The 255,072-nt window shown below is 35.8% G+C and overlaps 34 protein-coding genes across 65 annotated transcripts; 22 read left to right on the top strand and 12 right to left on the bottom strand.

Moving 5' to 3' along the window:
* Window positions 1-2,522: 2,522 nt before the first annotated feature.
* LOC108208908 (calcium-dependent protein kinase 1) lies at window positions 2,523-6,806 on the top strand. The gene is made up of 8 exons (XM_017379511.2): window positions 2,523-3,305; window positions 3,931-4,074; window positions 4,312-4,464; window positions 4,599-4,714; window positions 4,824-4,991; window positions 5,509-5,636; window positions 5,749-5,848; window positions 6,176-6,806. The coding sequence occupies exons 1-8, from the start codon at window positions 2,633-2,635 to the stop codon at window positions 6,257-6,259; spliced, it is 1,566 nt and encodes a 521-aa protein (XP_017235000.1). The 5' UTR covers window positions 2,523-2,632; the 3' UTR covers window positions 6,260-6,806.
* A 345-nt stretch (window positions 6,807-7,151) lies between these two features.
* Window positions 7,152-10,312, top strand: LOC108206756 (uncharacterized). The gene is made up of 4 exons (XM_017377155.2): window positions 7,152-7,748; window positions 8,131-8,283; window positions 8,934-9,005; window positions 9,637-10,312. The coding sequence occupies exons 1-4, from the start codon at window positions 7,590-7,592 to the stop codon at window positions 10,297-10,299; spliced, it is 1,047 nt and encodes a 348-aa protein (XP_017232644.1). The 5' UTR covers window positions 7,152-7,589; the 3' UTR covers window positions 10,300-10,312.
* Window positions 10,313-13,708: 3,396 nt separating this feature from the next.
* LOC108207631 (ethylene-responsive transcription factor ERF107) lies at window positions 13,709-14,536 on the top strand. The gene has a single exon (XM_017378067.2). The coding sequence runs from the start codon at window positions 13,709-13,711 to the stop codon at window positions 14,534-14,536; it is 828 nt and encodes a 275-aa protein (XP_017233556.1).
* A 16,295-nt stretch (window positions 14,537-30,831) lies between these two features.
* Window positions 30,832-32,845, bottom strand: LOC108206539 (homeobox-leucine zipper protein HAT4). The gene is made up of 4 exons (XM_017376872.2): window positions 32,507-32,845; window positions 32,050-32,357; window positions 31,877-31,956; window positions 30,832-31,347 (listed from the first exon to the last, which is right to left on the bottom strand). The coding sequence occupies exons 1-4, from the start codon at window positions 32,691-32,693 to the stop codon at window positions 31,011-31,013; spliced, it is 912 nt and encodes a 303-aa protein (XP_017232361.1). The 5' UTR covers window positions 32,694-32,845; the 3' UTR covers window positions 30,832-31,010.
* A 7,663-nt stretch (window positions 32,846-40,508) lies between these two features.
* On the top strand, window positions 40,509-41,577 carry LOC108207006 (uncharacterized). Its single transcript, XM_017377465.2, has 2 exons — window positions 40,509-41,051; window positions 41,200-41,577. The coding sequence occupies exons 1-2, from the start codon at window positions 40,593-40,595 to the stop codon at window positions 41,266-41,268; spliced, it is 528 nt and encodes a 175-aa protein (XP_017232954.1). The 5' UTR covers window positions 40,509-40,592; the 3' UTR covers window positions 41,269-41,577.
* A 6,843-nt stretch (window positions 41,578-48,420) lies between these two features.
* On the top strand, window positions 48,421-50,730 carry LOC108205942 (transcription factor MYBS3). Its single transcript, XM_017376075.2, has 3 exons — window positions 48,421-48,883; window positions 49,477-49,685; window positions 49,993-50,730. Exons 1-3 carry the CDS (start codon window positions 48,604-48,606, stop codon window positions 50,488-50,490), a joined length of 987 nt encoding a protein of 328 aa, XP_017231564.1. The 5' UTR covers window positions 48,421-48,603; the 3' UTR covers window positions 50,491-50,730.
* Window positions 50,731-63,254: 12,524 nt separating this feature from the next.
* LOC108209201 (splicing factor-like protein 1) lies at window positions 63,255-67,961 on the top strand. Of its 2 annotated transcripts, none has more exons than XM_017379996.2 (2): window positions 63,255-65,671; window positions 66,846-67,961. In XM_017379996.2, the coding sequence occupies exon 1, from the start codon at window positions 63,415-63,417 to the stop codon at window positions 65,665-65,667; it is 2,253 nt and encodes a 750-aa protein (XP_017235485.1). In that variant the 5' UTR covers window positions 63,255-63,414; the 3' UTR covers window positions 65,668-65,671; window positions 66,846-67,961. The 2 variants fall into 2 exon arrangements, with proteins under 2 accessions (XP_017235485.1, XP_017235484.1); XM_017379995.2 differs by having other exon boundaries at window positions 63,255-65,699.
* A 535-nt stretch (window positions 67,962-68,496) lies between these two features.
* LOC108210140 (probable glycosyltransferase At5g25310) lies at window positions 68,497-72,611 on the bottom strand. The gene is made up of 5 exons (XM_017381410.2): window positions 72,445-72,611; window positions 71,290-71,906; window positions 71,083-71,213; window positions 70,042-70,390; window positions 68,497-69,840 (listed from the first exon to the last, which is right to left on the bottom strand). Exons 2-5 carry the CDS (start codon window positions 71,713-71,715, stop codon window positions 69,157-69,159), a joined length of 1,590 nt encoding a protein of 529 aa, XP_017236899.1. The 5' UTR covers window positions 71,716-71,906; window positions 72,445-72,611; the 3' UTR covers window positions 68,497-69,156.
* Window positions 72,612-73,459: 848 nt separating this feature from the next.
* On the top strand, window positions 73,460-78,805 carry LOC108209390 (uncharacterized). Its single transcript, XM_017380266.2, has 10 exons — window positions 73,460-73,648; window positions 75,978-76,037; window positions 76,138-76,177; window positions 76,689-76,867; window positions 76,976-77,014; window positions 77,217-77,303; window positions 77,396-77,456; window positions 77,898-78,022; window positions 78,303-78,394; window positions 78,487-78,805. The coding sequence occupies exons 1-10, from the start codon at window positions 73,601-73,603 to the stop codon at window positions 78,599-78,601; spliced, it is 846 nt and encodes a 281-aa protein (XP_017235755.1). The 5' UTR covers window positions 73,460-73,600; the 3' UTR covers window positions 78,602-78,805.
* A 504-nt stretch (window positions 78,806-79,309) lies between these two features.
* On the bottom strand, window positions 79,310-92,720 carry LOC108209389 (DNA mismatch repair protein MSH4). 6 transcript variants are annotated; one of them, XM_017380262.2, is made up of 25 exons: window positions 92,463-92,716; window positions 91,728-91,931; window positions 91,551-91,586; window positions 91,336-91,448; window positions 90,263-90,308; window positions 89,689-89,735; window positions 89,386-89,493; window positions 88,890-88,965; window positions 87,704-87,776; window positions 87,433-87,578; window positions 87,271-87,356; window positions 86,618-86,757; window positions 86,403-86,542; window positions 86,279-86,329; window positions 85,438-85,501; window positions 84,894-85,037; window positions 84,745-84,812; window positions 84,543-84,601; window positions 83,595-83,751; window positions 82,755-82,807; window positions 82,568-82,666; window positions 81,104-81,218; window positions 80,890-81,012; window positions 80,191-80,455; window positions 79,310-79,708 (listed from the first exon to the last, which is right to left on the bottom strand). In XM_017380262.2, exons 1-24 carry the CDS (start codon window positions 92,526-92,528, stop codon window positions 80,291-80,293), a joined length of 2,379 nt encoding a protein of 792 aa, XP_017235751.1. In that variant the 5' UTR covers window positions 92,529-92,716; the 3' UTR covers window positions 79,310-79,708; window positions 80,191-80,290. The 6 variants fall into 6 exon arrangements, with proteins under 6 accessions (XP_017235751.1, XP_063943829.1, XP_063943831.1 ...); XM_064087759.1 differs by lacking the exon at window positions 85,438-85,501 and having other exon boundaries at window positions 86,279-86,542; window positions 92,463-92,717; XM_064087761.1 differs by lacking the exons at window positions 85,438-85,501; window positions 86,403-86,542 and having other exon boundaries at window positions 92,463-92,717.
* Window positions 92,721-104,220: 11,500 nt separating this feature from the next.
* LOC108208063 (uncharacterized) lies at window positions 104,221-104,947 on the bottom strand. Of its 2 annotated transcripts, none has more exons than XM_017378540.2 (3): window positions 104,788-104,947; window positions 104,554-104,706; window positions 104,221-104,453 (listed from the first exon to the last, which is right to left on the bottom strand). In XM_017378540.2, the coding sequence occupies exons 1-2, from the start codon at window positions 104,791-104,793 to the stop codon at window positions 104,554-104,556; spliced, it is 159 nt and encodes a 52-aa protein (XP_017234029.1). In that variant the 5' UTR covers window positions 104,794-104,947; the 3' UTR covers window positions 104,221-104,453. The 2 variants fall into 2 exon arrangements, with proteins under 2 accessions (XP_017234029.1, XP_017234028.1); XM_017378539.2 differs by having other exon boundaries at window positions 104,558-104,706.
* Window positions 104,948-105,355: 408 nt separating this feature from the next.
* LOC108206265 (formyltetrahydrofolate deformylase 1, mitochondrial) lies at window positions 105,356-108,829 on the top strand. 2 transcript variants are annotated; one of them, XM_064087758.1, is made up of 9 exons: window positions 105,356-105,599; window positions 105,841-105,953; window positions 106,131-106,281; window positions 106,356-106,429; window positions 106,501-106,660; window positions 106,883-106,981; window positions 107,066-107,152; window positions 107,603-107,700; window positions 108,475-108,613. In XM_064087758.1, exons 1-8 carry the CDS (start codon window positions 105,390-105,392, stop codon window positions 107,669-107,671), a joined length of 963 nt encoding a protein of 320 aa, XP_063943828.1. In that variant the 5' UTR covers window positions 105,356-105,389; the 3' UTR covers window positions 107,672-107,700; window positions 108,475-108,613. The 2 variants fall into 2 exon arrangements, with proteins under 2 accessions (XP_063943828.1, XP_017231999.1); XM_017376510.1 differs by lacking the exon at window positions 107,603-107,700 and having other exon boundaries at window positions 108,475-108,829.
* A 1,208-nt stretch (window positions 108,830-110,037) lies between these two features.
* On the bottom strand, window positions 110,038-111,280 carry LOC108207106 (probable aquaporin TIP-type RB7-18C). The gene is made up of 3 exons (XM_017377570.2): window positions 111,085-111,280; window positions 110,707-110,957; window positions 110,038-110,611 (listed from the first exon to the last, which is right to left on the bottom strand). Exons 1-3 carry the CDS (start codon window positions 111,209-111,211, stop codon window positions 110,237-110,239), a joined length of 753 nt encoding a protein of 250 aa, XP_017233059.1. The 5' UTR covers window positions 111,212-111,280; the 3' UTR covers window positions 110,038-110,236.
* A 2,449-nt stretch (window positions 111,281-113,729) lies between these two features.
* Window positions 113,730-132,712, top strand: LOC108208366 (uncharacterized). 3 transcript variants are annotated; one of them, XM_017378897.2, is made up of 18 exons: window positions 113,730-114,108; window positions 120,822-122,743; window positions 122,890-123,063; window positions 123,135-123,314; window positions 123,711-123,812; window positions 124,070-124,350; window positions 124,468-124,940; window positions 125,604-125,656; window positions 125,741-125,848; window positions 125,921-127,444; window positions 127,517-127,713; window positions 127,798-127,906; window positions 128,463-128,646; window positions 130,789-130,856; window positions 130,950-131,059; window positions 131,191-132,048; window positions 132,179-132,273; window positions 132,373-132,712. In XM_017378897.2, the coding sequence occupies exons 2-17, from the start codon at window positions 120,832-120,834 to the stop codon at window positions 132,269-132,271; spliced, it is 6,426 nt and encodes a 2,141-aa protein (XP_017234386.1). In that variant the 5' UTR covers window positions 113,730-114,108; window positions 120,822-120,831; the 3' UTR covers window positions 132,272-132,273; window positions 132,373-132,712. The 3 variants fall into 3 exon arrangements, with proteins under 3 accessions (XP_017234386.1, XP_017234387.1, XP_017234385.1); XM_017378898.2 differs by having other exon boundaries at window positions 113,730-114,135; window positions 123,135-123,260; XM_017378896.2 differs by having other exon boundaries at window positions 113,730-114,135.
* A 911-nt stretch (window positions 132,713-133,623) lies between these two features.
* Window positions 133,624-141,515, bottom strand: LOC108208368 (O-fucosyltransferase 29). The gene is made up of 9 exons (XM_017378899.2): window positions 140,680-141,515; window positions 139,042-139,129; window positions 138,198-138,274; window positions 137,954-138,042; window positions 137,334-137,523; window positions 136,865-137,046; window positions 135,715-135,817; window positions 135,220-135,548; window positions 133,624-134,420 (listed from the first exon to the last, which is right to left on the bottom strand). The coding sequence occupies exons 1-9, from the start codon at window positions 140,962-140,964 to the stop codon at window positions 134,012-134,014; spliced, it is 1,752 nt and encodes a 583-aa protein (XP_017234388.1). The 5' UTR covers window positions 140,965-141,515; the 3' UTR covers window positions 133,624-134,011.
* Window positions 141,516-150,596: 9,081 nt separating this feature from the next.
* On the top strand, window positions 150,597-153,513 carry LOC108210059 (protein NONRESPONDING TO OXYLIPINS 2, mitochondrial). Of its 6 annotated transcripts, XR_010288965.1 has the most exons (5): window positions 150,598-150,861; window positions 150,987-151,105; window positions 151,928-151,958; window positions 152,900-152,973; window positions 153,242-153,513. XR_010288965.1 is itself a non-coding variant. In XM_064087757.1 (4 exons), exons 1-3 carry the CDS (start codon window positions 150,713-150,715, stop codon window positions 151,933-151,935), a joined length of 276 nt encoding a protein of 91 aa, XP_063943827.1. In that variant the 5' UTR covers window positions 150,598-150,712; the 3' UTR covers window positions 151,936-151,958; window positions 153,242-153,513. The 6 variants fall into 6 exon arrangements, 4 of the variants coding, with proteins under 4 accessions (XP_063943825.1, XP_063943827.1, XP_063943826.1 ...); XR_010288964.1 differs by lacking the exon at window positions 151,928-151,958 and having other exon boundaries at window positions 150,597-150,861; XM_064087757.1 differs by lacking the exon at window positions 152,900-152,973.
* A 212-nt stretch (window positions 153,514-153,725) lies between these two features.
* On the bottom strand, window positions 153,726-155,668 carry LOC108210058 (putative pentatricopeptide repeat-containing protein At5g47460). The gene has a single exon (XM_017381305.2). The coding sequence runs from the start codon at window positions 155,537-155,539 to the stop codon at window positions 153,833-153,835; it is 1,707 nt and encodes a 568-aa protein (XP_017236794.1). The 5' UTR covers window positions 155,540-155,668; the 3' UTR covers window positions 153,726-153,832.
* Window positions 155,669-161,790: 6,122 nt separating this feature from the next.
* On the top strand, window positions 161,791-162,906 carry LOC108208090 (zinc finger protein ZAT1). Its single transcript, XM_017378572.2, has one exon. It carries the CDS (start codon window positions 161,930-161,932, stop codon window positions 162,746-162,748), a length of 819 nt encoding a protein of 272 aa, XP_017234061.1. The 5' UTR covers window positions 161,791-161,929; the 3' UTR covers window positions 162,749-162,906.
* Window positions 162,907-166,782: 3,876 nt separating this feature from the next.
* LOC108209038 (protein transport protein SEC16A homolog) lies at window positions 166,783-174,436 on the top strand. 2 transcript variants are annotated; one of them, XM_017379740.2, is made up of 14 exons: window positions 166,783-166,912; window positions 167,064-169,232; window positions 169,326-169,646; window positions 169,797-169,922; window positions 170,002-170,124; window positions 170,265-170,435; window positions 170,728-170,853; window positions 170,967-171,101; window positions 171,608-171,735; window positions 171,879-171,987; window positions 172,064-172,375; window positions 172,464-172,619; window positions 172,771-173,069; window positions 173,596-174,436. In XM_017379740.2, exons 2-14 carry the CDS (start codon window positions 167,073-167,075, stop codon window positions 174,104-174,106), a joined length of 4,677 nt encoding a protein of 1,558 aa, XP_017235229.1. In that variant the 5' UTR covers window positions 166,783-166,912; window positions 167,064-167,072; the 3' UTR covers window positions 174,107-174,436. The 2 variants fall into 2 exon arrangements, with proteins under 2 accessions (XP_017235229.1, XP_017235227.1); XM_017379738.2 differs by having other exon boundaries at window positions 166,856-169,232.
* A 369-nt stretch (window positions 174,437-174,805) lies between these two features.
* On the top strand, window positions 174,806-179,480 carry LOC108209578 (uncharacterized). Of its 2 annotated transcripts, none has more exons than XM_017380561.2 (2): window positions 174,806-175,508; window positions 178,156-179,480. In XM_017380561.2, exons 1-2 carry the CDS (start codon window positions 174,996-174,998, stop codon window positions 179,260-179,262), a joined length of 1,620 nt encoding a protein of 539 aa, XP_017236050.1. In that variant the 5' UTR covers window positions 174,806-174,995; the 3' UTR covers window positions 179,263-179,480. The 2 variants fall into 2 exon arrangements, with proteins under 2 accessions (XP_017236050.1, XP_017236051.1); XM_017380562.2 differs by having other exon boundaries at window positions 174,807-175,508; window positions 178,168-179,480.
* A 1,492-nt stretch (window positions 179,481-180,972) lies between these two features.
* LOC108206247 (peroxisome biogenesis protein 19-2) lies at window positions 180,973-183,989 on the top strand. 2 transcript variants are annotated; one of them, XM_017376483.2, is made up of 5 exons: window positions 180,973-181,175; window positions 181,284-181,332; window positions 181,586-181,868; window positions 182,813-183,129; window positions 183,837-183,989. In XM_017376483.2, exons 1-5 carry the CDS (start codon window positions 181,136-181,138, stop codon window positions 183,880-183,882), a joined length of 735 nt encoding a protein of 244 aa, XP_017231972.1. In that variant the 5' UTR covers window positions 180,973-181,135; the 3' UTR covers window positions 183,883-183,989. The 2 variants fall into 2 exon arrangements, with proteins under 2 accessions (XP_017231972.1, XP_063943823.1); XM_064087753.1 differs by lacking the exon at window positions 183,837-183,989 and adding an exon at window positions 183,723-183,750 and having other exon boundaries at window positions 180,978-181,175.
* Window positions 183,990-187,985: 3,996 nt separating this feature from the next.
* Window positions 187,986-189,427, bottom strand: LOC108207629 (agamous-like MADS-box protein AGL29). The gene has a single exon (XM_017378064.2). The coding sequence runs from the start codon at window positions 189,013-189,015 to the stop codon at window positions 188,128-188,130; it is 888 nt and encodes a 295-aa protein (XP_017233553.2). The 5' UTR covers window positions 189,016-189,427; the 3' UTR covers window positions 187,986-188,127.
* Window positions 189,428-190,871: 1,444 nt separating this feature from the next.
* LOC108210146 (vesicle-associated protein 1-1) lies at window positions 190,872-195,541 on the top strand. Of its 2 annotated transcripts, XM_017381416.2 has the most exons (8): window positions 190,872-191,036; window positions 191,143-191,213; window positions 191,295-191,376; window positions 191,978-192,093; window positions 192,185-192,340; window positions 192,437-192,478; window positions 193,815-193,892; window positions 195,152-195,541. In XM_017381416.2, the coding sequence occupies exons 1-8, from the start codon at window positions 190,985-190,987 to the stop codon at window positions 195,263-195,265; spliced, it is 711 nt and encodes a 236-aa protein (XP_017236905.1). In that variant the 5' UTR covers window positions 190,872-190,984; the 3' UTR covers window positions 195,266-195,541. The 2 variants fall into 2 exon arrangements, with proteins under 2 accessions (XP_017236905.1, XP_063943822.1); XM_064087752.1 differs by lacking the exon at window positions 192,437-192,478 and having other exon boundaries at window positions 190,877-191,036; window positions 195,152-195,408.
* Window positions 195,542-196,468: 927 nt separating this feature from the next.
* Window positions 196,469-199,933, bottom strand: LOC108210145 (putative F-box protein PP2-B12). The gene is made up of 3 exons (XM_017381415.2): window positions 199,550-199,933; window positions 198,306-198,424; window positions 196,469-197,121 (listed from the first exon to the last, which is right to left on the bottom strand). Exons 1-3 carry the CDS (start codon window positions 199,799-199,801, stop codon window positions 196,686-196,688), a joined length of 807 nt encoding a protein of 268 aa, XP_017236904.1. The 5' UTR covers window positions 199,802-199,933; the 3' UTR covers window positions 196,469-196,685.
* A 799-nt stretch (window positions 199,934-200,732) lies between these two features.
* LOC135150542 (uncharacterized) lies at window positions 200,733-201,781 on the top strand. Its single transcript, XM_064086904.1, has 2 exons — window positions 200,733-201,500; window positions 201,695-201,781. The coding sequence occupies exons 1-2, from the start codon at window positions 200,733-200,735 to the stop codon at window positions 201,779-201,781; spliced, it is 855 nt and encodes a 284-aa protein (XP_063942974.1).
* A 3,175-nt stretch (window positions 201,782-204,956) lies between these two features.
* LOC108207628 (uncharacterized) lies at window positions 204,957-205,850 on the top strand. The gene is made up of 2 exons (XM_017378063.1): window positions 204,957-205,549; window positions 205,634-205,850. Exons 1-2 carry the CDS (start codon window positions 204,957-204,959, stop codon window positions 205,848-205,850), a joined length of 810 nt encoding a protein of 269 aa, XP_017233552.1.
* Window positions 205,851-206,993: 1,143 nt separating this feature from the next.
* On the bottom strand, window positions 206,994-209,713 carry LOC108208093 (putative F-box protein PP2-B12). The gene is made up of 3 exons (XM_017378575.2): window positions 209,293-209,713; window positions 208,276-208,394; window positions 206,994-207,554 (listed from the first exon to the last, which is right to left on the bottom strand). The coding sequence occupies exons 1-3, from the start codon at window positions 209,542-209,544 to the stop codon at window positions 207,119-207,121; spliced, it is 807 nt and encodes a 268-aa protein (XP_017234064.1). The 5' UTR covers window positions 209,545-209,713; the 3' UTR covers window positions 206,994-207,118.
* Window positions 209,714-212,997: 3,284 nt separating this feature from the next.
* On the bottom strand, window positions 212,998-216,813 carry LOC108209666 (scarecrow-like protein 27). 2 transcript variants are annotated; one of them, XR_001804675.2, is made up of 3 exons: window positions 216,440-216,813; window positions 214,091-216,260; window positions 212,998-213,475 (listed from the first exon to the last, which is right to left on the bottom strand). XR_001804675.2 is itself a non-coding variant. In XM_017380702.2 (2 exons), exon 2 carries the CDS (start codon window positions 216,258-216,260, stop codon window positions 214,149-214,151), a length of 2,112 nt encoding a protein of 703 aa, XP_017236191.1. In that variant the 5' UTR covers window positions 216,440-216,581; the 3' UTR covers window positions 213,962-214,148. The 2 variants fall into 2 exon arrangements, 1 of the variants encoding a protein (XP_017236191.1); XM_017380702.2 differs by lacking the exon at window positions 212,998-213,475 and having other exon boundaries at window positions 213,962-216,260; window positions 216,440-216,581.
* Window positions 216,814-223,413: 6,600 nt separating this feature from the next.
* Window positions 223,414-226,414, bottom strand: LOC108209906 (scarecrow-like protein 15). Of its 2 annotated transcripts, none has more exons than XM_064087750.1 (2): window positions 225,992-226,414; window positions 223,414-225,800 (listed from the first exon to the last, which is right to left on the bottom strand). In XM_064087750.1, the coding sequence occupies exon 2, from the start codon at window positions 225,788-225,790 to the stop codon at window positions 223,673-223,675; it is 2,118 nt and encodes a 705-aa protein (XP_063943820.1). In that variant the 5' UTR covers window positions 225,791-225,800; window positions 225,992-226,414; the 3' UTR covers window positions 223,414-223,672. The 2 variants fall into 2 exon arrangements, with proteins under 2 accessions (XP_063943820.1, XP_017236604.2); XM_017381115.2 differs by having other exon boundaries at window positions 223,414-225,790.
* Window positions 226,415-231,475: 5,061 nt separating this feature from the next.
* Window positions 231,476-232,927, top strand: LOC108208334 (uncharacterized). Its single transcript, XM_017378858.2, has 3 exons — window positions 231,476-231,781; window positions 231,886-232,077; window positions 232,445-232,927. The coding sequence occupies exons 1-3, from the start codon at window positions 231,491-231,493 to the stop codon at window positions 232,598-232,600; spliced, it is 639 nt and encodes a 212-aa protein (XP_017234347.1). The 5' UTR covers window positions 231,476-231,490; the 3' UTR covers window positions 232,601-232,927.
* Window positions 232,928-234,933: 2,006 nt separating this feature from the next.
* On the top strand, window positions 234,934-237,528 carry LOC108205909 (L-lactate dehydrogenase B). Its single transcript, XM_017376035.2, has 3 exons — window positions 234,934-235,383; window positions 235,473-235,852; window positions 236,911-237,528. The coding sequence occupies exons 1-3, from the start codon at window positions 235,155-235,157 to the stop codon at window positions 237,352-237,354; spliced, it is 1,053 nt and encodes a 350-aa protein (XP_017231524.1). The 5' UTR covers window positions 234,934-235,154; the 3' UTR covers window positions 237,355-237,528.
* Window positions 237,529-243,599: 6,071 nt separating this feature from the next.
* LOC108209060 (pEARLI1-like lipid transfer protein 3) lies at window positions 243,600-244,379 on the top strand. The gene has a single exon (XM_017379776.2). It carries the CDS (start codon window positions 243,669-243,671, stop codon window positions 244,167-244,169), a length of 501 nt encoding a protein of 166 aa, XP_017235265.1. The 5' UTR covers window positions 243,600-243,668; the 3' UTR covers window positions 244,170-244,379.
* A 2,852-nt stretch (window positions 244,380-247,231) lies between these two features.
* LOC108209059 (14 kDa proline-rich protein DC2.15) lies at window positions 247,232-247,894 on the top strand. Its single transcript, XM_017379775.2, has one exon. The coding sequence runs from the start codon at window positions 247,284-247,286 to the stop codon at window positions 247,713-247,715; it is 432 nt and encodes a 143-aa protein (XP_017235264.1). The 5' UTR covers window positions 247,232-247,283; the 3' UTR covers window positions 247,716-247,894.
* Window positions 247,895-250,642: 2,748 nt separating this feature from the next.
* LOC108209058 (36.4 kDa proline-rich protein) lies at window positions 250,643-252,136 on the top strand. Of its 11 annotated transcripts, none has more exons than XM_064087743.1 (3): window positions 250,645-251,370; window positions 251,401-251,427; window positions 251,470-252,136. In XM_064087743.1, exons 1-3 carry the CDS (start codon window positions 250,824-250,826, stop codon window positions 251,922-251,924), a joined length of 1,029 nt encoding a protein of 342 aa, XP_063943813.1. In that variant the 5' UTR covers window positions 250,645-250,823; the 3' UTR covers window positions 251,925-252,136. The 11 variants fall into 11 exon arrangements, with proteins under 11 accessions (XP_063943810.1, XP_017235260.1, XP_017235261.1 ...); XM_064087747.1 differs by lacking the exon at window positions 251,401-251,427 and having other exon boundaries at window positions 250,647-251,313; window positions 251,344-251,370; XM_064087740.1 differs by having other exon boundaries at window positions 250,643-251,370; window positions 251,401-252,136.
* The last annotated feature ends 2,936 nt before the right edge of the window (window positions 252,137-255,072 follow it).

Below are 255,072 nucleotides of genomic sequence, written 5' to 3'. Positions count from 1 at the left end.
GTCATGTATTTACTTCCTAGACATTGTTGAAGCAAACTGTTTGCAACTCAACTTCTGTATCTACTGTAAGTAGAATAATTTGTTCATTTGCATATCATACTATCAACAATTAATGTTTGATGAGTTAGATTTTTAGAATTAGCAGGCCTGGGTGCCAAGGACAACCTTCTTCGTATTGTGAGAGACTTGAGATATAATTTTATTTGAACTCGTGATACTCAAATCAAGTTGGTCGATAATACCTTCGTACCAAAGAGTAAGTTTAAAGATTGCATTCTCTCCTTTCATGTCAATGGCCAAACCATAAGCACCAATGCACCATGTTAAAATGTTCTCAGGAATATAATTCTTCCTAGTATATGTTTCTGTCATATCTTTTCTACTCGTCTGATGAAACTAGTCCTTCCCATTTTTCGGACCTGAAGCTCTGTCAAGGACCCACTCTACACATTTTAGAACTAAGAGCATCTCCAACGGTACTCCTAAATCATTCCCTAAACAATAATATAAAATGTGGCTCCTAGTAAGTTAATACACCGGAAAACGTGAGAACTCCAACGCTACTCTTTATATTTGGCTCCTTATTCACATTTTATATTTATTTTATATAAATGAGAGGAAAAAGTTAACTAAAAGAGAGAGAAGATTGAAGGAAAAATAATATAATATTGAGTTAGGAGCTACTAGATGCTCTTTAAAAGAAAGAAGAGAGAGTAGGCTCCTAAATTTTTAAAGAGCATCTAGGAGCCTATTGGAGCACTAAATTTTGATTTACTCCTAAATTTTAGACTTAGGAGCTTGTTTACAGAGCCCCTTGGAGTTGCTCTAAGTTGTCATCACATTTTATATCAGTTGTCACCGTTCCTTTTCTTCTCATACTCTGTCATTTTGAGAGTCTGAAACTAGCTGTCGGGTTTTATGCCTCAAAAATGATTCACACGACTTCTCCATTTTCCGATAGCAGGAACCTGTGAAATAAAATTTATTATAATAGAGGATTATTCTGAGTACGATATCTAGTTTTTTGCTTGAAATTTGATTACTGAAGAAGAGGGTATAACTTAATGTAATTTTCATTTTTTGCTCGAAAATTTGATTAGTGAAGAAGAGAGTATAACTTAACATAATTTTCTTATAACTTAACGTAATATCTCAACCATCTATAAATATGGTTGATTTCAAATAAAATCAAATTTAATTTGAAACTGAAATGTTAATTTCAACACTACTCACTGTTCACTCTATTCTAAAATAAGAGTGTTTTGATTTTTTACAAGTAATTTGAGGTGGAAAGAAATATTTCCATTTAAATTAAGATTTAGATCTTAAATACATATATAAATTTTTAAATCACAAATTACGTTTAAAAAAATAGAAAAGTACTACTCAGAAAGTGAATAAATTAATAATTTTCATATTGTCTTCGTTGACTATGTGAGTTCACATTATAATTATCAAAAAGAAAAAATGTGAGGTGACATTATAATTGTATATGTAGCAAAAGAGAAGGGGATTAGTGGGAACAAGAAGTAGTTACATCTTGATTAATACTTACTTGTTCTTCAGTTATCGGGACCATGTCCCTGGCATACGGCTGCCAGGACTGGTTAACCAACAGCCTATTTCCTGGCCGCTGGATGCATATCCAGCGGCCAAGATCTTATTAAAATTTTAATGTGTCCAGCGTTTTTTTAACGCTGGACGGGGATTCCCCTATCCAACGCGATCCTGACCGCTGGATATGCATCCAACGGCCAGGAAATAGGCCGTCGGTTAAGCGCTCCACAGCAATCGGTTGCTATGGACCGCTGCCCTCAGTTATCATCCATCTTGCATTCTTGCTATGTATGCTCAATGCTTGGTTGAATGGTTGTAATTAATCGCTCTTTGGTCCCATTTTAAACCTACCAGGAAACTTAAATAATTTCACATGACCCTGTTAATTACCACCTACACACTTTATGGAACTGAATTTCAACCACGTATGATAAATAATAAATATGTTATTAATAATATTTCGTAAGAAGTTACGTGCTTAAGTCTAACATGCATATAATTTTATATATTTATCTAAAATTTTAAATTTTATTTTAAGTATGTGTATTAGAAATTTTATTTTATATTTTAAACACGTAGTAATGTGGTCCTTGGCATCCAATCATTTTAGGTGTTTTAGTTTAATTATATTTATGCTTTTCAGTTCTAATATTAACATTTTATTTTTTAATAACAAATTATAATTAACTTTTTACTTTTCGTATCAATAATGATAAGATTACTTCTTTATGATTTAGTTAACTTTTTATTAGTGAAATCATTGTCCTTGACAAAACAGTCCCTCTAAGTGCCTTAGCCTTATTTTATATCATACAAATTGTTTAATTCTTTTTATTATTGTGCAGTCTCAAATAAAAAAAATTCTAAATTTTGATGAAAATTACTTAAAAGCGACCATTATATAAAGGACATTACTGTCTTTTCGATAGAAACTACGGATTTCAGACCGGACTGAAGTAGATACAAACTCTGTGTCTGTTTATTTAAGTAGTTACACAAAAGTTGTAAAAAACACCGTATTTGACTCCCTCCAAGTCATTCACCATTCCCGAGGCAAGTCCACATCATTTCCCAAATGGGTAACTGCAGCGCCGTCCCTTACTCCGACGATCAATCCCCGCCGCAATCCCACCCCAGCGCCGCCGCACCTCCGCCGTCAACCGCCACCAACACCATCCACATCCACCCAACCTCAACATCACCACCGGCTCCCCGTCCATCTCCGCCGCTCTCCGGCATCGGCCGCGTGCTCGGCCGGCCAATGGAAGACGTACGCGACACCTACATTTTCGGCCACGAACTCGGCCGCGGCCAATTCGGCATCACTTACTTAGTCACCCACAAGTCCACTCGCAAGCAGTTCGCGTGCAAGTCAATCGCCACGCGCAAGCTTCTCAACAAAGAAGACGCTGATGACGTGCGCCGAGAAGTTCAGATCATGCATCATCTCACCGGGCACCGGAACATCGTTGAGTTGAAAGGCGCTTACGAGGATCGGCACTCGGTGAATTTAGTTATGGAGCTTTGTGCCGGCGGGGAGTTGTTTGATCGGATCATTGCCAAGGGGCATTATTCTGAACGCGCCGCCGCGGTGTTGTGTAGACAGATGGTTACGGTTGTGCATAACTGTCATTCCATGGGAGTGATGCATCGGGATTTGAAACCGGAGAATTTTTTGTTGTTGGATGCCACGGAGAATTCACCGTTGAAGGCTACTGATTTCGGTCTTTCGATGTTTTATAAGCCTGGTACAAATCATTTCAATTCCGAGTAGATTTTATTTTGTTAGTGATTACTGATATGCTAGTACTAATTTATGTATGGGAAATTAGGATTATAAATTAAATGAAGTAACACTTTTAAATATTTCTGGATAGGAAGTTGGGAAAAAAAATTTATGTCAAAAACAATGTAATGTTGTTGTTAATGTAAAGTATGCCTTGATCTTTGGATATCCTAATGAAGTTAATTTTCCTTAAACCAAACTTACATATGCATAGTGTAGTGCAAGCGTTTTTGAGTTTCTCTACTCCCTTTATGGAAACTTCTGTGTTAAAGCAATAGAGTATGAATCCTTACAATTAGTTCACCAAAACTGAGGAGGACACTCAGCATTAGTAGTTGAAGCTTCTTGCTGGTTATGTAGAGATCTTTGCCCTTTTCTTATATAATCCTCTTTTCTTGCGAGGAGGTAATACACTGTTCTTATAGGATCAACGTTTTCATATCAAAGTATTCATTTGTACGTTATGGTTTTCAGTTTTCTTGTTAGACTATTCTCAGGCTGGATTCTATTATCAGATATTGTGTACTTTTACCTTTATTGACGACCTAAATGAATTTTTGAACGCTACAGCTAATTTGTTAATATAGGAGATGTATTTAAAGACCTTGTCGGAAGTGCTTATTATGTGGCTCCTGAAGTGTTGCGCCGGAATTATGGAGTTGAGGCTGATGTTTGGAGTGCTGGGGTGATACTTTACATATTACTCAGTGGGGTCCCACCATTCTGGGGAGGTATGTAATCGTTTATGTGGTAAAAAAAATTTGACAACTTATTTTGAAGTACATCTATGCTAATGTGTATTCGGATAGGAGACAGAACTGGCCCAAGTCCAGCACAACCATAATGTAACATGGCAGTAGAATATAAAATTATTGAACATATCCGATTTAACACAGGCTAAAAGTTGCTAAATAATGCTTCAACTTGTCATGATAATTTCACTTATCTAATTGATAGTTTGATTGCAGAGAATGAGAAGAGTATCTTTGATTCTATTTTAAGGGGACATCTCGACTTTTCATCTGATCCATGGCCATCAATATCAAGCAGTGCCAAAGATCTTGTGAAAAAGATGTTACATTTTGATCCAAAAGAAAGGCTTTCTGCAGTTAATGTCCTAAGTAAGCTCATCCACAAGACCAATTCCTAGTAAAATTAGATAAAGTGTCAAGTCTGTATGTAATCAAAATGTAAATTGTGATGGAACTCTTCTTAGTACTGTTATTAGTATATAGCTAAACCACTTAAAATGCAGACCATCCGTGGATGAGAGAGGATGGCGATGCATCTGATAAGCCCATTGACATTGCTGTGTTAAGTAGAATGAAGCAGTTCCGTGCAATGAACAAACTAAAAAAAGTAGCTCTAACGGTAAGACTATTATCTTTTGTTCATTTATAGCATTCAATTATTTAGACCATTTTTTTGCTTAAAAGTTGGACTTTGTGACCCTAATCTTGCTTTACTCTCGAGCTTCTAGGTGATTGCAGAAAATCTTTCAGAAGAAGAAATTATTGGTTTGAAGGAGATGTTCAAATCTATGGACACAGATAACAGTGGAACGATTACTTATGAAGAGTTAAAGGCTGGTCTTCCAAAATTGGGTACCAAGCTTTCCGAGTCCGAAGTGATGCAGTTGATGGAAGCGGTAATTCTCTTTCCTTGGCTGGAGCTGTGTTTTAGCTTTTTAAGTATATTCCTGTAAAACCAATTTCACTTCGAATGCTACAATGGCCAAAACATTGTTATAATTGTAGGACATGACCTATTATCCAAATTTAATAATAATATGTTTGTGAAATAACTCTGGGCACTGTAATCTTTCAAATTAAGCTAATTTTCAAGACATTATTAATGCTCAGCTTTCCAGAAAAAGCCGCTGAGTGCAATTTTATATCATTCAACTTCATTAAATTAGAAGTTCAATTGTGTTCTGTCAAAAAAAAAAAAAAAGTTTAATTGTGTAATTGTATTGCAGTGCATTAAGTACTCTTCCTTGGTATATGCAAAATGGTAAAAAAAACGTCTAGTATTAAGGAATGGAGGGAGTAGTATACAAAACATAATTTATTCACCCTGACTTGGTAATCAATCAATGGCTTGTTCAATATAGTTCTGTGACCTCATACTAATTTATATAAATGACCAATTTCGGTTGCTTTCAGGCCGACGTGGATGGAAATGGTACGATTGACTATATTGAGTTCATAACAGCTACAATGCATCTAAACCGGATGGAGAGGGAAGACCACTTGTACAAAGCTTTCGAATATTTTGACGAGGACAAGAGTGGGTTAGTCTCCTCACTCTTTAACTTCTAGGATCATGGCATATCATACACAGATGCATTACGCCTCTTTTTCCCTATCATTGTTTTCAGCTATAAATCTTTATGAATGGATCAGGTTTATCACAATGGAAGAGTTGGAACATGCCTTGAAGAAGTATAACATGGGTGACGAGAAAACGATAAAGGAGATTATTGCAGAAGTTGACACCGATAACGTATGGATTCTCTCCTTGTTACATAATAGAATTAGAAAACGATTCATGCCTGTTTTAGATAGTATAAAAATAGATTTGAAGGCAGGTCAAGTTCCCATGCCAATTCTTTGAAAGAAATAATTAAATCGTATCAAGATCACAGATGAAAAAAAATTCTTTATATCTGAGATAAACTAATATGGCCAAGCTCACTTTTATTATACACATTTAATTAATCTATTTTGTTAAAATCGAAACTTGTATTGTGATGAACCACAGCAAAGTTCATGTGTAGATCACCTGCTCTGTATTAGTTTTTCCTTAATAATAGAATTCATCTTTCTGCAGGATGGGAGGATAAACTATGACGAGTTTGTAGACATGATGCGAAAAGGCAACCCAGAGCTGGTCACAAATAGGCGACGCAAATAATGATTTTTTTTCCTGAGATCATCAATATGATTAGCTCCTTGGGTTAAATAGCCTATATTGCATATTGCTTTAATTAAGAAGACAAGTCTCAGCTTAAAGGATAACAGGCCGTTATTTGGTATGCTTCACAGCTTATAAATTTTGCTTACACTGCTGCTTGACAAGTGGAAGATGTGGCTTGGTGCTCCTATTTTTGCTTGAACTTTTTCTGATACAGACTGGGAGGTCTTGTGTCATCTTAGAGCAGTCGATTTTTTGTTCAGGTTCAGATCGCCAGGCGCCAGTCCAGTTCACTGCTTTTAAGTTCATATAGTTTTCTCTCTTGCATTACAAACTTGTTTTTCTTTGGAGCCATGCTGCGAAGTACAGATACTTCATACTGGTACTGTTTTTCTTGATGATTGTCATTGAGGGTACATACAATTATTGTGCAGAACCTGAACTTTCTTTTATACTATATACAAACTTTTGTGCTTTATGCACAAACATTTGGTAATGGAGGCTATTGAAATCGTATACTGCCATACCTATTGTTTAATTCATGATATCTCGGGTCTGTTATGAGCTTAGTTGTATACAATTGTCGCGACTTTGTGAAATCTGACTGTATAATTTAGATATATCTCCGGTCTTCTAGGTTACGAGCTTAGTTGCATACAAATGTCCGACTTGGTGAAATCTGTGTAAACCGCATGTTTTAGACCGGCAATAAACAATAATGATTCAGGAATGGCATATGAACTTGCATAGAACAGAATAACAGATACAGCCTGCAGATACAAACAAGCTAGCATATAACACTACCAGGACACCATCTAGTCACAGAAAAAAAAAAAAAAAAAAAGGCATATCATCAGTGTACAATAAGTTAGATCTGTAGATGATTAAAACAGAGAACATATAACTTTACAAAAAAAAAAAGGACTATGTGAAGATATCTTGATAGGACAGATAAAAGATCGTATAAAGCAGATTTTTGTTAAAAACTTGTTTGAAGCTTTGCATGTACATTTATTCGAGTAGTTCCAAAAACACCCAGATAAAAATAATTACTGCAATAATAATAATCTTGGGTTTGGTCTTCATTTCTCGTTATTTACGAAATGTTCCGTTTAGTATTGATATCTTCCAATAGAAAATTTCCCCAAATTTTCTTTAAAATTTCATCATCTTGGAAACCCCTTGCAAGTTGGGGTTTGCCCTTGAGCTAAGCTACACAAAACCCTAGATATCTTTATATAGACACACACAAATACACACGGTAGACATAATCTTATACTGCAACAACAGGGTCATTGTCATTTGAGTCAGTTGGTTCAACGCTGAACTTATGCTGAAGTTTAATTGCAGTTGCTCTCTGTCTAGGCGCCCCCTTGTTTTACCTTCTCTATCTCCAATTAGGGCTTCTCAACATTCCCAAGCTCATTTTCCACTGACCCATATTTCTCAAGTTACTGAATCCTATCATTGTAGATGTCCATCAATAAAGGTAACCTATAAAGACTCAAACTTTATGTATAGAACCCATAAAGACTCAATTTTTATGCTTACTTACATTTTTACATATAAATATTTGTGATTTTAGTTTTTAGTTTTTTGTTCTTGTTTATGCATCTTGACTACTGCTCTGCTTATTTGGATGATTCTGTCTTTGTTTTTCTTGAAGAGAATTCCTTGATAAATTTTGCACCTGACAAGTGTTTAGATGTTAGTGAAAGAAATAAATATCAGTTAAGTATGTTGCTGAAAACTATAGGGAAGAAGATGATGTCCTTGTTGAGTCTGAATCGTGGTGATATTCTTGAATGTATGTTATAGTGGTGATATCTCTTTTATGTGTTTATTTTTAATGGGTTAGGTTGACTTTGTAGAGGTGGAAAATTTTGTGCTTTAGGCATGAAAAATCTTCTTCAGATACCTCAAACCATGAATCTATTGATGATAATCTCCATGAAGATTTGCGGGAGTCTGATTTTGCAAAACCAAGTAGTCCAAAAGAAGATTCAGTTTTGATTCTTAGAGAGGTAAGATTCTATCATATATTCTAGTTTGGTATTAATCTTTGTGGGGCTTAGTTTGTTACTGGTACCTCAGCCGAGGAGTTGCAATGATGTTATGCTTGATGATTCATGCAAGAGTTTCCTTATGCCATCCACTAGTTGGTTCATAATAAATTAGTAATTTTGCGGTTTGCTGATGTTATTATCTCTGATTTTTTTTCTTTTGTTTGATAGTATGTAGTCCATTTACTTGCTTAAAGCTCCCACTACTAAATACCCTAGTTGCAGAACAATTTTTGATCACCGTTATATCAATTGCAACACTCCATCATGAACTAAAGAAATATGTTGTTAATAGACTACAAAACTTTGGCCTCAATTTAAGACGAACATATAAATCTTTGTGGATTGCAGAAACAACTAATTTTTGTTTTTTTTACTTTTGTGATGTTAAAGAATCGCAAGCGCGGTTCATGAATCTGTGAATGTTTATCAAGTTATCTCTGGTGACACAATTGGATGCGTATTTCTTTTATTTTATCATTGCAAATTATTAGTGAAGAATTATGTTGACAACGTTTTATACTTTTATTTCTCAAGTGCTTGTTGGATTTAAAAGGAGTCCAATATATATGGGTGTTGAAATTGAGACTTCATTGTTCTTTTGATTTCAGGCTGCAGCTGCTGTACGTGGAAGTATTGACAAACCGTGGGATGTCCCATGGACGTTAGAGACCATCTTGCAGGTAGTCTGTTTCTTACTTGACAACAGTTAATGAACTTATAAGAAGTCAGTATATTGTTCTTATAATTTAGTCTAGCAGTTATATGGTGAAGTGTTGAATAAAATATAATTCTTGCAGTTGCTTGACAAATACCAACTATTTATTTTATTTGCTTCTTTGTTAATGACTCATTCAACTACTGAAGTCGCTTAATTATTAATAAAACTTGTGCTCTTCTGTCCTTGAAGATCTCAACTCTTATCTTGTCTTCTGCGTTCTTTCCTGTGGTCGAGTATTCTGTTATATTATCAATACTTGGGCTTACTATGGAATTCCCTTCCAAGTAATGTCTAGTTTAATTTGAAAAATATGGTGGCAATGTTTTGTATAACAATGAAGTATCTGCTCTGTCTGGTAACTCTTACTCCCTAGTATCTCTAATTTTCAAATTCCCATGCACAAGTCTGCCAGATCTTATTCCTAGGATAGCATAGTGGTCCTTAGACAATGGCAGCTTTAAATCCACAACACATAACAATTTAAGTTTCAGATGAGTTTCTAGAATATTTGGTCCTATGCAGTTTATATTTGAACTCCTTTCGTTGGTGTTCTGTATACACATGATTACCGCAATTTGTTTATTATGTTGCAGGTGTCACTTCTTTGGATGACTGCATTTTGGTTTGTGGGGTCTTGGTTGGTTCCGTGTGGAGCAGATATGATGGGCTACAATAAGGCAACTTTGACATATCGAGGCCAAGCATTCCTAAGTCTTTTAACAGACGTAATGGAAGGTCTTGCTGGAGGTGCAATCTTATATCACTGCCTGTCAAAGTTTCATCCCCTTCCATCAGACTGGTTCACATTCAGCTTAAAAGGTAATTGGCTCTTCGATGTTGTTGTTGGATGTCTCATGTTTCCATTGGTCAACCGGTTGTCGCAATTCAATCTTGATCTATTGCCCATTCTTCCTTCAACCTCTGTCTCAAGTATAGAGCAATCAATCATTGCCAAAGATCCTGTCGCTATGGCAGTGTACGCGGTGCTACTCATGGTGTGTTCTCCTGTATGGGAGGAGTTGGTGTTTCGGGGTTTTCTTCTTCCATCATTGACCAGGTACTTGCCAATATGGGGCTCGATCCTCGTAAGTTCAGTTGCATTTGCTCTAGTACATAGGAATATATATAGGATGTTACCACTGATCTTTCTTGGGCTTCTAATGGGTGTTATTTATACACGGTCTAAGAACCTATTACCATCAATTCTGCTGCACAGCCTCTGGAATTGCTTTGTTTTCATTGCATTAATGAAATGATATTCTTTACTTACATTTGACTATGATAAACTGTCTCATCTGTGTATCCCATGTCAAAACGAAGTGCTCCATGCATTCTAGAGAGTATTAGCAGAATTATTTTGACCGGCAATCAGAAGCATATCACAACCAATCTAGAACTATGTAAAATTTGGATTTGTCAGCTGCATCTGTAAAAATACAGTGGCCACAAATATGAATGATTGTGCCCGGCAAGGTGGTCAAGTATTGCCACAAATTAGATCTATCATGCTCAACTCAAATACACAGTTGTATTATTTGAGCCTCGGATTCGAATCCTCAAAAGAGTGTTATGAAATACTAGCGGTGATGACGAGGATATAATTCAAAATATGTTATTTGAATTTTATAATTTAGTTTTAATGTCATTTTGTCCATGGTTTAGTATTGCGGGGTATCCATAATTGTTTTCTTGCACGGTAAATTCTATGATGAAGTATTGCTGAATATTATGAAAAGCGTTTATCTGGGTGTGTTTCGGTGAATTTGAAAAAAGATATACATTGTCATGTTTTTTAGAAATAAATGACTTAAATATGATAAATAAGGTCATAAAAGTAGAATTAATTAACGTTAATGTTAGCGGGTTGGGGTTACAAAGTATGAGATTTTGAAGTTCAAAATCCAAAGTATTACACCAAATAATTTTTGAATAGATATTCATTTATAATAACTCTAATTTTCGGAGACATAAATTAAAAATTATAAGAGGGGAAATCTGTTGTTGCTCAGAAACCAAAGATAGGACACTATAGACGACACTCGTTCAGATAGTAAAAAATTAAGATGAAATTGTTGGTTGGTACCATATTAATTACTTATATTCGTACAAGTTATATTTGCTCTCACAAAATACTGACTTTTTTATTCCTTCAACTCCGGGAAAATCAGAAGACTTCTGATAGGAAAAGCCAAGGAATCAGTATAACTGTTTTTAACCTGTCTTTCATTCCTCTGATGGATATTATACAAATCTGAATTATACATATATTTATTCAGTTTTAACAAATGACTTGATCTTTTCATCAGAAATTGCATGAAAACCAGCTATCATCTTCAAGCGCGTAAAGCATGTCAATTCGCTGTTAACCTCTTCTGTAAATTTTTCTAGATTTTGATATAAAAAGAGGCCAAGAGTCTAGTTGATAACTTACGATTAGTAATTGATTCAAGAAAACAATCAACAACTGTAAACATCAGTTATAACCAATTAATGATATATATTATTATTATATTATATATGAGTATAAACCCGGTATATAACAAAAATTGCGGACAACTCTATGTACGTGGTTGTCCTTTTTGCAGTACTAGCTTATTACAGTAATCAGTGATTCGATTATACTTGCGGGCTATGCTCAACTATTATGATGTACAGTAGTTTTGATCCGATTATATTTGCTTAATTACAAACTGCATGTTGCTTATTTCAGCTCTATCTTGTTAACATTGTAACTTTTGGCTACCCGTTAATCGTTATTTCATTAACATAAGCTCATTTCTCGCTCATTTATTCTCAATTCTTATTTCGCCTATTTCAGATTTATTATTCATTATTTTTATTAAATAAAGATGATAACTTGAATACTAATGATAATTATGTATATAAAAAATGATATATATTTTCAGTAACTAAGAACATATTTATTTTCCAAAAAAACAACAACTTATTTGATAAGAGTAAAAAAAAAAAAAAGGAAGTATATAATTATGTTATACTTTAGGGGTGTGACCAATATTTAAAAGATCAATTTTCAATTAATCCTTAAAATATTTTACTAATTTATCGATTACATTCTGATATGATTAAAAATTTCCCGCAAATACTGAATCGGTATGATTTTAGTTATAAATATTTTTTTGGCAAGCATTTGCAGCAACATGCGGCATTAAAATTATCTTATAAAAATGTCCGACTTCGTTTCCCGGATCTATTAGAAATGGATAATATGATTATCGAAATGATGAGCATCAACATGTAGGTCAACAAATTAGTCTCAATTCTCGTTTTATACAACCAATTACAGAATTACAAATATGATAATTAACAATCTAATAATAATTTTGATAACAAGTTACCAGAATTATTTAAGTTTCGTGGGAGAAGAACTCAAACTTGCTGAAATGAACCGAACAAGAAGCTAGATGTCAAATTTGTTGGAGACCATGCCCTCCATCAATAAATATATGATTTTTTGTACGTAGTAGTAGTTTTAGGGTTTGATTGAATGTTTCAACTTTCATCCAGCAAGCAAGTCGATCCAAACAAAAGATAATTGAGTTGAACAATTAAATACAAGGAGAAAACTTAACAATATGAAACCATAAAACCAAGGTTATTCAAAAGAATTTTATTTGACAGTAAAAGATTGCCTAGTTTGGGAAGTTATTGTTAGTATTTAGATAAACTAGCTGATAATTGTTACCGCATATTTATCATATTTATCATGAACAATTTCGGTTTCTGTGTAAGTAGTAGAAGACACCTGACATGTTCATATATTACATCAACATTAAATTCTTTGAATTTAATCCCTTCATCACCATATTATTCGCATGTAAATTATATTATATTATATTTCATCGCCCTCTCAGTTGTTTACAGTATTTTTACACTGCTTGACACGTATTTTGAAGTCTGTATCAACCACTCCATCCCAGTAAAGGATCATGTTCCACAGCAACCGCGCGTTATATAAGGGTTATCTAACACACTGTACGGGGGGCCGTTGGATTTATATTTCAAAGGTCCAGATCCAATCTGAGATTTTAATGTATCCGCTATAAAAAACCGCGGATAGGGAAAACTCTCTTCCGCAGTAAATAACCGCGGATAGGGAGTTTTCCCTTCCGCGAAAAATAACCGCGGATACATTAAAAACCCAAAATTGGATCTGAGCCCTTAAAATATAAATCCAACGACCCCTGTACAGTGTGTTAGATAATCCTTATCCAACACGCTCTGGAACGAGACCCCAGTAAAAGGAACAAGTGCGAAAGATGTATATGCATTATGCAACTTTATATATACATGAAGAACAAGTCAACCTGGCCACACTAAAACCACCTTAAGTAGAAGTTAGAACCCGTGATTACACCTCCACTTCACCAAAATTCTGGGTATGAAAAAGTCTTCTTGCAAGTCAAGGTCTCAAGGAAACAAATCAATAAAATAATAAATATAGTAGATGTAAATTACTGAGTATTAAATAATTACGTACGCTGACGAATTACGCGTACAATCTTTCGGTTTTAGCTCGCTCCTTTCGTCTTTCCCTGCATCCAAATATTCACACTCTTACGCACACATAAATTCCCACTATATAATAAGCTTGATCCAACTTACAGGTAAACAAGAGTATACCTAACCTATCTGCTCGATTTATACATGGCAACCGCAACCGAAACATCGGCCCTAGATTTAATCGAGCGACATTTGTTCCTCGACATATTTTCTCCTGTTGTTGATAGCTCCCAACTCGAAGAATATGCTAAATTTTTAGCATCAGATCCGTCTTCTTCACCTATTTCCTCATCTTCTTCGTCTTGTTTTTCATCGTCCTCGATTTCGTTATCATCGATACAAATAAATTCATGCACAACAAATTCCACGCATCAAAACAACCCTAGTGAGCATCATTTATCGCGTGATGAGAAGCTGGTCGATTTCACCAATATCGATTCTTGGTCGAAGAAAAATAAAGTGAACCCTTCGAGAGGATGTAACAAAAGCGGCGAAATCGATTTTAGGCACTATAGAGGAGTGCGAAAAAGGCCGTGGGGAAAATTCGCGGCAGAGATTCGAGATCCCAAGCGAAAAGGATCGAGAATATGGCTAGGCACGTATGTGACACCGATAGAGGCAGCTAAAGCTTACGATAAAGCCGCTTATAAGTTACGCGGCAGCAAAGCTATTCTCAACTTTCCTCTCGAAATAGCAAAATCTAGTGGCCTCCCGAATAAGCATGAAAACGAAGAGATCAAGAAAGCAAATAAAGAGAATAAAGAGAGAGTGTTGGTGCAACCGAAAGTGTGTGATAATAATAGTAGCGGTGAAGTTTGTCAACCTCCATTAGAGTCAAGATTTGCATCGTTTTGTTGGCCGGGGAGTATGGATTTGTGGGGAGATGGTGAAATGAGCATGTTAGATTTTCCTCTTCTATCGCCGTCGTCTCACTATTATCCTTCAATAGAATCTCAACATCGTATGGTTTAATCGAAGTTAAACTATAGATGGATCACATATATGAGGGATTCTTTTTTTTTATTTATTTTTCTTTACATCTTTCAATTTTTCCCGCGGATGCATGTAAATTTATTTATTTTGTGGATCTTATATGAATGGGTGTTATGGCGCTGTTGGTTTTTAACATTTATCTTTTAATACTTAAAATTTTATTTTACAAATGTATCCGTGTTACAATTACAGTTTCCAAATTCATTGTTAAACTTATAAATATATATGGATTAATATTTTTTTCGTTAAACTAGATAATAAAAAATTTTGGTAATCAAACCATGAAAACATATATTAAAACAGACATCTCCCAAGAAATATATATTTGAATTATAGCATTTAAAAATTATTACTCATAATAAAAAGTTAATTACCTTAAAATTAGAAGTAACTTTAGTTTTTAAACGAGATTTTATATTCGATTTAAAATGTTATTCTTTGTTCTTTTTTAAGAATATTCTTCATATATATTCTTCAACTCGTTACTAGTATTGACTTTTTTTAATTATAAGAAACAATTATGCTGTTATAAAACAATTTTCAAGTATTCATATATTATATTATAAATAATCATAGTATGGGAAGAATAAAATACTCCCTCCGTCTCAATACAAGTCTCTTTTAGAAAAATTATCATATTAGGAAAGCATTGTTAGATAAAATTTTCTCAATTGTACCCCTAATAAATGGTAAACTCTTATGTAACCCTCATTAATTATTATACAATTTAAAAAATAATAATTTTGAAATAATGTCACTATATTTATATTAGAAACTCAAAGTGGACAAGTATTATGAGGAAAAAATTTCTTGAGATTTTGTACCGTGAGAGGGAGGGAGTAGCGTTTAGGCTCAGAGATGCCCTTGCACCGTCATAAACTTGTGCATACCTGGATAAGAAAAAGAAAGATCTTGATCGTCTGTCTGTTTCAGTTATTTGAAAATAATAGTCATTTGTTCATTTCATACTTATATTAAAATTTTAAGCAAATGAATAAAGGTATCATATATGAATTTTTGTTATGAATAAAACTTATTACGTTATTATTTTAATTTGAAAATTAATATTTTTAATCATGAAATCACATCTCTATAACTTGCACATGCATGAAAACCATTGAAGGGATAAGTGTGCGGCAAAGATTTACTTGTGCAGTTGTGCTTTGAATGGCAGCGTTGAACAGGACACCGGCGAATATTAGAACTCGGTTGTGCAAGAATGGTACGTACTACATTGAATAAGGCGTAACTTCGATGATTATCCTATTTGACATAATATTTTATTAATAATGAGGATTTACTTTTTTATATATATAAAATATTTAATGACTTTTTTGTTGAATTAAATATGTCAATATTAATAACTTTTAATAAAATATTTATCCTCACAAATTAAAATTATAATTTTATATATTTTTATAAATAAATATTAAAATTTCTCAAATGAACTGATAGGTTCACTACTAGGTCGTACTATACTCAAATAACTGGTTATGCGACTGACAAAAAAATTCTGGTTCTGCGATAAGAGGACGAAATCAAAGACCAACAATAGATTATTAAAGCATGTTCTTCTTACTTGAATTATAAATCAGTCAATGCGGCATCGAATTTACGAAATAAATATATGTGCAATGACATGTGTTATACGCGAAAATCACCATAAAGATCCGGCCCATAGAAGAAGGCCTATTTGGGCCCAGGAAAGTCAAGATCATTCCAGTCTCAGAGTGACCCGGTCAAAAGATAGGGCGCGCCCTATCTTTAGGCGCGCCCACTTGCTGAGGAAAGTTCATTTTATCATAATTCCGAAGGGCAGTGAGGGGTACTTTGTGTTTAGGGGGACGCCCTTAAGCATGAATAGATCTCATTGTTGTATCAAGAAGACCCTACCTTGGAGTCTGGGGAGTTGTCCTCCTTGGGAGGTAGAGGATAGAGAAGAAGACACCCTGAGAGGTCCTATCTCTGCAGTCTGGCGGGTTGTCCCTGTCGGGGAGTAGGAGAGTGCCCATGCATTTGGGGTAAGCCCAAAAGGCTAGGCCTCATCGTATTGGGCCCCTTTCGGGAGGAAGATTCTAGAAGGGGAGGCCCAGCCCACATGGGTCTCTTAGGAGAAAGAACTACGTAACGGCTTGATCCCCTATAAATAGGGGTACGTAGGCAGATTGTAGGCATCGATCATTCTTGAGAGCTATTCCAGTTAGCAATCTAGAACCCTTTGCTTACAATTGCAGCCACCCTCATAACAAACAATCAACCATCTCCTACATTCTCGCCAACAGAATCTTGATCCACGCCGCGAACCTCATCTTTGTTAACCTACCAGTTTTCTCCGTTAACAAATTGGCGCTAGAAGGAGGGGTAGTTCAAGATTTTCCATCGAGGAGAAAGATGTCGAATCACGGCGAGACAACACCTGGTGGGAACCAACCCCCCGATCCCAGATCGGGGATAGGCGATAACCCTCCCGCCGACAACACACCGATCGGGAACGCCTCTCAGGACAGAGCAATCATCATAACAGACGGAGAGTCTGGCGTTATGAGACGCCCCATCTCCGGCTCGCCGCCGGTATTCATAAGCAACGAGGAGTTACTCAAGGAGTTGCACTACTTGAGAAACGAAGCAAGAGAACAGCAAGCGCTCAGAGAGCGAGTCGCGCAACTGGAGGCCCTTGTTCCCGGAACACATCGTTCCGGGAAGCAGCCCTTTGAAGAGGAAAGTCAGTCAGGTCATCGCGACGATAGAAGGGCTGTGATTGTTCCACGAAACTTATTCGCGTCAGGCGGCCAAACTACTACCGGAGGAGAGGGCGTCAGGGACGGAGGAAGACCCCCGCAAGATAGACGATCGACCGCACATCTGGAGGAGGCCAGTCGAGATGTTAACGCTCTGGCAGAAAGATACCGAGGAAGAGTGAGTAGGGCGGATCTTCTGGCCCTGATCAAAGATCTTGAAAGCAGACCTGAATATGCGAATACCGGGTCAAGAACGGCAGGCACGGGTCGAGAAGGACATAGGAAGGAGATTCCGCATGGATCAGACCCAAGAAGTTATGACAGATTGCAAGAACCTCGGGGTTTGGGAGGAAGATCGGAGCAAGATCCGATCGTGCTTGAAGGACGGCAGAGTCAGGGAGGAACGCGCGAGCATGCGACGTCTCCGGGCAACGGAAAGACTCATCATCAGGTTCTCTTCTTGTCTCCTCTTTGTGAATTATCATAGAAGTTATGTTATATTTCGTTTTGTTAGTAGTAGGATATGTAATAATGAATGGTTAGGCAAATCTTGATCAGACCATTGCCGATCCACACATTCAAGCCTCATCTCAGGCCAATGCTCATGCCCATACGCATATTCAAGCCTTATCTCAGGCCAATGCGCCCCCATCTGCTCAGACTCACGCCAATCAGTCCAATCCTCTCGTCTCGGCAAGTGACTTCGTGCCTATCGGAACACTACCATCGATGACTCAGTCACAGTCAAACGTTCAGACCATTCCAGGCATCGGAGCTATTGATGTCAACAGCCTAAGGAAACTTCTGGCACACTTCGATGGAAGCCAAACGTCTCTTTCAAGCCAAGCCCTATCACCCTTCTCTGCGGAAGTGATAGAGGCTCCGTTGCCAGCCAATTACAGAAACACCACTTCCGATTTAAAGTTTCACGGCAACTCAGATGCTGTAGAGTTTCTTGGAAGATTCAATGTCGAGATGGGTGTTTACCAGATACCGGATCCTGTCAGGTGTAGACTTCTGGCGGCAACATTCAGAGATAGCGCCTACCAATGGTTCCGGAAATTGGAACCAGCATCCATCACTTCTTGGACAAGCATGCAGACCATGTTCTTGACTCAGTTCCAGGCAACCGTCAAGTATGCTCCACCAGTCACCACTCTGGCAAATATCAAACAGAAGGAAGGAGAGACTCTTCATGCCTACTTCAAACGTTTCAATGCAGAGTCATCCAACGTTCGGGGGGCGACTGACGAGACATTAAAAAGCTTCTTGGTGGCTGGGCTTCGAGTGGGGACTGATTTTTGGAAGCACTTGCAAGGCAATGATCCCAAGTCTCTGGCAGATTTATATGCGAAGGCTGAGGCATACAAAAATGTTGAACAGTCATTGGCTGAGAGCCGAAAGAATGAGAGAAGCCCTGGTAAGGCCCGACAAAAGAGAAGGGACCGGTCTCCAAGTCCAGAACAAAGGGGGAGGCGACGAAGCCCTAACCGGGTCAACACCATGTATAGAAGGAACTATACACCTCCCCGAGATCATGAGGAAAGGGAAGATCGCTGGACACCGCTTGCCGCACCAATCGATCACATCTTTGAAGTCAATCGTGATAAGGGACTCTTCCGCAGGCCAGCTCCACTAAATTCTTGGCAAGCCAAGAATAAGGACAAGTACTGTGAATACCATGAATCAACCGGGCATGATACCCATGAATGTAGACAACTGAAAGAAGAGATTGAATTATTAATCAAAGAAGGCCAGCTTAATGAATGGATAGTACGAGAAGCCCGATCCCGACGAGATATTCGAGCCAAGGACAGAAGAGGGCTTGGCTATACTGGCGACCAAGAGAGAGGGAAGCAAGAGGATATCCAGTTCGTTAAGGAAGGAAGCATTCATGTCATCTTCGGAGGGCCACATTTGGCCGGTGAGGGAACCAGGGCTATGGAGAGATATGCAAAGGAGGCAAAAGGTAGGCCCCTTACTAATATACATAATTTGTCATCTAGGCCGCCTAAAGTCTTTAGAGGTGAAGCCATTGACATTACTTTTTCAGAAGAAGATGCCAGATGGGTTCACCACCCGCACAATGATGCCTTGGTGATCGCTCTTCGTATTGGTCCAATGAATGTTCATCGTGTGCTTGTTGACAATGGAAGTTCTGTCAACATTCTTTATTATGGCACCTACCAGAAGCTTGGCCTCCCTGATAAGGATATGAAGGTTGAGGATGTCTATATCTATGGATTTGGTGGAGAGGCTGTAAAGGTAAAAGGGACAATCCGACTCCCGGTAACACTAGGGGAAGGAACATGCTCAGCCACTCAGGTTATGGATTTTATGATTGTCGATCACGACTCATCACACAATGCTATTATTGGGCGACCGTTACTGAAAGAGATGAGGGTGGTCACATCAATATATCATTTGTCTATGAAATTCCCGACACCTGGAGGAATTGGAGTTGTGAGGGGGTGCCAATATGACTCCAGAGAGTGTTACCTGCAATCTCTTAAAGGTTTCAAGAAGGGTAGACCGCTGAAAGAGCCCCTTGTTACCAACACTGGTGGGGAGGTCAATATGACTTACTTTGTCCAATTTCCTGATGAAGAAGATAATCTCGGGCAATCAAAAGGGAAAGAACCAATGGAAGTAGATTCAGATGCCGAGCTTAAGCCTTGCTCTATATGGGAAAAAGGGGAGACATCTGGAACCAAAGAGGAGTCTGATCTAGACCCAAGGCTGCCCTTAGAGTCAACCAAGACCGGTCCGGCCGAAGATACCGTTGAAATCCAGGTTGGGGAGGCCGGAGAGGCCAAAACATTGAAGATAGGATCTAAACTTAAAGGAGAGTTGAAGGCAAGCCTTATCCGTTTCTTAAGAAGCAACTTGGATGTTTTTGCTTGGTGTCATGCTGATATGGTAGGGATCGACCCAGAAGTAATGAGTCACCATTTAAACATTGACCCTACCAAGAAAGGGATGAGACAGAAGAGAAGGCCTGTTAGTGGAGAAAGAGCTCAAGCACTAAAGGAGGAAGTTGACCGGTTGTTGGGTGCTAAGTTGATCAAGGAGTCGTTCTACCCTACATGGCTGGCTAATCCGGTCCTTGTCAGGAAGCCTAATGGGAAGTGGAGAACCTGTGTTGATTTCACAGATCTAAACAAAGCATGCCCAAAAGATAGTTTTCCACTCCCAAGGATAGACCAGTTGGTAGATGCCACAGCAGGACACGCTCTGTTAAGTTTCATGGATGCCTATTCAGGGTATAATCAGATACCCATGCATGAACCGGATCAGGAGCACACTTCATTTATAACTGATAGAGGACTCTATTGCTATATAGGGATGCCATTTGGACTAATCAATGCTGGCGCAACTTACCAACGCCTTGTGAACATGATGTTTAAGGATCAGATTGGTAAGACTATGGAGGTTTATGTGGATGACATGCTGGTCAAGTCCAAGGAGGCGCAAGATCACATTCGGCATTTGTCTGAAATGTTTGACATACTTAGGAAGTATCGAATGAAGTTGAATCCCCAGAAGTGTGTATTTGGAGTTGAGTCTGGTAAATTCTTGGGGTTCATGGTAAATCATCGAGGGATCGAAGCTAATCCTGCAAAAATCAAGGCATTACTCGATATGAAGTCTCCTCAGAATGTGAGGCAAGTTCAGAGCCTTACGGGAAGGATAGCGGCATTAAATAGATTTGTGTCTAAATCCTCAGACAGATGTAAGGAGTTCTTTAAGGCTATCAAGGAGGCTGGGAAAACATTTGTATGGACAGATGAATGTGAAGAGGCCTTCCAAAAGGTAAAGGAACAATTGGGAAAGCCACCTCTCTTGGCCAAACCCGTAGAAGGGGAAACATTGATCTTATACCTGGCCGTTTCAAGATACTCGGTCAGCGCTGTTCTTGTAAAGGAGGAGAAGGATGTTCAATTCCCGGTATATTATGTTAGCAAAAGACTATTGGATGCTGAGACAAGATACACTAGCATGGAAAAGTTGGTATACTCTCTGATCTTAGCAGCAAGGAAGCTTCGTCCATACTTTCAGGCACATAAGATTGAGGTAAGAACTTCATACCCTCTCCGTCAGATTATGCATAAGCCAGAAGCAACGGGAAGACTCATGAAGTGGGCTGTTGAGCTAGGACAGTTTGACTTGGATTACAAGCCTAGGGCTACTATCAAAGGCCAAGCCTTGGCTGATTTCTTATTGGAATTTGAGGATGATACTCAAGAGTGGGCAATAGTACCATATAGTCCAGTTGTTGAACCCATTGAAGGTCTATTGGTAGAGGATGACACATGGTGGAACTTGCATGTCGATGGAGCTGTCAACTCTGACGGAGCTGGAGTCGGTATAGTTTTGGTTAGTCCCGGGGGGTGTCGGTTGTTGAGTGCCATCCACCTGGGGTTCCCCGCAACCAATAACGATGCAGAGTATGAAGCTTTGATCAATGGTCTGGCCTTAGCTGTGGAAATGAGGGCTAGGAACCTTATTGTGTATAGTGATTCAATGTTGGTGGTCCACCAGGTAAATGGGGGGTTCTTAGCTCGAGGATGGAGGACGAACTTATACATGACCCATACACAAGAACTGATGAAGAAGTTTAGAGAGGTACATTTGGAAAAAGTTCCTCGCGAGAAAAATGAAGGTGCTGATGCCTTGGCCAAGGCCAGTTCAAGAAGGGACACCAAGTTATTAGGAACTATCCAATTCTGTGTTCAAGAGAAGCCTAGTGTGTCAGAAGCACAGAAGGTCACCCGGTTCAGAGGAGATCTGATGGAAGTAGAGAAGGAAGTTGTGGATACTTGGATGACTCCTATATTAAAGTTCATCCAGGAGGGTCAACTCCCAGAAAGTTTAAAGGAGGCCAGAAGTCTCAGATACAAAGCAGCAAGATTTGTGATATATGATGGTGTCTTGTACAAGAGAGGGTTCAACCAACCGTTGCTGAAGTGCATTGCAGGGGAAGAGTGCAATTATATCTTAAGGGAAGTGCATGAAGGAATATGTGGCAATCACTCGGGGGGTAGTTCACTTGCACTAAAGATCCTTAGGCAAGGATACTACTGGCCAACTATGAGGAGTGAAGCAAGCAAGTTCGTGCAAGCTTGTGACAAGTGCCAGCGATTTGCCACATATTCATCTCGTCCTGCAGCTAGTCTAACTCCGTTACTCAGTCCATGGCCATTCGCTTTGTGGGGGATAGATCTCATTGGAGAACTTCCAAAGGCCAAAGGAGGAGTCAGGTATGCAGTAGTGGCAGTAGATTACTTTACAAAATGGGCCGAGGCCACACCTCTAGCAACCATTACTGCTAGGAAGATAACAAGTTTTGTATTCAATTCAATCGTGTGCAGATTTGGTATCCCGTATAAACTAATATCTGATAATGGGAAACAATTTGATAGCAGAGAATTGAAGAAGTTATGTGATGACTTGAATATAAGGAGGAACTTTGCAGCTGTGTATCATCCACAAAGCAATGGACAGACTGAAGCAATCAACAAGATCATCAAACACACGCTGAAGGCCAAGTTGGAAGAGAAGAAAGGAGATTGGCCGGAGGAACTTCCGATGGTATTATGGTCATACAATACTACGCCAAGGACAACAACTGGGGAATCGCCGTTCATGTTGACCTATGGTTGTGAAGCAATGGTTCCGGTAGAGGTCGGAGCAGGTTCCTTCAGGAGAGACCACTTCCAGGAAGAGGAAAATGTTGTCAACCAGAGGCTACATCTTGATATGCTGGAAGAAGTCAGAAGGGAGTCGCAAGTTAGGTTGGCAGCATATCAACAAAGGACAGCCCGATTCTACAACAGTCGAGTCAAGCCTAGACCATTCAAGGTGGGAGACTTAGTGTTGCGCAGGATGATGCCAGGAATGAAAGTGCCAGGCCATGGAGTGTTTGGGGCAAACTGGGAAGGACCCTACCGCATTCGAGCTGAGATTTTTGGAGGTGCCTATTACTTGGAGGACATGCAGGGAGAGCCCATCTCTAAGGCATGGAATGCTGAACATTTAAAGAAATACTATCAATAGAAGCGACCTGTAATTGTTGGGAACAATAGAAGATGGGATGTTTGTGATAATACCTTGGTGAAATGATAATACTAGTCTAATTTGCTTGATTCTGTCATTTACGCACATACGGCGCGCCACATCTTAAGGCGCGCCCCATCACTATCGACTTAGTTCCTTATTGTTTTCAAGCAAAAAGATTTAAAAAAGACAAGTCCACAGGAAAATTGAAGTGCCAGAAATAATACATGGCGCGCCATATCCCAATAAAGTAAAGGGACACTGAGTATTTAAGAAAAGCTTGCAGAAGAAATAGTTCACTAAAACTGCCATTTCGAGGTCACAAAGGCGTCGAGATTAGGCGCGCCACGTTATTACTTGTGAATATTCAATAACACAGCATGGCAAGGAAAATTTTTATGTAATATAGTACAGAACAGAAAACAGATAAACGGGCAGTTACTTAAAAGAAAAAGCTAAATAACTCAAGACTCAGTAAAAGAAGGGGCGCGCCCCAATATCAAACGAGGCAAGTTAAGTTATACAAATTGCAGGGTTACAGGGACCCGCGCCCGAATAAAGTTCAGAAGGAAACAGAGATAAATATCAGGCCTGATCTTGAGAGGAATCATTATGGTTGGGCTGAGATCCAGTCGTATCAGCCGTCTCGACAGCTGGAGGATCCTGAGAAGCACTCACGCCTGATTCAATCCTAGGAATAGGATTCTCCGGAGATTCTTGGTTATCTAGGCGCGCCTCAAGTGGAGAGGCCTGTTCTAAGAATTTCTTAGCAGAATCAGAGGCGGTCTCCAACTCAATCTGCAGCCTTTTCTCCTCTATAGCCTGGGCCTCTTGGACTTTGAACTCTTCAATCCAAGATCGTGTAGCTGGAACAAACTTACTCCAGTCATACTCTGGGTCCACGGCCAGAAATCCAGTGACATAGCTGCGGAACCCATCTGCAAAGGCTAGACGATTGTCTTCAGCCTGTTTCTCCTCCAGATCTTCAAGTTTCCTCTCCAAGGACAGTACCTTTCCACTAGCAGATGTCAATTCTTGAGCAGTCTTGTTCAGCTCGATCCTGAGGTTGTCAGCATCTGCCTTGAGCCTCGTTATATCTCTCTCAGCAGAAGATTTAAACTTCTCCAGTGAAGATTTCTCTCCCTCACATGCCTCTAGTTTCCTTTTCATCTTTTTGTTCTCCTCCTCTGCAGCATCAAGGCGCGCCTTGAGTTTTTCGGTATCAGAAGGATTGCATGTTAAATGAAAAAACAGCTCCCCCGCGGCGCGCCTACATGCCTCAGCCGCCTGATCGCCCGTCCTCTGCTGCCAATTATGAAACCTCCCTGGGCCTAGATATACGTCGGCCATCTTGGCAAACCAATCACCTGCAGCTGTGACTGGAGCCTCATAAGGGAACTCTGAAGTAGTCCCTACCCCCTTCAGCTTCTTAGTTTGAACAAGAACATCTTCTTGAGCTTTCCTTTTTTCCTCCTTCTTCTTGAGAGGAGACCGTTTGAGAGCAGGCTGGCTGACAGAAACTTTGCTCGGCTGCTTTACACTGGACGCGCCCTGAGTCTTGGCGCGCCCTGTGCCAATTCCGAATCCAGCAGGGAGCGACATGTCTGAAAATACATAAGAGAAAGATTAGTACGTATATATAAGCATATATAAGAAAATTAGACAAGGCAGTAATGAAAGCAACTAGATAGGCAGGATGGCAATAAAAATACAAAAGCACAGACAGATACAGAAGTTAAAAGAAAGTATGTGACCATAATCAGGCGCGCCCTGATCTGTAGCATCATCAGAGTAATCTTCCTCTTCCTCTTCCTCAACCTCAACTTCCTCGACTTTTTTGGCTTTCCTCTTGATGGGACGACCTCCATAAAAGTCATAGTAAGGACAGATTGATCCTACTGCTTCGCTCAGAAAGCCATATTCTTTCAAGCGCTCGGTAGTAACAAGATGATTAATAATTTTAGCCTCGTACGGAAGATTAATAATATTTTCTGCTCTTCTCTTGGCGCGCCCAGAAAGAACAGATTGTTTTCTCTCGACTAAAAGAAGGAAGATTGTCTAAGTACATCATAAAAGGAGCAACAACAAACAGAAGTAAAGGAACAAAAAAGAAGGCGCGCCCAGTGAAACTTACTAGGAGAAGTGTTAAACTGAGTTCTGACTCTCTCGTCTGGCCAGGTATAGAAGAATGGTTCCTTCCATTTTTTCTCGTTGCTAGTCTTCCCCTCAGACCAGCCTGTGGAATTATGGGTCTTCCAAACCACCAGATAATAATAGCCCAGACTAGACGCGCCTAGTCTAAAGAAGTAGCTTAGATCCTCCATAGTCGGGGCGCGGTTATTATGATCACGATAGAGCATATACAGGGCAATGGCTAACTTCCATCCATTGGGAGATAGCTGGATAGGAGCAATATCGTACCATTCGATAATGGATCTAAAATAAGGATGAAGCGGAGGCCCAACACCAAGCTTTACCAATTTGGGGGTAAGAACCATTCTGGGGATACGTAATCTAGGATTATAATCAAAGATATGGGGCCTCATCCAAGGGTGAGGGCGCGCCCAGATGCAGCCTTTGTCATAGTACTTTAGGCACCATTTAATCTCAGCCTTTGAAGCAGTAGAAGAAAGCCCAACACAGGCAAGTTTGCCAGCTTTTTTGCGGGCCTTAGCCTTGAATGCCTCTCGAATTTCCTTGTCTTCATCCCACTCGAAATCTAGTTCCTGGTCTAAGATAGAAGGATGGGCATATGGATTAGGAGAAGGCAGAGGGGAAGGAGGGCGCGCCTCGTCTAAAGAATCCTCCTCATCTAAGTTGTGATAAAAAGTTCTGGCTTCCTCTTCAGCCGCTTCCTCTTCAGAATCTTCATCATTAGCATCTACGTCATCCCCTAGTTCTTCCTCACCAGAGTTGTCTAATGGATCATCCTCGGTCTCGACTCTAGGTTTCTTCCTAGAAAAATCTTGAAGATCCTGCTCGTCTTGATCTAACAGCTCATCTATGTCAATTTGGTGAGTTTTTAGCAATTCAGGGGAAGAGGCCCCGCTTTCAGTCACGCCCATCGTAGGTTGAGGTGGCAATGAGCGTAAAGGGGTAGGTGAGAGAGGACCTGGCGCGCCCAGTATAGCCAGCTGCAAAAAGAAAAGGAGGGTTGTGACAACTGGGCGCGCCAAGATAAAGAAAATAGAAGAAGAAAACATCTGTTGAACGAATATCTTAAAGAAGTGAAGCATAAGGAAAAAGGAGAAGAAAGGATGAAAAGAAAATACATTAAAGCTTTAACCTTTAAGCCACAACAATACAAACAGGGACTATGCATGAGCATGAAACAGAGGAATGGAAAGTAGCTAAAGATAATGGGCGCGCCTAGAGATAGGGCGCGCCAGGTGGATAAAAGGGGGAACTCGTCAGAACAAAAAGATCTAATCCTATGACATGCATCTATATAATAAGGAGCTAACGAGTGCATACTACCACTACAGGACGCGCCTAGCCAACATCAAGTAATCAGAGTATCACAAACAGATATTCAAAATCAAAAAGTGTTGAAACCGGATCAAATGCATATACATACATATATATACAGTAGAAATATGAAGAACATCTCGGAAGATAAATGGTCACATGCTCGAATCTGCTAAGTTACTCGGTGAAATAGGAAGATAAAGGTATGAGAAGATACCTTATGCAGAGAGGAACACTGGGCTGGTCTCAAAATTTGAAATGGAGCACGGATGTGGCCTGAAAAGCTCAATGAAGGTCGACGGCGGCGGGAGGCAGTTATGGAGTAAAAGAAAGTGAGATGAAAGTGAAGAGATAAAAAAAGGGAAACCCGTATTTATACTAGGGTAAAAAATTAAAGAATTAAAATAAATCGAAAATAGCGGAGAATAGTGGAGTACAGCTGTTCATGTTAGGGCTGCAACGGTCGACAACATCAGGCGCGCCCAATCTTGTCACGCCTAAATTTGAAGACATGCAAAAGTAAATTGAAGAAGAGTTAGATAGAAAGAGGGATGATGTTCACAGAAGACATGAAGATCTCGTCGACATTTTCAATGCCACCGAGATCTGGGGGGTAGTTGTTATACGCGAAAATCACCATAAAGATCCGGCCCATAGAAGAAGGCCTATTTGGGCCCAGGAAAGTCAAGATCATTCCAGTCTCAGAGTGACCCGGTCAAAAGATAGGGCGCGCCCTATCTTTAGGCGCGCCCACTTGCTGAGGAAAGTTCATTTTATCATAATTCCGAAGGGCAGTGAGGGGTACTTTGTGTTTAGGGGGACGCCCTTAAGCATGAATAGATCTCATTGTTGTATCAAGAAGACCCTACCTTGGAGTCTGGGGAGTTGTCCTCCTTGGGAGGTAGAGGATAGAGAAGAAGACACCCTGAGAGGTCCTATCTCTGCAGTCTGGCGGGTTGTCCCTGTCGGGGAGTAGGAGAGTGCCCATGCATTTGGGGTAAGCCCAAAAGGCTAGGCCTCATCGTATTGGGCCCCTTTCGGGAGGAAGATTCTAGAAGGGGAGGCCCAGCCCACATGGGTCTCTTAGGAGAAAGAACTACGTAACGGCTTGATCCCCTATAAATAGGGGTACGTAGGCAGATTGTAGGCATCGATCATTCTTGAGAGCTATTCCAGTTAGCAATCTAGAACCCTTTGCTTACAATTGCAGCCACCCTCATAACAAACAATCAACCATCTCCTACATTCTCGCCAACAGAATCTTGATCCACGCCGCGAACCTCATCTTTGTTAACCTACCAGTTTTCTCCGTTAACAACATGCATGAGACAGATGCAGGAGCAAGCAACAATTTGTTATTCAAAGTTTACAACTCCAAGTCTCCAACTGAACTTTTGTAGTCTTGTTGCATTTTCATCATCTCAACTCTCAAGTCTTTGCTACTTTGACTTCTTCCTCTTCTGACTTTTGAAGTCGATGCCAGATGATTCTCTTTCGAATACAGAAAAAGATCCGTGAGTTCTTCTAAAGCACTCTTGTTTGCCCTCGAAAATGTCTGTTGTAGTACTATCATGTATGACTAACAAAGTCAATGGTCAATAAATTCGAAATTTATACAGTTGCATTTTATTTATGCCCATAATCCCGTATACCCTTGTATCTACGCACACGCGTAATAAACTAAATTTTTTCTTTTATTTTACTTTTTGAATGATTAATCGAAGGAAACAGGAGACACCGAAAGATCTAAACAAATTTTAACAAGGGGGTTGAAAAACTTGTGCATTTTTTATGATATATTTCGAACGCTTAACAAACTATGAATTTGAACAAATATCGCTGCTATCGGACTTAGGGCTCTAAGAAAAATATAAGAATGGAAAACTTCGTGTATGTGTTGGTGTGTAAAATCATGAAGCTAATGACTTTATTTGCGGGTTAAATAGCTAATACACGATTAAGTTGGTTAAAAACTTGCAGTTTGGTCATGTTGTTGAAAAAGCTTTCAAACACATAATTTTGCTTCATATAATTTTCAATCGAACGATCTTGCTTACAAAAACTTACACGAACGTTAATATTTATTGACTTTTAACGTTCTCCGTTAAAATACTCGTTTACCCGACCCGACCCAATCTTAATTAAATTTAAATTCAAAATAAAACATAAAATCACGTTTCATTGGCCGCCGTGAATCGAGAGAGTTTTGATTTTGTGTATATGTTGTTGTTGCGTGGGGGGTTGGGTTTGACAACAAAGGTGTGGCTGATGGCGGTGGAGCTCGGATTAGTCGAGATGGCGCGCCGGATTCCGCCATTACAGATGATGATGAGATGGGGTTGGAAAGAGATAAAGGGATGGAGGAGATGAAAGACGGCTGTGTATGCATAATAGTGGCGGTGATAGTTGTTGTTTGAGCTGCTCTTAATCGAAGTTGAGGCGGGGTCGACTGTTGGTAGCCGGAGGCTTGCAGTCGACGGCGGGGGAGGCCATGGCCGTAGAAGATGATGGAGGTTAGTGTTTGTATAAAAGAGCTGCTATTAGATGTTGTAACCGGAAAGGGTGATGCTTATTATTTTTGGGTGATGTTTTTGTATTATTGTTCTTGTTATAGTTATAGTGATCTTTTTGAAAGATGGCTTATTTCCGTTAATGTTTTAAACGGAGTTAACAGCAAAGACTGATATGTAAGTTTTTAAATATTTCATTAGTTGACTGTGAGTTTTTTTAACAACATGATCAAACTGCAAGTTTTTAACTAACTTAGTTATGAATTAGCCATTTAACCCTTTTATTTGCACGGGGAATACTCCCTCCATCCCAAATTAGATGAACTCGTTGACTTCGGGCACGTACTTTAAAATTCATTGACTGCATATCTACATTACTTATTTTTGAAATTTTATTTTTCCAAATAAAAATTTAAATATGAAATTTTATTTACAAAAGAAAATTTAAAAAAATAAATTTCGGGGCTATACGGTCAATACACCTTAAGTTACGTGCCTAAAGTTAACTAGCTCATCTAATTTGGGATGGAGGGAGTAGTTAATGAATTTATAACCTACACAATAATGAACACTTGAATACTAGTTCATTATTACAGGAATTATTTTTTTTAAAAAAAAGAGGGTTACAAAACTAAAAAGATTTTAAAAGATAGTTTAAATTTATATTCCAACAGTTATAAATATTAGAAGATATCACGAAGTACCGAATTGATGTATGTTTTAACAGTCTTGCAAACGTAGTGAAGTTTGAACATATATCATATATCAGGAAGAAATTTACTAAAATCGTATCAGGAGTTGTCCCATTGGTTGTTGAAAGGACAGACAGTTAAAATATATATGTCAAAAATTTCTGATATTGTGATACTCTTTGAGAGGGATCAAAAATAAATTTGTGCAAGCTTGGTCTATAACAAAAATATCATATTATTATAAAATTAAATTATTGCGGAGTCAAGCTTGTTTAGCAAAACCAATAACTAGTATCAGAGTCGCGTTGGGAGGATTTTTAACATTCGTATGAGCTCCAAAATGAGCGTAGGAAGTGGTAGATGAGTCACCTCAAAATGAGCTTAAGGATGAGATAAGCAAATTGACGGATGGATTTTTTAGTACGACTTGAGGAGAATATGGATTGGGCTTGGGAAGCAGATTACGAGAGGGAGTATATCAAATTTTCTCAGTATCTTAGTACGACTTGAGTTTATTTGAATGATAGAGTTCAAAGATTCAAAAATTCATACACCAACGGAGGTCTATTAAGAGCGATAAGGAAATGCCCCCAAAATCCTGAATCAGCTTTGGGCCCTAGAACTAGAACTCTAGAAGTGCATCATTGCCCTCCACGAAATGGTAGTCCATTATTTATCACATAGTATAGTTGGGCTTTATACATGCTTTCTTTAAACTTGAATGTATGATTTGGTCACTCTAAGTGGTTAACAAATTTAGATTTTGATGTAAAACAGCCTTTTGTAACTTTTGTAAAATTACTAGAGACTAGTAAAACCTAGTACAAGCTTTGTTACTTAATATATTCAGACCCTACCATATCACATTACAACCACCAAATCCTACATCTTTCAGATTATTCACAAACGTACGACAAAGAGATACTCCTATTAAACAACTAAACATTCCTCATTTCTCCATTGCATATTCCACTAGTTTAAACCAACATCATGGTCTATGGTGGGTTGCATTGAGCAGTTGTTGAGCAGCAGGCTTAATGGCCCATGGGTTAAAAGGGACCCGATGGTGACTAGAACCCGAATGGAGTGGCTGAACAGGTGTGGTCGACGGTGAGGCAGCTGACGACACTGGGGCTGAGACACGCTCACATGAAGGGCACATGGTCAGGGTTGTGGGAGGGGCCATTTGCATATAAAACTGTGGGGATGATTTAAGAGCCCTCAGATCCTGAACCTCCTTCTGCAATCTCCTATTTTCCTCGGTTAGATTCTCGCAACATCTCTTTAGGAACTCACAATCAACCTCAGTTTGCTTCAACTTAGTCCTGAGGATAACAAAATGTTTAAACTTTAATCTTTGGCACAAATGCTCAATAGCTGTACAAATATCCACAGTTGACACAAACAAAATGTACATAACTAGTACTTTAGTGAGTTCATTAAGATATTTATCCAGTGATTCTTGATGCATTAACATTAGTTTTGAACCTTGAACAATCGAAGTAATTTTTTCCCGTTTGGCTTTTCTTATTTTCCAAAAATAAGTTCCTTATTCTTATTTCTGAAAATAGCTAGTAAATGTGTATAAATTTCTGAAAATAAGTGACTTGCTTTCACAACTAAAGAATATTGAATACTTGCTACTAAAAAATATTATATAAATGTAAAACAAAATCCAAAATAAATCCTTAGCATATTAGTTTTTTGTTCCAGTATGGGCACAAACCAATCTTAATTATTTATAATTTTTAATGGACCATGTTTCATTGGATAATATATCTGCATTTCATTTCCGTGGAGTACATTGAAACTAAAATACCAAAAACAACCTTAATAACAAGACAAATATCTCACCTAGCCCTTCTGTTCTGGAACCAGACCTCCACCTGACGAGGTCTCAAACCTAGTCTTTTTGCCAAAGCCAGCTTCTGTTTCTGCAAAACAAACCATACCCACATAAGTAAATTACCTAAAGACCCTCATCCTCGGACAGGCATGAACATACATACAAATACAAATATACTTACTGGATTAAGAGTATTATGTTCCTTGAAGCTATCTTCAAGAATAGCAGCCTGATCTTTAGAAAGCCTCAGCTTTTTTCTAGAATTATCACCATCTTCATCATCACAATCTATAAGATCATCACTATTGTTACCCAGCTCAGATCTCTCTAGACTTCTTCTTTTTCCACTAACACTTGATATTGTACTGTTCGGTGAAGACACGCCAGCTTCTTCTTCCATGTCTACCGTCATCGTCGGCAGCCGGTTGACGTCGATTCCCTTTAAAAACGACCTCGTTTCCACTCTGCATGTCTCGAACAAGCTCCGATCTGTAGATGCATGAGAAAAATGAGTTAGTAAGATGCAGATCTGGCGATAAAGTGTAAGAGAGTGCAAGGTGTTTGATGAAATGTCTGTGAGAAAAAATGGAGAAACAAAGGAAATTCTTTCATATGGGGTTTGAGAGGGAGGGAGTTACCTGAGGTTTGTTTGGTTAAAGTGGTGGTGTTGTGGAGGTTGAAATGTGAGTGAGTTGATGAGGAGGCCAGGGAAGGTGTTTGATTTAGTTGTAGCGGTGAGGAAGATAATGAAGGTTGGTGAGTTCCTGTTTGGAAGTTCAAGCTTAGAGTGAGCCCCAAATGATCTTCTCTTTGATGTATCATCATTCTTGTATATCTAGATGTATAGCTCTTTCTTGAAATATATGTATGAGTTTCAAGAAGTGATTTCAAAAGCTAAGTAGTTGATGTGCAATGAAAGGGGGTTGAGATGGGTTAGTATATACTGTAGAAAGAAAGAGGAAAGGGGGTGGGGTTGTGGAGGTTATGCAAGTCCAATCATGACATGGTGGTGTCAGGGGTACCAATTCTCTGAAGAGAAGTGCCAGATGCACATAATTGTGTACAGAAAAAATTGTACATAATGACGTGGCAAGTGATGTGGTGGGTTTTAATTGGGATGGTTGGTGTAAATGCAGAGGGGTCATCCAATTAAAATCCGCCACATATCATTATGTACATGTTTTTGTACACAATTATGTGCACCAAGCATTTTACTTCTCTAAATCATAGCTTTTGCCTCCCTTTACACTCACCTCCCATCATTTATTCTTAACTCAATCATGGTGTGTTTTTTCCGCTTCCCTTTTAACCTTAAAATGTTTGGAGTTTCACCGTGGTATTGCATGGTTGATTTTAATAATAATATAATTGTGTGGTACTGGTACTATGACATTTTATTTTTAATTTAAAATATATCTATCCATATACTCCCTCCCCATGTATTGGACCCAAGTATCACAACTTAAATCAATAATATCTTAAATATCATTTGAAAAATATAATCTCATATCTCACCTATAACGTTATAATCTTATATCGTGTAATGTTTCTGGTGATAAGCAAAACACATGTAAACCTGAAAAGATTGACGCTCCATAATGTAACGTCAGGTTATAACGTTATTTTATTTAGCGCTCCAAACCCAAGTCCATGTAAATTCATTCTCATGACGCTCTATCGTGTGGAGTTTTATTCTTGAAACCTAACACTACATCATGTCAGATATTTTAACTCCAAATTATGATATTTATGATCATTTTCCTCCCTTGGCCTTAATTGTTTAAATTGGGATCAGACTCGACAGGTTTTCATTAAATATAGTTTGATAATAGTAATGTTCCTCCACACTAATCAAAATCTTCCACCTAAGTTAAAATTTGTTGTTAGTGTGTTTCAGAGTTGGCCCTGGAGTAAGACGACCAAATCGAAGACCTGGAGCACCACTATCCTAGGACACCAAAAAACCTATGCATAGATAGTATTAATGATAAATGTATGCATTTATATATTTACATGAATTTAATTAATTGTGTTGTTAGATTTAAAATAATGTTTTCGATGATTAGATTGTATATTGATTTGAATGTGTTTAAATTTTCTTTTACGATCTTACGCGCATTATTTTCAAAATTCGCATAAAACACTCAAATTTTCAGAGCCAACGCGGGTGTGTTCATGGACACAGACAAGAGACCCTCATTCAATTTTCATTGTGCAGCTTCCACCACCAACATCAAATCGAACACCCTCGTCAAGATTGCCCATCACGTGTACTCCACGTGGCAGACAATACACCCAACGCCAGCAAAGCACACGTGTACACCTTCTGTACCCGCACGTTCACTTTTATTCGTCGGTCAAACATTTTTCGATCTCATCCACGCTCGAATCGTCCTCGTCTCCCTCAACAATCATTTCATCATTCCCTTGATGCTTTTTATATTACTCTCTCTAATTTTTAATTTGACGTTTTGATTTGGACGCACGCTTTTAAATTTTACGTGCTTTGATCAAACGATTAAAATTATTATTTTGAATTCTTTTTCTAAACAAAAATACATAATTAAAATTTTTATTCGCATTAAAAAAAAGTCATTAAAATTAATAATTCTTACTATTCAGTCAATCCACCTTAGGATGTGTGTCAAAAGTCATAATGTCAAATTAAAAAAAACGAAATGATACTATCTTTTCCAAATTACTTTTATTTTTCCCGATCATGAGGAAGTCAAAATAAGCCGTGTTTAGCTTAATATTAAAAATAATACTTATTTATTAGTTTAGTAAATAAAAAATAATATTTTAAAATAGATTAAATATACTTTTCTATAGTATATTCTTTTTATATTTTTCAATTTTAAGATTTATATAAATTTCATTCACAATAATTTATTTAACTGGTCAAATTAAAGAAACCCGTATTACAGGACGAGAGAGTATTAAAGATCTTTTAAAATCGTCTTTTACATGTAAGTAATTTGAAAGATAAAGAAAATATTTTTGTATACATTATTGTTCAATTTTTTATGAATAAAAATTTAATATTTATATTTTTATTCAGAAAAAGTTAAAAAAAATAAAATATAAAACAATGATTTTTTTACATCTAAAGGTACGTAAAAAAAACTAAAACGACTACTATATATATTTTGTATTAATAGACGTACGAGGATATAAGTTTATACAAAATTAAATTATTATAGCCGTCCTCAGTCCTCGTACTCTCTTCTCATTTATTAATAATTTAAATACATTTTGTTTGATATGCGAAACAAATCATAAACGTTCTCAAATAAAAATAGGAGTATTGTTTTAAAATTGCGGGAATAATACTAATCTCAGCTTTGAACACGGATAGCCAATAGCCACACGGGCACCGTTCATGTGCAACTATTACCGAGAAAGTTGTAGGTCTCCAGCTTTACCTCGACAATCGTGTCAAGGAGATGGCAGTGGGACCCATGTGTTTGATACGTGAGTTGGCCGTCATGTGATTATACAAGCCCGAACCTGAACCTGAATCTGGGTAGTTTTGCTTAACCCAGGGTCTAACTAAGGGTCGCACGTGAGTTTGTTTACACATGCAAAAGAAGGATCATTTTCGAAGACCAGTCTTCCTCAGTACTCGAGCAGTAGGGGTTTGACGTTTGAGCACATGCAAGCTTAATCACTAATCATAATTTATTATGATTAACTGATATCTGTTTGATTTTGTGAATAAATTACGAGTGAATCATTCTATACATTTTTGTAATATATTGTGATCGGATGTAGAAATTGTGTTATAATTTTGAGGTAATATCTAAATAGTGGGGGGTTTATTTATTTCTTGCATCTGTTACCTAGATTTTCGTGACTTCTTTCGAAATAAACATCTATTTCTTTTTTTTTTGAATAAATAAACATCTATTTCTTAAAAATTGATCTTACTATTCATTTGTGACTCCTTTCGAAATAAACATCTATAATAAAATTTTGGCTAAATTTACTTCGATACCCCCTCTATCTCAAATTGTATATGTTACTTTTTTCTTTTAAAGTTTTTTAAATATAATTTTGTAATATTTTTTAAAATAATTTTCTTAAATAAAAATTTGATATTTAAGTTTTTATTCATAACAAAAAAATTTTTAAAAATTCATTACAGAACTAAACTTCGTATGAATAAACCTGACTTTTATTTAAGTCTTTTTATTATCTAAATCAAATTGAAAAATAAATTAAATCATATTTATTCAAATTTAACGAAATATTCTAATTAACAAACTTCATATTATTTAAAACCTAAAATATGACATATTTAATAATATAATTGATGAAGTTGCCATAAAATGAAGATGTCACGGAGAAAAATGACAGAGATTCGCTTTTAAGTAGTGGGCTTGCAGAGGTCATCTTTTGCCTTAGAAAAAGTTGTAACAAAAAAGCTCAGTAGAACAACAAGAAGAATTAGAAACAAAAGCATTTTCATCTTAGGATCGCTCTCACCGTTGCCACTAGTAGATGCCACGCGTGTCTCGCCGTTGCCAACCGCATGATCGCTCTCGGCATTCGGATTGATACCGTTCATATTCTCGATTTTCTTCGTAATCAGGTATTTTTCACCATCGGTTCTGGAGGATCTTTAATCACGGGTACATCTTTGTTCCTCATCTCTACAGATTTGTATGCCTATGTATATTTTGAAATCTTTGATTGCTTGATGCTTCGGATTCTTATCATTCAGCATGTCAAGATTTAAATAGTTATAATCTTAGGATTTGTTATGATTCTTGGGCGTTTTGTAGTGGTCTGTTAAATGTTTTTCTGGTGGTTTTGATTTTCTCGGTGGTATATTGTCTCTTCTATCTATTTTGTCCGATTTTGAGAAGATTGGATTGGTGAATCTACTTAAATTTGCGATTAGTTATACTTTGTTCAGTATCCTCTTTTTGAGTATTAGTTTTCGCTAGTGTTCTTGATGAATGTTTGTTATTTCTTGGACGGTGGTAATGGAGGTTCATGGACGATGGGAATGGAGGTGGCGTAGGGTGACTAAATTAGTGCCCATTGATTATTCTGATGGACTATTTTTGTTGCATGATTTAGTTTTTAGTATTGAAATTTGGGATAGGTTGTTTTAGTAATAGTAATTGTAGATATTAATTTTATTTTTGAATGGCAAGTTGATTCTTTTTAAATTTGCTCAAATTTGGAATTTGACTTTCTCTACATGCCTTAATTTAAATATTTTTATTGTTGGACCTGAATTTCATAATTCATGGGGCCATATAAAATGGTTTAATTGTGCCTTAATGAGGTATTATTGCGCCATTAATGGTTGATGGATTAATTGGTGTATACCAAATTTATTGTGCCTTAATGAGGTATTATTGCGCTATTAATGGTTGGTTAATTGATTGGTGTATACCAAATTTGTATTGCGTTGATAATGATAATTAGTTATAATCGTGACATTTGTTTTGCCAAGATTTTGTCTTATATTTGACGAGTTATATCTTAACTATGTTTTCCATATCCCAATTATATTTTCTTATTTTAAATATTTGTTATTATATATGTCAGTTATTTTCAGATGGGAGTTATTTTATTATGTATCTAACCAAAGAGATTTCTTATCTCTTTGGTGTAGATTTTTATGATTTGTTTAACATTATTTTTGACTTACTGTTCTTTTTAAAAAATTATATTATATACTTATCTTATTTCTTTAATTTAATTATGGTTTTGACCTTTTTCATTTGTCATTTTAAATAGTTTTCTTATTTTATTGTCGGCATGACCTTACAATGTTTTTGTATTGTATTTTTCAGGTAGGAGAATGGACGGATTAATGACAGCGAGACCTCTTACGGTGTTTTCTTGTCGGACATTAAAGTTTTATTGTCTAATGTTCCCGGTCATCGATGCATGTCCGAGGAGTAGATAGTAAACTTTCTTGAACGAAAGAAACTCCTGCTGCGGCTTTTGTACTCCTCGATATACGAGAAAGTATCTTGTGACAAAAAAAAAAAAAAAGTAGTGGGCTTGCATATTTATGCATTAAGGTGGGTTCATTATGCTGGGTTGATCCTAGAAAAAAATATCTGCTGGGCTGATGGCCCAGGCTTTTTATCAAACCAAATTGTCGACCAAAAGAGCATGTTCGCAAAACAAGGTATATAATTATCAAGTCCATCTTTATTTTGTTGCTAAGCATAACAGGCCCAAATCTTTGTTTGCGACTAACAGCGAATAGTAATGCTCCAGATCCACTTGAGATTTTTGAATTTTGATCAACAAAAAAAAGTGAAGAACTCATCCAACCAGCACTACATGATTGAATGTATATTTCTTTAAAAATGATATAAAGTTTCCGAATCAGAAGATAAGTATGTTTAATACCTGAACAATCAACTTTCACGGATATTATAATTTTAATCTACTTGGAACCTCGACTTTGTTAGTAACATGAGAATAAGGTCGATTAACAAAAAGAAGGCGAAAAGCTAAGAATTTAATAGTCCAGGTAAAGGAATAAAATTGTTCATATACAAATTATAACTATAAACTTAATGAATACTAGATCAAATTTACGAATAATTGGTATATATATTGCAGTTTCATAAATAGGGAAGCTTTCTGCAATGAAATAATTAAGAAGAAATTGCAAAGCTGAAGAAGGAGGTAATATCCTGAAGTTCGTATTGATCATATTGATTTTTACACTTCTACTCAAGTTTTTTATCCAGAGTTGTTATGTGAAATTTTGGAACTGTATTAATCATATTGAATTTTTACGCTTCTCCTCAAGTTTTCTGTCCAGAATTGTTATGTGAAATTTCGAAGTTGTTATGTGTCATTGGAAATGACACATCAAGTGACTTAAATAGAGGTGAATATTAAAATATATTAGCACGCCAATGTAAAATATTATTTTATTTGTATATATAATGATGGCCGATGGGATAGTTATTTGAAACGGTTGAAAATATAGATCATCATAATATATATACACGTGTGTACGTATGTGGTTATGTATGTATATAATTGTACGCAGGTGTTGTATTTCATTGATTTCTTAAATACAACTTTCTATTTGTAAGTCGAGATAAGTTTTTATGAATTGATTTTTAATTCGTAAGTTGAAATATTTAAAATTGAAAGTTTTAATTTTGTTCACCAAATTATTCTGATTTATGAATTTTGATTTCATGATGTATACATAATCATTTAAAAAATAATTTATAATATTTTATTATATCAATGATCTTGACATCTCATGAGTTTTGAATTATCAATATATTTATCCGAACTGATTATCTAAAATTAATTTTTAATTTCAAATAATTTCTCATTTAGAAATGATAAATAATTTACTATAAATTTTATTCAGTCAGTTAAAGATAATAAATTATGAGGTATTAACCAGAAAACCCAACTAATTTGTTATTTTTTTGCCAATAAACCTTTAAACCTTTTTTTTCTTAACAACCCCATTAAATTTTACTCAATTTTTAAAAAAAATATAACTAGAGTTAATTAAAGCTGACGTGGACTAACCATGATCATCACAAATCTTATGTGGCAATATGATTACAATTAATCAAAAAATAAGAAAAATAAATAATTTTTTTTACTCAAGCCTCATAAGACTAGAGAACCGCCAAAACATCACATAGGTAGGATTTTGGTGTCCAGATATTATATTCGCACCACGACCTATTGTTCCTCTGTGCAGTAAAGCTTCAGATACAGCTGATTTTTATTTGGTCAGGACCTCAGGAGGCAGGTTGGGTAGCCAAAGGATTCGACAATGAATCTCCTTACTCTATTATGTTTGGCCCTCATAAACGTCGAGTTACAAACAAGGACCATTTCGTTTTGAAGCGTAAAACCCCCAAGACCAGAGAGTTTGTTGAGCATCATGTTAAGTTCCTACCATCTGTGTCGTCTGACAAATTAATCCAGTGTGCGCTGTAATTTTGAAGCCTAACAATGAATTAAGAATCTTGGTTGATAAGAAAGAGAAGAAGAAGGTCAATTTCTTGTCTGCAGAAGATTTTTATCCGGCTCTAATCTTAGCAAAGACAACTCCTGATTCAGATGACAACAAACCTACAGACTAGGACAGAGATAGAAAACCCTCGGATCTTCTTTGGGTTTATAAAATTAATTAAAATATTATAAATGATTAAAAGATAAATTATTACTGAATAGACATGACGTGGCAGACACGTGTAATAATTAAGCGTTATGTGGCACACACGTGTATAAAAAGATACAAATCATGGAGAGATACTTGACAACTCAGATTAGAATATTTAATCATGGTTTGTTTTGTATTTTTTATATGATATTAATAAAGTTTGTTGGAGTTGTCAGTGAAGAGAAAAGTGTAAAGTTTTTTGGCAAAAAAATGACAAGTTTGTTGGGTTTTTTGATTAATAGCTCATAAATTATTTACAAATACACATCATTTTTCGCGAGGGATTTGTTAATCACAATTCTCATGATAATAATAACACGTCATATTAGTTTGGCATGAAATTAAAATTGTTAAAATAATTTAGCAAAAATGTGAAATTAATTTAGCAAAACTTTTAACAATAAATCAGACGAGTTCCGATATATCGAAGGATATACAGAAACACATATGCATGTTTATTTTCACACATTCTCAGTTACACACACAAACATAAAAAAAAACTTGGCTGTCTTGTTCGTTTACTTGTTTCTCTCCCGATGTCGACTTCTCCGGTGAAGACCAAGACTCTTCACAACTTCTCTCTTCCGTGTCTTAAATGGGCCCACAAGAACTCCACTCCACGTCAGCGTACCAGACTGCCCGATTCCCCTCACAACCCGTCTTCCCAACCCGAAAACGACCCGAATCACCCACCTGCCCCAACGCAAGCCGGCCCAGAAGCTCTTGACGGGCCCGAAGATTGTTCAGCTAAGCCCTGGAATTTGCGGCCCAGAAAGTGTGCTTCTGCTCAAACGGCGCTGCGTGAGGCTAGTGAGCCGGCGGCGGTTGAGAAGGAGAAAGATGGGGCCCAGAAGAGTGAGAGGAGGGATAAGAAGACGAAGCTTTGGATAACATTGTCTCGTGAAGAAATTGAAGAAGATTTGTATTCGATGAATGGGTCCAAACCAGCTCGAAGACCCAAGAAAAGAACCAAAGCTATTCAAAAACAAGTTGATGTAAGTAGTATATATATTTTATTTGATTTTAGGAAAAATGGGTTTTCTTGTCTTTGTTTGTTTGCTGAATGTTGATGTTATGAGCGCGATATACCGGATATGTTTGGTTTTGATTTGTTCGAGGGATATTGTGTGTTTGATTTTGCAGGAGGTTTTCCCTGGATTGTATTTAGCTGGAGTTACTGTGGATTCGTATCGAGTTCAGCATTCGTTGTAGATGGCCGAAAGAGGGGACTTGAGTCTTGACAGGATCAGGGATTGGAGGTATAATTTAATAAGTATGCCTAGTAGTACAAGTAAGAGATAGGGTTTGGGTTTGGAGAAGCTCGGGCTTCGGTAATTATGATTAGGGGCATTTGTTAGTTATGGTAATCTAGTAGATTATGAGAATTATATATATATACATGATTATAATAATATTGGATAAGTAGAGATGTTATGTAGCTCTGATTTGAGTTTGGAATTAGTTACTGTTCTATTGTCAGATGTTTTATGTTTTCTTAGAAATGATAATGCCTCTCGTCAAGCTATTGTGTATTTGTGTCCTGATAATATGTTCTTACTTCATGAGATGTTTCCGAGGACAATCTTGTGCTTTGGACTGTAAGTGGTTTTCTACACCTAAGCAATAACTAAACTGTTTAGTGTTTTAGGACCATTGGCTCTTACTTCAGCTCCCCTGAATTTTTTGTGATTCATAAATTTGTTGGTGACATGTATTTTGCTTTTTGCATGCTTTCTACTAATTACTTAAGGGTTGAATTAGTATATTAGAAAACCTGACAAAACATTTAAAGAATAGTATTGCGTTCTTTCTCTAATTGTGCAGTTTGTAGCTTAATCTTGATACTTCTTTCTAATAATGATTGGTGACTTCACTCGTATCGTTCTGTTCTGTTCGTTTCGTTGTTCTTCTCTTCCAAGGTGGCCAGGTCCCCTAAAATGTTTGCACCTTTCATATAAATTTTGATAAAATTCGGAATTGACTGTTTGTTTGTTATTCTTTAATAAATTATTTAGCTTCGAGAAATAAGGGATGTGTTGATTTAGTTGGATAGTTTATAGGGATTATTAAACTTGGCATCTTGAACACATGAAAGTTTGCAGTCCTCTTGTTTTTCTTAAGAAATAAGCGAGTAATAGCTCAAGCATGGTCTGCTGTAATTAGTTATTCTATGCATAGTTTCATTCAGTATTGATCTTCAGTCTTATCTATTTAAGTTCAGTGGAAAATGGAAGATATATTTACGTCTACAAGGGTGTATATTGTTGCCTTTAAAAACAGAGGAAGGAGCATAGTGGGGTGGGCAAGGGAAAGAAGGAAGTTAAATAGAGGATATGTATTTATTAGTAAAGTTCAGTATATTTAATGAAATCTGATCTTTTAGAACTCGTAGTGGGTTTCACTGTCATGGTTAAACTGTACATAAAATCGAGAAGTAGATGAACTATCTACATGTCCCCAAACATATCAAAAAACTAGGATCCTGGGTCAGTCCTACTTGCCTCTTAATCTATTCTTGACGATATAGCGCATTAGTAGTTAAAAGGCCTCCATTCTTTTGAGACAGAAGGCAGCACTATATTTTGAGATATATGGTAAGCAATTCAAATGGGCCGTCACATTTTGTGAAAAAATCTATATATCTCGACCGGAGGCCATGGATATAAGAAAGCTTTGGCTTCATCTGGCTTTAATTGTTTTGTGGGAGAGCCTCTACTACAGATTTTGACTATTCTTATGCAAGCCAATTGTTGTGACAATTGCTGCTCTATTAGGCTCGTATATAGTAGAGTTTTACATACTGAAGATGTCGGGGAACTGTGATTAAGCCATTGTATAAGCAAAATTCGGTACATATCCTGGTACATGTGGGGGATGAACCAAAATCTTCGCCCACAGTTCTGCAATGTGTTCTTATCTTTACCTGGGCTGTGAGTAGGGACTAGTTCCCGAGCTTGCAATTCTAACGGTCTGGGTTTGTATTGGTTTGAGAATTAGAAATTGAATCTTGTGTGAGGTCCATTACTGCTTGTTAGTACAGGAATTACAAGCCAGGCTTATCATCTGCAGGACACAAAGTAGCAACTACCGGGCCTCTGTTGCAGGCTTGTATTGTGCTTGTTAGTATGGGATATAATCTGTAGGGCCAAAAAGATTCATTGAGGGCTTGATAAGTATAAAGAAAGGACCTTGAAGTCTTCTGGAGTCGCAAATAAACATAGGTTTATCTTTGTTTTGACATTTTCTTGTGGCACCTGTAAATTACGAAAGCAGCGTTGAGGACAGCTTGGGCTCTCTTCTGCTTTGTTGTATATGTTGTGTTCCACAAAAGAAGTCGATGCATTAAGCTGACGAATAGATAAATTACGTAGCTTATGGAATTAACAATAGCGTATATAACCCGTTTGATGTACAATGTATTTTGATAGTTTATAACTTTTTTCATGTGTTTAAATTATGTTCGAATATATCCTGACAAAAAAAATTATTTTGGAATATATTGTTGACGGATTATCTAGATCTTGAATAGTAATTAGATTTCTGGTAGTATCTTATTGAAATATAAAATATTTTATCTAGCGGTTCTTATCAATTTGATTAAGTGATTAAAGATTATAATTTATTATAATAGACTAAAAATTAATAATAATATTTTTCATGTTTAACTTTAATAATACAGCATGTTTGACTTTAATTATATATGTATAAATATATCACATATATATTTTTATTATATTTAATTTTTTTACCAATAGCCAAATTTTGCGACCTTTGCATATTCGGCTTCGGCAATACAGTACAGATTGATCACACATACATACATAGTTTAGCATTCCATCTGTTTTCCGAATGATATTTTGATTTTTGACATATTAAAATGTTTTGACCGAGTAGTTAAATATATTTTTTAATTTTTTTTTTGGAAAAATATGTAATTAAATTCATAATAAAATTAATTTAATATAATAATTATGCCCCATAAAATCCGTTTAGCAGGAGAGGAAAGACTTGGATCGCCCACAAGAGTTGGTTGAGCTGCTTAAAGAGGGGACACATGTGATTATGCCTCCTGGGTCAGAGCAAGATACGCCTCGTGGGTTTATCCGATGCGCACCCCAGTGGTAGCGTCTGCGGGTTCCTACGTCAAAAAAAAGAAAGAAAAAAGAGTTGATCAATATGATATTTTATATTGATTTTGTAATTTAATTTCTAAATTTTTTATTAAAAATATTTAAATATTAATTGTTTATTAAAATTTATACAAATATATTCTAATAGAATTTTAAAATACGTATAAAATCCCTTGTCAAGATAAAGAGATAAATAGTCTAGAAGGAACAATGTCCATGGTCCTTGGCAGTTGGTCTGCACCCATTTATTCTGTGGCCGTTGTATTGGGATCTGCTTTTGTTTAGCCGGTAACACGACATGATCGTATGACCAAAAGGTAACCGACAACTAGGCCTGTAAATTGATACGGACTATCCGTTGTTTCGGTTTACATCCGGCTCGAAAATATGATACATCTATTATATTCATTTTGAAAATGATCCAAATTGACGGAAAAATTAAACTTGTATAATATATGATCCCGGATACGAGCATACTTATAACCGCTCAGATTCGGTCTTATATATTTTTTCATAATATGATTCTACCCGAATATGATCCATGGTCCATATTCGATTCGAACTCATGTACATGTTATATTTTAAATCCATCACATTTGTAAGTAAATAGTCATCTTATAAAATTTTGATATCTTATTTAGTTTATATCTTTATAAAATATGATTTATTTAATGTGATCATGCTTATTATCTTCATATATATTTAATAAATGATGTATACCAACATATAACTATATGTTTTAATTTAAAATTATTACATTATATAATATTATGTTTATTTAGACTAAATGATAAGTAATTATTTGAATAACAGAAATAATAATGATATTCGATGTTAGTGGATCATATCCGGCTTATATCCAATGGATCATAAACTACACGGTTAAAAAATTGAAAATACGATACTGGATCATATTCGGTTCAGATTCGAATCTCAAATATCCGGGATCAGTTTATACCCGAATAAAATGATCCCGGACCCAAATTTGGACAAGCTAAAAATAATATGATCCGATACTTGAGCGGGGGGTACCCAGTATCGGTCGGATCATTTTACAACCCTACCAGCAACCCCTGCTTTAAAAGATAAGTTTTTATTTGTTTCGAAAAAATGTGTTGTTCTATTTAACCTTTTGATATAAATATTAAAGAGATATTTTATATTCATTATCTGATAAAATATTAAAGATACTTTTTAAAAATAAATATCTATTTCTGCAAAACAAAATCAGCCAAACGTTTCCAAATACTTAAAACTCAGACCACCGGTAAGAGTTAGAAGTATCAAAATTCAGCACCCATATTTTCAGCAGTCAGATTTTTTATAACGAGAATGGCCCGAGCTGAAAATAAGAGTTGGAAGTATCACTTATCAGCTAAAGAAACCGGTATGAAAAATAAATTATTCAAACGATTAAAAATAAATGACCGCATACTTCCTTCTTGATCATCGATGATCAAGGATCTATCCCCATCTTTGCGATACTGAAAATAAATAGCTACTCTCCGTCTTTAAATATTTTTCTCGTTTATGTTTTTCACGTTTGCCAACACACACTTTTAATTGTTAATATCTTTCATTTCGTATTAGCACTAAATATAAAAACTTCACCATATTAAAGTAATCGTGAATACGAATCCAATAAAATCACTCATGACTATATTTAGTTTTATAGATTAAATGTGAGTTAGTAATTTGTCTTATGTTATGTACAGTACCGACATCACAAACAGAAAAAAAAAAAAGAAACAGAGAGAATACTTATTTCGCTTAGCGAAAAAAAAACAAACAGAAAAAACTACTTCATTCCTCCTTGTCAATGTGCCAGGGACGAGGTCCCACCTTTATTCATACTCCCTCTGTCCCTCTCATTTGTTTACGGTTACTATTTTGGGATGTCCCTCTCATTTCTTTACATTACCATAAATAATAAGTTTTTCCCATCATTACACCCACTATCTTCCCCCCACTATCTCATAGAGTACTATTTAACAATAAAAACTACTATTACACCCACTACTTTCCTCCACTATCTCAAATCTATTATTAAATATTGATGGGTCCCACCACTTTACCCCCTTTTCATCTAACTTTACTCATTTTTCATACATTGTCTTGGTTTCCGTGTCCCCCTCCAATGTAAACAATTGAGGGGGACGGAGGGAGTACAATTTTTTCTTTATGAACTAGATCGATTATTTCTGATAAAAGAACAGCTCATTTAGTGGTCATGGTTAGGTCAAAGCTTTGCCGTCAAACAATAACTGACATAGTTTCTTTGTAAGCTACAACAGAATGCAGACCGGTGATGAGAATTACTCTCTCTATCCCTGTGGTTTTTGTCTGGAGGACGGACATTTAAATTTTTTATAAAATATAATATTATAAATTATTTTTAACTTTTTTGTTGAATAAGAATTTAATATTTAAAAGGATTTAAAATTTTAATATATCTTTTAAAATCGTGACAAATAATGAAAAAACCGTAAAAAAAAAAAAAGTGGCTCGTCAGTCCTGCACCATGTTTGCGCTCTGTAATTTGTGTCACCGATAACAAGTTGCAGTTTAAATAATTCGACAGTTATACCAAGTGGTAACATGTGGGCTCCATTTCATTGATCCTTAAATCAAAGATCGCAGACCGGATAAACAAGATAAGAGTGTGTTGCAAAAAAAAAAAAGATTTAACTGGAGATAAGAATTATCCTTTGTGAGAACATATCCAGTCGGAAACTGTTAAAATGAATAAAGAAAAATAAAAAAACGGGGTGAGTGAGGCATAAAGGGGAAGTTAATGCGGACAATAATTTGGAAACATTCAACATATCCGAAAGAGAGAGGAGGAAGATAATGTGGGCCTGGTGGTCTGCTCTGCTCTGATTAGCTACCCACCGTCCACCAAGTTGTTGCGTATGCCATTCACGTGCTCTTCTTGGACATGCACGTTCATTTTATCATCCACTCGGTGTGGATATTTTTAACCCAATTTTCAGAGTTTACAACTAGATTTTACTTATTTGCGAGAGATGAGGATTCTTTTCGTTTTCAATTTGCTAAAGTCTTTTTCTTTGTTACTCCCTCCGTCTCCTTTTACTTGTCCTTTTTGAAAAAATAACGCATCTTAAGAAAATGTTAGTTGGATATCTTGTTTTCATGCATATCCCTAATAAATGTAATGAATTAGATAAAGTTGTGTATATATATATATATGCTAGTCAAACATTGGAAGTTGTTACTTTTTGAAAAAACATACAAAAAGTTGCTTTGAAAAGAGAAGTGGACAAGTAATTTGGGACAATTTTTTTTTCTAAAGTGGACATGTAAAAAGGGACGGAGGGAGTACCTCTTTAAACTTTTTTTGAAAAAAATACTTTTTTTAAAATTAAACAAGAGGTGCAGATTTATATTGCATGAATATGAGGATTTGCTTTGCCAATACCATGATGACGATTTTTTAATGCTTTGAGATGTCTTGTAAATAAAGATTAATGAAATAATGGTAGTGATAATTTGGATAAGGTTTTATATTTAAAAGGAAGGATAAGATGCTTATTTCGGCCGGGATGATAATCTTCTGGATATTGTGGGCTATTATTGCAATGCGCAGTACATAAACCTTCACCAAACACTCATCATGGTTGACTCTTTGAAGGATAAAATAAAATAACGAATTTTCTATTGGCCCCATGGGCACACAATAGTCACCAACTCCCATGAGATACTAATTTTTGATTGGTGGATAGATGGCCCCCTTGCATTTACATCAAGTCCACCAATCAAACGAGACATTTTCATGAAAGTCAGTGCTTATTGTATGCCCTTGTCACACATTAGAAAGACCGATAAAATAAATTAGGATGAAGTAGTAGCAATATTTGTGTGCTTGTATGTAATGTAAACGGTAATTCGATCAATTAATTAGTGATTAATTTTTTGTAAGGTGTTTTCTGATTTGATATTTAAAATTTAATTAATTATTATAATTTATTTAAATATATATATTATATAATAAATTAGATATTATTATACCATTTTAAATATTTATTTTCAAATTTAATTAATTTTTATAATTAATCTCACTAAATATATAATAGTCCGATTAATCTCTCTTTTTTTTTTTTTTTTTGAATAAAGTCCGATTAATCTCTAATCAGCGTGTCAGTAATTAACCCCATTCCCAATTTTTTACCAGCATGACACGGGACATCTAATTAAACACTCTTCTTTTGCTGTGTTCCGGTATATCCATTTTGGCTTCTCTTCTCCCATCTCCCAACCTCCACAACCCCCAATATTTAACACCCCCAATCCCCAAGATTTCCCCAACTAAAACCACCCCTCATCCCCAAATCCCCCAAACCAAACCCCCAAATCCCCCAAACTTCAACCAAATCTCAGGCTTTTTCGACCACCAAAAATGACCAGGCGCTGCTCACATTGCAGCAACAATGGCCACAACTCACGCACTTGTCCCAACAGAGGTGTGAAGCTGTTTGGCGTCAGATTGACTGATGGGTCTTCTTCTATTAGGAAGAGTGTTAGTATGGGCAATTTGAGCCACTATGCTGGATCTAGCCTCAAGAATGGCCATGACTCTCCTGGTGATAATCTTGATCATGGCGGAGATGTGGCGGATGGTTATGGTTCTGAGGATTTTGTTCCTGGCTCTTCTTCTTCTGGAAGAGAACGAAAGAAAGGTTTGATTTTTATGATTTTTTTTTTTTGTTGAGTTTAGCTTGTTTGAATAGCTTATGAGCTTATTTAATGATTTGATTGTATAGATCGACATTATTTGTTTTGTAATGCACTCAATTGGGTTGTGGGACTGACCTTTACTATACTGGGTAGTGAAAATCTTGATAATGTTTTGGAAGATGGTGATTTCTGTTGGAGACTTTTTGGATATCTGCTAGCGGAATGTGATGATACTATTTGGATTATATCTTTTAGTGTGATAGGGGCCTTTGAGCTGCTTGATCTTGATTGACGAGTGTGTAGTAATTTGTGATTGAGGTTTTGTGTAATAATTGAGCTGGGGTCGAAGATGTGTGTATCATATCTACCATGTTGAATTCCAATTTCTAAGAGATGTATTTAGTTTCATGTTGACCATTAGGATTTTGTTGACACAAGTTCTCTAGGTTGTCAATACTATTATGAACTTAATGTAAGAATGTTCCTGAATTCAGGATGCAATAATGTGAAATGTTTGACATAGGTACACTTGAAAGTGATATGATTATTACCCTTTTTTTTTGTTATTGTTGAAATGACTTATTTTCATATCTAGGTGTTCCATGGACCGAAGAGGAGCATAGGATGTTCTTGCTTGGTTTGCAAAAGCTAGGCAAAGGTGACTGGCGTGGAATTTCGCGTAATTATGTCATTACCAGAACACCGACCCAGGTAGCCAGCCATGCCCAGAAATATTTCATCAGGCAATGCAGTATGTCTAGGAGAAAGCGAAGGTCAAGCCTGTTTGACATGATTACTGATGAAGTAAGTGATTATCTTATTATATTGTCTAAATTTAATTATTAATTTGCTTGTGTATGATACATAGTGAAATGAAGAGCATTGTGGGTTCATGCCACTACTTCTGAGAACACATTCACAAATAATGGTTTAGTGGTCATACTTTTGAGCAACATAAATCAGTTTTCCACAATCTATTACCATGTAGTTGACAGTATTTCAACAAATTAGTTGGCGGCATATAAGTGTATAGTCAATAAGAAGTCTGTAGTGTACAGCTATTAATATAGTTTCGTATTATTCTCCTTCATGATATTGACTTATTTTGCAGCCAGTTGAGACTCCAATGGTGTCGCATGATTTCTTTTCCGTTAATACTCAAGAAGATGAGACCCAGATTGATCCATTGCCTGCTCCTGCAGTTGAACAAGAATGCGAACCAATGGAATCCACCAAATCTAATGACGTGGAACCTTCCTCTTTTCAACCAGAAATTTCTCAGTACTGTTATCCAGTTTACTATCCTGCCTACATCTCTTCTGTTCCAACTTCGCACCCATATTGGTCTGGTTGCAGTGAGGAGCCACGTAAGATAGAGAGTCATGTGGTACTTAAGCCAACAGCAGTGCATTCCAAGAGCCCGATCAATGTTAATGAACTGGTTGGCATGTCAAAGCTCAGCCTAGGGGCATCCATTGGCAGGGATGAAACCTCCACTCTCTCGGTTAAGTTACTTGAAGGTCCCAGTAGGCAGTCTGCTTTTCAAGCTAAACCTACACCTGCTAATTCAGGTATGATCTCGGGTAATAATGCAATCCATGCAGTTTAATAAAGTCTAGGGTGTTAGGTTGGAAGGTGCTGCTGAGCTCTAGCAAAAGTTCTTGTTTATAGAAACGCAACAATGATATTTAGTTGGCTTGAGGCTTTGTTGATTTTGTATCACATCTTAAATAAGCTTCTGGTGTTCCGAAGCACTGAACTTAACGCCAGTCCCTTGTAACTTTTAGTTTATGTCAGTTGTGTCATATTAAATTATTATTAATAGAATTTTAGTCGGACTTTTTTGCCATTTCTGATTTATTTATCAGTATATCTTTTTGGAAAATATGTTTTCTCATGAGGTCCTGCTAATAGAGGCTGGTTTCTCTCAATAGAGTTAATTGTGGAAACACGATAACATTTACAGGATAGGGGTATCGTTCTCTTCTTTAGTCAAGTGGCCTAGGATCAGACTCGTTAGCAACACAAGATGGTTCAGACTTCAGAAACAATGTGCGTCTATTTTAGAGTGATACTCATCAGACCCATTAGCAACACAAGATAGTTCAGAAACATATTTAACAGTGATACTTATTACTGATAGCAAATTACAGAATCACTTGCTAAATAACTAGCAACAAGCAACAAGCAACCAGCAATAGTTTCTAGCGTTCATCAGTTATGATGTAGTTACAATAGCTGAGACGATCCTATACCACATGAAATTAACTAGCAAACTTATAAGTAGAATCGCGGATAAAGTATGAAAATAAGGTTAATCCTAACTTTTTCATACTTTTCGGAATAGCCTTACACAGGCAGAGTATTTATATCACTGGAAAATGCATGTATATATGGAATATGAATGCTTGTCCGCAAGTTACTGCTGTACAGGTAGCCTCCCCTGATTCCACCTGAATTTCTGTTTTGAATCCAACTTAATACACACCTTCCTAAGAAGAAAAGGGCTAAAATTAGATAAACATTTACGGAGTTGGAAGAAGTTGAGAAAATAATCGAGACTAAAGAAGCCACTGAAGTGAAACCAAGAAACCTGATGAAATTAATGTGAACTAGAGTGCTCCAAGTCGAAAAGCGACAAATGGAGCTCATAGAATGCTCAGTGTCGCATCCAAAGCAGTAGAGTAGTAGAGTAGAGAGGGCAATGAACATGGTTTTTGGGTGTGTCTGGAAGGGTGAAGAGTCTTGTGATTGATACTTGATTTGCATGACATCGAAGAGGAAAGATATAGCTATCCCAATAATAGCCATGCTTGTATTTTGTTGTATTGTTGAGCTGTTGATGGATTTTGATTGTACTAGTATATATACCACATTTAATTGCGTAGGTGAATTGATAAACATGAACTGAGGTGGAGGAGAATAAGAAGCCATATACTTGCTCAACAGGGACGGTAATGCGATTTGTGTGGTGATACAGAGCGTTGTTTGAGTTATATATAGTAGTGGAAATTATATATATAGTGTAGTTATATATAGCTGCGAAGTAGTACTTTTGTTACGTAGTTCTACTTCTGCCGACATGGGGCCTCACGTTCTAAAGTGACGGTTTACTTTCCGGTGAGAAAGTTAGAAATTGATATTAGTAGTATATATCAATGTGAATGTGGCATACTCTATATTAATATGTACCGCCAAGTTATGCATGTGTTTTTGCGAAAAAGTTTGCATGAATATATTTACGGTTTTTCTAGTGTTGCCCATGAGCACATGCTGAGTGTGAAATTTTACAAGTTTGAAGATTTTGATTGGCTCTCATATCTTAATAATAGTGGATTCCCTGCATATACAACAACCATACCAATCAAAACCTCCCAAACATATCAAATTCTGCGCTTAGCATGTGTACATGAGCATAAACCCATATATTTAACTGATTATATGTATGTGATGATGTGATTCGGTGAAAAAGTTGACATGAATGTATGTTAGTAGTATCGATGTGGTGTAATATTGCAATGGACGTGCATTAGTAATATTGACGTATATATTTATAATGTTAATATGTATCATCATATTATGTATATAAACCAATATTTTATGAAAATATTTTTATATGGAGTTTCGTAGTATAATACTATAAATTCTTATTTATTATAAAATTTATCATATAATACATATAAATATGATTTTAATATAAAATAATACATGATGTGAATATTATAAATAATTTAGTATTTAAAATCTGAACAAGAAGACGATTATAAATCCGAAGCAGTAAACTAGCAGACTGCGATTGATACTTGATTTGTGTAACGGCAAAGGTGGAAAGATACAACTATCCCAATGATAACCAGGTTGTATTTTGTTGAATTGTTAGCTATGATGACTGGATTGTGGATTTTGATTTTACAACTATAATAATCCCAGTATTATACTGTAGAAAATTTCTTGTCAGGCCCATCCTTAGGCATATTTCAAATCCCACTTCCTGGTTAGGAGTGGAGTAGTTTTGGTTTACTATTAGAAAAAACTCCAACAAAGACCTTAAGCAAGCACGGCACTTGTCGAATGTAATACTTTAAATTCTTTTCCAAGTATGATCTACAGAAGAATATTAGAATAAGCACCAATTCAAGAATGACATTAATAAGGAAGCAATGCAATATCAACTCAGCCCAGCCATGCTATTTTAAGTCTGTTTATTTGTCCGTTACCCAATCTGTCCTATTAGAGTGGCACCTAGTAATAAATAAGGGTGTAGTTGTCTTTTCTCAGTTGGTTAGAATATTCTCCACTCTCTCATTGTTGGCATATAATGACAATGATTGAGGCGCATAGATCTAGAATGATTTGATACATTTTTGGTGTGTAAAAGCTGAGCTTGAAACCTTCTTTTCGTTAATTCCATTTGCTTTCTGCATTCTATTTCTTTTACTCATCATGGTATCAGAGCATGAGTGCAGTTTGTAATCTTCATTTTTCCTTCCCTTTCACCTCAGTATAATTTACTAAATTACCATACATATTGAGTGATACTCGTGCTGATATGCCATTTGACTTGATTCATATTGATACTTGGGGCCCGTATAAAGTCAATACTAGAGGTCTATTTAAGTACTTCTTGACGGTAGTTGATGATCACACAAGGTATACATGGCTGTTCTTGATGAAAAACAAATCTATTATGCCTCTTGTATTCAAAATTTCTGCAAATATATTCACACTCACTTTGTTGGTTCCACTGTTAAGTCTATTCGTTCAGATAACGCACCTGAGTTTGCAGATGCTACTTGCACTCAGTTCTACAGATCTTCTGGAATTGTCCATCAGAAATCTTGTGTCAATCGACCCCAACAGAACGCCAGGGTTGAGAGAAAACACAGACAAATTCTGGAGATTGCTCGATGCTTGAAATTTCAATCTGGCCTTCCTTTGCCCTATTGGGGAGAGTTCGTGATGACTGCCACATACCTGATAAACAGATTACCCACACAAGCCTTGAATCACAAAATCCCATATGAAATACTTTACAACGATCCAGTGGCTTTTGAGGATTTGCGAGCCTTTGGTTGTTTAACACTAGCTTCCAACCCAAGCCAAATGCATGATAAATTTGACCCAAGAGCCGTACCATGTGTGATGATTGGATACCCTCCTAACCAGAAGGGCTACAAATTGCTGAATCTGACAACTATGCAGATGTTTGTTACTCGAGATGTTATATTTCATGAGATTGTTTTTCCCTTGAACCCCACCTCACCAAAGCCATATGTGCAAGCTGCACCCTGCATAATGCCACAACCAGCTCAGCCAAATAACACCTGTGTTGACGACATCTTCGTCACTGAGATAGATGAGACACAAGATGAGCCCAACAACCAGACAACTCAGCACTCTCCAGTATTGAGACGATCTGCCAGAGTCACCAAGCCTCCCACTTGGCTGGAGAACTTCGTCACAACACCACCAAGTGCCAATGTTGCATATGTGACAGATCAAGTTATCAACCCTCAATTCAATTGCTTCTTGGTATCACTATCCAACACCAGTGACCCTGTAACATTCAATCAAGCTGTGCAAGAAGTGCATTGGGTTGACGCCATGAACAGAGAGCTGTCAGCTCTAGAAGACAATGGCACATGGGAAATGACTACACTGCCACCGGGTAAGAAAGCCATTCCTCGCAAATGGTTGTTCAAGACTAAATATAACCCAGACGGAACAGTTGAGAGACATAAAGCTCGATTGGTAGTATTGGGGTGTAAGCAAATCTATGGCATAGATTATCTGGACACCTTCGCCCCCGTGGCAAAACTTACTATAGTCAGAACATTATTGGCTGTGGCTGCCATAAACGACTGGATAGCTATTCAAATGGACGTCACGAACGCTTTCTTGCACGGTGATCTTCATGAGACTGTGTATATGAAATGCCCTCAAGGGTACAAAGGCTGGGGTAGCAGAATTTCTGTACAACAAGCTTCTACAACATCACAAGCATTGGTTTGCAGGCTTGTAAAATCTATGTATGGTTTGAAACAAAGTCCACGGCTGTGGTTCAATAAACTTTCACTGAAGCTGATCACACTGGGTTACTCACAATCAAAGACTGATTACAGTCTCTTCACAAACAGACAGGATTCCAAAATCACTCTTGTGTTGGTGTATGTCGATGATCTTCTCATCTTTGGGAATTCTTATGAAGAAATCGACTCACTCAAGGCTCTGCTGTCTACTTCATTCCATATGAAAGATCTGGGTAATGTAAGGTACTTCTTGGGCCTTGAAATAGATAAAACTCCTGCTGGTTATTTTGTCTCTCAACGTAAATACACAATGGACTTGCTGGCTGATTTTGGTATGCAAAATGCAACACCTGTGAAAGTTCCAATGGATTGTCATCTGAAGTTGCATCCTGACAAAGGAGAACCATTGGTGGATCCTCATCCATATCAACAATTGTTGGGCAAGCTCATATATCTGAATGTTACACGCCCGGATATAACATTCCCTGTCCATGTGCTGAGTCAGTATATGCATAAACCTACAAATGTCCACATGCAGGCTGCTAAAAGAGTTTTAAGGTATCTGGTGAACAATCCTTCTCAGGGTATTCTTCTCGCAAACTCATCTTCAGCTCAGGTACATGCTTATTGTGATAGTGACTGGGCAAGCTGCCCATGAAGGAATTTACGGAAGAGCGGAAGCATGATATAACAATTATCAATCCGTAAATCATGAATCGCGCATATAGAAAGACACATAAATTACACATACGATTTATGAAATAGTTTTAGAATCGAATTCTAACCTTTAAAAGCGATCCAAGGAAGACAAAGAGAGGTCCTAGCAGTTGCTTCTCAATGCGTGAAGCACTCTACCGGTATCCACCAAGATTAATCCTTCGATGAAGCTTTTATAAAGATGGAGCCCTTCTACTTTTGAGAGAGAGAGAGAGAGATGAAGAAGGTGAGGGAGGCTACTAGGTTTTCACAAAACCCTAGTTGTCTAAAGCCTTCTCATCTCTTTCTTTATATAGGGCCCTCCTAGGTTTTACACAATTATTATATCAATATATATTAATATATATAAATCCCACACTTTATCTTATAAAATGTTTAAATAATAATTAAAACTATTTTAATTATTATTATTTTCTAAACTCCTTAGAAAATAACCTGCTCTCTCAAAAAATCCCTTCATCAATAAATTAATCTTTTTATGGTGTGACCCTGTAGGTTCAATATTATGCCGGTAGTAGAAATAAATAATAATAAACCTTTTATTAATTATTTATATGAATTCTAAAATTCACTAAATATAATTAACTGATCAATTATATTTATTCTACATCGTGAGTGATGCTTCTCAACATATCGCGACTATCCGGATAATATGAATTCTCTGCTTAGAATAACAAGAACCTGTCAGTGACTAGTTACCGTACAATTAATTCCTTCTACCCTTACAATATCCCGATTAAATACAAGGCATGGATCTCGTGTCAAGCCTATCAAATTTAATCATATGATTTCTTGTTCTTAATGCGAAGTTCATATTAATGCAAATTAGAAACTCCTTTCTAATTTCATACACTCTGGCCAGAGATTCCAGAACTTGCATAGAAAGAATAACATAGGATATTCTCTTCCTATACTGGAAGGGGTAGATCCTCTATTGACGTTAACTATCTCTATACATAAATCCCTATGCCCAGAATAGTCCTAATGGTTGTCCTTGAGACTAAGGACTAAACCAAAGCACAGTTCTTTATATATAAGATAACTTTAACGATCTCAAGTCTTAGGACACTTGTACAACTATCACTCAGTGAATAACTATTGACACGTGAGTAATCTCCATTAGTTATTCAACTTATCGAGTCATGTTCAGTGAACTTATTCCCCAATAAGCACCTACATACTGGCTATAGTGTCACCACACAAATGCCTATGAGAACAGACATCCTCCTCAAGGGAGCAAGCACAGTATGTACCAATCTTTGCGGATTTACTAACTTCCGATTAGTTATCCTATGATCAGGAACTGTTTAAGTCCAGAGTTATCATCTTCTAGATCTCACTATTATAATCTCATTATAATTCTAGAAGCTTTACTCCAAACTATGGAACATCTTATTTAAAACACTTTAAATAGATAAATCCCATAATAAAATCAAAACAAGTCTTTTATTAATATTAATGAAATCAAATACGAATACAAGAAAGTATTTCCTAACTCATCATACATGATTGGATTTAGGACAAACACTTTCAGCCCAGCCACCAGGCGTTCCACTTCTGGGTTCTGCATTCTTCTTGGCAGCTCCCCAATTTCCTGGAAATCTAAAAAGCAAAGTGTAGTGGCTCGATCGACAGCTGAAGCCGAATACAGGGCTATGGCCTTGCCTCCCACACTGCTCAAATGTGACAACTTAGCTGCCATCTCCATAGCTGCTAACCCTGTCTTGCACGAGAGGACGAAGCACATCGAAATCGACTGCCACTTCATTCGTGACAAGATAAACTCTGGATCCATCGTCACTCACTATGTTCCTTCCCATGCACAACTCGCAGATATCATGACTAAGACCTTACCTGTGAAGCAGCATATGAACCTACTGCACAAGCTTGGAGCCTCGAGTTCCTCTGCGGCTCCGCTTGAGGTGGAGTAATAAGGAAGCAATGCAATATCAACTCAGCTCAGCCATGCTATTTTAAGTCTGTTTATTTGTCCGTTATCCAATCTGTCCTATTAGAGTGACACCTAGTAATAAATAAGGGTGTAGTTGTCTTTTCTCAGTTGGTTAGAATATTCTCCACTCTCTCATTGTTGGCATATAATGACAATGATTGAGGCGCATAGATCTAGAATGATTTGATACATTTCTGGTGTGTAAAAGCTGAGCTTGAAACCTTCTTTTCGTTAATTCCATTTGCTTTCTGCATTCTATTTCTTTTACTCATCAGACATTAATGTTCCATAAGGAACAAATTATAATCTCAGTTCGGGTCATTTATAAATAAGATTTAACTCTGTATTGGTAAAAATTATATTCCTTCAAGTTCCGTCATCCATGTAAGACAATTGCCTCCAGATACAAAGAGCTGTATTAATAATAAAAGAAGATTCTTGCACTGTTTTAAAAATTTAGAATGCTAGGCCTGAAATATTCATCATTGACCAGTACATCAAGGACAAGGAGTCAATACAGACTAGTCAGGCATTAACAAGAAACGCTGCAGGGTGCATGATAAATTGACAATTGAGTAAGGGAAAATGCGTCTATTTGCAATTTGCATGTACAAGATAATCCTGGAAAGTTTTGTTCCCAGCTTTCTAGACAAATTTAAATTTTTAATTCAATTTTCGCGTTAAATCTTTTCTTTTGAGGACAAATCAATCACAAAATCATAATCTTCGTTTTATTATCTTTTCCTGGTATCACTTTAGATATCCAATTATCTGAATCGAAATTCCCCAAACTAATATATATCGTTATATCATCCATTAAAAGATCGTTAAATATCAAACTTGTTATTGATATTAAGATGATAAAGAAAATTTTAAATACTCGGATCTGGTGATTTTTAATCGAGAAAATGCCCAGAACAACGTATTTTGCTGGTCAATCTGCCTGAAATGTCATTTGTCAGTATTTATGCCCAAAATAACCAATAGTTCACGCATATTCTAAATGCGTCTACAAATATCAAGTCAACACTGATCAATCCATATTAATCGTAGTCCCTTTTTTATGAAGATTCCATCTATGCCTGCAAACAATGAAGAAAGGCCAGAATATTAGAGCATCTCCAACCATACAAACCCCTTGGCTAAAAAATGAGTTGGCATTCCAAAATTAAAAAATATAGCCAACATCCTGAAAAAATAGCACTCCAACCACACTAATCTGTTGTCTATAATTTTAGCCAACCTCTTATGGATGACTATATTTGTCGAACCTCTACAGGTCTGTAAGAAATCTGTAGGAAGATTACACATCATTTATTACCATATTAAACTGATATATTCTATTTTAACAATTTAAAATATTAATAACATACTATTTTTAAATTATAACCAACCAGTATAGCCAATACCATTGAAGCAAAATGTCTTACAGGTTCAACAAATTTTACATAATGTCTTACAGGTCCAATTTAGCCAACGAATATAGCCAACACTGTTGGAGATGCTCTTATAATTTAGATTTAATAAAATAATTATGAGAATGTAAATTAATATGAGTTAATATTTTAGAGTTCATATTTGGGTTTTAAAATGTTTAATTTATACTTGAAATTAAACTGACTAACGGTTAGGGTTTAGGATGGAAATTTTAGACCCTAAACCCTCGAGCCTAAACCTAATTAATTCGAGGCTTTAGGGCCGTGATGCCCTAAAGCCGAGTAACCAGTTTAATAAAGTAATAATTGAAACGTAAATTAACAATCGTTAATATATTAGGGCTCATATTTGAGTTTTAAAATAATTAATTTATACTTAAATAACATTTTAGGGTTGAACATAGACACTAGAGAGGAACTCCAAAAGTGGAATTTTATAATTTGGATTCGCATTCCCAGGATGCGTATACTGCCAGATTTGTTTACCCCACGCAAGCGCTCTATGCGTGACTGATTTGGCATCGACGATATGCTTATAGGAATGAATAGATTTAAAAAGGAGAAGATTAAAACATGAAAGGTGGTTAATACACGCAACCTTCGTATGCGTATGTCGAGGTGCGCATGTCATGCATGCGTGTAGCTCTGGTTATTTTTGGCACCATTCCCGCTTTTTGTTATTCTGAACATGTTTAAGTGATAATTAGTTATTTATGTCTTTCGTCCTTTTTAATCTTGTTCGATACAACTCGACAATTAAGATAAATCAATAACAAATTAAACGAGTGCAATTCAATTCTAGTCACATCCGGCGCCAACATGTGAATTGACACCACAATAATGGTTTAAACTTAGAATCTTGGGTGTCGATGTTTTTAAATATTAATTTGAATAATATGTAATATTCGTCTTTTATTCTTAGTTATATTTTTTGTAGTTGAATTTTTGTGATTCGTCCGTAGTTAGATATATAAGCCTTTATATTACATATTGTATTAATAGTTAATCATCTGTTTAAATTATTATGTTCTTATCGAATGAGTGCCAGAGTTGATGATTATTATGTTATTTTTCGAGACATTAAGATTTTTTATCTAAATTTTCGTAAGACATTTGTGCTTAACTCCAGATTAGACGTAAGATTTTCGATGTATCAAAAAACTCTACGTATTGTATTTCGGTCCAATTTCTCAACGCATTGTAAAAGGAAAAAAAAACCTATCTGCACAAACATAAACTCGGATAAACCAAAAAGTGCTATTACAAGCTTACACAAACATGCGCATGCTGATCATTCGTATTAACCGCGGAGCTAGGAGCAGAAACCGAGTGCTACACTGGCAGATTATCTCTGCCATTGCAAAAGACGTATCGAGAAGGGACATTAACGTGAGTGTGCATGTTACTGTAAGTGTAGTCCCCCCTGTTTTCGAGCAAAGTCTTGTATTGAGTCCAGCTTACTACCAATCTTGCCGCAAAGAAAATAGCAAAGATTAGATAAAGAATCACGGAGCTCATCAAAGAAGTTGAGAAAACAACAGAGGCAAAAGAAGCCACTGAAATGAAACCAAGAGATCTGAGAACAGTAATGTAGACCAAAGTTTGCCGCGATGAAAAATGACAAATGCAGCTAAAATAATCCTCCAAGTCGCATCCGAAGCAGTAAATTAGTAGAGTTGATAAGGCTATGGCCATGGCTTTCGGGTGAGTATGGAAGGGGGAAGCAGAATGTGTTTGATACTTGATTTGGAGGGCATCAAGAAGGACAGATATTGTTATGCCGATACTAGCCATGGCTGTATTTTGTTGCATTATCGAGTTTCTGTTGTATTTCGTTCTCGATTTTACTAATATAAACACAAAATTCAACTGCCTGGCAAAATTATTGATCATGAAATTTGGTGAAGTAGAAGCCATCAGAAGTGATGAGCAATTAAGAAAATTTTGAAATACAAAGCAAGAGAGATATTATAGTGTGTGATAGTAATGCTCGTATGGTTCTCAGTCTCTTCTGCTATATATATAGCCATGTCAGTGAAACCACACACCATGGTTTCTTTTTTAAACACACACCATTGTTAAATTCTCACACCTGTTGTCAATACCTCATCAAGTCATTTTATTCAGTATTTACACTTTATATATTCGTAAAGTCTAAGGTTGTAACTCGTAAAAACATAAACTCCAGCTGTTATAAAATATATACACATTATATATAACTGCCGGCCTAATAGTTACCTTATGATAATATATTTTATAGATGATTTTAAATTTTAAAGAGTAGACCTTGGACTATACAAATCGTTAAATTAGGACTCATAACTTATTAAAAGTGCAATGCAATTACATGATTGGCAAAAATACTCGCAAGAAAAGTAAGATCCGTGAAACTTTCATTCAAAAAAATCTACTGACTAACCAAAAGTCTGCAAGCCTACCGACTACAAAGGTCGTGCAGAGATGACCCCGAAAATTTAGTAAATAAAATTTTAATGACTGAAAAGAAAAGCGAAATGAAAGACAAGAATCTGCGAAAAAAAGAAAATAAAGAGGGAGAGAAAAAAGGAGGAAAGAAGAAAGAAGCACAAAAATTTATGTTAGGCACCGAAACAAAATCATCAAAATAACACAATCCTTAATTAATGACAAACAAAATCACAATATCTCTCCAAAAGAACATAATAATTAAAAGTGAAGATACAACAAGTCTAAAACACAATTAGAAACATAAAACCTTATAAATCTAGTTATAAATGAATTATAAAAATCAATTACAAAATATATAACCAAAATAATTGAATTTATACAATTATCGTGGGGTCAATTTACACGATCATTATTTTACCGAATGTAAATAGATGTAGACACCGGATATGAATAGAACTGAATTGCAGTCGTCTAACTTGTCATTAACTAATTCCAATTGATTTATCATCGAATCAAAATTTTGAAAATCAAGTGGATATAATATTTAAGAACAGATCCAGTGAAAAGTATCATTGAAAAAATAAGAGCAAATCAAAAGAAATTTATCAAAAAACAAATCCGGTGGAAAGTATTTAAATTTTATTTAGAAAAATAAATTTTCAAAATAAATTATAAAATTATATTAAAAAATTATTTAAAAATAAATTATAAAATTATATTAACATATCGGGAAAATAGATTTTTTTGCCACTCAACTTATTGTGTTTTTAGAAACTTAACACCCAACTAAATTTTTTTCCTTTTTAGTCACTAATGTTAGGTTTGGTTTTATTTTTAGCCACCAACTCAGGTTCGGATTTGATTACTAGCATTATAATAATTTTTTGTAGCATCATTCATACATAGTGGGTGATAGTATGTAATATTTTGATGATATGTCTTTTGTTTATATCTTTATATATAGTAATAATAATATAACATGAGCCGATGAAAAATTAAAATCAGGAAAAAATGTAATTAAAATTTTGAAAATTCAATAAATCATGAATATGGAATCAATGACTTCAAACAATTCAATCTCATAAGATAAAGTGTATTTGAGTGATATGATGCATCATTTTTCGTTATTGTTATTTAAGTTTCAATCGACTAGCTCAATTTAAGATCTCTCTTAAATTTATCTTCAAAAATTTTAATAACTTTATCTTATTACAATTTTCAAGATAAACAAATAGAGAAGAAAACTTAATCTTCGATGATTGTTCTCTGTAATGCATCATTTTATGTTATATTACTCCCTCCTTCCCTCTCATTAGTTTACAGTTTTTTCTACTGCTTAATACTTATTCAAGACTCTTATGAAACATAGTTTTATAACTTATTTTTTGTGTGTAAAAATTTAAACGCTGAATTTTCATTCGGAAGAAAAAAAAAATATTTATGAAACTACATATTTTAAAAGCCATAAGATGCGTGTAAAATTCTCATCACCCAAGATAAACGACCTTGGATACATAAAAAGTACTATATATAAAGATACAAACATATATCAAATCATCAAAACATTACATACTACCACTATATTATTTTTTAATTTTTTTACAAATGCAACAAGTTTAGTGACAAAAAAAATTATGATAATGCTAGTAATCAAATCCGAACCAAAGTTGGTGGCTAAAAAAAAATCCAAACCTAACATTAGTGATTAAAATGGAAAAAAATTTAGTTGGGTGGTAAGTTTCTAAAAGCACAATAAGTTGAGTGGCAAAAAAATCTATTTTCCCTAACATATCATGTGCCCGTTTCCAGGTTGTGCGAGACTGCGATGGAGTATATTTGTAAGACGGAGGAAGGAAAAGAAAATCCGAATTATAATGAGTGACCCATTTAAACTGTTGGCGGGTCTCTTTATTAATACCCCAGCCCGCCCGTTTTAGCCACCCCCAATCTCACAAATTACCGGCTACTTCCCGATGGAGTCACAAACCCTAATTTCAACCCACCACCATCCTCCCATCGATCCTCCGCCACCCTCCGACGAGAATACATCAGCTCCCCCTGATTCAACTCATTCTCATCCTTCTCACCCTCCCCTCAATCCTCCGCCACAATCCGCCGATAAAATCGGAGTTCCTACCGAGTCAAACCCGGCCGAGTTACCACCGAGTCAAGACCAGAAACCAAATAAGTCGCAACAAGTATCCGATAACGGCAGCGCTAATGATAATGGAAATTCCGGTGAAGCAAATGGACGCCGCCGCCGCCGGAGCCGGTGGGAGCCACTGCCTGCGGACTCGAATGGAGAGACTAAGAAGCGGAAGTCACGGTGGGCTGATGACGAGCCGACGCCGGTGTTTCAGTTGCCTGATTTTATGAAAGATTTTGCTCAAGGTATCGAAATCGACCCCGAAATTCAGCTTTTAAATGCTAGGTTACTTGAGATTAGTAAAATGCTACAGACTGGTGTGCAATTAGATGATCGTCCCGAAGGTGCTAGGTCGCCTTCGCCTGAACCTGTTTATGATAATTTTGGTGTTAGGGTTAATACTAGAGAGTTTCGAGCTAGGGAGAGGCTTAATAAGGAGAGACAGGATATAATTACGCAGATTATTAAGAGGAATCCTGCATTTAAACCACCTGCTGATTATAGGCCACCGAAGCTTTATAAGAAGTTGTATATTCCTATGAAGGAGTATCCGGGGTATAATTTTATTGGATTGATTATTGGGCCGAGAGGGAATACACAGAAGAGGATGGAGAAGGAGACAGGAGCGAAGATTGTGATTAGAGGGAAGGGGTCGATTAAGGAAGGAAGGTTTGGACAGAAGAGGGATTTGAAGTTTGATCCTTCTGAGAACGAGGATTTGCATGTTTTGGTGGAAGCGGATAATCAGGAGTCGCTTGATGCTGCTGCAGGGATGGTGGAGAAGCTTTTGCAGCCGGTTGATGAAGTGTTGAATGAACATAAGAGACAGCAGCTCAAGGAACTTGCAGCGTTGAATGGAACAATTAAGGATGAGGAGTTCTGTAGACTGTGTGGTGAGGCTGGGCATAGGCAGTATGCTTGTCCTTCGAGATTGTCTACTTTTAAGAGTGACGTTTTGTGTAAGAATTGTGGTGATGGTGGACATCCGACTATTGATTGTCCTATGAAAGGGGCAGCTGGGAAGAAAATGGATGATGAGTATAAGAACTTTTTGGCGGAATTAGGAGGAACTATGCCAGAGTCTTTTACTAAAGAGAGTACACCTTTGGCTATTATGGGTTCAAATAATTCTGGAAGCAATCCTCCTTGGTCCAGCAACAACAGTTCTGCAAGTATTGGGAGCTCACTACATCCTGGACTAGGAAGCAATGTGACGAAGGTTGGAAAAGAAATTGATGACACGAACCTATATATAGGCTACTTGCCATCAACAGTTGAAGATGATGAATTGATTAGACTGTTTCAGCCTTTTGGTGATATAGTAACAGCCAAGGTTATAAAAGATAAAATTAGTGGATTGCATAAAGGATATGGGTTTGTCAAGTATTCTGATGTTTCTCAAGCCAATCAGGCAATTGCTAGCATGAATGGTCATCATATAGACGGAAGAGCAATTGCTGTTAGAGTTGCAGGAAAGCCTCCTCAACCTGTTGTACCCCCTGGACCTCCTGCTCCTCCTGTTCGTGCTTATCTTGGCCCAAGCCAAGGATATAATGGATACCCACCCCAGCTAATGCAATCAGGTGGTCCTCCTGTAATCGCAACACCTGGAAGTTACACTGGTGCTCCAGTTCCTTGGGGCCCTCCTCCTCCCTATGCTTCTTACATTCCTCCCCCTCCTGGATCTAACATGTACACCTCGTATCAGCCTCCACCAATTCCTCCCTATGGTATACAATATCCCCCAACTCAAGTTGCTACCTCTGGTGCTCTGGCTCAAACCTTCATTTCTACTGAACTCCAACAGAGCTACTCTACTGGAATGCAATCTCAGGAGGATACACTTGCATCCAATAACATTTATGGAAATTCATCCGTTGGTATGCCACCAAACTCACAGCCACCATACCTTGCATCTTCTCTGGGTCACCCTTCCTATTGCACTTTAAATCCTCCACCTCCACCTGTGAATGCAGAAAATCCGCCAATGCCTCCACCTGCGCCGCCTGCAGAACAAAATACACAGAGTACTTGTGGTGCAGAATCGGAGTACGATAAATTTATGGCTGAGATGAAATGAGAAGGTAGTCTGCTGACATCCTTTCATCCAATGTAAGTATGCAATTTGTTTTTTAGCCTCTTATCTCACCCTCCCTATTTATTTTAACATTTTAAAAAAGTTACGCACTAGGTTTATCTTGGGTCTTTTGAACATTTCTAAGAGACTAGCTATATGATGTCCTAAACTATAATTTTGAGGAATATACTACAAAAGTTCACTCCAACAGAGATTCCCTAAACATTTATGATCCACTTTAATTCCTCACAAATAGGTAATGGCTAACCATTCCTCATTTTGTTTTTAGTGATTAAGGATTTAACTTCCCACCTTTATCACACTCTTTCCCACATTTTTTACATTATCTTTTTGCTAATAGAATTTGAATCTAATACTACAATAATAATAGGGAACACAAGTAGGGATTATTCTTGGAGTTGTCATTCAATATAGAGTCGTCACTTTTTAAAAATTGAATTGTTTATAATATATTTAGGTAAGCTTACCAGGGCAATCTTGGAGATGCTCTTAGGGAACCTCACTTGGACACTCTTGGAGATTCTTATTCAATTAATATAACTATTTGTTTTGGTACACATATTGACGAGGTTGTTATGAATTGTTGTAAAGGGAAAACCACACAAATTTAATTACAGTAGAACCTCAATAAACTTCGTCAAATGACTAATGTTTTCTGGTTCTGACATAATAGATTCTTCGACTTGTTGTAAAAGGAAAAATTTATCTTAATTTTTTTAGTACTTGCTAGTAGCAGACAATTTCTTTCAACACGTGCACTAGTCTTGTCAGCCAGATTTAAAGATTTATGTAGTGGATTGATTTGTAGACTCTAGCCAATTTTGTCTTGGGGTTGGGGATTGTGTTTCTAATGACTCCAGTACAAGTGTACAACTCTTTATAATAGCCACTACTCTGGTGTGTGTTTGTCATGACTAGTTATATAATTGTACCTTTTTAAGAGTTCTGCTTCTGCACAAAATAAAAACTAAACTTTCTGTATATTTAGAAATAGTAGTGAGCCATCTCTTATCAGTGTGATTCATTGGCTGGTAATCGACAAATGTTGCTTGAATGGAGGGCTTTAAATCTCTCTATGTCAACCGTATATATAATAAAGTTGTAGTATTCTTGCTTTTTCTAAGTTGTTTTCTTGTTCTCGTGATCTTGCTCTTTGGCAGGATGAGGTTTCTTGGAGCTCTTGTCAGCATATTTTCTTTCGCGTTGCTTATAAGTTCAAGTTTCTGGCTCACTTCTTTACTCTTGCTGTGCTAATGTTCCAATTGCAGAATCCACTTTGACAAATCCAGCGGAATGGTGCTATTATAGTTCACGATAATCAATGAGTTGGGATGGTTGCATTACTTATTTTTTTTATCTCAGGGATATAATACTAATAAATTATTGATATTGTTCTGATTCTGACGAACTTATTGTTCATTGTTTTGGCTCTTGTACTTCACGAGATTCTTTTTCAGTACTCCAAGAAATTATCCACCCCCTCCCCCAGTATCATGTATTCTCATATATATACATGTATGTGTGTGTGTATTTGTTGTGAACGGTTATACTTATTTACTTTGTTGAACCTCAGTGATGCCTGACAGATGTTTAATCAACCTTGATCTTTGAGGCTAAAAGGTATATATGCACTGAAACATATCTCTATTATAAATTCATATTGTGAACCTGAGACCTGGTACTTGCATATCGGCTTCGGAACTGTCTATCATGGGATTAACAGTTTTTGCATCAGACTTGTCTTCATGTTATACTTGTTTTTTCAGGACATGGCCTTGTGCAGAGACTTGACACATATTGCTAGCATTTATCCATTGGATCCTGGGAGTATCTAATAAGTAGTATTATAGTTGTTTCATGGGTGTTAATTTGGCTATTTTATTAACAATCTCATTTGATACTTAGTCCTGGTCTAAGTGACATTTATTCATCTGACATCTCTTGAGCTTTTTGCTGATATATCGTATACTTAGGTCTTGTGAATGACAAAGAAATTCAGTGGATTTCAAGCCATAGCCTTTGCACGGCTCCTGTCTGGCTTTGCTTTTTGTGAAGCTAATTTTGGTGAACATTTACGACCTTGGCTTCTATTTATTGCTGGAGTCTTGGGCTTTAGCCAGTGGCGCAGGTTTTGTTAAAGATGCTACCTGTAGATGTGGAATGTTTTTCTTTGAATTGATTGGAAAACAGAACAAGTACACTCTTGTTTCGTTTTAGTCTTCTTGTATTGAACCTGAGTTTGAAGTTCATACCCAACCTCAAGTATTTTATCTGAAGTCCATTGGTAAAGCGAAATAGAATTCTGGTTAGAGAATAAAGGATGGGTTTTATGGAATGAATGTTTTGACCATGCAAATGTCATTTTAAAAGATTAGTAATTTGCGGAAGTTGCAGTTTTGCTAGCTCTAGATATGCTTGGTCTGATTTCAATTACAGTATCTGTCGAAAAAGTCGTGCCAGGGTAAAAACATTGGACAGTGTTGAGGTTAGAGTGGAACGTTTCATGGCTATATCTGCACTCTATATTTTTCTAGTTTGTATTCACAAAATAATGAGGTTAGTAAAGATTGTGTATGAAGTTGATTTATATCTTATAAAATCCCAAGTTATCGTTTGGATGATTTACTTAGCACTAACGTTTGAAAATTGATAAAGCACTAAAAACTGTAACCATGAGACTATTATATGTTATTTTTGCAAACTAATTTATAAAGTTGAAATATTTTGCAAATATACTAGTATTCTTATATATTTTTTTAAAACAAAATTTTCAAAAGCAAAACTTTAATGAATTAATTTGAAAGTTTGAGAGAGAGAAAAACAGGTCAATTTAATAAAGCAACCAGTTTGTAAAGCTACATACATATTCTGCAGCAGCTAACTCTACAAATGTGCTACGAAAGTGAACCACTATTCTAAATCCAACGTGTAAAGAGGTGAAAGAACTATAAACAGGTACAACTGAAATGAACCTGAGAATCCGTTGGGACTAAATGCAGCATTTCCCTGGAACTTCCTCATCTCAGTGTGAAATTCTGTTGTATTGTTATATACACAAGTGCAGAAAGAGATTTGTTACCCTTGACCATGCAGCTTCTAGCATCATTATGAGATTTTTGTCCAGCAGTAAGCTTCCTCGTAAGCCTAGTTATGCAACTGAACATAAGAAGGCACTAGGGTTGTGCACAAAAATTATCTAGGAACCACAGATTCTTAGCACCGCCTGTCATATTGGAAATTTTGTACAGACAACAAATTTGGAAACTCACTGTACCAGCAAATGTGCAATGTAGCCGCTTACCTTGCAGAGAGCAGAATCACTGTACTTGAGAGTCATTAATACAGATGTCCCAGCCGTCAAACAAGTTAGATCCCATTATGACTATGTCATCAGAGAAACTAACCAATTAGCCGTACCAACACAAAGTACATTACTTCATATTAAGTAAAAGAAATCTGAGGACCTCATGATTACTCTGGCATTTGAATCTGATTAAGCCGGCTAACCCATATTGAATGCAAAATCATGTGGAACATATCATATTTAGTTGGTATATGGTTCCAAAGAAAATGCTTCTGCAACATCCGTACATTAGTTTGCATTTCTTCATACTGTCTTAAAGTGATAGCCAATAAAATCTCCTTTAGTTTAGGGATATCTTTTTCAGGCACGACTACTGAAAATGAACTCCAATTTAGCACATCACTTAGTGGGAGGACAAAATTATCAGCAATAATAACTGGAACACACTCGTAATAAATGGCCTCAACAATCCTTGGGCTATTCACCTCATAACCCATGGGGCAAATGCAAAATTTGCTGGATTTCATGTGCTCAGCATAAGATAATGTTTTGGAGACTCTAATGGGAATAGAACCATAAATCCTCATGTCATTGTCTTTGCCACTCCAGGTCTTGCGAAGGATCGGACGGACCCTGCCATGCATTTTCCCAGCAAAAAAGGCAAGGATATGACGTTCGGACACTCTCCTGCCACCAAGATTTCTATGAAGGTTCTTTGGATTTCTTAACTTGGTTTCCGGTAACGAAACATCCTTTCCTGGAATGAATATACCTTCAGAAGAATCTGCATTGCATAGTGCTTTAATAGAATGCTCTTTCAGTTCCTTGTGCTCAGTTAATGTGTAGGAACCCTGCAAAGATTACAGAAGAGAAATTACTAAACTCTCATCAACCTGTAAGTTCCCTCAACAACTAATGAATGAGAAAGAAATGGATGAAGAAATTGTATACATTGTCTAATACAGTTAGCTATTCAAGGGGACATTCATCTAGAACATTAAGCTTATTATGGATGTTGTATGCAAATTTAATGGCTAAAAAGTTTACTCTACCCAATCATGACAAGCAGCCAAGAAATGATCTGAACCATGACTTCGGTTCCAAAAAGGATATTTTGCAGCGAGCATGTTTACGTAGTCCCGTATATAAATTGACAGAGGTTTGAGATTATGCGAATTAGGCACATAGAGAGCCAATGCGCTCTGGCGGGCACTGTATGGAAGGTAAAACAAGTGGGCCTTTTCTGGGTCATTTGTGACAAACTTCTTGTTAAACTTCAAAGACTTCATGAACCACCCTTCAGAAGCATAGATTCCTCTGAGATAGGGTTGGTGGAATATAGGTCTCCTTCCTTCCCGATATATATAGACTTTGAGTATGAGTTCCATAAGCTCATAACTCCTGAATATACACAAATTAAAACAGTGTTCAAATTATGACTAAAGATCCTGTAATAATTAGTTTATAACTGTGTGAGGTAATCTATTAAGGGTCCTGGGACGCAGCGTTGGATCTATATTTCAAGGGTCCAGATTAAAACTTTTTTTTAAGTATCCGCTATAATTTTTCCTATCCATGAAAAATTATAGCGGATACTTAAAATAAAAAGTTTCAATCAAGACCCTTGAAATACAGATCTGATGGTAATGAAGCTGTGTGTTAGATAAAGCCTCCCTCACAATCAGTTGTCAGGGACCAAAACCCATCTATTAAATATGTGTATCAGATAAATTGTATCAATTGTCATTTTAATTTTATTCAGTTTAAGTAAATAGCTGATGTAGTTACTCCCAAAGCACTGTTATGCGTAACAAAGGATTTGACCACCTTGCTGACATAAAAACACCAATATGATACATCTTCCAGGATGTTGCTTATGCTTAACCCAGAAAAAGTACTTACAAAAGTGAACAAAAGCCTACTCTAACAACACCATCTGAGCATTTTATGAGCTAAGAATCCTTTGAGGAAATGCTAAAACTATATGTTTAATAATATCAGTCTTCCAAATTGCAAATAATTCCCTTACAAACTATGAGTATTAGCTGTCATAGTTATTAAATATTATCATTACTTGAGCACAATAGATGTACCTTTTGAAAGAAGAAACATTGTGGAATAGAGGGGCATGTAGGTTTCGATCATTTTTGACAATTGATGCTTTTTCAATCTCCTTTTTTGCATAAAGTAGCGCCTCGCCTGGCTTCAATGACTCTGTGTATCTCTAAATATCAAATGACATCTCAGAATACATTGCTTCTTGGAAAACAGAAGGCAGAAGAAAAACTAAACAAACTTACCAATGAGCTATGGGTCAAAGTTTTATAAGTAGAAGGTACTCGAGGTTTTGTTAAAACCTTTTCCTTTGTCTCCATATTTTCATCACTGGTGGCATTAAGAACAGTCTCCCCGTCTATCACTATCTTTGATTGATTCGTTTCAGCAGCATTCTTTAGTGAAACAACTTTGGTGCCAACATTGGAAGTTGCAAGCTTATCACTGGCCCTCAATGCCGTTTTATAAATAAAAACAGTGGTCCTATCTAAGGGTTGATGTGCTAAGTATTTTAGTGATGGTGATAGGTTCCATAGGGTTAGTGGATAAGGAAGTGAAGCAAGTATAAGGAATATCCCAGCTGTTGTGAAAATAACTCCAACAAAAAACAGTCTTCTCCAATTAAGCCTAAACAGCAGGAAGATCAGAATTTTGTGCCACCACCTATACATCTTATTTGTCAAACCAAACACCGTGAGTTCAAGACTGGTACCTCCGCATTAGTTTACAAACTTCCTTTATGAAACCTTACTCACATCCTATTCTTGTGATCACTCGTACCTCCACATCAGTTTATGACCTTCCGTTATGAAACCTTACTCACATCCTATTCTTGTGATCACCAGAAGCTCTATTCTTCAGCCTTATCCAAGATAAAACAAGCAAACAAGTTATTGATTTTTACAATTAAATTAGTATGTTTAAAGGTTACATAAATTTATCTTAAATGATCAGAAATGGCAAAAATGAAGCTCTGGAAATCATAAATAAATGGCCTAACATGTATATCTCTCCTTTAGAAACATCAAACAGGCAATAAAAAAGAACCCACAAAATCTGAAGGCTTGCATGATACAATTTTAACCATTACATAAAAAGTAAGAAGCTAATTAATGACTAAACAGTTATTTCATTCATAATTCTTGACTCTTTGTAATTAGTGGTTCCATATTCATTAAAGGTAAAATCTTTGATCAAATCATACACAAACACTTTCTTTCTACTAAAGGCATACATATATTAAACAGCTCAATCTCAGATAAATATTTTGGCATGAAATTAATATGCAAGCTTTATTACTTATTTCTTGCTCAATTAAAAATAAAAAGAAGCTAAGTTGATCATCAAAGCCACATGTATAGACAGAATTATGTAGAGAACTGGGGAGTGGACAAACATACCAGCAGGAAGAGAGAAGACCCAAGAAATAAACATATCAAAGCTGAATTTGTGTGTGTACAGATCTGAAGATGGTAAAGAATGAAACTTTTTTTAGCAAGAAAGATAAAAAAGGAAAGGAAAAACTGAAATGATGAGCTTTACACGGTTTTAATGGATAAAAGAAGAAACTCGAGTAAATATGAATTTATGCGCGTCAATGTGTCATTTGTGCGGATATATTAGAAATTTTAATTACTTTTTCACAGAGAGTTTTGTAAAATATTTTGTAATATTTTTTATAATAAAAAGAAAATTATGACAGGAATTTAAGACTCTAGTTTACAGCTTTCCAAAAAGGACTCTAGTTTAGATGTGAGGTCTGTATAACTTATAACCCTCCAAATTATTACCACAAATCATATTTTAGTTGAATATAATAAATTATATTACTTATAAATATTTTTGATAAAATTTCATATAAAATTCTCTTTACATGTGATCTTAAATTATATTAAAGCTCATAGATAAAATCTATTGACCGCTAAATTATATTTTAAAAAAAATAATAATATTATATTATTCGATGATCATTCATGTTTTATCAAAAATATATAAAGAATTAATCATAATCATATAATAACTTGACTTAAAATAATTGATACCGTAAATTGTGAGTTTATATCCTCAGTTTGTGTAGGGACACCTGTGTTCGATTCAGATTCATCCCAAAAATATTAAAACACATATTTATTTATTTATTTATTTATAACGCGTATATCAAGTTTAAATTGTCAAGAAAAAAACTGATACCCAAATTTTATGTACTACTATAAAAAACATTAAAATTTATCACCAATATATTCAACTAATCGATTATTTTATCACACAATTAATTTATCAGCAATAATTCCATCTCTCTTTTTTTTCCGGGGGACCTGACCTTCAACAGTTTGACTAATTGAACATGGCCACGTCGGAAAGAGGACACAATCCAATAAAATCATGCCACGTCAGTAATCACCTAAGAAACACAGCAGCCAAAATCTTTGTAAGTAATTCTGTCTAATCAATCTTTTCTAATGTTGTCTTGAGATCCCTGTCATACGATCGACCCTTTCTGTGAATCACACAGAGAGACTGAGAGAGAGAAACAGCGAGAGAGAGAGAGATTTCCCAATGGCTGCTCCATTCTTCTCTACATCTTTACAACCTTTTGTATATCAGGTACTCCTCATTAATTCAATACATTTATCTGAATCACTATATGTGTGTATATGTATCATAATTCAAATAAAAATTAGAGGTATTGGAGGTTGTTTTGCTTATTTCACTTTTGCGCAAGTCTCGTAACACATATGATGTATTTATTTGGAATTTTTGACAAGTGCTTGATAAAATTGTGTTGATATGTGTGTTTGGTCAGTACCCTATATGATGTTGCAAACTCCAATTTAGCAGATAGCAAGGATTTGAATATGAATTTTTTGTATGTTTGCATTCCCGGGGTGATTCTATTGGTGAACTTGCTCAAGATTTTGCTTCGTAAATGAATTGATCCTTTCACCTCATTGATCTGGTTATTTGGTGTAAGAAATTACTTCTTATCTATAGGATCATACCAAGTTTTGTTTGACGTGGACCTGTAACCTGTTCATCTCTAATTTTTTCGCATTGACTGTACTATTATAGACATAAGTGATTTTGATTATGTCACTAATGGAATGTTGGTTACCGCCCCATCATAAAATATTTAAGTGTATTTTTTTTGCCCACATCCTTAGCCAGTGTTATTAAAAGCGCGCTTATGCAATGCGCATCGCTTCGGAGATGCGATGCACCTTCGATGATGCGCTCACTTTTAAAGCGTCATTATGTGCAGTTCAAAAGTGCAAGATAAGCGCGCTTGTGTTAAAATGAGTTAATATTAAAGAAAATGAATAAAAAAAACCCTACGGACCTTGTAGCAACTGACACTAATAGATACAAACCAGATATACATACAAGGACGAGAGATATCAAATGGGAGAATGAATAAACTCATCTTTTCATGATTCTTGCATATAGATATACACACATTTAAAATACACATCTTGTATACACTAATATATTAATACATATAATTGCTGTATATACACATATAACTTGAGGATGATGAAGAAGACTTTGTTGAGGATCCGAATTTTATTAGTGAAGATGATGATTTTGTGAATACTGATGAAGACGACGAAGAAGAATGACTTTGGAATTCTTTGCTACTCTGACTTTAAATTGTTTTACTTTGGGTCTAAATGATGACGAATTTGGTTGTCTTATCAATTAAATGTCTTCTTATCTATTAATTAACAATATTCTACTTATATATCATTTATATATGTATATTTATTTGTCTTTGATGAATCCGCATATTTCGCATTGCGCTTATGCTCCAGGGCGCCTTTATGCTTCTGTGCGCATATGGCATTTAATAACACTGTCCTTGGCGGTATGTCAATCATGTATCTAAAAAAGAGTGATTTATGCATCCCGAGTTCAAATTATTTGACACGCATGTGTCTTCTATTTCATAACCTAGATTATTGTCACTACATGTGAGGTCAAGCCTCAAGATCAAATTAGCTGACCTTGTAAGTCACAAAATATCTATGTTCCTTCAACTATTCTAAAGGGACATGGGAATGGTAAGAGTCTTCCTTTGATTACATTTCCAAATTACTTTTATGCAATCTCAAGGAGCTGAAAGATGTCTTTCACTTGTGATATTTTTCAACAGAGTTGATAATAAACTAAATATTTAATAGAGGTGGATACTTTCAAACTTCTAAACTCTTGCAGCCAAATGATGTTTCTCATCATAATTATAAATCATTGGCCACTCTACATAATTTTCTTTGCTTAATCTGAAAGTTCAAGTTAAAAATACTAAGCAGTTACCACCAATTGCATAACGTATTTGGCATCTGCATGAGTCCTGTTCAACCATTAATAATGCAATGTTGGCTTCAGGTCTATGTGATCCTTTTTTAGTCTTTGTTAAAAATTCTACTTTTCTAGCAACTTCGCTACTTTCAAGATATCCACCATTTTTGATATACGAGTAGCTGTCCAGTCAACTCAGCTCAATTAATACGTTTCTTCTGTTTTTCTCTTCCTGTCTTTGCTTATTTATCACGTGTTCTACTAGGTGGCGGTTGTTTCAACTTAATTACCAAATAATAAAAGACTCATAACTCTGAGTCCTGGATATATTCCACGCTTTTCTGTTTATTAGATTAAAAAATGCTACTGTAAGCGAATTTGCGTTTTATTTGATTTTTATCCAACTCAGTACTTAACATCAATAGACAATAAATGCTAAATATACTTTCCTAGAAAAAAATATAATCTAGCATATATCTTATTAATATTTGTAATCTGGCCAAGTCACAAAATTGAGCTATATTTTTAGTTTACTTTTTCATTCCGAGTGTCCAATCTTTTCCTGGCCTTTACTGTTTATTCAGATCATTTTTCTGTACTTTTTGTCCTGGACTCATTGTAGTACTATAAACTGTAGAGTCCTCAAGATGCTGTAACAGCTTTCCAAATTTTAGGTGGAGAAGCTCAGATAGTTCAGGTATCAACAGACTATATATATTACCCCTGTTCGGGTTATATTAAACTGTGAACCATTATCGAATTTATTTTGTTCTGTTTGTTTCTCTCCATGGAACCAGATCATGTTGAAGCCGCAAGAGAAGGTTATAGCAAAACCAGGTAAATTGCTTGTGCATGATAAACTGTCACTTTTTGCTTCTTTTCTCTTAACTAATAACTCTCTATCAACTTCTAGAGCAATACAGGGATTATACTTTAAATGTTGCTAGCAAGTGTGAAGGAATTCTGTTGCTATATCAATTTCAATGGGCGTTTAAATGTAGAAGTACCTATTGATTATTTAAATTAGACTAGAGGATATTTCTCGTCCTTATTTACCAATGGTTGAGGACTAGAGGATATATGTGTTTAAGTATTTAAATTTCTTGTACTTGACCTTGCCAAGAGAATTTAAAATCTTATCTTTATGCTATGTGTAATATTGACGTTCTCACTATCTTTATTTTTGTTATGATTCTTGAAACCGCCATTAAAATAATAATTGAACTAAACTAACCATATATGTGTGTGTGTGTGCGCGCGCACGCGCATAATATCTTACTTTTAAAGGACTGCAGTCTTTCCAGTGCAAGAGTGACCTCACATCTTTTCATTACTAATTATATCACAGGTTCTATGTGCTACATGTCTGGGGAGACTGTAATGGAGAATGTTTTTGTCCCTGAAAATGAAGCTGGTGTGTGGCAGTGGCTTTTTGGAAAGAGTTTGAGTAATATTGTTTTCCACAATGCTGGCGCGACTGATGGTTTTGTTGGAATAGCTGCACCTTCCCTTGCAAAAATTCTTCCGGTTTGTATATTTTTAATTTTTTGGCTTGGCATTTTACTAGCTAAAAGCAACTTTTGAAAATATAAGGCACAAACAGCATTTAAAAACAAAATAAAATTATAATTGCAGATTGATCTAGCATTGTTTGGAGGTGAGATGTTATGCCAGGTAATTTGATAAACATCTTCTTTTTTGTTTTTGGAGAGATTGTTTCCATATATCCCATACTTATTATTACTGAACCTACTTAAGTGTCAGTGTATTGGATTCTTAAGCTATGTGACATTACCCTGTATCTCAATTATTTCAAATCTGAAAGAGAGCTTATAGTTTGACTTGACGTCTATTAAATTGTTGATATATTTTGTAGCCAGATGCATTTCTGTGCTCCATCAACGATGTGAAAGTCAACAATGCAGTTCATCAAAGGGCACGTAATGTTGTACCTGGTGTAGAGGTCAGATGATTGTCTATGTGTCTTAAAAAATTTAGAATATCCTTGCAGTATTTAACAGTCTTGGTCCAACTGATATTATCTGATAATTATAGGGATTCCTGACACAAAAATTATCTGGCCAAGGACTTGCATTCATAGTTGGTGGTGGATCAGGTATAATTCCTATATCACCATATATGTAGTATGAGAACACATTAAGGCTTTATTTGGCATCCTAAAAAGAGAAGAATTTGGGTTTGGGCCTGTTATATACATAAAACATAGACTCGATTTTGAGTTGCAAGGCATTCTAGGTGTCCCATTGTTGTAAGTTTTACCCAAAGTTAATTAGGCATTAAATTTTCAATATTTACCTTTCTCATTGGCAATAACTTTAAACATTAAACGATAGTGACTTTGATAAACTTTAGCATTCCAACATGTTTACTCAAGGGATCTTCTTGTTAATAATTATTGCAATCATATCCCACTAGCATCTGATCTCTAAAAATGTACTTTCTCTGCAGTGTACACAACAACTATTTATGTTCTAATCACTCACTATAGAACACTGCATGTAATTATCAGGAGTTTTATTTCTTTGTCTGGTTTTAGTTGTGCAGAAAAGTCTTGAGGTAGGCGAAGTCCTTTCGGTTGATGTGTCCAGTATAGTTGCTCTGTCAGGAACAGTGGATGTGCAAGTCAAATTTAATGGTCCTATGAGAAGGGTGGTGTTTGGGGTAATTTTCTTACGCATCCAGTATACTATTGTTATTACTTATCTTATCTTCCTTTCATATCCACTGGAGCGAAGACATGCATTATATGCTTTTTTTCTCGACCCACGCATATGCTACAGTTCTAATTGTAGCACTTGAGAATATCTACACGGCTTGTTGCCATTGATCTCTAGAATATGACTTGGGATTTGGGAAAACTCTGGATTTGCATTAGAATTGTGCATAATTCTTTTGTATTGTAGTAGTTGAATCCTCATCTCATTTTTTGCTTGTGGTGCAGGGTGAGAATGTAGTAACAGCTGTTCTAACAGGACCTGGTATTGTTTTCATGCAAAGCATGCCTTTCCATAGGCTGTCTCAACGCATAGCTAGGTGATGTCTTGTAACCCTTCTGAAACATTTTCTGTGTTGGTGTGTTTCTTCCTTGCTTTATTCTGATTCTGGATGTTCTCTGTTCTTTACAGGGCGGTTGCATCTCCAAACATGAGAGACAACCCGAAGTTCTTCTTTCAGATAGCCGTTTTCTTCTTACTAGCATATGTGGTCATTCTGTCGTCCTTGATCTTGACTGACATATGATATAGTTAGTGTCTTTTACTTGAATTCTCATAGAGTACGTGACGTCTCAGAAAGCCTTCTGTAATTGATAGCTATCCCCCGCCCCCTCACTATCCAAAGTTTACTTCTAGAATGGTATAAGATTTGTTGATTTGATGTTATTTGTGGAAATATATACAGGCACAGGAATAGTAAAAGCTGATTTTATGTGATGTGTTTTTTAAATGTCTAGATTTCATCATTTCGTTACAGTGGAAAAAATAACAACCTTTTTGGTTTATATTTAACAAGCTTAACAATTTTTTCTAAAGATAAAATGAGATAACTTATCACCAAATGCGTATATACAGGAACTACTTCGAGTTTTGTTATTTTTGCTGTTGGCATGTTAGAAGAACCATCTTAGTCTTTAATGATGTTTGTAAAAATTCATATAATTTCAATTGTCCTATTTTTTTTAGACAAATCATCATCCTTTTTAAATGAACTCATGGCACATAATTTTTAGTTATCTGCGATCCTAATATATTTATATATATATTTTAAGGAGCCCAAGTTTCGAAAAAAAATTATATTAGTTTATAACCTGCTCAGGGTTGCAGAAGAGAAGCTGGTGTTTGATCGTTGGTGGTGTAATGGCAGTTTGTTATAAGTTTAAAAGTGCTAAAGATTATGATTCCATTTCGATACACGGCCATTTCATAACACTGGCTGATTTAAAAGAGCAAATATTCAAAAACAAGCATTTGGTACTGATATTGATCTGCTTTTTACCAATGCTCAGACTGATGAAGGTTTGTCTGAATCTTTCAAATTTGTACAAGTAAAGTTTGCTTTTCAATTCATGCACACACAGTGAATGTATGTGCTAATATGTGTTTGACAATGACTGTGAGAAGTGGCCGCGCAAACTATAGAGTGTACCATCTTCTCTATCAACTGATCTTATTGCTATCCTGTTGTACATTTTTTTCCTGTCTTCCAATCACAGAGTACCTTGAAGAAGGAATGATGATTTCCAAGAATACATCTGTTCTAGCACGCCGTGTCCCTGGGCTGCCTTGTAAGCCTATTGTAACCACTCCCCTAAGCTGTCTGCAACTTCAAAGCCGGAGGATGTACCTCCACCTACATATGAAGATAATATGAAGATTAAGAAGATGAGAGAGAGAACCAGGGGAAATTGTTAATGAACCAGGGGAGTTTCCTACCCCTTCCCTATGTTTCAATATATTTGTTTTAAGAAAGGATTGTACTCGTCTTAAAGGATTACTGTATTAGTCTCTCATATTTCTTCCTGTCAAAAAAAAAAAGTCTCTAAAGTCATAACTATATTCTAGTTATTCCCTGTAATATTGTTGGTTAATGTGCATGATTACTAATAAGCATATAGGAGTATTTTATTATGGGTAATATCGCCAAATAACAGCCACTATTGTCATTTGCTTTAATATTGGAGGAAGTTGATTGTATAACTCTAAAGCAATTGTATCGAAACACAGTGAAGAGCACATTTTTTGTTTTGCAAACGAAAACTGTAAGAACATGGCTTTTTATATTTACATTCTGAGGTTTCCATGTTCAATGTCCTAAAAGCAAACAAAACTTACCCGGTAGAGATGTTCAATATCCTCATTATTCATAAGCACTTTTAAGCTATGTTAAGGTTCTGCCCTGGTAGCTCAGAAGGAAAATTAAGTCTGTGAAACTTTAAAGAGTTCCAGCAATATAGCTTTCTTTTAGATTTTGTAATGCTTGTCGGATAGAATCTTCATCTTGGCTGGAATATTTCAGACATATTAGCTGTTGTGCAACACGGTACGCCTTTTGGATTCCATGGTACTGCTCAGAGTTCACCCCCATTCTCTTCGTTTCCTATGCATGGAGGAGAAAAGATAATATATACTAAAAAGAATGTCATTATTTTACAATATAAACGCCTACCCAATTCTAGATACCTAAAGAGGTTTTGCAGCAATGAACTTGCTTTCTTTCACATTTCTTGGTACAAATTGAGAAATCATTGCTGCCTAAGTTTAAAAACTACATGCAGTCAGTTTAAGCCGATAATTTTGTTTATGCATTCATACAGTCTTATCACAAAGCTGAAGAAAAAATACATTCAGTTTCACATGAACAATACCTTATTCTACAGGCTACAAATCTAGTATGTATACCCCTATCCTAAAACTCAGGAAAACTGGTGCCAGCTATGGAACCAGACTTGGGTTTTCAAGTGTGTGAACATAGTTGTCTGAAAATCTAATGAACATTCCAAAAATATCTCATCAGCAAGGAATATAATTCACCTTTGATGTAATCTGTGATGTGATGCTTCTAGCAGTTTCTATCACTGAGCCCGGCAACCCTGCCACTCCTGCTAACAATAGACCATAGTGTGGTACATGCCGCAGGCCATCCTTCAGTTGAAACTGATGATGTGAATCAGAGTAAATAAGAATCCTCCAAAAAAGCAACAATATCCGGGGAAAAAGTAAATATAAAACATGCAACATGAACTACCTTAAAATCCAAACGATTGTTTTTCACTTCAACATGAAAATGAAGAATATTAACATTAGGGTAGATGGTAGCTAATTCTGATAGGTTCTCCATATGAGTTGCAAATATAGTATACCTGAAAAGCAGTCAAATCACTCAGATGAATATCTTAAGGGGCAATCAAGAGCAGGAATAATAATTCTACTATGTAGGTCTGGAATAAATATACAAGTGAGAAAAAAATTGCTACCCTCCTGCAAATATTTTTCATCTTATGACTAATATGTATTTCCGTACACAGAATCAAATGTTCAATATATCATGTATATTGTATATAGTCCTATTTCGCTTACAATGCGTTGATTCATGTAGTCGGTTTTGGTATTGTTATTTCAATAAACTATTTTCTTATATATATCTCATCATGTACTTCATCTCTTAAAATCATTTTTCACAAACTGCTTATTAAATAAAGTCATATTACTTGGAGAAAATTAAATGCATTCAGACAAGAAAATCTTAAGTTACCAATACCCAGATCATTTTTGTTGAGTCGACGACTAGTCGACTAGTCATAAAGTCGGGAAAGAAAATAAGTCGAGGAGCGACTCGATATAAAAAGTCATCCATGGGTTTTACCCGACCCAATTAGGACTTTTTTTTAACTATACTTACGAGACATGAAATAGAGTTTGCACCTCTCCTCTTAAACTTATCTGCAGCGGCGACTTCATCTCCTTCTCAATTGGCGGCGGAGGCAATCCGGTAAGCTCTGTTTATCAAATAAATTAGGCTTTGATATTTTCCGGCGACGGCGGTGGCGACAGCCCGGGGGGGGGGGGGGGGGGGGGGGGGGGGCCATATTCCTAATGTTGATGGATGATTATGTTTGATTAGTTTATTTCACTCATCTATTATGTTTTTATTTGCTTAGGGATGCTCGACTTATTGTCTGTTACTTTTTATTTAAAATATGAAATTGATGTGTTAGTATCTATATCATATAATCTTCACTAAATATATATATGTATATCACGACTTGTCAAATTTTTTTGACTAGTCGGGCGACTTGTCGACTAGTCGATTTCAAGGTATCTAGCTAGGCACCGTAATAACCATTACCCAGATAGAGTCAACTGTAGGCATCATCTTAGTGTAGACATATTACCAAGTCTGAAATTAAGCTCTATGGACGATCTGAGAGCATAAGTAGCTATCCTCAAAACTAATTCTTTTACTAATTTATTATTTAAACAGGGGGCTTCTCATGTCAAGAATGATCAATGACAGGAGTCCTAGAGAAATGTCTCAAAAGTTAAATGTATATCACATCTATGTATTGGTGACATGTGTGACATGTAGCCACCAAGATGTTTACCAGAATGCGTGAATGTCATAGGTAAATTGCAACATACTCAGAAATGAAGGACCGTTGGCATCACATGTTAAATCTGCTAACAGATAAGAGTGAGGTCATGGAGTTACGCTTTTAGTGACAATAGATGTTCACAGCAGCTCCATGCAATTGCAAACCCATCGGAAGAAGAAGTGGCCCTACCCAGTTCATCCATCACAATCAGACTCCTGTGTTCATCATACAATTCCAGTTAAAACCATTCACTTAAACATCTCATAGAAGAGAATCAGAATAATGTTGATATAATTCGTATACCTTTCTGAAACATTCTGCATAATAAAAGCTGTTTCCTTCATCTCAGTCATAAACTGTAAAATTAAGCTTTCTTACTATCTCAGACAAAGTAGTCATGTTTCTCAAGCAGTTTATAGACACAATAGAACTTTCATTTAACTTCTAAGAAAAAAAATAGAAAATGGAAGAGTGATATGTCTGTTTTGCTTAGCAACATGAAAGTAAATTAACTTTTTTGGCCTGTTTGTGTAAAAAGTAACACCAACTTTTTTGGCAAGTCACTTCCGCTTATAAGCTATGATATACTCAAGGTAACAATATACTCCAACTACATTTAATATATTAGAAGAGTGAAATAATAGCTGGAGTCTACACGCTGTCCTGCACAAAACTATATTATATGACGTCTATATATATAGTAATAAGTTTTGTGTAGCATATTACAATTTGTATCCGTCTATAGATCAGAACTACTAGACTACTAGATGTGCTCTGTTCAGATAATTTCTTTGATGAACTGGGAAGAAGTATATTGAACTACAATATTATCGACTTATTGTTATCAGATATGGCCAACAAGAATACCTTGAGTTTTCTTTAAAATGACTATTGCCAACAAATTTAAATAAAGTGATTGTTTCATCAGAATAAGGTATCATCAATACTTGTATAGACTTTAAAGCATGCATCAATTTCTCAGTTAGGTACTAGCTAAAGCTATCATTAATCACTAAATATTATGCTGGTGGGCAGGAAGCTTGACAGACAACTATAAATTTTTCATATTAGCGTCAGTTATGCAATAGCAGTTTTCGTGTGTTTTTGTTTTCTAAAATTCTTTGAGGGCAATCTTGGACATACAGTACTAGAGTTGGATTCGAGATTATCTCCGGTCCCCATTCTTGTAAAAATGCGATCAACTGCTCTAAGAGTGGCAAAGTTGGCAGGAACGTAGCACCCAATTTGGGCTAGGATGATTATTAGACACACTTGCTGAAGATAAGTACTTTTCCCACTCCTGCAGAGAGAATATTTTAATTACATTTCAGCGTACAGACAAAAAAACTAGTTTGAACCTTACTGTAAGAATCCAAACTGCCTAAAAAACGAGAAAACTACATTGGCTTATAATGTATAAGTCTATAAGATAATTGTTTCATGAATTGAGGCTAAGGAAGTTCTTCTATCATTAAGCTTGTGGTCTTGGATTGTAAGTAATTTGCTGAACCAAAAGGTAAAGATTCTTTTAAGCAACATGTTGCAAAGATCAAAAAACTTCAGGGAATGAATAACGTGCAAATGTGACAGAACCAAACTGAAATATCACTATGAAATAAGTAGCCAATTGCAACTCATAAAAAATGCTGCAGTAGGTCCATTATATGTTGCAATAGGCCAAAAAATGTCCAAGGCAACATAAAAAGTGTGTCGCTTTTTTTTTACGTTGCCTTAGGGTCCCCAGGCAACATAATTAACCCCCTACTGCAACACCAGGTCTTATGTTACAATAGAATGATATAGCAACATAACAGTGACCTACAGCAACTTAATATATGTGTAGCCGTGGTGGTTCAGTGATAATGTGATATGACAGAATTGTAATATCTAAGACCACAGAAGATTTCAAGTCTTCATTTTATGTAAACTAAATTCCTTAAGCTGACCTCCAAATAATATTGCCTAGAAACTATTCTCTACCAGCATTATGTTCCTAAAAGTAATATTTTGCTTCTTAATAAATGCTGCTTCATTCAAATTAATTTGTAACAAAACTATAATGTAGAAAAAATTTACGATGTTATATCTTACATGTTTGGCCCCATGACAATGACAACGTTTGATGCTTCAGAAAGAAATAAATTGTTGGGCTGCAAAAGAAGTGACAATAGAGAAATCATACATAACATCAGCATTTCAGATTATGAATGAAAGAGTCTATAAAGTTCCTAGTAGAGAAAAGTCCTTTCATTTCCTCAGACATGGTATTAAGGGATAGCAAAGTGTGACCTACAGTAAATTCATTGTGCACGCTCTCTAGAATAGGATGTCTTCCAGCATCGATTGCTAATGGGCCATTGTCTACAAATAGCATAATACTAGCTTTATTTCAGCATATACTAACAATTGAGCAAAATGATGCGAAAAACATTAACCACCTACCTGTAAATCGCGGTCTCGTATATCTATCAACAGGCTTAGTAGATATCATATTTGCAAACGAATTAACAATCATATCCAGAAGGCATAAGACTTCAGCAAGCAAAGTGAGTGCAGACACCTCTTTTCGAATTGCATCCATCAGTTCTGCATGACAAATGAGAAGAGCTTATGTATTGCGGTGATAGATATATAATCTAAAATACTACGCCTTTGATGTACACATACGATTTAGCGCTAAAAATTCAAAAATAATATCACCACTGATATACATTGCATTGCACAGAAAAAATAAAAAAATTTATCATGATAAGATAATTGACCCTGTAACAATACAGAGACATCATCCTTGCAAAGTTCCAACAAGGCAAAGATTACAGTACGCTATTTGCTTACAACTGGAAACTGCACCCTCTATAATCTACTACAACCACAAACACTCTAGTTTACAACTTGCTTAACACTAAAAAAAAAAGTATATGTATCATGAAGTCATTCAGTAAAACAAGTTCACCCATCAAAATATTTCCATAAAATCTAACTTAACCTTCCAGGCAAAATTCTGTCCTTATATAACATTCGCCAGCTGCAGACTTGTTTCTTACATTCAACTGCAGATTTTATGCATTAGTGAAGAAAATCAGTGTTTGTAATCATGTGCAATTATACAAAAAATTAATAATAAGTCTGTTAAATATAAGCACATTATATAAATTAGCACCATGACAACATGTAAAAATGGTGACATAGTGTTACCTCCAAGTATCCTGAAATCAACATTGATGTTCAAGGAATAAGGACCAAGTTTCCCTTTCTATATAAGAGGCATTGCCTCATTGTTGTATTAATGTACTAGAGAGTCTTAAGTTCAGTAGAACACTTGCAACAGATGCTTACATACATAATGTATGTGCATTCTGCAGCGTTGTTATGATGTAATAGCATAAAATCGAGCTTATATATTCAGATATATACAGATACTTTCTGCCCTGATTTCTCTTTGTTATTCACTCATGTCTCTCTCATAATCACATAATCCGCATATTATTCATAATATATGACAAAATCACATTTAGTGACATGAGTAATCCACATTTGGACAGTCTCTCCCTCTAACTTGATGAAAGAACAACAAATTTCTGATTGTCTTATTCTCGACTATCACAAGTCAACAGTCTCCATGTGACCTTGAGGACCTCTGTGCAGTATCAATCTTCTTGTTCAATACATTTAAACTATTGTTCTTATACAACTCGTCTCTCCCAAATATGACATAAAATCCAAGACATCAAAAATTGCAAACTTAGGTGTGAACTTTTACCTTTGGGTTCGTTCTCAAAAGGTGGGAAGTTTGAATTGAAGAAAATAGAAACAGTCATGGTACTTACTGAAGCAAGCTCTGGCGTTGAGCAATGTATATTGTTCCCATGTTTCACCACCTGAACATTGTATTGGAATCAAATAAATTAGAAATGCTAGACTATATATTTTAAAATAGTTGTAATTCGCAACCTGAATGAACTTGCTAGGAAGTTTCCCTTGTACGTCCTTTTGTGGAATACTAAAGTAAAATCCCTGTCTGTTGTTAAATGGGATCTTTAAATTTGGAAGCTTATATTCTTCACGATACTTGTTGGCGAGACTGTGTATTGCTGTCCATTTAGATTGAAAGAAGTGAAAAATCTGGGGAAAGAAAACTGATAACAATTGCAATCATAAAAAAGCACCTTCACTGGTGTCGCAAAATGTTCTTCGTGCGATATCTAGCATTCCGTCTATTCCAGCTTTGACAGCAAAGCACTGCTGCGTACGGGCAACAAAAGGAACACGTGCGTGTAGCACATCTTCGTCGATCTCTTCACCAATTCTGCAGAGAAATATATTAAGTGTCAACTTTTTCAAGAAAAACTTGGCAAAAAATAAAGTATTCATGTAAAACTACTTCAGATATTGTCAAATAGTAATTTTGTGCAGGGGTGAGGGGGTAGAGGGGGAGGGGAAGAGAAGAATCTTACAGGAAAAACCATAAACTTCCAATTTACTTTCTGTATATACTACTATCATCTTTAAAAGAGTGTACTACCAACATTTAATAGATTATGTGAAAAGCTTACAAAATTTGCATGACTTAATTGATGAAAGTTAAAAAGAGTATTTAAAGTTCGTTTAGAAAGAAAATTAATGATTTCACTATGACATGATGATTAGAGAAAATTCTTCCAATTAATTGAGACTTTTGCAAGTATGTAGCCTCCTATAATCCTCTTAGAAAAAAGCATAAAAGCAAAAGAGCATGGGGTAGAACAATTTTTTATTTACAAAATAATATATGAACAGCCACATGTGTTAATATATATACAGTATAAAAGTACAGCGATACCTTTTCTTGATGGAGGCATACTTCTCATTCTCACATACAGAATTGTAAACATTTCCAAGAAGAACGCTCTTCGCATCCTTAAGCACCTGAAGTAGAATATAGTGGATTGATTTGGAATCCGAGTCCTAGAATCGTGGCACGGAGAAGTTTAACAGAACCTACAGTCGACAGTAATGGCAAGGCATCTAGAGCTGTTTTTAGAAGAATAATGCTGGATATTAACACTTGGCTGCTTCTGGCATTATCAATGCCCAAAACTTCTCTTGTAACTTTCTTTGGCTTGAAGCAGAAGTGGCAGAGGACCCTATCTGGATGAAGTAAAATATATTTAGCTTTTATAAAGCTAACAATATATTATTTGGTTCCGCATTCATGTTATTAAAATCATCCACCTACTTCTACTTCAACCTTCATAAATATGTATATTGGTTACCAGTTTCTTTGGGAAACTTTCGAAGAGCCTGTGAGAGTCCAAAAAACAGCTGCTCATTGGTCATTAATTCATCCTGCAGTGACATTTATAGGGAGGCGGGGTGGGGGGGGGGGGGGGGGGGGGGAGAGAATGCGTCATCAACAATGCAAATGTCGTGATAATGATGATTTTAGAATCCAGATGCATGTCTTAAAGACACTATAAATATTTGAACAAGAACTTATAGAGACACTAAAGTTTGAAACCAATGCATGTCTTAAGAACACCAAAAATTTGTCCTCAAATCCAAAAATCAAATGACATGATAGTGATGATTCCATAGTCCAGATACGGGTCGGATCAGATCAATGTATCCGAAGGGGTAATCAACAATGTATTTACAAAAGCATATGCAAAAGATTGATATTATCTCAAGCTGACATATCATATAAACAATAATTAATGGGAACAAATGGAGAACTTTCTTAATAGGTCCATCTAACCCAGGTTTCAGTCTCAACCATATTATATAGCTCATGCAACTCATAACTCACTAATAAGTTGATTTGATACTATATACCTGACCATATACAATTACCATATCCAATGATTATCCAAGCGGATAGCCCTGGTCCTTGAGGGTTCGAGCCTAAGTGGAGGCAAATGTGTGCATGAGTATTCAAATTTTCTATATTATGAATGTCACTCCACAGAAGCTCTATGTATAGTATATAATCTTCTTGCAGTCTGAGGACGAGGGGAAATTAAGAGGTGTATCTTGTAAGCTCATTGCATATAACACCTTCAAAATACTTTCAAAAAAAAAAGGAAATTGTTATGGGTGTCCGCTGGAGAATAGATGATTTAAATAATCAGTAGTTCTTCTGTACGAGTGTACATACATACCAACATGTCAAGATTTAGGTCTTTATTATGTAGCCTTTCACATTGTAAAATTGCTAGACAACATTGCATCAACAGGTAAAACTTATGCATTAATCTCTGTGAATCAAAATTGTTAAATTAATGAGCTAAATTTTAAAAAGAACAATAATAAATTGATCCTATTTTTGTCATTCAGTAAAACTTATAAATTTTAATAAGATACCAATTTTAAAAAGTACATGATATATGTGTTATTCCATCATCGATCAGGTAATATGCAGAGACAGATCCCAATATTATGAGAATAACCGATGATACTCACCAGGCAATCAAGTCGAGCTTTTATGGTCCCAACATCCTTTAGAGGCTGCAAAAGGTTAGCTCGAAGAAGTCTAGTCCTGTAGGAGACACATAAACATATGTGAGAACTCTAGTCCCAGATTGTTGAAACAAGCTACACACCCAATTCAAAATCAGAGCTCGCATTTCACATCAATAAACAAAAACTGAAAATTACGGCATTTGCACGCTTAATATCCTCACATGTAGAAATTAGAATGCCCTGCACCTTCAGCGGGGAAGAAAAACAGGAAGACGATAAAAAGGAATTACAGGAAAATATAAGATTTCAACATAAAAGTATATGAAAGACCTTAAAAGAGATATTTTGATCCATGGGAGAGGAAACAAGTATACCTAAACACAAAATTGCTAGTTCATTATGTCTGGTTACAGTATAATCCTGTGCTATACCCTCTAATAGAAATATGAAATTGCTAGTCTATTCGGTCATGCTACATCATAATAATATGACATACCCTCCAATAGTTCTTGTTGTCTTCAGAGTTTGGAACAGACTTCTTTTCTTGTTGGTTGTGCCCCAAAGAGTAGATTGCAATGGCTCAATTATTTCCAAATTATGGACGCTTAAGATCCAAATGATCAGATTTACTTGTCAAAACTAATATATAAAGTGAATAGAATAAGGAGTTAGAAGTAGAAAAGAGTGTTTTCCTACACAATGTTGTTCAGGTGAACAGCATCTTATCTTCTGATTCATATAGTACAAATAACACCATATATATCGAAACGGCAAAACTGTTCACTAGTAGGAAGCACACCTAGTGGCATCAATATTCATGTGGTCATACGATCCGTTAAATGTAACCTGGGAAATGAAAGAAGCACAAGTTATTGCCATTGAAACATGAAATTGCAGGAGCGATTTTTAAATCTTTCAAGCATAGGGTACCTCGAACATGGGAGTACAAAAAGAGAGCTTCCACCCTCAGAACTAATATCGTTTTTTTTGCTTTCATGACATGCTATTAAGTATGAATTGTTTCATTTATTCCTTAGGTTATTTCTCCACCTAAACTATCTGAGACTATCCAAGTTTAGGGAGGACGGCACCAAAGTAAATCCAAGATAGTACTTGAATAGCATTTGGATTCTCATGTCTTAACCCAACATTAATAACGTATAGAAACTCTTACTTATCTCATTTTACTAAAGAAATGAAGCTCAGTTGATAAGCTTAGCGTGGGATCATGAAACTGAAACAACTTTATCTCTCTATTTGACAAGTGGTATAATGTTTGTAAAAAATATTGAGTAACAGGATATTAAAAAGCATTCTCACGTATATGTATGGAGAAGCTAAAACATGCATTACAAAAACTGAGAAACACATACAAGTAGAGAGTGGTTTGTAATGATAATTCCTTTTTCTGCTTCTATCCTGTGAATGATAGAGACAATCATCATACAATACAAATATTACATCAAAACCTAATTTAATGTAAACACGATGTAAGCCAATGGAACCTTTGTCATTGGAGAAACTTAACAAAATAACAATTGAAGGCTATGCAAATACCTGAGCTTAGACTGCCAGCATAAATATCGATGACAACGTTCATGTACAACAGACTCACACATGTTGACATCAATTATCACGAAATATCAGAATGTGAACAAGTATGTATGATACTATTTTTTCGATTAAAATTGGGGCTGTAATGAGCTTTATAATTCCAGCCATTACAAAAATCTAGCCTTGTGAAAGATAGTGATTAGTTTTGAAAATTCAACTTACATAACCACTAATTTTTATTAAAACCATGAACCAAGCATATACGCATAAAAAAGGGGCATAAAAAGTGAAACCAAATAAAAACTTTATGCATCAAGGTAAAAGCATAATATGATTGTATATGTATCTCCTGGCCCATAAAACTGAATTCTGGTATGCATATAAAGACACAAAAAATTGGCATTTGGTGAGACTGTAACTTCATGAAATAAACCAACCCCTCCTCATAAGCTATCCTTTTTCGCCAATCTATTGTTTTAAACTTTAAATTTAGTCATATGAAGAGAAAAATGACTAGCCATTTAAACTTCACTACAAATCATTCACAGAAATACACTTTAAAAAGTTGTGTTTGATATATTAAAATAGCATATCAAACTTGAGAGTTCAAAAACTAAAAACATAATATGATACTATAGATAAAGTAACTATGAAATAGTGATAGGTGAATAATGACAATAACAAAGTGCAACAAGCCCTATTTGAAATCAAAAAAGTAAAGTCCCAGTGAAGCAAATAACACAACAGAAGGCAGAAGCAAGATACTAGAAACATACTGACAAGTTAAAAAATAGGAAAATTATGTATAGAACTTCTGCAAATGAGAATCAGCTAGAATTAAAAACACAAAAAGTGTGTGTGTGTTCTTTCCATCTGTAATATGTTTAAGTACCATTTAATAGTGGCAGCAGCTGCAGCCAAACATAGATAATATTGCTTGTAATAACTATCCAAGCCAAGTGCAGAGGGCTCCTTTGCAGCTAAACTTTTTACGAGCACCGCACCCTGAAGAATCAAATTGCGAGGACGTTACAACAAAGAAACAGGCATGTCAGCATCGAAATGAAACAACAAGGACAGATAGATGCATAAAGTTTGCAGCACAACCGTGGTGTCATCAAAGCAACCACGCATCATTACAACCTGCAAGAAATGGCATTTCATTTTTAGGCTCGAAATGAACTATGAAAATCAAATACAAATGTACCTACTGCATGAAATTTGTAGGCCGAGAACTCAAATCTCAAAACCTAATGCAAAAATGTATCTACATGCCAAATTTACCTTCCGAGTTGTAGAATAGAACCTGTCTACAAGCTCTGATACTCCAACCATACTATCAGGCGCCACCTTGTTAGGAGGAACAATAATCACCATGGGATCATAGAAATGCATCAATGTCTTTGTATTCTGATACGACCTACTAGTTTCTATGTACTGAGAAAGATGTAACGAGGCTGATCTCAGATCGAAAGCAGCCACACCAACCTGTCCATAATAATTACATAATTATTTAGCAATTAGCACCAAGTCCATTACCTAGTCTCATTCGAATGAGAAAATGTCAGGAGTATCACTAACATAATATATAATCCCTCATAACATTCTTTAACTAAAGAAATCGAGGCATATACATACACTTATAGGCTGTAACTCTCCTAAATTAGATATGATCAGGCTCATGCTGATATCATTTGCAACATTAACTTTTTGATTTTGCATCACGGCGAATAGCATACAGTGAAGTATCTAATATATGCATTAGTGAAATCGATAACCTATCCACGCATTTGGTCACGATTAATATAAACTCTCTGATGAAATTGTTGACTCTGATATGAAATTTAACAAAATCGATATGATAGAAAGTTAGAAACGCTTATGACATGAATCAACAGTTAGTTCAGTAATGGACCTACGGCACTAGCGTAGCATCGCATCATCCAAATGTACACACACACACAAAGCGCGCGCGCGCACACACACACACACACACAGAGAGAGAGAGAGAGAGAGAACCTCTTTGGCACGATTTTCAATGAGAGCGACAACGAATGTTGATTTCTCAGAGGCGTCGTCTTCCATTTTCAGCTAACTAATTGCTGCCGTAAACCCAAAACAACTAATGTTCAATTTGAATGCGTGTCGATATTATATAGTACAACGTGACCTTTTACGTGGCAAGGGGCTTTCCAGCCGGACGAGACGAGAGACGAGAGACGCGCACCGTACCGTTAAGGATGAAACTGGGTCGGGAGCCGTTTGGATACACGAGATCTCCAAATCTAAATTAAATTGGGTTAAATGGCGTTTTGGTCACTCACCTGACCGGAAACTTGCAATTGGGTCATCCAACTCAAAAAACTGTCAGTCACATCATTATAATCTTAAAAAATTTCATTCACGTCACTGGCTGTTACACTCCGTTAAATATTTGACGGAAAGCTGACTAAGCGTCGTGACTTGGTTTAAATAAATCCATCGTGGCATGTACAGTCAGCTGAAGTGGCATTTTGGTCACTCAACTGACTACAAACTTGCAATTGGGTCATCAAACTCAAAAAAATTTCATTTAGGTCACTTATCATAATATCCGTTAAAAATTGAAAAAAGAAAGAATTAAAAGCTATCATGCAGCACCTTTTTTCCATCTTAAAATTTTTTAAACTTATTGACAAATGAAACAAATACACAGACATAAAATCAGTAGTTTCACCCACAAAAACTTAATATTTATTTATCTTTTATCGTTTTATATATCTTAAGGCCATTTGGGAAAAATTTCATACTTATAAATCTATTGTCATTTTAAAATATTTTTTTGGTCATCGTGAAAAAGTCCATAAAAAATTTAACGAGTTTTTTCAAGATGACCTCAAGATATATACAACGATGAGATAAACAAAGATTAAGTTTTTGTGGGTGAAGCTATTGATTTTATGTATGTGTATTAGTTTCATTTGTTAATAAGTTTCGAAATTTTCAAAAGAGAAAAAAAGGTGTTACATGATAGCTTTTAATTATTTCTTTTTTCAATTTTTAACGGATATTATGATAAGTGACCTAAATGAAAGTTTTTTTGAGTTTGATGACCCGATTGCAAGTTTTTAGTCAGTTGAGTGACGAAATCGCCACTTCAGCTGACTGTACATGCCATGGTGGATTTTTTTAAGCCAGGTCATGACGCTTAGTCAGCTTTCCGTCAAATATTTAACAGTGTGTAACGGCCAGTGACCTGAATGAAAATATTAATTTAAGAGTATAATGATGTGACTGACAGCTTTTTGAGTTGGATGACCCAATTGCAAGTTCCCGGTCAGTTGAGTGACCAAAACGCCATTTAACCCAAATTAAATTTAAAGAGTTAAGTTCTATGTAGTCCACATATTTATTGTAATAGCGTAGACCACGTATGTTCTGCAACTATTGAATGACATAAAAACATTGCAAATTGTATGAAACTTGTTATTTTGTGAAATACATTCTATAAATATAACTATTTCATGAAAAATATTGAAAATCATTTATGTTCGACAAGTAGAACACAAATGTTCTGTATTATGTAAATATGTCCTGCAAACTTAACATGTTTTGCAGAATAATGTGTTTTTCACTATTTAACTTGTAGAATGTTTAGGATTGTCAAAAATTTTAACAAAATAATGATGTTTATAGAACATGATTTGCAAAATAACACATTTTGCAATGTTTTTATGTCATTCAATAGTTACAAAACATACATGGTCTACGGTACTACAGTAAATATGTGGACTACATGGAACTTTGTTCTAATTTTAAAATGTAAATTCAAATAGTTGGGTTTTTATATATCCAATCCTAATTCAATTAGGTTGTATATATCAAATACAAATTCAAATTTAAATCTAAATTCATGAAATTCGGATGGGTTCAGGTTTATCCAAAATTTGAATTTCAAAAAATAAGCAGTGCTATGATAATTTTTTTTATTTTCTCGCACTTGAATTTCATTTACTATTTAAACTACAATAATAATAAAATATTACAAAGTAATAAGATCTTAAATCATATTTAATAATTTTTAAATAAAAATCTTCGTTATATGGAATCTGAAAAGATACTTTCATCCAAGAATATACACATTCGCATTTGTCTACATATTATAAGCAAAATTAAGTATGTTAAAAATTGAAAAAAATATATTAGTATATCATATATATTTATGTGTGTGTATGTATATATATATATATATATATATATATATATATATATATATATATACATATCTTGGGTTTTTTCCCCGGGTTTGAAGCATTAAAGTACTATATAGTACTTAAAGAGCAGTGTTCTAAAAATCCCCGATTCAACCGATTAATCCCCTGCAAGGTCGGCCATCGATTCGATTTTTGAAATCCGATTAATCCTTATATATATATTTTTAATCGAAGTATATATGATTAATTATTAAAATTAAAATACTATATTACTTTAAATAAGAATAATTATAGAGTTTATAAATATGGTAAATATATTAGTTACTAAATAGCTAATATAATAATAACTAAATATTAAATAATATTTTAATATTAATATAAATCCGATTAATCCCCGATTTCTGATTAATCCCTGAATCGGTAGCTCAACCGATTAAATCCGAACAATCATTTGATTATCTCGGTTGATTATCTTAGAGGAAGAAAAACTGATTTACTCGACGACTAAATCGATAATCCAGTTTTTATTTAAAATTGTATAATCGTTAAATTATTTTGTTTCATGTATTCAAAAAATTTATGTATTTTGAAATTTTATTTTATAAACAATCGTTGTTTTAATTATATTATAATCTTAATTAAAAATCTTTGATAATATTAACAAGATTATCAAATAATAAAAATAACAATACTTTTATATTAAAAAGATTTGGTTCAGTGAATAGTAGTGATCCAAACTGATCCAAATTTGGATTAATTTTTAGTCAACGGATAGAGTGGTATAAATTAAACTAACCCGATCATATTTAGATTTTTGGATTTTTGAATGACGATTGGAGTTGCCCATACTAGTTGAAGAGATGAAGCTGACTTTCTCCCTATCTTCTTTTTTAATAATTAAAATAGTAATATACTCGTTCCTAGACTTACCTATAAACACAAGAGTATAAAATAACTGTTGTCAAAGAAAAAAAGGGGAGTACACAACTAAAAACATTTTGTCCTACTAATTTTAAACAATATCCAACAATGCTATCCAGATTAAACTTTCGAGTACTTAAAATTTCAATCCAACTCAGCTCCATTTCTCCTGGGACCTTGGGATCTTGTAATAAGATATCAAGATATTACAGCATTAAAGACAGATCAGATAGAAGAAGAGAGACAGATTGTATTACACCGCTGGAGAGAGATGAAGTAGAAGAGAGAGATTGATGAATTGTCCGCCGTGCTCAAAATAAGGTTAAAATAAAAACTTACTCCAGGTATGCTACTACTAAATAAAGCAGAAAGGGATGGATTAAAAAAAAAATAGAGGGAATAGAGATTCTCTTTAAATAATCCCATTTCGGGGAGAGCATAGCTTAGGAAGAAAATTTTTAATTTTAATTTCCTTGTATTTAAAACTCGGGAAACATGGGGTTGGTATATGAATATCACAATTCACACCCGCAAAGAAAATTCACCTTTCAACAGGTATTCACAACTCAATTAGCCATGAGAGAACTTGAATGACCAAAAAATTGTCCAACTGAATTTGAAGATTTTAATGTTAACGCAACTGCCTGTCGCCTTGTCATGTTTTGTTCCAATTGCAACCACATATGACCATATACTGTATATTTTGAAGACATTTCTTTGAGAAAAATGCGCCCGTCTCCCCTTCCAAAACTCCATCAAATATATTCAGAACACATAAACATACAATCTCCTAAACTCTGACCAGCACATTGTGTCAGATGCAGAACATTTCCCACGAGGCCATTCACTGGAATCATTTATCGGAAGGCGGGGGAGTAAAAGGCAAACCAAATTTACTGGCGGAGACCACCACAAGTAAACAAGGTTAAAAAAATTTACAGACCACATGGTCAATTGTAATTAACAAGAACTTTAGTAACAGAAACATTTGCCAGGAACAAAATATGGATGGATGATGTGCTAAAACTGTACGGACTCATAGACCAGACACTTTATCACATTAAACTATGACATTTGGTGACTAAAAACATCACATTTTATTGAACATGCTGAAAAACTGCTTTTGCGATAATAGAACACCAATAGAAGTACACAAAACAGCAACATTATAAAGGAAAGTCAATTTCAGATAAAGGTTATAATAATTCACTTATAGACACAAGAAATTATGAGCAAAGATCCTATCTCATTGCCAGCATAAAAGGATTTAGGGATAGCGCATATAACCCAAAAACATAATGATTCAAGGAGATGCATCTAAACCGAATGCAACTATGCAAGTAAGCAATCAATTATTCTACATGGCTGTATTAAACTGCACATATTCTGCTTGCATTTTGCTCTCTTTAAAGAGATCTAGTACCAATTAACTAAATAACAAATAAAAATAATATGTTAAAAGATGACAGAACTCTGTATCAGCCAAATTCCCCAATACAGCGTCGCCCCAGATTTTTCATTGAAAGATTCTATTACACAGTCAACCAATGTAAACATTACATTGATATGGCAATCAAATGTCATCATCAAACAACTTACACATAGATGCGCCATTTATCTGGTTTTCAATGAGTTAAGAGACTTGGAGTTCGTGACCGGCTGACTTTCTCAGAGGAATGAGAAGACTGTTAAAGATGAGACATTTGGACAACACATTTACCCTAGATTAATGATATTAATTTTTTCTGAAGTAAGTGCAAGGAATGGGAGTCCGCAGCATGTTAAGTTCACATATGCGCGCAGGAAGAAAAAGAATCAAGCATAACTAGGGGCAAAAAGGAGAAGTGCAAGTAGAAGGGCAAAGTAGTCTTTTGTTATATGAGAGTATAAATAAGAAAGAGAAGGGGGTTTAGGGTTTTTATCTAGAAAGTGTGTTATTCAGGAGAAGTTGTAGGAGAGACCGCGCCTCTCGAATTGCTGCGGAGTTGTATGAGATCTACTTCTATTAGCAGATACAGTTTATTCTGCTAGTTAATATATTAATTACGTGTCTAGTGAGTTACAAGCTGGTCTCCAGTAGCTGAAACATAACAAATTGGTATCAGAGCCTTACGTTCCGGCCGCTGCGGTAGTGATTATGGGGGCTCCTCCGAGTAATTTGCACAGAATTGAACTGCTCGAACAAGGGTTGGGGGATCTTCGCTCAACGATGGCGGAGCAGATCTCTTCCGTGGTGCAAACGGCGACTCAGGAGATGCAAAAGAGTTTGGTGTCTCTGCTGACTACGTCTCTCGACCAATCGACTCAACGGTTGGAAGAGAGGTGGGGCACGAGGCCGTGAGAAGCAGGAGAATTTTATGTTGTTGTTAAGAGGGGAGCAAGAGCGATTTCAAGAAGAAATTCGTTCCACGTTGACCTCGTTCAAGATCTCTGAAGGGGCACACTCCACCCCGGAGTTTGGGACTGGCAGGGGAAGGCCGGAGGGATTTGAAGAGGGAGGGGGTGGAAATCGTTCAATTGATTTCGGATCTGGACCGGGTCGTGGGTCGGGTCGTGGGGCACATGGACCGGGTCGGGGCAACTCGGATTTTGGGGGTCATTCGCAGTATGGCTACTCTGGTGGGTCTCAATGGAGGGCAAAAAAACTGGAGTTGCCGACTTTCACTGGGGACAACCCAGATGGGTGGATTATGCGGGCTGAACGGTTTTTTACGTTCTATCGTTTAACAGAGGAGGAGAAATTGGAGGCTGCGGTGGTAGCTCAGGATGGGGATGCTTTGTTGTGGTTCCAGTGGGAGAATGGGCGTCGCCCAATCCACAGTTGGGGTGAGCTCAAACGGCTGTTACTACATCAATTTCGGCCTACGTCAACAGGGAGTTTGCATGAACAGTGGCTTAGCCATACACAACAGGGGACTGTGGTTGAATATCGCAGGGGTTTTATCGAACTCATGGCCCCGTTGGTTGGTGTTCCTGAGGAAATAGCAAAAGGCCAGTACATAAATGGGTTGCAGGATGATATTAAGGCTGAGCTACGCCTTCTGGGTCCTAGCAGTCTCGATCATGCCATGGAGCTATCAGTCAAAATTGAGGAGAAGAATCGCTGTGCTATGGAGGCCCGTTATAAGGGCAAGGGCCTGAATTATTCCCAAGGTAGAGGTATTTCTGGTTCATTCTCTTATGCCCAGAGCCAATATACGGTGCCCTCTTCTGCAGGTGACCATAAGTCAGTAGGAGGTTCGTCTACAGGCACTAAATCAACCATGTCAGGCTCGACATTGAGTTCTAAAGGATCCAGCGTGCCAGTGGCCAAGCCGATAGGGGAGGTCCGGAAGTTGAGCGATAAAGAATGGCAAAGCAGACGGGAGAAGGGATTATGCTTTCGATGTGACGACAAGTGGCATGTTGGCCACCGCTGCAACAGGAAAGAATTAAGTGTCTTGTTGTCGCATAGTGAGGAGGATGAGGATTCTAGCCCGGCTTTGAGTCCTGTAGGCGAGGGGGAGCAAGAATTAGGAACTGTTCAATTTCACCCTGAGGTTTCATTGAACTCGGTAATGGGACTGACCACGCCCAAAACAATTAAGATGATGGGGTACATCCGCGGAGCTCAGGTGGTAATAATGATAGATCCGGGTGCAACACATAATTTTGTGTCGCTAGACACAGTGAATAAACTCCGTTTACAGATGACAAAGACGAAGGGATTTGATGTTGCATTGGGCACAGGAGAATCAGTGAATGGCAGTGGCATATGTCAACAAGTGGCCGTATGGATACAGGGGATTGAGATAGTAGAGGACTTTCTCCCACTCCAATTGGGAAATTCTGATTTAATACTAGGAATTGCATGGCTTGAGAAACTGGGGACCATGACTACTAATTGGAAAACTCAAACGTTGTGTTTCCAGGTCCAAGGAAAGCCAGTAACGATTACAGGCGATCCAAGCCTAGGGAAATCACTCATTTCGTTGAAAGCAATGATCCGGGCATTACGCAAACGAGACATAGGGTACCTGGTCGAATTGAATGGTTTGGATAGTGAAGTGGACCAACAAGAGCAGAGCAGGGTTGCCAAACAAGTGCCTAAATGGCTTGGGAACATTCTCCAACAGTTTCAGCAAGTGTTCAACATGCCGCAGGGTCTGCCACCGGAGCGTGCATATGCTCACGCAATTTCATTAATGCCAGGGACTGCTCCTGTGTCGGTACGGCCATATAGGTACCCGCAAGTCCAGAAAACTGAAATTGAGAACATGATACGGGATATGCTGAATGCTCAAATTATCCAAGTGTCGAGAAGTCCATTCTCCAGCCCTGTTATATTGGTGAAAAAGAAGGATTCGTCTTGGAGATTTTGTGTAGACTACCGAGCCCTCAACAAGGTCACAATACCTGATAAATATCCAATCCCCGTGATAGATGAGCTATTGGATGAGTTACATGGGGCAAGCATGTTCTCAAAACTGGACCTTAAATCCGGTTACCACCAAATTCGCATGAAGCAAGACGACATTCATAAAACTGCGTTTCGGACGCACGAAGGTCATTATGAGTTTCGGGTACTTCCTTTCGGCCTCATGAATGGACCAGCGACCTTCCAAGCTCTTATGAATGAGGTATTCAAGCCCTACCTCCGCAAGTTTGTTCTTGTGTTTTTTGACGATATTCTTGTTTACAGCCCCAACATTGAGCAGCATAAGGAACATTTGACAGTGGTGCTGCGAACTTTGGAGCAACACCAGTTGTATGCCAATCTAAAAAAATGTGAGTTTGGGCAAGAAAAGATTGCATACCTGGGGCATGTAATATCCTCACAAGGAGTAGCCGTGGATGAAGAGAAGATAAAGGCTATGATGGATTGGCCAATCCCACGAAATGTTAAGGAGCTGCGTGGATTTCTGGGATTAACCGGTTACTATAGGAAATTTATCCAAGGTTATGCTAAGATTGCTTTGCCTTTGACTGATCAGTTACGAAAAGAAAGTTTTGGGTGGTCTGTAGAAGCTACAGAGGCGTTTCACAAGCTTAAGCAGTTGCTATCTTCAACCCCTGTTTTGGCTCTCCCCAACTTTGAGTTACCGTTTGTGATTGAGACGGATGCATCGGGGTATGGTTTAGGAGCGGTGTTATCACAGCAGGGCCATCCTGTAGCTTTCTATAGCAGTACGTTGGGTACTCGAGCGCGCCTCAAGTCAATTTATGAAAAAGAGTTAATGGCTATTGTGTTAGCCGTATTAAAGTGGAGACATTATGTGATGGGTAGGAAATTCACAATCAAAACGGATCAACAGAGCCTCAAATATCTGTTGGAGCAAAGGGAAGTGGGGTCGGAGTATCAGAGGTGGGTGAGTAAACTACTGGGCTTCACATTTGATATTGTGTACCAACCAGGGCCGAAAAACACAGTAGCAGATGCGTTGTCCAGGAAAACAAGTGAGCAGATTGAACTCACTACTGTGGTGTCCAGTCATGGTGTCGAATGGACTTCAATTCACCAACAGGTGTCATCAGACCCGTACATTGTCAAATTGCGGGCTGAAATAGAACAGGGAGGCTCAGGCACTCAGGGATTCACTATTGAACAGGGGAGGGTGATGTATAATGGACGTTTTGTGGTGCCCAAGGGATGTCCACTGATTAAAACCATTCTACAGGAATATCACAACTCGGTGGTAGGGGGTCACGGAGGGGAAATGAAGACGTATCAACGGATTGCCAAAGAATGGTTTTGGCCTGGCATGCGGAAGGATATCTCAGCTTATGTGCAACAATGTGTTGTCTGCCAGCAATGTAAAACTTTGAACCTCAAACCAGCAGGGCTCCTCCAACCGTTGCCTGTACCTACTAGAGTGTGGGATGAGATTTCGCTCGATTTTGTGGAGGGTTTACCAAAATCTGGGAGTTATGATACGGTGCTAGTCGTAGTTGACCGTTTTACCAAGTACGCCCATTTTTTGGGATTGAAACATCCGTTCACTGCTCAATCTGTAGCAGCAGTTTTTGTTGCTGAAATTGTCCGTTTGCATGGCTTCCCTTCAGTGATAGTTTCAGATCGTGACAAGGTTTTTTTGAGTGTATTTTGGAAGGAGATATTCCGTTTACAAGGAACCCAGCTGCATCGCAGCACCGCTTACCACCCGCAGTCAGATGGACAAACGGAAGTGGTTAACAAAGTACTGGAAACATATTTGAGGTGTTTTGCAAATGGGAAGCCGCGGAAATGGGCGAGTTGGTTGTCGTGGGCTGAATACAGCTACAACACAGCAGTGCATTCATCAACAGGATATTCCCCGTTTCAGGCTCTGTATGGGAGAGAGCCACTGCCGTTAATTAAAGGGGTGGCTGTGCACACGGGGGTCAACAGCATTGAAGAACAATTAATCGACCGTGATGCTATGCTTGACGAACTCAGATTTAATTTGATAAGGGCTCAGCACCGCATGAAAATGCAGGCAGACAAACACCGTCGGGAGGTAGAATTTGCAGTGGGGGAGCGTGTGTACTTGAAACTCCAACCATACCGTCAGCAATCATTGGCAAAACGTGCTTGGGAGAAATTAGCTGCTCGTTTCTATGGTCCTTTTGAGGTGGTTCAGCGAGTTGGTACTGTTGCTTATCGTTTACAACTACCAGATTCATCTAAAATTCACCCTGTGTTTCATGTTTCACAACTGAAACGTGCTGTTGGAACGGAGTCGGTGATGCCTACAATTCCCAGTAGTATTGATGCAGACTTGGTGCTGGTAGCTGAACCTGAGGCTGTGCTGGGTTTACGCAACAGAGGCTCGACTAATATGGAGGTGCTGGTGAAGTGGAGAGGGATGGACAGCTTTGAAGCTACTTGGGAGAATGTTACTGCTCTTACACAGAGGTTTCCCACTTTTCACCTTGAGGACAAGGTGGCTGTTTGGGAGGAAGGTATTGCAAGGAATGGGAGTCCGCAGCATGTTAAGTTCACATATGCGCGCAGGAAGAAAAAGAATCAAGCATAACTAGGGGCAAAAAGGAGAAGTGCAAGTAGAAGGGCAAAGTAGTCTTTTGTTATATGAGAGTATAAATAAGAAAGAGAAGGGGGTTTAGGGTTTTTATCTAGAAAGTGTGTTATTCAGGAGAAGTTGTAGGAGAGACCGCGCCTCTCGAATTGCTGCGGAGTTGTATGAGATCTACTTCTATTAGCAGATACAGTTTATTCTGCTAGTTAATATATTAATTACGTGTCTAGTGAGTTACAAGCTGGTCTCCAGTAGCTGAAACATAACAGTAAGGATCTTGCAGAAACATTCAACTCTGTACGACGTACGTATATCTTCTATTCTACTAAGTTCTAACCTTAACTTGCTATCATGGTTGTTACGTCGGTAAGTCGAGTCGAGTCGACCGGAGTGTCCGGCAAGTCGAGTCGTGACTAGTCGTGAATAGTCGTAGACTAGTCGACACTAGTCGACAAAGTATAAAATTAGTAATTTTATATATATCTACATGTTCTACACTTCTACACACAATTGACTGCACAAATAGGATTATAGGAAGCAAAGTAAACTAAGACAGAGATCATAATTAGGGTCAGTTGGGTCAGTTGTGTCCCCCATTTTCTGTTATCCTAGAACATTGAACAAAAAACAAAAAACAAGTGTATTAATTCCATTATCTGTTCTATAAGTGTGTGTATAATTGTGTGTAATATATATTGTTTGACTGTGTGTATATATACATACAACTATTCTGTGTGTATATACATATATGACTCAGTGAGTCTGTGTATATATGTGTTATGTATGTATATATGAGTGTGGGTACTCTGTTTTTACAAATAATATGAAGCATACCTATGAAAATTTGAAGTTGGAGGCCACTGGAGGTGAATTAGGGCAACTGGAGGCCGATTGGATGGTTTTTTTTTGCAAATCTGGGCTTTTTTTGCAAATCTGGAACCAGTCGGGCGACTGGGTCGACCAGTCGGGTTGACAAGTCGACCCAGTCGACCAGTCATGAACCAGTCGAGCGAAATACTTACAAACAGCCAGTCGAGGAGGCCAGTCGACCGTCCTCCACCGACTGCTCGACTAGTCGTCGACTAGTCGCGACTAGTCGAGCGACGTAACAACCATGCTTGCTATAGAACTTTCAAATACTGTTGCATAAGAGACAAGGTTAGTATTTTAACTTTCAAAAGTCCAGCTACGAGCCTGCGATTTTTGCAACTTCTGGTTCATAAAAAAAGTATGTGGGCCCTCCACTGTCACCTCTATACAGGGTTAGGGTGAAGCAAATTAGGCCAGCCCTTGACATAGGGCCTAAATCCAGTCGATTAGCACTCTGACAAGTGAAATACTCCAGCTGATCTTAAACCATTAAAGGTAAACTATGTTAAAAATTAGCTTACTTGCCAATTGCAATAACCAGTACTATAATCTTAATCCATGTATTTTCAAATAATAATCTCTTATACATCAGTAGAAAAACCAGTCATATACATTCATCTATTGCAACTTTTATGGACATAACAATGTACAAGAACACTTCTCGTGGAAGTTGGGAACTAAACCAAGTCTTCATAGCTAGCAGGAAATCCTAAGATTACTCCCAAAACTCATTCTCATAAAAGCATTTCAGATCTCAATTATCGTTTGAAACAATAGCAAAGAAGCTAAAACAACACATGAACAAAATATAAATAAGTATAACACCAAAAAAGAAAAAAGATAATGCCGATTAGCACAATTTAGTAACACATTTTGTCTACATTATAAATCCAACCCCGTAACAAGTAACAACACATAACCGAGCATTAACACTAACATTGTGCATATCTGTTGTTTTCGAGCTTTACAAGTTAAATCTACCTCTGTCTGAACTCTCTACCCATCAATCCCATTATATCAAAACCTTGTTCCTGAAACAGCAAATCAAAACTTTCACACACCCCACAATTCAAAACACCAATTGAAATGAAATCGAATCACGGAAAAAGACAAAGAAAATGCAAAGCACACCTACGTCTGTTTGGCAAAAGAGGAAGAAGAAGGGACGCGTTTGTTTCGAAACATCATATAGCCAACCGGTAAAACAACTCCGATCATCATAATTGCTGCTCCGATCAGATAACGAAGCGGGCTGGGTGGTTCCACCTCTACTAACCTTTTTAACTAAACAATTAATCAATTTTAGTGAGTACCCAGATCATATAATTGTGTAATTTGAAGATCTAGATATAAAGATATACTTACAGGCATTTTGGGTATCAAGGGCAGCTAGCTGAGGAGAGAATTTGATACGCAACAGAAAGAATCAGTGACGGAGGTTCTTCATGTTGGATCGATTGAGTGATTTTGTGGAGGCAGTGTTTGGTAGTCATGTACTAAATGCTCAACCCGTTTGCTTTATACAGTATTATTATTACTCCGTCTAAAAATCATATCCCCTTCACTCAATTTCTTTATATTTTTTAAAACTCATTTAAAATATAGTTTCATAAAATATTTTTAAAAATTTTAATTTAAATAAAAATTTAATATTTAATTTTTCACTATAAAAAATGTAACTAAACTATATTTATAAAAATCTCAAAATGCGTGCAAACAGATGAATGGAGTATATTTTTAAAATATATAAAAGGTCTCCATTTCATAGAGCGTTCAATATTAATCGTATTTTCATTTACATAAAAATATTATATATTTTATAAAGATAAATTTCGTAATTCAGTTATATGTTTCGTCCAAAATTTATTTAAGAAATAGGATTATAGGACTATGTGAGATATATTCCACGTATGAAAGATGCAGATAAATGTGATAGAAGATGTTGGTTTTAATTAGTTGAGAAAAATATGAGGCTACTCACAAGATTCTGCTCAAGCTTCCCTCAACAAACAACAAGTGTAGGAGCAAGAAGAGGAGGAATTAACACTCACAATACCAATAGACACTACAATTCACTCAATGCATCTTCTTCTTCTGCTGCTGATCAAGTCCCTGTCCTTGACCCATCTTCCCTATCACCATCTCTCACTCGTGGCATTCATGTTTTCAATTGCCCTGTTAGTATTTTTTTTTCCCATTTATTTATATGCATTCATTTTTAATTTTACTTCATTATACTTGGTGGGTTTTCTGTCTCAATGGACAAAGTTTCATTCTTTCTTCAGAAAGAAACTGATTTGTATTAAAGTTGATTGTTTTTGTTTGAATTGATAAAGTTTCAATCATTCTTATATATATGGAGTGTTTGTGCAAGTATTTAATGGTCAATCTATGTGGGTGTGATTCTGTTTTTGATAGGATGAGGTGGGGATTGTGGCTAAACTATCAGAGTGTATTGCATCCAAAGGGGGGAATATACTCGCAGCGGAAATATTTGTGCCCCATAAGAAACAAACCTTCTACCAGAGAAGGTAGGTCTTTATCCAAATTAGCAAGTGTGCCTGCTAAATTTCTTTCAAGATAATGTAGGGAGTAGTCGAGTCTTCCAGATGATTTAGGGAGTATTCTACCAGAATCGGATAATCCAAGTATGCGGGTCACCGGGGTCTTGTTGTTTCAATATTTGACACACAAAAAGTTTCTTGCAGTGAATTTATCTTTAACCCTGCAAATTGGCCGCGGGCACAAATGGATGAGGATTTTTTAAAGATTTCTACACGGTTCAAAGCAGTTAGATCTGTTGTTCGTGTTCCTGACTTAGATCCTATACACAAAATTGTTGTTCTTGCTTCTAAGCAGGTTTTCTCCCAATTTAATCTCTTCATACGATATTGTTCACAATAGACGTTATCGTTGACACTTTGCTGCCGCAGGACCATTGTCTGGTTGATCTGTTGCATGGGTGGCAGGACGGAAAACTTCCGGTTGATATAAAATGTGTCATAAGGTAAATTTTGGTCAATGTTGATTTTCTGTTTTCATGATGCTACTTATAATCTCAGCTCTTATTTCAATCAGCAATCACGAGAGAGGTCCCAACACCCATATCATGCGATTTCTTGAAAGGCATGGAATACCATACCATCATTTAGGTACAACTAAAGATGACAAAAGGGAAGAAGGAATACTAAATTTGGTTCAAGATACAGATTTTCTAGTACTTGCAAGATACATGCAGGTATATGATATCGAGAGATACTGTATATATAGACTTCCAAGCACGTGTGTGTACCAAACACACAGAGTTTTCCATCAATCTCGAATAAGTAGGGTTATGGATATGTGTCCTTGTGTGTGTCGACCCTCCCACTTCCTCCCAAGCCACCATGCTACTGGTAACCTACTTGCTATCTACTATTATATGCGCTTTTGAATCTTCTTTTATTCCTTGTATCTGCAGGTGTTATCTGCCAATTTCTTGAAAGCTTATGGCAAGGATGTAATTAACATTCATCATGGCCTTTTGCCATCATTCAAGGGGGGAAATCCTAGTAAACAGGTCCAGACTTGTGGCTTTTTATGAGGACTAAAGTTTCTTTAGGATGTATATCGTGAAAGGTCGTTTAGCATACCTCATTTTCAGGCTTTCGAAGCTGGTGTCAAATTAATTGGTGCAACTGCTCACTTTGTCACTAAGGAACTTGATGAAGGTCCCATCATCGAACAAATGGTAAGTATTTTATGTTTATTACTTCTTGATGTTGAACATTCCATTCAACCTATGCATACATTGTTATGCTAATTAAATATACTGATCACATTATGGTTTATAACCAGCATGGATTTTCTATTTTTGCTATGATATTTTACACTATCTCTACTTTCAATTCAAAGCAAATGAGTGTAGTACTCCTTGTCCAAAGGAACAATCAGTACCTGTAGTTGTTCTCTTCCTCTGGACCTTTTTCCTTCGATTTATTTTTATATAAAATACACTATTTTATGTTCAATCTCACGTGGAGTGATATTTTCACCCTTTTGAATCCCCATGCTATACATATTTTTTGAATTCTCAGTGCTATCAGTATGTAGTTCAAAACAGGGAGAGATCTGTTGTGTCTCTCAGCAATTTTGTGACCCTGTTTATATGACCTAGTTCCCTTCACTCAATATATGAAAGAGAACCTTGTGTCACAAACATGCATGTGGAACTGAAATTTCCATCTTCTTCACCTGTCAACAACAATGACCATGTTATCGGGAAAATCTGAAAAGAAGGTAATAGCCATTAAATTTCTTGTTATTCTCTAGAAAAGTCATGATTTCTTTCAATTGTAACCTTCTAGCAAAAAATCCTCAATTTGAAGTTGAACTTAAATATATTCAGTTCTGGCATCTGATTCAGAGTTCTCTTGGTGGGTAAGTAGGTTTTTTGCCGGGATGCTTAACCATAGTACTTGCACACACATGCCTCCACTAATGATCAAACCCTCAACCCGTAGTTTTCTGTTACTAAGGAGAAGGGCATCAACTAGGAAACAGAAATCAGGGATAAGGCGTTCCTTTTACCCTTGGAGATCTCTTTAATGTGCTCCCTGGTAAGAATTAGTCTTGTATAAAAGATTTGAAGAAAGTGAGTGGGATAACCAAAATGCTTAAATGACATAATATTATTGTAATCCTGCCCTAAATTCAATACAGCAGCTCTGCTCTGTGTCAATGCAGAGTAATAGTAGCATGAGAGCAGCTTGGTTTTCCATTGGGTAAAATGCTAGAGCCTAGTGGCCACTATATGCACTATTATGTCAGTTTGAAAACCTCCCTGCTGACTAACTAAACTAGCTTCTTCTTCTTCTTTTTTTTGCGAAGTACTCATTGAACTTCTTTCCATTGTGATGAGGAATTCGACCTAGAACCATCACTTAAATTACTATATTTTAGCTTTATATAATTTTCTGTGATATTAGTCTTTCATACTTTCCCTGCATGATGTATTATTATATATATAAACATGTTGAGTTATACAAATATAATTTTACTTTGATTGTACAGGTTGACACGGTTTCACATAGAGATAATTTGCTTACTTATGTTCAAAAATCTCAAAATCTTGAGAAACAGTGCCTTGCAAAAGCCATAAAATCTTATTGTCAGCTGCGTGTCTTACCCTATGAGCAAAACAGGACTGTAGTGTTTTGACTATGACGAGAAGAGACGTCGAGAAAGATTTGGAGCATTGTTTAACTTCACTCTGTACCTATTATTCATCATCAGAAGCCTCATATCTTGACCGGCTATAAAATGTTACTACGTGTGTCTTCTGCAAACTGCAAAAATCATTATTTGAATAAAATTTTCAGTGTTTGCTGCATCTCTATCAAATATAGTTGTACCTGTGTGGGATTGACTTGCTGGTGTCTTGGTGATCATGAACCGCATGCTTTATATTTGATAGCACCTTCCAAAATGGTGACTGCAAGTAGGGGGGTCAATTTCGGGTTTGGATTCTGTTTTCATGTTTGCAGCAGATCAGGTTCGAGTTCTAAATTATATAAAAATTTGATTAAAAAGATGGATATATAAGGTTCAAGATATAAAATTATAATAACCGAGTCATTTCAGATCATATTTGGGTACATTGGGTCATATTTGTGTCATCTTTAGACTTTGTCCTTGTAAATCATGTCGCGAATCATATCGGATCTTAGTTCTATTTCAGTTGTGTATGATATTGTGACTCCTGTTTGTAAGGAAATATTCACCCGTTACAATGTTGATGTAAGCCATGATTTCAGTGTTTAACATTACAGTAGTGTGCACTGTGCAGATACATCATACATGTGTTTAGGTTTGGTAGAGGTTAGTTGAATCATGTTAAGCAGCCAGTGAGCCTGGTTTTTGAAATATTAGTCATGGGAACTCCAAGATCATGACAAGAAGTTTAAGGGCATTTCTGGTGGAACAAATTATTAAGGTAATGTTACAACTAGGATGAGCATTAAAAACCAGTGTTCTAAAAATCGCCGAGTCAGCCGAGTACTCATTCCGAGTACTCGTTTTTAACCCCTCGTCCGATCCGAGTTCCGAGTAATCGGGTTCAAAACCGATTTATTAAAAAATCGGTCAAAACTCGGTTTGACTCCGAGTACTCGAGGTCAAATCCGAGTTTGACTTATCAATTTTTTATTATTTTATTTGAAAATTATTTCAAAAGAGACTAAACGTAAATTTATATATGTTTTGATCTTTTTTTGCAAAGTATTGACATTAATTAGAAAGTATATGCCTCTTATCATTAAAACTTGTGAATGATTATTATGTCAAACACTATCAAACAAGTAACTTTTATTTGGACTTCATTATTTCAAGTGTGTTATAAATATATTAATATTATTAGATAATTTTATTATTAATCAGTATATAACTATATATAAGAGAAAAAATTAATTAAAAAAAATACCCGATTAGTTATCCGATAACTCATTCCGAGTACTCTCCCGAGTTCCGAGTACTCATTTTTCTGGAACCAAACCGAGTTGGACCGATTTCCGATTTTTACAACCTTGTTAAAAACTGAATGATTAAGCGAATTTCCATATACTTTATAAGAAAAAGTAGTATTAAAAACCGAATGAATTTTTATTCATAAATTCAGTTTATAACAATCTGTTCCGAAGACAATGAATTATCAATGTTTCTTATTCACAAGTTGAAAGTACAACAGCACATCACACAATATCTCAGAAACATCACAAGAAGCTGAACCAATAACAAGAGCAGAACAAACTATATACGTTCCAGGAAACAGAATTTCTCAAGCATAGTCATCAGAGGCTGCGACTGCACCGTATGATTCAATGAAAATATCACCATATACGAACCCGGCAAGACCTCCACCGATGAGAGGGCCAACCCAATAGATCCAGTGACCTGAGAAGTCTCCACTAGCCACAGCGGGTCCGAAAGAACGGGCAGGATTCATCGAGCCACCGCTGAATGGACCTGCAGCCAAGATATTGGCTCCAACAATGAAGCCAATTGCTATGGGTGCAATGGTTCCCAGTGAGCCCTTCTTGGGGTCTGCAGCCGTGGCGTATACAGTGTAGACTAAAGCAAAGGTGATGATGATCTCAAACACCACACCTTGAAATGCATTAATCCCTGCCCCAACTCCATGAATTGGAACAGCCTGCAAAAAATTACCAACAATCACTTATCAGAACCCGCCTTTTATCCCAAAAAAACGCGTAAAACTGCAGGAAAAATGCTTGCATGCAACTGTACCTTGCCACCAGTGACATAAATGAGGAGGTAGGAAGCAGCAGCAGCACCAAGCAATTGCGCAATCCAATACAGAAATCCAGTTATGACAGTGATGTGGCCTCCCACAGCCAATCCAAAAGTGACAGCTGGATTCAAATGACCACCTGAGATGTTAGCTGCCATGGACACTCCCACAAACAAGGCAAATGCATGAGCTATTGCTATAGCTACTAGTCCAGGTGGGTCCAAAGCTCCGTCATTTGTAAGACTACCTGCACATTCAAAAAAAATTATAGAGGATAAGCTCTTAACCACTTGAGATATCCAACCATGCTCAGTCCAATCACTTAATCATTAAGAACTCGTATCATTTTTCTAAAAAAGGAGTTCAGAGCTTACTGAAAGCAAGGGCTGAACCAACTCCAGCAAAGACAAAGAGAAGGGTGGCAATGAACTCAGCCAAGTAACACTTGAGTGATCCCACACTGAATGAATCACCAAGACTACCAATTGCTATCTTCACCATTTTCAAAGAGTGAGCCTCGAAAAGTTTGAAATATTTCTCAAGACTGTTTGTTTTAGCACATCAAGTTCAGAGAGAGTAGCATTGTTTATATACTAGAAACTTTATACATTAGTGAATAAAAAAACACATAATCATATACATTTCATGTTATTTTATTTTGCCCACTTAAATATATGGTCCATCAGGATTTATTCTGGATATACCCATTGGTTGCCGACCCGACCGACCTTAATTTCATAATTTGGTGAAAGTGACATCCAAGCTTCATTTGTTTTTTTTGGTAATTATTTAATTAGTGGATAAGCAAATAAAGTTTAAAAACTTATCAGTGGGAGATAGGCTCGATGATGAGGTGATTAATCATCGTATAGACAATTTGAAAAAGTCTAGATTAACATGTCACTGTAGCCAGCTAACCAGTAACCACCAGAACTTCGAAAACAGAAACTGAAAAACAAGTTCTTACAAGAACCAAGGATCGTGCTTAGACTCATTATTTTAATGAGATGAACGCCACCACAAGAAATGGCAAGTCAAAATTAGGGTTGATTTGGCTAATCATTTTTGATGATGGAATGATGTGTCATTGCTGTGAAGATTAATAAGTGAAATCCGATCATACATTATTATTTTCACAAGAAGTCCAAAGTCTAATATCTTCGAGTTTCGCAACAAAAAGTTCACGCAAACATGTAATATATGCCTGGCACACACAAGTTTACTCATTCTAACATAGGGAAACTTTAATTGAGATCTGAGAATAAAATTTTATAGAAAAGAAACACCGTTTTACTTGTGTAGTTGCATTCTTATCTTTGCACACATTCAATTCTTATTTAAGAGGGATTCTAATCAATTGGAAAGATCTTCTTCACACATATCTTGTGAGGTTCGGTTTCCTGCTATAATTTGAAATTTTCGGAATGAACAATAATTTAACATGTATGATTAATGTTGTTATGTTAGTCAAAATAATACTCTTCGCGTTCTTTTTTATTTGTCATATTTGAAAAAAAAAATGCCTGTAAATAGTTATCTCATTCTTGTTCTAATGTATATTTATACATTTTTTTTTCATATTCAACTCTTAGATTTTTAAATTAGTTGAGTATTTGATTTTCATGAGGAGTGTGCGTTGGAGTGCTACATATTTTAAATATTAGGTACATGAGATTGACACGTAAATTTTAAACTTAACAAGTGCCTAGCGTGCGTAGCATTTGAAAATGCACTAGCCCGTGGTTAGAGCAAGTCCAGCAATGTCCTAATAAATGCCTTGTAAATATAATAAAAAATAGATTTAAGACATTATTGTGATGTATGAACTCCAACGACATGTCTTATAATTGTACCTTATTATTAAGCTAATAATATATTTGAATTAGTATCGAAAGAAAGTGAAAAAGTAAGAGTAGAAAGATCTAGTAGACTGGAGGGAAGCTGATATTTTATTGAGAACTTTGGTTTTGGACATGCTTAGTAGTTCCCAAAAAATGAGACAGACATGGTTGGAGTACACATTTCATCCAAATATCTTAAATTTGAGCTGAAGACATCAATACAAGATATTGTTAGAACTTCACTTGAAACTTTGCCTTTATCTCTTGTCAAGCAGCTATTGGTGATTGTCCCAATTTTCTTATACCACCTTCAAAATCGTTCCACCACACTTTCGCAAGCTCATAACAAACCGAACTCGTCACTCATGTCATACCAATAAAAAGACTAATCAATCTCAGACAATCCATTTTATATGCAAGATTAAAGATGTTACTCTCCACCCAAAGAGTATGCACTTAACGAACTTTTTCCCCGTGTCCCGGATGATGAAAAGTCCAGACACGAGTCCATAACTTATCAATCCCATTTACCAAAAACAAAACAACATAATTAGGCCCCTGAAACAAAGTATTTTAATACTGCAAACTGCAAACTACGTAACGGAAATATGATAAGTACGTAAATAGTTGCTGCTCACTTCAGGCCCAAGCCCAGCTCAGTCTGCAGTGTGAAAGCCGCATATACAGCTTTTTTATTTGACTGCTGCTTATAATTTAAAACTGTAAATATATTTATTGATTATAAAAAATTTGTATTGATTATCTACTTATTTATCTTAATAATCCATCTAATTCCATTTGTATCTAAAACGTGTTCAAATCACTTAAAACGATTTGATTTTTTGATTATCTTCGATTTTTATTTGTATTAGTTTCATTCACTTTGATTTTTATCCGCTTTGATAAATTTTAATTTTTTCTTTACCCAACCCAAATCATTAATTTTTACATTCTTTTAGATGTAGTTATAAGTACATTTTTTATCAAGTCTGTATTCAATTTGTAATTAAATTTGTAATTAGCTCGAGTGAAAGTTCAAAGATCTGGTCCAAGCTAATCACCAAAATTAAGATTTGGCAGGAATTTATTTTGCAATTATTAAACTGAAAAACACAAAATTCGCGGCTATAGCTACATGCCTTGTGGTCAATCATATCCAATCCCACAAAACCCTAATCACAAATCGACACGTCGTTTCGAATGCCGTCGCATCAATTTACATTAAAACCAGATTTATCTAAATTCCTCTTTCCCCATTTATTCCCTCACTTTCTTTTCTCTCTCACACACACACCCTACTCACTTTCACATCACAAAGAGTGCTCTCTCTCTACCTCAACAACACAAACTATAATATAGTAACACACACTAGAATATAATACACACACTTTTTTATATATATGTGCGTCGCCGGCTTCATTTCGACCTAATTCATCGATTGACTGAGTTTTGGTGAGCTGATTTGTGTGTAACTCGCTTGACTCGGTGGAAACCCTAGGTTTTATGAAGCAGCGAGTGAGTTGATGAGCTCTTAGCTTCTCGTTTTCATGGAGGGAGGTAGCGTCTCTACACTTACTTGTTATGGTACTCTTCATTTCCTCTTTCTAATTTGTCATAAATCTCGATCATATGTTATGATTTGTTCCGAATTAGTTAGTTTTTTTTTTTGTTTTATCTGATAGTTTAGCTGTGTAGTAGGTAATAATGAATTTAATAAACTTTTGATTGTGGATTTTTTTGATTTTTTTAGATTAGTTGAAATTATGGTAATTGTGTGTGATGTGATTTGCTTATATATGATGCCGTTTATTTTGATGTGAACATTTAATACGCTGTTAAGTTGTGTGTGTTTCTGGCTATAAACTGTTTTGTGAGTGGTTTGATTGAATAGAAGATTTGTTAGATATTTTAGTAGTAAATGTAAATGTCAGTTTCCGTTTGATTAATTTTATCAAACCTACTAAGTGTGATGATATGTTTACTGAACTACTATTATTTCTTACGGTTGGTAAAATTAACGGGATAGTGTACTTTCTGAGTATACTAGTGAATAAAGCCGCGCTTCGCCGCGGCGTTATAAATTGTGTATAAATTTTGATACGAATAAATATTATAATAGCATAAAAATTATTTTGAGTAATCTTTCGGTTAAACGTATCACTAATAAAAAAAATATTATAATTAGTATAAAACTCTTTTTAAGTGGCCATCCAGTCAAACACAATACTAATAATAAAATTAGTTCGAACTGCCCTCCCGTCAAAGACAATATTAATACATAATTATTATTTTTATGATAAAATTAAAAATTACAGTATAATTTAGATAATAATTAGTTTGAGCCACTCTCTTGTCAAACACAATACTAATAAAAAATATTCTAATTATGATTAAATTAAAGATTATGATTGGATAAAAATTATTTTGAACCGTGGTCCCGTTTTAACAAATAATATATTATAATATAGATAAAAAATTATTTTAGCCACTTTCCCGTCAAATATAATACTAATAGAAAAATTATTATAATTTAGATAAAAATTAGTTTGGGCCGCTTCCCGTGCCTGTCAAACACAATACTAATGAAGAATCATTTACATTATCATAAAATCAACATATGATTCCTATTTTATATATCCTATTTTATTTTATTAATTATTTTTATATTATGATTCCTATTTTTTAGTTAAAAATTATTATTCTTTTATGGTTCTAATTTTTTGCTCTTAGTTTTTTTTAATAATTATTATCTTTGCAATCATTTATTTTCTACTCAAAATTTAAGAAAATTATAAGACTAAATCGAAAATAAAAATTGTACGTATTATCTTACAAATCTTATATATAAATTGTATTTTATCTATGATTGTTAGTTTAAATAAATAAAAAAATTATTCTAATTATGATAAAATTAAAGATTATGGTTGGATAAAAATTATTTTGAACCGTGGTCCCGTTTTAATAAGAAAATATATTATAACATAGATAAAGAATTATTTTAGCTACTTTCCCGTGAAACATAATACTAATAGAAAAATTATCATTATTTAGATAAAAATTAGTTTGGGTCGTCTCCCGTGCCCGTCAAACACAATACTAATCGAGAATCATTTACATTATCATAAAATCAATAGAAGATTACTATTTTATATATCCTATTTTATTTTATTAATTATTTTTATTTTATGATTCCTATTTTTAGTTAAAAATTATTATTCTTTTATGATTCTAATTTTTTTTGCTATTAATTTTTTGATGATTATTATCTTTACAATTCTTTATTTTCTACTCGAAATTTAAAAAAATTATAATAGTAAATCGAAAATAAAAATTGTACGTAAAATCTTAAATATAAATTGTATATTATCTATGATTATTATTGTTTTTTTGATGATATCTATAATTGTTAGTTTAAATAAATATAATCATATTCCTTTAAGGTTTCCTAAATAATAAAAAAATTGTATTACCTTTAGATACCAAAAATGAAAGAATTGTATTAACTTTTGGAATCCTTGAACCAGAATTTTTTAAATTATATATATTTTCAATCCAAAATTTAAGAAAATTATAAGAAAAGAATTTTACTTTTTTTTAGAATCCAATAAAAAGAATTGTATTACCTTTAAGATTCGTGAATTTGATTTTTTGAATTATAAATTTATTTTCTATTCGAAATTCAAGAAAATTATAAGATTGAATCCAACTATTATCAAGATGGGTCGTAAGTCCATGCATACTATATGAATGAGATTGTGAAGATCTTAAAGATGTTTTCATGGTAGAGATGCTATCTTCTTGACCATTATGAAACGACGTGAGTTTGACGCTACAAACTTGTTTAGACAATTTGATATTCTGGAAGATGCTGGTTTTTATTTTTAAGATATATAATTTGAAAAAAATTAATATAATAAGATTATAAATTTATAACTTTTGAAAATAAGAATTATATTTTTAAATTATATTTGTTCAATAATTGTTATTTTGAATAAATAAAACACAGTGCCATCCTTGTTTATTTTTTTGTTGCAAGCAATACAATTAAGTTGGTGATAATCAGTATGTGATCGTTCAAGATGGTGAGATGAGCTAATCGAAAATAAAAATTGTATTACCTTACATTACGAATTGTAAATATAAATTGTATTTTATCAATAATTGTTAGTAATCCTATTGCTTTTAAGATTTATAAATAAAAAAGAAATAATAAATATATTATTTTTAGAATTCGATAAAAAAAAGTTGTATTACTTTTAGAATTTTTGAACCTCATTTTTTGAATTATAACTATATTAAAGGCCTCTGGTATGGCCTGTGGTATCCCTGTTTTACTGTTTGAATACCTGTGTGCTAGAGTTATCGCATGAGCTAAACATATCATGTATTTCAGATAAATAACTCTCTTTTTGACAAATAATATCCTCACTTTGTTCCAAACTTCTGTTAAACTGTCTAGTAGAATCGATTCCCAAAGGCCGGAAATAATCAATATTAAGCTAACCTAGACACTAAGCTAACCTATACAATTACACAAACAGCTTGCAGTAATTAACATTCAACAAACCTTTAAATTGATTGAGAAAAACATGGAGATTATTATGAGTAGAAAACTTATGGGTGTTGAGCAATCTGTGGCACATGATAATGATCTCTGGTGCCAAGTTAGAGGAAGTTATAGCCATCTAGAGATTAGAAGCAGAGTAGGAATAGGTGGTGACTTTACACACGGCTTGCTACTTAAGTCTCATGTTCAGTTCATGCGGCGGGCTCTGCATATTACCTTTACAATTCTTTTTCTAGATTCTAGGGTATTACCTTTAATATCCAATAAAAAAGAATTATATTATCTTTAGAATTCTTAAATCTGATTTTTTGAATTATAATTATATTTTTTCTCTGAAATTTAGAAAAAATTAAAAGATTAAATCAAACAATTTTAGAGACACCTGCATCCTCCTTTTTATATATATAAGACTAAATCGAAAATGAAAATAATAATAATAATTTTATATATCTTATATCTTATAGGAAATAAGAATTGTACATATTATCTTACAAATTTTAAATATAAATTATATTTTATCTATTATTGCTATTTCAAATAAATATAATCATATTTCTTTTAGAATTACTAAATAAGAAAAGAATTTTAACATATTTAGAATTCAATAAGAAAATAATTGTATTACTTTTAGAATTCTTGAACTTGATTTTTTGGATTATAGTTAAAAAAGCCGCGCTTCGCGGCGGCGTGATAAATTTTGATATGAATCCGTATTATAATAGCATAAAAATTATTTTGAGTCATCTTCGTTAAACATATCACAAATAAAAAATATTATAATTGGCATAAAATTTTTTTAAGTGGTCATTCTGTCAAACACAATATTAATAATAAAATTAGTTCGAACATCCTCCCGTCAAAAACAATATTAATCCATAATTATTATTTTTATGATAAAATTAAATATTATAATTTAGATCGAAATTAGTTTGAGCCGCTACCTTGTCAAACACAATATTAATAAGAAAACATAATAATTTAGATATTAGTTTGAGTCGCCTTACTGTCAAACACAATAGTAATAAAAATTATTCTAATTATGATAAAATTAAAGATTATAATTGGATAAAAAAATATTTTAAACTGTGGTCCCGTTTTAACAAAAAATAATAATATTATAACATATATAAAAAATTATTTTAGCTACTTTCACGTCAAACATAATACTAATAGAAAATTTATTATTATTCAGATAAAAAATAGTTTGGGCCGCCTCCCGTGCCCGTCAAACACAATACTAATCAAGAATTATCTACATTAACATAAAATCAATTACATTAAAAAAAAATAAAAAAATCAATATATGATTCCTATTTTATATATATTATTTTATTTGTTATTTATTTTTATTTTTTATTCCTATTTATTAGTTAAAAATTATTATTCTTTTATGTTTCTAATATTTTTGCTATGAGTTTTTTTAATGATTATTATCTTTACAATCCTTTATTTTCTATTCGAAATTTAAGAAAATTATAAGACTAAATCGAAAATGAAAATAATAATAATAATTTTATATATCTTATATCTTATAGAAAATAAGAATTGTACATATTACCTTACAAATTTTAAATATAAATTATATTTTATCTATTATTGCTATTTCAAATAAATATAATCATATTTCTTTTAGAATTACTAAATAAGAAAAGAATTTTATCATATTTAGAATTCAATAAGAAAATAATTGTATTACTTTTAGAATTCTTGAACTTGATTTTTTGGATTATAGTGAATAAAGTCGCGCTTCGCGGCGGCGTTATAAATTTTGATATGAATTAGTATTATAATAGAATAAAATTTATAAAAATTATGTTGCGTCATCTTCCGGTTAAACGTATCACTAATAAAAAAATATTACGATTAGTATAAAAACTTGTTTAAGTGGTCATCCCGTCAAACACAATGCTAATAATAAAATTAGTTTGAACCGCCCACCCGTCAAAGACAATATTAACCCATAATTATTAATTTTATGACAAAATTAAATATTATAATATATCAAAATTAGTTTGAGCCTCTCTATTATCAAACACAATACTAATAACAAAATATTATAATTTAGATATTAGTTTGAACAATTCCACGTAACCTATTTTGAATAAATAAAATCCTATTCCTTTTATCATTCCCAAATAAGAAAAAGAATTGTATTATCTTTACAATCTTTTCATCTTTATAATACTTGAACCTAATTTTTAGATGATAATTTTATTTTCAATTTGAAATTTAAAGAAATTATAAGACGAAATTGAACAATTCTTAATAATATTTTCTATATTAAATTTAAGAATATTATTTTTTTGATATATAAATTGTATTACAATCTTTTTGAATCCTTGAACCTGATTTTTTGAATCATAATTTTACCGCAAAGTCCAAACTAACATTCTCACGAAGATAAGATTGAAGATTAATTTACACAAAGAAATCTTGCGCCTTTTGTTTGGAGATGTTCTTAGGAGTGTATTCCGTGGATAGTGAAATCTTTTATAGCATTGAACTTAAAGCCTGACGAACTGTGTTCATAAAAAACAGTTGTTTCCTTGGCATTACAATTGTTTATGCTGCTTGTGAAGACAAAAACGTACTTCAGCCTCTTTTTGAAGGTTGATATCTCAGCCTTCACGATATTCGAACAATTCTTAATTTTGTTTTCTATTTTAAAATTAAGAAAATTAATTTTTAGATATATAAATTGTATTATCTCTGGAATCCAATAAGAAAAGAATTGTATTAGCTTTAGAATTTTTGAACCTGATTTTTTAAGTTATGATTATATTTTCTATCCAATAAGAAAAAATTATATTACCTTTAGAATTCTTCAATATGATTTTTTAGAATTGTATTACATTTGGAACTCAATAAGAAAAGAATTGTATTAACTTTAGAATTCTTAAACCTATTTTTTAAGTTATGATTATATTTTCTATCCAATAAGAAAAGAATTATATTACCTTTAGAATTCTTCAATATGATTTTTTAGAATTGTATTACATTTGGAACTCAATAAGAAAAGAATTGTATTACTTTTAGAATTCTTGAACATGATTTTTTGAATTATAACTATATTTTCTCCGAAATTTAAGAAAAATCAGAAGACTGAATCGAGTAATTCTAGAGACGTCCGCATCCTCCTTTATATATATATATTGATTATGGAACAGCTTCTACACATACAGTTTTCTTTGAGCAGATAGCTTTTGGGAAAACATGCCGCACCTCTAGTTGCAGCTCTTAAATTTATGTGTGTGGTTTGTAATTTGGGTTTAAGAATGGGTGTGTGGAATTTGTTGACATAAATTGGTTATGGCATGTGGCATGTATATAGATAGTGAACGAGTATTTGTTGTTAGAAAATCATAAAAATGTTGTTGCAGATTACAGTACATATGGAAGCAATCAGTGACCTAGAGTGGCTATGTTTTTTGGAGTTCCCATATTATTTTTATTTGTATGGATTTGTTTTTTTGTATCTGCCTTTTTTATTCCTTCCAATTTGTGCATGAGTTTGCCTAATTTTATATGGAGCTTTAATGAACTACAAAATTGAATCTACTTGTATCTGAAATTGTGTGTTAACAGATACAGAGGAAGATTTTCTTGTATTATGATGTTAGCAAACAGCAAGTTTAACTGTGTTGGCCTAATTGTATGACAACTCTTTTTACTTTAGTTCTTTGTCCATCTTGATAATTTTTAGCCCTAAACCGATGGATTATGACAACAATGAATTTGAAGCCCATAGTCATAAGTTGAGTGGTGAAGAGTGTTCCAAGGTGTCTTCGGTCTTGCATCCTTATGCTCTTCCTAAGTTTGATTTTGATGATAACCTTCAAAATCACCTAAGATTCGACTCTTTGGTTGAAAACGAAGTTTTCCTTGGAATTTTAAGTCAGGAAGACAATCACTGGATTGAGGATTTCTCTCGGGGTAGCAGTGGAATTGAGTTTAATTCAAGTGCTGCAGAGTCTTGTTCTGTATCAAGGCGTAATAATGTTTGGTTTGAGGCAACATCCTCAGAATCTGTTGAAATGTTATTAAAATCAATTGGGCAGGAAGAAGAAGCTGCCTTGGGAGAAGCTGTGATAGAGGAATCAGATGCTGTCATTAAAGTAGGTACTTTAGAAAAGGAAATGGATCCTATCTTGAATAAACAAGATGAAGTGGTGGATAATACTCTTCCACAACATGAATTACTACCATATAGTGTTACAGATAACCTGGAAGATAGTGCTCTGCCTGAGCATGCGAATGCCTTATTTACTTCAGAACCTCAAAGAGATGGTTTTTGCAATTCTTTATGTTCTGCTGAAGTTGAATCAAATGTTGATGTTGTCTTGGTGAATGCGGAAAAGTTGAAAGATGATTTAAAATCTGGTGATGCGAAAGGAGTGATAAATGAAAATTTAACTAATAAATCACCAACTGAAAATATGAAGGAAGCTTCTTCTGTATCTGCTGTGCACATGGAGATGCTAAAAATAGAGAATGCAAACTCTGTTTCACATAATGCCATTGTGAACTCTGGTGAATTGGAGAAGCAAGTTATAACTGTTTTTGCCGAATCTGTTGATGCTTTGCCTACAGGCAATATTGCGGGAAATAAAGTAGAGGTTAGCATAACCACTTCAGAGGTGCCTTCTGGAACACCTATTAAGGTTGGGGATCACTCAAATATGCTTGTAGACTTTGAAGATAATTTGAGTGCTGCAGCTCGGCATACCAAACTTTTGAATTGTTCTCCGTGTGAGGATGCTCCTGTAGTCTGCAGTAGTGATAATAATCCCAATGAAAAGGTAGTTGAGGTCAGCAATACTCAGGCTGTTGCTTCTGCCTGTCCAGAGCTGGACATGGGTTCTGTTGAAGAGAAGGATTGTGGGAGCCAAGCAGTCAGTACGGAGAGCCCGAACGTTGGCAACCCCAATAGTCAGATAGAAAGTTCCCTGTGCGAGGTTTCTCCTGTAGTTTGTAGTAATGAATATAAGCCCAATGAGAAGGTGGTTGAGGTTAGCAATACCCAGGCTGTTGCTTCTGACTGTCCAGAGCTGGAGCTGGGTTCTGTTGAAGAGAAGGATCTTGGGAGTCTAGTAGTCAATCTGGAAGTCCAGAACATCGGCATCCACAGTAGTGAGACGGAAACTTCATCATGTCCAGATCTGAAGATGGATTTGGCAGTGGAAAATGATAGTTTCGCTGGAAGTAGCCATCAAATGGGTTCGCATGTTTTAGCAGAGGCAACTGTGTCAGGCGACAATGACCCTGGTTATACCCAGCATACCGGAATTACTGAAGATGTTGGTGTAGATCTTTCTAGTTTGTCAACTCCACTCACTTCAGGTGAAAGGGAACAACCTTTGGATGGAAACATGACTCCTGAAGGTTGTAGATCACCACCTACACTTGGCAAGTCAGTAAATCCCAAGGAAAAAGATGTTGCCTCTGAGGAAATTGTTCACACTTGTGAACAGGTTGTAACTATTAATGAGAGGTTGAATGGAGGGTCGCAAACCGAATCTGTTGACATGGAATGCAAAGTTATTGGATTATTACCTAGTGATAAATGCAGAGAAGCAATGATGATAGAACCCCATGGGTCAGATTTCAGGGACACTAAAGAACAAGGTACCATTAAACAACTTTTTTTGTTTTGCTAAATAAGTCAGTCACTAGTTTTTTGTTCGATTATGTTTTTCTTTAATTTTTTCTTGACATAGAATGTTAATGGTAAAAACCCACTGCAATACCCTGAACAGTACTGTTTTTTGCAGCAAAGGAATTCACTTTTAATGTGCAGACAGCACCTGAGGTTGGGGTTATGTCTATGGACACTGACAAAAGTTATGTCGCGGAAACTGAAGGACATGATAATACAGGCTTGCGGGGTCGGAAGGAGTCTTTACCAGTGGAAACTTGTCTAAATCCAGTGAATGTAGATGGGGAAGGTAAGCGTCTTTAATCCCCCTAAAATTTAAAATGAGACAGCTGCCCAGCTGTGTTAATACTTGTAATGCAGGCCGGAGTGACCAAGCAGCAGCTGAAGCTGGTACTGAGTGTTCTGAGAAGCAGGAAGTGTGTTCTGTTTCAGTTGATTCAACAGTAAAACAGGTTGATGGCACTGCAGCCGCCGAATTTCAAAAAGGTAAAGAAATACCAATGGAAAAGATTGCTGAAACTTCATTGAAAGAAGTTCCAGGTGACTTGTATTTCCTTTTTTTCCTTTTCTTTTTCGATTTGGTTTAGCAATCCCTTTCCTTTTTGTATGTCCTTTATTTTCACCATTTCTGTTGCTTTATTGATAAGTAATCTTTCCAGTGCCTTGCATTCTTGCTACTATATACAGATTAGTTTGATTGGCAGATAGCAACATATTATTTATTTATGTCAAACCTCAACCCCTTTTTTATTTTTGGATAGCATTGAACCGTATTCATGTGGATTTTTCAGTATATCGTATATTCATTGTTGCTCATGTCCTAATAATGCTGGCTTAAATATAAATTTAAAAAAACTATTAAAAGCACTGTAAACATAATTGGCCTGTAGCTCTGGGATGCAGTACGAACCTCAGGCAAATTTGTTGTTCTTACAGGAGCTATGGAAGTATCAAAGGCTGAGCTTTGTCTGGTTCAGAGACAAGAGGATCTTGATTCTGTTGCAGCATTTGAGAAGCAGAATGTTCCTGGAACCAAAGGCATGTTTGTGGACATTTCTAATTTTAAAATAACTATTTGTTCCTTGGGGTCTTTTCCTAACTCTTCTTTAGTGTAAATTTAGGATTCTTTGTTTCTCGAACACTTAAATACAAAAATATGTTATATTCGAATGTTATGTTTGAATCTGAGACATTGGTGTCCTTCATTAGTTCGGGCAGTCAAATAGTAGTATTTTTTTTATTTTTGCTGATCTTTATTTTTTATATAATTATTGGATGGGAAAATGATTGACCAGATGACGATCAAGCTCCTGGTGCACTTGCTTGCACTTCAGTATATGGGTCTGACAGTATGGTTGAAGATTGTGGACATCCGCTGAATGTCAAAGAGACAACAATAGACAGTTTTCAGCATATTGAGTTGAGTGGTGCTGTTGGAACAGATATGTCTGTTCCCTTGAACAGCGAAATTGAAGCAACTGGAGGACAAAGTAGCTTTAGTTTTGATGTCTTTCCATCCAACAGTCCGTCTAAAGGGCAAATCAGCAAGGATTGCCAATCGTTTCCTAGCATCCAGGTGGTAGAAGTACAACTGACACTTTTTCTCTAGTTAGTGTTGCACCTCTCTAAACAGTTAATTATCACTTTTACAATTTGTTCTGATAATGTGAGTCATATTGAATAATCAATGCAGGTCAGCAAGGGACCTCTGTTGACATCTAATAGCGACCAGGCAGATTTAAAGACGGCGACAGAATTTTCTTGCATAACTCCCCAGGCACCTGGAGTGGGGAAGGTGGATGTAAGTGTTAAAGGAACTCCCAAGCCTAAAACTAGGCGAGCTTCTGGCAAGGCATCTGTAAGAAGTGCCAAGAAGGGAAGCAACTTGAAGGAAGCTACACCTGGAAGACAGTCTGATAAAAAGGAAAATTCACCTTCGTTCATGCAAACTCCTAGGACTGGGCAGCCGGGACAATTTAAAGAGTTGAAGCCCTGTGGCGATGTTACGAAAAGTGGCACAAAACCTTTGGCTTTTCTTCCTATTCCCACATCCAATCTTCCAGATTTGAACACGTCAGTTCCTACAGCAGCAGGATTCCAGCAGCCTTTCACAGATCTTCAGCAAGTGCAACTGCGAGCACAGATATTTGTTTATGGGTCTCTTATGTGAGTTCTGTTCATTATTTACGAGGTTTTATTAGTAAATATACGTGTCGTCTGTATCTAGCAAAAAAAAATAAAAAATACATGTATTATATTAATATATGAGTGTGGTATGTTACTTATATGTTGGAGGTGCAATTTTAGGCAGGACTGACACCTTAGCATTGGTAAAAATCTTGATACTTGTGTTTCTTTTGGGGGAAGAACATTTGAAAAATTCATGTTATACATACACTGGAGGAGAATGAAATGTTATGCCTAGAGCAGTTGATTCTTCAGAGGGAATGTTCCTTAGAAGTGTTGTTGAAAAAGCCATAGGAATTTGTAAGGTCAGACCCTTGGTCTCTAAGAACATGGAATGCTTGAGGAGCTGAGGTCATAAATGGTGATTAATTTGGCATCCACTCATATGGACATCCTTTATGGAAGCTTGTATTATATTTCTCGGATGTTTTGCATGTCACTACAGATTTTATTCAGGATAAAGGGGGAGGAGGTTTTTGATCCTTATTTTTAGTAGAAAATGAAGATAATGTCACTATAAAATGTAATTTTTTAAGGCATGTGTTATTTCAAATTCGATAGATTAGTTTTCTTGTTTATTGATCGTCTAGAATATGATGTTTATTATGTATACTGTTTTTGGTAAACTACTGTTTGTTGCAGACAAGAGTCTGCACCTGATGAAGCCTGCATGATCTCAGCCTTCGGCCCATCTGGTTAGTGTGTATAGCATAAACTGATTTTGATCTTCATATCATCATGGAAGCTTATGACTAGCCTCTGTTATGTATCTTTCTCAGATGGTGGTGGAGATGTTTGGGGGTCGGCATGGCGTGCCTGTGTGGAAAGGGCACATGCTCGAAAATCTTCTGCCAGCAATATGGGAACCCCAGTACAGTCATTTTCAGGTCTTGGTATCTCAATTATAATTCTACATAAAATTGTTTGGCCATTTTCTCATTTTAATTTGAATAATGCAGGCGGGAAAGCTCCCATTCAACCATTTAAACACAGTATACTTCAAAACAAACCTCTTCCTTCACCTGCTGGTCGAGCTAGCAGCGAACTTATATCATCACCTGCAGTCACTCCTATCATACCTCTATCCTCACCCCTCTGGAATGTATCAACCCCGTCTTGTGATGGTTTGCAATCCAGTGGCATGCTAAGAGGGGGACTAGTTGATTGTTATCAGCCACATTCACCATTGCATCCTTTTCAGGTTCCAGGCACAAGGAATTTTGTGTGGCATAGTCCCTCTTGGCCCTCGCAGGGCCCCTTTTCAAGTTCATGGATGGCTACTTCACAAACGTCTGCTTCTGATGCCAATGTTCGCTTCTCTGTCTTTCCCAATACAGAACCTGTGAAACTAACCCCTGCTAAATATTCGTCCGTGCCAAGTTTTCCTGCCATGAAGATTGCATCTGTTCCTGTTCCTAATGATAGTTGTGTCGCTGCTGTTTCTACTGGTGCTTCTTCCCAGCCTTCTGTTTCGAATCCTAGAAAGAGAAAGAACAGCCCTGCTAGTGAGGCTGTAGGCAATATACCGTTGCTAGGTTTAAATCAGGGAGCATCAGTCTGGCATCCCAGTGTTAATAATCAGTTGACTTCTGTGCCCGAGATTGTTGGCCAGACTTTGTTGCTTCCTCAAAGTCGAACAGATTCAGTTCAAACGGCTGCTGTCAGTGCTGTCTTCTCTACTTCAGTTGCTGTCACAGCTCCGGATCACTTCAATTTTGGAAATAGTTCTGGAAATATTCTTGGCAATCAACCTAATAGAGTGGGTAAGAACGTGGAGAGGAGTTGTATTCCTGTGCAAATATCAAGTACAGTTGAAGAGGCTAAATTACATGCCGAGACTGCTGCCGCACATGCAGCCAATGCTGTTGGTCACTATCATGATTTTTGGAGCGAGTTGGATAAACAGAAGAACCTGGGTGTAATATCTGATGTCGAAGCTAAGCTTGCTTCTTCTGCTGCAGCTATAACTGCAGCTACTTCCGTTGCAAGGGCAGCAGCTGCAGCAGCTATGATTGCATCTAATGTTGCTGTCCAAGCAAAACTAATGGCTGATGAAGTATCTTCCTCCAGTGTAATTGTGGATCCAACTCACAGCAACAGTTCAAGTAAGGCAACTTCCGCCGGCGGAGAAAGACGGGAAGGGAGTGTGCATCCCAGCTCAATAATTGCAGTTGCTAGGGAAGCAGCTAAGAAGAGAGTTGAAGCTGCTTCAGCTGCCTCAAAACATGCTGAAAATTTGGATGCCATTGTTAAAGCAGCTGAACTGGCTGCAGAAGCAGTATCTCAAGCTGGAAAAATCCTCTCTGTTGGCGGCACTTTGCCTTTAAGCGCATTGAAAGAAATAGTTCCAGCGGCCTCTGAACAAGGCGCAAATAAACACATTGTCAACTGTGATCAACCAAAAGCTTTTAGTATTGAGCTTTTTAATTTTTCGGCTGAAGAGTCTAAAAGAGGATCATCTGCCATGGAGGCCATGAAAACAGGTACTTCGTAAATTGTAGAAGAGATATATTAGGGTCTCTCTGGAAGTAACTATTTGTAATAATGTATATCAGGTAAACTTCCAAGCCAGGAAAAAGAATCATCCAAGGCACAAAGAGGTGGTCGGGAATCTAAGTTGACTAAAACCCATGTTATTGCGGAAGCAGAAGCTGGATCAAGATGTGTTTCAGGTTTTGTTGATGCTGCATCTGCTGCCAATGCAGCAGAATCGTTAATTGAGAATGTGATGGAAGAGGGTTGCCTTGTCGAGGTTTGAAAATTCAAAGGTTTATAATTTTTGTCATGCATTGTGGTGTAACCTCATATGCTTATCATCTTAATTTATTATGTTTAGGTTTTTAAAGATTGTGGCAATGGTAAAGCAGCATGGTATTCAGCCAATATATTGAGTTTGAAGGATGGAAAAGCCTTCTTGTCTTACACTGATCTCCAAGCGGAAGATGGTAAGGTTTCATTGATTTAATTGTGTTGCATGATTTGAATGGGATTGTTTCCATTCGCATTTGAAGCATAATGTTACAGATAATCTTCTACAGATAATTGTTGTTGGGGGATTGAATCTTGTTATCTGAGACAACTATAATTTGTTTGGTAAATTTATAATGTTTAAGATTTTAGAGGTCTTTGTCGGTCCACAATTTTTTTATTTAATCTCATTTTAAATCAGAAAACCGAAAATCGAATAAATTCATATATTAAAGTTGAATTGGTTATCTTTCTTATTTTGGAGATTAGTTATTTATAATAGGTGAGAATATGGATTTATGAGAGGGCGTCCTGTGCTATTTATTATGTTATTTTGTGCTCATGTTGTAAAAGCAGGGTTAATTTTTATTCTTCATCAACTGTCTAAATAATGACAGCTAATATTATGGATTAAAGAGACATGCTGATATGATATGGGCCTGATGCCCATGTGCTTGATACCTGACCTAATATGTAATGAAACTCAAGACTGTTCTTTGGATGCTAAACTAGGTATTTTTCATATGTTTCCAGGGACTGGACAGTTAAAAGAATGGTTGCCACTTCAAAGTGATAGTATTAGCATGCCGACAGTTCGTGTTGCCCATCCGACAACGACTATGAGATTTTTTGATGGCACTCGGAGGAAACGAAAAGCTGCAGTGATGGAATATTCTTGGTCAGTCGGGGACAGAGTTGATGCATGGTTGCAAGACTGGTAAGCATGTCTGAGAATTTTTTTAGTAGTTTTGGGGGTAATTAGAGCAAGCCCAATGCAATTCTCTATTTTCAACCCCTAAAATATTATATAATAATGATTACCTAAAATATAGGGGACCAAAAAGTTGTTTTGCTCCAATGGTATTCCCTATATTGATCCCTTATATTTCAAATTCACATATGCAACTGAAATAGAGAGAGAAATTGCAGTGGTAAATGACAGAAAAACAAGAGGATATATGAGCTGGTGATGACATGGAGAATATAGGGGTTTGCTTCTTCATCCCTCAAATAAGGGGTTGAATTTTCTCTCACCCCCCCCCACACACACACACACACACCAACAACTTTTCTTTTAGTTTGCGGAATTTATTTCTTTATATAGGAATAAGGATTAAGGCCTGAATTTTTTTTTTGTCACTAATATTTTCCTATCAATTGGATATACGAGAAATAACGAGACACATACACCCAATTCGTGTTTCATGTTGTTTTAGTAGTATTTTTCGCTTTCATCATTTAGTTTTGCTTAATTGTTCAATTTACTGATTAGAAATACCAAATTAAAGCTATGAGCTAAGCCAGATTGAGGTGCTATATTGTACACCCTCTGGTGCCTATGCCAGGTCGAGATGCTATAATGTACAACTTTTGTCCCCTTTTAAAATAATTAGTATTCACCAGAGTGAGCAACTTACATTGTCTTCCCTGCTTCACCCTTCTTAAAAGCTGAAGATGTGATCTCGTCAATCACGTGAAGCATTTGTTAGTAGATAATGTGAATATGAGATCAATGAAGATAAGTGAAGTTGTTTGGTTCACGCTTGTGTGAGAAGTAAAATACCTTGAAAGTGTGAGTTCCCACATAATGTGTAGTTACTTACCCTCACCTCCTCTTGATAATCAACGTTTTCCGCAGAATAAGATTGTGTGAACATTTCCAATCATCTCCCATTACATATAGAGATTCTAGGCCCAACACAAGAACATCTCTTAAAAGGAAATGATTATAATTTTTAAGATTATACTAGCCTCTTCTTCTATAACCAGACATAGAGCCTGTTTTACAGTGTTTATGACTTGTGACTTAATGTGACTTATGACTTAACGTGACTTAGGTGATAAGTTGGGAGTTTAATATATCTGTTTGGGTAATTTTGACTTATTAATGACTTATGAGTTATTAAAAATATAATAATAAAAATAAAAGTGATTTAAGATAATTTATGTTTTAAGAGTAATTTTTTTTTTAAAAAAGTTTTAAAAAATTAATCCACTGAAAAAGTACGTCAAACTAACATCTGGCTTTAAGTCGGTTTCTGGCTTATTTCCGACTTTAAGTCGGTTCTGACTTATTACATAAACAGACATTTTTCAGCTTAAAGTTGGGAACAACTTTGAGTCCCGACTTTAAGCCGGGACAAACACGCTCATAATTTTATACTTCTAAGGAATTTCAATTAGGAATCAACTATCTAGGAAATACAACTTATCATGGAATTCAATTCCTATAAGTAACCTTACAAGCACTTAAAGTGTAAGAGGCCAGTACAATCTTAAAATCATTTTTCTTTTAAAAGATGTTCTTGTGTTGGGCCTAGAAGCTCTGTATGTATTGGCTAAATGATTGAAACTGTTGACACGATCGTGGTATCATTTGGTGAAGTTGTGTTGGATGGATGCTCTTGCTCGGGTTGTGATGATAAGTTGTATTCCTTACATTAGACATTTCTCATTTTTTGCGTGCTCTTAAATGCAAACTTGCGGGAGAACAGTATTTAATGCCATTATGTTAAAATTATTGATTATTTATTTTTGAAGTTGTTTATAGTCTTCATCTCTTGTTTTGTTAAGTATCCTATCTGGCAAATTTTTCTCCTTTTTTTAGGAGTCTTTTGTTTACTGTTCAAGATGTATAGCTAATTTGAATCTCTCTGGCTGAACAAAAAAGTCATCGGGCTTGAAAAAATAAATAACATTTGCCGTGCCTTCAAAATTAATCATTGGTGCCTTTAAGCTATATATGAAGATCATTGCTGAGCATAATGTGTCTTATTTAATCTCTGGATAAACGTGTCATATTATCTTTGACAGTGCTTAAATTCATACTTATTGTTCCTCTCGTCACATTTTTGTTAAGCTGGCGTGAAGGAGTTGTAAAAGAGAAAAACAAGAATGATGAGACTACATTAACGATTGATTTCCCAGGTATGAGGTATCCATTACTAAGAGTTAATTTGTTTTCTATTAATTATATTCTCACTCTTATGTGGTTCAATGAAATTAAAAATTAATTTGCAGCTCTTGGAGACACATCAGTTGTAAGAGTTTGGCATCTTAGGCCAACACTGACTTGGAAAGATGGGAAGTGGATTGAATGGTCTAGCCCAAAGCAGCAGTCCCCATCCCAGGTTCGGTATTGGAGATTTTACAGTTTATGGAATTTCATCATAGTGTGTTCTGTTAAGTATTATGTGTGCGTGCGTAGCAAAAGAAAAAAAGAATAGCTGTTTTTGAATTATATTAATAAAAGAACCTTCAGGTGGATGGACCACGGGAAAAGCGTGCGAGGCTGGCTAGTCCAACAGAGGCCAAAGGGAAGGAAAAATTCTTACGAGGCCTTGATCCTTTAGAGTCAAGAAAACTTGAAGATTCAAGACTGCTGCCTATTTGTGAAAATGAAAAAGAATTTAATGTTGGTAAGAATACTGTTCTTGCAAATAAACAAGAGAAGCGGAGAATAGCGCGAACTGGTCTGAAGAAAGAAGGTTCAAGGGTAGTTTTTGGTGTTCCTACACCAGGAAAGAAGAGAAAGTTCATGGATGTAAGCAAACACATTGATTCTGATAAGAGCAGTACAATTATGAAAACGGACGATCCTGTAAAATATGCAAGAAATGTGGCACCTCAAGTGTCAGGATTTCGTGGATGGAAAAGTTCTACAAAAGATAATAAGGACAAGCAAGCTGCTGAAGATAAACCCAAAGTTCTTAGGTCAGGGAAGCCACCAAGTGCTTCCAATAGAACTCTGCCCCGTAAAGATAATATCTTGACTTCTAACAGATCTATGCCACGTGATGCGTCAGCAACCGATAGAACATCAGGTGATGCTATTAGCAATGAGGAGACTTGTACGAGTCAGGAGAACCTGATGGAATTTGGATCTGTTTCTGATTCTCAGGATACTTCTGAAGGTCAAACATTAGCTTCCTCGTTAGGTTTTTCACGAGTTCCTTCAAAAAAAGGTTCTTCATCAAATTCTAGATCAGAAAGGCGGAATAAAGGAAAATATGTACCTCATGCTGGAAGAAATAGTAAAAAAGATGAACTGGAAGAAAAATTGGTTCACGAGGTTGTGGAACCACGTAGATCAAATCGGAAAATACAGCCAACTTCAAGGGTGAGTATTTGACTAATTGTTGTTTCTCTGTCTTGACTGCACATTTGGTTGAACATAACAAAATACTATCACGAAAACCAACCCTTTTTAGTTGTACTGTAGTAGTTAATTGATTGCATTTTCTTTGCAGCTATTGGAGGGGTTACAGAGCTCGCTTAGCATCCCAAAGATGCCTTTTTCACACGACAAAAGTTACAGAAGCCAGAGCAGGAGTAAATCTTAGAGGTGAGTTCCATTGGTTCATTATAGTTACCTGATTAAACTGGCCAACTAGTTGGCAGTACATGGATTGTAAAACTGATCTACTGCTGGTCATTTTGACAGGTCACAGGTTTCTATGATTGAGAGGAGCTTTTAAGATAGAAAGATGATCTGGTCCAAATCAAAAAAGGCTGGGTGGATGATGTTGTGTATAATTGTAGGCCAGGTAGCAATAGTATATGTGCCTCTGGGTGCTTAAGCTGTAGGAATTGTTAGTTGTTTTCACTTCCTCCTGGTGCTTAAGTTGTAGAAATTAGGTTGTAGAGATGTTCATCTGTCTATTTCTTCACATGGTTGTTCTAACCGAGATTCTGGTTTTATTTTATAGGTTTATATGTTCACCATGTGAAGTCAAATATGTTACGCTTTAATTTTTAATTTTCTTAATTTTTTAGATTTTAAATCATGTTTTAATTGGCCTAAGAAATTTAGAGCTGTATATAAACTGATACCCTACTTTAAAAGAGCAAATAAGCTACATACCTGACCCGGGTAACTCGTGATGTAGGATCTTATGTTTCTATTGCGTGTAATGCTTTAATACTTGAGACATGTGAGCACTTGAATTTAATGCTACTCTCCGCTGTGCAAACCGATTTTTCCTACTAGGTGTTGCTGCTCCGTTGCATGTTTAATGTCGAACAAATGAGCAAATTGTCATGCTAATGAAGCATAGTTTATAACGCAGAGCGAACACCATCGTCTAAACAGAAAACCACAGTGCGAAAGTTTTAATGTTTTGGTCATTTCTCGCAAGTGATGGTTTTCTTTAAGAAAGATTGTATGGAACAAAAAGGCTAGCAGTCGATTTGCAAATTCTCCTATTTAATCTTTTAGTAATTTTGTTACATTGCTTGTTACCCTTTTTGCTTTTGCTTTTAGTTTGAAAAATTCTAAGAGATTAAGGCTGTATTTGTTTTACAATGTACATCTCAAGAGGAGATCCATTTGGTCTCAAAAACCTTTTTCACTGATTTACCAAAATTTGTTCTATATTCGGAAATACTTTTTAGAATTCGTGTTTGTTTTCTAGAAATGTGATTTTTTTTGTCCCCACAGAAATTAAATTTTTCTCGAACGTAAATCAGTAGGTTCTGTGCGACATCTCGTATAAACTTTTCTCAAACATAAATCAGTAGGTTGTGTGCGTCATCAAAGAGTAGTTCTAGTATATTTTTTTTTTATCTTTTGCTGAATTTGTTATGTCGTTTTTTTTCTATAAATAAACCAAGCCTATTATGCTAATAAAGTCTGTTCCCCATATTTAAGGGCTATGAGTACTATGAGTAAATTTCAAAAAAGTTTGCAAACTCATTTGATTTGTGTAATGGGGATTTATATGGTCATGACATAAGCTGACACTATATTAGTATAGTATAGCTTACAAAAGGAAAAAATATACTTTAAGCAAACCTACTAGTAGAGTATGTCGAAAATTACATATGAACACTTGCAGCTTATTTGAAATTATAACTTATCTATACATATCCAGTTCATCATTGCAATCCGAGCATGGATATCGTATGGAAGCTAGATGTCATCTTACTGAGCGGTTGCTCGTCCTGCAACACCATGCTGATGAAAGAATGTGGCATGATAATATCCACCGCGGGTGGCCACAGAATGAACTTAGATGGCAGCTTAGCTCAAGGTTCTAACAATCAGATATTCAAGCTGAGATGTTTCATCGGGATCTATCCATCTAGTCAGCCAAAAAGTCATCTTCATCAACTTCTGTTAGAGATACTGGCACTTTTACCATGCCCGTGTTATTTAGCCGGTCATAAGTTTCTGGCCTTTGATAATCGGTGTCATCTCCATGCTCAACTCTGGCCTCTGTACTGTTTAGAACTTTATCTGAAGACCGGTCTCCAATATTTCTGCTTCTTATACGAGAGAACTTGAATGTTTTCTTGCAGATGCAAGCAGCTGGATACTCGTGAAACTCACCACGTCCTGGTCTAACCTCTTCTGGTTCTCCCATGAAACCTCGTTGGCATGATTTTACCTTTCTTGCGAATGTATTCCATCCCATCTTATCACGTTCCATGAATATCGCACTAAGTCTTTTTGCATTTGGTCTGATGGTTCTTTTGTGCCCCATATACCTCCTTTCACCCATGAAAAGAAGAGCATAAACAGGTAATCCAATAAAATCGACACCCTAACAATAAAAGTGCTTAGAAAGTGAGGGATGCGTTATGATGTGACAGCATGGCTATTGCGTAAACCTCTATAATTATATCATAAAGTTATTAGCATCAACCTTTATACTTTATATCATAAAATTATTCAGATAGAAGTGTGTCTCTGTACGTATGTATAGTACACGTCTGGATCAGTTGCTTCCTTGAATGAAGAAAAATAATGCAATACTAAGGAGCTAACTTACCTAATGGGCTCTGAATCAAATTATTAACTATTCATTACTTCTGCAGTATTTTTAAAATCAGAGATATACAGTTTGATGAGTGGTGTTGGGCCTTGTTTTTTGGTGCATTTTCTCAGAAATACTTCAGCCACATATTCCTTCAGTCAAATCAATCGAGAATACTCGATCTAAGAATAATTAAATCAAAATTAAAGTCAGAGTAATCAATCGAGAATACTCGGTCTGTTTGGTTTAGTATTAAAGTATCGGTAATGAGTTATTTCACTTCCGAAAAGATAATATTGTGTCCCAATACCGAGATTAAAAGTTATGATATTTTGGGGCCTCTAGCCTACACCTAGGAGCTTTCATAGTTTGAAACATGGCTGTGTAATTAAGTAGTCTCTTTTTCAGTTCAAGCACAAGTGTCAGTTTAGTCTTCCTGTGTGCATCTATGTGCGCGTGTGTGAAAAAGAGAGAGGCTTCAGATTAGAACTAGTTTATGGTGATCAAGTAGCATCTGATTTTATAATCCATACCTTCTACCAGCAATAATCTTTGCCATGTTCCCATTATTGTTCGTAACAAAGACATCACTTTCATCGCTTACTATGTAGTCAATGGCAGCAAGGCGAGAAGAAAAGGACAATAAAGGCTGTATCTCTTCACCCGCAAGCATCTCCTTTGTGTAGAAGTTTGGAAAGAGCTCACGAAGAGGTCTAAGAGTCTCTTCTCCACCATATATTTCACCAGATGCAACATAAATGAACGTGTCATTCTTAAAACCAAGTGCTCGCAGCATCAAACCCACTTCATGAGGTGTAAGTGGGCATTTTCCTCGCTTTCGCTCCCCGTCAGGGGATGTCTCCTGTAATGAATAAATACGAAAATGAAATAGAGCAATACATTCTATGAATACCACTCTTCATGACGTTTTCTATGCCATAGCATGTGTTCAACTAGTAGATACTAAGTAGCTCACTGCATGCATCTAGATATTTTTTTTGTAAAAGCTGTAAAAGATATAATCTCACAGGTAATGTTGTCCATCGTTTTCTTATTTCACCAAGCTCGTATCTCTCTTTATCACCCCCGCCATAATAACAACCAGAAAAGGCTAGCATATCAGGCTCAAACCTGGCATATTGACATATGATTAATAGAAATTTGAGGTACCTAATAAAATATCATGATATCATATCAATATGTAATTATAAAGATATAATAGTACGCACATGCAAATATAATATGTATGCAACAATGCAAGTCACAATTCGACAGCTAGTTCTTTCCTCTGTCACATATTCACATTTTCTTTTTAGTATAAGCACATATAAAACCCGTGAAAGGTGACAGTGTTGATACCGAAAATATAAAAATATCTTACATTATAAATAATCTTAAATATTTTACATATCTTTGCAAGTACTTGTGTATATATATGAATATGTAATTATTAATATTGATCTCATGATCTCTTGTAATACTTGTAATTTTATTAACTCCCAAACCTTTGTTAGTATTTTAGTTCTAAAAATATGAATATAAAATTTTAATATGTTAATGATGGGATTCAACTCATAAATCTTTTTTGGTATCTTTAGAGTTAAAAATATACAATATTATATTTATAACACCTACTTCATGGAATTTGAATCCTACACCTTTGGTAGTATACTTAGAGCTAGTAGTATAATGGGGTATATAATTGATAGGATTCCAACTCAAGACCTTTAATTGTCAAACCGCCTGAGTGCTAATTATTTCAAGTTTGGTTATAATGGTATAGTACAGATAGTAGATAGTATAGATAATATAGATAGTAATATTGTTATCACTGCAATTATCATTGTTGAATTGTATTTAGTTTTGCTGCTTTTCACCTGAAGAACACAAAATTCTAATTCAATCTTAGGAGGAATTAGAAGAAGCCAGTACTAACATTCCAAATTCCAAAAAGGTTTTAATAATATCATCTTGCATATATTACTTTTATCTATATATTATCTGTTGCTTTGGGTTTTAAAGACATAATGTTGCATTTTTTAATTATATGTAGTGTACAGCATAGGCCACATCATAATTCTGGAGTATAATCGTTAACTTCAAATATCGAAGGAATGAGAATAACCAGTAGACCTACTTAAACAGTAATATTCTTTCAATATAGTATAAATAGCAAACCTTAAGTGAACTGCTATGAAGCGTTTTGCCATTTTTCGCATTCTTGTGACCACCTTCTGGCCTATACTCCTTATAGGTTTGGTAAACCTCAAAGCATGATAATTAACACGGCAACGCAACTTCTGAAGCTCTTCAGGAAGGTCATTAGAAAGCCTATAGTCGAACTTAGTTAACTGAACAACCTGCAAGAAGAAAAGGCTGGATGAAATGTCAATGTAAGAACAGATAGCCAAGATTTGATTCTGGCTGAATAAACTTAATTGGTCGAGGTAGGCTGAGTAAGTTCAATTGTCAGTAGTGGGTGATACTATATATGTTTACTCAGAGCTATACATATCTGATTTCTCATAATGTTTGTTCATGTTCAATTCTATTAGTAAGAATTAACATAAACATAGCATGTAAAATGCTAGTTTATAACTCAGGACAGGCAATATCTATACTACACTAGGGAATATGGTGTTCCTACACGTCTCCTTAAGAGTATGGGCAGCACTTCGTCCAAATAATAATCTGGTTCTGATTTCCTTGGAACGCGCATCGTGTATGGGGGCTTTAACATTGATCTCATAACTTTATCCGGGACTCTTTTGACAACGGGGACATCCTTGGCAAGGGAAGAGATGAACCAATCAACATCAAATATGTTGAGAAAGTCGCTGCAAAATGTGAAAAAGTGTGAATGGATGACAAATTCTCTTCAATAATCATTATAGCAATACAATTAAAACAACTCTTTGGAAGTTAAATGATAATATAAATTTGGTAAAATCTACAACTTGGCTACTACAGCATTGGAAGCAATGTATTTTGGCAATGATAAGATAATTCCTTGAGTCAAGTTTGTGAGCATTTTGCAATTTGCGCTTTATATGCTTGATAATTTGGATTACGACCGGTTTGTGCATTCTGATGTATAGTGCACCTAACTACCTCAGTTCCAAGCAGCACTTGGAAAAGAGTAACAAAGAAAGAGATATGTCATGCCGTATTGTGTATATATTGCTTTATTCTATAGCAGATAACAAGCTTTGAGAGCAATTAGCACATAGACATAATTTATAGCTCAATAATGAGATGTCAAATTACCTATTATCCTTCCAGAATGAATTATGATCCAACTCCGGTACAACAAGAGTAGCATTCAAAATTCGCGCAACAACAACAGCATCAGTAATCTAAATTCAAATGATGAATTATTTAGTAAGGTGAGATACATCAAATGATCATTTTTACTTCCCATGATTACAAAAAAGTAAGACTGTCATATATAAATGTCAGGTCAAAACTGTTACATGCATTGGTATTTAATTGTATGGAACAGAACACTTACTCCTGTCCGTTGTTGGTTAAGTCCTCCACTTGCCGCAATAAGTAAGTAACCATTAGAGTGTTTCTCGCGTACAGCAGCTAAAAATTCACCAGTGAAATTACACAATTTATAGTGTTTGAAAATATATAATAGAGAGCAGCAGAGCTATTCAGAAAGAAATGATAGCAGTATACTAAAGACCACTCAAATTAAAAGTATTGGTAAGGTGTCCAACAAGGTAACTAAAGGGCATTACAAAATAAGATGTCTGTGTGCATACATACATAATGAAACAACAAAAAAGGAAGAACCTTAATACAATTTAAACAAAGGAAGTTATTCAAGCAGCAACAACCAAACCATTCCCCACTAGGGCATGCAAATCAATTATGAACACAAGAACAAGACCATCAAGAAATCCATACACAGATTACACCAAAACACCGTTAAAACTGAATTACAATTTATCCTATTATGTGAAGCATGACATGACAAAAGAATGTTAGCACATGCACAACTACAATACTAACAGCCTATCATACTACAATGTCTTATGTAGAACAATTTCTAGGCATAAACTCTAGAATATCATGTTCCGGCGAAAGCTAGGCTCCAGCATCTCCAAAAACAAAATCATAAGATAAAAAATTACAAAGCATACATTTCTATTTAAGCTGTTTTTTTTATGTTTGCAAAATCAAATAATATTTGGTAAAAGAAACATTAGACAGGCAACAAAAGTAAATTATAGACAAATCAAGTTACACCTTTTTAAACAAGGAAATCAAAATAAACCATATATAGTTGCTTCAGATAACAAAGTGAAATCTTTTAAGTAAACCATAGTACAGGCAAGCCAACTTACGAGCAAAACGCGAACCTCTTTCACTACATCCGTAATAGTACTTCGAGAACTCAGATTTCCAGATATCCACTGGTGCACGAGCTCCATTCTAAAATGCAGGCAGACATTAATTTATATAGGGCATCATGTGATCAGATTAAAAGAAACATGTATATAGATACCAATTCAGCAAAAAAAAAAAAGAAAAAAGTATACAGATACCGTTTAAGGAACACACAAATAGATCAAAACAGGAATGTAAAGGACCAAAAACATTAGATATCATATGTTTACCAAGAGAACGTACATGCATATTCATAAAACTAATAATATCACCAGTCAGTCAGTCACTAACTTTACATTTATCCAGACAAAGGTTTAGTGTTAACCTATATAATCAGTAATAGTGTAGTTTTAATATGGATGCAAAATTAAGACTGGTCAACATTGCTTTGCACCATTTAGATTATTGAATTCATATAATGATGGAAATGCAGAGGTTGCATAAAGCAAATAAAGGTTAACTGTATATTCACGAGTACTATCAGAATACAAACCATACTAAATTAATCCAGTATTTTAAGACCTTTGATATATTTATTACACCCAGATGGATCTGTTTGACAAGAAAAAAGGATCTTTTGGCTTCAAATGTGCAATTTTTCACAGTTTGTGAATTAAGATGAGTAGTTGGTGTTGGACTATAGATGTATTGTGTACCATGTAAATGATTGAGCCTTGCAAAACTAAGTACGAATCTGAGATCTCAATACAATACCTATTCAATCCCTGTGACTGTCAACAAAATAGCTAGCTACTTTTTAGGAAAAGGCAGAGTGTAAACATCACAATGAAAACTAAAATATGGAGTTTGACAGTGAGCAAAAGATAGTGAACTAGCAACCACAGGCCCCCGTGTAGAAAAGAACTAGATTAGCACAGAAGAAAGGAAGCTCCAGAATACTATAGACAGAGAACTGTATGGGCAATTTACTTTTCTAAATGGTTGGCACGGGCATCAATGTATCCCCGTATTATCATCTCAGGCAGTATTTTGTATTCCCTATCATTCTCAATAAACAGAAGGGGAAGGAGAGATTTGTCTTCTATAAGAAAACACGATACAACATAACACTTATTATTGACTTTGTAGAAGATAATAGAAATGTGAATGGATTATTCCAAATTTATCAATTTTGTTATCTAGTGGTTCACAGGATAAGTAGAAGTGAATTAGGATCATCATTTAGACTTATTTTTACTTAACATTGTAGCCTATGTATAGGCTTCATACTTGCATTATTATATAGGAATTGGGTGGCACAACTTATAGATGTATTAAAACCACTATTCTCCATTTTTATCATGCATAAAAAAACTAACAGAATCATTTCAGCATACCAAACATAATCCTATTAATAGTTAATGATAACAAACCACAAATAACATTATTAATAAATAGCTAAAATTAACCAAATAGACCACATAGCAAATCAACGATGGTTGGTAAGAAACCACAAAACGACCAAAACAATATGATAATTGCAAAACTCAACAAAAACTCCAACTTTGCAAAAGCCATCATCACAAATCAAGAATGCTACTCAGAACTAACATAGACCAATATATACACAAATAAAGATAGGCAGTGAAGTTTACCAGTTTATAATACCAGCTACGCTTAACTAACAATCTCTGAGAGTACCACTCAAGATCAGACACAATATGTCCAGTAAACAAAGAAATCAATCCCAACACAAAAAGCATAACCCCGCAAACCAATGACCACCGGATCGGGCGCCTCGGCGCAGGCACAGTCGTAGACCATTTCCAAGAAAAATCTTGCTTCTTTGTACCACCATTTTGAGTATGCACTAAATCCAGATTATGATTTGCCCAAATAAAAACCTTACCACTAAATCTCCAACCTTTAGCCACACCCATAACTAAAATCACACTCAAATTCAACAATCCCTTCCCCTAATCTCATGTTCCACCCAATAAAAATCTCACCTTTTCCCCCAACTTTCTTGATTTAGATGTAGTAAATGTGAGTGCTTTTGTGGGTCTATTTGTTTATTGTGTGTGTAAATATATAATTACAGTATATTACATACAGTAGCAAACCCCAATTGGGTATTTTATAAACACACTTAAAAGTCAAGAATCTATGTGCCTAATCTCACCCTAGTAAAAATCTGAGCTTTTCCCCAACTTTGTTGATGTAGATGTAAATGTGAATGAGTGTGTGTGCTTATGTGTGTGTATTAGTACATTGACACAGTTAAAAACTTGAACTGAGGAGGAAAGAAATTAGGGTTTTGTGAAGATCACAGTTCCTGAAATGGCGGAACTCGCTGAAGCTTTGCCGCGGGAGAGAGAGAGGGAGAGACGGGGGAGGGGGAGAGAGAGAGAGAGGAGAGAGATGGTAATGCTGGGGTTTCTATTTTTAGGCTGTGAAGTATTTTTACGTAAATCGAAATATTAGCACAGTTGACTCAGTAGTAGTGTGCTCCATTAAGTGAAATGTGAAATTAAATACTGTGATTACTGATCATTAATTTCGAACATTCAATATCTAAAGTAGTACTCGTATTTTGCATTCTTAATGTGAATCTTTATATTGTGGGTGTATTAATTATCGATTCTGAAAAATAATGTCAATTGAGTATTCGTGAATCAGGAAATGTGATTTGACATGTTAACATCCGGAACAAAATTAAATATAAAACATTAATTAATATTAGAGACTGAAAAGAGTAATTGAAAAGATTAAAAAAAGGTTTGGAACAATATGTGAATATACTTTGGTTTTGAAAAAAATAAAATATATGAATATATATTACCAAATTATATAAATGATGTGCACTCGTATGTAAATTCGGATTTAACACTCGACTTCGACGTAAATGGATCCAAGTCCCTGATAAAAAGGGAAGTAAATGTAGCCATGTGAAATACAGTTAGCTCCGACTAGAAATGTTGACCCGGGTATGGTCAAATGAAAAGTAGATGCATAAATTCCATTACCTCTCCTTTATCAAATTTCGGAATAATGAATAATATTGTTTAATAGATATTTTTATCATGAAAGGTACGTGGAAAAAAATTGATTTACATGAATAAAATAAAATTTATTATTATTATTTTCAAAAATATACAGGTGTAACTCTAATTTCACTATCTTCTCATTAGATTTCGGTGGAATAAATATAAATTTTAAATTCTCACATCTTAGCATAATTGAATTGTAACCAATAAATTGATAAATATATTATTTAAATATCAATTAAGATTAATAACGATTTTTAATAAATAAGAGATCTTTAAAACAGAGACTGAAATATATATAAAAGAACTCTCCAAACTATTTAAACTATACTTTAGAATTTTCTATAAAAGGATGAAATTTGTAAATACCCAAATATATCATTTATGTGCATTCTTCTTGTATCATTTTTATATTCATTTGATAATAAAGAAGCAAAAGTTTAATATTTAAATTTGTAATTTCAAGTATTATATTAATATATGTGTGTGTATTTATTTTCTCACAATTGCATTTTTCAAACTCAACTAATTTATCAATTTTTAGATAAAATAATAAAAAATAACTTTGCAATATGGTTTACTTTCTCAAAAACAAAATGTGCAGAATAAAGGCCATTTGTCTTGAACCTCTTTGAATGAAAACCACTGCTTGTCAATCATATACTATTCATATTTGATTATTAAATACCATCTTATATTTGGAATATTGACTAAGGTCTTAATTAAATTATCTAATTGATTCTCAAGACATTAAGACAAAAACAAAATATAATCACGTTGTGGTGCAATATCAATTTTATTATTTCCACTCAACGCTGCCATAATATTTGGCCCTGATGTATCCCTTTCCCCCCCTAGTCTGTAGTGATCTTGCTTTTACCAGGTGTGGTTTAGCCCCACTATTTGTCTCTAATATCTGTGAGGTGCAGTTCAGTTTATAAATCTCTTTCTCATTTTTGGAGCTCTTGCATATTAATTTATTAGATTTAAACAGATTTTATTGATTGACATGGTTTAGGTCATGCCTAGTGGTGCCTTATTAATAAGGCACTTCTTAGTTGTCCTAGTGTTTTAAGGCACCACTAAGACACTGTTGGATCAATAATTTTAGTCAAGTGCCTTATATTATGACTTAGGACACTAAATAGGACAGCTGTTGGACTTGCTCTAATGTACAGTGAGCTAATGATTATTGTCACAGTGCCGTCTTTTCATTAATATTCTTCGTTAATTAGGGTTGTTCAACATGCTTATCCTACTAATAGAGTAGTATGGTTGATTAGTACTTTATGGACATAGAAAGCCGGATAAAATGATTAGGCGATCGCTTTATTAAAGCTTTACTACGAGTTTATTTAGGCCAGCTTATAAATTACGATGTGATTGTGACTCATGTGAAGTTGAGAAAAATAATTTTAATTTATTAATAATTTATGAATTATTAAAAATATAATAACAGAATAATAAAAATGATTATGAGCAATTTATATTTTATGGGTGATTTTTATAAAAAAAAAAAGGGTTAAAAAGACTTAAGTCACTCAAAATAGCATCTGAATTTATTATTGACTTTAAGTCAGTTTCCGGTTCATTTCAAATTTCAAACTGATTTCTAACTCGATGCACAAATAGACATTTTTAACTTTGAAATCGAATGACACAAATATCCATCTTTCAATTTAAATTGAATAGTTTAATTTGGATTTGAACCCGATTCACCAATATCTTGGGTAAGACTTAAGAGTGGTTTATCAAATTAAATTTTATATTATTCGTTAAGATTTGTTGAATCTGAAAGATATTAGACTCAGACTGTATTGATCATATTGATTATTGATAAACGATAATTCTAAAAATTAATAATTTAATATGCTATTAACATTCCATATTAATATTTTAGATTATTATAAATAATATATATATTATTTTAATATAATAATAGATAATATGAAATCTCTTATGGGATTTTCCATGGTGCGTCCAAGGGCACACAATAGTCCCTAACTCCAATAAAAATAGCTCTTTTTGATTGGTGGATGAATAATTAATGAGAATGGCCCCCCTCTATTCACATCAACTCCACCAATCAGAATAGACCATTTTTATAAAATTTAGTGACTATTGTGTGCCCTTGGCACACATCTTATATATATATTTTTATTTTTTTTGAAAGTATATATATATATATATATATATATATATATATATATGTTGATAGAGGAATTTGGTAATCAACAAAGATGAGGTTCATGGCCGGAATCAAGATCCGTGACGGTGGTTTTGGTCGCCGGAGAGTGGTGGTTGTTTGTTTGAGGGTGGCTGAGATCAAGGGAATATATTTCTGCTCTCGTTCTCACAACTCTCGATATATCCCCTTGATGTGCCTACGTACCCCTTTATATAGGGGATCAAGCCGTACGTAGTTCTATAGAACCAAGACTCCTAGTTTGATCAGGACTAGGCCTCTTGGGGATAAGACCAACTGTGGGTCGGAGACTTATCACTTAGAGTTCTACTCCAGTTAGAAGTAAGCCTTGAGACAACTACCTTAGAATCCTAGTCCAAGTACATCACGGATACGGCATCACCTCCACTACGAGAGGTGACACTAACCGCTACTCTTCGTAACATGGAGGTGACATCGGACAGAGTCGTGACCACTTCCATGAGGCGTAGGGACGCGTCCTTACCCCCTAGTGAAGGTTCTCACTAAGAGATAAGACAATTGAGGAGCCAAGTTACACGATCGTCCCAGTCCCCCAATGAGGACTAACTCACCAGAATACAGGACCCGGACATATGATCGGCCTTCGTGTTACCCCTGAGGGCCTTCTACAACCATGATCACCCCAGGCCCCCGCACGAGGACAACCCGGCAGATAGCAGGACTGGGGATTATAGATCATGCCCGGACGTAACCCGGGAACTACCAGATGAGCCTGATAACTACCAGATGAGCTCTGGCACTAGTCTTCATATCCCTCGGAAGGGTAGGTCTTCGTATCCCTCGGAAGGGTCGTCGTCGAGACTCACTCAACCTCACACATATTCATCACCTGTGGGCGCGACCACGGAGGGCGCGCCCTTGATCCTTGTTCCTCATTCTCTTCACACTTCAGACACGTGACATCGTGCTCTTGAGACAAAGGGTCGCGCCTCCCGAATTACCCGCGGAGGGCGCGCCCTCTCCCAATTCACGTGGCCAAATGTGGCCAAATATGGTCAAGCCTCTCATAGAGGTTACACCTCCAAAGGCTACGCCCTCTCATTGAGTTCAAGCCTCTCATAGAGGTCACACCTCCCACAGAGGTTACACTTCCAAGGGGTACGCCCTCTCAAAGAGGTCATACCTCCGAGGGCCGCGCCCTATCACATAGGCCAAGCCTTCCGAGGGCTACGCCCTCTCATAGAGGTTACACCTCCAAGGGGTACGCCCTCTCATTCAATGCGTCCACATGTGGGCGCGACCCCTGAGGGCGCGCCCTTCATCTTCGATGTCTTGTCCCATGAGTCGTCTCAACAGGTCAGACATGTCTTCTAATATCCGAAGGCCGCGCCCACGGGATCACCCCGCCAAGGGCGCGCCCTTGGTCTTCTTCCCATGGCTATTCAAGATACTCCACTGACATGCTCCCCCCTGCCAGGAGGCCGCGCCCTCGGAATTACCTCCGAAAAGGGCGCGCCCTCTATAAGATTACCAGGGCCAAATCTGGCCATAACAAGTACTCCCCAAATTTTCTTGATATTGGAGATATCAGGGAAATTTTTACCCCATACCACACATCCTCTTCCGAAAGCGCGTCCGCGCATAGAGGCGCGACATAAGCCACTATTATTCCTCGACATTCCAAGATGCAGGTTGTGCACAGACCTTGCAATGCAAGTATATAATGTCGGTATCTTTGATTATTTTAGCAAAGTGGCTAGACATGAGGCTGGCGCATCTTTATGATGTGTTCATAAGTAATGAGCAATCTTTATAAAAGAAAACAGGGGACGCGACCTATCTGTCGTTGACAGTGGCGCAGCTTCGCTTATTCCCTCCAAAGAACACATTCAACCATAACATTCGCGCCAATGAACTTCAACAAAAGAAGGGCGCGCCTTCGCGGTGCGAAGGTTGGTGGCTGTTTTTCAGCCTTAGTGTGTCCATGGTACCTAGGAACAGTACATATAAGGCGCGACTTACAAAACGGCGCCGCCTTGTTATAATATGACCCCTTTTTTATCTTTTTCTAAAGAATTGCCTAAGCAGAGGGCGCGGCTGATGGCGCTGCCTTGCAATATTTCTTTTCTTTCAAGGACTGTATAAGCGGAGGGCGCAGCCTACGGCGCAGCCTTACTTGTAACGTGGGCTCTTTTGATCTTTTCCAAGGATTAAGTAGAGGGCGCAGCCTTTGGCGCAGCCTTACTTTTTCACGCGTGAATCACTTGCTTAAGAAATTCAAAAGGACCACTCCCCGGTCCATACATCATCCCATATGGGGCATCACGAATCTTATCGTGGTTTATATAACTCCGGTGCATCGCACGGGTCCCAGAGCTCATAGCTCAATGGGGAATCAATAGTATAAAGCGTTACCCAGAGAATATCATGGATGGTTAAAATTCATAGCACCCAGAGCTGGTCATTGATAATTAGGCAACTTTTGAAAGGCCTTAAGTGTATCATGGTCAAAGACCTTGTAGGTATCATGCTACGTTCATGATGAACGGAGGACGCGCTCTCATCAAGATGTACAGCTCCTTTAGCATGTCGGACTTGACCTGCACTCAATCATGTATACCACTTAATAATGGCGGTCAGTGTTACCTCATGACGTGCCCTGTTAGGGGGAAGGCGTGTCCTCCCGAATTATCAACCCTGGAAACATGACTTTGGAACTCGGGGTGCGTCCAACTAGAAGGAGGCGCGCCTTTGAAGCATCTCCCTTCTCAACCTTATTATCCTGGGGGCGCGCCCTCATGCGCTTCCTCAAGTGATGAGTACTTCCGAGGGGGCGCGCCCTAGGGAGGGACGTGACCTCTTCAACACTAGTGAGCTCCTTCCTGAGTATGTTTGTCTTGTTGGAGGAAAATGCGACTACTCCTCACGGCAAAGAGGTGTACTCCTCATAAAGGTAACACCGTATTACCCGGAGGTGCGCCTTCTTCGAAGGTGTTAGGGAATTCGTTCCTCACGGTGGTAATTGAGCACCACATCACTTGGAGGCGTACCCTGTCAGGGGGAGGTGTACCCTGTCCAGGGGAGGTGTACTCTATCCGGGGGAGGTGTTTAGGGCTTTTTCTTCCTTTAATTCATATTTAAGTGCCCTAAGTTGACCGGGCCAGCAGCTAATCCAAACGGACCTAAAAAACGAAACTTTCCACAATCGGGGTAGCGCGGGCGCGCTACCAGGGCGCACCCAGGGCGCGGGCGCGCCGCTCCAGGGCGCGGGCGCTCCCAGGGCGCGGGCGCGCCGCTCCAGGGCGCGCCGCTCCAGGGCGCAGGCGCGCCACAATGACAGACACGGGCGCTCCAAGGGCGCTCCCAGGGCGCGGGCGCGCCGCGCCAGGGCGCGGGCGCTCCCAGGGCGCGGGCGCGCCGCTCCAGGGCGCGGGCGCTCACAGGGCGCACCCAGGGCGCGGGCGCGCCGCTCCAGGGCGCGGGCGCACCCAGGGCGCGGGCGCGCCGCTCCAGGGCGCGGGCGCGCCACATGGGCAGACCCCGGGCGCTACCAGGGCGCTCTAGGGCGCTCGTGATTTTCTTTCTTTTCGCTTCATTTCTCGACTTCCAACCCACCGTATAAGCTTGGAAAAGTCCATACTCCCTCCACCTAGGCTCTTCTGTCCGGGGGAGGCGTACCCTCTTCGTAGGTGTCAAGGGATGCATTCCTAACGGTGGTCGACGGACACCACATCACCTGGAGGCGTACCCTGTCGGGGGGAGGTGTACTCTGTCCGGGGGAGGCGTACCCTGTTCGGGGGAGGTGTACCCTCTTCGTAGGTGTTAGGTCTCCGAAAATCGCATCCTTCACCGACTCCCCGGTCCAGAATACCTTGTTCGCATATTAGGTTACCTCCTAGAATTTCGTTGATGATCGTCCTCCTTCAAACTCCCGATGAAGGTCTCATCTTCTCTTGTGCTCTAGCCATCGCCCTGCCGGAAAACGATCCTCCTCTACGTGCGAATCTCCGTCGTGTGACATCTCTTCCTCTTAAGATGATGATCTTGAATAGCCCCTCCTTCTAGCGCCAATTTGTTGATAGAGGAATTTGGTAATCAACAAAGATGAGGTTCATGGCCGGAATCAAGATCCGTGACGGTGGTTTTGGTCGCCGGAGAGTGGTGGTTGTTTGTTTGAGGGTGGCTGAGATCAAGGGAATATATTTCTGCTCTCGTTCTCACAACTCTCGATATATCCCCTTGATGTGCCTACGTACCCCTTTATATAGGGGATCAAGCCGTACGTAGTTCTATAGAACCAAGACTCCTAGTTTGATCAGGACTAGGCCTCTTGGGGATAAGACCAACTGTGGGTCGGAGACTTATCACTTAGAGTTCTACTCCAGTTAGAAGTAAGCCTTGAGACAACTACCTTAGAATCCTAGTCCAAGTACATCACGGATACGGCATCACCTCCACTACGAGAGGTGACACTAACCGCTACTCTTCGTAACATGGAGGAGACATCGGACAGAGTCGTGACCACTTCCATGAGGCGTAGGGACGCGTCCTTACCCCCTAGTGAAGGTTCTCACTAAGAGATAAGACAATTGAGGAGCCAAGTTACACGATCGTCCTAGTCCCCCAATGAGGACTAACTCACCAGAATACAGGACCCGGACATATGATCGGCCTTCATGTTACCCCTGAGGGCCTTCTACAACCATGATCACCCCAGGCCCCCGCACGAGGACAACCCGGAAGATAGCAGGACTGGGGATTATAGATCATGCCCGGACGTAACCCGGGAACTACCAGATGAGCCTGATAACTACCAGATGAGCTCTGGCACTAGTCTTCATATCCCTCGGAAGGGTAGGTCTTCGTATCCCTCGGAAGGGTCGTCGTCGAGACTCACTCAACCTCACACATATTCATCACCTGTGGGCGCGACCACGGAGGGCGCGCCCTTGATCCTTGTTCCTCATTCTCTTCACACTTCAGACACGTGACATCGTGCTCTTGAGACAAAGGGCCGCGCCTCCCGAATTACCCGCGGAGGGCGCGCCCTCTCCCAATTCACGTGGCCAAATGTGGCCAAATATGGTCAAGCCTCTCATAGAGGTTACACCTCCAAAGGCTACGCCCTCTCATTGAGTTCAAGCCTCTCATAGAGGTCACACCTCCCACAGAGGTTACACTTCCAAGGGGTACGCCCTCTCAAAGAGGTCATACCTCCGAGGGCCGCGCCCTATCACATAGGCCAAGCCTTCCGAGGGCTACGCCCTCTCATAGAGGTTACACCTCCAAGGGGTACGCCCTCTCATTCAATGCGTCCACATGTGGGCGCGACCCCTGAGGGCGCGCCCTTCATCTTCGATGTCTTGTCCCATGAGTCGTCTCAACAGGTCAGACATGTCTTCTAATATCCGAAGGCCGCGCCCACGGGATCACCCCGCCAAGGGCGCGCCCTTGGTCTTCTTCCCATGGCTATTCAAGATACTCCACTGACATGCTCCCCCCTGCCAGGAGGCCGCGCCCTCGGAATTACCTCCGAAAAGGGCGCGCCCTCTATAAGATTACCAGGGCCAAATCTGGCCATAACAATATATATTTCATATTTCATAAGTTTGTTGATATTCGACAAATATAATACATATAAAAAGGTTAGTTTTATTTATATACAGGACAAATGTATTAGAGTTGGGTTTCTTTTGGTAGCATTTTCTCATAATCATATTTGTTATCGGAGATGATGTAAGACAGTACAAGAGTAGTAAATGAAGCCGATGATGGTTATAAAGTTGGGTTTTTTTTTGCTAAAAAGTTAAAAAGTTGGGTTGCAGTGTGATATACATATGTTTGGGCAGTGTTGTGTTCTTTATTCTCGTAACGTGCAAGGATTCGAGGTAATCGAGTCATTTTTGTATCGATCAATATAAAATTAAGATAAAATTGTTTAAAATTTATTGATGTTTAATACTTAAGTGTCAAAAATATTATTAACACTCAATTTCCGATTATTGTCTAGTTGTCTAGTAAATTGGCTTGTGAGTCGATATTTGAAGGTCTGAATCGCAATTCATTATTAACGTCGACATTATGAGTCTGGAACATCTATGCCTAATTGCCTATATTTAGAATATTACTCATCTTTCCTTAAAAAAAAAAAAAAAGAACATTACTCATCCAGTCATCCTTCCGAATAAGAAAAAATAATACTGTATTGCATAATAAGCATCTTTCAAAAGTTTTACTTACTGGGCTTGGCATAAAGAAATGGGGCCTAATAATGGAGGCCCAAATAGAAGGAGATGCTAAGGGTTATGGGCTAAAACCGGCGAAAAGCCTAAAACCCTATACTGTAATAAACCCCTTTCACTCAAACGAAAAGCAATACATTTTCTCAGATCTTTAAGATTCATCTTAAGCCCTTTTTATCATCTCAATTTATCATCTTCATCATCAATCTCTCTGTGGGTACGCTTATATGTGATGGCGTCGAAATGCTGCAGTAGATTATTGACAAGAAGTTCAACATCGTTCCTTAAATCCGCCTTTAAATCAACATCATCAGCATCCGCAGCAGCTTCCTCAGCCAAATCTTCCAAATCCACTCCTCTCCGCCGTTTCTCTCTCTCCAGGTCTCTCTCCCTCCCCCCCCCCCCCTCTCTCTCTCTCCGCTTTACTTACATGTTTGTGGATGCATATGGTTGAATTTTGAATTGGCTGCAATAAATTGATGAAAATGTTGTTAAATTAATAATAGAATTCCATCGGAGTTAGGAGCGGTGCAGTCAATGATGCCACTGCATAGTGCGGTCGCTGCAGCTAGGATGACGTCTTGCCTCAGTACTGCTTCCAGAAGTTGCAGAGCTCTCTCTCAGGGTATAAACTTTATCCCTTGTTATTTACTTATTTATTTATGTAATACAATCTGTCTGCAATAAATGGCAAATCACAATTAAGCTATGTTACCCAGACTCTTCATTCTGTCTCAAGTACCTATGTCGGACACCCAACACTCGGACATGAGTATGGACACTCATACACTTACTTTAGGCCAAATACATGTAAAATTTTCAAATTATTGCCGAGTCCGACACTTGTAAAAGTATCCATGTTGAACACTTTTTAGCCGAGTCCGGGTAACATAGCAATTAACTACAAATAGGTTCCAGTTTTATGATTTTGTTTTGTTAAGTAGGCTCATATGATAGTTAATTTCTTATTCTATTAAGATTAACATGATTTGTTTTGTAACAAATATATTCAGATATTTATTTTATAGTTTGTATAACATTCCATGTAAGTTTCTCTACTGCATAAACTTAGACGAAACATGATACATTGATTGCTGGTTTCCAACAACATCAGGGTCAAATGTAATGTTAAGTCTACTTATTTCCATACTCATTATGTATTTGACTTCCAGCTATAAGATTTATATAATCTGGGGTTCTTCTTGCTAAAGTTTCCACAAATGTTGGATATATGTACTCTCCTTTTGTTTTTGTATGGGAGATATTTGCTTTAATTTTTCAAGAATCATTTGAGCACAAGAAATCAACCTTGATTTTATACTTACCTCGTTTGGAATCTTGAACAAGAGCAGAGTGGTTATATTTTTAATTCACATAAAAAGAAATAGGCAGTCTGACGCGTGATGTGCACCGATCAGATTTCTGACAGGAAATTTGTTTCGTGCAGGCACATGATATTCCAAAGCTTAAGAGAGAATGTAAGGGTCTTTTTACATGGCTGCCGATTATTTCTCATCACTTCATTATTTTAGTTTTGATGCTTTATAACAAAACTGTCAAAGGTTTAGATATGTATTTTAAATTTTGAATGCGTCAAATAATTTACTCTCCAAATTGTTCAATGGAACCATCGAAGCTCACAAGCAAAACCTTTTATATGAAACTTTCAATACCCCCTTGATCTTTGGGGAGGAAATTAGTGGCTTGCCTTCTTAGAGCCCGTTTGGCTGAGGTTATGGCTTATGACTTTACGTGACTTATTTGATAAGGTGAGAGCTTAAAATATCTGTTTGGGTAATTTTGATTTATTAATGACTTATGCGTTATTAAAATTATAATAATAAAAATAAAAGTGATTTATGGATAATTTATTACTTATGGTTAATTCTTATAAAAAAAAGTTCAAAAAAATTAAGTCACTGAAAAAAGTAACTTAAACTAACTTTTGGCTTTAAGTCAGCTTCTGGCTTATTCTTGACTTTAACCCGGCTTCTGACTTATTATACAAACAGACATTTTTCAGCTTAAAGTCAAAAACAGCTTTAAGGCCCCAACGATTATGAGGTCTTGGCCTCTTAATTCAGTGGAAGAGCAATTAGTAAGGTTGTTTTCATAGGCCGTCTTCCTTTACAGTAGATATAGGAGAAACCTGTGCTGCCAACCTTTAATTTAATGCTAGTCTAGGGAATGATGTATTATAAGTCAAAGTCCCTTTAAAGTCCAAGTACGTTAACGTTCATCGAAGTTCTTTTCAAATATTTGAATTGAAATAATTTTACGTTCTTTGTTTGTGAGTGAGGAAATATTAGATAATTGTTCCCAAACTGTTCGAAAAATGACTCTATGTTCAATAAATCTTGCTTAGTCGATTATGTTATTTCTCAAGATATCATGTAACACAAGCCTTCTCATTTCCCAGATGAAATCGATGGAACGTGATACATGTTTGCAATTCTAGAGATGGACATTGTAATCCGGCTCCTGAAGACACTAGTTATGTAGAATACCCATTTGATTCAGATCATAATACAAGATACACAACTAAATGAGCATGATTAGCTAGCCATTTTATTACTTTCATGTTTTTACCTTTTGCAGTAGGAGTTTGTATAAGCAAGTGCTTGATTAAAGGTTTATGTTGGAAATGATAAACAATGTTTGATGGTATACTATAGAAGCGGGTTTGGTTTGATATTTCACATGGCAGCTTGAAATGTTCTATGAGTAGTTTCTGATGCACGATTTTTGTTTGTTGAAATAGAGCTGGGTCTTTCTGTACCAAGGTGAATGTATCCACAGACAATCTCCGCAACTTCATCTGAAGGGAGGCAAGGTTTTGTAACTATGGCAGCCAATATCCTAATTCATAAAAACAGCTTTAGTGTTATACTGCTATGAAACAAGTTCAAATATTGCAGCATGGCTAGATAAATGTTTTGCTTTCTATTATGAGATAATTACATACTAATGTAATAAGCTTGAACTTCTTCAGAGTATATTAATCATTTCCTTTATGAAGTTTGGTTAACATTCTTTTGTTTGTTCAAACATTTATTTATATATTGCTTAGTGTGCCGGATCTTATATTGAAGATCAGAAATCCTTAGATACATAGATAATTATCAGGTTTTTTGACTCGCTGTTGATATATTTCTTAGTGTTGTGGATCTTTTTCCTTCCCACATACTGTACATGAAATAACCTATTAACTGGACAATGTGTTTTCGATCCCGAAAGCAAGAGGGTTTAAAAAATTAACTTAATGTGTCTATCATTGAAATGAACTTAAATGCGAGAATCCATACAATCATGTCTTAACCTAAGTCATCGTCAAGCTTTCATGCATATTCATTTAGACCTCCATCCAACTACAGCCAACTTCTTTCTGCACTTGTTTGTCCCTCATTAGCTTCCTGATGTCGCCCACATGTTCCCATTTTTCGTGCATTGCATAAATGTTAGACAATTTGACATATATAAACTCATCCTCACCTTCCAACTCGGTCAACTTTGCAGCTGCAATCTCGGCAACATCTACATCACTACACATTCCACAAGCACCGAGCAATGCCCTCCAAACCTTCCCATCCGAGCCAAGCCCTAAATCAGTAATCATATCCTGTGCTCTCCACACCTCCCCTTCTTGTCCCATTATCCTAATAATAGCTGAACAATGCTCTGCGGTAGGATCAATCCCATAATCTCTCTGCATTGATTCGAGGTAACTATTCGCGACCTTAAATGGCATTCTGTTATGCCAACATGCAGATAGAACGTTAACAAAGGTGATCCCATTTGGTTTCAGGTGTTTCACTGATTTCAACTGCTCAAAAAGCTCAATCACCTTAGTTGAACGGCCATTGTGGGCATAACCAGAAATCATCGCGTTCCAAGTTATTAAGTTCTTACAAGATAATGACTGGAACAATAATTCAGCTTCTTTTACCTGCCCACACTTTGAGTACATATCGATCAGAGCACTTCCAACCACTACAGATTTATCCAACCCAGATCTAATTGAGCAACAATGAACCAGAGTCCCCCATGCAAGAGCTGAAATACTTCCAACGCCACTTAGAATGCTTGAGAATGTGAACTGATCCATTCTTATTCCCTCAAAATGCATTTTACTGAAGAATTCAAGAGCTTCTCGTGCATGATTCCTATTGACATACCCTGTTATTATCGAATTCCAAGAAGATGAGTCTGGCTGCGGCATAGTTGCTAAGATAGCAATGGCATCTTCAATGTTTCCAAACTGAGCAATGCCATTAATTAACTCATTATATGAGATGGTATCCGACTCAGGCATTTGCTTCAGAAAGCTAGAAGCTTGTTCAAGTCTTTGGTTCCTAGCACAAGCAGCTATAACAGAATTCCAAGAAATAGTATCCTTACCATTCATTTCAACAAACAAGCGAATCGCCTCTTCAACACACCCACATTTCCCATACATATCAATCAAGCAATTAGAGGTAACAACACTGCAATCATCTCCATACTTGACAATCTTCGAATGAATCGTCTTCCCCAACCGCAACAAGCTTAACCTCCCACAAGCAGCTAAAGCCGCCGTAAATGAAAAAGCATCAGAGCCAACTCCAGAACTTTCCAGCTGCATAAACAAGCACAACGCCTTGCTAAACTCCCCACAATGCACGTGCCCAGAAATCAAAGAATTCCAAGAAACAACACCTGGTTCAGGAATTTCATCAAACAGCTTGTGGGCATGATCTAAAGACTCAAACTTTACATAGAAATTGACGAAGGCAGTGGATACATAGCTATTGGACAAAAACCCAGATTGCAAAACATAGGAATGAAGCTGTTGGCCATAACAAGAGCAACCCAATTGGGTACATGCTCGGATTAAGGAGACTAGAGAATAGCCATCCAGTTTTTTATCAGAGTTAATGATTTGAGACGCTTTAAGAAAAACTGAACGAGGATCAACTTCTCCACTGAATTGTCGATGTCCACTAATTGCTCTGACGTGATTTAACAAAAAAGAAAAGGAATGCTTTAGGTAGTCGAGTGGTTTGCTTCGAGGTTTAAGCATTACACAAACCGAATAATTTGGGATTTCAGAGCTGCTTCATTTGGAGGCAAAGGCTAAATGCCTCCATCGCGGTGTTTGCCCCCTCGCTAAGATAAAATCAAATTGTGCTTAAAAGAATAGGCTGAGACCGTTTTGGCAAACTTAAAAAAATGTGATTGTTTATTTAAAATAAAAAAAATAGATTAGACGCAAAAAAAAAAAATAGATGAGAAGTGAGAAGTAAATAAGTTAAAAAAGTGTTTAAGTGATTCTTTACTTAAAATAAAAAAGTAGATTAGAAGTGAGAAGTAAATAAGTTAAAAAAGTGTTTGAAAAAGAAGCATAAGCTCTGAGAGAGAAGCCATCCTCAGCTTCTTAAAAGTGCTTCTACTTATTTGGACAAACAGATTAAGAAAAGCAGAAATTAAAAGCAGGAGCCACTTCCCGTAAACAAACACGCCCTGTATCTTAAAATTGATGTATTCTACTCTTCCCCTTTTTTAAAAAAAAAATTTTTGACAAAAATATTTAAATACTCAACCTCATAGTAAATATTGTAATATAGTTTCATGAACTTAAGTTACAACAAGATTATTTATAATATTATAATTTTTATCATATGCTCAAAATATTATATATGCCAAAAATTGAATTGCCTTATAAGAAGTAGAGAGTATAAACTATACATATTTACGATATTATTTCACGATGACAAACTTTTACAAAATAAATAACTAAACTCTGAATACTTATTTAGATCCAATAATCTGTGATTTCCGAATACTTTTGTGCTAATACAAATTACAAACGAGTACAGTTTATAATAAGTTCAGATATTTAATGATCGTGGAAGAGATATTCTTGGTGATAGACATATCGATGATACGTATTTTATGCGTTAAAATTTATTCAAGTGAAGCAATTCTCAATTTAGATATGCGAGTTTCGGACACTGTTCGTTTCTTTCAGATTGTTTGTCATGTATTTTAAAATATATGTAAAATATAATATAGTAATTTATTTTTAGATTTTTAAAAAAAAATTATGTTAAACATTTTAAATTAGATATTATGAAAACGTTTAAAATACGCAGCAAAGACCTCTGTCTTATAGAGACGGAGGGATTAGTTTTAGTAACTTTTAAGAGATAAAAAAAATGATTTCCTCGAAGTTGAAAAAAAAGCCGTGAATAATACGGAGAGGAAGTCTCCTGGGGCCTCTTCCTGTGCATGATCTTGGACTTAATCTGGTGGGCTTGACCATGATTCTCTTATCACTTTCAGCCACTATTTACCGCGGCGCCCGGTTAGCTTATTCCAGTTCAATAGAAGTTAAATGGACTCACGTTAAATTTATGACGCACCCATTTCCACAAACATCTTAATAACAACACTGACTCCTATCCCTTCGTCTGAAGCTCGGCTCAACTCATTTTGAATTCGGACAAAGGTTCTGATTCGTTTAATTACACGAGCTGGCTCGACTCGACTCATGAAAATGAACGAAATTAGTCCGGGTAGAAGCTGAGGCTTGATTTAGCGTAGAGCAAGAGTGTGTCTTTGGAGCAAGTCCAACAGCTGCCTCAAATGATGTCCTAAGTCATAATTTGAGGCATTTGATTAAAAATATTGCTCCAACAATGTCCTAGTGATACCTTAAATCACTAGGACAACTTATTCCAGCCTTAGTTTTAGGGCTCACCTACTTGAGCCTCATTTCACTTTTAATAATAAAATATTATCATTCCCTCTCTCCCCACTACTTTTCCCTCTACTTTTTCATTCAAAAATACTAATATTTTAATAATAGGACTTGTGAATAAGGCTTCTTGTTAGAGTGAATGTATAAAAGTGATGTCCTAAACTATTAGGACATCATATTTTATTATTTTTATAAAGCATGTATTAAGACACTCTTGGACTTGCTCTTACATGAGTTAGAACTCCGATTTGATAAAAAAAAAAAAAAAAAAAAGTGTGGTGATATGTTGAAACTCACGCATAAACATAAGCATTCCGGTAATGATTAAGAGATGGTGGGATACATGCATCATGTTCACATGATAGTGCAAACTGCAAGGCGAAGGAAGCATGCAATTGTATGCACATACATGTCATGCATGCTGCTTCTGCGCCGGACTAACTTCAAGAGTGTTGTGTAACACTATTAATGTGTACTGCTGCTTTTTTGACTTTGCTATCATTATTATCAACACTCTCTGCATTGTTAGATCTAACTGCACTTTTGCACCAAATCATATTTTAATATCATTATCTTTCCAAGTAAATGATTAAAATATCAGGAAAAATTAAGAAGAAAACAACGGTGAAAACTACATATATACGACATATATACGAAGAATAGACATTGCGGGTGTTTGGGCGCGGCTTAAAAGCCCCACTTGTGAAATTTTAAATTAGAAACACTTATTCGTACTGTTTGTATAAAAAGTCGAGAAACATTTATAAAATGCTAAGATTCTTAGCTTTTGTTCCATGATTTCTACTTTTTTTCCCAAACATTTTAATCACTTCTAAGTCCTAACTAATTTCTGACTTCTCATTCACTTTTTTTTTTATTTTTAAGTAAGAAACACTTATTTTAAGCTCATCTAGATGACCTCATAATATGAAAATAAATGGAAGTATCAAGTTTGTACGAAATGGAGTAGTACTTTACAGAATTGATACAGGTGAGGCGTTAAGAATACGCCCCTCCTCCTCCATCTGAGCAGAGCTAGGTAGGCAGTAGGCCCCAGCACCATCTTATTTTATGCGCCTAGGAAAGTGTGACTCTGCTACCCAAAATCGCACAAAAGAGTTTGCCAAAGACAAGACACATCGTATCTCGTTTCTCTTTTTACACTTTCATTGCTTGCTCGCCACAAACCTTGCCATCTTTTACAAATTCATTTCATACTTCTCTACATACATTCAAACATACTCATCACTCGTGAGTCGTGAGCTTTTTAGCGTGTTGGTTTGTTGTCCATCACCTCGTAATATCCCGAATCCACCGCTACGGTCACAGAGCTTTCTTATTTCAGATGTTATAACTTTAATACAATATTATTTTTATATGATTACCTATTTTTTATTTTTAACACACACTCTAAATACGTCAATCACATGAATGAAAAGTACTATATAAAATTTAATATTTCATACAAATCTACCCCTCCATCTCTCTCATTTTTCTAAAAAATTACTGCACACATTTTAGGATGTATAAAAAATATATCTTCATAATTTATTTTTTATATAAAAAGTTAAATATTTAATTTTTATTTAGAAAACAATTTTATCTATGATATTTTATTTAAGTATTAAATGTTTGACGGGCCCTCATCTTTAATTATAAAGAAAGTAGAGGGGAAGAGAGGAAATATAATATAACAGTTTTTGAAGTACTTAGAAAGTAGAATACGTGCCTGTAAATCAAGAATGCTAAAAAATTGAAGGGATTTAGAGGGGTGTATTGGATTGGGATTTTAAAGCATTTTTTTGCATTCATGAAATCCGAGGGTATTCGATTGGGATTGTTTGAAATCCATTAAAATCTCGAGGTATTCAATTGTGATTTTAAATTATGCTACAAAATCTGATGGTATTCAATTGGGATTTTAAATTATGTTTTAAAATCCGATGGTATTCATTTGGGATTGTTTAAAATCCATTAAAATCTGATGGTATTCAAATGCTGATGGATTTTTTTTCATTTCATAAAATGATGGATTTTGTGGCATTCTTCAGTGTATTTTAAGTTTTTTGAAATTCCACCAAATTCAGTGGGATTTTGAAGCATTGTACCTAAATTCTATCAACTCTGCGACATTTCATCAAAAATTCGCACAAAATCAAAATCCCATACAATCCATTAAAATTCATAGACCGAAAACAATGCATTAAAATCCCAATCGAATACACCCTCGTTAGTTTACTCTCGGCTCATGCATTGTTAAATATATGAATGAATTTTGTGAATTTGAGCAGTGAACAGGATGAAATGGTTAATAGTCCTGAAATATTTTTTGTCAAGTTAGCATAGTTTGTAGGAGTTAAATGCAACATGTGTATCTAAAGTATGCTTCATTTGCACTTTGTGTACCTCAAGTAAGAATTGAACACATTGTGTACCTTATATATACAATTTGATGCAATGTGTGTGTTGATCATGTTTTCCGTTAACTCCGTTACTACACCTCCGTTAGTAAACCCCTGTTGTACTCTTTCGAACATATTGTCTGTATGTGATTCTAAATCGGAATTTATATTTTAAATTTAAAATATTTATTTGTTTAACAAATCAAATTAGATTAATATCAAAATAAGATTGATGGTTCTAAATCCATATATTGGATTATTTGTATTATTGTCTTAATAAAATTTAATTTTAACTCTTAAATGAATAATGTACCTAATTTATTTTTATTATTATATTTTTAATAAAAATATATATTATTTTTTCCTCAGTAATATATATTAGTTTATGTGTTTCAATGTAACAATCCATATATTGATTTTATATTATGAATTAAATAAAGAAGACGTTCAAATAATTAATTTTTTTTATAAGCAAATTTATACTACACTATTAAAATCGAACCATAAAAAATTTGGCCGATCCCGTGACCGAACTATGAGCGTATCTATGATACTAAGTATCTTTTTTAACTACAACATATTACTTTTTGTACATTTTTCTAACTAAAAAAAACACAATTTTCTAAAAATAACATTGAGCAACATATCATTTACCATTTTTAACTAAACACATTATTTTTTTAGATTCTGTAATTAAAAAATGATCTTCTAAAATAACACCGGGCTATATATAAAAAATATAATATTACTATACTTAATTATTAATAAATAACAAATGATATATTTCAACTAATATACATTAATATTATTTATAAATATATTTTTACTTAGGAAAAAAATAGTAATATATTTCTTTATTTAAAATATAATAAAAAAAATTGGTACTTCATTTATTTAAGAGTTAAAATTAAGTTTTATTAAACCAATTATAAAAATAAAATAAATTGATAATTAAGTAAGTTCTACCGATATATGGATTTAGATCAATTTATCTTGTTTTAATATTAATCTAATTTGATTTATTAAACAAATAAATATTTTAAATTTTAAATTTAAATTCCTATTTAGAACCACATGCCTGCTATACATTGAACAAAGGAGCTTTACTAACGGAGGTGTAGTAACGGAGATGACGGAAAACATCATCAACACACACATTGCACCAAATTGTATATATTAGGTACACAATATGTTCAATTGTTATTTGAGGTACACAAAGTGCATATGAAGCATACTTTGAGTACACATACTGCATTTAACTCTAGTTTGTAGAGAAAAGGTGATAGTGTAGCGGCACCTGCGGGTAAAAGTTACATGCAAGAAGTAAAAAGTAGAAATAAATTAGCACCGAGATTTGCATGTTACTTGTCCCTCTTTATTCACCCGCATCTTCTTTACTAATTTGCCGTTTCAGTGAAATAAAATAATTCCATGAATCTCTCCGTGACCACCCAATTCGGCAAACTATAAATACTCAATTATGGCTTATTTATATCTTCTCATTCAACCAAAACCTGATTAATTTTGTGGTCGACTGCATTTAACTACACCATTTCTTCTGTTATTAATTTCAAAAAATAAATATATTCATTTTTGAGCAACACTGATGTGAAATTCTACGGTGTTATTGTTCTAAAAATAGTGAATATTAATGAGTATGATCTGATAGCCTAAATGATGATTTTGGTCTTGTTTGGAAGTTAGAGGTTTGAAACAAAATTAGAGTTTTGGGGTGGTTTAGAGGTTTGACCACTACAATCTGCTAATATGAGTGTTTGGTAGTTAGCGGATTGAAACAGAGGTTTAGACCCAAAAAGCTAATTTTAAAAAAGCTACTTTGAGGAGTTTTTTGGGTTAGAGGTTTTGGTTTGTGTCAAAAAAAGATAATCAATAAACTACTAACCAAACAGTTTTACGAGAAACAGCTAATTTAATCCGCTAGTCAAAACATCTAATTCAATCCGCTAGTCAAAATATCTAATTCAATTTGCTAACAGCTAATCCCAAAGCCTTTTATCTCTGTTAACGTTCCGGAACTTGAATAATGTCGTGCAAATATATATAATAGAACAAAAAATTATAATTTACAAAACAATAATAAATTTAAAATTTATATAGCAATTTATAGAAAGAGAAGAGCATATTACACACACATGTGGTGTCTGTATATATGCATAGAAGGTATGAGTCCTTTTGGTGGAGGAATGCTTGTCACCTACTCCCTCTTTAGTTCCCCATACTCCTCTCTACTCCTCTTGCTCTTCTACTTCCACTTCCACACACACTCTACAGCCTTGTCTTTGGAGCCATGGAGAGACAGCTGCACCAGTGTCAACTCTGTACTCGAAGCTTCATCAATGGCAAAGCTCTAGGAGGCCACATGAGGTCTCATCTCTTTCCTCTGCCACTCCCTCCAAAGGATCCTCAACCTCAAGACAGAGAGAGTGAGACCGAGTCAAGAAACCCAACTCGGAAAAGATCCATCCGGACTCGAAGAACCATCAAGGTGGTAGAGCTTGAAAGCATCTCCAAGAAGCCTAGTTCAACTGAGTCCGGGCCCGAGTTGGAAGTGGTCAGCTCAGTCTGTGATGACACTACTAGTGACTGTTTCGAAGATGAAGAAGACGTGGCGTCATGCTTGATGATGATGGCTCGAGATAAGTGGAGGTTCAACTCAGTGAGTCAGACTCGGGAGAGATACCAATGTGAGAGCTGTAGCAAAGTGTTTGGATCGTTTCAAGCACTGGGTGGGCACAGAACGAGTCACAAGAAAGTCAAGAAGCGGCTAGATGATGGGGAAAAGTCATTGGAGGAGAAACCAAGGAAAAAAATGATTGGCAATAAAAATGTGGTTAAAAAATTAATGCATGAGTGTCCGGTTTGTTTTAAAGTGTTCGGGTCGGGTCAAGCTCTTGGTGGGCACAAGAGATCACACTTCTTGGGTTCTTCATCAACCAGTGCTTCAACAACTTCATCAACTAGTCCTACTAAGCATCCACTACTTGATGATGAAGAACATGGTAAGAATGAAAATGAAAACTTTAGGTTCAGTTTCATAGATCTTAACTTGCCAGCTCCAATGGAATTTGAAGACTCCAGCCCACTTGAGCCTCTGCATTTAGTATAATATATATTAACACTCAAGCCCACTTAGGTGATTTGGGTGAGTTAGTCAAGTGATTGTTGTTTTGTTTGTTTAAATTTTAGCTAATTATGGACATTGGTAATTTGAAGTTAAACTGAATTGTAAGGCAATGATGAATGAATGAGTTGCAGGCTTTGGAAGATTTGTGTTAGTTGTTGTTTGACACATGCTTTGAGTCTTTCTCAAGTTAATGGACTAGTACAAGTAGAGCAGCTGCTGCTAGGGTAGCATTTAGGACTTTTTGCAGTAGCTGCAACTTGTAAAATCCAGCACAATGGGGTCCTATTCCTAGTTCCTAGTCACTTCATTAGTTCAATTCCACTCTTTCGGTTTTATGGCGAATATATCTGCCAATGTTCTCTAAAATCTTAACAGTTCTCAATTTATTTGGTATTAGAGTTTAAGTTTGGTGGAATCTTGAGGTTCGATATTCGGTCATTTTCGATATTCTCACAATTGTCTCAGAAATGGGTGGTCGTGATCAATTTCAACTTAAAAAATTAGACTTGGAGTTAGAGAAGTGTTAAAATATAATATAAAATGTATTTGGGAACTTCTGGTAACAATTTAAGATTTTAGATGGACTATTTATTAACACCGTAAACATCAGACATAAACATGCATCAGGCACATATATAAAGCAAAGGAGGAGGTGTGTTCACTTCTGTGGATGGGGGTCTTGGTTAGGAAAGGATGAAATGTGGTTGCTGTCTTTTATGCTGGAAGATGAGAAATCTTTTGTTTTTTGTATGCCTAGCTTCTTTATTGGCAGGTTGTGTATCTTTTGTGTTGCTCTAAAGAGCCAAACAGATCTTCAAAAACAATTTTATTTCATCATTACTTTGGCTTTTGTGGGCTTTGTCCAGTTGAGTGATTAGTAGAAGCAGCGGTTCATGTTCTGTTTCACTTTCCTGGTACTGGCTGGAGGTTAAGTTACTGAAATACCCTTCTCTCACGTGTATGTAAAATGTTATAAAAAATAAAACAATACGGCTAAGATTAATCATAATAATCAGAACTTATAATACATCTTGCTTTAAGTGCAGAATAAAACTTTAGCCTTTTATAATATTCTAGTCATTTTCAAATTCTCTACGGACATGTTTATGTTTATAATAATAGATTGTATTTGGACAAAGAAAACGAGTCTGATAAAAGAAAATGAGTTGATGACTCAAAATTTAATTTCTTGTGTCGAATATTGGCATGGTTAGAGTAACCAGTTGTCCTTGAACTCAGAGAATGAGTCGACGGGCTCTTTAAGAAGTCATTTTCTATTTTAAAGTAAAAAACATCTATATATAATAAATAAGAAATTTATTCATAATTAAAAAAGAATCGAAGTATGACTTAAATCGAAGTTAGTATCCTAATCAATGAATTTCTTTTGTCTTACAAAATAGAAGAAGTTAGATGATATTTTTAAAATTTTTTTGAGTGATTTTATGTGAAAAAATTAGCGTTATTATTCATATGAATTATTCATCAAATTCATTTTTTATTATTACATAGTAAAAAACTTATAAATCACTCATAATATAAATATAAATCACTCAAATTTGTAATTTTCATTTTACATCAGTCCCTTTATAAAAGTGAGGTGAGCGTACCTAGCCAATGTTCACCGTATTAATTAGTTATGTTTTTTTTTATTCATAACCAAATTTTCAATCTTATTTTCAAAAATACTACCTTCTTCAATCTTATTTTCAAAAATACTACATTCTCTAAATATTTTCAAAAATACGGTGGTTGCATATGCAACCATATATGCAACTGAATTCCTGATTTCAAGTTCCAGTTTTCAAATGTCATTTTCGACCTCATCTTTGGAATCATATGAGGTTGTATTCAGTTGATTCTATTGTAATCTAATGTCCCTGTCACGGGCACCCATGCATCAGTTGTAACTTACAGTTTTCCGTTGCATATGAGTTTGCAACTAAATGCAACTGAAAACTGTAAGTTACAACTGATTTATGGGTGCCCCTGGCGGGGCCATTAGATTACAATAGAATCAACTGAATGTAACCTCATATGCAACCAAATGCAACCTCGTATGCAACTAAATGCAACTGAAAACTGTAATTTACAACGGATGTATGGTGTGCCCCTGGCGGGGCCATTAGATTACAATAGAAAAACTGAATGCAACCATATGAAACTGAATACAACCATATGCAACCATATATGCAACTGAATTTCTGATTTCAAGTTCCAATTTTCAAATGTCATTTTCGACCTCATCTTTCGACCACCGTATTTTTGGAAAATATTTTCAAAAAGATAGTATATTTGAAAGATTTTAGAGAATGTAGTATTTTTTAAAATAAGAGTGGAGAAGATAGTTTTTTGAAAATAAGATTGAAAAAACAGTATACAAGGTAACTCTCCTAATTAGTTTACGTCACATATTTGGAGACTCTTATAAAGTATAATATAATTAACATCATTTTTATTAAAAAAAATAATAATTTAAAAATATATTATGAAACTATAACTTAAAAAATGTTTAAAAAACGTGTTAAAAAGTAATGTACAATTGAATGGGACAGAGTAACATTTTTTATAGTCGATTAATTTGACTTCTTAATTTGTGCATGTCAATACTTTATTTTATTTTTCATATTTAGAGCTCATATGTAAATACCAATGATTAATAGGAATTAGTTGGTTTAAAATTGAAAAACACACTATATTCGTTTTCTTTGTATCAAAAATTTACAAGTTAATTTACAATTTATGAGTCCGGATTTGAGAAGTTTAAAATCGTAACTTTTCCTAGTCACTTATTTTATTTTTTAATCTGGTTTTTATAAAATATAAATGATCATTTTAAAGTAATATATAATATATATTATTATTATATTTATACTTTTTATACCTGAAATTTAAATATAAAAAATATTATGCAAACACATAAAATAAAGGGGTTTCTCATAAATACCTAAGTCTAAAATTGTTTTTGCAAAAACACTACATCTTTTTAAATATTTTGCAAAAATACCAAACTTTTGAAAATATTTGCAAAAATACTGTATGCAACTCGTTGCAACCACATGCAACCTTACTTTCAACCAGATACAACCATATTTGCAACCCCTGCGAGGTCAATTAACTGAAGTTGCATATGGTCATTTAGTCGCAGACCATATTTTTGCAAATATTTTTTAAAAAGTTAATATTTTTGCAATTTTTTTCAAAATATAGTAAAATCGCAAAAAAACTTAGAAAAAAATGATATTTTTGATAAATTCCCCAAAATGAAGTTATCTTTTGACTTATATACAGTTTGTAGTTAAATCCGATTCTTGTCAAGATAACCAATCTTAAATAGAGTCAGAAACTATGTGCTTGTTTGGTTACCAATAGGAAGTTAAATCCTATGTAATTTGAAATTACTATGGAAATTATAATAAATGGGAAGTTAAAATTTGTGTTTGGTTGGTAGATAGGTTTTAACTTCCTACCGGAAGTGCAAGTTAGCAGGGGGTCTAGGTCAATAACTTCCTATGTTTTGTAGGTATTTAAAATTCCAAGAAACTTACACTTCCCCAATTGATGTCAACCAAACAGTTTCATCAAATACAACTTCCTAGGAACTTCTACTCCCCACATATCTAGATGTCAACCAAACAAGCACTAACTGCTCGTGCTACATGCTGAAACACGAATTTGGAGTAATGCATATTTTCCATATTCCTGTAATTGTTCCATGGACTTGTATCCGCAAGTTAGAAAAAGGATGCTTCAACTTGTAGACTGTAGTTATTAAATTTTGTTAGGTGATATTCGTTTAATCGTTTCTTAAGTAATATACCCCATAAATAAAAACAATACATATTTAAAATATCCAATATTAATTAAATAAATAATAAACTATATATAAATAATATATTTATTATAAATATAAGTATAAAATAATTTCATTTACGGGGAAGAGAGGCGAAAAGTAAGAGATAAACCCCACCTACTTTTAGTCGCAAGATCGATATCTATATGTATCCACATTACCTATTTATATCTAACTTATAACTTGGGGCCCACTATAATAATCTCTCGATCATATTAATCTCCGACTTTATTTTATGACACGGATATTCAGTTATTTATTTTCGGTTCAACATCGACACGCGTTGAAACAAGGTAAAAACTATTCAATTCTCAAGTCAAAATCAATTGTTTTATTCTCTAATTTTAATATGTTCGGTTATTTTAGGGGTGATTTGTGAAGTTGATAGTTGATAATTTAGTGCAATTGTGTTTGTATGATTTGTGAATTTTGAGTTGAAATTAGGGTTCTTGAATGATGGCTTCGGGTCCTCCATTCGAGTTGGAGGATCAGACTGATGAGGATTTTTTTGATAAGTTGGTGATTGATGATGATGATGATTTTGTTGTCGAGGCTTCTTCATCTGCGGTTTCGAAATTGGTTAGTGGTAGTGATTCTGATGATGCGAAAGCGTTTGCTAATTTGAGTGTAGAGGATGATGATGATGATGTGAAAGCATTTGGTGGTTTGAGTGTAGGGAATGTGGTTGCGGAAGTGAGTGTAGTGGAGGATTCAAATCGCGGTAGTTTGAGTTTGGGGGAGGGTGCTGTCGGTGAAGGTATTGTGGGAGATGGTAAAAAGGTGTCTTTGGTGGGTAAGAAAGGGGAGAATGGGGGTTCTGTGGATGCGTTGAGTTTAGTTGACTTTGAGGATGTAGGTGAATCTAAGAATGTCGATTTAGGGTCTGAATTGGCATTTGGTTTGGATGAAGTTAGAGCTGGTAGTAGTTTTAGTAATATCGGTGGAGTAATTAATAGTGATGCTGGGACTGGTGTTTCTAGTGATGTCAGTGGCAGTGGCATTTCTAGTAGTGCCAGTGGTTTGATTAACAGTGATGCAGGGATAGCTGGCGTGTATGATTCGACTGAAGTCAATGGCAGCAGTATCTCTAATGATGTCGGTGGATTGAATAGTGGAATTGCAGGGATAGAGGTGGCATCCAGTTTGGCTGAAGTTGGCGGCAGCAGTATTTCAAGTAGTTTCAGTGGATTGAATGACGGCAATCTAGGTACAGCAGCGGCGTATGATTTGACTGCAAGTATAAATAGTGGATCTAGTGCTTCGGGTGTCAAGGAGGTGCAATGGACTGCATTCAGTTCTGATGTCTTGCAGGATGGTGGTAATGGCTTCGGTTCATACTCAGATCTTTTCGGTGAACTTGGAGATGGTGCTAATGCTGGGGATTTTGTTGAAAGTGCATCGTCAAACATGGTGGTGTCAGATGGTGATATGTTTAATGCTGCCTATTTGGGTAATGTTCATAACGACTCACAACATCATGATGCCCAGGTTTCTGGTGCTGAAGGTCACAAAATCGCAGATGTGCAAGATTTGAGTAACAGCCAGACATGGGAGAATATGTATCCAGGGTGGAAGTATGACCATAATACAGGGCAGTGGTATCAAGTTGATGGTTATGGTACAACCACGGATGTACAAGAAAGCTTTGATCTAGCTGTCCAGGAGAACTCAGAGGTTTCTTATTTGCAGCAAACTGCTCAGTCCGCTGTGGGGGCTATACCCCAGAGCGGCACAATTGAGAATGTTACTAGTTGGAATCAGCAGGATTCTATTGAGAACGTTACTGACTGGAACCAGCAGGCTTCGAAAGCGGGAGATACCAGTGTTGCAAATGTGTCAAATATGAATGAGATTTCACAAGGGAACAATGCATATCCCCCTCATATGATTTTTGATCCTCAGTATCCTGGTTGGTACTACGATTCAATTGCCCAAGAGTGGCTCTCTTTAGATGCATATATTTTATCAACTCAATCTAATCTTCAAGCTGAGAATCATCTCAATCAAAATGGTTTTCATTCTTATCATCAAAGTGATGCGCAAAATAAGGATGTACCAGGGAATGATCTTGTATACAGTTCTGGAAAATATGACAACCAAGTAGAAGATCACAACTTTGGTGGGTCCTTCAGTAATTACAGTCAACAGAATTTAAAGATCTGGCAACCTGATCCTGTCACCTCAAGTTTTGGCGCTTCAGATTTTGGTGAAAACCAGCAATTGAATAATCACCATGACTCAGTATTCTCCGTGAACAACAATGTTAGCCAGCAAATTCCATATAGCATTGGAGAAGCTGTTTCATATAATGGGAAGTCAAGTCAGGATCGAAGCCAGGGCTTTGTTCCTCGAAATTTTAGTCAACAATTGGATCAAACAAAATTTGAGCAGGATGCACAGACGTTTACATCAAATAATTACTATGGCAATCAGAATAAGGCAAGTTACATGGAGCAGCAGCAACAGAGTGGCCATCAATTCTCTTATGCTCCAGCTGCAGGAAGATCATCAGACGGGCGTCCTCCACATGCCCTGGTTGCTTTTGGTTTTGGTGGGAAACTTATCACGATGAAAGATAATAATCTTGTACACAACTCTCCCTATGGAGCACAGGTATATCATTAGTTTTAATAATACAAATTCAAATTGCATATTTATTACAATACAAATATTTGATACGGAATACTTGTTAAATCCGTGTTTAAGGATTCAGTAGGTTCCTCAATATCTGTTCACAACTTGATGGAAGTTGTGAATGGAAGTACTGATGCTATGAGTACTGGAGCTGGTGTGTTGGACTACTTTCACAGTCTCTGTGGTCAAGCATTTCCTGGTCCACTAGCTGGTGGTAGTGTTGCCAGTAAAGAATTGAATAAGTGGACTGATGAGAGGATTGCATACTCTGAATCTTCTGATATGGATTATGAGAAGGGAGAAGTGATGAAATTGCTCCTCTCATTACTTAAATTAGCTTGTCAGCATTATGGAAAGCTACGTTCTCCTTTTGGCACTGACATCAACTTAAAGGTCTCTCACTTGTCTTCTAAACTAATCTGATGCATATAGATTTTTGGGGTTAGATCCCTTTTACATCATAAATTCTTGTCAAAAAATGGTTGAAGTAATGTCATGAATTAAGACTGGATTAAAATTGTTTTAACTTATTCCTTTTATTAGGAAGGTGATGGTCCTGACATTGCAGTTGCCAGACTACTTGCCTCTAATAGCAATAATCAAAAAATCAACATGTATGGTGCTGCATCCAACTGTTTGCAAAAGCTACCTTCTGAAGAACATATGAGGGTATGTGTAAATGGGGATACTGGTACTTGTATATACTGGAAAAATTATTAAACCCTAATTGTGCACAATCTTCCCTCAGGCAACCGCAGCTGAGGTTCAAACTCTTCTGGTTTCTGGTAGAAAGCAAGAAGCGTTACAATGTGCACAGGAGAATCAGTTGTGGGGACCTGCACTTGTTCTTGCTGCTCAGCTAGGCAATCAGGTCTGTTCTACTGTCTTCTGTGCTTATTTTTGTTTTAACCTACATTGATCTTATTCATGTTACAATATCAATTTTGACTTAGCTCTCTTACTATTGCACATCTTTTTTCTTTTTTTGGTGGTTGTGTGATCTGCGCACAGTTCTATGCTGACACTGTGAAGCAACTGGCACTTCGTCAATTGGTAGCAGGGTCGCCTTTGCGAACATTGTGCTTGTTAATAGCTGGTCAACCGGCTGAGGTGTTTACTGCGGAAACTGCTGTTGGTGGTGCTTTTGCTAGTGCTGTAAATATGTCTCAGCAACCCGCACATGTATGATTGTCTCAATCTTGAATTCTTGATGAAATGCCTTTCAAACTAATTAGTTCCATGTTAACTCTACTTCTAAAGCCCTAGGTGCTTGATTATTGAGTAAGAGTTGGCACATTTTTTGAACCACCTGTGAATGAATATGTAACTTCTCTGATTTCACTCACAAGTCCTGTTACAAGAGAAAACTCCTTAACTATTTCAATTTGTGCATTTTTTTTTTTCCTGAGTCACCTATTTCGCCTCTGGTAAACTGCTTCACATATGCTCAACTTTTTCTTTGCTCTAATCTCAGATTGGTTCCAGTGCTATGCTTGATACTTGGAAGGAGAATCTGGCTATGTTGATTGCAAATAGAACAAAAGATGATGAACTTGTGCTTATTCATCTTGGAGATAGCTTGTGGAAAGAAAGAAATGATGTATATATGTCATTTCCGCGCATCATTCTGTTGCAACTTCTTTTTTCCTTGTTCCATAGATGTTAATAGTCCTAATAATTGCTGTTTGGATTGTTGAAAAATTTATGGTTCAGATAACTGCTGCACACATATGCTACTTGATTGCTGAGGCAAGCTTTGAGCCATACTCAGATAGTGCTAGACTTTGTCTTGTTGGTGCAGATCATTTTAAATTTCCTCGAACATATGTCAGTCCTGATGCTATACAGGTGCTATTTTACTCCCTTCAACTTCATATCTAATTTGTTTGAAGAATGGATGCCCTTTCAGAAACTGAAGTAACTATATTTGTATTATAAAGTATCGCTTTAAAGTGCTGGTGCATTCATTAATTCAGCACACCATTATAAATATACATTTATATATTAGAATTTTTTTCTTGTACTTGTAGGAATAATATTTTGAATTGTAAGAGATTTTTAGGGAGATTAGAAATGTTTGTTAGGCTAGTTGGCTCTATATATGACACATTTACATGGCTATGAATTGTACGTATATCCAGATTTCTTATTGAAGTTTTAATAATAATGGTATATCTTCCTTTTTATGAGATGCTAACTATATATAAAATGCCAACTATAATATATTGAAGGATTCTGTTAAATTATATGGAAAAAAGCATATGCAACATAATAATAATTACTGAGACCTGGATAAATACTAAATAGTCAGAGACACATTCATCTTGCTGAAGTGGCTTTTTGTTTATGGGCAGAGGACTGAGATATATGAATACTCAAAGTTGCTTGGTAACTCTCAGTTTCTCCTGCTACCATTTCAACCATATAAGCTTGTATACGCATACATGCTAGCTGAAGTGGGAAGAGTATCTGATTCGTTAAAGTAAGTATTTGTACTTGCCTGTAAAAAAAAAGCTTGTGTTGATATATATACATACGTATACATATTGATTTATGTGTGTGTGTGTGTGTGTGTGTATTTATGCATTTAAAACCCTGTTTCTTAGCTTAACTGTCTCCTTGCAGATACTGTCAAGCAGTATCTAAATCTTTAAAAACTGGCCGAGCACCTGAAGTAGAAACATGGAGACAGTTAGCATCATCTCTCGAGGAGAGGATCAAAGCTTATCAAGAGGTACTTCCATCTGCTCTATCTAGTCTTCATTAGGTCAATGTGTATGTATCTCATTGGTTATACTTCCATCTTTCAGGGCGGGTTTTCAACAAATATGGCCCCTGCAAAATTAGTGGGTAAACTGCTCAATTTGTTTGATAGTACTGCTCACCGTGTTGTTGGGGGATCACCACCACCTGCACCATCACCAACAGTTAATAGTTTTCAGGGTAGTGAAAACTACAATCAATCAAACTTTAGAGTATCTACTAGTCAATCAACTATGGCAATATCAACGTTAATGCCTTCGACATCAATGGAGCCTAGAAGTGAATGGCATGCCACTGAAAATAGCACAATGCCCAACAGAAGTGTCTCAGAGCCAGACATTGGTAGAACTCCCTCACAGGTTGGTGCTCTTTATATGTATAAAAAATCTGCGTCTGTAACTTAGCATGTGGTTGTGGTACAGCTAATGTTTGTCATCTTTTATATAGACTGAGAGTTTATCATCAAAAGATGCGAATACTAGTAACTCACAAGGTAAAGCATCAGTATCTGCGGGGACGTCTCGATTTAGCCGCTTTGGATTTGGCTTTGGCTCTGGTTCGCAGCTCTTACAAAAAATTCTGAAACCTCGCCAAGACAAACAGGTAGATTTTCTTGATTACTTCAGCACTCTTGGCTACCACCTTTTCTCGTTGAATTTCACTTGCTTTTTTCTTTTATATAAAAATTCCTGGGTGCCATTTCTGTATGATTGTGATGTCAAATTGTTACTGCTTCTTTACTTCACTTCTACAGGCTAAATTGGGTGAAGCAAATAAGTTCTATTATGATGAAAAACTTAAAAGATGGGTAGAGGAAGGTGTTGACCCGCCTCCCGAGGAAGCAGTCTTGCCACCCCCTCCAACAACTTCAGCTTTCCCAATCGGAACATCAAATAACAATGCGAATAGTGCAGTGAAAACTGAAGGAGCCCTCAGCAATGGAGGGCCAAATTATCAAAGTCCGACCTCTTTGGGACATAATGCAGGGACACCTCCAGTTCCACCCACCTCAAATCAATTTTCAGCCCGTGGACAGATGGGTGTCAGATCAAGGTAACTAGAATATTTGAGTTAAAATATATCTCTTGTGCTGCTTATAATGTGTATTAGTGTATGTACCTATATTCCAGTAGTTAGACTGTAGAATAGTAATAATGGATTAGAAGGGTTATGACATGAAACTTTGGCAATGAAGTTACAGTATGTATATCTAATTTATTGAACTAAACTTTATCACTGTATCCAAGCAGCTAAGTATGTATAATTGCTTTCTGATCATCTGATGGTGAAGTATCTCTAAAGATAGAGTTGTTGGAAAGTTGATCTTTGTCTATCACTATAATAGTTTTAAGAGACCCAGGACACTAAATAGAATTGCCAATTTTCTGATATTTAAGGCATATCTTTGTGTTGGGTTAGTAACATCACAGTGGCTACTTCTAAGCCTAATTCTGCCCACATACACTTTTTGCATGCATATATTGAGGTTTATTTACTAGCTAAATTTGGACCACTGTGTTTGTCCACTACCATTTCAGTTTGCAACTTTATTATGCACGTCTTTTCTTGTTTTTGGCAGGTATGTTGACACCTTCAACAAAGGTGGTGGAAACTCAACAAACTTATTCAAATCACCATCTGTGCCTGCCAATAGACCCACTAGCAGTGCGAGTCCAAAGTTTTTTGTTCCCGCGCTAATATCCTCGGTTGATCAGCCGGCGGCCTCGGACAACACCCAACAACCAATATCTGGTAATGAAAATCATGTCATGTCATCTGTGAACGACTCGATTCAGTCTGCTGCCCCACCACCACATAACATGCAAAAGTTTCCAAGTATGAACAACATCCCAAATAAGGGAACAACATTGGCCGGTACAGGCAACAGCTCCCTTTTGTCCCACTCTAGGAGAGCAGCATCATGGAGTGGGATCTCTAAAGAGTCTCCTCAGAGCAGCGCTGAAGCAAAACTTCTCGGAGAGGCGTCGGGCATGCCACCACCATCTTTTAGGTCTAGTGGCCCTGCTTCAGTACACTCCTCCGTTAGTGGTGGCAGCTATGGGGAAAATTTACATGAAGTTGAACTCTGATGCAAAGATGGCGTGTACATCTCATTTTGTTCCTGGCAACTAACACACTGTCCATATCAATAAAAAGTCCCAACGTAACCGGGGCATAGAGAAGTACCAGTCCCCTTTCACATATATTTTGTATACCAAAGTGTATCTGCTCATATTTCATTTTAGGATTTATGAGGCAGCAGAATTTTTCAGAAATTGACGCCATAAGTGGTGCTCGAGGAGCTGGTGGTTTTATAACAGAGAGAATATTAAACTACATATAGCAAGGGGCTATAGAATTAAGTTATACATGTAATTGAAACATATACCAAGGTTTTAAGAAACTCACGTTTTTTCCTTTTTTTCTTTTTTATAAATGAGTTAATTCAATAATAAAAAATCATACGATATCTGCATAAACAGCTGCGTCTAACAAAAAAAAAACACGCTTTTTTCATGACCAGTTTGAGTTATCGACAGAGAATGTAATTCTCTAACAAAATTCACAAAGACGATGAGATAATAATAAAAACCAGTTTTTATATTAAACTAGTTTTTTAATTTATCACACAAGTAAATATTTTTCAGTTTTGGTTTAAAACAAGAAACAAATATCTATAAATAAATTAGTAAAATAAAAAAACCACAATAGTATCAAACTTGCCAATATACTTTGAGAGAAGAAACTTACAATATATATAAAACTACACAAAGTTTTGTGAATTGTGGGCAAAAGAATGCCCTTCCTAGTTCCTTATTTTTTTCTGAAATATAGTGACAGCTGACAGGAGAGGGTGTTACATTGTCCCAAACTCCCAATAATCTTCACGATGTTTCCATCAAAGAAAAGAAACCCTAGTTTTCAATTCCCAAAAAACATATAACCACTCGGACAAGATTCATTCATTCCCTGTGAAAAATGAGTGCTCCATCTCTCCCAGAACCCCTAAATCAAGAACCTAACCAACAATTTCAAGAAGATGAACACAACAAAACACAAACCGACCCGTCACATTCTCCCCTCGTTTCAGCCCAAGATTTCCAAAACCCACCACAATCTGACCAAAACAATGACACCCAACAAGCCGTGGGGCCAGAAAAACCGCCGGAGATTGCGGAACCGCCCGTTGAATCAGGCTCCATAACCCCGGAAGTGTTGGGTGAAGGGCAGGTTCAGATACAGCATCAGCAGAATGCGTATTATCCACAGAATGTTGTGGGCGGGGATCAACAGAATTTAGGGCTTCAGGGTCTCAATCCAGCTGCTGCTGCAGCCGTGGCTGCGCTTTCACAGTTGACTCAGTTTGCGGGTAACATGGGTGATGTGGAGAGGGCAATGGTGGAGCTTCAGGGGCTTATTGCTGCTGGTGGGCTTGGAGCTTTCTTGGGTGCAGCTCCTTTTATGGGTCAAGGACCTCCGCATTATGCTCCGGTAGTTTTTATTTCCCGTAATTTGATCAGTCATTGGTGCCTGCATTCATCTTAAGTTTTGTTTGATTTTATGTTTGTATATCGCTAGATGTAGTTTCAATTTGTTGCTTGTTAGAGCATCTCCAACCCCGTAAAACCCTTCGCTAAAAGCAATTAATACATCATTGTCACTTACTAGTCACTATGATAATATACAAAGCCCAAGCCCCCAACCAGGCCACAACCAGGCCATATCACAGTTGCAAACAAACATTGCTAGTCATGATTACCCTATAAAACACACATACACACAAAACACACAAAGAAACTCATACTTCACAAGATGATCACCAATTCAATCTGCCCTTTATTAAGTCTTGAAATGGTAATGGATTATACAGAAAAACATATTATGCAACAACATATTATGCAAGTAATAATATAAGATAAGTTTGATTACCCCTGGCCTAGAAAGCAGGGATTCTTCACTCACCTGCCGCACTGTGCTCTTGATTCTTGGGGATTTTTCGATACTTGGGGATTCTTGTTAATGATTAATTTTGTGATTAGTTGAATATTTTATCACTTAACTACCTTATAGTGTAATAATTGTGTTATTAAATAATTCTATTATAAATTGTAAGGGATATTGAACTTAATTATTTGATTATTTGGTTTGAATATATATGCAACTCTTGAAATACATGCATAATATATATATATATTTTTAATATAGCAATATTTGCCGAATTCCCGTATCCCCATACCGCGCACTCCCGTACCCGCACCCACACTCATGCTTCCTAGCACCTGGCCAACTTCCTCATATTTAGACAATAAAAGCAGACAAAACGACTAAATTAAAACATGAAGCACCTATAAATAATTTTAGCTCACAACAACAAAGTTAATAAAAAAAATCCAAGTATGTACTGCAAAATTTATTTAAGAGCGCAATGCTGTATACACTAAATCAACAAATAATATCATAAACATGTAAGACTATGATATGGGAAGAGTACACCCTTTTTTGGTGCAAAAATCTTGTCCATTGTCTATTGGCGTGCTGGTTGCTTTTAGCAAGTCGGAACTCGAGGCACATGGAATTAACTATGACACCAATCGATTAAAGCCATTAATGCCAACCGTAGTCCGGAGTTTGGTAATGCTCTCTCCCATTCTTTTCTCATTGGCCGCTACACCAGAACCGTGTTTTGTCTACATATCTCTCTCACCACTAGTTTCCTCCCGGTGTCTCCATCGGAGATTTCCGGCGTCGACAAAGTGGTTTAAATCTTCTATTGCAGTCGCCAGGTGCCAGTCGCCGGCAGTCTCAGTATGAAAAAGGGGTCGAGCCAAATCAGAGTCCCTCTTAGTTATAATTTAATATTAATGTTGAATTGAGTTTTGGATGATTTAACATTATACTCCCTCCGCCCCCCTGAGTTGTATACGCACTTTAATGCTTCTCTAAAGTATAGTTCTATAACTTATTTTTATTTTATTTTTTCTGAATAAAAATTTAACTATTAAATTTTTATTCAGAAAAAGAAAATCTTAAAAATAAGTTATAGAACCATATTTTATAGAAGCATTAAAGTGTGTCAAATAGCGAACGTATAAAATTAAATGGGACGGAGGGAGTATGCATTAATGTCGACAAGTCTTCTCTCCACATTGGTTGGGAACTATGTTACTCCGACTCGGGTACGGAGTGTCGGACACGACACATATCCGAGTGTCGGACTTGGGAACTATGAAAATTGGGGACACGGGGACACTGTCCTATTTTTGGACACGGGTACGGGGACACATCATAATATACTAATAGACAAGTATTGTAAGTTAGACATCTTAACAAAAAGTAACAATAAAACTCATATTAAACATGATTTTGTAAGGGATTTTGCAAATTAGGCGTCTTTTTTACTTAAATCCCATTCTTGCTTCTTTCTTTTTTCTCACATATTTCTTTTGAATTGTAAATTTTACTCATACTTGATTTTTAAATTGGTTAAAGTGTCCACATTTTAGTCAAAGGATCCGACACGAAATAAGTGTCGTGTCCGAGTGTCCAAGTGTCCGACACGGGTACGGCAACCTAAATAGAAGAGTCGGAGTAACATAGGTTGGGAACACCGGTCTTCGGAAAAAGACGGAATAGTTTAAGTAAACTAGGATTAAGTTTTCTTTTTTGACCAGTTGTAAGAGGATATCATTCATTTTGTAGGGGTCTAGGGGCACAAAATTCGAGTTTGGGTGACAATTGATGCTAGTTCTTTAAGTTTTTATCTGTATAGCATATTTTTGGCTAACTAAAGTTTTAAGGATTTATGTTTTGTCCTTTTTTTACTAATGGCATTGGTTAACCAATCAATTAAGAATTAGAAGAATTATAATTATGTATTTTACATGAGTATATGTATAACATGTATTAATGCTTTGCTAGGACTACAATCATATACGTATTATAAAAATATAAAATGTTGAGGGTTCAATCAGATAAAATCTAAAGTATTGGTAACATATTGTAGCTCTGCTGCGATTTTTAAATTATCCATGTATTTTGTAAAATGGAGTTACAGTTGTTCAATATGGTCATTATTATGCTATTTCGGCGTTGTCACTTAGCGGTCCTTGATTTTTTAAATATTGCAAACTCTTCTGAGGCCCTTTTGCAGATCAGTCATCCTCCATACAGGGGTGGTGGTAGGAGGGGTGTGGATCGATATCGACGTGGGGGTAGGGGAAATTTCGGAAACCGTGGGAGGGGTCGATGGACACCTAGAGAAAACCCACAACAAATTTTATCTTCGGGTCCCGGAAATCTTTCGTCTGAGGCGACCAATTCTGTTGAAGCGCGCACAGAAGCTTCAGCTGTTAACATTGACCAGGGTGCCCAAGCTGATATGCCAACTGTGCAGCCAAATGTCACCACCTCAGGTCCACAACGTCATATTCAAGTATACCGGTGTGAAATTTGTACAGTGGACTGCAATAGTTTGGAAATTCTTGAACAGCACAAGGGTGGGAAAAAACATAAAAAGAATTTGCAAAAATTGGAAGAACAAAAGACTTGTCAACCTGTTTTTAATGTACAAAGCAATGCAAAAAGTGCTGATTCTTACCCTGCTGGGAAGCTGCAGCCGGAGAATATGCAAAATAGTGAAGGGAACAAAGAGACTATTTCAGAAAATCTCCATTCTGAAACTGTGCCTGTCGAAAATAATCTTGAAAACCAGCCTCAAAATCCTGAAACACAGCAGTTAGACAACCAGAAATCTGGCATGAAGAGGAAGAGGAAGATGAGAACTGGTCGTGGCGGAGGGAAGCGTAGCAATACACACAGATGGCCAAAGGAGCCAAAAGTGGCCGCTCCCTTAATCTGCAATTTGTGCAATGTGACGTGTGACACACAAGAGGTCTTTAACCGTCACTTATCTGGTAAGAAACACAAATCGAAGTATAAGCGTTTTGAGAGCCACCAAGCTATGTATGGACCAGCAGAACTTCAGGTTCTTTACCCCCCTAACCCTGTTATGCAGACTTTAAGTCAACCTCAAGATCCTCTACAAAATATCTTTGCTTCTCAAAGCTCAAACCTTTTTCCACCAGGTGCTCATACCACACCTCAAATTCATCCAGCAGGAGCTCCCAGTCAATCTTCGGATGGAAACCAAGACCATCAACTAAACCTCTCCGGTCCTCAGGACTCAAACCCTCTACCTCCAGGTGTTGATGCTGCACCCCAGTTTCCCCAAGTTCATCAACAATAGGCCTTGTACTAGTTCATCAACAATTGGCCTCAGCACACAGAGATAAACTAAGCAACATGGTAGTAGATTACATTCACTTGGCCCTGCAAGGCCGCAAGTTTGCTACATATGTTTTATCTTTTGTTGTTGATTTTATTAGCTTCAGTGGGGTAATTGTAATACTGGTTTAGTAAATGAAAACATTTTTGATTGGGGCATGATTTATATGGCTTATTTTACTTGTGCAAATGAGATTAGATGAATGACATACCATCCTAGTCTTAATGATGCAAGCTTTAGGATTATCTTGGCCGAGATTTGTAGTATAAGAGCATCTTCAATAGTCTCCTAGTATGCTCCTAAATATAATATAAAAAATATGGTTCTTAATAATGTAGTGTAAATTTAAAAGTGACAACTCCAGCAGTGTTCTCTATATCCTCTCACTATTGTATATTTTATTCATATCTAAACCCACTATGTCAAAGATTCAAATTCATGTAGTGGAGGGAATAGATTTTTTAATATTAAAAACAAGTTAAGAGCCACTACATGACTCCTAAAATAATTTTTGATCATGCTCTTTATATCTTGAGTTAGAGCATATTTAAGAGCCTATTGGAGATGCTCTACCACATCAGTAATCGAAGTTATACTCACGTGGGCTTTCCATCACTGTGAGATGCTTAACAATAGTGTTGAACATTTTTTTTTTCTTAGCTTAAATTTAATCAGATAAGGACTTCTTTTTCAATAAAAAATTAATATTTATACAAATTTTTGGAGTTTAGATTGGTCATTTAATAAAAATAAGTACTTATATTCAAAAAAAGGTTAGTTACTTCTTTTCAGAATATTACTTCTTTTCGGAATGAATAAAGAACTTATTTGTGCAACACGTTCCCAATATTTCTGGATATTATTATATAACAGCCTTGAACCCTTGCTACGAGTGATTATGTAGTACAAAATATATTATTTATAATTTACTCCCTCCGTCCCCCTCAATTGTTTACATTGGAGGGGGACACGGGGACCAAGACAATGTATGAAAAATGAGTAAAGTTAGATGAAAAGTGGGTAAAGTGGTGGGACTTATCAATATTTAATTATAGATTTGAGATAGTGGAGGAAGGTAGTGGGTGTAATAGTAGTTTTTATTGTTAAATATGAGATAGTAGGGGGACATCCCAAAATAGTAACTGTAAAGAAATGAGAGGGACAGAGGGAGTAATTTTTTAAAAATATTATATTTTATTATTTGTATTTGTGTATGTCAGAACTTTTTTGAATGGACATTTTTATGAAAATAAATTGAAATTTGATAATATTTTCTCTTAGAATTTTAGTTTTTATAATATTTTTTTTGTATTATAATTCGATAGTATAAATAATAAATATTTTTATTTTCTATCTATAAATATATGTTTATAAATATTGTAAATGAGACACATGTTTTATTATACTATAATATAGTATAGACTCAATAATTTCACATTTGTTTGAATAAAGAATTCAAAAAATAAAAATATAAGGGAAGCCATTATATATTTTTTAATGACAATGGTAAATATTGCTTTTGTTTGTTTGGGAAAAGAAACATAATGCATAAACTTTTCTCCGGGATCGGAATTGAATATTGAATACTTGTTTGAGATAGTAAATTAAGTAAAATACTATCGCAAACACAAAAAAATAAAAATTAATGGTACAGATATTCTAACATATGGAGACCAAGAAAATATTAAAAAACTCCGCCAGCCAGCCAGCCAGATAACCTCGCGCAGTCATCTTCTCCCCCTTTCCACTTTGAGATTTCTTTCCCACCAAGACTTGAAAGATCCCCCTTGCACATACATATACACACAGATACACACACAATTCTATCTTGACCATGGCTGACCAATCCGATGACTTGGACCAACTTCTTGACAGTAAGTTTTGTGTGTGTTCATATTAACACAAATATCTGATAATAATATTCAAATTGTGTGTGATAGTTTGATATGTAAATTGGTTTCTTACAAACTTGTTGATTTCAGGCGCTTTGGATGATTTTCAGACCCTCAATCTCACTTCTTCTGCTCAAAGGTCCTTCCTTTTAACTCTTTTTTTATAACCCTTTTTGTGTTTCTGTGTTTTAGGCCTGTTCTTTAATGTTTCTGCCTTTTTATGTGATTATTTTTCTTGGGGTGGTTGATTTATGTTGAAGCTAGACTGTTTATTTGACATATAGTGATGAACATATGCAAAAAGATTGTGTTTTGAATTGGGTTATTGTAGTATTGTTATTTTGTTATTTGTGTTGAAAGGAATGAGGTGAATTGTTGAGTTTTTGTTGCAGAAGTGGAGATGGAGGAAACAAGGAATATAGTGGGACTTCTATGATTGGTGGTGGAGTACAAGGGCTAGGGATGGGTTTGCCTGATTTAAAAAGCAAGAAAATGGGGAAGCAGAAGGTGGTTAAGGAGTCTCACCATGTTTCGGAGGCTCTCGACAAGCTTAGAGAGCAGACGAGGGAGACTGTCAGGGGGTTGGAGTCTATCACCGCTCCAATGCCCGAGTTTGGTAATGATGCAATGATGGAAGATTGGGTCAAGCAGTTTGAGGAGCTTGCTGGTTCTCAGGTACATACTGTGCCCTAATACCAATCAATTTTGCGTTTTCTGTTTATCTTTTTTGGTTATTAAGGTCACATGTGCATAATTGTTTCCTTATATCTTATGATCTAGTCTTTGATCATATGACTTATATAGTGACGTATTAGCCTTTACAGTTATTAGGTATTATAGTGACATATTAGCCTTTACAGTTATTATGGCCATATATGTTATGGTTTGCTTATTATCTTTTATTTACTATTGTCTCCTCAAATAAAGTTGGAGAATTTTTCGTTTGTTCTTGTGTAATCGCTATAACCAATTTCCGACTTCTTTTTTTTTTTTTTTGGGGGGGGGGGGGGGGGGGGACCTCTATCATCAGACACTGGAATGTGGATGTGACATCCCTGAAAAAGACATGAAGCATTTACTGAATACTCTTTCCTGAGCAACACACACAGCTTCTAGTAGTTACGATTGTAACTTATCTAAATGATCATCATCCCTCTGCACCTGCATGCTACACATAGAGGCTGGAATCGTTGTATTTTCCTGAAAGTGCTTCAGTTTCTGCATTTATATATAAGAATATTTGCTAGGGAATAAGGTTATCCCGGGTTGTGGATATGTCTTTAGTCTCGGTACAGGAAATTTAGAACGTAAAAGTTACCAATTTTTATCTAACAAGTACTCTACTTGGACAAACCTAAGATACCAAACAGCTAAACAAGTTAAGGTGAAATCTTGGAAGAGGCTGGGGTCATATAATCCCTCAATTTAAACTACTGCTATAGACCAGAAATCTATGATACCCGTAGTCATGTTCTTTTGGACAAGAAATCTATGACACCCAGTCATGTTCTTTTGTTGTTATTTTGACTAGCTAAACAGCTTTCCATCTGTGAGAATTTAAGCTTTCTCTATATTTCTGAGAAATGAAGGCATAACTCTGAAAATACTGACATGTGTAGGACATGGACTCTATCATGGAGACAATGATGCAACAGCTTTTGTCTAAAGATGTGCTTCAGGATCCAATGAAAGAAATTGGTGAAAGATATCCAAAATGGTTGGAAGACCATAAAGCTACATTAACCAAAGAAGATTATGATCGGTACTTCCACCAGCATGAGCTCATAAAGGAACTAAATGGAGTTTACGAAACTGAGCCAGGAAACTTCAACAAGATTGTTGAGCTCATGCAGAAGATGCAGGAGTGCGGCCAACCTCCTAATGATATTGTGCAAGAGCTTGCTCCTGATTTTGACATTTCAACTCTTGGCCAATTGTAAGTGCTTACTCTGTTTCTTTCAGCATAACTATATTTTCTATTTGGATATAATGTTATGCAATAGAGTTTTGTATGGTACGGCATTAATGTTTTCCAGATGATTAATATGAATAGTTGGAACATTTGATATGCTGACCTAATCCATGACATGTTTTAGATGTCGAGTGATTACAATGAAATATGCTATTAGGAAAACAATAATAGGTTTGGCACTCTAATGATGCTGATTATTTTGGCAAAGAAGAATTGTATATGGCTCTATCGATATTTGTGTTCTTTTCATTAGTTTTATTAAATATAAGTAATTTTTGATTCAGGCTATTTATTTGCTGCTATAATATGTACTCTGATGCTTCTTTTCTACTCCTCCCTCCATCCGAAATTAGTAGCCACTTGGGAAATAAGTTCTGTCCCATAATAAATGTCCTATATGTCCAATGCTTTTGAACATTTTCCCAACAATTACCTCTCTTATTTGTCATTTTTAATGTAAGTTCTCTTTTTAAACATATCGACTTAATGCAATAATTATGGTAGACATCTATAAGAACGATGACATTTAGAATTTATTAATATGCGAAAACTTTCAGAAGTGACTACTAATTTGGAATGGATGGAGATGGTTTGCAGCAGTTCACTTTATTTCCCTGTGTAAGTAGTTTCGCCTCTTTAATAAACTGCATTTTGTGTATATGTTCTTGCAGATCTCCAGAGATGCTCGATTCTCAAGAAAATTGTTGTATTATGTGAGAAGACTAAGAGTATATTTGTTGCTTCTATCTTGTCCTTTGGAATTTCCATTGTACTTTATATAATTTGCAAGCAACAAGTAAGAATAAATGTTATTGTTTGGAGTATTAAGGTATTAGATGCTTCATTGATATTAGTTTGTTTCCTTTTTATATTAAAGTGTATTTCTTTCGATGGAGATGGAAACATCTGATTGAAATATGGTATAATAATAATAATGCAATTTTTATAATATTATGACTTCAGAATATGTTCTTGTACTTTTCAAGTCTTAGGAATATTATTCATCAGGTCTTTTGGGACTATATATATTTCATATCTTCATAAAAATTACTGCCAGCAAGTGAAATATATTTCCGAGTCCACTCTCTGTTTGTCAGAAGTCAAAGGTTCAATCATGTTGAAAACAAGATGGGTGAGTGTGTCCTTGCTACGTTTATCAGAAATCGAAGATTCAATCTTGTTGAAAACAAGGTGGGTGGGTGGCCAGGTGGTTTTGTTTAATTATAGACAAAAGAAATATATTTCTGGGAGAACATTTTTCCAAAACATAAGCTGTTATTAGCCATATATTTGTTGCACTGTCGTGCTTGAATGAACAATCTACAGCTACACGGTCTGGCTCGTTCTACGGTGAAGAGTTTGTTTCCAGTACTAGAAAACACAGCAACGTTTCATTCCAAATCGAAGCTGTTGAAAAGTTAGTAGCCTCTTTCATAAATCTATCCTCATGTTTCATTCATTCCGAATAAACAGAGTTTTAGAAAGTAGTTCACAGACTGATATACAAGTCCGGCCACATGATGACTGCACTTAAAGAGGACGAAATATTGCTGTAACATGAAAAATTTCGCTCATATCAGAAACTTGTTCCTCTTGCAGGCAGTACTTGGTACTCACAATATTTCAGAAATATATATGTACATCAAAGTGTTATCATTCCATAGGTATGCATGCTATGTACATTGTTAGATGAGGGCGGTGAATCTGCAGCTGTTGGTGTGGAAAGGTTGATTATGTCGTCAACCAGGTCACCGACTAGTTGAAGAGCTCGCCTCCATCTTCTAGCGCTTCCAAAACCACCCTCGTTCCTTCCATGGAAAACTATGTGCCCTAACCGAAACAAGAAGAACCTCGTAAAGTATGAGATACTGGCATAAATTCGAGGAAGATCATATCTGAGGCCAATGCAGACTTTGAGCACAAAAGGATAAACCAAGCAGGGAAACAATAGGTTAAAAGAAGAACGAGTGGTGGCTAGGAGTTTTAGTTTTACCAGAGCCAGCAAATGTAGTGCCATGTCTGTAGAATATTATGATAGAATGCAATAATTTGAGGTGTTCATTAATGGATCTGGACAATGGTAAGAACAAAGTATATTGAATATAGTAGAAGAAGTTACTTTCAAGGAATTAATAAAATTCTTTCCTTGGAAGGAATAAATGACAGATGATGAAACAGAATGTGACGTGCTTCTATATTATTGACTAATCAGCAATGATAATGACAGCAGCCCTTTTATGTAAAAGAAGAGTAAAATAAATTAAGACGTTTTCAATTTTTGGCTGATGCGGAAGCTTCGTGAATTGGAAACCAGAGTTTAGAGATGTTGATGACTTGAGACACTAACCTAACCAAGCATCCAATGAAGTTGATTAGGATTACTAATGTGCAATGCCAAGTAAAATTAATTTCTTAAAAAACCATTAATCTCCTCCCGTATGATGCAAGAAGCAGGGATCTTCCTAACTCCTACCCAGTCTACTAGCAGAAAGTGAAAAGAAAAGAAAAAATCAAATCTGACTATCTAGTATGTGATATTTCAGCATATCAGTTGAATGAACTTGACTGAATAGTCTTTAAAACAAAAATTACAGCGCACACAGACATAGAGTTTTTAATAATCAAACACAGACATCCGCCTCATCTTTGACAAGGTTTGAATCCTCGACATCTCATAAAAGGAGCGATGGAGATACCTGGACCGGGGCCATTGGATGAACCACCATTTTGACTTGTATGAATCTGTAGTTTTCCGATCTCCCAACCATTACCTTGACTGTACTCAACAGAAAAGCTAGAAATGCAATTCAAATTAAGCCTCAGTTTACTGGTGACTGAAAATTACAAGTCACTTATTTTAGATGTCAATCAAAGAACACCTATATGCATAACAAGAACAGATATTTATATGATAACAAATAACAGAGTAAATTAACATACGAAAATATAATGATCTTAGAATAAGCATGCCATCACGTTTATTACTCCCAAATTAAAAAGTTTTAAAGAGTAGTCTCCAGAACAAGAACAAGCTTCACATCTGATTACAGTAATTTAGAGTAGAAAATGTCGCTGAAGCTACAAAGTCCTCCCTGAATGGATTCATCATATATGCATGCTTACTGCTAAACATCAAATTCTTATCACTAGAAAGGCATGTATGCCAAGTGCCTGAGGTCATTGTTCGATGGTGGCGACCATGGTAAATCTGCAGCTGTTGGTATTGCACCGTTGACCATGTCGTTAACTAATCGGAGAACTCTCCTCCATCTACTAGTATTTGGAAGACCATCTTCTTGCCTTTCACGAAAAACTATAAGACTTAACCGAAAGAAGAAGAGCCTGAAACAGTCTGTGGTTTTTGCATATACATGACGAAGATCATATATAGTACATAACCAGACTTTAAGCACAAAGGGGTATACCAAGAAGGGGACCAATGGATGAAAAGTAGAAATTGATGTGGCTGCTAAGAGCTTTAGTTTTACCAGAGCTAGCAAATGTAACACCATATTTGTAGGTAGGTAGCACAAGTCAACGAATATAGAGAATATTGTGATTAGCAATCATGTAAGGTGTTTATTAATAGAATTCAACCATGGTAAGGACTAAGGATAAGGAATATTTATCTGTAAATTTTCTGTTGTTACAAAGAAAGAAATAAGTGATAATGTAGAGAAAAATGTTAATGTAACCGCTACATTGACTGTTTTAAAATGTTATATCTGTCAAACTCCTACACCCACCGCTACAAGTAGAAAGTTGCAAGTCACTCAAATTTTTATTCACAACAAACATACGTGTAAAAGTCAAAGTGGACAAGTAATTTGATATAGAGGGAGTATATATGATATGTAACCGCTACATTGACCGTTACAAGATGTTATATGTGTCAACGGCTACACCCATCGCTACCAGAAAAAAGCTGCAGGTCACGGTTACAAGATATTCATGCTAGATGTTAATGTTATCATCCAGCTTACAATCCTTTTAAGTCCAGAAGTTTCTGTGTGTGCATATTGACATCGAAGTTTGTATATTTCATGTAGACGTAAAATTTCACATGTGAATAGATTTAGTTGGAATTCACGTGACTGATCAGCGGATGTAGCAGAGGAAAGACTAGCTGTCCAAAGAATGTAACGATTCTGTGGACTGCATATACAATCAAGACATCTTTATGATGTGCAGAGAAGATAATAGCATGATTGCTTATATAAATGCAGATCATATTAGCTTGATCATAGGTATCATTCTAAGTTCTAACCTCTGTTTTATTCAAGTGCTTGGAAAGGTCATCTACAGAGTCCAACACCAGCCACAATTTAAGAGTCTTCTCCAAGCCAAACCTAAAAAGTTCTATAATAAACTCTGATTGTCATTTTTCTCCCAACTCTGAACACAATCCTTCAAAACAAATAAATAATTGAAACAACAAAACAACTGGATCAGATCAGAATTCTTATGATTTTAGTCGATACCTCGAAGATTTGAACTAAAATTCAAATCAAACTCAACAGCGAGTGGAGAAACAAGAACAAACACCTGACGCGGATCATTTAACCTCACCATATAATTCATACATATTCACCAACAGGATCATGATGCGCTATTAATGTTGATAAACTATTTTTTATTTTCATAACAACTGCGAACACAAATATACATGGCTACAATAATAGTGAAGGAGAAACTAGACAATCAAAAACCCAAAAAAAAAAAAAAATTGAACAAAAGTGAGGATTTTATTAGTTGATATCACAATATGTGACACAATATATAGCATAACTTCATAAAAAGATATTCAGAAATACCTACAATTTCAATCTTATCATCCAAAAACCTTCAAGTACCACTTGAAACTAACTAATTAAATCTGAGCTCCTAATTACTCAAAATTAGTAACTAATCCTGATCAAATCAAGCTAAGTAAGCCTTCACTTCACTTGGAATCAAACCCTCTCAGAGATGTTTCACATCAGGAACCCCAAAAGTACCAGAATCACTTGAAACCTGATTATTACCATCACCACCATCATCAAAAAATAATTCACCATACCCAAAACTATAATTATTAAACCCGATGGAATTATGAAAAGCCTGCATCATCATCATATCTGCATTAGTAACCCCAACTTCATATGGAAGAAACTCATCCAAATTAGGCAAGACTACTTGATCATCTAAATCAGGCAAGGCAACTTGATCATCAAGTAATCCATCCACATTACTTGCATTCGTATTCGTGTCAAACGAAGGACTCACAGCCAAATTCCTCAACTCATCAGCTCTCTTTAACACATTATTCTTCAGTTTCTCCATCGACTCAATGTAATTCTCAAGCTCATCAATCTCCAAATCTTCAAAAGAATTTTCCCACCAAGATTCACCACTTTCTTCCACATCATCTAATTTATTCTTCTCTGCTTCCAATTCATAAGCCATCTCCAAGTACTTGTCATTATACTCTTCGAGAAGAGAGTTTTTCATCAGTGAATTTGAGACGTTATTTCCGAGATAAGCGTCGATGACTGAATCGACATCAGGGTGACCGAAAGCATAGACATGGTTCCCCGGAGATTGAACGAGAATGGCTATCTGAGCACCGGCTAAAACACACAATTCACTAGCTTTTTTAAAGAGTCCGTTGCGGCGTTTCGAGAACGTGACCTGCCGGCTTTTTCTTAACTCGATTCTCTTCATCTCGATTTTTCTGCGCCCCATTGTTTTTTTCTGCGTCATGTTTGTTGAATTCAACTTTGCAGAGGAAATAACAAGAAACAATATCAATGTAGGAGAACTTTGAGATGACAGGGTGCTTATTTCTTTTTTTCTTTTTCTTTTTGTCATAGAGGGTGCTTATTTCTGTGTGTATATATACGCGGCAGAGAGGGAGGGAAGGAAGGAGGGAAGGAGAGAGAGATGGATGTGGTGTGGTGGGGCAATTAATGTTGAAGAGGTTATCATGGACATTGCCATAGTTGAGATACTGTTTAGATTTTCTTACCGTTAGACTTACCAATATAAGAATAATCTGTAATCTTTTTTTTTTTTTTGAAACCAGAATAATCTGTAATCTTAATTCTCGTTACATCTTTTTTTTTTTTTTTCCCCGAAAGGCAAAGAATTGACCATCAATTGTTACCTTATTGTGGACGAAAAAGGAGCAAAAGAATTAATCATTTTGTTTTCAGATAGTTAACATGATAGAATATTTTTCAAATTCTAAAATTTAAAATTTATTATAATTATATCTCGAGTAATTCAGTCTATATAATTTTGAATGTTCATAATTGTCAGTTACATCAACGGATATTGGAACGAAAATTGCTCTTAAAATATGAATAATTTTTTATCGTGAAAAGTAAGATCTTGTAATATTCACCACTGGCACAATGTCATATTTGATGTCAATCTTGCTGATCACCCAAAATATAATATATATATATATATATATATATATATATATATATATATATATATATATAATAAGTAATAGAAACCAAAATCCATAACAAAGTAAACGAATACATCAAAATATAAAACACCAACATCCCAAAAAAAAAGAACACGATTAACAATCTTCATAACAAGGTACTCAATAAGAACGAGAAAGGATGAAAGAGTGAAGAGACTTAATCGGTGAAGGGATGAAGATCGAATAGCGGAGAAGAGACGGCCAGAACTCTAATTTTAAAAATCTCTCAAAAATACAAACTCTAAAACGTTTTTTTTTTTAATTCTCTATAATTTTTAAATAGGTATAAACATATATACATAATTGAATATGAACAAAATGTTAAAGATCACTAAATTTATTTTAATTTTATATTCATGGATTAATATTCAGTGAGGATTATAACAAAATCTTAACACGTTCAGCGGTTTTTCATTGTATTTTAATTGCTGACTTGTAAATGAACCTTTTCGGCGGTTAAAAGTGTTGGACCCTGTTTAACAATTGAAAATTAGTGAACATATAAAAAAATGATTTTAATCTTGATCGTTGGATATCTATCTGACGGTCAAAAAATACTTATTATTTAAAACATCTCGACAATCGATCGACAAAAAAACCCAAAAACGCCTCGAAATTCTTTAATATAAGAGGCAAGTAAAAGAACTAACATAAAAAATATATCTCTAGATATCTTATATCTTATATCAAATTTTGATTCAATTTTGAAGTTGAATAAGATTTTGAATTATAGATTAAGTTCAATTTAATACATATAAAATCTGAATTTAAATTTAATTTTTTTAAGCATTAATTTTAAATCAAATTCTCAAAATCTGTAATATTCAATTGAATCAGATTGATCACGGAATAATATATTAATATTAAAATTTGTAATTTTTATCGAAACAATACAACTTATAATACGTCAAATAAAAATTAAATTATCACTTATATTTATATCTAGAGTACTTTATTGTTTCAGAGCTAACCATTTTTGAAAAATAAACAAATTCTAGAGCTAGACAATTCCGGAACACCTTCAAATTGCCACGATCAAATATATAATATAATGAGCACGATTGGATAGCCCAAGTGGTGGGTTTATCCTCTGTTGTCCCCGGAGACCCGGGTTCGACTCTGACTCACCCGAAAAGTATTAGAACAGATACTAATTTGTAAGGCATAGCCTGCATTGTAAAAAAAATATAATATAATAAAAATCATTTTCCTTTAAAAAAAATATTAATTAGATGATCTCTATCTCTCTATTTCGCCCCCTTTTATACTTTGTTCTTCTTCATCTCCATTTCTGCAAAAATCAATTTCACATTTCTCAAGAAAAAGAACTTCACCGGAACAATGAGCACCGGCGAGCTTCTCTCCATCGAACCAACAGAGCTCAAATTCCAATGTAATTTCCGGCGATCCCATCTCCGATCTGTCCGCTCCCTTGATCTCAATCTTTTTAAAGTTTTGATTTTGATTTTTATTTAAATTTTGTTAAATCTTGATTGCAGTTGAGCTAAAAAAACAGATCTCTTCGTCCCTTCAATTGTCGAATAAAACCGATAATCATGTCGCTTTCAAGGTCTGATCTTTATGTCTATATATGCTTATGTATGTGTATATTTGTTTATAGCATTGTGAATTATGAATGTGTTATGTTCAGGTTAAGACAACGAATCCGAAGAAGTATTGCGTTCGTCCCAATACGGGGGTTGTTTCTCCGCGATCAACGTGTGATATAATGGGTGTGTATTTGAATTCATATATGGTGTTTTTGAAATTTTAGTTTTTTGAAATAAAGTTTGGATTTTTATGTAGTAGAATGGTTAGGTTTGTCCTGAATGGAACTTGGTTTTGTTGGATTTACTTTAGTGAATGTATATTAGCGATGTAAGGACAAAATGATTTGATGTACAAGAGACAATGGATAATTGGCTATGAAGATATTGTGAATAATTATTGTTCCTAGGATAAGAAAGCTATAGCTTTGTCTATGCAGAACTTCAGTCAAACAAACAGTAATGCCCCGTTTGGTTAGAATAAATGGAATTGGGTTCCATGGAATGAAATTTGTAAAATTATTGCCGTAATATATTCATTACTTCCATCCCTTTTTCTTAATTTAGGATGAGGACAAAAATATAATTCCTTTCTACATTTCGTTTGTACGAATTTAAAGTAGAGCTCAAATTCCTTTACCTCACTTATATCGAACTTTTACCTACTTTTAAAGTCCTAATTTTTTTGGCAAATTAAGGTGCACTATAATCCTGTCTATTATGCTACAACTTTGTGTGCTCTTAATCTTTCTGCAACCAACTCACAAAATAGATGACTTTTCTCCAGTTACAATGCAAGCACAGAAGGAGGCACCTCCAGACATGCAATGCAAGGACAAATTTCTCCTTCAGAGTGTGATTGCACCAGATGGAGCAACAGCGAAGGACATTACCGCTGAAATGGTACCCACTAGGTTTCTGTATCAACAAGAAATGTCGATTAATTTGCTACACTTGTTATATATATTTTTTAACTTTGGTTTCTTGCTTATAGTTCTCTAAGGAGGCTGGACATGTTGTGGAGGAATGCAAATTGAAAGTGGTCTATGTTGCTCCACCCCAACCACCCTCACCTGTGGCGGAGGGATCGGATGAGGGTTCTTCCCCCAGAGCCTCACACATGGACAATGGAATTTCAAACAGTTCTGAGGTTGGTTTTAAGATCCTTTTGTATTTAAAGAAGAGTAAATTATGCTTTGTTAATCTCAAGTGATTATGATGGAATTCTTCCAAATTGTGCTTATAGGTGTCACGATCATTTGTTGATTCTCATGATAAATCTTCAGAGGTAAACACGATGTACTCGGATAGATTTTAATTTCTACACCGAAATATGCAGGCTAATAATTGTCTGATATGTATAGTTTAAGTGTCTAATTATCTGGCTGGACTTAAAGTAGAAGAATCTGGGGCGAGTCTCATGTTAGTAAAGCGAGTTTAATCTATCTGTTTATGTGAACTCACAGCCTGCTGTATGAAATGATGCAAGTTTTTAGTATATGGAGCAAGTAATATTTAACAGCACTGTGTCCTAAATAGCCTTGTGTTCAAATTGAACTCACAGCCAACAATAGGGGTCACGCAGCAGGAAACCTATATCTATAGGGGCATATTTACTTTACTTTATAGGGAATGGGCTTCATTCACACTACCGCTTGGGTGGAGGCTGGCTGCCAGCTTACACAGATAAATGAACCTCCAAATAGTTCCCTTCTGCTTACTCATAACCTAAGTTGATCTGCTAATCTGTGATTAGAAAGTCATTGGATGGTAATATTTGTTAGTAGAGTTGAGGCAATGCCCTCAACTTGCTTAGATTTTTGAAGTTGTTAATTTGAGTTTTTCCCACAGCCTAGATGTTGTGCAGAACGTAACTGCTTGCATGGTAATATTTGTAAGTAGAGCTGAGGTAATGCCCACTATTGAGGGGAACATTTATTACAATTTGATATAGCATAAAACATAACCTCTGGAATCCAGAAATAATGCTGAGTGGCTTGGTCTAAAAGTTGGGGGGAAATTCTTAATCAGTGCAATTGGAAAATGATGGCCGTGCAGTATTAAGATCTGAGGGTTTGAACATCAGTAGAGACATGTGTGCGCTTGTATTTAAATTTCTGTTACAAAAAAGATTAAGATTTAAGCTTGTCAGAACAGAAAGTTGCTCAACTTATTTGTCTGATTTTCCTATAACTGGTGGATAACTGTATATCTTTGTTGCTTTGGCTTTGCTTATTTGTACTCTTTATAGTTAGATGACTACAACCCTTTGATACAAGTGGATACAAAATTTAGTCATCAGTTAAGAACGCATCTGTTAAGTTCTGATTCTATTGCAATCTTCTAGTGATGTATGGTTTCAAAGTTCTTATCTGCAATGACTTATTCAGTGGATGGAGACTATTTGACTCCTAAATCCTCAATGCAATTCTAGTCTGAGGATATGATGAAATGGCCTAGTTATGAGATATACCTTTTTGTATGCTGCACTGTCTGCTCTTGGGGCTCTTCTGGAGTCCATTTGCTTGTGTTTTTCTACAACTGAATTCACATCGTTTTGTTTTGGTTATTAATTTTTGTCTTATATGCACGAGCTTGGTATAAATTATATCATATTGTTTCAGGTAAGGGCCCTTATTTCGAAATTGACTGAAGAAAAAGCTGCTGCACTTCAGCAGGGAAATAAACTTCGTCAGGAATTGGTGAGAATAACAACTGAACTCAGCTGTCTAAATTTTGAAGTATCTGTTCTCTAGGCTGTCTTCATGTAAAACCCTTTGCTTTTTCAGTTTGCATATTCGTTCAATGCCCCTCCGTCGCTATGTTGGTTTGTTTGTTTTTGCTTTAACCCTCAGATTAGAAATCATGCATTATGTTTGTTTTGAAGATGGATTGTAATCCTTTAAATATGCTTGTTTTGTAGAAATAAGTTTAGGGATTATAGTGAAAGGATTATAATTCTATAAAGATGACTTGCTAGAGGAAAATACCTCCTCCAACCAAGTATTAATGGGGATTATAATCATCCCGCTTGCTCCCACAAAACAGCGGGCAGGGAATTACTGTTTTAAAAGATTATAATTTCTGGACTATTTCTAAATAAGTTTTTATAAACCAAACATGGGATTAAAAGATTTGGGATTTACAATTCTATCCCAAAATTAATCCCATGAAACAAAAAATTGCGTAGTTCTTCTGATCATAGAAAATATTTTTCATATACATACAGTGAATTTAGAAATTTGAGTTCAAGTGAACTTGGAAATCAGAGCAAGTATATAGAAACTTTAGAACAACCAAATACGATTTCTAAAATTATGAAAATATTAAAAGACAACTGAAAATCGTTATTATATATATATATATATATATATATATATATATATATATATATATATATATATATATATATATATATATATATATATATTACTGCTCAAGCGGAATGTATTTTACTCTTATGCCCGCTGAGTCGCTGACCCAGGCCTGCTGTGATATCTGTTAATAAGTAAAAATTAGCTGAATAGCTTGAGGCCCAAACTGTTATGCATGTGCTCAAGTCATTTTAAGCTTAAAGTGTAAAACAATGCATTTCTGATCCACACCTTAAGAATAATTTGTCCATTTTTTTGGTATTTTTGTTTCAGTCGAATGCTATGGTCTCTCGATTATCCTTACTTTATAATTGAGTTAAACGACTATTAGAAGTAAAAACTTAGCTAATTTATTGGTGATGGAATTAAGCTTATCAAACTCCAATGTAGCATAATACTAAGCTTAACGGTAGTGTCTTTTGCCTTTTGGTATGTATTTACAAATTTTTAATAAAGAATTTTCCTTCAAATTTGAGATCTAGAAGAGAACAACTGCTTTCTTGATGCACATGGTGTACGGTCTAAACTGTTTCTTTAATGCTTATTGTACATGCAAAAGGCTCATCCCCATGAATTGCAATTTACAGGAATTCTTGAGGCGTTCTAGTGGAGGCAAAAGTCAAGGTGGTGTTTCAATGGCGTTCGTGGCCATTGTTGGCTTGATTGGTATAGTTCTTGGGTATCTCTTGAAGAGGGGATAATTATTTCTGTGGTACTCTTTTATTGCAATCAACATTTTGACGATATTCTTGTTGTTTTGGCAATCTTAAGAGGTTGATATAGAACAGAAAACCGGTTTGTTAGAGGTTTCTCACCCCTAAAATAGGTCTAGGAAAGCTCTTTAGGTGAAGTCATGGTTTCTATAGTTGTTGGCACTTGCAAAATGCTGCTCATTGTGTCTTTCTTTATTACCATGCATTCTTTCGTTGCGACTTCAAGAAATATTTTCTTTTTAAATACTAGGTACTTTCTTATTATTCTGGCATTGTTGATTTATTACTATGTGTTCAATGTTTATAGGTTGATAATCACTATACTGTATTAGTTTTTGTTGGGAAATTGAATCATAATACATGTGACTAAGACTAACCAATGATTTAATGAACTTGTAATCTTTTTGCATTTTACTAACCATCTCTTTATTCGCAAACTTTTCAATAATTGGGAAAAGAAGCTGCAAACGTTATCAAGCACATGCTAATAGTATTAAGGAAAATTTCAAAAAATATCTGTGGTCAGAAATTTTTTTGTCTTAAGTTGGTATTCTTTGTCTTAAGTTGCAATAAATTTTTTAGTTCTCATTTTAGGGTCTGTTTGGGAGTACCGTTAAAAATTGATGTGCGGTCAGAAAAAGTGTTGGTAAAAAAAGTGTTGTTGTAGAAATCAGATAACTGTTTGGTAATTTTTTTAAAAAAAAATTATTTTTTTGTTGAGGTTTGATATTGAAATTCATAATAGCTTCCTGCAAAAGCTGAAAACAGCTTTTTCCAAAATCATGGGAGGACCTGTTTTTTCTAAAAGCAGCTTTTCAGCTAAAAGCTGCTGTTCAGAAAAGCTTCTTTTAGATTTACCAAAAAGTTTTTCACCTGCTTTTCAGCAAAAAGCTGTTGTTGCTGTCTGCAACAGCAACCCCTTGCAACCCAAACAGTACCTTAGTTCATTTACATAAAACTGATTAAGTACTTAGGGCTTGAGAGATATCAGATAACCCTTTATTCATTAACTAACATGAACAGAAAAGCTATCAATTCTCCCGTAGTGATATTTGGAATTTTATCTCTGAAAAAATGGCAGATGCAATATGAGTAGAACAGTAAAAATTGACAATGAAACCCAAGAATCTATAGTTTCCTATAACATTTTCTCTTCCCAAGACATTCATGGATTTGTTCGAGATTCATGTATGTCATGCAAGTAATGGAAAATCATTATAATTTCAGTCATATTACATATTTTCAAATTGGACATACAATAAGATAGGCAATAACATATTACATAGCACAACGATTATATATAGCACACTCCATTCGACATCCTTCAGATAGAAGAGATTTCATAATACATGAGATAATTTTCTATGATATAAAGCATTGCCTATAGATGAAATTCCTCAAGCAACTGCTACGATTGTTTAGGTCTAAACTCGATACCTTGAACGATAAGTCCAGCCTTGACCTGATATCCTCCAGTTGACATAAATCGCGTCTCCACCTCATCATCATCTCTTGCACCAGTCTCAAACTCTCCCGTCTTAATCTCCATCCATCCGTCCTTCCTCCTCTGACTAACCTCTCCATTTCGCTGCTCAGTGTTGGGCCTGTTGGCTGCAGATGTTCTTGTATCAGGATAAACTATGTTAGTTTCATCTGAAGGCACCTCTTCTATTTCATTAACAAATCTGATCGATGTCCTTGCTGAATTAAGTCCCCTGGCATCTTCATGTAGTTTATATACAAGATATGTTTCGTAAGTAGTGTGTGGAGACAGCAATCCAGTTTCCATTCTGCCACGAATATCAAGCCACCAGACATACTGAAGTACAGCAACCTCCGAAAATCTGTTCACATAATAAATACCGAGGCATGAATTTAATACATGAAGGTCAGCAGGTTAGGGGGTGTTAGTCATATATACCACTTACATATGCTAATATTATATATTACTTAGCTTGCATCTTTACTAGATAATTACTACTTAACTAATGGGTTGAATCTTATAGGGAAAACAAAGATAATAATGACTTTAATAGCTTTAAAATTGAGACCCACTCTAGGCCCAACCACATTAGTTAAAATAGAAGCATGCGTGTTGATCCCTCTCTTTTCTCCTACATATCTTTCCGAAACGTCTGCTATCTATACATTTGCTGTTGCTGCCATATGTGGAGTTTGTGCCTTTGATTTCAGATTCCCCAATATGAACACTTGCTGTTGCTGCCATATGTGGAGTGTGTGTCTTTGATCCCAGATTCCCCGATATGCATGATCTAGTTTTTTTTTTGTGGGTGGAAAAAACGACATTGAAACGAACAGCTGAAGGGTGAATACAAATCTTTGGGTAAGCCCCAACGTTTCACCAATTTCTTTTATTTCAAAAAAAAAAAAAAAACACGCTTTGACAAGTAACAACTAGTATGACCAACACTACATGTACATTAGCACCTCTTTTCTGATGTATACAGAAAAATGAAGCGATATTGTGAAACCTAGCAACCAAACTAACATTTATCTACTGAACTGCAAGCAATTATATATGACGAACCAGACAATTGTTGCAGTATATCTTTGTACGCTAATAATGTGCAGAAAGGAGTAATGCCTCTATGCGTGTATACGAAGGGAGGGGGCTCTCCTTTCCACATAGGATAAGGATAAGGTTTCCGGCTTTCTGAGGCTAATAAACACAAAACAAATGTTGCAACATCTGTCTGCAAGTTATCTAACCCCTTACGTAATCGGAGTTGGAAATTTATTAGATACCTAAATTTCATTCGCATCTCTTCATCAAGAATGGCATTGTTAATCTTCTACGAAAATTGATTATAAAACTTATTAGAGCAGCTATGGTACTGATGAATAATAGGGGAATGCTGGATGCTCAACTACTCGTAGAGAACTGCATTCAATGGATGTAAAATAGCAAGTGTTGAATATCTAAAAAAATGTGCTGGCTGTCGCCAATAATTTTAAAAATGATCCTGTTGTATATATGTAGATAATACACCAAAGAATCTCTAGATACCTTGAATTATAGTTGGATGACCAGATCCAGTAAGTAGGAGTATCACCCCATGAAATTGAAAGTTGCCTAGCTGCTACCATGAAGCACTTCTTCCCGCTCTTTTTATCTAGTGAAAAGCTCTGTTTATAGAACAAGAATGAGATTACATCCATAAGTCTCTCACCAATGAGGCAATGTAACGAAATGCTAAGACAGAGTCTGCAAATTTGCTAGACCACTTTCTTTTAGAACAAAACAAAAATAAGAGTACATCTTCAGGTTGTGCCTTGTAATATGTCAAACGAAAAATAACACAACAGAGTAAAAGTTATATATACATAGATAGATGATGAACTATTGAACTTTGGTATTAATTTGCGGCAATCATTAACCAGGAACATTTGGCACGTTAAGATCAAGATCAGGATGGCCAAATCTAAACACTAATGATTTTCAGTGAACATGACCCTATAAACTATACATATCTGGAGCTGGAATTAACCACACCAAAATTGTGGAATCTTTAAAAATAGAATGGATTGTACAAATCAAGGCCAACAAATATTCTTCCCAAGACTCCAAGAGCAAGTCCAATAGTGTGTTATATCTTATTATCTTGTTCCATATCCATATTATAGAACAAAAACTATGAATCACCACTCTTATGTTGTTCTTTATCTTATACTAAAATAAAATGGAGCTGCCACCTTACCAAAAACTCAAAAAGTGAAAACATTGGAGTCTTTGATATAAACTTAGGTTAAAATATAAAATTTGTATTTAAAAGAGCAGGATACTTGAGAAATAAGTAAAATAAGTAAAATTTGGAAGAAGATATATAACCAATGATCAGAGACATGTTATTCTAGCGAGAGAAAATCACCTTTTTAATGCCAAATTATATTAATGAGAAAAAAACACTTTTCGGTACTAATTATAACAATATCTCCATCTGTTTTAGCACAACCGGACCTGCACTAATACATCCCGCTATGAGTCTATGACCCACAAAATAAGATCATCAACAGAACGAAGCTCAGGAAGAAAATCAACTATAGTTATACCAGGGCATATTTCGGTCTTTTTAAAACATGGACTTATTTCCAAAAAAAAGGTTATATTTATAAAATATTTTTTAATATTACGTATTTAATAGGTGTTTAATACTTTATATCAAGGACTCCACTATTTTCAACCAGGCAGGGGACCTAAATTTACACACGACTAAATCAACAAATTTAACAAATTACAGAGCGAAGAATTACCACATTGCCATCATCTAGCAGAACAGGGGAGTCACAAAGCAGAAAGTAAAGCTCTCTTTTAGTGTTGTAAGCCAAAGTAGAGAGTGATCTGCTAAGGATTTGAGAGAGATCAGATGGCAAAAACTTGTTCCAAAGCTCATCAGAATCAGCAGCTGACCTGAAATCAGCTGAAACACAAGAAGCTCTGCATGTATCCAAGGGCGTTGTGAATGATAACATCAGTGATATACAATTCTCGGTCACTTGCTCCATGTTTACCTCTTTGATCTTCAAATTTGCCTACGATTGTTACTTTTAGGTATATAAAATGTACAGAGGCGGTCAAGTCGATAATATTGTAGTATCAAGTATGAGTGGTAAGTTCTTGTTCTTTTCGTCCGTTTTTGCTTAAAAGTTAAGGCTGAACAGGAGTTTGAGCCCATATGTTTATGTTTTGCATCTCCGAAAAAGCCCCCAATGTTAAAACAGTTTTTTTAAGTTCATAATAACTGGGCCCGATGGGCCATTCCACGTTACAATGTTCAATATTATAGGTCCGATGACCGCCGATTTATAATTTTCAAACTCCATATAACTCGAGCTATTTTGATGTTTTACCAAGCCGAGTTCGAGTTTTAAATTACTCGGCTCGAAATTAAAGACTTGATTGAACTCGAATTCCGAACTTTTCAATTGAGCTCAAGCCGAGCCTCACAGTGTTCGACTCGGCTCGATTAAACCCCTAATCAAAATATATTTAAAATTTATTAGGTTTGTTTTGCAGGTCATATTATATAACTCACTTCTATTAGATCTTCCTCTTCCTTAAAAAAATCGATTAGTTATCTAAAGTAATTATTAAAAAAATTCTTTTGAAATATAAATATATATTAAAATAATTCTTTTGAAATATAAATACATAATCGCACCATAAATTGATTTTATTGAAGTCAGAATTTTCTGATAATTATCAGAAATTTTGATTGTGTTTAAAAGTATGCGTAATTAGAGTTTTCTCTCCAGTCTTTGTGAGAGGGTCGAGTTTTCTCTCCAGGCTAATCATTCTAGATTTGTGAGAGTTGTCATTCATGGCAAACATTCGTGACATAGAAATGCAGATGGAGGATTTAGATATCGAAAACGAGGAAAATGAGGAATTAATAATTGACGAAGGTGTAGAGGAGAATGTTAACAGATTCGAGTTATGTCTGTGGACAAATTCTTGACGGAGAAGAACATCAATGTACGGGCTATGAAATCCAAGATGGCGGATATATGGCGTCCTGCAAGGGGTATCAACATCAAAGAGATAAAAACTGGTCTCTTTCTCTTTCAATTCTACCACAAGGATGATATGCAATGGGTGGTTAAAGGAGGGCCTTGGTCTTTTGACGGAGCCATTTTGGTGTTTAACACAGTGGGCAATGGAGAAGATCCAACTAAAGTTTTGTTAAATGAGGTCGAGTTCTGGATCCAAATTTATGACTTGCCAGTGGGATATATGTCTGAATCAATTGGAAAACAACTGGGGAATTTTTTCGGAACTTTCGTGCAATATGATTCAAGTAATAACAAAAGTATCTGGAGGGAATTCATGAGGATTCGTATAAAAGTGGATGTGCGTCGACCCTTAAAGCGTAAAAAGAAGATATGTAAAAAGGATAAGTCCGATGTCATTGTTCATTGCAAGTATGAAAAGCTAGGTGATCTCTGCTTCGTTTGTGGCTTACTAACACACACGGAGAGGTTCTGTTCAAAGAGGAGCACTGCTGAGTCTGAGTCAGTTAACAAGGAATGGGGAAGCTGGCTAAGGGCACCACCGCGTAGAGCTGGCGGGAGTAGCCGGAGTAAGTGGCTGCGGGAGGAAGATGATGGAGATTGGGGTAACAAGATTGACGGAGGAACAAACAATGAGAAATTTTCGGGATTTCAAAAATCGGATTTGGTGCAGCGGCGAGATAACAGCAATCAGGTAACTGATAAGGCAAAAAACCCGGAAGGCAACTTTTGTTTGAATTCAACGTTATCCAATGAGGAGGGAAATACATTTAATAATGGGCCTGCCGATGAGGAATTAGTTGGGCTTAAATTAGAAGAAAGGAAAAGACAAAGAAGTGAGGCCCATGGACTATCTGATACGGCTATGTCACACAATATCTCTCACAGGAATCTGCTTTTTTCTCATTTGATGGGGCAGATACCAACAACTCAGAAATGGCTAAGCTTGCGATGCAAGCTAGCCAGTCGAAATGAAATGCTTAGGATGGAACTGTCGAGGCTTAGGGAAACCTCGATCAGTTCGTAACTTACGTGATCTGCTTAGAGATCACAGTCCCCAGTTTGTTTTTTTGATTGAAACTATTTCAGTTGCTAGTAGAATAGAAAATCTCAGAGTTAAGCACGGTTTTGAGCATTGTTTTTCTGTTGATAGAGTGGGTAGAAGCGGTGGGTTAGCTATTATGTGGAAATCTCCAGCTCAATGCAACATTACCAGCTATTCTCAGAACCACATTGATGTGGTGTTTATTGAAAATAATATAGAAGTGTGGCGTCTAACCTGTTTTTATGGTTACCCAGAACGAGAACGAAGACGGGAGTCATGGAATTTTCTTCGAACTCTGGCAGGTTTATCACCACTTCCGTGGTGTGTTTGGGGAGATTTTAACGACTTGATGTATGAATCAGACAAGAAAGGGAATATCCCTCACCCACAGTATCTATTGGAAGGTTTTCGAAATGTGATAGAGCAATGTCAGTTGTCCGAGATTGAACTTTTTGGAGGTAAGTTTACATGGGAGCGTAGCAGAGGCAGTAGTAACTGGGTGCGAGAAAAGTTGGATCGAGCTTTTGGTACAATGGGTTGGTGGTCGAAGTTTCCTATGTGTCATTTAAAGGTGCTGCATACTTCTACCTCGGATCATGAACCTATTTTTCTAGACTTGCTTCGCATTGATATCCCCCCGAGAACTTTCAGGTTTCGTTTTGAAAACATGTGGCTAAGAGAGCCAGGCTTTGTAGATGAAGTGACTAAAACGTGGGAGGAACTCCCTAAGTTTCACCTGCTACCTAAGCTTTTTGCTGTCTCTTCTTTTATGGCTAAGTGGGGTAAGACATTCTTTCATAAATTTCGAGAGAAATTGAAAGCTCATAAAGCTAAATTGGGTCGACTAGTTGATTGTACTGATCACGACAGTGTCCAACAATATTTGAAAGAACGGGATGAGATTAATGTTTTGCTGCTTCAAGAGGAGGAATATTGGAAACAAAGGGCCAAACTTCATTGGCTAGTAGAGGGAGATGAAAATACAAAGTTTTTTCACTCGTTTGCATCTGCACGAAAGAAAGTGAATAAAATCACCCATCTGTTGGGAGAAGATGGTGACAGAGTTGACGATCAAGAAGGAATGAGTGAGATAGTACGTAAGTATTTTACAGAACTGTTCACAAGTGATTTAGAAGAAGGGGACTTAACTCAAGAAGAAGGGGTGCGATTGATCTCGCCAGAACAGAACTCAATGCTTGTTAATGAGTTTGCTTTTGAGGAATTCTCTACAGCCGTAAAGCAAATGCATCCTGATAAGGCAGCAGGCCCGGATGGGCTTAATCCGGCATTCTATCAACGCTTCTGGACTGTAATGGGAAAGGAGATATTCGTCTATTGTAAGGGTTGGCTAACCGCAGCTGAGTTCCCAGGGGAATTAAATTGTACGAATGTCGTTCTTATTCCGAAGAAAAAGGATGCGGAGTGTATGAAAGACCTCAGGCCTATAGCACTGTGCAACGTGCTTTACAAAATTGTTGCCAAAGTTTTAGCTAATCGTCTACAAGGAGTTTTACCAGACATTATATCAGAGAATCAATCAGCGTTTGTTAAGAATCGAAGCATTACGGATAATGTCCTGGTAGCTTTCGAAGTGATTCACCACATGAAGACAAAGAACAGGGGAAATGAAGGTGAAGTTGCTCTCAAACTTGACATTAGCAAAGCTTATGATCGGGTTAACTGGAGATATTTACAGCATAGGCTTGTTTTGATGGGATTTTGTGATAAATGGATTGCTTGGATGATGTTGTGTGTCAAGACTGTGTCATACAACTTTTGTCTTAATGGTGATTATATTGGTCCGATTATACCTAAGCGGGGGTTAAGACAAGGAGACCCTCTATCTCCTTATCTTTTCTTACTCTGTGTTGAAGGACTTTCAAACGTAATTGATAAGGCCAGTAGGGAAGGGAGGGTTCACGGCTGTCGTATTAGCCCTACAGCTCCTACAGTTTCTCATCTTCTCTTCGCGGACGATAGTTTCCTTTTTTTCAAAGGAACGCTGGAGGAAGCAGACACCGTAAAAACTATATTGAATAACTATGAAAAGTGCTCAGGTCAATCAGTTAATTTCTTGAAGTCGGGGATTTTTTATAGTGCTAATGTGAGAAGAGACTTGCAGCATCAACTGTCAGCGGTGTTAGGAGTGTCTAATGATCTGTCAAATTCTAAATACCTGGGACTTCCGTCGTTGGTGGGTCGTTCTAAGAAACGAGTTTTTGGGTACTTGAAAGACAAAGCTAGTTCTCGGATTCAATCTTGGCAGCCAAAGCCTATTTCTCGAGCTGGCAAATCGATATTGGTGCGTAATGTGGCGCAGGAAATTCCGTCTTATACCATGTCGTGTTTTCTCCTTCCTAAGACTCTCTGTCAGGAACTCGAACGTAAATTTAACAATTATTGGTGGAGTTCAGGTAAGGTAGAGAGGAGAGGGTTAAATTGGCTCTCGTGGAGAAACATGAGCTACTCGAAAAGCTCTGGCGGTATGGGATTCAAGGACTTATACGGTTTTAATATCGCATTTCTAGGGAAGCACTGTTGGAAATTCATGCATAACCCTTCTTCTTTGGTTTCTCGGGTTTTCAAAGCTAAATATTTCCCCTCCACTACTGTTCTAAAGGCCGTGAAGGGTCAGGGTTCTAGTTTTATCTGGACAGGAATATGGCAAGCAAAAGAAGAACTCGTCAAGGGGTTTAGATGGGTGCTTGGAGATGGTAAAGATATAGTGGCAACTAAAGATCCTTGGTTGAGACAAAAGACAAATTTTGTCGTGGAGGACTCGCACAGATATGCAGGTCGATCAGAGTTAGTCTCTACCCTCATTGATGCAGATACGAGATCGTGGCGTGTTAATATTATTCAGGATCTGTTTCTGGAGGAGGATGCTCTGGCTATTGTAAATACGCCCTCAAAGAGAAGTTAAGGACAGAGTGGCTTGGGTAGGCACCAAGTGGTCAGTACACGGCTAAGTCTGGATATCACTACTGGGTGGAACGCAACTTGGGGTCGAATGTGATTCATCAGCATGAAGGATGGAAGAAGCTTTGGAAATTGAATATTCCTCATAAAGTGAAAATCTTCTTATGGCGGTTTTGTCGTAATACGATGCCAATTCGATGGCGACTTAGGTCGAGGGGTATCATAGTTCCTATCACCTGCCCTATGTGTAACAATGACGTTGAACATATGCTACACCTGTTTTTTGACTGTAATTTTGCCGCAGATTGTTGGGCTCATGCTAATATAATGCAGGATATGACAGAAGTTGAAGCTGCGCCAAGCTGGCTTCTCGATAAACTGGCCACTGCATCCGTAGAGGAGCTTGAAAAGATAAGTATGGTTCTATGGGGAATTTGGAACTGGAGAAACAGGAAAGTCTGGGACAATAAATCAGTCACAGGTGCTTTTGCTATGGATGAGAGTTTCAAAACTCTTACAACCTGGAGGGAGGCAAGAAAGATTGTGAAAAGTACTGTACCAGTTTCCCAGAGAACAGAAGAGTGTAGTAAGTGGAGACCACCAGAGCAGGGAGGTTTTAAAATTAATGTTGATGCTTCAGTAATGCCAGGAGTGAATTCGTTTTCGATTGGTATGGTCCTTCGAGGTCATGATGGAGTTTTTGTAGCAGGCAAAACCAGTCGTTTCAGTGTTGCAGATTCGGTGTTTGAGGCAGAATCAATAGGTGTTCGTGAGGCATTGTCTTGGATTTATGATAATAATTTGTAGAATGAGAATGTCGTCATTGAATCTGATTCACTGACTACGGTTAATGCCATTCACAGGAAGGAAGTCAATTATTTGGAAGTGGGAGAGGTTATTGACAGCTGCTGCAATATGCTTAACAAACTCCGCTACGCTTCAGTTTGTTTTGTTCGGAAAAGTGCTAACAGGGTAGCTCATAGCTTAGCTCGATATCCTTGTTTAGTTCATTGCCATGTTTGTTTTTCGTCTCCTCCGGATTGTGTGGTGGAGGCTATCATGTATGACGCTTCTCCTTAATGAAAGTTTTTGCTTTGCTTTCAAAAAAAAAAGGTATGCTAGAATCAGTACTTGTGAATGGCAGCAAAATACCTTCGACCAATGAAAAGTAAAATTTGAGATCCTAATAAATTATATTGTTTTTAATTACGAGATCTCTTTTATTCTCTATTCATTTTATTTGTCTCCATTAGCTTTAATTAGAACAGTTACATTTAAAATTGTAATTGTGATTGGATAAATATTCTTTATGAATATTTAAATACCTTTAAGTACCATTTATGGGAGTCATTAATCATGACTTTATTGTGCCTTTAATGGCTTTATTGTGCCTTTAATGGGGCTTTATTGTGCCTTTAATGGCTTTTTGTTCCAATTTGGATGCCATTTTTATGGCTTATTCGACATTTTGATGATAATTATATATAATATATTTAATCATGTTTTAAACTTTATTTTATTCCTCACTTAAATTATTAATTTTTAATGTGTCTAACCGAAGGATTTTCCTTTGGTTAGAAATTAGTTTATATTTCTATATTTTTTTAATTTATTTTTGATATATATACTCTTTTGTTTTGTTTTTTATTAGATTTTCTATCATTTTTACATTACTTTAAATATATATATGTGTGCGTGTGTGTGATTTACTTGTATACAGATATGTTTTGTTTGGTTTGTTTTGTTTTTTTCAGGATAATTTGGAAGCGAGCTGGTTCGTGACTTATAGGTGCTTTTTTCTCATTCATTTAAGCTTTATTGTCTAAGCGTCCGGAGTTGTGCTTGCATGACTTTCGGTTAGATGATAAACTTTCTTAAAAGAAAGATATCCCGCATGCGGTTTATTGTATTTCGATACAATTCATCTACGTATATGTAGGCCTTAAAAAAAAAAAAGAATATAATATAATTCTGCTAAGGTCTCCCAGCACCTCTAGTTTCACAAGAAATTGATCATTTCTCCCTCAACATCTCGAGTTTTAGGAAAATTGATCACTTAATATGATATGAGAGCTCAGTCTCACCGGAGGCTCGATTCGACTATTCGACCTCCAAGACAATGTTATGCCCTAAAGACATTATTTCATGCAGTTGAAGCACAACATATTTCACACTTGTACTACAGAGATGCCGCTTCAGCATATAATAAGAAAGGCAACAATGTTACATAGCAAAACACCAAAAAATTATCATATACAGCATACTCCATGTAACATCCTTCAGATAAGAGTTAATACATATTACATGGGTTAAGTTTTCTAATATATAAAGCATGCCGATATATCAATTTATTTAACAGCTACGGGTTGTTTGGGCCTAAACTCGATACCTTGAACGATAAGGCCACCCTTGACTTGTCCTTCAATTGACATGAATCGTGTCTCCACCTCGTCATCATCTCTTGTACCAGTCTCAAACTCTCCCGTCTTAATTTCCATCCATCCGTCCTTCCTCCTCCAACTAACCTCTCCATTTCGTTGCTCAGAGTTGGATGCAGATGATCTTGTGTAAGGATAAACTGTTATAGCTTCATCAGAAGGCACGTCCTCTCTTTCACTAACAAATCTGATCGATGTCTTTGCTGATTCAAGTCCGTAGGCATTCTCATATAATTTAAATATAAGATATGCTTCGTAAGTAGTGTGTGGAGACAACATTCCAGTTTTCATTTTGCCACGAATACAAAGCCACCAAACATACTGAAGTACAGCAACCTCTGAAAATCTGTGCAAATAAAACATTAAGGCATGATACATGTGGGAGTTGTTTTCTCATCTAAATTACATCTTTACTAAACATAAATACCTCTTTATAATTATTGTATACAGAATTATAATGTTATATTGCATAGCTTCACCCACAAACTAGCATTTTTCTACTGAAATCCAGGCAATCATATATAGAGTCCAGGTGCTTGGAGCATACCATTCCGTGTTTCTTATCCGCAGAAGGGAGAAAAGCATGTTTTTCTTATGTATATCCCTACCTGCTTTCGGGAGCTCAGGGTAAATAAAAAAGGGCTCGCAGTTTTTCTGTGGATAATATGCGTGGAATGTATGATGCTACATCTGACAGGGACCTAACCCCTTACACATCTCACCACATATATCTTTTCAGTTATCTATAGAGTGAAAGTTCAAAAATGTTTTGATACCTTAACTTCGTTCACAGCCCTCCATCAAAAAATAATATTATTAAACATTTAAATAAAAATAATTATGATTAATGATACCAGAAAAAAAACACTTATTCATAGTTATTGAAATGATGAATGACAGAGAGATGCACAAAGAGTCATAGATTCGTTGAAAAATGAAAACCACACAATGTGGATGTACGTAATATACCAGAGGGTGAAAAAATTATCAAAACATCTTGGCTTGAAAACATCATTGAATAATGATTATATTAGTTGTAGATGATATAACACAGATAATCTAGATACCTTGACTTATAGTTAGATGCCCAGCTCCAGTAAGAGGGAGTATCACCCCATGAAATCAGAAGTCGCCTAGCCGCTAACATAAAGCATTTCTTCCCACTCGTTTTATCTAGTGAAAAGCTCTGCTCAGAACAACAATGAGATAGCATTGGTGAGTTCTCACTATTGAGGTGATGAAACAAACCTTGCAAATTTCCCAGAACAGCCAAGATTTTTAAATAAAAATAAAATTCTTCAGCTCATATTAACACGAAAAGCAAATTTCTATTTTAAATATTTTTGCTTTCCATATCTTGATCCGACAGTTTTAATTTGCAAAGCCATTATAATTTACAGAGATTGGGACCCTAGACTTCAAATTAACCACACTAAAATCATCCGATTTTTTTATATAAAGAATAGAACACTATACAAGTCAAGGCCAGCAAATATTCTAACTAATACCGTACATCACACCATGACCCACAAATAAAAGAACAAATAAAATTATTTAAGCTCGAAATTCTTCCAAAAAAGCCAAGCTACACAACTTGAGGCCGTTTGGCGTAACCTTAGAAGAGGTGACTTATTGTTTAAAAGAAATAAGTGGATTATAAGTGATAACTAAACTTGACTTATAAGTTATTAAAAGTGTTTGGATAACTTTTGCTTATAAGTCAATTAAGTGTTTGGTAATTTGAATTTATAAATTCAAAAAAATTTCAAATGATTAAAATAAAAAAACTTAATTAATAAATAAAGTTTATTACATATTAAAAATTTTCAAACTTCATAATAAAATGCAAATCACTAAAAAACTCAAAAAAAATTAGCATTTCTAACTTCCGGCTTCTCACTTAGAAAACCAAAAAAAAAACATTTTTACTTATTTTTCTAAACACTACGGTCTACGTGAAAGTGGAAGCTGCTTAAAGTGCTAAAAGAAGTCCGGAAACACTTCTAAGAAACTTAGCCAAACACCCACTAAATTATCAAAGAAATAACAAATTCAATTCAATAAATTGAAGAGTGAAACATTACCACATTGCCATCATCTAACAGAACCGGGGAGTCACAGAGAAGAAAGTAGAGCTGTCTTTTAGTGTTGTAAGTCAAAGTAGAGAGCGATCTGCTAAGGATTTGAGAGAGATCAGATGGCGAGAACTTATTCCATAGCTCATCAGAATCAGCAGCTGACCTGAACTCAGTTGAAACACACGAAGCTCTGCATGTGTCCAAGGGTGTTGTGAATGATAAGATTAGTGATATACAATTCTCTGTCACTTGCTCCATGTCTACCTCTTTGATCTTCAAATTTGCCTCAGATTGTTATTTTTAGGTAATAGTGGGAACTTGTTCTTTTCTTGGTAAGAACAAATTTTCGTCCTTTTTTGCTTTAACGTTAAGGCTGAAGAGGAGTTTGAGCCCATTGTTTCTGTCTTGTATGTCCGAAAAAGCGCCCACTTAGGTTAAAACAATTTTTAAACTTCATAATAACTGGGCCGATGGCCCGTTCCTTGTTACATTGTTCAATATTAGCTCAAGAAATCTATACTCCCTCCGTTTTTTAATTTTGACTTTTTGGCACACACTTTTAAGTGCTTTGACCGGGTAGTTAAAAGTATTATTTTTGAAATTTTCTTTTTCTGAATAAAAATATGTAATCAAAATTTTAATTCACAAAAAAAATTAATTAAAAATAATATTTTTTACTACCCGGTCAACCCACCTAAAGATACGTGCTCAAGTCAAAAGTGTCATATAAAAAAAAACAGAGGGAGTATATTTTAACAGGCCGGAACAAAAACTATATAGTGATTTTTAGTAGACTAGAATAATATAGGTAACGTTTGGCAAAAAAAAGTAGGAGGGCTTATTTTGGATTTTTTAAGTCAGAAGCTGTAAGTTAGAAATGCTAGTTTTTTTGGATTTTTTTAATGATTTGCATTTTTTATGAAAATTTTAAAATTTTAATATGTAATAAACTTTATTTATTTTCTTTTATTTATTTTAATAATTTGAATTTTTTTTAATTTATAAATTTAAATTACCAAACACACAATTGACTTATAAATAAAAGTTATCCAAACACTTTTAATAACTTATAAATCAAGTTCACTTATCCATTATAATCTATTTATTATTTTAAGTAATAAGTCACTTTTTTAAATTGTGTCACGGCCCCATATTATAATGATTTCAACAAGAGTTTTTACTTGTAAAGAGAGAATTGATGTGAAAGCAAAAGAGAATAGTGTGAGAAAAGATGAAAATGAATAATAAATAAAATAAGGGATGATATTGAACAATGAAGTCCATAAAAGATTATGTTTTAAGTTATAATTTAAGATATGTATCATCCCTTTTTTTTTTTGTTGAAACTAATATGTTTCATTCCTTGATTTCGAGGAATATGAAATCATTTATCATAACTTTTCATATTACAATATTTATTTTTATTTTTTCCTTCTCATTTTTCTTTCTTACAAATTAATTCCCTTATTTTGAATTTAATATCATAATGATAACAAAAAACATAAAGGAAAGATCGTTGTCCGAGTAATTCATTCAATACAGGAGCAGTTGACTTATGTTAAAAAAAAGTTATTCATCACGTGAAACAAAGAATTATTATATGAGAAAAATAATTTGAATAAATTTTATTATTAATTATAACTTTTAAATTATAAAATCATTAATATAACAATAAACACAAATCATAGCTTACGAGTAGTTGTATCTTTTTATAGCGATATTTTTATTATTAAACAAGAAAAATCTATAATTCCTTTCAAAAAAAAATCTATAATAATAATCCAATTTTATTTTTATAATATTTGATACTTCTTGTAAAGTGAGTTTGAATAAATTTCTAAGTGATGAATGATGCACATAAAATTGTATCTGAAGTCTGAACTCTCTCAGATTTATAAACTACATAAAAATTGGATAAAAATTTTAGTACAAAAGTTAAATTAACGTCTAAACTTTCACGTTTAATGAAACAAATACATTGTTCTAAAAATCCCCGATTTAACCGATTACTCGCCGATTAATCCCCTGCAAGGTCTGCCACCGATCCGATTTTTGAAATCCGATTAATCCTTATATATATTTCTTAATCGAAGTATCCGTGATAAATTATTAAAATTAAAATACTATATTACTTTAAATATGAATAATTATAGAGTTTATGGATATAGTAAATATATTAGTTACTAAATAGGTAATATAATAATAACTAAATATTATATAATATTTTAATATTAAAATAAACCCGATTTTAACTCCGATTAATCTCCGATTTCTGATTAATCCTTGAATCGGTAGCTCAACCGATTAGGTCCGATTTCCGATTTCTGTAACACTGAACAAATATAATAAACAAACTGAATATCGTTGTCTTCCCGTCCTTTCGAAATTTTAAATGTTAAATGAACTTACGAGACTAAAGACTAAAGACTAAAAGCTCGCAGAACATACGAGAAGAAACAAAACTGGCCTACTTCACTTGATGACGATCAAATAATCGAGCAAAGTAACATAAAAGTAAAAAAAGAATGATGATATGATGGACCAAAGTAAAACACAAGTATAATAACAATGATTGTTAGGTTGACCAGTTATGGAATCACAGAAATTCTTCTGAGCATCTTATGTCCAAGAAAAGTTTGGGAAAGAGTAAGAGCAACCTTGATTTGTAAACGAGGTCATAAACTATGTGAATCCATTTTCCTACGTTTATGACCATAATTATGTTATGTGCAAACATTTTAGTCAAGCTCAAAGATCAGATTTTTATGAATGTGATTGTGTAACCCCGAGTTTAAAGAGTTCAAGCAAATGAAAAAGAAAAATAGAAAAATCCTGTGCTCGAATATCTCTTTTTTCAAGACAAAACCACTATGCAGAAAAGTGCCCAGAAAATTGCTTGGTAGAGCCAAGAACTAAAATTGTATTGCATGCAGCTTTGAGCTTTTAGTTGTGTTAAAAAGTGTCTACTTTGCATTTCAAACTATACTGAATAATTTCAAACTATACTGAATAATATCGGCCATCAGGTATAATACAATATGAAGATGATACATCGAGCAGGCTATGAAGATGACAGAATAGCTGCTTCTGTAAAGACAAACCATGCCAAATAATATCTACCACTTAAAAAGCATAATCAATTGAAGTCCAGATTCCAGAATAAGTTTTTCTCAACTCAAACTCGATCCCCAGGTTCGTATTCAACTAGTTTGCAAACGACTTAGCCTATACGTTTTCAACTCATATTCAGTACAAGAAACAGGAGCTAATTAGTATAAAGAATATGAGCAGGAGCTATCCTCAATACTTTTGACTTGTTTTCGCCACAGATAAATAGACATAAGTGTTAGCCACCAAATAATACAGGACAGGACACCCTAATCTCAAAATTAAAATAAGATGCAACCGGCCAATAATCATCACACATTATCAAAGTTGTTGACAAAGAAGCTACACCTTTTATATTACTGGAGAAAAACCAAATGCATAAGACTTTTGTTTATATTACTAAACTTGTCTCATACTCATTTAAATACATACCCATGTGGTCTGATTAGTAGTTGTATAAAAAAAACTCGTATGAGTTGGGTGTTACAAATTCAATGAATCTATGTATCTCATATGTAAACTAAGGAACTACCCTTGGTTGAACATATAGACAGTGTTTACTACTAAAGTATTAGCAATTTGCAATTAACATGAGTAATGTAATAAGATAAAGCATGTGGAGGAGTTATCAACCTAACTCCTTTAGTTGAGCATAACAAAATAATGCTGTCTCTAATCATCAGACTTATATAAAAGTCTAGACTCTAAATCTTGATGTCAGAAGTAGTAATATAAGTGCTCAATCCGTAGTTTAAGTACATAAACAAAATATATTTGGTATATCTAGAAACTAATTCCATAGTGTAACTGTATAAGTACATACAAAACATATTAAGGATTTTGCAGACCTTACCCCTCACTAGTGAATGATCCAAGAACCTGGCTTTTGGCCCCAACTCCTAATGAAGAGAGAACAATCTTGGGAAGATTGTGTGGACCATTTGGGTAAAAAAAAACCTTAGGAATCGAATTCCGTTTCTTTATCGAAGGCTTACCTAGGCTGCAGAAAGGGTTGAACACCGTAATATAACAAGAACATCCCTAAACAGCGACGCGTAGGAATGCATCAAATGCAGATGTCCTGCATTTAATTACAGAAGAAATTGAAGTCCAAGGGTTGTCCTCTTTAGTAATGCCAAGCTTTAAGACTTACATGCAATTTTGATGCCCAAATCTAAGGTTCTCATTTTTATTTGATTAAGGAATGATCAGTTTCATTTTTAGTAGTCCCTTTAACTCTAAGCCCCGCAATAGCCCATGATTGCTATTAGTAGACACTTCAGTTCAATCTTAAGAATATACAAGACTATTGAACATTATTAAAAGGCAAGTACCAGTGTCCCACATATAGCTGAATTTGCCTGAACGATAAAAAGCACCAAACAAAGGGAGATACCGAATTTCAATTCTCACCATCTTGTCAGTTATCAGAATGCTATAGCCTACAATCATTCACAGGAGAATTGCGACCTTTTTAGCATAAAATTATCATACAAAGCACCTTGGTCCGGATGAAATACTGACTACTAAATGCTGCAGTTTAAGTTTTTGCCGTAGGACAATATAGTTTGCCTAAGTCAAGACTACATAGACAATTTCATAATAAGCATAACAGACTTGGACGGAAGTAAATATACAAACATAAGTTGTAACGAGATACCATAATCAGGGTTTAAAATAAATGGATTCCTGGTACCTAAGGAGTGAAGTCAGTTAAAACCTTTGCTCTGCCAAGAGACTTGACATTCCGCAGCTCAGCACCTCCAAGCTGACAAGGACATAAGCTCACAGTTTTGCCAGCACAACACAAGTGATGCCTGGTGCTTCTCCACATGAAATCCCCTAACCTGGGTTCTCTTTGCCAAACACTCAGCCTGGGTCTCAGCAAAGTTACTAAATGCCACTGGTGAGAAACCCATAGAGGCAAAAACTGATTTCCAAGGGAGCATCTGTTCAGGAAAACGCAGGCGCCCCGACACCATGCTTCTGATTTTTGGCTGAAAAAGAAACCTTTCCATTTTGCTGACTGTATCAGAAGTTACATTAGCAGCATTGAGGGAATCGAATAAAATCTCATAGTATTGGAGTGCATGAAGGAGGTGTTGTGGATAGGGGAGATCGATTCGTTCACATCCACGGTCCATCGATATCATGATTTTAGGGGAGAGCCGCTTTATAAATGACAAAAGAGAGGGAAGGGCAGGCAGGTGATTCGATGCAGACCAGAGAGGAAAATTCACAGCAACTGCTTCATTTTCTAACGACGTTGCATAAGAATTTGGGTCAAACGAGTCAAAATTAACTACTTCAAGTTCAAAAGAAACACCCATCTTAGTAGCAAATTGTGTAAGATTTTCATGCATAAGACCCAGCTCAATGGCATGGTGGGTTGCAGGGGAGGCAAAAGCAGTAATTTTTAATGAGGGAGGACTTCTGTCCGTCCTCGGAAGCTCCTGCAAGAAAGAAGACCATTGTGCACCAAACCCAATATCAAAGTCTATGATATGAATGCTATCTGCATTGCCAAGTGCTTCAAGAAGAGCCTGGTTCGAAGTGAAATTCATGAATTGTACTAATGGTGAAACTTCCGAAAGCACTTTATAGGCACCTATCTTAAACATACCATCGACTGGTGTAGGAATTCTTGATGAAATCGGGGATACTGGATCAGATATTTCGAGGAGGGACGTTTGCAAAGCCTCCTTGAAATAAAAAGCAGCCCTCTGGAAAGGCTTTATATTGAGAGAAAGCTGGTGATTGAGCCGCGCCAATATCGCTTGCGCGTGTGAGAAATTCCCAGACAACATCAACTCTGTTGTCTTATAAAGCTGGTCATATATTACCTGTTGCTGCTGCTGGTGCTGATGGAGGTGGCTTGCAGGTGATATTTTCTCACGAATTCCACCTGTTAACTCCTGCTTTGGAGTAATAAATGGTTTCTGCAGAAGCTGATGAGGAGGTAGTAGATTGCACTGGTTAGCAAAACCCATTTGATGCTGTTTTATTGATGGTAGAAACCCGTCAAATGGGGATTTAGCGACACCAGTAGTGCAGTTTGGTATGCCAAGATTGTGCCTTTTTGGTTGAGGCTCGTAGTGATTATGGTCTTTTTGGCCATTATTACTATTAGCTTGTAATAATACAGAGGACATGTCGAGATTGCCCATATTCTGGTTCATAAACTGATGATTCACAGGCAAAGGAGAATTGGGGGCTTGTGGGTTAGGGTTGTAGTTTAAAACCCTAGAATTTGGAGCTAAAGCTGAAGTAAAACCAGAATTGGAAACACCCATATTAGAATTGAAATTAGTAGCTGCATTACCCCAAGGCTGTATCGCAGAGGCGTCTTCAATTTCGTGATTGTTTCCGCCTTGCAAAAGCTGTTTCAAGCTCAAGGGAGTCTCATCAACATCACCAGAAATCCATCTGAGCTGGTCATGTGATGCCGTATCCGAAAACAAGCTTTCCCAATCTTCCATTCCATTTCCAAGACCAAATCTTTGAGGACTTCCAGCTCCAGAAATGGGCTGCAGCTCCACCGCCCACTCATCTTTCCTACCACCACTTTCTCGTTCATTTTCTGGTTCAGAAACTTGCCATTTGGGGTTCATGGTATCCTCAGAAATCAATACCAAGTTAGCTGAGTTGTTATGACCACCGCCCCCAGAGCTTGCATTGCCTCCGCCGCCTCCGAAAGAAGAGGAGAGAGCGGAGGTGGAGGTAGAAGGGCTAGGACTCCTCTTAGTATCCAAAGGAAAGAGTGATTCATGAATGCCACCCAAAATAGCTTCTTTCTTGCACTTTGCTTCAAAGCTTGAACCTTTATTATCTACTATTGCTTGTAAGTTGTACCCTATTCCTCTCATCTGAAAACATCAATAAACCAAAAACAACTTTCAATATTTTTAATTTTTTTTACAACAAATAATCAAGAAAACACAAGTTATTTTTAACATATACAGAATCTACTAACTTGCCTTGTAAACAAACCCAGAAACATAACATCAAGAAACTCTATTTACATATACAAAATCTAGTAACTTGCCTGGTAACCAAAATGGGTTTTTTCTATATCTTCCAGATTCAAAAAGCTGAGTGTAAGAAAGTCAAGGCCAAGAGTATGAATCTTTCAAGAACACCATCTTCATCTCTTCACTCAAGTCTTTCCTCTTTCACCACATAAGAAGCCTCCAGAAATAATTTCAGAAGGGCCCCTTTCTTCTTCTTCTTGGTATTCCAAGGTAACAGCTGCAGCTTATTGTATCTTATCTTCTTTACTTGCCCTTTTTACCCTTTGGTTACTTTGTAGATCTAGTACTGTTTCTGTGTAGGCTTCTGTGTTGTGGTGCCATGGATGCGTGTATCATGAAAAAGGGGAAACAAAGCTGGCCATTTTCTCTCTCACATACAGACACACACAAAATAATCTCCTTCTCTCTCTGTCTAAAAATAAAAATAAAAATCTACTGTATAATATCATTATATTTTTTTAGGGTAAATACAAAATACCGTAACATTTTATCTGGACTGCTGGCGTATGCTCTCTATTTATATTATATTATTCTATTATATTAATAATTTTATTGGTAGATCGAATTTTATCTTATAAATCTTCTTAATATATAATTTATGATATTTTTTTATTATCAATTAAATAAAAATATTTAAATATTCGGTCAGTATAATCGATTTGTATTCCAATTAAATTTAAAATAAAAATGATAAAATTATAAATATTATAAATTACTCGTACCATTTATAAGCTAACACACACACAAACAATTCGAAAATTAAAAATACCAACTTGGAAATTTTTAATTGATGTATGTATGTATGTATGTATGTGTGTGTGTGTGTAATATTTTTTAAATGTATTTAGCTTTTAAGTTAGTAAAAAAATAAAAATAAATGTAAAATTTATAGATTACATAAGAATGATGATATTATATTTATCAAATAAAATAACAAAGAAATAAATAATTTAAAAATATAACTTATAATTTATAATTAAACTCTAGATTTAATGAACTTAGTAATTAATTATACAAAAAATAAGTTTTAATTTAAACTTTAAAACAACTTTTAAATTTCACAGCCTAAACCCAGACACGAATCAAGATTAACTTAGAGACTTAGTGGGTGTTTGGCTAAACTTCTTATAAGTGCTTCCGGGTTTCTTTTAGCACTTTAAGCAGCTTCTACTTTTTATGTGGTGTTTGGCAAAAATAAGCAGAAGTGCTTATTTTGGGTTTTTTAAGCCAGAAGCTGGAAGCTAGACATGCTAGCTTTTTTTGAGCTTTTCCAGTGATTTGCATTTATTATGAAGTTTTAAAAATTTTAATATATAATAAATTTTATTTATTAATAAAGTCTTTTTTATTTTAATAATTTGATTTTTTTTTTAAATTTATACATTTAAATTACCAAACACTCAATTGACTTATAAGAAAAAGTTATCCAAACATTTTTAATAACTTATAAGTCAAGTTCACTTTATCAATTATAATCCACTTCTTTATTTTAAGCAATAAGCCACACTTTTAAGTTAAGTCAAACGCCCCCTTATTTAAATGTGTGTTGGTTGAGTTGCTCATAAGTCTTCCCCGGTTTGATGTTAAAATATTCAAACAATGAATATGAGTATTCTATAGACCTCATTATTTCACCAAAGAAAGTTAAGATTAAAATAAGATCCCCAACAGTAGACAAGAAAATAATTATCGGCAGGCTGATTAAATATGTACAAGTACCTTAAAAAAATGTACAAGTAAAAAAGGTAATATACATTATTAATTAATAAATTAAAAGAACAGTGCCTCAAGATTGCAGACCGCTTTAAAGCGTTTGTTTACTGGTTTTAAACCCAAATTCTGGTTTAGTGGTTTATGAGTTAAAAGCACTTATTTGTACTGTTTGTGTAAAAAGTCAAGAAGGACTAACTAGGAATGCTAGCTGTTGTTTCTGAATTTCTACTTATTTCTCAAACTCTTTAATCACTTATAAGTTTTAACTTGTTTTTAATTTTTATTTTATTTTTTTATTTTAAGCAAGAATCACTTAATTTGCCCGAATACATACTAGAAACACCGCCCTCATGTTTGTGTTTCCTTACCTGTCAAAAGGTTAAAAAATTTAAAATGCAGAAGTGGAAAAGGGTTATTAGGCTAAATCATAGCCTAGCTAAAACTCAACTCGTAACTTGGCAGCTAAACTGCAAAAATTTACGATCGATTAATTAAATTATTATATTCTTGCGACTGGGATATTAAATTAATTATTATATTCTTGTATGATCGTTGATTATAGCGGGATGTCATTAGTTTTGATATACATGATTGTTTTATTCAAACCACCTGACCTAAATTTATCCGATATATAACGATGATAAGTTTTAAATTAAACATACACCGTCATTCCTAATACATAAACACGATGTGAAGTTGTGAACATATATTCTACGGTAGAGAGACACTTGCATATAATTATAACTGATGAAAATCGAATAAAAAACATATAAGGAACCAAGAAAAATCATTCTCACAAGTCCCAAACATAAGCTCACATACATCTTCATCGTCACTTCTTTCAACCCACCATATAATTCTAAACAAATCTCTGAAAAATCGAACCTTGTAACGCCTATTTAAATGATTTGTGAGTAAACTGTAAAGGTGATTGGTTTTTCACTTAATTGAAGGTTGGAGGCGGAGATTTGCATCAAAGGTTTCAAACTCATGGTCTCGTGTAATAAGTCAGAACATTACTTAAAGTCAGCCTCAAAACTGAGCTATAAATCGAATTAAAACTAAGAATCAGTTTGAGATATTATTTTTAACGACTTAATATATTTAAACTTTCTCTTGATAATTTTTTTGTTGATTACAAATTATTCACAAATCATTTTTTGCCAAAATAAATCATTTTTGTTATTATTATATTTTAATAAGACATAAATTATTAATAAGTGAAAATTATTTAAAATAAATATTTTAAACTCCGAATTTATTCATTAAATCATTTTAAGTCGTGAGTCGCAATCTTTATATCGGGTGCTTGTGAAGCTACCAGGGCAACTGAAATAGTGATTCAATTGTATGTTGTGGGTCAATTTAATAATTTAATAGTAATTTAGCCTATTAACATGAAATGAAAATTAGAAATATGTGTGACACATAAGAGAGAGTAGTTTAAAGGGCTAAATGATAAATTGGGTTGAAGGATGGGTACTAACAGGTAAGAATAGCAACTTCTTGCTATAGCCTACTCCCTCAGTCCCATTTAATTATATACGTTTCTTTTTAACTGCTCGACACGCATTTCAATGCTCTTATTAAATATAGTTCCGTAACTTATTTTTGAGATTTTCTTTTTCTGTATAAAAATATAACATCCAAACTTTAATTCAGAAAAAAAATATTTAAAAAATAGATTGCACAACTACACTTTACAGGAGCATTAAAATCCGTGCCGCATCCCCGTCCTCCAATATATACTACTCAGGGGGGACGGAGGGAGTAGTAAAAATGAACAGGGGACACTATCAAATTCAAACAAACTGATCAAGTAAGCTGACCATAGTACTGTATTGGACATTTGACATGCCTGTGTGCCTACTGCCTGATACAATCATACAAAACCCAAGACCACAATGGATGTTGTAGGTTGCTATCAAAAGTTTCACAACCCTGTGGAGTACATAAGCAGTTCTGTTCTAACAATCACATGATCGTCACAAGTTAGAATCGAAATTTTATTATGAGCATTTTAAATTCAAGACTAAATGAAAATTAGAATATAGGCTTACATACAAACAACTGCAAGGTAATATTAAATATGTATAGGAAAAAATTTATTAACAAGACTTGAGACTTGTTATGTTTTTGGTTGACGAATTTACACCCCTAGATATTTTGTTTTAAAATATCCTCAGTCGACATTAAAAACATGTGTAAATATTTCGCAAAAGTTTTCATATCAGTACTAATTCTATTTGAATGTTTCGTTTTTGTTTTTCTAATTATAGTACACGTAGAAAATTTAACATTATTTCCAGTCATGCAAATATAATCATTTTTGTTACTAATTACCTTAACCCTTTCGTTCTTTTTTTTTTCTTTCTTGCAGTAATACGGGTCCGTCATAAAAAAAATTGGGACCATTTTCAATTATATAGATATTATCATTTTTGTACCAATTTATCTGGGCCCTTTCCCAAAATTCCTTTTGTGCTCATTCATTAAATATTATATGAAAGACGAATATGATAAATAGATATGTTACAGCATATTCACCAAAGGATTATAAACATAATATAAAATATATTACAGTATTATACAGTATGGGAACATAAATACTAGGACATTAACAATTTTTCAGTGTCTTTGTCATATTAGGACCTTGACGGTGATAATTTTTGGCATAAGCAAGAAATTGTATTACGATACAAGGAACATGTGACATTTTGAGAAATCATCTTAACTTAAATTTTTTTATTGCATTTAATCATTGAAACCACCACATATCACAATCACATTGAATCAAATCAGAAGAAAAGGTAACCTAGTTTGTTTGTCAGTATGTCATATATCACAAGATTGAAACAGTCACTGTTGTTGAAAACACTGATACTATAGACTATTAGTACAAACCGCTTAGTATAAACGGCTTCGTGTTTTTGTTAAGAAGACACCATTGTTGTAGTATATGATTAACGGCTAGCTACATATTTAGTGGGCCTAGTGGGTTGTTAAGAAGTTTTTGCTGGATAAGTATCTTATTCGGCCCAACTCAATACAACCTGTATCAAAAAATAAATACCCGGGAGATTTTATGGCAATACACCCTGCTCTAACTGGATATAGTGAGTATATTAAGTTTGGTATTGAGCCAAGTTTTATTGTTCTTTCCTGTTAAATATTTAAAATCATGGCTATCGAGCAGTTTAAATAATAATAAATTTTTTTTCGTAAGAATAAAAACTAAATAAATTATTTGGCAGAGGATACATCAATTTTCTCGATTTTGTTATCGCAAGCATTTGACAATTTTAGTGATATTTTATCGTACGACAATTCTTTCATCAAGTCCACTTGAATTACAAAAAAGGAGTTTATAAACAACTAGCTTTTGATCGTCTGACTCGCTTATATAAATATGTAAATCAGATACACCATATATATCATCGTCATCTCGTGTAATTTCTAATTCAGAATAATGGAGGGAGGTTGGTGTTTCAAATCAACGTAAAAATAAACTCTAATTAACTTTTGCAATCCTTATGTATATATATTATACATAAACTGGAAATTGGTGGAAATTGGTTTTCGTCAGTGTTAAAAAGTGTACCGTTTGGATAAGAAGTACTTAAAAAAAGTTACGATTACTAGTTTTTGTGCTTCTACTCATTTCCCAAACACTTTTATCAAGTCTTAACTTGCTTCTAACTTCTCCTTCACTTTTTTACTTTAAACAATAAGCACTTATTTTAAGCTCACCCAAACTGCCCCTATATTCAATATATCATGTATATAACACTTCTAGATTATAAAGAACCTAATCAATCTAACTTTTTCACTCAAACACGATAGGCAGATTCTATTCCATTAGTTTGCAAACAAGTTATCTGATATCCTACACATATTTAACTAGCATTCAGTACGATAAAACTGAGTAGGAGCTAATGAATACAAAAAGACAGAGCAGGAGCTGACCTTAATACTTCTGACTTGTTACCGCCATAGATATATAGACGTGTGTTAGCCACCAAATAATACAGAGAGAGCAACCTAATCTAAAATTAAAATAAGATGCAACCGGCTAATAATCATCAAACATTATCAAAGTTGTTGGCAAAGAAGCTACACTTTTTACGTCAATAAAAGAACAGCTATATAAACTGGAGAAAGACCAATTGAATATGACTTATCTTTATATTACTAAACTTGTTTGATACATAGTTATATACACACCCATGTGGTCTGATTAGTAGATGTATAAGAAACTCATATAAGACGGTATTACAAATTCAATGTATCGATGTATCTCATATGTAAACTAAGGAACTAACCTTGGTTGAACATATAAACAATGCTTACCACTAAAGTAATAGCAATTTGCAATAAACATGATTAAAGTAATAAAATGAAGCATGTGAGGAGGTTATCAACCTAGCTTTTTTAGTTGAGCATAACAAAATAATGCTGTCTCTAATCATCAGACTTGCATAGAAGTGTAAACTCTAAATCTTGATGTCAGTAGTAATCCAAGTGCGCTCCATCCATATTTCAAGTACATAAACAAAATATATTTGGTATATCTAGGAACTAATTCCATAGCGGAAGACTGGAAGTACATAAACAAAACATATTCGGTTTATCTAGGGTGCAGCGAGGGCAAGATTAAATGACCCAGGGACCTGGCTTTGGCCCATACTCAAAATGAAGAGAGAAAATCTTGGAAGGATAGGGTGGACGTACTGGGTAAAACCTAAATAAAGGAATCGAACTCTGTTTTTATATCGAAGACTATTAACCTAGGCTACAGAGAGGGTTGAACACCGTGAATCGTGATTGAATAAGAACAATCCTAAACAAAGTAGGCATGTATCAAAAGCGGATGTTCTGCATCAAATACAGACAAAAATGAAGTGCAAGGGTTGTGCTATTTAGTAATGTCGTGCTTTAAGATTTTCATGCAATTTTGATGCCCAGATCTAAGGTTCTCATTTTTACTTGATTAAGAAAAGATCGGATTCAGTTTTAGTCGTTCCTCTAAGCCCCTCGATAGCCCAAAATTGATGGCAGTAGACACTTCAGTTCAATCTAAAGAATATACAAGAGTACAAGACTATTTAACATTATTACAAGGCAAGTACCACATATAACTTTTTTTGCCTGAACCATACAAAACACCGAAGTCAGTTTTCAGTTCTCACCATCTTGTCAGTTTTCTAAATGCTATAGCCTATAATCATTCAATTGCAACCTATGAGCATAAAATTATCACCATACAAAGCACCAGTGGTCCAAATGAAATACTGACTACTGAATTGCAGTTTAAATTTTTTGCACCAAGACAATATAGTTTGCCTATGTCAAGACTACATGGATAATTTCATAACAAGCATAATAGACTTGGACGAACGTAAATATACAAACATAGTCGTAAGGAGATACCATAATCAGGGTTTAAAATATATGTATTGCTGGTACCTAAGGAGTGAAGTCAGTTAAAACCTTTGCTCTGTGCACAAGAGCCAAGAGACTTGCAATCCACAGCTCTAGCACCTCCAAGCTGACAATGACATGAGCTCACGGTTTTTCCAGCATAACACGAGTGATGTCTGGTGCTTCTCCACATGAAATCCCCTAACCTGGGTTCTCTTTGCCAAACACTCAGCCTGGGTTTCAGCAAAGTTACTAAATGCCACTGGTGAGAAACCCATAGAGGCAAAAACTGATTTCCAAGGGAGCATCTGTTCTGGAAAATGGAGACGTCCTGAAACCATGCTTCTAATTTTTGGCTGAAAAAGAAACCTTTCTATTTTGCTGACTGTGTCGGAAGTTACATTAGCAGCATCCAGCGAGTCAAACAGAATCTCATAGTATTGTAAGGTATGGAGGAGGTGTTGTGGGTAGGGGAGATCAATTCGTTCACATCCACGGTCCATTGATACCATGATTTTTGGGGAGAGCCGTTTTATAAAGGACAAAAGAGAGGGAAGGGCCGGCAGGTGATTTGATGCAGACCAGAGAGGAAAATTCACAGCAACTGCTTCATTTTCCAATGACACTGAATAAGAATTTGGGTCAAACGAGTCAAAATTTACTACTTCAAGTTCAAAAGAAACACCCATCTTAGTAGCAAATTGTGTAAGATTCTCATGCATAAGACCCAGCTCAATGTGATGGTGGGTTGCAGGGGAGGCAAAAGCAGTAATTTTTAATGAGGGAGGACTTCTGTCTGTCCTCGGAAGCTCCTGCAAGAAAGAAGACCATTGTGCACCAAACCCAATATCAAAGTCTATGATATGAATGCTATCTGCATTGCCAAGTGCTTCAAGAAGAGCCTGGTTTGAAGTGAAATTCATAAATTGAACTAATGGTGAAACTTCCGAAAGCACTTTATAGGCACCTATCTTAAACATACCATCAACTGGTGTAGGAATTCTTGATGTAATCGGGGATACTGGATCAGATATTTCGAGGAGAGACGTTTGCAAAGCCTCCTTGAAATAAAAAGCAGCCCTCTGGAAAGGCTTTATATTGAGAGAAAGCTGGTGATTGAGCCGCGCCAATATCGCTTGCGCGTGTGAGAAATTCCCAGACAATATTAACTCTGTTGCCTTATAAAGCTGGTCATATATTACCTGTTGCTGCTGCTGGTGCTGATGGAGGTGGCTTGCAGCTGAAATTTGCTCGCGAATTCCACCTGTTAACTCCTGCTTTGGAGTAATAAATGGTTTCTGCAGAAGCTGATGAGGAGGCAGTAGATTGAACTGGTTACCAAAACCTAGTTGAGGCTGTTTTATTGACGGTAGAAATTCGTCAGCAAATGGGGTTTTAGCGACACCAGTAGTGCAGTTTGGTATGCCCAGATTGTGCCTTTTCGGTTGAGGCTCGTACTGATGTTGGTCCTTCTGGCTATTATTAATATTAGCTTGTAATAATACAGAGGACATGTCAAGATTGTTCATATTCTGGTTCATTAACAGATGATTCGCAGGCAAAGGAGAAATCGGGTTTTGTGGGTTAGGGTTGTAGTTCAAAGCCCTAGAATTTGGAGCTAAAGCTGAAGTAAAACCAGAATTTGAAACACCCATATTCGAATTGAAATTAGTAGCTGCATTACCCCAAGGCTGTATAGCAGAGGAGTCTTCAATTTCGTCGTTGTTTCCGCCTTGCAGAAGCTGTTTCAAGCTCAATGGAGTTTCATCAACTTCACCAGAAATCCATCTGAGCTGGTCATGCGATGCTGAATCCGAAAACAAGCTTTCCCAATCTTCCATACCATTTCCAAGACCAAATCTCTGAGGACTTCCAGCTCCAGAAATGGGCTGCAGCTCCGTTGCCCACTCATCTTTCCTACCACTACTTTCTCTCTCATTTTCCGGTACAGAAACTTGCCATTTGGGGTTCATGGTATCCTCGGATATCAACACCAAGTTAGCTGAGTTGTTATGACCACCACCACCAGAGCTTGTGTTGCCTCCGCCGCCTCCAAAAGAAGAGGACAGAGTGGAGGTGGATGTGGAAGGGCTAGGACTCCTCTTAGTATCCAAAGCAAAGAGTGGCTCATGAATGCCACTCAAAAGAGCTTCTTTTTTGCAACTTGCTTCAAAGCTTGAACCTTTATTGTTATCTACAATTGCTTGTAAGTTGTATCCTATTCCTCTCATCTGAAAACATCTAAATCAACATTAACTTTCATATTTTCTCTTTTCGCAACAAAATAGTACTAAACCAACAAACAAAAAATCAAGAAAACACAACTTAAATAAATAAAGAATCTACTAACTTGCCATTGTAACCAAACCCAGAAACACAAAATCAAGAAAAACTATAAACATAACATAAGCAAACAAAATCTACTAACTTGCCTGGGAACCAAATTGGGTTTCTTCTATATCTTCCAGATTCAAAAAGTTGAGTGTAAAAAACTTAAGGCCAAGTTAAAGAACCCCATGTTCATCTCTTCATTCCAGTGTTCTCTCTTTCACTTAACTTCCATGTTTTCACCACATTAGAACCTGCATACCCTCCAGTAAATTCACACAAAGGCCCTTCTTTTCTCTTCTTGTTGTTCTTATTCTGAAGAAACAGCTGCAGCTTCTTGTTTCTTATCTTCTTTACTTCTCCTTTTTACCCTTTGGTTACTTTGTAGATCTGGTACTGTTTTTGTGTAGGCTTCTGTGTTATGCTGCCATGGATGCGTGCATCATGAAAAAGGGGAAAACAAAGCTGGCCATTTTCTCTCTCACGTACAGACACACACACAATAATCTCTTTTTTTACGTAATTTTTTATTGTTTTTTCTTTGGTAATACAAAATGGTGGCAGAGGGGTACCCCACTAAGGCACAGACCACAAATCTTGGCTCCTACATTCTTTTAGTTTTATTTGAGTTCAGAAATTCCAATTAAAATATATGCATTTTAATAAATCATGATTCGAGGTATAAAAATTGATTCATGTAACAGAAATTTAGTTTTATACTTGATGGATGAAAACAGATATTTAGGAAAGAGGACATACAAAATAATAATGATGAATTTCAGTTTTTTCTATTTCGCTCATGATTCTGATTTCAAGGAAACGTCATCATGTCATGTAGGGTTCATAAACATATATAAACGGCCGTATTTTAGGTGAAATCCTAAATATAATATAAAAAATTATGTCTTATTAGTTTAGAACAAGGAGAGAGAGACTAAAAATATGAGATAGAGCAAGGAGGGAGAGAGACTCAAAAATAGTGCTCGAAGGGGATGTCCTAGTGATATAAAGTATCACTAGGACAATACCCTAAATTTTAACTTAAGACATGATATAAGGCTTGTCTTCGACTTGCTCTAATAACATGACTAAAGAGTAAATCAATTGAGTCGAGTTTTACTGGATTCGAGTTTGAGTTAAGTTTTTATTTATCAAATCGAATTGAACTTGTTTATTTTGTTAATCTTTTTTCTTGGTTCAAATTCGATTTCGTTAACAACCGAGTCGATAGATAATTTTTTAAAACCTTTTTTCATTTTTTAAAATTTTTATTGATTATGGGAGATCATCATACCATTAGTCAAATGACCATTCATTATTAGTCCAGTCTTGATTTAAATTATATAAAAATATTATTTTTTCACATATATATAATTTAACAAGTTGGATTCGACTTCAACAAGTAAATTCGAGTTCGAGTCCAAATCGAATCAAGTCGAAGCGAACTAAACCGCCTCTTAGTGGTCTATTTTAACTCAGAGAATTGTTTAAGATTCAATTAAATATATGTGTGTTGGGTGAGTTGCTAAGAAGTCTTTCGTACTATATTTGATGTTAAATTATTCAAACAATCAAAAGGAGTATTTTATAGACCTCATTATGTCACCAAAGAAAGTTAAGATTAAAATATCTCCAAACAGTAGACAAGAAAATAATTAGTGGCAGGCTGATTAAATATGTATAACTATAAAGGTATTATTACGCAATACAATAATTTAAAGAACAGTGCCTCAAGATTGCAGACCATGGTAAACAATACATACTATAAACACCGCCCACCTGTTTGTGTTTTAAAGTTAACATTGTAAACATTTTCTTGAAAAGAGTCGCAAATATATAACTATGGTTTTAAGGAAAAAAAGGATTGCTTTCCCTCGAAAAATAAAGTAGAGTTTTTAGGCAAAGCATGCTTTATCACTATAAAAGGGAATTTAATGGTAAATTTAGCTGTCAAAAGGTTAAAAAACAAAAGGGTCCTAGAAAAGATAACTAGAAAATATTTGTGTGCGCGTTTTAGAGGCTAGGAGTAGGACTCAAGAGAGGGTGGTTTGAAGGGCTGAATTGTAAAATGGATTGATAGGTGAGTAGTGACATATGAATCCAAAGACAAGAAAATAGCAACTTGTTCTTCTGATAGCTGATCTAGAGGGACACAATCAAATTCGAAGCTAACCATCATGCTGTGTAGGGCGGTGTCCAAACTAGTATTGGACATTTGACATGCCTGTGTGCCTAATACAAAACCCAACACCAGAATGGTTTGTGATTTTGTTATCAAAAATTTGACAAGCCTGTGAAATGTACATTTATGGTCGTTTTCTAGCTAATCACATGAGTATTGCACAATAAAATCTAATTTAAAATAAATGAGTAAGATATATGATCAACAAGAGCGTATTGTAACGCGAAGACAGACTCTTGTTGAAATTGCTCTTTGATGCATAATAATAATATTTTAAGATTTATCACATTAAATATTTAATGTTGGATATTCTTTTCAATGATATAGTTTGGCTTCACTTGTTTAATCTAACGACGTGACTTAAATTAATATCTGAATTTATTTCATGAATATTGCTTATTAAAAATCTAATAATATGGCTACTTTCGAAGATGTGTATCAAAATGATTCGTTGTACATGGAGTATACTTTTAACATTTTTTTGAATGTTTTTCTTTAATTCTTTTGTCAGTGCTCAATTCTTTTAAGCCCCGTTGTCCGTTGATTTAAATAGTGAAGGAGTTGAAAAACGTTAATACCTTCCACCGACCGAGAATTATGTAACAAAAGAAATCATGTAATTGCTGCACTGAATCCAATCAGACAAAACTCGAGCCCAACTCAGGCCCAGCCCATCAATGGTATAGTTTGAGCAGCCAGATATGGTTCTCTCTCGTGTTATATTTTTTCATAAGGTTCCTCTTTGACAGAATTGCGAATTCCTCATATGCTCTGCTTTGTGAATATCCACAATTTTTCGATGCTCTTTCTGTATTTTTACATTTCTTCTTTCATCCTGTGATGTTTCAACACCTGCAATCATATAGCACAGCATAAAACTGCAAACAAGTGTACATGGTGTAGTTCCAGTCATGCAGAGATGAAGCTACTCAAATTTAACTATCAACAACTAAGAAAGGATGATATGCTATCCTTAATTAATGTTGTATATATGTCATCAGTCTAGAAACGAAATCTTAGGGAGGCACCAAGCAAATTTTCAAAAAACATCTATATATTTTTAAATTTTGGGGGGCACTTCTATATTTTGTAAAATTTAGATTGGTGAAAAAATGTAAAAATAAATAAATTTAGAGGGGACACGTGTCCCCCGTGCCTCTTACTAGATCCGCCCCTGGTCATATGATCGACGACATAAACTCAGCTACTCAAGTGATAGCTGTCATGAGAATTAACATCCCATCCCATCTTTAAGAAGGTATTGATTTACACACACATTATGCACATTCAGGTGCACAATGTGTGGTTAGCTATTCATTTCATCTTATTTATATAGCCTCCATTCCTTCTATTATATGTGTGCTTTTAATTATTCTTTGAGATATTGTTTGTAGTTTCTCTAACATGACACTGTTCTTTAAAATTGTGGTTGCTGCTAACTGAGTACCAAAATCATCCACAGAAATATACTGTAGATTGCTTTAGGCCTTTAGCAAATATTTTTTACAGAAGCTCTATAGGCTCATTTAGTATAGTCTGTTCAGCTAACTATTCCCTACAATAAGATCACCGGGGATTTATCTGTCAAATATAATTCTGGTAACATTTTTCTGTTAGCCGAGAGTGACCAATTTTCATCTCTGCTTCTATCATATTTTCTGAGCCACAGTCTAAGTGGTTCACATTCGGACACAACAACGTTAATTTTGCGTACTCTCTCACTGATAAAAACTGTCTCTCATACCAGTATGTTATGTACAGAAATTTGAACAAACAGCTCTTGGGAAACTTATAAGTTACTATACCTGTACTATTGTTTGGTGAATTGCCGACCAGTATTCACTATTTTCAAATGAGATCTGTCTAGTTCCAGTGGTCTTCCCTTTGAATTTGTTAATGTGTACTTATGAGCAAGTTTTACGTAGCATGTGAAACATGCCATGTCGAAAACACAGTTCTGAAATCCCCCTCAGAGCACATACACGCATAATCGTTTTGGTGGGACGGAGGCTTGGTGATTAGAACAGATACAGCAATGCAGTGCACAAATCACAAGAGAGGCTTAGCTGCACATGTTGGGGGATATCTAACATCTTATTAGAGTTTGGGTCAGATATTGCAACTGGTTAATGCATTCAATTGTTGGCAGCCTGTATAAATAAAGATCTTTAGCAATATCAGGACCAAATAAGTGGCACCAGTGACACAATCTGAAATGTGAGTTTGTCTATTCATGCTGTAATATGACATGACTTTTGAGATGCTCTGCTCTGCTTTTGGAGGAATAAGAATGGCTAGATTTAAGGATATTCATTTTGATAGGACTGAGATAGCGATATACAGTTAAATGACACTGTCAATATACTAGACGACACAGCAGGCTGCAAAAAATATTACAGCAGTAGCGTTTTCTTCAAGTCCCCATATTCTGTCTCAGGTAATGCAATTGGTGGCCTGGCCATGCAACCCTGTCTCCCAATCTGTTCACACTCCAGTCCTACTCTCCATACTCCGTAGGCCCTGGCTGTTTCGTGCTGCAACAAGGGCATATAATGATAAGTGGAATACCATGTGATTCAATCAGTGTATTGCATATAGGATATGGACATGCTTTTAACTCCAAGTATCACAATCACAATGCATGTAATATCGCGGAGATAATTCTGCTGAGCATCAATATTCCGGGAAAAAATGATGAAGAAATGAAAATTTGAGATTGCGAGGCCAAGGTCTCCATATGCATATATCCAAAACCATCTACGATACAACTCTTCCCTACCTAATCAGATGAACGTAAAATAGACAAATATATGACAAGAGCCAAAGTGAAATGGTTGTGTTGACACAATATTGCACAAATGCTAGTAATACCAAATTTATATAAATGTATTTTGTTAGCTCCATTGGGGAAGTTCATCACCTCAAGGATCAAGGTAATTTCACCTGTGGCATAAATAGTTCTTATCGATCAACTACTCATCTTCTAGAAAGTACTTGTTCTGCAAATTACCCCTACTGCTATCCTCATCTGATAATGGAAAGGGGAGGAGGAAAAACAAACGAAAGGAATATTCTAGAGCCATGCAGACATTGAGTGGTCAAGTTAAGACGAGGTATGGAATTAATTTATCCCTATAAGGAAGGCATGAAATATTTCTGCAGAGACATATATATGAGAAGGTCATCAACTTCCTTCTGGATTTACCTTAGTTATCTTGCTGAATGCTACCACTTTTTGTCTTCCTATATCTTTTGACAGAAGTAAAAATGGTAGTAAGGTCCAAGTCTCTCCTCAACAAAAGAGTATACAGTCCATGCATCTACGTATCTTCTTTATGATCTCTCCTTCTTCGGTCCCTCAATTCTTAAAAAGGCGAGGCGAAGGGGACATATAAGGCAAAAAAATCCGTGATTTTAATTCATGGCTCATCATTCAAAAACACCTGCATGTTCTCCAAAACAATCCAAGAAGTCCACATTAAATGCCCTTCCTTCTTACATTCAGTACATATACACAGCTGGGCTACAAGCAAAATCAAACTCATACAGAAAGCTTGCAGTTCTTCACAAACCTCAACCTGCAGAAGATCTTTCGCAATCATCATTCAGCATGCACTCTTATGTTGTTTATGTCATCCTATTTCTTTCTCTGGATGCATGTAATGGCCGCATTCTTGGCCTATATACTGACAAAGGTGACTTTTTTGGCACGGTAAGTGGCTAGGTGCAACATACTCTCACAATTTGATAAATACATAATGCACTGATGTAGTGATAAGTAGTGGAATATCTTACTGATTTCAGAATCTGGTGCAGGATGTACATAACTCAAACCTTCACAGTACCTTGGCTACTTCCAAGCTTCAGCATTTTGGAACTGAGGAACTCCAATCACTAGAAAATCATAATGCGGAAACTGGCCAATCAAAAATCTCACAGTCTCCCCCTTGTGCAGTTTCTGTTAAGGGAATTCCCTCTGAGGAAACCCTAAACCAAAAAATAACAAAGGTAAAAAAATTGGTCACTTTTCTCTCTCTACATATAATTGTCTCGTAGTGTCTGTAAGAAGTCTATAGTTTCTTAGAAATTAAACCAAATCAGTATATGCCTATGCCATGCATATGCAGGCAAGACAAACTTATTGCTGTTTCACTTGCTATGATTTTTCCCACTTCAACAAAACAAACTGTTTAAAAATCCTTCTGTATTCCTCAATTGCTTCCACCAGATATGACAGAAATGGACATAATTTACAGTTAGCAGATTGAAAAAAACATTTTCACCAAAAAATAATTCAGAAATAAGATGCTTCACATCCAAATATTACAGTCTCTACCTCAGTATCTAATCAAGGTTATGCAAATTTCTTTTTCAGGAATGGAGGAGGCAAGCATTGTCGACATCAGGATCTGTGGCGCAAGATGTTGAGGAACCAGCAGACTCCAACTCAAAAGATATCATAGAAGATGTCGTGGTTATGGATTATGCACAGCCACATCGCAAGCCTCCTATTCACAACACAAAAGACTAGATATCTCATGATCACAAGTACCACTATTAAATTTTGTGAAGCATAACATATAGGACTTCCCATACACACCGCGACAACCCCAGCTGTTTGATGCCGTTTCACATATGATACTCCTATATAATAAATGAGATGTAAAGTTCAATTAAGATTCCAATTCAACTTTACAACACTGCTATGGATTACAATATTTCCTAATGTTCCGGAGTTGAAAAGTTATATTGCAGCGAGACTGCTTCTTCCTGTAACAATTTGTAGCATTTGGCATAATACATGGTTCCATCTTTTATTTGTTTTTTCTGTAATAATTGTGCCTGATTCAAAAAAATGTCTGACAAGTTTATCGTTTAGTTTCTATAACACTATGACTATATATGATTTCTGTTGAAATTTCAGAGCTGCAATGTTTTTAACGGAAGAGCTTAAGCAGCTGCTAATTTTTTTTCAAATGACTAAAATCAACTCTCATCAAGCACCAAAACCTGATTCTAGCCAAGCTATTAACTATGATAAATAGCTAGCGAGCGGGTACTAAATAGCAGTTCTTGAAAGTTTTCATCACTGAAAGTGTCATGACTCATGAGCATGACGTCGCTAAGCTGGAATCACGGTGGACTAGCGAGTGAATATGTATGTATCTGCTGGGAAATCAAGATTTACTGCAATTCACAGTTAAATGTTCCTTTAAAATGAAATACTAGTATGTAATAGTACTGGTTTGTCGTTTTAGATATTATATCTCATAGTGTGGGTATTTCTATCTTCCCTTTACTGAAAGCATGCATTATTCACACATATTCTTCTCGTTTTGACCGACCTGCAGCGAATGCGTATTAAACATCAACAAATGCGTATTACTAAACCGTGAGAGTATTGCAAGAAGATGCAAGAAGATACTCCAAGTATTGAACCCTGCATGTTGCAGATTTAGGGTATTATACTATTACTAATCCTGTTTGGGACCTAGCTCTAAGGTTGTGTTTGGTTGGGGTGAATGATTCCGGAAGGAATGGAATGAAAAATGAACTATCTTATAGATGATTTTTAAGAAATTTCATTCTTTCCTCCATTCCATTCTCTACATCATATGCTAGATATGATCCCTTCCATTTGAGATGGAATGCTCCATTCTCTCTCATCCTCAATTTCTTCTCAAATCTCATCATAGCAATTTTGCACTCTTTCAAATTTTTTCAAAATTTTCTTCCTATCTCTATTAGTTTCAAGTATTTTTTACTCATTTCATTCCATTCCATTCCATTCTCCCCAACCAAACACAACATAAGTGGTAAATTAACGGTTGCCCTCTACTTCTGCGGATATTATTTAAGTATGCAGCTCGGATACTAATGAGCCGGTTACAAGGAATCAGAACCTCAAATTCATGTGTTGGTGTTTCGATCAATTAGCAATTTTATTGCAAGACGTAAAATTCCTAATTTCACTTGGCCGGTAAATATTCTCATTCCCTATTTTACAATCCAAACGCCTCGTTAAATTGTATCATGCTTTTATAATAAATATTTGGTTTTTGGAAGAATTTCAGTAAAGAGAAAAGCAAGAATGACAAAAGATGATGATCCACCGGATAGACCCAAAGAGACGGCCCTAATTTACAATATTTGTAGCAAGAAAGAAAGAAAAGCGTCATATACACAGCAACACATACAATTCTCGATCAATCAGTATTTTTTAGAATAAAGTTAAAGTTGCTCCATATATAAAATTGTAAGCGCTGGTGGTAATGAGTTTACAAGAGTCGAAAACAGGGACTCTGATATACAATTCTTGAAAACCATTTGCCTTAACCTGTACGGTTGTACACAATGCTTTAGTCTTCTTTATTTGCTTTAGTCTTCTTTATTTGACTTTCCCCAAGAAAAAAAAATTCTTCTTTTCTTTCACAATATTCGGAACATTCTATTTGTAAATTTACCCGAGACCGCAACTAACCCACTAAAATATTACTATTTCGTTCTGCTGCTTGCTGATAATGCTGAATGAATTCTAAATATATGAATATATAATTTATCAATTTTTTTTTCACATTACTTCATTAATTTTGTTAACCCCATTACCTACTCATTTGTAAATAAATAAGAGTGACGGAGACAGATCGACAAGAATACACTGTCACATTGTGATGTGAAAAAAGAAAAGCCGAAATCACTGTTTATTTTAAATTCAAGAATAAAAAATAATTTCTGTTATAGCACCATATTAAAATCATATTGATAATTTCTGCAGTATATTTTGCTGTTAAACATCTTGCAGAGCTGCAGTAGAGAACTTTTTTTTCCTGCTAAATATTTCTAATACAGAGTTAAGTAAGTGTATATTCTGTCATAGATATTTTATATTTCTACTTTTGTTTGCACTGTGAGTTGTTACATTATCTAATAAAAAACACAAGACCGTTGAAACTTAAAACCTCTTCTTTCTCAAAAACCTTCACATCTTCTCTCGTCTATAAAACCATCAACTGCTTCCACATATCGGAGAACAAGAAATCAAACAATAAAACAAAATCTGTCAAATATTCTTTAGAGAAAGAAAGATGCATCAGAGCTCATCATCTTCAAGCTTAGGCCCAGGAGGCCTAGACTTAACTCAAGCCTTTTTTAAACCCATCAAAAGCTCTTCTCAACCTTCCCCCACCAATCGCCCCACCAAAGTCTCCGTTATCGGTGTTGGCAACGTCGGAATGGCCATAGCCCAAACTATCCTCACTCAAGATCTTGTCGACGAGCTCGCTCTCGTCGATGCAAAACCCGATAAACTCCAAGGTATCGTACATAAATATAAATTAAATATATTTTTTCCGTTTTTTAGAGTATCTTACATTATTTTAATTTATGTTTATGTATGATGACAGGTGAAATGCTTGACCTGCAGCACGCGGCTGCTTTTCTACCCAGGACTAAGATCCAGGCTTCAGTTGACTATCAAGTCACTGCCGGGTCGGATCTTTGCATTGTGACTGCTGGAGCCCGACAGAATCCGGGTGAGTCACGGCTTAACTTATTGCAGAGGAATCTGGCCATGTACAAGACGATTATACCACCTTTAGCTAAACACTCTCCGGAGGCGATCCTGCTGATTGTTTCCAATCCAGTGGATGTTTTGACATATGTTGCTTGGAAGCTTTCCGGGTTTCCTTCAAATCGGGTTATTGGGTCGGGTACCAACTTGGATTCTTCCAGGTTTCGGTTCCTCATTGCGGATCATCTTGATGTTAATGCTCAAGATGTGCAGGTGAGATCACCGTTGCTACTTGATTCCATGCTTTAACAACTTTTGTTTTAAGGAACAATGATATACATTGTGGACATTAATCTTGGGATGCACATTTATGTGATTAAAATTTAATCATTCCTAGTAAATTTTACGAGTACTAGATCTAGAACACCAGTAAAATAATTTTCAGATTTGTAATTTATCGTAGTCGTCATGTCAATTTGCTCTTTATAGTTTATAGATACTCTAATATTTATTTTGTAGCAATTCTGTATTGTATACAAGTCTTAGGATTAGTGAACTTAAGTATACAGCAATAACATCTCTAATATATGTTAACAAGTAGTGATCTTAGGCTGTGTTCACTTCATAGAATGGAATGAGGGGAGAATGGAATGAAAAATTATATAGAAGTTTTAAGGAGAAAGAAGAAAGTATGAGATAATGTTGACAAAATATGAATGTTGTTAATTTTTTTGTGAGAAGGATTGTGAAGAAACATGATGTTGAAATGGAATGGGCATTCCTTCCAAAACATGTGGGTTAGAGTTATAGTTAAAATAGTGAGGTTGGAATGATTGAAAGAATGAAAATTATATATATTTTCTTTGATCAACACCATTTTAGAGTACAAAATTCATTTCATTCTCCCTCCATTCCATTCACTCCAAGTGAACACAACCTTAGTTTCTTGTGAGATTTAGTATACAGCAACCTCTAGCCTGACTTTCGGGATTCTTGGATGTGGGCCATCTGGCAGAATCCGTGGACCGTGAATGAACAATCTTAATGAAGCTAGAGGGCACATTGGATAGTTCTAACTCTAACTAATCTTACTGGTTTATGTCTCTCTATATAAGAAACACTAAAACTTGATATTAGTAAGATAAATGATTTCCTAGATCAGCTGATTAGAATTTGATAATTCATTTATCTCTTTCAGTCGCTAGTGCATTACTACTTGCTAACAGTATAATTCAGTTCTGGCCCTTTTTTGGATTGCAATTAGCAGCCTTCTTATCATATATAATGTCACCTTACTGTACTTTTTGGCCACACTGCGATTGCCTATTTAGGCATATATTGTTGGGGAGCATGGTGACAGTTCCGTGGCACTGTGGTCGAGCATAAGTGTTGGAGGAGTACCGGTTCTCAGCTTCTTGGAAAGGCAACAAATTGTTTACGAGAAGGAAACACTAGAGAAGATTCACAGAGAAGTTGTTGAAAGTGCATATCAAGTCATCAGTCTCAAAGGTTATACATCTTGGGCAATTGGCTACTCTGTGGCTAGCTTGGCTCGAGACATTCTTAGGAACCAGAGGAGGATCCACCCTGTCTCAGTTCTCGCAAAGGGCTTCTACGGCATCGACTTTGGAGAAGTTTTCTTGAGCTTGCCTGCGCAGCTTGGCCGAAGCGGAGTATTAGGTGTGACCAATGTGCATCTCACTGATGAAGAGGCACAACAGCTCAGGGACTCGGCCAAGACTATACTGGAGGTGCAAAGCCAGTTGGGTGTTTGATTGAGTAACAAAGAACTCAATGTCTTTCTGTTGTGCAATTTAGGGATTGAACTGTGGCTGGTTGGTTGGTAAATAAATGGGGAATCCTTAAAAATAAACTGAGTATATGAATTGCACTAAAATTTCCAGCTTGTCAAATTTTCTTATTTAGATGTACAGTATATCTTTACTCTTGACTATCAGAAATAAGACAAAATAAAAATTTTCTAAATAAAAAGTTTAAGTGACAAACTTTGCCAGCAAAAAACATTGCAAGGTTTTAACTTTTAAATAACTTAAATTCTAAACCAAACACTGAATAGGTGGAGAGCAAATAGTTGCTGGACCCAAATTCAAATGCTGGGCCGAACCCTATCGAGTGGCAGCGTGAGGTAAGGCTGCATATACACATTGTTGCGTGCTACATGGCAGTTTTAGGTGTCATGTATGAATGAAGCCCAACTCGCCAATTTCTTTTATTGGTACCTATTGGTCTTTGATCCCACTCTGGCCCTCTGTGTTATATATACGGTAACATGTACGGGATATCTCATAATTTCGAATTAATAAACTTTGATCTTTATTGCCCAAAATTAATAATCTAAGAATCTGAAACTATGATTTTAATCCGATTCAAAATCTGACATTATGGAAAATAACCCGAGATATAGTTCTCTGACATTAGTGCAATTGCATGGTTTATTGAAAGTAAGAAAAAGTAATGCGGTAACATGAAGAACTCCCTCTGTCCCATTTAATTCTATCTCATTTAATTCTATACGTTTTTTTTAACTACTCGACACATATTTCAATGCTCTTATAAAATATAGTTTCGTAACTTATTTTTGAGATTTTCTTTTTCTGTATAAAAATATAACATCCAAACTTTAATTCTGAAAAGAAAAATTTTAAAAATAAATTTCGCAACTACACTTTGCAGGAGCATTAAAGTCCGTGCCACGTTCCCTCCCCCAATGTATACTACTCAAGGGGACGGAGGGATTATAAAATTTCTGGTAATATCTACCGAATTTTGGTCATTTGTTACCGTCCTTTCTGTATCAAATTCAGTAATTTCTGTCAAATAACAGTAAAAAATAACTGATAAGAAATGAAAAGGAGGTAGGAAATGGACGGTATAAAATGGCCTGTACATGCATTTGTTAATGTTCTCTCCTCACTCATGCTACGCTGAGTCGTTAATTACTCTTGGCATGTGGATAATACCGTAATAGTATCATTTTCCAATTTCAATCTTACCGATGTGACCAGTAGAAAATATCTCATTTTTTAAAATCAACGTTAAACCATTTCCTGTATGTTAGCAGCAGAAAAAGACCATCAATTCCTTGTATCCTTCTAATGTCCGGCTATGTTACTCGAACCCGGTTTGAAGTGTCCAGCATGGATACTTGTTTATGTGTCGGAGTAATATTCTGAAAATTTTACATGTTTTTAGCTTAAAATAAGTGTTTTGGTCTAAGTGTCCATGTCTGAGTGTCGAATGTTCGACACGGATACTACGAAAAAAAATGAGAAGTACGAGTAACATAGATGTCCGGTAAGATTCTGCCCAAGACTTGAAATTTCAAACACTAACCCTAGAACGGGCCGGACTTTAATCTTATAAGCTACTGTACTCTTTGAGCTTGTGGCCATTAGGGGTGTAAACGAGCCGAGCCGAGTCGAACACTGTCAGGCTCGACTCGAGCTCGACTGAAAAGTTCGGGGCTCAAGTTCGAGTTCGACCGAGCCTTTAATTTCAAGTTCGAAGCTCGGCTTGTAAATAGTTCGAGAGGTTCGAGTTCGGCTCGAAAGCTCGAATCGAGTCACCAAATATTGACAAAAACTCGAAATATGATCGGTTCGACTTGAGTTCGATTTGATTAAATATGTAAATTATAAATAAAATATTAAATATATTTGTAAAAATATATTTATAATAAAAAAATTAAAAAATAATAGAGGCTCGATAAGGCTCGCGAACCTTACGAGCTGAGTAATTTGAAGCTCGAGCTCGGCTCGGTAAAACGTCCAAATAGCTCGAGCTCGAGCTCGGCTCGATTTTTACCGAACCAAATTCGAATATTTTCCAAGCCGAACTCGAGTAGCTCACGAATAGTTTGGTTTGTTTACACCCCTATTGGCCATCAATCTATTCGAATATTACAATGAAAGAAATCATCATGCATGAATAGCTAGCTAGTTGTGCATATGAGTTTGATTGTATTAAATGAAATTTGGAAGTCTTCATTTGAAGGGCACAGATGTCCCGTCGGTCATAAAGTTGATAGAGTAGTTCCTAGTTTTTTAATTCCGCCAAACTGTATATATACCGATCAGGTCGACCAAAGAAGTTTGTTTCTAAGTTTCTAGATGTTTACTCCATTCGTCCCTGTTTCATATTTTTTACGGTTATATACGACGAAGCATCTGCACTACTAAAAAAAGTAATTTATCAACCACGGCATTCACGAATTGTGTTACAAGTGTTAACTATACTAGCTTATAGCCCATGCAAGGCACGGGAGCTTTTTAATTATTTATAAACTTTTTAAATATATTTAAATGGTGTGAAAAAATTTAACCTATAAATATTAAATTAAAATTGTATGTATCATGCCAAAGTATTAAATTTTTTCTATCAAATTTTAAATTATTTTAAGTAGTTAGTGACGTCAACTTCTATTAGATTATGTTTATAAATGTATTTTATATTAGAATTATTATAATGTGATTTAAATATTTTTCTAAAAATATTTATGGTTCGAGATTAAAATTGATAAACATAATTTGTTTTGAATTAAGAAAATGAATCATAAACATGCAATAAGATGGTAGAATTTGTTTTGGATTAAGAAAAAGTTTCTGTATTCGTTCCTCACATAAATCCGGCTTATTAATTTTAAAATATATTAGATAAAAATAATTTTGTGACGGTGCGATTTATATGATTCTACAAATAAAACTGATAGAAAATATTTATTTTGGTTTTAAAAAAAAATCATAAACACGTGAAAGACAAAATTTGTTTTGTATTCAGAAAAGGAATTATAAACATGCAAGTAGATATCAGTTGTCTTATGGAACAAAAGTTAATTTTGTTCTAATCTAACGGTGCTTATTTGTTAAATATACGATCTGATGGATAAAAATAATTTTGTGACGGTGCGATTTATATGATTTCACAATTAAAATTGGTATGAAATATTTATTTTGTATTAAAAAAAACAAAAAACACGTGAAAGACAGAATTTGTTTTGGATTCAGATTAGAATTATAAACATGCTAGTAGATATCAGTTTTCTTATAGAACATAATTTAATTTTGTTTAAATTTAACGGTGCTTATTTGTTCAAAATACGATCCAACGGATGATAAGCTTTTGGGCTATAGGACCATACGACCAAATTATCTCCTTTGCGCTTATTATATATAAGTAAGTATATAATATAGTATCAGTATTAGTTACTTTAAGCAGAATTTTTTTCTTGTATCGATAGATTGATGAGTATTTTCGGATGCAATAAAACAGCATTTTTTTTCTTGTATCGATAGATTGATGAGTATTTTCGGATGCAATTTTTTTTTTTTTGCTAATCGATTACACACGCACACGTGGGGAGTCGAACTCCCGACCTCCCGCAAGGGGGTACAAGAGCTCTACCGCCACACCAACACTTTGTTGACGGATGCAATATTTTATATAATATAATATCAATATATAATCATAGATATTCACATTATAAGATTTTGGGACAGACCGAGACAATAAACACTAACACAAAAACCTATTAATTCCAGAATTTTTTATATGTTCTTTTTTAACTCTCTGCCTATAACATATACACTACAAGAAAAGTGAGTAATTGCATAATAAATTTGACCGGAAAAATAAATGGCAAAATAATTTCGATCTAAATAAATAAATAAATTTGACCGGGAAAAAAGAATGGTAAAATAACTTCGACTAAATAATGACGATAATTTCGACTATTTTTAGCCGAAATTATTTTCGACTAGATATGGTCGAAGTTATTTCATGGGGTTTTTTCATAAATATATAAGAAAAAGTAAATTTTTGCATATTTACTTTTATCAAGAATAGCTATTTGTAGTTTTACTACACTAAGTTTCTAAATTGCAAAAATACTACCTCTCCCTTCTGCAACTGAATACAACCACATGCAACTGCAACTCCTGATTTCAGGTTCCAGTTCTCAAATGTCGAAAATGACATTTGAGAACTGGAACCTGAAATCAGGAGTTGCATGTGGTTGCATTCAGTTGCAGATGGTCAAATGCAATCTCATATGCAACTGAAAACTGTAAGTTACAATTGATGTATGGGTGCCCCTGGCGGGGCCATTAGATCAAAATAGAATCAACTGAATGCAACCTCATAAGCAACTGAATTTTTTTAGGGTGGGGTGATATTGTGGTGGATTTGGGTTGCAGGCCCCGCAGGGGCAATATTCAACTGAATATGCAATCTCATAAGCAACTAAATGCAAGGCGGGGCCATTAGATCAAAATAGAATCAACTGAATGCAACTGAATGCCTGATTTCAAGTTCCAGTCTCCAAATGTCATTTTCGACCAGATTTTCAGAATATATATATATATATATATATATATATATATATATATATATATATATATATATATGTATATATATATATGTATATGGATTCCAAGGATGAGGTCGAAAATAACATTTGAAAACTGGAACCTGAAATCAGGAGTTGCATGTGGTTGCATTTAGTTGCAGAAGCTCAGCGGGTCGCCTAGTGACCAGATTTTCAGAATCTATATATATATATATATATATATATATATATATATGGATTCCAAGGATGAGGTCGAAAATGACATTTGAAAAGTGGAACTTGAAATCAGGCATTCAGTTGCATATGAGGTTGCATTTAGTTGCAGGGGGAGGGGGTAGTATTTTTGCAATTTAGAAACTTGGTTTAGTAAATATGCAATTAATTTAGGAAGATGGTATTTTTGCAAATAAGATCTTAAAAAGTAGTATATTTGATAAATTCCCTTATTTCAATTGGCGGGAGTTTCCAATTCCGGTCAAATTTATATTTTCGACCAAAATTTCAAAATTTTGAGCGGCAAAATGAAAATTTTCAAAAATTCCAAAAATTTCAAAGTCTGGCAGAGTTTTTTGGCAGAATATTTTCAACCAAATACGGTCGAAAATTTCCGGCCAAAATGTGAATTTCGACTAGCTTATCTTCAACTGTTTTTCTATCGTCGAAAATACCAGAAATGATCGAAAATAACTATTTTCGAACTGAAAGGCCAAGCCGAGCGGGAAATACCCACCTCCAAGTATATACATCGAACTGTCAAAATCAGTATTGTGTGAAGTAAAACTCTATCAAAGTCATAATTTACGAAGTAAAACTCTATCTAGCTAGGGTGGTCCATGTGAATTGTGATAGAGTACTTAATTAGCTAATGGTCCTTAATTTTACATCTATTGGTTTCCTCGGTTGTCCGAGAGTCAGAGTGAAGCAGATGATCAAGAGAAAGATTGTATAGTTTAGGCCGGAAGAGTTTAACTCTTACTACATTTTAAAACCTGACTTTTGCTTATCTTGAAAGTTATTGTTAATTTATATATTGATTTTTGATATTAAAAATTCAACACACCTAGGACGAGGTAAGAATTTATCTCCTCTTATTACGTATTCGACTTGGACTCTTTGAGTTTTAAAATTTTAAGAATTATATATTAGGAGAATAAATACTGATCATTTAAGAATTCATAAACCTACTAACTCGAAAAATATCAAGAGAATAACATTGTTATAGTTAAGTTGAAGCTATATATATAACTAGCATGCATGAAATGTAACTTCTCATTACATAAAAGCTTAAGGTTAACTGGTTTCGCCTCCGTCTTGTATTTCAAATGCAGAGAATAAGGTTTTGTGTGTGGACGAAAATACAAATGAATCTCCTCTATTATTTTCCAATTAAGAACCAGTCAGGCGAAGACAATATTTTCATAGATTCAAGGCACATATTCATTTCGATTCCCTGCTCTCTAAACAATTCAATTTTGTCGCATTGTTCAAGTTGTAAGCCCAGTTCAAGATATTTTCCCCTTCAAGTTTAAACCCAAGTTTTTCACAATTTCACACTAGGTACGTCTCCATCGGCAATATAAACTTTTCTTTTCCCTAAATAAGAACAAATTACAAGATCCTAACTATTTTTGTGTATAAATAGCCCAACATGTAACCCTATATACTCACACTACAACTAGCCCTTTGCCTCTTTACAAGCTCATATTATAAACTCTTCTTGTTGAGATGGCTTCAAAGGTTTTAGCATCAAGCACCACTCTTCTTTTGGTCTTGAACCTTCTTTTCTTCACATTGGTCACTTCAAATACTCCTTGTCCTCCACCACCAAAACCTAAATCACCAAAATGCCCGTGCGAAACAACACCAACCCCGAAAACCCCGAAAACTCCGAAAACACCGAAGTCACCTACTCCTAAACCTCCGACCACACCTACTCCTACACCACCAAGTACCCCGACGGCTCCGGCATCACCAAAATGCGATGCTCTAAAATTGGGTGTCTGCGGTAATCTTCTAGGAGGTTTGCTTGGTCTTGTCCTCGGAACCCCGGATAAGGAGCCATGCTGTAGTCTCCTTCAAGGAGTTGGTGATCTTGATGCAGCTCTATGTCTTTGCACCGCCCTTAAAGCTAATGTCTTGGGTATTAACCTCAACATACCGGTTAATTTGAGCTTGTTGCTCAACTACTGTGACAAGAAAACCCCCGAGGGCTTCCAATGTTCTTAAGTTTTTACTTTCGAAATCTTCTTCTCTGTTTGCCAGTGATATGTCTTTTCATTTATGTAATCTTATGTCATGTTTTGAATAAAGGAGGGAGGCACCTCGCCTTCTTTCAGGTCTTCTGTAAGAACATACCTCGTATTTGTATCCTTTTTCATTCAGTTAACAGATAAATGTAATCTTCTTTCCCGTCTATCCACTTCAAATTTCTCCTTGCGTTTTCTGTAATGCATTGCTATTCAGTAATTCACGTGAATCTCATATATATATATATATGTGTTTAATTACTTAGATAGTTTATACTTATACCACTTGAGAATATACAGTATACATGCACATGCATGCATGTCAAAGTCAAGGTGCCGAGAATGTAACATAATACTAATACATTAATACTGGCCTGATGCATGCCTAAAGCCCTAAACCAGCCAATATCTTCATTTCAAAGTCAACACTTGGTGCATGATTAATTACATGATGCATATATATAGTGAACTCTAAACACACCCTAGCTCCTTAGCTTGAGCCATATTTGTACTTTCTTGGAATTCATGCATGGTACATTTTATTCCCCCAAACTCTATTTTTATTCAATCACATGAACATCAGTAGAGAATGGTACACATGCATACAGAAAACAACGATAATATAATTACAAGGAACTGGGGAGAATACTCTCACATGCAACTTCCTCCGACATTCCTTCAAAAATAAGATTCATATGCGGCTTACACTCAACTGTCTCATCAACACCAAATCTCAAATCGTTTGATATATACTCCGACTTCCATCCCTGAGTTGTATGCGTAGGGGAGCGGCAGACATTTAATGCTTCTCTAAATATAGTTCTATAAATTATTTTTCAAACTTTTTACTGAATAAAAGTTTAACTTAAATTTTTATTCCGAAAAAAATCTTAAAAATAAGTTATTCAACTACTCCCTCCGTCCCCCTGAGTAGTATACATTGGGGGACGGGGACGCGGCACGGACTTTATGCTCCTGTAAAGTGTAGTTGTGTAATTTATTTTTAAAATTTTCTTTTTCTGAATTAAAGTTTGGATGTTATATTTTTATACAGAAAAAGAAAATCTCAAAAATAAGTTACAGAACTATATTTTATAAGAGTATTGAAATGCGTGTCGAGCAGTTAAAAAGAAACGTATACAATTAAATGAGACAGAGGGAGTATATTTTATAGAAGCATTAAGCTATGTGCTAAATACTGAACGTATAAAATTAAATGGGACGGAAAGAGTACTAGACATCGTGCAGAACCACATTATACAAAATCTACTATGGAATACAATATTTCCACCTAGAATCTTTTGTCTAAGGCGAACTCCAACCATAGATCCAAATTTGGATCACAAAATAATCCAAATATAGGTCGAGATCTATCTCCTATTCCAACCATGTGATCCAAATATAGGTCCAAATTCACTTGTCCTTGTTACAAGCCTCTTTTCCTGTCTCATAAGTCATCACTATCTTCTATGGTAATTTGATTCTTAGAAAATTCTGTAGTGTGTTTGTTAAGAGGTTGTGACTGCTTCAAGTTTGGTAAGAATACATCTGCCCCTCCCCTAGCAGCTTTATTTGAATTTAATTATCTTTTCTAATCGAGTACAAGAGTTGAAATTTGAGAAGAATCTAATTATAACCCCTGCATAAATTATTCATTCTAGACGACCTGTGAAGTATGCCAAACTCACTATTGCGAGCTATCGTTTTCCTTTTAATTTAGATATATACGAGCGGATACTTCATAATTGTCCTCTTATTAGTTCATATCTGCAAATTGTGCGCCTTATAAAACAACATATATAGACGACGTTTGATTCGCTGCAGACCAATTAAAATCGTAAGATCTCTCAAGTCAAGTCAATGCAATATTTACAATGCACCAAATTTATTCGGGATCCTATGGTGAGAGGAGTCCAAGACTTTAGAGTGTAGTATAATCCAGTGATTGTTATATGCTCTAAACTGCGGGAATTATTAATTGTGTCTATTTAATTAAGTCTCATTTTGTACTTCAAAATCAGTTCAATTCCTTTTTAAATCTCAACCACAGTCAGGTAATTAATTAACTTTTTTTTTTAAAATTTCCCTCCTGATATTTCATAATCTCGATTCTGCCAATATATATACTGGCAATTGGAGTGTGACCATTGATTATTGATTTGGATTGGAATTTCGGTATCTATAAAGAAAACAAGACAAAAACTTAAAAACGCGTCTTCACTTATTCATTATGGATGCCGCGTCACTATAATTTTCCTGTAACACACTGCAATATAATTGAATTAATATAAAATTCTTCTTATCAAATTATCTAAAGATTTTGAAAGCCTAGTAGCATATATAACTTTCATCTCAACCCAACTGCGTACAGCTTGGGCAAGTCTTCGTCACTGTCGGCCCTTCGTTCAAGTGGTCGCTCTTCTTTCTCTGTACTGGAAATGAAAATGAAATCTTAAAGAAATTAATATTAATTAGATTTAAGACGATATAAATGTAAATGCCTATACACCAGATATATTTATTTCTGAACATGGTTGATTAATATATAGTTGCGACTTGCTCGATAGGCTTCATATATAACACAAGCAGATATTTCGTAAATCATCGATCACTCGTATAAAATCAACTATTACAAACAAATTAATCAACTGTTACAAACAAAATGATGATTTCAGTTTTGAGACTAGTTCAAATCGGCTCCCTTTGAAAATGACTGGAGTCTGAAAAGAATGAAGTGTTTCGTGGATGACAATAAAACCAATCTATTTCTAATTCATTTTGCTAATAAGAACCAATAGCTATATACAAACATTGAATCCCAAGGCACACATTCATTTCAATTAGCTGTTACATCCAAAACTCGTCTTGTCGCATCTCTCAAGTTGCAAATTAACGCCCAAGTCTAAGATGATCCTCACTTTAACCAAATCTATTCACATTATAATAATATGGATCTTTAATTATTTTCGATTCGGGAATTTCTTAACTAAAAATGAACGAAAGATCTCATATCATTTTATCTATAAATAGCACGCCCTGTAACCATTTATATTCACCACAAACCAGCTTAATTAGTATTTTTCTTCTTCTTGAGATGGCGTCAAAGGTTCTATCATATAGTGCCACTCTTCTTTTGGTCTTGAACCTTCTCTTCTTCTCTTTGGTCACTTCTACCGCTCCTTGTCCTCCACCACCAAAACCCAAATCACCAAAATGCCCTTGCGGCACAACACCCACCCCGAAGCCTCCGGCAACCCCTACTCCAAAATCTGCGAAATGCGATGGTCTAAAATTGGGTGTTTGCGCCAAAGTTTTGGGAGGTTTGGTGGGTACTGTCGTGGGAACTCCGGACAAAAAGCCATGCTGTAGTCTCCTCCAAGGTGTAGCTGATCTTGATGCTGCTCTTTGTCTTTGCACCGCCATTAAAGCTAATGTCTTGGGCCTTAACCTCAATGTACCCGTTGATTTGAGCTTGCTGCTTAACTATTGTGGCAAGAAGGCTCCCGCCGGTTTCAAATGCGCCTGAGTTCACATTCTCCGTTTATCCTTGATTTCTCGAGGGATCTTCAAGTACTACTATTATCACAGTGTCTTATGATTAAGTAAGTGTCATAAGATTTAGCGTGCGTGTTTTCTCTTCCGTTTGGTAATTCAGTTCATATGTATACGAACAATTTCAAATTCAGTGCTTAAAATATTTATCTTGATGTGGATCGCAACCATCCATCACCACCTTGTGTGCATGGACATACCTACTTTACTTCCCGAAATAAGGTGGTATTTACGAAGTGATCACACGCGTGACCGGATCGATCTCTCGCTGCACGATATATTCTGATAATCAACGTATCAAACCGCAGAATCATCTGCATGATTAGTATTGATCGTGTTCGAGAATCTTATGACTATAATTTACTCGAGAGAAAGGCCTATAAGAAGCTTTTGACTTATTATTCAGTAGAAGTTAGTTATTAATTTGGTGTACACTGTCAGCCATTTGTTATATTTGGAATTGGAATAGAATCTCATTTGTGGCAGCAAAGAGTATTATGGGCATTACTACATCAAGTAGACCCTGGTCTTGGTTATTACGTGCTGGTAGATTTGGGAGAACAAGACCTGCCTAAATCCCTAACGTCAGAGAGCAACTCCAATAGCTTAGCTATTTGGAGTCTTAAACCAAAATATGAGAAATATGAAAAAATAATCCACTCCAACTGTATCCTAATGATTCCCCAAATCACTAAGATCCATTAGCCATGCCTTATCTTTAGCTAACTTCTCTCCTCTCTCAAATCTTATTTTATAATAAATTTTGAAAACAAACATGTTCTCTCTTTTCACCTATTGTAATAATGGTAATTTTTAATAATAAAATAGTATGTAAAGAATGAATATAAGGAATATTGTTGTTGGTGAGAATAGCCATTATCATCTTAAGTCACTAGGATCTAATATTTTATATTATATTTAAGGAATGTGCTAAGATGTTGCTGGAGATGCTCTAAGGATTATAATTAAGCGCCTTGTATACATAATTAAGCGGTTTTGCTTGACAAATAGTCAATTGATTCTTCTAATTAATTAAACTTCTTCTCTGTATGCTAAATAAATTGAGACAGAAAATAGAACTTTCTCATATCAAACCAACATACATATGGACGATGGTATTTTAAAATAGACTATATATATAATATTTTAAAATAGACTATATATATATGCACAGAGCACGAGATATCCAAAAATGTACGTGTAAATGTACGTATGATCATAACACGTACATGCAAGAAACACACTTACACAAGTGTACACACATCGATGACATCGATCTGGTTAAGATGCGAAGAACATAAAATATTGCAAGTGAATGTACGACAGGCAAATTTGTCTGAGATATTTTTTTTATATTATTATTTCCAGTAATTAAATTAACCCACTACTGTTACATTTGTTGATTTATAAGATTATGGGGTTCTTTGACTAGATTTAAAAGCTCAACTTCCATATTTATGCAGAAGATACCACCACTAAGATGGAAGAGTTGCCACATCAGCATGACAGTTCTGAGAAGTTACTTATTACATTTAAGTAATTTTCATTTGTAATTAATAGACATTTTTTTTAATTTAAAGTAAACTATTCTCGTAACTCGTCTAATCTTCTACTCTTAACATTTAATTGTTTCTTGTAGCCATCATCCGATCCATTCAAGTTCTGTAGAAAAAGATAGTTCATAAATTATAAACTCGAGTTGTTGAAGAAAATCTTATATGGTGAACTTCAGCTCAAAAGTTCTGTAGAAAATTTTATAGTACAAAATTTTAAAATCTGCATTAAAATAAAAAAATTAATAACTACAAATAATACAAGTAAAAATAGTACAAGACACTTGTGATACCTCTAACCACCCGGGATCCCGTAAACAACTTCTTTAAAAGTAAAAATAAAAATAACGCGAAATAAATCTTTGGCACTATAAGCATATCAACTCTTTAGCTGCTGAAAGTCGAAGTCATTTTCTTTTAAAAAAGAAGCAGAAGTTGGGTCTCCAAAATAAGCTGGGTTAGGAAGCTTTTTTTTTCCTGAGCTTCTTTTCACTCTATTAAGCACTTGCAGAATTTTGCCAAACGCACACTTAAGAGCAGAAGCGGGCGTTGCAGGTTTTTAAGCCCATAAACCATCACTCCCAAACACCCACATATTATGATCATATACTAGCCAGCGTGCACTGCCACGTTTACTAAACCATCACGCTCATACATAATTAATATTCTAGTGTGATAATGTTTTCGTTTTTTGCCTTTGGGTTGTTATATATTTATTCATCGCAGAAAAGAGTAAAAAATTTGTTCGGACGACACTGAGGAAGCTGGAACTAAGAAGGCAGCTGACTAGGTTTACATAGGTTCAAACACAGACATCGATTATGTAACGCCATTCATTATACACAATATTATATTCAAAAATTATTACTCCAGGAGGACTTGCCGAAACTAAATCTGACGAGGACTACTACTTTGGACTACTCCTAAAACTGATGATATTCCACTTCCGGTGTTCTGAAAATAGTTCACATGCTCTCCTCGAAAGATGTGGCAACCCGAATCCTTTACAGCTTCAATTCACAGAGAAGAAAACAAAATGCCCAGTTGTCAATTGAATGAAAGCTTATTCCCGTCCATGTAGAAAAAAAAAGTTAATGGAATGGTTGTTTCTTTAGAAAAAGGAAAGAAAACAGCGATATAGACTAAAGCTGTACAGTAATAAGTTCGAAATATATAGGCAATGAAACAAATAGTACGAAAAAGATACACATAAATCTGTGCAAATGACACTATTTTTCTAAAATTGATGATTCTGTTCAGTGTCACGGATGGATAGAAGTAGTCACGGATTTGTGTCTTGAAATTGGTGCAGCGTAAAAAAACAATGAGATACTCTAAAATTGCATGCATGTGTATATTTCTAGTATGTAAGATTTTATCTCTCTTATATGAATCCTCCAGCTAATGAGGCAAACATTATTATTTTATTAGTTTGTGACATTAAAATTCAGCTATAAAGTAACAAAGGGTATCAAACTTTGAAGTGCAAGAGAAAGAGTGAGGGTTTGATTTGGAACCCTGAATGAGTGATGGGTTCTAAGGTTTTAGCCATGTTGTTGATATATATGATTTGCATTGTGATTTCTTTGCCACCTATCTATGCTTGTGGTTATTGTGAGCCGCGGCCACCTTACAGGCAGCCTAACCCTCCGACTCATCCTCGGCCACATCCGCCCGAACATGGCGGAGGAGGGCCTGGTGGAAAGCCACCGGGTGTTCTTCCACCCATTGTGATGCCCCCTCCGGTAACTAATCCTCCTGGTCATATTCCTCCAATCGTGTTGCCGCCCATAGTTAATCCTCCTGGAACAATACCACCGCCTTCATCCAGCTATCCACCTTACACAAGCCCTCCAGGAAGTGGCGGGGGAGGTGGTGGTGGTGGATCACCTGGTAGTGGCGGAGGTGGACATGGTGGATCGCCTGGTAGTGGTGGAGGTGGTGGATCGCCTGGTAGTGGTGGAGGTGGTGGATCGCCTGGTAGTGGTGGAGGTGGTGGATCACCTGGCAGTGGTGGAGGTGGACATGGTGGTGGTGGACACGGAGGAGGTGGTGGATCACCTGGCAGTGGTGGAGGTGGACATGGTGGTGGTGGACACGGTGGAGGTGGTGGATCACCTGGCAGTGGTGGAGGTGGACACGGTGGAGGTGGTGGATCACCGGGCAGTGGTGGAGGTGGACATGGCGGTGGTGGATCACCTGGTAGTGGCGGAGGTGGTGGATCGCCTGGTAGTGGCGGAGGTGGACATGGTGGTGGTGGATCACCTGGTAGTGGTGGTGGCGGAGGTGGATCTCCAGGAGGTGGGGGTGGTGGACCTGGCTGTGGTGGTTGCGGTGGAGGACCAGGTCTCGTCCCTCCGCCTGCTACTTGTCCCATCAATGCACTAAAACTAGGGCTGTGTGTGGATGTGTTGGGAGGATTGGTGCATATTGGTTTGGGAGATCCAGTAGAGAATGTATGTTGTCCAGTACTTCAAGGTTTGCTTGAGCTAGAAGCAGCTATCTGCCTCTGCACCACCATTAGGCTTAAACTTCTTAACCTCAACATTTTCATCCCTCTCGCTCTTCAAGTACTAGCAACTTGTGGAATAACTCCTCCTCCTGGCTTCGTATGCCCTCCTTTGGTGTAATATAATCATGCATGCATATATTCTCCATATCCTAGCTAGTTGTTCAATAGTTAGGGTTTTTATTAACGTGCGTGTTATGCCTGGAACGAGACTTTAATGTCGAATATAATTAAGGCCAGATGCGACTGATATTTTGGCCTCTTAGTATGTACTTTTCTGGGGATCTTGTAATATCGTATGAATAATATACTACTGGTCTTCTGGCTTCTTCACCTTTTGACGCAGTACGGAAGCGTAGGAAAAACAAACGTTAATCCTAAAGAACAAGATTGAATCCGCAAGCACAAATTCAATTGATAATTCCGGAATCCACCAGAAAGATGAGAAAACTCTCTAGGTTTTGATATCAATCATAATTCATCATATCCATCATAATATGGTTTTTATAGGGATATAAAAACCCTACAAGGAAATAAAGACATGTCCTAATTAAAGTCAAATAATAATAAAGTAGGAAAATCCTAATTAAAATCAAATATTAATAAAGTAAGCATGATCATGTTGCTTTGAGCATGACCATGCAACCAAGCCCTCCATCCCTCGCCTGTGCTACTGGATGGTTTTGCCAATCTGGCATGATCATGCAAGTTTTGGCAGGTTCATGCTAAGCCTTTAGCATGATCACGCCGTCCGTAGACGCTCTTCTTTCTATCCATTGCGTCTTCTATATGTGCAGCTAATCGTCCTACATCACCTTTTCTTTAGTTTGTTTTTATGATAATGGATTTCATAAGTAGTCATATGATCTGAATTCTAGCTCAGCTGGTCATGCTTGGTATCCAATGTCAATGTTAGAGTAATCTCGAAACATTTAACCTAGCGAGCTCATAATATATCAGGATATTCCGTGAATGTCCTAATGTTCATCACTATTTCTACACACTTTAGATATGTGAATATTTCAACAGGCTCACTATATAATTCTTCCCAGTCCCTAAAGAATTCGGCAACAATAACATCTCGCTGGCTAATCTAGACATTTTGATCTGCAGTGCAAACACCTCTCTGATCAAAGGACCCGCTAACCGTGAAGTTCAAGATAATTAATTAGGTCTGAACGGGTCCAATAATCATTCAAAAACCCCAGCAAAGATATTGAGCGAAAGAGAACATGTTGAAATCGGTATTTGGGAAAAAATATTAAAGGATTTTTTAATAGATCAGAAATTTTTAGTTAAAACATATAATTCATAAATTGATAAAATAAAATTTGGAACACTAAAAAGTTCACTGTACTGTCATAGAAACAAAGGCATGTCAGTAGGGAGTAAATGTACGAGACATAGGGCACCATTTGTGTTATGGAAAATATAGGCAATCTTTGTTTAAAGTTGCTTAGAGCAAGTCCAATGCAAGATGCAAAATAGCTATAGCTATTGTTATAATTTGGCACCAAAAAGTGTTTTTTGTTGCTAAAATAGAACTTCAACTCCAATGCTAGATGCATTTTGCATCCAAATAATTCCAAAATTAAGTAACTTTAGTCCCTCTCTCCTAAACTTTGTTTAAAGTTCACCACTATATATATCAATTATAGTTAGTTGATGATGTGGCATGGATGCATAAATGCATCCTTGGTTTCAAATTTAAAACCAAGGATGCATATATGCATATTTGCATCCATGTATAGAACCCCATTGGAGTTGAGATTTTTAGCATTTGATTTCAAATTATAGAAATGGCACCACTTATAACATTGCATTGGACTTGCTCTTATATACGGGATTACATGAGAAGTATAGTGGAACGTCCCACAGAAGGCCCAATAATAAATGAACGGCGAAATTAAATAGTTAGAGAAGGTATATGTCATATTGACCGATATAACTTTTTAGGGCTCAGTTCTACTGATCGATCGGATCCATTTGCCTCATATAGTATACCGGGCTTTTATATATATCAGCCCACCACAGAAAGATGATACTACTTAATTAACTTGGGTCTCCAGGGAATTATTTAAATGATTTAACTTATGTAGAAAGAAGATTAAAGAAAGTACTTGAGAGCTAGTTTTGCTATTCAATAAGCTAAATGACTCGCCATTTCGTCAACTTTCCCTAACCCTAAAAGAAGACTCAGATTGCAGCGTTATTTGATTAAAGGGAGTAATTGTTATACGCATATTTGATTCTGAAACAACCTCTCTAAAAATTAATTGAAGTTTGAGAAATTTTATATAGCAACAAAGTGGTGACATTTTCCAATACTATCCCTATGTTATCACCATTCACGTGAACGTTTTAAACGTATACGATTCACCAACTGCTTCATGAATAATTCACATCTGTGATGGCTCAACTTGTCATACCTTGTATGCCTTGAGGCTATAGCTAGTCTCTTGTGGTCTGAATCTGAAAGAATGTGGCAGACATACAGTTTTGATGTGGTCACAATCTGATAGAATGTGGGGGTGTAGGGGTCTTGTCGTTTATATTTGCATTTTCTCTTCATCCTGAAGCAACTTTAAGCTGTCATGGTGTTCTTTATATTTATTCGAATGCCACCAAAAATTGCTCACGGGACTGTGCTTCATTTAAACGACGGGGTCCATCAACAATTATTTTTAACTAGACAGGACAAATAATCAAATTTCGTGCCGCTAGATTACAAAGCTTATTATCCTTTACTCTCACACAAAGAAATAGTGGAGATAGAAGATATATATACATGTCAAGTAATCATGAAGTATCGTAAACACAATAATTGATGACTGTCCGTTCGCAAACTGCTGCTGCATCTGATAATGAAATGTTGATTAATTATGAATTAGTACGTACATGCAACTATACGAGATTATATAAGCTTCATCTTTATTTTCTACAAATATATTTAAGTACCAGTAATCATTAAGGGGGTGTTTGGTTCATGGTTAATGAGTCCGGTTAACGGGAATCGGAACCCTAATCCCATAACAAGTGTTTGGATTAGTTATTTGGTGTTATGGAATGGGAACCCCAATCCTTTTAGGTGGTTAAATCATATCCTTCCCACCCTTTGGGTTACCATACCATTCCCATTCCCATTAACTCCATTTCCATACCCTTCATTCCCATTCCCGATTCTCATTTTTATTCCCAACCTTGATCTAAACGCCCCCTAAGATCTATAGATGCTTAAGGTTTAGTAGATTTTCCTATGGATGGTAATG

The sequence above is a fragment of the Daucus carota genome, chromosome 2, assembly GCF_001625215.2.
Source record: "Daucus carota subsp. sativus chromosome 2, DH1 v3.0, whole genome shotgun sequence".
Classification (NCBI taxonomy): domain Eukaryota; kingdom Viridiplantae; phylum Streptophyta; class Magnoliopsida; order Apiales; family Apiaceae; genus Daucus; species Daucus carota.
This window is presented reverse-complemented; position numbering and strand designations above follow the sequence as displayed.

Excerpts from the sequence above, each read along its gene's own strand:
- LOC108208908 (XM_017379511.2), top strand. The coding sequence starts at position 2,633 with ATGGGTAACTGCAGCGCCGTCCCTTACTCCGACGATCAATCCCCGCCG. Across the intron at positions 4,992-5,508 it reads TGATGCAGTTGATGGAAGCG|GCCGACGTGGATGGAAATGG; the intron begins GTAATTCTCTTT and ends GGTTGCTTTCAG. Across the intron at positions 5,637-5,748 it reads TTTGACGAGGACAAGAGTGG|GTTTATCACAATGGAAGAGT; the intron begins GTTAGTCTCCTC and ends TGAATGGATCAG.
- LOC108206756 (XM_017377155.2), top strand. The coding sequence starts at position 7,590 with ATGCTGAAGTTTAATTGCAGTTGCTCTCTGTCTAGGCGCCCCCTTGTT. Across the intron at positions 8,284-8,933 it reads CAGTTTTGATTCTTAGAGAG|GCTGCAGCTGCTGTACGTGG; the intron begins GTAAGATTCTAT and ends TTTTGATTTCAG. Across the intron at positions 9,006-9,636 it reads CGTTAGAGACCATCTTGCAG|GTGTCACTTCTTTGGATGAC; the intron begins GTAGTCTGTTTC and ends ATTATGTTGCAG.
- LOC108207631 (XM_017378067.2), top strand. The coding sequence starts at position 13,709 with ATGGCAACCGCAACCGAAACATCGGCCCTAGATTTAATCGAGCGACAT.
- LOC108206539 (XM_017376872.2), bottom strand. The coding sequence starts at position 32,693 with ATGATGATACATCAAAGAGAAGATCATTTGGGGCTCACTCTAAGCTTG. Across the intron at positions 32,358-32,506 it reads TTTAACCAAACAAACCTCAG|ATCGGAGCTTGTTCGAGACA; the intron begins GTAACTCCCTCC and ends ATGCATCTACAG. Across the intron at positions 31,348-31,876 it reads TTCCAGAACAGAAGGGCTAG|GACTAAGTTGAAGCAAACTG; the intron begins GTGAGATATTTG and ends TGTTATCCTCAG.
- LOC108207006 (XM_017377465.2), top strand. The coding sequence starts at position 40,593 with ATGTCGACTTCTCCGGTGAAGACCAAGACTCTTCACAACTTCTCTCTT. Across the intron at positions 41,052-41,199 it reads CTATTCAAAAACAAGTTGAT|GAGGTTTTCCCTGGATTGTA; the intron begins GTAAGTAGTATA and ends TTGATTTTGCAG.
- LOC108205942 (XM_017376075.2), top strand. The coding sequence starts at position 48,604 with ATGACCAGGCGCTGCTCACATTGCAGCAACAATGGCCACAACTCACGC. Across the intron at positions 48,884-49,476 it reads TGGAAGAGAACGAAAGAAAG|GTGTTCCATGGACCGAAGAG; the intron begins GTTTGATTTTTA and ends TTTCATATCTAG. Across the intron at positions 49,686-49,992 it reads TTGACATGATTACTGATGAA|CCAGTTGAGACTCCAATGGT; the intron begins GTAAGTGATTAT and ends CTTATTTTGCAG.
- LOC108209201 (XM_017379996.2), top strand. The coding sequence starts at position 63,415 with ATGGAGTCACAAACCCTAATTTCAACCCACCACCATCCTCCCATCGAT.
- LOC108210140 (XM_017381410.2), bottom strand. The coding sequence starts at position 71,715 with ATGTATAGGTGGTGGCACAAAATTCTGATCTTCCTGCTGTTTAGGCTT. Across the intron at positions 71,214-71,289 it reads CTTTGACCCATAGCTCATTG|AGATACACAGAGTCATTGAA; the intron begins GTAAGTTTGTTT and ends TTTGATATTTAG. Across the intron at positions 70,391-71,082 it reads AATGTTTCTTCTTTCAAAAG|GAGTTATGAGCTTATGGAAC; the intron begins GTACATCTATTG and ends GTGTATATTCAG.
- LOC108209390 (XM_017380266.2), top strand. The coding sequence starts at position 73,601 with ATGGCTGCTCCATTCTTCTCTACATCTTTACAACCTTTTGTATATCAG. Across the intron at positions 78,023-78,302 it reads TGAGAAGGGTGGTGTTTGGG|GGTGAGAATGTAGTAACAGC; the intron begins GTAATTTTCTTA and ends CTTGTGGTGCAG. Across the intron at positions 78,395-78,486 it reads CTGTCTCAACGCATAGCTAG|GGCGGTTGCATCTCCAAACA; the intron begins GTGATGTCTTGT and ends TGTTCTTTACAG.
- LOC108209389 (XM_064087759.1), bottom strand. The coding sequence starts at position 92,528 with ATGGAAGACGACGCCTCTGAGAAATCAACATTCGTTGTCGCTCTCATT. Across the intron at positions 85,038-86,278 it reads CAACGCCAGAGCTTGCTTCA|AACTGATGGATGCAATTCGA; the intron begins GTAAGTACCATG and ends TTTGTCATGCAG. Across the intron at positions 84,813-84,893 it reads TACGAGACCGCGATTTACAG|ACAATGGCCCATTAGCAATC; the intron begins GTAGGTGGTTAA and ends TGCTATTTGTAG.
- LOC108206265 (XM_017376510.1), top strand. The coding sequence starts at position 105,390 with ATGAGGCTACTCACAAGATTCTGCTCAAGCTTCCCTCAACAAACAACA. Across the intron at positions 106,430-106,500 it reads GATATAAAATGTGTCATAAG|CAATCACGAGAGAGGTCCCA; the intron begins GTAAATTTTGGT and ends TATTTCAATCAG. Across the intron at positions 106,661-106,882 it reads TACTTGCAAGATACATGCAG|GTGTTATCTGCCAATTTCTT; the intron begins GTATATGATATC and ends TTGTATCTGCAG.
- LOC108207106 (XM_017377570.2), bottom strand. The coding sequence starts at position 111,211 with ATGGTGAAGATAGCAATTGGTAGTCTTGGTGATTCATTCAGTGTGGGA. Across the intron at positions 110,958-111,084 it reads TGGTTCAGCCCTTGCTTTCA|GTAGTCTTACAAATGACGGA; the intron begins GTAAGCTCTGAA and ends TTGAATGTGCAG. Across the intron at positions 110,612-110,706 it reads TTTATGTCACTGGTGGCAAG|GCTGTTCCAATTCATGGAGT; the intron begins GTACAGTTGCAT and ends AATTTTTTGCAG.
- LOC108208366 (XM_017378897.2), top strand. The coding sequence starts at position 120,832 with ATGGATTATGACAACAATGAATTTGAAGCCCATAGTCATAAGTTGAGT. Across the intron at positions 123,813-124,069 it reads GAATGTTCCTGGAACCAAAG|ATGACGATCAAGCTCCTGGT; the intron begins GCATGTTTGTGG and ends ATGATTGACCAG. Across the intron at positions 124,941-125,603 it reads TTTGTTTATGGGTCTCTTAT|ACAAGAGTCTGCACCTGATG; the intron begins GTGAGTTCTGTT and ends TGTTTGTTGCAG.
- LOC108208368 (XM_017378899.2), bottom strand. The coding sequence starts at position 140,964 with ATGGGTGTGGCTAAAGGTTGGAGATTTAGTGGTAAGGTTTTTATTTGG. Across the intron at positions 137,047-137,333 it reads CCATACTCTTAAGGAGACGT|GTTGTTCAGTTAACTAAGTT; the intron begins GTAGGAACACCA and ends TTCTTCTTGCAG. Across the intron at positions 135,549-135,714 it reads AACGATGGACAACATTACCT|GAGACATCCCCTGACGGGGA; the intron begins GTGAGATTATAT and ends TATTCATTACAG.
- LOC108210059 (XM_017381306.2), top strand. The coding sequence starts at position 150,713 with ATGGCGTCGAAATGCTGCAGTAGATTATTGACAAGAAGTTCAACATCG. Across the intron at positions 150,862-150,986 it reads CGCCGTTTCTCTCTCTCCAG|AATTCCATCGGAGTTAGGAG; the intron begins GTCTCTCTCCCT and ends AATTAATAATAG. Across the intron at positions 151,106-153,241 it reads TTGCAGAGCTCTCTCTCAGG|AGCTGGGTCTTTCTGTACCA; the intron begins GTATAAACTTTA and ends TTGTTGAAATAG.
- LOC108210058 (XM_017381305.2), bottom strand. The coding sequence starts at position 155,539 with ATGCTTAAACCTCGAAGCAAACCACTCGACTACCTAAAGCATTCCTTT.
- LOC108208090 (XM_017378572.2), top strand. The coding sequence starts at position 161,930 with ATGGAGAGACAGCTGCACCAGTGTCAACTCTGTACTCGAAGCTTCATC.
- LOC108209038 (XM_017379740.2), top strand. The coding sequence starts at position 167,073 with ATGATGGCTTCGGGTCCTCCATTCGAGTTGGAGGATCAGACTGATGAG. Across the intron at positions 169,233-169,325 it reads ACTCTCCCTATGGAGCACAG|GATTCAGTAGGTTCCTCAAT; the intron begins GTATATCATTAG and ends TCCGTGTTTAAG. Across the intron at positions 173,070-173,595 it reads CAGATGGGTGTCAGATCAAG|GTATGTTGACACCTTCAACA; the intron begins GTAACTAGAATA and ends TGTTTTTGGCAG.
- LOC108209578 (XM_017380561.2), top strand. The coding sequence starts at position 174,996 with ATGAGTGCTCCATCTCTCCCAGAACCCCTAAATCAAGAACCTAACCAA. Across the intron at positions 175,509-178,155 it reads GACCTCCGCATTATGCTCCG|GCCCTTTTGCAGATCAGTCA; the intron begins GTAGTTTTTATT and ends AACTCTTCTGAG.
- LOC108206247 (XM_017376483.2), top strand. The coding sequence starts at position 181,136 with ATGGCTGACCAATCCGATGACTTGGACCAACTTCTTGACA. Across the intron at positions 181,333-181,585 it reads CTCACTTCTTCTGCTCAAAG|AAGTGGAGATGGAGGAAACA; the intron begins GTCCTTCCTTTT and ends TTTTTGTTGCAG. Across the intron at positions 181,869-182,812 it reads AGGAGCTTGCTGGTTCTCAG|GACATGGACTCTATCATGGA; the intron begins GTACATACTGTG and ends TGACATGTGTAG.
- LOC108207629 (XM_017378064.2), bottom strand. The coding sequence starts at position 189,015 with ATGACAAAAAGAAAAAGAAAAAAAGAAATAAGCACCCTGTCATCTCAA.
- LOC108210146 (XM_017381416.2), top strand. The coding sequence starts at position 190,985 with ATGAGCACCGGCGAGCTTCTCTCCATCGAACCAACAGAGCTCAAATTC. Across the intron at positions 192,094-192,184 it reads AGGACATTACCGCTGAAATG|TTCTCTAAGGAGGCTGGACA; the intron begins GTACCCACTAGG and ends TCTTGCTTATAG. Across the intron at positions 192,479-193,814 it reads CTCATGATAAATCTTCAGAG|GTAAGGGCCCTTATTTCGAA; the intron begins GTAAACACGATG and ends ATATTGTTTCAG.
- LOC108210145 (XM_017381415.2), bottom strand. The coding sequence starts at position 199,801 with ATGGAGCAAGTGACCGAGAATTGTATATCACTGATGTTATCATTCACA. Across the intron at positions 198,425-199,549 it reads TGCTAGATGATGGCAATGTG|AGCTTTTCACTAGATAAAAA; the intron begins GTAATTCTTCGC and ends TTCTATAAACAG. Across the intron at positions 197,122-198,305 it reads TCATCCAACTATAATTCAAG|ATTTTCGGAGGTTGCTGTAC; the intron begins GTATCTAGAGAT and ends TTATGTGAACAG.
- LOC135150542 (XM_064086904.1), top strand. The coding sequence starts at position 200,733 with ATGTCTGTGGACAAATTCTTGACGGAGAAGAACATCAATGTACGGGCT. Across the intron at positions 201,501-201,694 it reads GGCGAGATAACAGCAATCAG|GAATCTGCTTTTTTCTCATT; the intron begins GTAACTGATAAG and ends TATCTCTCACAG.
- LOC108207628 (XM_017378063.1), top strand. The coding sequence starts at position 204,957 with ATGCCAATTCGATGGCGACTTAGGTCGAGGGGTATCATAGTTCCTATC. Across the intron at positions 205,550-205,633 it reads ATAGGTGTTCGTGAGGCATT|GAAGGAAGTCAATTATTTGG; the intron begins GTCTTGGATTTA and ends TGCCATTCACAG.
- LOC108208093 (XM_017378575.2), bottom strand. The coding sequence starts at position 209,544 with ATGGAGCAAGTGACAGAGAATTGTATATCACTAATCTTATCATTCACA. Across the intron at positions 208,395-209,292 it reads TGTTAGATGATGGCAATGTG|AGCTTTTCACTAGATAAAAC; the intron begins GTAATGTTTCAC and ends TGTTCTGAGCAG. Across the intron at positions 207,555-208,275 it reads GCATCTAACTATAAGTCAAG|ATTTTCAGAGGTTGCTGTAC; the intron begins GTATCTAGATTA and ends TTATTTGCACAG.
- LOC108209666 (XM_017380702.2), bottom strand. The coding sequence starts at position 216,260 with ATGAGAGGAATAGGGTACAACTTACAAGCAATAGTAGATAATAAAGGT.
- LOC108209906 (XM_064087750.1), bottom strand. The coding sequence starts at position 225,790 with ATGAGAGGAATAGGATACAACTTACAAGCAATTGTAGATAACAATAAA.
- LOC108208334 (XM_017378858.2), top strand. The coding sequence starts at position 231,491 with ATGGCTCATCATTCAAAAACACCTGCATGTTCTCCAAAACAATCCAAG. Across the intron at positions 231,782-231,885 it reads AAGGTGACTTTTTTGGCACG|GATGTACATAACTCAAACCT; the intron begins GTAAGTGGCTAG and ends AATCTGGTGCAG. Across the intron at positions 232,078-232,444 it reads TAAACCAAAAAATAACAAAG|GAATGGAGGAGGCAAGCATT; the intron begins GTAAAAAAATTG and ends TTTCTTTTTCAG.
- LOC108205909 (XM_017376035.2), top strand. The coding sequence starts at position 235,155 with ATGCATCAGAGCTCATCATCTTCAAGCTTAGGCCCAGGAGGCCTAGAC. Across the intron at positions 235,384-235,472 it reads AAAACCCGATAAACTCCAAG|GTGAAATGCTTGACCTGCAG; the intron begins GTATCGTACATA and ends GTATGATGACAG. Across the intron at positions 235,853-236,910 it reads TTAATGCTCAAGATGTGCAG|GCATATATTGTTGGGGAGCA; the intron begins GTGAGATCACCG and ends TTGCCTATTTAG.
- LOC108209060 (XM_017379776.2), top strand. The coding sequence starts at position 243,669 with ATGGCTTCAAAGGTTTTAGCATCAAGCACCACTCTTCTTTTGGTCTTG.
- LOC108209059 (XM_017379775.2), top strand. The coding sequence starts at position 247,284 with ATGGCGTCAAAGGTTCTATCATATAGTGCCACTCTTCTTTTGGTCTTG.
- LOC108209058 (XM_017379771.2), top strand. The coding sequence starts at position 250,824 with ATGGGTTCTAAGGTTTTAGCCATGTTGTTGATATATATGATTTGCATT.